Source organism: Strix aluco, chromosome 1 (genome assembly GCF_031877795.1).
Source record: "Strix aluco isolate bStrAlu1 chromosome 1, bStrAlu1.hap1, whole genome shotgun sequence".
Taxonomy (NCBI): domain Eukaryota; kingdom Metazoa; phylum Chordata; class Aves; order Strigiformes; family Strigidae; genus Strix; species Strix aluco.
In genome coordinates, this window is record NC_133931.1 from 92,056,017 (window position 1) to 92,344,374 (window position 288,358).

The following is a 288,358-nucleotide window of genomic DNA, read 5'->3' on the forward strand; positions in this document are numbered from 1 at the left end:
ATCTTGAGTTCTGCCTGGGTTGCTGTGATTGGATGAGAGATTTTGGTCTGTGAGCTGACCTGGACTTCATAACCTTTTGGATAAAAAGTGCCTTTTATACTCTCAGGTGTCCAAGGCTCAGGTACTCAAGAGTGTGTTGGTTTAGGGACAGCTCCACAATGAAATGCCTGGCAAAGGAAAGGGCAGCAGAGGCTTAGCTGACCTCTTTCTTGGGACAAGCATTGTCAAACAAGGATGTGTGACAGAACTGTTTGTACTGCTTTGCACAGCTGTGCTGGACAAGGCAATCCATTACCAGTTGTCCCAAGTAGCCTTCCAACTGCTGGAAGGTGTGCTTACTCTCTCTAGACCCTATGTCAAGCAGACTATACAAGACCTTTTGTGTGTCGATGCTATGCTGATGGCCTGTTCTGATCCAGTTCTTCATTGGTCATGGGTAGATTCTGTTGCTTAAAACTAGCCTTGCACTATCAGTTTGAGCACAGAAAACCAAAACAGGCCTCTTAAGAAAGAACACAGCATGTCTTTCTCATACACTATCAAAGCAGAGCTTCTTATCCTCCATGTCACATTGTGGGTATGTTCTGAACCCAAAACTCCAGTTCTTGGAGAGAAAACATGGCTTTTGAATAACTCATGAAAAAAAGCTCGGTATCAAACACGTTCAAAACTGTTGTGCTGGTCTGGAACTAGGACACTACACAGAAGTCAGATTCACCAGGTATAAAAAAAACACCTCTGGGAACATTTTTATTCTATACTTGCAGTGTGATGATGTGAAAAAATGATCACTGCAAAACTGCAGCAGCTTCCTGGATATGTTTGTAGGTCCTAAAATACACGCCATTTTTGATGACCTGGGCCTGTGACACAGGTCTGGACACTTATATAATTCGTATACAATAAATCAGATTAAGGGAAGTGTTGTTTAGGATAGAGGCTTGAGGGACAGCTGGAAGGCAGATTTGTCTGACTTAAATGTACTGGCCAAGTATTATATGCAGCAATGCAAGACCAGTGTGATAGAAATAGAAATAAACCCCTGTGAACACAAGATGGCCCTGAAAAAAAAAGGAATAAAGAGTGAAAATAGTGGCACAAATCTGAGCTTCACTATAAACTGTGTGAGAAAACAGCTTATTAGGTGTAAACACATAGGTTCATAGAATCATAGAATATCTCAAATTGGAAGGGACCCATAAAGATCATCAAGTCCAACTCCCTGTTCCTCGCAGGACTACCTAAAACTAAACCATATGACTAAGAGCATTGCCCAGATGCTCCTTGGACTCTGACAGGCTGGGTGCCGTGACCACTTCCCTGGGGAGCCTGTTCCAGTGACCAACCACCAGTGAAGAACCTCTTCCTAATGTCCAATCTGAACTTCCCCTGATGCAGCTTCATTCCATTTCCTCATGTCCTGTTGCTGCTCACCAGAGACAGGACATCAGCACCTCCCCCTCCACTACCCCCTTAAGGAAGTTGTAGACTGCAGTGAGGTCCCCCCTCAGCCTTCTCTTCTCCAAGCTGAACAAGCCAAGTGACCTCAGCTGCTTCTTGCAAGTCTTGCCCTCGAGGCCTTTCACCATCTTGGTTGCCCTCCTCTGGACACACTCTAACAGTGTGATGTCCTTCTTACATTGAGGCACCCAAAACTGCAGACAGTACCAGAGGTGGGGCCACACCGGTGCAGTGTAGAGTGGGACAATCACCTCCCTCGACTGGCTAGCTGTGCTGTGCTTGATGCACCCCGGGACACGGTCCTGGCCCTTTTGGTTGCCAGGGCACAGTGTTGTCTCATATTCAGCTTGCCATCAACCCAAACCCCCAGATGTCTTTCTGCAGGGCTGCTCTCCAGCCTCTTATCCCTCAATTTGTATGTATAACCAGGATTACCCCATCCCGGGTGGAAAATCCACCCTTGCTCTTGTTAAACTTCATATAGTTGGTGATTGTCCAGCTGTCTGCCTATCCAGATCTCTCTGTAAGGCTTCTCTATCCTTGAGGGAGTCCACAGCTCCTCCTAGTTTAGTATTGTCAGCATATGCCCGCTTTAGCATGTTCTGTTCAGCCTTTTCATCTTCAGCTTTGAAGAAATCCTGAGAACCATTATTTTGTGGACATGAAGCTTAAAAGCAAAGCAAGGTGTGATACACTCCCTGTGGCTCTCAGGGTCCAGGCACACCTCCCAGTATTTATTATGTGCCAGATATTCTTCTGGCCACCTAGCACTGGAAAGTACTTCTGCCTCTCCTGATGTGTGTGGTACCACGTCACCTCCTGAGCTACACAAATGAAATGGGGGCCCACTCTGCCAGTGGATGCAAAAGAGAGAATGTGGGTACTTGTGTTAGTGTTCAGTGCTTTGGCTCACTGGTACACCAGTGGTGTTGGGTGAGAAACACCCTGTTGTTAGTCACCACTCTTAAGACAGGTTATGGTAAAGTGTTAATAAAAGCATTTATTCAAAACATCCAAAGGAGGTAACACTGAACTATATTCATAAAAATGTAAGTAATAGAAAAAGAAAAAAGAAAAAGAAAAAGAAAAAGAAAAAGAAAAAGAAAAAGAAAAAGAAAAAGAAAAAGAAAAAGAAAAAGAAAAAGAAAAAGAAAAAGAAAAAGAAAAAGAAAAAGAAAAAGAAAAAGAAGAAGAAAAAGAAAAAGAAAAAGAAAAAGAAAAAGAAAAAGAAAAAGAAAAAGAAAAAGAAAAAGAAAAAGAAAAAGAAAAAGAAAAAGAAAAAGAAAAAGAAAAAGAAAAAGAAAAAGAAAAAGAAAAAGAAAAAGAAAAAGAAAAAAGAAAAGCTTAATTATATATGCCAGAGTTACTTTGAAAACACCTTGCCCTTACTGACCTGACCTGGTGTCTGCTCAGACAAAATGACTGACAGTTTTCTGTAGTGGAGAGACAGAAATTATTCAGGATACTCCCTGTGACAACTCAGCCAAGGATAAAGATTCTCCCTGAGAGTTTTCATTATAAAAGCACCATATTCTCCTAGTTTCACAATGCTTGTTCACCCTCACAGCTGCTCTCCCTCTGAACGCAGGGGAGGGTGAGCTAGGAGTTGAGGCACTAGCTGAGCTGCCCAGTCCCCTGGCTGTATCCATGTGACGTGCTCTCAGACCAGGCCTCTAGAAAGATTGAAATTTTCCTACTAAAACTGCCTCCTTACTGCCTCCCTCTCAAGGAGATCTTCAGCCATTCTTCTCAGCTATGGTAGTACTGTCTTAATGCTTTAAAATATCTGGAAGCACCCCTTTGAGGCTGGATGACTTCTCCAGCACCTGTCTGGCTGGTAAACTGTTCCTTGACTCAGTGAGAGGCAAAACTTCTTTTCCTTGTTATTTCACCAGGATGTTTCAGTATGGCAGGACCACCTGGTATACATTGATCTGTATATTAACGAATGGATATGAAGAGCTAAGTAGAATACATGTACACAACTCGTTACTGGTGTTTGATTGACCAGATGGTGGAGAATTTTTGATTAACAACACACATGAAAGACTCATTCTCCACTTCCTTTCTCCATCAACATACTAATTAATATTCTATAGGTAGGGATAATGCTTACTGAGAAGCACTTCTATCATCAGAAAAAGCAGACAAGATTTTCAGGCTTTCTTAAAGGCTGAAACAGAAGCAGCAGACCTGACTTAAAATAAGAATGAGAATTATTCTGTGCATAAGTATAGATATGTATATGTCAGACTATTTGTGGGAAAACAAAAACCCCAACCCAACCCAAAACACTTGGCTGATACCTGTGGAGTAGAAATCTAACAAAAAATAACAGTTCCACTACAGTCTTGTCTTGCTTAAGTCCTCGGACTGCCCTGGTGACAACAACTCAGCAAGGAGAATGTAGATTTGTACGGCACGTTTATTTTCACAAAAGGAAGAAGACTGAGGCAAAGAAAACTGCACTGTCTAAACTTTTGACAGCAGTATAGGAGCCTACCTCTTCTCCTTAACAGAGATCACATCTCCATATATGTTCTAAAGTATTATGTCATACTGACTTTGAGATTTCCCCCCTCCCTTTTTTTTAAAAATCACATAGTGCTTTACAGAGGTCAGAATGGTTTCTTTACTGTTTGTCTATTCTATTATTATACAGAACAATAGCTTTTATAACTGAAATATATATGCCATTGTATATTATGATTGTCCCACAGACCATGAACACTCCTTCAGCTGGATTTCACAGTTCCTCTGTCATCTGCCAGGCCACCCATGGAAGACCTGAGAGATACATTGCAAGTGCATATCACAAACACATTTGGATATTACTACTTTTTACTTTGTCTGGGGCTATGTTTTGCAATTACTCCCTGAGAATAAAATAGTTTGCTATAAAACCTGCACACTCATCAAAAGATCTTTTTTAAATATCCCAACTTTTTAAAGAAAATGTACCTGCTTTTGACTTTCATCTCAGCTGGTTTTCTCACATGTACCCTTCTTTATTTCCCCAGTTTTGTTAGTAGAATGATAGACCAGGTCCTGCTCTCACTTATCTTCTGTTTAGTATGGCTCAGCTGCATTTTGTACATTTGTACATTCAAAAAGGATCAATTGAAAGAAGAGTCTGTTACTACAATGATTGACTAATTATTGACAGATTGACTAATTACTGCTAATTATGTTTTCCATCACTAAGGTTTTCAGATTTTTTGTTTTTATTAACATCCCAGTATCTAGTTGCAAATGAGGCTTAAAGGAACGTGAGCATTATTTTCCAGGCTTTTCTCCAATCCAACACTTTGGTGTGGTGGAAAACACTTTGTTATACAGAATAAAAAACCAATATTTGCTCTTCCTTGAATCAAAACCGGATCCACTGAAAATAAAATCTGACCTAATCTCATTAAATTATTTTTATGGTGTCAAAGGTCAAACTTCTGAAGGGCAGCAGTGGGTAGTTCACAATTCAGACTGTATAAATTCCCAAGGGCTCAGCCAGTCTGTCTACATACAGCTGGAAAGCTGTATTGCCCTTGGTGCTGAAGCTCAAAAGGTAAGCATTTCTCTATAAAAATTTACCTTCTCACTATATTATTTCTTGTTTATGCCTAAACTTAGAGGAATTACTGTGTTGTGTTTGGTATCTTTAAGGACAAAATATTTACATGATATTCTCTACAAATCTTCTCATCTGTGTGTATGCGTTCTACATTATTATGTGTAAAACCTGAGTACTTGTTTTCAGGAGACTTTTAAAAAGTTTATTCTTTGTGCTTAAAATATTATTTTATTTCAGAGCAGCTTATCTTCTCATTTGGCATCTTATAAGTTTGATTTTGGCAGCCAAAGAATAAGTCTGCTTGATTGACCTCCGGTTCAACAGAGTGCACTGAGGGCAAAACTGTGGCATTCAGTGAATTTGCTAAGTTTATTTCAGTGGGAAATTTCTCTAACAGTTGCATCCCTGGAAAGTACAGCTGGTGAACACTACACAAGATAAAAATGTGTGTGGGTGTACAGACATATTTTTACAATAATTTATAAATGTGAACTCATATACATAAAGGAAAGTGGGAGAAATGTGTGTGCGAGTGTATGTGTATACTCATGAGCATGGTCATTAAAAACCTTGGTTGAATTTAATACTCCAAAGACAAACTTGAGATCCCAGTATTAAGCACCTATATAAGGGCATGGATTTTGAAAGACAATGAACTTTCACAGTTTTCTATATATCACAGGAAGGAAACTAGATTCATGGTGATCTCAAAAGTTGTGCTTTATATAAGCACAAAGACTACACAGGACTTATACTGTCCAGCACTTTATAGCAGCCTCAGACAGAAACAAATATAAAGCTTCTACTGGTCTCTGCCACAAACAAATATTCATTTAACAGTGCTGTATTATGGTAGATGTTGCTATTTTATCATGTCTGCATTTCTATTCTATCTGAATGTGACTAACAAAATTTAATTTGTCAGAAAGGTTATAGTGTAGTATATATAGATATATTTAAGCAAAGCAAGTTACATCTGAAAGCACAGTAGGGTGGAATATGAATTTTGTGTATCAGTCTCTTTCCTAGATTAGGTGACCTTAGATATATTATATTTCCTATCCATGCTTCCATTATTAAAACAAGGGTAAAGATATAAGCATTTGAAGATCTACTGACAGTAAGTACTGTGCAACAAATAGATATTTTACTGCATTTATTTATTTTTACAGAATAAAAATAGTCAGTCAGCCTCTGCTTTTACTTATATCTGTCCAAACCTAGAGCAAGACTGCTAAAATTTACACTTTAAATTTCCACCTTTTCAAGTGCATCAAAGACAGATCATATTTTATTGTTTTCATCAAAGGTACTATGAAGTACCAAGGAATTCTAGACTCCACTGAATGAAAATAAGTGCAGGCAATTGTTGTTTGACTGCTTTGAAAAGGTAAACAGAAATCACATACATATTTAAGACCTCTGAGGAACTGTACTGCCAAAAAGGCAAATGAATACAAATGCAGAAATAAAAAGATGTGTGAATATAGAATTTCTAACATGCACGATAGGTGAGCATAGCAATAGGCATGTTACTACAGAATGGCTTCAAAGCTAGTTGCTTATTTTTCATTGCCTAAAAACTACTATTAAAATGCATTGCACTGTGTTTGTATGGTATTCGATCATTACATTGTCATTGTACTTCTACTGTTTCCTCTAGACAATACTGGTTTCACAATGGTCTCCATCAGTACGGCAAGCACAGAGTTTTGTTTTGCTGTATTCAAGGAGCTGAAAGTCCAGCATGTCAACGAGAACATCTTCTACTCCCCCCTGAGCATCATTTCAGCTCTGTCCATGGTCTACCTAGGTGCAAGAGAAAACACCAGGGCTCAGATAGATAAGGTGAGGCTACAGTTAATGATTTACACCTTCCTGCTGCTCAATAGAATCATAGCACTTAATATGATAATGTCCCTTGTATAGCTCAGAGGCTAAAAAATCTGGATCCAAAGTTATCAAAAGCTGTGGCCACCTCAAACTCCCATAGCGCTAAACAAATGCATCAGCCAGAAATCTTGAAACTGGATTTAAATTTGAATTTTATCACTGTTAGCGGTAGGATTCTCAAAAAGAGAATCATTCCAGTGGTCCATACATTTCAGTGGTCCTTTGTTTACAGTAAGGGAAGTAGATAAAATCTCCAGGGAAAGAGCCAAAACATGTCTCCAGACTGTAAACTGTTTCACATGAGTTTCCTACAGCTCTCACTTCCTTCACAGAGAGTGGCTGGCTTCTTATCTGGAAGAAAGTTAGTATTATTAATAGCACACACTGGAGCTGATTTCTAGATGCTCAATAGAAAAAGAGATCATCTAAGCCAGCAACAGTAGGCACCGCTATTCACAGATGGTACAGATGAATTGTGCCTTTTGAGTCATCCAGCTTCTCAGCCAAATTAGCCAATAGGTTTACTTCAAACATCATGTGTTAACCTCAGTTGTATAACCCTTCTTTGTCATACCTGCTATTTCGACTACTGTTATTTCTATTTACAGGTTGTCCACTTTGATAAAATCACAGGATTTGGAGAGTCTATTGAATCTCAGGTATGGCAATAATTTCATCTCCTTCTCTATGTCACTTTCTCCTGGGAGCAAAATCTAGAAGATAAAGCAGTCTCTTAGCAGTTCCAACCCCTCCTCAATGAGCAGTTAGTGCTCTGCATCCAGCATTGGGGGAACGCTTCATTCATAAGAATAGAGAGAGAAAGGAGGTAACAGAGGATTCAAAATAAGCATAAGATGAAACTCAGCACCGTAATATTGGGAAAATAGGGAAAATTATAGATATTTGTATGCTTAGGCAAGGTAGCTGGATGTTGCTGGTTAAATGGGACTGGTTGGGAGTGGAGGAAAGCCTACCTGATCTGCTGGAGCTAGATTACTGTAGTGGGTAATCAAGTCTTCCGGAGAGAGGTAAATTACAGTAGGAAAAACAGCATAGAATTTTATATATTAGAAAATTACTACATCAGTGTAGTTATAGCAACAAGACATACAGGATGAACGACAGTTTTGTGAGCAGAAGTGTCTTCTCTACTCTTCTCATGTAGTATGAAAAACCTACCAAGTACTAAAACTAGAATAATATCATCTTTCTTTTTATTTGTATTCATGCCAAAAATTCAGTGCGGCACATCTGTAAGCGTCCACACGTCACTTAAAGACATGCTCATCCAAATCAGCAAACCAAGTGACAATTACTCATTCAGCTTTGCCAGCAGACTTTATGCTGAAGAGACATACCCAATCCTACCGGTGAGTTGCTCTAAGATCTGATTGGAGTGTATTCCCATGTCAAAGCTGTACCATTCTGTAATCCAAAAGCATTGTCAGAAGTCTAGGTTCTGCTGAAGAAATTTTCTTCCATATGGAAGACAGGATTCACAACTTCTCTCTATCACAGCCCTAACCCTTTACAGTCTTGAGAAAAATGTGCCTAGCCAAAAAGCTGTGCAAAGTACAATCATGATCCAATCATGTCAAGGTATAATTGATAAGGGTAACTTTTGTCAGAAAGAGTTAACTCCAACTGTTTTCTCAACTTGTAAAACAAACCTGAAAAACAACTTCAGGTTCTCAAAAATATTCCAAGTTTTCCTATTGAAAGGCATGTTCAGTTTGAAATTAAAGGAAAATACCATTGCAAAATACAAAAAGTTAAGAAGTGGGCAAAATGAAAAGTACTTCAACTGAAGTGAATGTCATTTTCAGATCAAACTCAGTTCTGGAAAATATTTTTAAAAATTTGAGCGCATACTCTTGCTTGAAGCAATGAATCTTAAGATGCTTATGAACTAGAATCATGCCTTACTGATTAGCCTTAATAAAGCAGACTATTCATATCTGTTAATTTCAGTTTTGCATTTCATATCTATAAAATGCTGATATTCTGATCTGAAAACTGCATATTCTTTCTTTGCAGGAATACTTACAATGTGTGCAGGAACTGTATAAAGGAGGATTGGAAAGTATCAGCTTTCAAACAGCTGCAGATCAAGCCAGAGAACTCATCAATTCCTGGGTTGAAAGTCAGACAAATGGTAAGAACAAGCCAAGTATCAGCATAGGTATTTTCCCTTCTGCCACCATGTTTGAACAGCATATGAAGAATGTCAGGAGACAAAAAACCCAGAACCTCTTCCTCTGTTCCTTCCTTAGTAAAACTGCCACCTTAGACTTCCGGAGGGCTAACTTTGACCTGTTCAAAAGACTGATTAACAAAATCCCTTGGGAGGCTGCCCTGAAGGATATGGGAGTCCAGGAAGGCTGGACATACTTCAAGAGTGAAGTCTTAAAGGCACAGGAGGAGGCTGTTCCCATGTGCCGAAAAATAAGCAGGCGGGGAAGGAGACTGGCCTGGCTAAACAGGGACCTTTGGCTGGATCTCAAGAACAAAAGGAGAATCTATTGCCTTTGAAAAAGGGGCCAGGTCTCTCATGAAGACTATAAAGATGTAGTGAAGTTATGCAGGGAGAACATTAGGAGAGCCAAAGCACAGCTAGAGCTCAACTTGACTACAGCTGTTAAGGATAACAAAAAATGTTTCTATAAATTCGTTAACAGTAAAAGGAGGATTAGGGAAAATCTCCCTCCTTTACTGGATGCAGAGGGAAACATGGTAACTAAGGATAAGGAAAAGGCTGAGGTGCTCAACGCCTACTTTGCTTCAGTCTTTAGCAGTGGAACTGGTTGTTCCCTGGACACCCAGCCTCATGAGCTGGGAGATGGGGAGGGGAAGCAGATTGAGGTCAGCACAGTTGAAGAGGAGATGGTCAGAGACCTGCTACACCACTTGGATGCACACAAGTCTATGGGACCGGATGGGTTACACCCAAGGGTGCTGAAAGAGTTGGCAGATGTGCTTGCCAAGCTGCTTTCGATGATTTACCTGAAATCATGGCTAACTGGGGAGGTCCCAATGGACTGGAGGGTGGCAAATGTGACACCCATCTACAAGAAAGGCAGAAAGGAGGATCCAGGAAACTATAGACCTGTCAGTCTGACCTCGGTGCCAGGGAAGGTCATGGAGCAGGTCATCTCGAGTGCCATTAAAAGTCATATAATGGACAACCAGGGGATCAGGCCTAGTCAGCATGGGTTTATGAAAGGCAGCTCCTGCTTGACAAACCTGATCTCCTTCTACGACAGGGCGACCTGCTTATTGGATGAGGGAAAGGCTGTGGATGTTGTTTACCTTGACTTCAGTAAGGCCTTTGACACCATTTCCCACAGCATTCTCCTGGCAAAACTGGCTGCTCGCAGCTTGGATGGGCACACGCTTCGCTGGGTAAAAAACTATTTGGATGGCCGGGCCCAAAGAGTTGTGGTGAATGGAGTTAAATCCGGTTGGCGGCTGGTCACGAGTGGTGTCCCCCAGGGCTCGGTTTTGGGGCCACCCCTGTTTAATATCTTTATTGATGATCTAGACAAGGGGATCGAGTGCACCCTCAGTAAGTTTGCAGATGACACCAAGTTGGGTGGGAGTGTTGATCTGCTCGAGGGTAGGGAGGCTCTGCAGAGAGACCTGGACAGGCTGGAGCGATGGGCTAAGGCCAACTGCATGAGCTTCAATAAGCCAAATGCCGGGTGCTGCCCTTGGGCCACAACAACCCCCAGCAGCGTTACAGGCTTGGGGAGGAGTGGCTGGAGAGCTGCCAGTCAGAGAGGGACCTGGGGGTGTTGATTGACAGCCGGCTGAACATGAGCCAGCAGTGTGCCCAGGTGGCCAAGAAGGCCAATGGCATCCTGGCCTGTATCAGAAATAGCGTGGCCAGCAGGGACAGGGAAGTGATCTTACCCCTGGACTCGGCACTGGTGAGGCCGCACCTCGATTACTGTGTTCAGTTTTGGGCCCCTCACTACAAAAAGGATATTGAATTACTCGAGTGTGTCCAGAGAAGGGCAACGAAGCTGGTGAAGGGTCTGGAGCACATGTCGTACGAGGAGCGGCTGAGGGAACTGGGGTTGTTTAGTCTGGAGAAGAGGAGGTTGAGGGGAGACCTCATCGCCCTCTACAACCACCTGAAAGGAGGTTGCAGACAACTGGGGATGAGTCTCTTTAACGCAGTAACAAGTGATAGGACAAGAGGTAATGGCCTCAAATTGCACCAGGGAAGGTTTAGACTGGATATTAGGAAGCGTCTCTTTACAGAATGGGTTGTTAGGCGTTGGAATGGGCTGCCCAGGGCAGCGGTGGAGTCCCCATCCCTGGAGGTGTTTAAGAATAGAGTCGACATAGCGCTGAGGGATATGGTGTAGTTGGGAACTGTCAGTGTTAGGTTAATGGTTGGACTGGATGATCTTCAAGGTCTTTTCCAACCTAGACGATTCTGTGATTCTCCTGGATAACAGATCAGTTCCCAGATATGGAACTACCATTTAATGATTGTTTTTTTCCTCAGACATATCCCTTTTAGAGGACTTTCTACCTGTAGATGCGTTGTGGGTATATAATACTTCCAGCCCTGATGGAAAGGACAGCACTAGAATATGCTTTGTACACACTGACAACTGGTTTGACACTAATGTTGAGAATCTTGTATCCTTTGATCAGTGCAGTTTGCCCTCAAGCTTCCCAGAGTTGTTGTGTGCCTGTTGAGTAGGGCATGAACTCATAAGGTACTTGAGAAATCTTAACAGGTAAAGGGCTATGGAAAACCCCAGAGTTAAGGAATGGTGTATGAAATGCATAGAAAGAAGTATACCACAATTGGGATTTTCACTCTACTGTGTCTCCATGTGGTTCCTCCACTCTTCCATTCTCTTCCAGGTCCCTTCAAAACATTCTTTTCCCTCGTGCTTGAAATACATGGCCTGAAGAGCAAACACAGAAAAAAGATGATTAATTTTAACTGAAATGAAAATATTCACACTCACACAACCTCGGGTGTAGTGTCATACTTTGAAGGAGAAAACCAGGCCATGATTACCCTTCTGGTGGGAAAGGACTAAGGGAGGAGTTTGATGTGTTCATGAGGGCTGCAGAACAAACAAGAACACAGTAGAAGAAGAAAGCAGAGTAAAATTCTGGTTTCATTTCCTGCTGTCTTCTTTATATAAACATCTCCTTTCAACTTTGGTTTGAAGCAAGAATTATTTATGTTTACCATTTGCATTGGAGACCATCCTGGGATAAAAGTTCCAATGGTTCTTCCCATTGTCACAAAATATACAGGTTTCCTCACTTAGTAACAAGTAAATCTCCAGGTTTTATATTACTCATTATAATTCTTTACAGTGAGAGAAACAACAGCTATTGCAAACAGCAGTGAACAAATCAACCTCGGAAGTGCAAGATTACAGCTGCAGAACTGAAACAGTGTCCCTGCCTTACACCCTCCTCCTCACAAATCTGATACCCTTCATTTAACGTTGTGATTGTCAAGATGTGTTATACACAGATGTGTTATATACATGTGTTCTCTTTTCTTACACATTCTTAAAGGAATGATCAAAGATATCCTTCAGCCGAGCTCTGTGGATCCCCAGACTGAAATGGTCCTTGTCAATGCCATTTACTTCAAAGGAATGTGGGAAAAAGCATTTAAGGATGAAGACACCCAGGAAGTGCCTTTCAGAATGACTGAGGTACACGGGCATACATCACCTTAAAGGTGTCATCTTCTACAGTTTATGAGGAGAGTAGACAAGTTGTTTTACAATCTTCCTCAACAAGAGCAGTCAGTAGTTTTAACCATAAGTAGACATTTCTACACTCTAAGAATAATCTTTATGAAAACTATATTATCTTATTTGGTTTTGCAGCAAGAAAGCAAACCTGTGCAGATGATGTATCAGATTGGTTCATTCAAAGTGGCAGTGATAGCTTCTGAGAAAATGAAGATCCTGGAGCTTCCATATGTCAGTGGGGAGCTGAGCATGTTGATCATGTTACCTGATGATGTCTCTGGCTTGGAGCAGGTATGGCCCTGGCAGTTAAGTTTCAGAAAAACCATAAACACAGTGAAATTTAGGTGCTGCAAAGCCCTTCACAATAAAGCTATCCTAAAACACTTCACCAGCACAGATCTGAACACTGACAGCATGGGATTGTTGCATAGAAGCATGCAGCTGTCTCAATAGTCCTGCAATAGTTTGTGCTGAGCGTTTAAGGAACTGCTTTAGTGGGTTAAATATTGGTCACTGCAGAACAGATTCTTCTCAGCTAAGCAGCTGTTACTCCAGCAGCTTGAACTTCAAAGGTTTTGTATCTCAATTTTTGCACACTGATGAGCTTCCTGGGAAGTTCATGTTAGCTTTTCTAGTTGTAATTATTGTTTGGTTTGGCAGTGCTTAACATGCTTTTTTCATACCTTCAAAACTTAAACTATCTAAAACTTGTTTGAATATAAGAGGTACTGGAATGGTTAAAGCAATTTCAGAAAATAAGATGTGCATGGCATACTATTGTTGATACAAACAGAATAACAGGCATGGGATAGTGTCATTAGCAGGACTGTAGTTAGTCTGAACAGGAAAAGTTATGTAATAAATGAGAGTTCATTGAAATGTTTGTACACTAACTCAAAGAATCTAAATTATAAAAATGAAGAGGTGTTTGAACACAGCTAAATTTCCTCAGTAGTAACTAATAACACCTGGTTACTTGCAGGTCTTAAATGTAGATAGAGTTTACAACTTAAAAGCACAGAATGATTTCTGGAATACATTTCCCAAGCAAAGAAGATAAATAGGGAAGCACTTTAGGCGAAATTTGCTGAGTAGCCATCTCATTAAGAAAATTAATTGGCAGTGCACCTATTGAAGAAATAGAAAGCAGGACAGATCAGAGAAGAAAAAGTCATAGTTTGCTTTCCTTTCCTAGATACATCAATCTGTATATACCTAGAAAAAATGCCATGTCAAGAGCAGTCAGTTTAAAAAAAACGTAGCACTAGTACTGCATTGCCACAAAGTAAGTTGTGCTCTCATCCTAGAGATCTCATTTGCTTGTCTCCTTGCAGCTTGAGAAGGCAATCACCTTTGAAAAACTCATGGAATGGACCAGTTCTAGTATAATGGAAGAGAGGAAAATGAAAGTGTACCTCCCCCGCATGAAGATAGAGGAAAAATATAATCTCACATCTGTGTTAATGGCCCTGGGTATTACTGACCTGTTCAGCTCATCAGCCAATCTGTCTGGCATCTCTTCAGCAGAGAGCCTGAAGATGTCTGAAGCCATCCATGAGGCATTTGTGGAAATCTATGAAGCAGGCAGTGAGGTGGTAGGCTCAACAGAAGCTGGGATGGAGGTTACAAGTGTCTCAGAGTTTAGGGTTGATCATCCTTTCCTCTTCCTGATCAAGCACAACCCAACCAACATCATCCTCTTCTTTGGTAGATGCGTCTCCCCCTAAAGAGAAGAAAGCTGAAAGAATTTCTGTCCCTCACAGCAAGACCCAGAGCACTGCAGTATCAAGGGTAAAAAGAAATGCATACTCTCTCTTTCATCCATATTTTCTAAAACCAGAAGGCTTTATTTAAAAAAAAAAAGGTTAAGTCAGAGAAATTATACCATGAAAACAGAGGCCCTTTGCCTTTCCTTTCTGCAGAGTAATATTATTTAGTCATGGATGAAGAGTTAAGGGAAGGAAAATTGGACCCAAAGAAAGCATGAGCGTGAACAGAAATGTTCCTGGTGCAAGTTAATAATAATAGTGTTGAATCATCACACTGAAAAACACAACCCCATTTATCACCAGAAGTTTTATGGAAAAAAATGCAGGCTTCTAATTAAGCCAGGTTTCTCTATGGCCAAACTTTAAGGTGACCCCTCTGGAATTAGTCACTCAAAAGCTCCACATTAAACTCATAACTGTCACCAACTATTCCTACTCTGACAAGGCAATTGCTTTTTCTTTGTGCTTCTGATACTGCAAGGCTCTTCCTCCCTTTCTGAAGATGCATTATAGAAATCTTATAATTCATATTTCTCCTTAAATCTTTTTGGCTCAATTGTCATGACCGAATATGGCATGTTACTATTCAAATTCTTTTCAACGTATCCATATGTAATAGGTCTTGTGGTTGTACTCTTTTGCTCCTTTAATCATAATAAAAACATGTTTAAGCAAATTAATTTCATTTGGAGTATTTCAAGTCCACCCATCCATGGGGTAATCCTGGTTATACATACAAATTGAGGGATAAGAGGCTGGAGAGCAGCCCTGCAGAAAGACATCTGGGGGTTTGGGTTGATGGCAAGCTGAATATGAGACAACACTGTGCCCTGGCAACCAAAAGGGCCAGGACCGTGTCCCGGGGTGCATCAAGCACAGCACAGCTAGCCAGTCGAGGGAGGTGATTGTCCCACTCTACACTGCACTTGTGCGGCCCCACCTCTGGTACTGTCTGCAGTTTTGGGTGCCTCAATGTAAGAAGGACATCACACTGTTAGAGTGTGTCCAGAGGAGGGCAACCAAGATGGTGAAAGGCCTCGAGGGCAAGACTTACAAGAAGCAGCTGAGGTCACTTGGCTTGTTCAGCTTGGAGAAGAGAAGGCTGAGGGGGGACCTCACTGCAGTCTACAACTTCCTTAAGGGGGTAGTGGAGGGGGAGGTGCTGATGTCCTGTCTCTGGTGAGCAGCAACAGGACATGAGGAAATGGAATGAAGCTGCATCAGGGGAAGTTCAGATTGGACATTAGGAAGAGGTTCTTCACTGGTGGTTGGTCACTGGAACAGGCTCCCCAGGGAAGTGGTCATGGCACCCAGCCTGTCAGAGTCCAAGGAGCATCTGGGCAATGCTCTTAGTCATATGGTTTAGTTTTAGGTAGTCCTGCAAAGAACAGGGAGTTGGACTTGATGATCTTTATGGGTCCCTTCCAATTTGAGATATTCTATGATTCTATGTTTCTTTTATCAGAGTTGGTTCATTGCTTACAGAGAGATAAGGAATGACCATCTGTCCTAACTCTGGGCTAAACACAATATTGAGACCAATTTTCTGCCAGGAAGGCACCAGCATGACCCATAATCCTTCATGCATTCAACTCAAACTAGTCAGATATAAGGCTTTCAGCACAAACCATGATTCATCCAGTCTCTCTGAAAGAGGAGTTGATAAGCAGTTTGGAAGGCAGCTGGATACGTGCAGAATCTACATCCCACTGAGACACAACATTGCCTCAGAGAGCACATGGGAATGGAAAATGGGAAAGAGTTTGCTAGTTATCTTTGTGGTGTGTTCATAAAGCCTTATAGGTTCTTATTTTGTAACTAAAGAGAATAATCCTGCTAAGAGAAGCAATGTCTATGACAAGTTATAGTTTCTATCTGGAATGAATTATTCTTCTCTTTGTCACTGAAGCAAGAAAGGAAACAGACCTGTGAGGAACTGTCACAGAGAAGTACCAGAAGAGTGAAAGAGAAAGGATTTGGGGAGTGAAGTTACTGCAAGAAAGCTATGCTCTTTCCTGACCCCAGTATGCACAGCATGCTACCAGTGCTGAGGGTTCTGTGGTGAAATGTTTTTTCAGTTTCAGCACACAGTATTTTGCTCGTTCTACCTGTTTTGGCTTCCCCCATCCCCCAAGATAACACATACTTTGGCAGGACCTAGAAGGCATAACTTGCTGGTAGCAAACATGATCTTGAAAAAGAAGAAAGATAACATGACACCACCTTCAGTGGTGTGTAAATAGTTCAAATATTTTCCTTCACTTTCCTGTATCTTAATCAATTGCTGGTCAGGAGATAACAAACAGGGGAATTTATTGCAAGAGGGTAAACAATATGTTTACTATTGTGCTGGAGTTTCTGTTGATTTGGTCATGGAAATAGGGCATCTAAAATCCTCAGGACAATTAATTTTCAGCAGATTTGTTCTAAAACTGCACTATTTATACACTGTTGTAGTTCTTACCAATTAAAACATACTTCTTCACAAATGGAAGATGGTTCCATATGCAGACAGATAGATTCAGTGCTGCCTCCTGATTTCTGCTGACTTCTCCTGCCAGCACATGAATGAGAAGTCATATTCTTGTCCTTAGTAGTCACTTTAAGCAGCTGTGCAGTCCATCCATCTCTAATAGACAAATGAAAAAAACCCCAAACAAACACATGCATTCTTAGTCCTACGTTTTCAGAGACTGAAAACTTTGTAATCATTTCAGGACTTAGCAAATCACACACCCACCAAGGAATGGATGCTGGAGTCCTCAAATCTCAGACAGAGAAATAGTTGTCTAATAGCTAAAAACTTCAACTGCCTTCCGCACCTAAGGCACTGTAGCTTCTGTAATAACAGGTACCTAAAGAACAGACCTCTAAAGGACAGTCCTGGATGTAGCCCCAGTTGGGTGACAGATATCAGACCTCCATCACCCAGCATGGAACAAGTGCTCTCCTTTGTGCCAACAGAGGAGGCCACAGTTTCTTGTCTCCATCCCCAAAGAAGCAAGATAGTCAGCACCATGTCCCAGAGACTTTGGCCCTCTGCTGTGTCATGAAGTACAAGTGGATTACCCTCTATTCTACCCCCAGTATTTCCTTCAGCACATGTATGGAAGAAAGCTCAGACTCACAGCTTTAGGACCCATCATAAGAGTCTTTTACTGTTCTGCCACCTGTTGTGGTTTGAGCTCAGAGGGCAACTGAGCACCACACAGCTGCTCACTCCCCCCTTCCCCCCCAGCGCTGAGGAGAAAATAAGCAAAGATGTCACTCACTCCTCCCTTTTCCCCCAGCACTGAGAAAGAGGGAAGCAAAAGGCCCAGGAACTTGAGATAAGGACAAGAAGGGATGATCTTATCCTTTAAGGCACAGGCAAAAGACAGACTCGTTAGGGGAAGAAAAAAAAAGAACATAAATTTAATACAGACACTTACAACAACAACACTTAACAGACAGAGTAGGACCGTGAGAAGCATTACCATATCTTGAAAACACCTTCCCCCATCCCTCCCTTCTTCCCAGGCTCAGCTTTTCTCCTGATATCTCTGCCTGCCCCCCAGCAGGGAATGGGGGGTGCAGTCAGTCCTGCTACTTCTTCCACCTTGGAGGGGGAACTTCTGGCATTCCTCCCCTGTTCCAGCACGGTCCCCCTCTCACAGCAGACAGTCCTCCACAAAACAGCTCTGACATGAGTCACTCCCACGGGCAAGTGGGTCACCCTGCGTGTTGCAATCCTCCCAGTGCCAAACTACAACAGCGGGGCCTTCTTCCCATGGGGTCTGGCCTTCTTCGGGCGCAGCCACCTGGTGTGGCATGGGCCCCCCCACAGGCTGCAAATCAGTATCTGCTCCACCATAGACCCCCATGGGTGGCAGCAGGGGGTGGCCCTGCTGTCTCACCACAGGACACAGGGGAGTCTCTTCTTGGTGCACCTCCACCCTTCTCCTCCTTTCTTCCACTGACCTCAGTGTTTGCACAGATGTTCTTGCAAATTCTCCTTGCAACTCCCACAACTCCTCCCAGGTTCCCCTTCTTAAATACGTTATCACAGAGGCACAGCCACCGTTGCTAAATGGCCCTGCCTTGGTGCAAAGGTGAATCTGACTTGAAGCCGGGGGAGCTTTGAGAAGCTTCTCACAGGGGGTCACCACTGTAGCCCCCTCCTCACTACCAAAAAACCTCCGACACTCACTCAGACCAGGACACACCACACCCCATAAATGTTTTCAATTTCACATGTTGAAAAGAGACACAATTAATTCAAAGGATTAATGAGTTGTACAAGACCACACTTGTTTGTTTGCCTGCAGTCTTACAATGGGAAGGTAATTCATGTAATGAATTTCCATAAAGATGACAGACTTTGACCCTGGGGCCCTAATGTTTATTCCACTCCTAATTCTTCAAATACATAAGAAAGCACATAATATTGCTCAGTTGAACAAAGTCAGTTATTTGCAAAAATTGGTGTCCTGAAGTTCACAGAGTTAAGAGAGTAACTTGGGTTGTAATGGGCAGCTGACAGTCATCTGGTCTGAACTTCAAAGATATACTAGGCTGCTCAGGGCCCTCCCCAGTTAAATGTTGCATACCTTTAAGATTGGAATACTCTGCTTAATTTGATTTTAAACATAAATCCAAATTTCACTAGCGTAGAAGTAGTGTAAGACAGCCAGCCAGCTTAGCTTTCTCTCACCAAATTAGAGTTTGCTGCATGTGAGAATAAACCCCACCAGTTCCTTCATTTTGATTCTCCTGTGGTCAGCCCACAAAGCTCTCATTGTCTTTCCTCACTTTTAACCCTCTTGGAACCAGAGTCTACTGAATACCTCTGTAAATCCCAAGCAGTGCTTAGTCACCCTGTGAACAGCAGATTCCTAGGATAGGAGCAAAGGTGAGATAATACATAGCTTCATGCTACACATTTTTAATTCCAAGTAGCATAATTTATACTTTTGTCTCCATTTTATTATATGTGGATATCAATGGGCTATCATTTGTACCTGGCCTTCCTTTCCTCACTCTTATACTGTTAAACATCACAAGATAAAGACTTTAACACCATATGGCCTAACTGTCTTGTGACATGAGCAAATGCTCACAATTGCATGCTACTCCTGGGAAAAAAAAGATTATAAACTAATATTGAGGTTTTATTTTTTCAAGTCACACAGCACTATCCTACTTTTTCTAAATGTTAGCAGTAGCAACCCACAGTCTAAAATCAATGCAGGTAAACAATTAACTTCTGTTAGTGGCACCTTACAGACAACAGGACAGGATCCTGGAGGTGAGCAAATCCTTACAGTGGAAGGCTGACTTCTTAGTCACACAGGTAAAATTCCAGTGTGGTGGCTCTGATAAGAGGTCAATATGAAGTGGGAGAATAGTGAGGTATCAGATGAGTTCCTGTAAGGAAGGCAGAGATATGGGAATTACAGATGAACAAAGGGGGTGGAGGAGGAATCCTTAACCTTCACAGGGCTGTGTATAAAGCAGTTCCTCTTTCCTCTCCCCTCTTTTCTCTTTCATTCTGCCTCATTTCCCTTGGGCATGGTTCATTGCTACCCAGTAACCCTCTTTCCCCAAGGTCTTGACTATTCCCACCCTCACCATGTCCTCCTTTATCAACACTGCCCTTCAGCAATCTCTACTTCTTGGGGCAGTGAGGGAAGAGGGCAGGGCTGGGGTCAAGCCTTGTTTCTAAGAGGAGAAGACTAGAGGAAGAAAGTGGGAGGAGAGTGTTGCCAATCCTACTGCCTAGAGGGATCACCTGCCATGCAATAAGGCTGTGTCAACTACAGAGTCCAAGCTGCATCTCTGCTGCATCTGCAGGAGGTGGGGTGAGGGGCCATTTCTCCAGCTCCAGTGCTCTGCCTCTCCTTACACATACTCTGCTAACTTTTCTTAGCCTGATGTTGCCTCTGCACCACTGAATTCAAATTAGACTTGGTCTATGGCTTGGTCTATGTTCCCAGACAAGGAATTAGCAACCACAGAAGCAAGGGATATGAAGAAAGCCTCAGAGGATAAATCCAAATGAAGGGAGATAGACCAAGAAGAAAGAAAAGTCTAAAGCAAATGAAAGGGGACAATCACCCTAATTTTAACATACACAAAGAGAGTTCTGCTTTTGGCTTTGAAAGAGCTAAAAGAACACAAATACCAGTCCAAAAGATAATGGACCCATGAAGATCTGCATACAACTAAATCACAACTGGAAAGGGCAGTTCCAAAGAGCTTGGAAATGCTTTGGTAAAAAAGACCAGATGATCATGAGGATATTTTAAAAGAAAGACCTCAGTTCAATACCCTGCAAGTTCACACTTTTGCATCTCTCACAAAAGCCTGAGGAGCAAAATCAAAACTTTCCATTTCATTTTGTCTGACAACAGAGAGGAACACAAGATCATCTTGTCTTACTTGTCGTGTATCACATCATTTATTTCTACTTGGTAACTTTTATGAAAAGCTTGCTAACTTGAACCACGTAAACAGATGTCAGGTCTCAAGAGACTGAGCTCCTTTGTGCAACAGGCAGGGAACATGAGAGATTAAAAGATGGAAGAATCTTGCAATGGCAAAGTCGTTGGTAAGACATGTTCAAATGATGCTAACAACATTCCAGCTCACCCAAGGTCCTTGTCAGTCTGAGGGGGAAATGCCACTCCAAGCGCCCTTTTTGGGGTTACTCTCTTCCAGGAAAAAGGCTTACTGCCTTTGTACGTGAACTTAACCAGGTAGTTCAGAGCAGTCCCAAGGGTAGCCTAAAAAGAGTGAAATTACAAAGGGCCAGCAGGTGCCAAGCAGATCAGTAAATAGCTAAGATTTCCAGTACATTTCCATGAGTCAGTATCAGGGAAATTATTCTGATGAAACTTCTGAAAATGCCAACTGCCTTGTGAAACCCCTGTATGAAAAAACAGTGAATGTTTAAATGGGTTTCTTTAAAAAGAGCCCTTCCTCTATACCCTGCTCTTGCACACCAGCAGGGCTCCTATTTAGGATGCATTCTTGTTTAGAAATGTGTTTTGAAGATACATTGACTTGATATTCACATTCTTAATCCCACGACATGGCACATTTTGCACTATATCACTGCAGCCTGGGAAACTCCCATTAACACAAAGCAGGGATCAGCTTTCTGATTCAGTAGTCGTGCAGTTGACATACAGTTACACCCTTTGATAGTTTTCTTCAGCAAAATGACAAGTTTCGGCTAAAGTGCATAGAAGCTGCACATATGTCATTACTCATAATGCAATACTGTGTATCATGATTGAGAAAGCCAGGCCACTCTTCATATTTTTGATGTTAACTGCTACCTGGGATACTTTTAAAATGCTCACTGCCTGAGTCACTCAAAGGAAAACTGCACCCTTGCATATGTGAAAATAGTGTGCATATTCATTAACAGATAAACAATCTCTTTTCAGATATAGAGATCAATCCTTTCTCAGAAGTGCTGTGCTTCTTAACAGAACTGAATTTCTCAGGACGAACACTGCCTTTATTAATTACAGTGTCTAAGCCAAAGCATGTAGAAGTAATAGTAAAGTATGATGAATTGTGCCAGTACTGTCCGATTTCACCACACCTTTGCTTTCTGCAGGTGTGGAGCAAAATGCCTCAGTAATATTTATACAGGAACTTCACCACACCCTCTGGCAACTCATAAGATTTTAAATACTGTTAGAGTATGTCAGCAAGGATTGCTTGGCAAGGGAAGGCTTGCAAACTTACTCGTAGGAGGTACACAACAGATAGCTATCTATCTACTCTGTTTCAAAATAAAGACACGTGTATTCTCAACCAAAGCTTTAAAGGGAAAAAAGATACTCAGAGAAGTAATCTCTCTTACACTTAAAAATTATTTGAGATTTCAGGTTGATACAACTTATCCCACATAAAAATCTGTTACAGCGCAAATCAAAATCTGTTATAGCCAGTCTAGGTGATGTATATAATTTTTTTTTTTTTTAAGTTGACAAGGTTAGGAAAAGATCATGCTGGTTCTCAAGTATACTATGAAGAGGCATCACCCAGAAGAGTCCTCCTTAGCACAGAAAAGTTCATATATTTAGTCACTCAGCACCTTTACTATTTTCTCGGTTTCTGTGTCCCTGTCCTACTTAGAGTTTTTAACTTTAAATCCCACAGAGATTTAAAAAAAAAAATTCATCAGACCTCTGAAGGGATTAAAATATTCTCAGATCTCAAACCCCCTTTTCCTCCCCATGCTTCTTGTACCTCCTGAAGTCCTTTTAAAGGTCTGGGGACATTTAAAATCCTTTCATGTTTAAAATCTACTGGCCTGCTCTGGCTGAGTCAAGAACCTGAACAGTCCTCTGCTGACCAAACCAGAAATTCTTCCTTCCTAGGAAAATAAACAGTGCTTATACTGGTAAAAAAATATCTGAAATGTCAGGGAAACCGAACAGCTTTCCTTCAAACATCACTTTTTCTTTTGATCTACCTGAAATATAGAACATGTTAATTAAATTGGATTTCCATGAGCTATACAGAGTTCATAGCTAAACTAAGCTACCAATGAATATGAAAACCAGCCATGGAAAGCTGTATCCTAAAATACTATGTGAAAACAGAAGCTATCATTTTTCTGTGACAGAAAGTTTTTCTCTCAAGACTCTCAAGAACCTTTATAGAGCATTTTATAATGTTCTGTTTAGACATCAAGTATTTCACCTACTCCTGAACCCAGGTGCTAATGAACAGAGCAACATACTGTGTAGAAAATTCACAATGACTTGTGCTAAGTACACTGAAACTGGAGGAAAATGAAATGCATTTATATAGCTGAGATCTGGCCAGGGCACTGATCTGCTACCAATATTTGTCCTGACCAAATGGAAACATGGATGACTACAGTGAAAGAGCCCACAGGTTTACTTCCCACAGGAAGGATACTATTAATACAAATATAAGTCTTTTAGTGTGCTGCTGTATTGACTTAGTATAGAGTGGGAGTGAGAGTACCACTGCTACTGAGTCAGCAGTGGCACCACCCATTGAGCCGTGTCCTCTGGTGGTGCTAATTTAAAAGGACATTGGAAAACGTTATCAATCCATCACATTGATTTAGCATATGTTGTCCTTTGAGACAAGTATAATTTTAGTTACTTGGTAGGCTTTTTTTTTTTTTTTTTTTTTTGCTAATGACCAGCCATGCCATTCAAGAGGTGTTTTATAAAGGTAGCTTTTAAACCTTGTACAAAGGCACAAGCCTCTCATTCAGTCTAACCCAGCATTTCTGCATAAACAGAACACCTCAGACACTTCTTGTAAAGCAGCAAGCAGTATTACAAGTTAGCAAATTAAATTCACCCCTGCTTTAAAACCAGAAAATCCACAGCAATTGCTTTAAGGGGTGAAGTCTATCCAGTGTATCTATCACTCATTCAACAAGATGGCTAAATTTGCAAAGATTACACAAATCATTTAGGCTTTGGAAATCACTTAAGACCGATGTAAACAGATTAAAACTTTCCCAGGCGCAATGGAAGCAATTAATTCTGCAGTGAACACCTCTCCTACACTATGCTGCTCTCTGGAAAATGTAACAGATGCATCTAATTACAAGTCACATTGAAACATGCTGGCTTTGTGTAGCTACAATTTCAAAAGACCGGAGGGCCAGGAAAACACCATCTGATGAAAGTCCTGCAGTTTGCATAGGTAGGAAAGCAACTTTCATAAAGCTTTCAGTACCCAAATTATATTGATGCAGAAGGTTCACCATTGGCAAGGGACCCTCTGAGTTGCATCCTCCTATGCCCTACACCAAATTTTGCAGGTACTTCCACAGCTCCTTCCTCATTACAGGATCCTCTGTGCCAGCCGCTGGCCTACAACAGAAGTCCATGTTAAATGTATGCTCATAGACAACAGGTCAGAAGAAAGCTCTCAGAAGGCAGTTTATGCCAAGGAGATAGAGCTTGTGAGTGAGTCTTGCTTAGTCAAGGAGGCAGCCCTGGAGAGGCAAACAGCTCCTATCCAGGTTTTCAAGATGGTATTAACAGTGCAGAGAGGTAAAGAATGAAATGAAGGGCAAGGGTAGGATTACACAGGGTGTTTCAGTTAGGGGTCAGGGCGGGGATGGACAGCTACAAAAAGGACATCAGAGGAAGGGACAGCATAACTGCAAGGAAAATCAGGGAAGGAGGTATTTTAGTAGCCAAGGCAAGAAGAAAAAGAGCATTTGACAGGATATCCATTTTTGGAATAGAAAATAAGCACTAGATCTCTGAGGTGCTACATTGGTCAAACCGTAGCTTTCAGATTAGGGTGGGGAAACAGAAGCAGAAGAAAAACTGTCTAATTTAAGACCCACACCAGGTTCTAGTGATGTCGCTACTGATAATAAAAGCAAGAGTCTGGTACCTGTCTCTCAACATTCTCTATCTCACAGTGACAACATTTCCCTGGTTATACAGTCTTAGAATCCTCCAAGATTAACAAAAAACATTTTTCTAAAACAGAAATCCACCATGAGTGACAAATACTTTCTCAGTAGGAAACGGACAATAGAAAATCTCACACATAAGAAGTCACTGTCTTTTCTTTGTCTGTTCTTCAAAAATAATTTCTACTAGTTGAATTGTAAAAGAAGTAGGTCAACAACTACTTTTTTTTTTTTAAACCGTCCAAACCACAAAAGAAGGGTTGTTTAAAGTAGTATGGGTTCAAGTTGTTACTAGCCTGTTGCCACAAAAATGTTTATAGAAATACTTCTGCAGTCAGTTTTGTAAGGTTCTTGTATGGTATCATTCTCACCATCACTTCACATCCTACTCTGAGATGATTCAGTTCTTCCACAGGGATGGGGCTTCCAGGACATACTAAATTGCACAGGCATGAGTCATAAGTACCTTTGCAGAACTGGCCAGACACACTATAAATTCACTGTACCCTTCATGTGAACTGCAGAAACCTTGGAGACACCCAGAGCAGCAGTGTTTCTCCCTACACAAAACAAGGTACTGTAATGATTTCTAGAGATTTTTATTTCATATACTCTTGGATGATGTTGCCTTGTTAACAAATGCATAGAAAAAAAGGATGCAGGGATCTGAATTAGAAACAACAAATGCTTGGGAAAGTAATTTACTAAGATGACACAGGCACAGTCTAGAAGGTGGAAGTTTTAAAAATGTACAGGAAGAGCAATTTATTGTACAGAGTTCTACAATTTCTAGAGCTCACTGGCTAGCACATATATCATAGCAAAGTAGGAAACAATGTGTTTACTTAAGTCAGCTAATTTGTTCTTCTGGTCTTTAGTTCTTACGAACATCAGGTCAGGTCCTGGTTTGCAAACTACTCAGGACACAAACTTCCTTTATTCTAAGGCCTTCCTGTACCAACCTGAATAGCCCTTAATCCCTGCCTAGAGCACTCAGCTAAACCTGTAATGCAATTGACAAATAGCAGCATTTGTGGTGTACTGAATATGGAAACCTTGTCCTGCAGAACTGTGAAGCTAGGACCTGGGCTAGTGCCGTAAGACAGAGTTTCAGGACATTTTGAAAGTCAAAAAAGAAATCCAGCATGCTTAGCATGTAATAGTTGGGGTGGTGCTTGCCCAAGCATTGGAAGGAGTATTTTGTCCTGTTCTAAGAGAATAGTCTGACTGTTACTGTTTCCAGAATATTTGTTCACTACAATTGTGAGCATCAAAAGGCTTTTGCACAAATTGAAGCATAGAAGTTGTCATAAGAGGTGGTCTCTCAGTATCCTTTAGCCCAGGCACTGGTGAGTAACATTATCAACTGTCACTCCAAGATGCTGTAAAGGACAGTGCAATAAATGTCCTGGTGAACAAATACAAGGTTGGAGGCTGCTTTTTCTCTAACCTAAATGATAGCTGGTGTCATCAGTGAAAGAGGACATGATAAACCTTATATGACTTTATAACAGTTAATCCTCCTTGTTCTTCACACAGATAAATATTTTTAGAAAGCCTTTAAATCACAAAAGAAACTTCAAAAACTGAAGAGAAACTTGCAGGCACATAGCAGTCATAATTAGTGGTTCGCTAATAGTATGTTTTCTCCCTTTCTGTGCAGGTTCAGAACAATGGAAGCTTTGAATAAAGCAAACACAAACTTTGCTCTTGACTTTTTCAAACATGAGTGTCAGGAAGATAGTGACAAGAATATTTTGTTCTCCCCTTTGAGTATTTCATCTGCCCTGGCTACTGTTTATTTGGGAGCCAAAGGTAACACTGCAGATCAGATGGCAAAGGTGAGTCTGGCCTTCAAATGGTAGCTGTCTGAAAGGGTTGATCTCTTGGAATAACATCCTCTATACAAGAAATTTACTGTGATGGAACAGAGGAAAGCCATAAGCAGAAAAATTACTCTCATCAGAACTCTACACACATATATGCCAGCTCCCATTTCATCCCTGATGTGCACTGCAATAACTAGACCAGTTCTCCATTTGTGCAGGTCAAAGAACTAGTCTACTCTAGCCTCTGGAAACAGGCCCCCTACAAATGAGAGAATTGGCACTAGCGACATTGTCTCCTTTTAAATCCTTTTAAACCTTTTAAATGCTTTAAATAAACTAAAGCAGAAATAAGGGATCTTTATCACAAAGTTCAGTAACTTGAGTACTCACTAGGGAGTGGGAGACCTGGATTCTCCTTCTATTCCACCACAGACAATTCCCATCTCACGTCTTACCTCTTTGGAAATGACCCCCCACAAAAAGACTCTCCCCTGTAGTTATTAATAAGTTTTGCACTTTACTAAACATAAATCCACATCCATGAGATCAGAGAAGAAACACGGTGAGACTGCAACCCTTTCTTTGGGGTATTTTACAGGCAAAATCACTTACTGAAATCCCTAAATTGTATTTGTGCAAAGTTCATAGCTTCATCAGGCGGCAGTGAGAGCAGCTCCAATGCAGTTACCTAGCTTCTATCAAACGAGGTGAGGCCTGTGAGTTTGCGTGTGCTAAGGCAGAAGCTGTCCCACCTGCTAAGGCAGTGATCTAACTCCTGATTTACGGGACAAAAGAAGGTCAGTAGGGGAACAAAGAAAGGAGTGAACTTCTGTTAGAAAGAAGGGAAAACAGTAAAAAAGGCATAGCTCTTCTGAAAAATGTTCCAAGGTTGGATGCACCCCTCTGTAGCCTGGGTAAGGTGCATGTGCCCAGAGCAAGGGATTTAAGGCATGAAAATACCTGCACCATTTTCATGCTTTCTGACACATAGCAGCGCTCCATTTAGACTTCTGCTTTGGTATTTCCCACCTGGAGATACTTGTGTCTTCCCAGGTATTAAAAGGTCAGCCCAGGGCATAACTCAAAGCAGGCAGATTCCTCTAGAAAGGCCAAGTACATGAGAGTTTTGCCCTGCAGCCCTCAGCTTAGTGTGTGCAAGCCATTTTGTATACACGGGCCTCAAGACCTAACCAAAGATTTCATATTCAGTCAGGACTGGACACAAGAATAAAATCTGAATTTGACTCTCTTCATCACCAGTCCCATGATGTCACTGAAAGATTTTACTGAAACAGAAAATTTTCTTTCATTGCATTTATTATTGCTTTTTCCACTATAGGTACTTCATTTTAACAAAGCTGAAGGAGCCAGAAATGTCACCACAACCATAAAAATGCAAGTCTATTCCAGAATGGAAGAGTATCTATCAAATCGATGTGCTTGTTTCCAAAAGGTATCTCAGCAAGTGTAGTGATCAAGCTGTGGGCATGGTCACATCTTCTCTTCCTTGTTTTTTCCTTCCATATTTACATTTGCTTATGTTTGCTTTCCTCAGTTGTAGTGTACACAGTTGGTTGGTACAGCATCCTGTGATACCGTCACCTAATGCAATACCTATTACATGCTTCCCCTTTTTAGGCAGAATTGCAAAAACTAACCTCAAATTTGCAAAATCTAAAATTTAATGTTACCATTTTCTGTCAATAGATCTCTTGATCTTTTTCCTTTCCTGGCTCTGAGGAGAGATTTCTTTCTCAAAATATTATTGTTGAATAGCTAGCTATTTACCAACAACATGTTCTTTGAACAGGCACAGTTCCTACTTCAGAGAGCTAACCAAAAGAACAGAGCTGCCCTTCCACATATTTGATTGCAGCATCAAGACAACAAAAACCAGAATATTCACTTTTCCAGGCTACCTATGCTTGATATTTTTCAGAAATTAGTCTTCATTTCAGTTGAATAGTTAAGAAAATTGACGTTGGAATTTCCCAGGGTAGACCAGTTGCTTGCAATAAATCTTAGAGAAATGGAAATCATTATATTCCTGAGATATTTATTTGACATCTTATACCAAAGTATACTTAATTTAACATAGCAGAAAAATACAGAAAAGCAAATGTAATCCCCCTGATTGCATCAACTGAACAGTCAGTAAAGGCTGTTTTTCCTCATTGACAATAAGGTCAAGCTCTTCTCCCTGCTCTTTCCCGTAATCCTTATTCTTTGTGGGAGTGAGCCATTTCCCTGCAGTCTGCCCACAACGACCCAGCAGCCACAAGTTCTGATGAATGGGAACTTGGATCCACATCCCACAGCCAAAACCCGTGGTGGGAAGATTTATTTTAGGGACTATGTCAACAACCCATTTGCACTGCATGAACAGGAGAGGGATTGTTCCTCATGAGTAATGCTTGTCCAAACTGTAAGAATTACCGAGCTCTGTGGGTAGGGCAAAGGGACTGTTCTAACAGTTTAGAAATGTAAGAGTCTGTCTGTATCTCTGATTCTGATGTAATGACAAGATGAATACAGCACAGGTCCAGATTTTTAGTTTACTAATTCACAACTTAACTTCCTTGAGGTCATTTGAGCCCACATTCTTTTAATCCTGTTACTTCAATTACTGCAACATAAAAAAAAATAAATCACAAAATATTAACATTAAGAGCAAGATTAAGAAATTTAGGGGCAAACTTTCCAAGTAACACACTTGACTTTCATGAATGAAAGGAGTCACCCAGCCAAATCTTCATGTATTGTTTAACAATTACAGTTTGTCTCTCATTCTCTGGATATACTTAGTTTCACAATCTCCACTTACGAACCCTTAAATGTTTTACATAGTTCAGGCTCTTAACGCTTGTATTCTGAGACACTTAAGGTGCCTTTACCACATCTGCAACTTTTAAAACTTTCAAATGATCGTTTTAATAGCTATCCAGTTTAGAACACCTCTTACGTTGCAATCCAGGTAACAGATCGCCTGAATGGAAATACTTTACTTGGAACTCCATGAAAGAAAAAAATTAGAAATTTTGAACTATTTTACACAACAGATGAATAAGGTCTTTTCTTCCTTTTCTCCAAGACAGAAATTGGCAAATCAGATAATATCCATAGCGGATTTAATGCACTCAACTTCGAAATCAACCAACCCACTAAAAATTACCTGCTTAAAAGTGTCAACCAGTTATATGGAGAAAAATCATTGCCTTTCAGTAAGGTAGGTAGGCCATTTATTCAGATTATGTAGTGCCATTTAACCTTTATGATCTATCTGTGACAACATACCGTAAACCATGTACTTTTAAATATTTTTCATTGCATCTGCAAATCATGTTATTATCCTTAACATAAATGTTTTCTATGAGACTTTTCCTGAGACTTTGGACACTAAAATTTTAGTTTTATGGGATGTCTATCTAATTTCAGAGTGATTTGGAGATGAAGTTAGGTGACAACATTTAAATTGAGTATTTCCACTAAAAAAATACTTTGTTCCTTTGACAAAATGCTGTGCTTGTAGTCGATGTAATTTTTATCATGTTTTCCCTCTGTTTGGCTGTAGTTATTTATTAGCATTCATATTGGCAAGCAACAACCATTTGTGTCTCTCTTGCATGCAGGAATACTTACAGTTAGCCAAGAAATATTACAATGCAGAACCACAATCAGTTGACTTTGTGGGAGCAGCAGATGAAATCAGAAGAGAGATCAATTCCAATGTCGAACACCAGACTGAAGGTAAGTTCCAGTCTCTCCTCTCCTGATTCAAAAAGAAGCTGTTTCAGCTTTGAACAAAGTCTCTGTACCCAAGGGGCCCAAGGCAGGTAAACAAATTTACCTCAGAAAGGTAAATCAGATCAGTTTTCCTAAAGTAGTCATCTACTGACAAGCCTTACTAAAATTAGTGTCCATCTGAATGTGGGATGGGAATCTTTGTAAATTGAGATTACCCCAGTAACCACATACTTGCAACTAATCTCAAGCTCGATGCATGCTATATCGGCACTTACAATTTCCCAGGCTTATATCCGCAGAAATTGCACCACTTATGTCAAAACAATAAAACTGCACAAATGTGTAAAAGTCCTTCTGTTTTCTCTAGGTAAAATACAAAATCTGCTGCCTCCTGGATCCATAGATTCACTCACCAGGCTAGTCCTGATAAATGCCCTCTACTTCAAAGGAAATTGGGCAACAAAGTTTCAAGCTGAAGCTACCAGGCAAAGGCCTTTCAGAATAAACACGGTATGGGAATATACTGCCCAATATCCTACACTGCAAGTGGAAAAAAACATGAAAAAGATAGGGGAGAGAAATTCCTGTCAATCTTTAAATCCATGAGGCATGAAAGTTATTTAATTTAAAGCATACAGTATATTTTCTTCATCACATCTTCAGCAGAAATACTGCATACACATACTACTACCTGAGCCACAAGTAAAATTGTCAGAAGCTGACTTGAAACAAACTTCCATTCTCTGAAGGCAGGGAAAAAAAGAGGTGAACAAAACTGTATGGGTTAGTTCTTTACATTTTAATTTTTAGCCATATGACAAATCAGAGTGGAATACAGCTTCCTATAATGGGTGTCATCTGAGACAGCTTAGATACCCTGCCTAGCCTCCAAGTGCCTTTCCAAAAGACCAGTGGTCCTGTACAGATCCTATGTCCTACTGCTTGGAGCTATAAGGATGTCTCAGACACACTGGGCAGCTTCTACAGCAAATACAATAAACATCCAGTGTGCTACTTTAACTCAGTCCTTTACTGTTCAGTCAGAGTACAGATGGCAAACATTTAATTTGATTTGTTGCAGCATACAACTAAACCAGTGCCCATGATGTACCTCAGTGATAAATTTAACTGGACCTACATAGAATCAGTACAGACTGATGTTCTTGAACTTCCATATGTCAATAATGACCTCAGCATGTTTATCCTGCTACCAAGTGACATCACCGGCCTCCAAAAGGTAAAGCAACTGAGAACATAAATAATCTGAAAAAAACAAGAATATCATTATTTACTTACTTTATGCATGTGTGAGGTAAAAGACCAGACTGCAGTCATGTTTCTAGGAAGAAGGGTACTAATCAGGTTCAAGAAAAGAACAAATCCCAAACTCGGTCTAGCACTGTGAACTTGAACCTCTTGGAGCTCAGACTAGATTTCTTACTCTTGGCAGCTGGTACTTCTGTGGTTCCTAATCTTGATCAGTCCTAGAAACGGGTAATCCAAACCTCACAAGACTGGCTCTTCTTCCAGCTGAACAAAAGGAAGAGGACAGAAAGACAGCCCTGCTGAGGTGCACTGTCTGTACCAATTGAGAAAGATATGATTTAATGAAAAAAAAAACCAACAAAACTCTAATTGGGCAGCCTCCATTACTTTCCAGGATGTCCAGAGCTGATACATATGGACACTGTCACCTTCTGTAAAGAAACCAATCCTGCCTTTGGATAATAAACTTACATTCTCACTTACGTTAGTGGGTGTTCTGTAGAAAAAAGCTCTTTTCAGTAAATTCTAAAATGTAGGGAAGACAGAAATGTGAACAGCAAATCAACAAGACTATTGTTACTTGACACTGATGTTTTTGTTCTACAACTATTTAATCCTGCTATATTCCCTGACAATTAATGAGAACAGTTCAAATACTGCATTGACCTACCATAGAGCAACATACTCCTCTAGTCAAAAAGATCTCCAAATTGGTCTTTCACTACTGTTTTTCTTATATTCTTAAAACAGCTTGAAAAGTTCTCCATTTAAGAAAAGAGAAGGAATACCCCTTAGGGCACAGGTTTCTGAACACTGTAATTTTCTGATTTTCTTTTTACTAACTACAGCTAGAAAGAGAATTGACTTTTGAAAACTTGTCTGCATGGACCAGTCCAGAAATAATGGAGAAAATGAAAATGGAGGTTTATCTGCCCAGGTTCACGTTAGAAGAGAAATATGACCTCAAATCTACTTTGAGCAGGATGGGGATACAAGATGCCTTCACTGAAGGTCAAGCTGATTTCACAGGAATGTCAGAGAACGGTGACCTGGTTTTGTCACAAGTTTTTCACAAGTGTTATCTGGAAGTCAATGAAGAAGGCACAGAGGCAGCAGCTGCCAGTTCAGCATCACTGGCATCACGAAGCCTTGGTGCTACTGTTATTTTTGTGGCAGATCACCCTTTCCTCTTCTTTATCAGGCACAACAAGACCAAGAGCATCCTCTTCTTGGGAAGGTTCTCTTCCCCTTAGAAACTCAAACATTACTGAACAGGTTCTTGCAACAACAATAATGAGCAAAATACGTACCACGAAAAGCATCTCAATAGTCTGTGCACTTCTTCATTTTCCTGTCTGTTAGAAGAGAGCACACATTAAAAATCACCTGGAATTCATACCTCTGATTCATTTTCCTGTCCAAAGAACCGGAAAATGGTAGCACTACACTATAAGCACCAAACTGTGCACAGAACAACATTGATGCATCTTTTCTTTCAAACAAGAACTGTCACAATGCAGAACAGACGAAGTTGATCTAAAGCAGTAATTCCCAACACACTTCCTTTGGTACATAAGAAAAGAAACAGGAAAAACTCCTTCCTGTAGAATGCTGCTGCATCTCCATTGATTTCAGCTCACTAAGCTGGTCATCCCAAGAGGGCTACCTTGCCCACATTCTTGTCAGTTTTATATCAAATTTGCAGCCTGGCATAGCTAGTAATGAAATAAACTTGCAAAATCCTCTGTGTGTCCTGATACTGGTGTTTCTTTCTTGCAAGCAAAGGGACTAACACATGTACTTTCTAATCTTTGTCACACAGCAATTGGAAAATATTGAACTACACTTGAATTGGAGGAAAACAAACCACATATGCTTTGAAACCTTCTCCTTTATCACCTTTCATGCATTCAACGCTGTTGCCAGCCCAGCACTGCACTGCTTTACTCTCATTTTGCTTTGCCATTTATTTCACTGGTTTGAGGCAAGATCAAATTGAAGAATCAACCCTGTAATACTAACTCCCTAAGTGCTTTCCGGAAGATTACACAAAAATCTCCCAGTACACATTTACTCCTGTCACAGCTCTCTCTCCTAAGGAGACCATCCTAATCAGTCATGCATGTTTGTAGGGCATGCTCCTAACTCTCTGAATTCACAACCGAGAGCAAAGGACTGGGTATCTTGTAGGACTTGCACACACCAACAGCATCTTACTAGAAACATCTCTTCTTGGGATGGCAGGACTCCCTCTTCCTGACAGAGACTGCTGGCTGACACTGAGTTATTTCTGTTTTCTTCCCCGTGGCTAGCTGCTTCCAGGGTCCCCTCTGGCTCTGCTTCCCAAATGGGAAGGAGCATAGGAAAAGTGTTGTGAAGCAAGTGCTTTATTCTATCCCCATACAACCTCAACAGCACCGCCTTCTGTCCGTCTCAGTTGTGAAACATGACACAGGATTCCTGTACGGTCAGGTGCAATCCTGTCATGCCCTGCTTCACCTAATGCAAGGGCTTCATGTCCCCATGGCTTAGCCTCTTAAGCACTTCCTGATGTGCCTCAGGAATAAAGACAAGAAATCCACATCTGGGAAGCCAAGGAGGAACAAAACCATGGCAACATGCACCCAAACTCACTCACAGACCTTTAAAGTCAATGGAAATGTGAGTCACCTTTTCTCTCTCCTTCAACTATTTTAAGCATGATTGCAAAGATGACAAAGTTAATGTCATCTTGGCAGTGCCAGATCATTACCAAGTGGCAATGGCCACAACACTTGAAGGGTGAATTGCACATTAGGGAGTAACCTTTTCCCAGGGTGAGGCAGAACAGCACTGCAGAATGTTACCCAGAAAGTTTGGGGAATCTCCATCCTCGGAAGGGCTGTGGCTGATCTTATCTACTGATGGCCCTGCTCCAAGCAGGAGGTTGACCTCTGGATGTCCCTTTCAATTAACAAGTGTGGTTTTCTCTCTCTTGTCAACAGCCTTTCTGCCTTGCCACCTCCCTTCCTCAATCTGCCTGTCATCCTTGCATCTTGACTAGCAAAGAGAGCTAGCTTGCTCACTCTCAGCATATTTCTTTGGGACTTGGAGTCTCCTGGCTTGGTCTTTCCCTCCACCTAATCTTTCAGCTGATCCTTCTCCTATTCTGATTTCTTGAGGACTTACTCATCATACTAAAACCAATACTTGTTTAATTTCTGGCATTTCTTCATTGCCTTGCACAACCTTGTTTTCTGTCACTTTTTAGAAGACTTGACCCACTCTGTTCCTGTAATCAGGCTTGCAGCAAAATGCTTAGCACACAGTACAGTTTCCTTCCCTTCCTCCATTCCCCTTTCCCTGTCCCCCAGGGTCTTACAGTTGTTGCCAACACCTCCTTCTTCCACCACCCAACAGCAATCCAGTTCTCTTCTGGGACCGCAGAGTGACAACTACTGTGCCATGTTTACCCCTGTTGTATTTTTTCACTCCACCTTTGCTCGAGCCCTCCCAGTGGGTTTGTTTCAGTCCTTGCCCTCCTTTACTACACGCAAGTATTGTGCACTAACTCAGTGTTTTGCAGTGTTTCTCTCAAATGATTCCCAGCCGTGATTGTAATGATTGCAACACGACCAGTGGGGTGTCCATCCCTTACCCTGAATGGTCTTCTTGGTTTTACCTCTGTCTATGCTCCTAATGATCTTCAATCTGAAGCTGGACTCCCAGTGTCTAATTCAACCACTAAGCTTGACGTTTTATGCTGATGCAGTGCCTTTGAAACCTAGGAGTCACAGATGAACATAGACGGAGAGGAGAATCAGACCGGCAATATCTGAGTATATCCAGAAATCAAAGCCAAGCATTCTAGTTGTGTAACCTTTCTACTAGTCATTTATTTTAAACAACAGACCAGTTGTGTCCACAACACCAGAAGACCATTGGAATGGGTGAGCTGTTCTGCTATCCTGTCAGTAGGCTATTGTGGTGTAACAATAGAGCTGAGATTTTAATTTCATTGTCCTTTTGAAACGTCTAAAGCTGAAAAGTGAGCAGGTCAACAAAGAGGACAAAATTACGTAAGATCTTTTGGGGATGTGGTAGAAGGACCTTTGGGTAGGCGGAAACAACCTGGATGTAGGGGAGAAGGAAAGGGAGGTGCAAGCAGTACTATATTTCTACATTTATTCATTGCTTAACACACAAACGCAGAACCTGGCCAAGGACAAGACATAAGACTTCTCTCTCACTGGATCAGAGGTAAATATTTAAACCAATTTAAGTAACTTTACTGATGCTTTTAAAAAGTTATCATCTGTGGCTTGCATAACTGTATAGGTAATTTATAATATACCAGTGTTGTAGTGCATTATTCTTGCCTCATGTTTTTCTAGATGTCAACCCTTATAGAAAATAAATCTGTGAGGCTAAGGAAAACTGCTAATTTGGGTCAGAACTGATCACAAGAAGGAAAGTTTTCTTAGGACAGTAACTGTCTTATTAATTAAAATTTTCAGTTTGGTAAAGGAGTCCCATACTTCAGGTGAAGAAAAGGTAATTTTCATCCTGCAAAGGCACAGCAATGCACATTATCAGGCCAGGGACTCAGAGAAGTATTAATTAGCGGAAAACAGAGAAATTCTGATCCTGATGCTCTCTTAGTTGTGTTCTCCAAGGAAAGAAAATCACTCTGTAGTACAGATTTGGTACTGACAGCACACTGACTGCCAGAAGAACTGTAGTGGTTTGGCAGCTAAACGTTCCATAAATACCTGTAGACTTCAGAGATTGCCCCACAATTTCTGTTCCTCCATTCCATAGATATAAATCTTAATAATAACAATAGCAATAACAATAACATTTCTGGTCTCTTGACTGGAAAAAAAACATTAGGCAGATATCTTAAAGTCTGAAATACTCATAACCTCAAGGAATCTTCCAGTTTCTGGGGCAAATAAAATTTCTGGAACATACAGAAGGGGTGGTAGATACACATCATGAATAAAACTCCACCAACCTAAAAGAAAATAACAGCTTTGCTATTCATGATACTACTCAGAATAGGTGGCTGGCCAGGAAAAGCACATGAGCCTAGGAATTATGCCTACATTCTTTCTCAGTATCAGCTCTCAATTCTATACAGATCCAAAGTGAAGTAGTGGGAGACTCAGGCATGTTGTGAACCTATGTACTAAAACTGCATTTAGATTTCCTTGGGAACATTACTTCGATAAATCATTAGTTAAGGACAAAAAGGAAGAAGAATATGCAGCTTACAAATCTGCACGTTTTTGAAAACCAAAGGCAGAAAGAAGCACAAAGAAAACTGCAGCTGTATAAAAGAGGACATATGTACAATTATAGGAAAATATTATCTGGATAACAAAAAAACAAAAAGAAATTGCTGCTTATAACAGGTGGCAAACAGTATCTGTGTGGAAGATAAAACATACAACTGGGCTATTAGTTTTAGTGGGTGCCAATGCATTGTGTTGTACGTGTAAGATTTCTCACTAATATGCACTGTGGGTGTAATTTTAAACATTCAAATAGTACAATTCTGCCTGTTGCCTCTTTCCAGGTTCTAGAAATGGAACTGGTCTCAACATCAGTTGGCAAGTTTACAGTTGATCTTTTCAACAAGCTGAATGAGACCAACAAGGGCAAAAACATTTTCTTTTCCCCTTGGAGCATATCATCTGCTCTGGCTCTGATGTACCTGGGTGCAAAAGGCAATACAGCAACAGAGATGGCAGAGGTAGGTTGCTCTATGAAGCATACACCCCATAGAATACCTGGCTCCTGTACTGGCTGCAAAATTTAGTGTTAGACAGAAAAACTTGCCATTACAATGACAAGAAACCAAGGCAGACCAGAGAATATAACAAGTGAATGGTAAATTTTCTTCATTTCATAGCAGATCCCTCACTTTTCCACTAAGAGAAAGTGTCCTGTGGGTATCACACGCTGAGCACAGAGGTTCTCTGAACCTGACTTCTCCTAAATTATTCTACACCTTCTAATTTATCCTGTGATTCTATGATTCTGTCACAGATGGGATATTCCCTTTGAGAAGCAAACGGATGATGCCAATATCTCCTAACTAATTGGCAGGAGGCTTGCAAGCCCCAGCACCCTCCCTCTCTCCCCTGGCCAGGATGCATCTTTCTATCTTGGTTTATGCTTTCCTAAACAACTGCCTGACAATCCAGACAGAAAATAGGAAGGGCTTTGGTATCTCCACATCTCCTGACTAAATCCTTCCTAATGCCACATGGGCACACTGTTGGCTCAAAGGGAGCTGTGGCGCTCAGCTCTGCCCAGCACTCGTTGTCACCACACTCCTGTTCAGATGCCTTTGTACCATTACCGTGGGGAGAACCACTTGGCTTTGCACAAACACATTGCTATTACTGAGAGAAACAGCTGTGGAAGGGAGTTCAGCCTTGCAGTGTGCAGACAGTAGCACTGTGTTGATGCTCTGGGAGGGGGACAGTGCTACTCATTGTTACTCTATGGGATTTATGTATACTACAGCTTCAGCATCTCTTTGATTATTCACCTAAGCAGCAAATAGCACAGTGAGTTATCATAAGGAGCAAAACAAGACAACCATTTGATCCTCATTTGACTTTAAGTCATGCCAGTTCCCTCATGCCTACTTCTTACCTTTGGAAACTCTGCTTGCAGGTTCTTCACTTCACTCAAGCAGCAAGAGCTGAAGGTTCTTCTGTGGCCAAATCTTCTCGGGGAAGACCAAAGAGAAGAAAAATGGTATCTATTAGAACTGAAATTCCAAGATAAAGAATCTTCAGAATCAAAATATCCAGATATACCTTTAGGACCCCACTATTTCTTGTGTGCACCCCTCTTTAAAGTACAAACAACAACATACTTCACAATAGGTTCACATTCAGTTCCTTTCACTCACTCAGACTCTGAGAAGCATGGAAGGACCGGTTACTGGGATAGTCTGGAAGGTTTTCTATGTGGAAAATGAGTTAAACCATTCATAAACAGAGCCCTGCAAATTGCAGTGATGGTAAACTTGGAAAAATAAAAAGTAAGAGAGGAACCCAAATTCCTCTCTCATACACATCACTTAGCATGTTCTAAAAACTTAATGCAAAAACACAATTGCTGAATTTATGGTTTCTCTTTCCAAGGATACTGAGCACAAGGAAGCTGATGATATTCATTCTGGCTTCAAAGAGCTCCTGACTGCCATCAACAAACCCAGAAGCACCTACTCTCTGAAAAGTGCCAACCGCATTTACATGGAAAAAACCTTCCCATTACTGCCTGTAAGTTAAATCTCAGAAAGGAGTAAGAAAAGGTGCAAAAAATATTTCTCATTTTAATTACTTGCCCTTAATAGAGCTGGTTTGAAGCTGACCCTAAATACTGCAAATAAGAGCCCTGGATTCCAGTGATAAACTTAACTCAAAAATACCAGTCAGTCTGCTTGCAGTATTCAAGGATGCATTGCCCTTTGACTGCAGTGTAGGGATTCCTTCTCATGCAATATGGCTTTATTACTGGAATGCCCAAAACATACAATTGTAAATGAGACATTAAAAGAAACACATCCATGGGATGTGCACAGCCTTCCTTGCTTGTCCAAATAAAAGTGGGAACAAAAGAAGAGAATTTCCTGTCCTTTGATTATTTCTTAACTGTTAACTCACAGTCCAACAGAGAGTAAAAAGCAAGATCCTGCAGTCCTCTAGACCCAAGAAGCTATCAAGTCCAAGAGCTAACAACTTCCCTTTGGGACTGAAAACTTGACTATAGCATAGAACTTATTTCTTTTTTTTTTTTGTTATTTTTCAGATATACATACAGCTCAGTAAGAACTACTACAAAGCAGAGCCACACAAGGCTAACTTTCAGACAGCACCAGAACAATCCAGAAAGGAAATCAACGCTTGGGTTGAAAAACAAACTGAGGGTAAGCTGATCTTAACCCCAACATCTTTCTTCTTCTATTCAGTCAGCCTGTCATTTCCTTTGGGCAGGTGCCCTTGCCTCCCCACATGTTACTGCAGCAGTCAGGTCGTGCCTTCCGATGTAGACAGTGAGCAGAGATGGAGTGGGAGGACAGAGAAAGAGCAGCACACTAAAGCATCTTCAAATACCTGATCCAGACCTCAGTGAGCTCCTTGGGGAGAGTCCTATTGTCTCTGCTGTGCTCTGCATCAGGTGGACCTCAAGCACAACTGCTGCCCTGACCCTGCACCCAGGCACCACAGGCAGAGCGGACATAAGGAAGAAACACCTCTGCCTACCAGTGTGCTCCAAGGCGGGTGGGGATGCCTACCTAGCTGTACCATCCTGCACTGGCCAGAGGTGCTGGCCTCCTTTTACCTGGCTTAACCAGATGGCAAGGCAGTATCTGGCTTTCTGCTGCTAGATGCTTGCCATGAAGCTGTGATGTTTTTGGGGAAAGGAGTCAATCCCTGTCAGCTAGCCAGGAGAACGAGGTGGCAAACAGCTTTGGAAACTGTAAACAAACTAACGGATTTACATCAGGGGAGTATTTTAGGGAGTAGGGCATTGAGGCTTGGACTTTTTCATGAAGAAGTTGAACTGAGAGAAAAAACAATCAAAGTATGTCCTCACTGCGCTGCACTGGAATGAAACCTGACTCTTCTGATTTCAAAAGGCAAAATCAAGAATTTGCTGGCTTCACAAGATGTGACAGCCGCCACCAAGCTGATCCTAGTAAATGCCATTTACTTCAAGGCAGAATGGAAAATGAAATTTCCTGCAGAAAATACGAATCTGCAACCATTCCGACTGAGCAAGGTAAGCTCCTCTGGCATCCTTCTTACCATAAACAGCCTGGTAACAACAGCCACTGTGGAACTCTTTCCATTTCATAAGTCTTTTATGTATCCTTGTGGTAAATAGACTCTATGAAAAGCTGGCTACAGCAAAATGTGTCAGTCCTCAGCTCACTTCAACATTAAGATACTGCTCAGGTAAATGTTAATGAGCTCCAGATAACAGCTACTGTTTCCAAAAGCGCTAGAGTTAGTTAAGACCTTTTTGTAAAACAGTGCTAAAAGGTCTAGATTGTAAAAAATGATTTTGAGAGTACAAGCTTCATGGGCAGGACCTACATGCCATGTCATGGGTGAGCACAGTACCTGGGCTTTTGTGCTGCGCAGCCTAGCTAGGTGCAAACATACCTGTTCAAATACAGCTGCAACAGGGTACTCTGAGTGGAGGCATGGTTGGGCGAGACCAGAAGAAATGTCAACAACATGTATCCAGAAGAGATGCCAATGAATTCACATCAAAAGACAAGAGCTCTGTGCAATTTCCACCAACTGTATCTTCTGCCTGTATCATCTTTCCACCAACTGTATCTGATCAGCACGTATAAACCAGCTGCTTCCATGAATGAAGGGATGTGGACGTTAAGAGAGGTTACATACTCCTGCAAAGGTGACTGCTTGACAGGAACTCCCCTCATCATGAGTCCCTTTGCTCAGACATTAGTATTATCTTCTGTTAAGGGCTGTGACATAGACAGCAATCAGCTAGTCACTTTTTGTTGCCAGAAAGAGAGGAGACCACAGAAAAGCTGCACAACACTCGTCTTCTTAAACCATAGGTGTTTCTCTGCTGTAGTGTTGTAAGGCCATACCCCATAGCTGCTCCATCCCCTTAATCATTGCAGACATTTCTAACTCTCTTCCTCCCTCCTCAGTGGGCTGCTGTGCATGTTTTGGGGAGAAGAGAAAAATCAGTTAGTTCAGTCCCCAGCAAAATGCTCTGGGACAAACACCAAGATAATCAATATTGTCCTGTCAAGAAAAGCTTTGGAAAATGAATGACAAATCACTGTTGTAAAAGCTGCATACAAAAGTTTCCTCTCCCTCCACTGCACTGAGTCATCATCAGCCTTCCTTTCAAGGAATGATTTCTTACTTATAAATAAATACTTTACAGAACAAGACCAAGCCTGTGAAGATGATGTACATGAGACGTACATTTCCAGTTCTCATCATGGAAACAATGAATTTCAAAATGATTGAGTTGCCGTATGTGAATCATGAACTCAGTATGTTCATCCTCCTTCCCAATGACATCAAAGACAGCACTACGGGTCTCGAACAGGTAAAAAAGTATGCTACATCCATTTTGTATCACCACACACTCATTAAAAGAAAAAGGATAGCCTGTCAACCATATCTTCCCCTCTGAGGACATGTTGTTTGATCTCTCCACTAGCTCAATTAATTTCCATTAATACTTATCTAATCCCAAGAAAGTTCCTCCACACTGAGTGCCCTTAGTTTGGTAAGAATTGAAGACAGTCAGCACTGTGCATAATCAGATGTTTAGCTCTCCAACAGCCCCGTGCCTAACACCCAATCCGACATGATCTGTAGGGGTTAAATCTCCCTTCACTGCACATTCAGGAGGGCCAGTACTGCACAAGCAGTCACAGCCTCTTCCTGAGATAACAGACACCTCTTCTCCATGGCCTGGAAGTTTATTCACCATCTTGATCTCATTCTATTTGCCCCCATACACATTCATTTCCTGTCTGAAAAACTAGGATTTTAGTGAGACTGTGTTTGCTACAATAATGTGATCTGTCACTGTAGTTACTACAATTGCAAGATTTGTTAAATTCTTGGCATCTATCATGTCAAGAATACGATTCATTGCTCTCCTCCATTTGATCTGAGCTGAACCCTGCTGACATAGTGCCCAGGACACAGCGTGGCAATGAAAGGTTTTGCTGGAAGCAGTTTGTTTTAAAATTGCCAAGGAAATACATGCAATATTAACACCTGTTTCTATGGAACTGGACCAAACCACCTGCTACACATCTGGGAATCTCTCAGCAATTTCCTTCACATCAAGACTGCATTAAAAGAGAGAAAAGAACTACCTCAGGGGATGGCAGCTGCAGGTGTTGAGTGCCCTGTCTTTCTTTTGCAATTAATTTCGCAGGGGTGGTGCTCAAAACTTTGCAGCATTAAATCTCAAATATTTGTTGTACACCCTGCCTCTGGTGATCAGTAAAGTCAATTTATATTTCATCCTTTCAGCTAAATGTTAAAATTGCCATTTAAAAACTGTTTAATTCATTAAATTGTCATCAAATCAATTGATAGTTAATTATTTGTTTTTTCCTTGTAAACATCAAATTCCTTTTCTCTCTTAAATGATAGCTGGAAAGAGAACTGACGTATGAGAAGCTGTCTGAATGGACTGATTCCAGGAATATGACTGAAACTCTTGTGGATCTGTACCTACCTAAGTTCACAATGAAGGAGACATATGACCTCAATAATAATCTGAACAGCCTGGGAATGAGCAGTGCCTTCAACAGCAATGCTGATTTCAGTGGCATGGCTGAGAAGGGTGATCTGTTAATCTCCAAAGTTTTTCACAAGTCTTTTGTTGCAGTTCATGAGAAAGGCACTGAGGCAGCTGCTGCTACTGTAATTATACCAGCAACAAGTGGACCTGTTGACCAAGCTCTGAAATTTAAGGTTGACCACCCTTTCCACTTCTTCATCAGACACAACAAATCCAAGACCATCCTCTTTTTTGGCAGATTCTGCTCTCCCTCAGAATGAGTTATTACTTGATCCCAGGCAGCACCTAAGGTTCACTGTTCAATGGAAACGTGAACTACAGTATTAAAAGCTCAACCTTAAGCCATGTAGCCATATGTACTGAAAATGTATGTACTTTTTCTTCCCCCCTGCTCCCGCCAAGTAAGACAGCACCCAGAGACCACCCTGTGCCTCAAAGACCACCCCTCTACTGCTCCTTTCCATTGTCCTAATGAGACAGCCCTCCACAGAAAACAGTGCAGAATTCTGCTCCCTTGTATCAAACCTGCTCTTCTGGCTTTGTTGCTTGAGAGTAAGGTGGAGCCATAAAAGCTCTCTGCACGTAGGCCATCATCCAGCCCCATGCCAAGTGCTGACTTCAAGGGAAATGCAGTTCATTCTTTTGAATCTTGCAGAGAGGAAAAAAATCCCTGAAAGAAAAAAGAAAAGAACATGTAGAAATCTATATGGTCTCTTTTTCTCGCTGGGAAACCTGCATTTGCATTACAATGCAGTTTCCTTATGTTCATTTCAAATTTAAAGACTGTTGAAAATTAACAAAATTTAATACAAACCCAGAATAATCTCAAAATGTCCCTCACCTTGCCCTGTCTTATCATGTGTATACAGACATATTACATTCATTCTCTCCTGCCCTTGCAGCTTCATGAAAAAATGAGGCAGTGAGGGAAAATGGTTCAGCCCTTAACATTTAATCGCTGATTTCTAATCACCTTGCATTTTTTCCTCATTATGCTAAACTCTGTAGGTTAAGGTTGATGAGAGTTCCGATCAGCAAGAATGCTAAGAAAACTATGAGCACCATGCTTCTTGCTACCTCTTATTGATAGGCAAACTAAAATCTCCAGAATTCAAATCTGCTTCCTCTTTTTAACATAACTATAGCTGTTTCATGGCTAATATCTGCACAGTTTCCTTGCTACCTGTATCATTGATCAATGTATGATTTATGTGATGATTTATGATGAATTATGTAACTTATGAGTGCATCTCAGCCAAGATAGTCATGGTATTGACAGAAACACCAATGAGATTTTGACTGATGCTTCATAAATTTACTGTGATCTGCATTTAATCCAATAAATGAATTTGAAGTTGTGTTTGTGTAATTCAAGACACTGACTTACCTGGTTCTCTTAGAGCATCATGTAAGGTGCACAGGTGGAGCACATTTCCATTCTTGCCATTCCAAATCAACCATCACATCATCACGATTGACAAAGCTGACACACTTAAGTGTCTTATTTCCACTAGGCTTCAAACAGCTCCAAAACCACTGTCATTCAGTCTTATATCCTAGGCATTTACTAAACATACCAAATCAAATTAAACTCTGTGATGAGCAAGTTTTTGCTCACAGAGTCAAGGCATTTGAACTTTTCTTTTTAAGCATTCAGTTTCCCATTTTTGATCACTGCTTATTGCACTGTCGCCACCCCGGGACTTATTTCAGAAGGCTTTTTTTTTTTTTTCTGTCACAACACACTATAAATAAAAAGTGTGACTAGAGCCTATAGCCCAGAAGAGCAGCTCTCAAACATCCCTTTTGCCCATGTACAATAGTGAACAAGCAATGCTGCACTGGCAACATCAGTTCCCTTCGCTGGCTTGGGAGGGCAGCACTTGTGCTTTCCTGTGGCCGTGAGGAATAGCATAAAGTTTTGTAGCGATTGTGGTTCTCAGTAACCGCATGTCAGAGATCATTATCTAAGGAATAAGATTTGAATGCAGGAGGGAGGTACTGTAATTACAACTCACTCCACCTCCATAAAAGGTATTCTATTTGGAAATACATCTCCACCCAAAAAAGTATACCTGCATCTTCTTCCCTGTACAAAGTGCTGCTTCTAAAATCAATGCCTTCCCTTGCCTGTAACCCTCAGCTCAGGGTTCAGCTGTCTGTCACCCAGAACCTATGCTGGTGCAGCCCAGTTGTGTGGTATTGACTCAACTTTACTGAGAAGTTTGTTGTTTAGGTGTGGAAAAGCACACAAGTGAAGGCCATGCAAAATAAGAAAAGTAAAAACACAAACAAGTTATTGTCAGGATGGAATAGTCAGCCTAGCAAGGCTTCAGGAGGAGAAACACTTGCATGAGGAGGTACAAAATCTCAATTTTTTTTTAAAAAAAATAAGAATTGGAAGACAACTAGCAACATTGAGGCTAAGCCTCTTCTAGGGAGCAATGAAGGCCAGCCCTCCTCCACTTGAGTGAAGCCTGGCCAGCAAAGACTCATCAGGGTGGTAAGCATGTTAATTCCTAGCCTTGTAGCATGTTAATCCTATCTCTCTGCTGTGTGTATTCAACAACAAGTAACTACTGGGAACTCCTAAATTGTGTATACCCAGTTTGAAGAGTCACTTCATGTAAGAGTAGATGTCGCCCAAAGAGGTGGGAAGAGTTCCATGCCAAACCAAATAAAAGGTCTTCCCATGCCAATTTTTGTGCATCCCCTCACTCATACCACACTGCAGGGCTCTGCAAAGCAGTACCTCTGAAGCTCTCTGAGGAACTACGGCACAGTGTCCGCCAGCTGGTGAGAGTGCAAAGGGTCAAACAGGCTGGTTTTGGTACCAAGATACTCCCAGCCTCAGCTTTGCTTGGGAGATGATGCCAAAGAGCACACCTTCCAGTATAAGACTTGGGATGCAGGTGAAAAGGGTGAAAGAGAAGGAAAGGAACCCATCCAGGGGGAAACACTCTTCAGAGCTCAGCTACTGCAAGCAACACTCTAAGCTGCTTCATTTGTGCCTCCCTGTACTATTTTCATGGTAACCAGTGTCTGGCTCTCAAGTCAGGCTAACCCTTACAGAACCACAGAATCATTCAGGCTAGGAGTAACCACTTGAGGTTGTCTGGTCCAACCCCCTGTGCAAGCAGGGTCAGCTAGTACAGGTTGCACAGGACTGTGTTCAGCTGGGTTTTGAATACCTGCTTCTGCCAATGGAGACTACACAACCTCTCCAGGCAACCGGTGACAGTGTTTGAACATTCTCACAGTAAAGAAGTGTTTTCTTGTGTTCGGATTGAATTTCATGTTTTTAACCTGTGCCCATTGCCTCTTGTCCTCTCACTGAGAACTACTGAGAAGAGTCTGGTTCTTTCTTCTTCGTTACATCCCATAAGGTATTTATGTACATAGATAATATTCCCCTGAGCTTTCTTTTCTCCAGCCTGTAAGTCCCAACTCTCTCAGCCTCTTCTCATATGAAAGATGCTCCGTTCCCTTAATCATCTTTGTGGCCCTGTTCAGGTGGAAGATACGGAAAACTGTGTCTTCCTTATATTGAAGAGCCCAGAACTGGACACAGCACTCCAGCTGTAGTCTCATCAGGGCTGAGCAGAGAGGGACCTCCCTTGACTACTGGCAACACTCACCGTCATATAGCCCACGATGCTGTTGGTCTTCTTTGCTGCAAGAGTCCACTGCTGGCTCATGCTCAGCTTGTTGTCCACCAGGACCCCAAGGTCCTTCTCTGTAGAGTTGGTTTCCAGACAGTCAGTCCCCAGTGTGTACTGATGCCTAGAGTTATTCCTCCCCAGATGTAGAACTTTGCATTTCCCCTTGTTGAGCTTTACAAGACTCCTCTCCTCCCAATTCTCCACTGTGTCCAGGTCCTTCTGAATGGCAGCACAACCCTCTGGTGTATCAGCCACTCCTGCCTGTCTTCTATTGTTTGCAAACTTGTTGAGGGAGCACTCCGATGCAGCATCCTGGTCATTAATGAAGATGTTAAACAGTACTGGCCCCAGTTTTGGCCTCTGGGGTACATCACTAGTGACTTGGCTCCAACTGGACTTTGTGCCACTGATCACAACCCTTGGGTCTGGCTGGGTTCACTTTTTAAACTCCTACTTTGTCAGCTTGTCCATAAGGATGTTATGGGAGACAGTACCAAAAGCTGTACTAAAGTCAAGGTAAACAACATTCACTGTTCTCCCCTCATCCATCAAGCTAGTTAACTCATTGTAGAAGGCTATCAGGCTGGTTAAGCATGATTTCCCCTTCATAAATCCATGCTGATTGCTCTTGATCAACTTCTTGTCTCTCATGTGTTTGGAAATGGTTTCCATGAGGATTTTCTCCATCACCTTCCCAGGGACTGAGGTCAGGCTGAAGGGCCTGTAGTTTCCCAAATCTTTTGAATCCAGTTCTGACATTTGCCCTCTTTCAGTCTTCAGGGACTTTTTCCAGTCACCAAGGCCTTTTGAAGACAATTGAGAAAAGACTCGCAATGATATCAGCCAGCTTCCTCAGCACTTATGGGTATAAGTCATCAGGCCCCATGGACTTCTGTATGTTCTATTTCTTTAAATGCTCCTGAACCAGGTCTTCCTCTGCGAAGAGTAAGCCTTCCTCTTTCCAGAATTTTTGCTCTGGTCTCAGGCATTCCTGAAGGTTGGTCTTACCAGTAAATACTGAGATACATAAGGCATTGAGTATCTTGACCTTTTCCGTGTTCTCTGTCACTATTTCCCCTGCACTATTCAGAAGCAGACCCATGTTTTCCCTAGTCTTTTTGCCTTGTACTTGTCATCTCTTCTACTGCTGCCCTTCACATCCTTTGCCAGATTCAATACCAGGTTGACCTTGACTTTCCTAACCCTATCTCTGCAAGAACAGACAGCAACTCCACACTCCTTCTGGGTCAGCTCCCCTGCTTCCACATCTTATACACCTCCTTTTTATGTCCGAGTTCAGTTAGGAACTCCTTGCCCATCCATGCAGGCCTCCTGCCACATTTGCTGGACTTACTCACTACTTGTCAGAATGGACTATTCATGAGCTTGAAGGCAGTGATAATTGAATATCAACCAGCTCTCCTGGACTCCTCTCCAGGACCATATCTCATGGGATTCTTCCAAGCAGAGCTCTGAAGATCTCCTGAAATCCAGGGCTGTAGTTCTGCCTTTTGCCCTGATCCTTCCTCTTAGGATCCTGAGCTCCATCATCTCATGGTCACTGCAGCCAAGGCTTCTTCTGACTTTCACATCCATGACCAGTTTTTCCTTGTTTCTCAGTATCAGGTCCAGCAGAGCATCATTCCTTGTTGGCTCCTCAATCACTTGTGCCAGGAAGTAGTCATCAATCTACTCTAGAAATCCCCTAGTTTGCTTGAGCCCTAATGTATTGTTCTTCCAGCAGATATCAAGGTGGTCCCCCATAAGGACCAGACTTCTTTCAGTGGCTTGAAGAAGGCCTCATCTACTTCCTAATCAGGAAGTCTATAGCAGATACCCACTACAACAGCATCTGTGTTGGCCTGCCCACTATCTTGACCCATAAGCTCTCGACTGACTCCCAATCTATGCCAAGGCAGAGCCCTGTGCATTCCAGCTGCTCTCTCACACAAAGGGCAACTCCCTCTCCTTGCCTTCCCAGCCTGTCCTTCCTGAAAAGCCTGTATCCCTCCACTGCAGCTCTCCAGTCCTGTGACCTATTCCACCATACCTCTACGATCCCAGTGAGGTAATAGCTCTGTAACCACACACAAACTTCTAACTGCTCCTTTTTGTTGCCCATGCTGCCCATGCTGATTCCCCTGTACATGTTGAGAGGTTTTCCCTTAAGGCTCTTCTGCAGGCACTTCATTCTTTACATGCCTATGTTGGAAGTGGCTCCACTGTAGCTGTTTTGTTGATTGCTATGTCCCTCCTGTTCCCATCACCCCAGACCTTTGGCGTGCCTACCATATTCGCAACCTCCTTTTTTGTTGAGGAGTCACTCCGTCCCCCATCCATTTCTAGTTTAAAGTTCTGCTTAGCAGGTAGGCCAGCCTGTTGACAATGATACTTCTCCCTGTTCAGTCAGGTAGATCCCTTCTCTGTCAAGCAGCTGGTGACCCTCAGAGAGATCCCATGGCCATAGAAACTGAATACCTTCTGCCAACAACAGCAGTGCAATGAATTGTTAACCCACAGGATCTGTCAAGTCCTCCTCAGGCCCCCAGCAGGATTGAGGAGATCACCACCTGGGCCCCCATGCCCTTGACCGCTTCCCCCAGAGCCCTGTAGTCACACTTTGTACTTCCTAGGTCACCCCTGGCAGTATCTTTTGTGCCTACATGGAAGACCAGCAGCGGAAGGGACAGATAAGCCTCAGTAGCCTCTCTACAGCATCCCGAATGTGTGCTCCTAGCAAGCAGCAAATCTACATGGATGAAAAATTAGGTCGACAGATGTGGGCCCCATCCCCTGCAGTTACTTCCACTCTTCACACTTGAGATCTGGCAGGTGCATCTGCCAGTGCTGGAAGTTAAGAAAAGTTTTAAGTCTTTTAGTTTCCATGGTTTCACAATTATTTCCCTCTGTTAGGTTGGGATGCCACACTTGGATATAGCAAGGGAGGCAGTCCTGAGAATTTGAATTTCCAGTGCAATGTGTTTGCTTGCTGTTGTTCCAGAAGGCCTTGGGGCTCCTGGAGGTGACAGGCTTGCTGGCAACAGCCTTGGATGGGGGAAGGGGAGACAGATCTGGGGCAGAGCAGCTCCTATGCCATGAACAGGTCATGGTGTTCCAATGCTCCTCTCAGCAAGGGCTCTCCCAAGCACTGTCCTTTCTCTCCTGTCTGCCACAAAGGGTGGCTTGAGGCTTTTGAAAGACAGCTACATTTTATTCTTCCATACTGGGAAAAATGCTATTCAATCCTTTTCTAAAATACTCCAAGGTAGCCAAGCAATAGGTGTTATATGACTGCATTTCCAAATAACTGCTTTCAAGAAGCCTTGAGTTTGTTCTGTATCATCAAAATTTGTAACTTCAGGCCCACAAACTCCTCTTTGAAAGGTCCCAGGACTTTGAAAACTATAGAAAGAAGTATCTACAGGAAACTGATGAGATAAGCCTTGATACATACACGTTGTGAGCATGGATTGCTTGTCACTTAGTGATTTCATGCCTGTCAAAACACAGTAGATTAACATCTTTTCAGTTTATCCTACAATGAAAGATGGGGCTTTTTCTCTACCAGTGCAGATCTCAGCTTCATAAAATAATCCCTGACACCTCTGTGGTAGACTGACCTCATGACAAGCAGAAATGGCAGACACAGCACACAATAATAAAGACAAAAAAGTTTACAGTGCTGGTGTAGTGTTAGTATTCAAGACAAGGACAAATAAAAAACCTGTGCTTTAGAATGAAAATGCAAATGCATTCATATTTTTAAAGGTTTTATTTTGCCATCAGCAACAGGCACAAGAAAAATACCTTTTAAAAAATGATCCCTTTTAAATGTTATTTATAGTCCAATCCTTTAGAGCTCTATTGCAACAGATGTGATACTTGGTCTCATTTTTTTCCTGGGGGACACAGCTGAATGGGATTTTCTGCAGAGTAAAAATCTGTAATTGGACTTAATCTACTGATTGTAGATTACAATCTTACTGATTGTAAATTGCGCTGCTTTTTACTCAATGTAACTGAAAGAGAACTGGTCTGCAAGAAATGCCCAAATGGTCCACTTAGAGTGGACCACTTACAGAGTACAGGTGTGGGAGTCCGACAATCAAACAGAAAGATACAACCTCACATCCATGCTGAGCAAGATGGGGATTTAAGATGGTTTTTTAAAAGGTCAAAATGACTTCATCATTATGCCAGAGGAAAATGACTGGTTTTATCAAAAGACTTTTTATGACCATTTGTCAGAGGTCAATCCACTTGAGGTCAACAGGTCAGGTACTGTGATGCTGTGAAACCTTGTTTTTACCATCCTGGTTGCAGCAATCCACTACTTCCTCTCACTATTTCCATCCAGCTCAGCAAAAACAAGAGCACCTCTTCTCTGGCCAATTTGCTCCCCTTTGAAACTCCACTCTCTCTTACTAAACAGGATCTTGCAGCAGCTGGAATATACCACAAAGAGTGTCCACACAGTTTGGGTACCCTTTCTTCATTTTCCTGTATTTTTGGCTAATCTTTGTAGCTTGTAGTACCCCTAACTGTTGTTCGGGTTTTTTTCTTCTCCTGTTCATTTAGCTGAAAAACAGACAACAGCAGTTTCAGATACATAGCAGAAACATTTCTTAAGCACATAACTAAACATAATAGTTCCTAATACACTTCTGAAGCAAGAAAATAAGATGGATATTCCAGGTACAAAACCTGCATGCACTTAAAAACAAAACACATGAAAAAAAGAGAGGCACGTATATCACTCTTGAACCCTGTATGACATATGTACCAGTCAGACTTGAAGTGAATGTAAGCACATAAAATGTAATTCTAGTTCAAAATATGGACTTGTACTCTTTATACTGATGCTTTTTCTGTATAGATTGACTGCATGCTGGTAATTGGTTTACTCTGCACATGTCATACTAGGGAGCAGAGGCCATTCCTAACTAACCATAAATGTAGCAGACAAGACATATAATGATTGCAAAGGAAATTTATCAATGCAGTTTAATCTAAGTCACATGGGTAAGAGCAGAGTAAACCAGCAGAATTGCTAATTACACTGGTTTAAAGTAAAACGTTTGTGTACATGTAACTGTTTTGTATTACACCTTTGCTGATGTCCATTTTTATACATTCTGCTGTTTTGGCTCTCTACTCAAATACAAAAAAACAGTTTCAGTAAAATAAATCATTACAAGAAGAGCTTCCAAGCTGTTTTGCAGCTTTTGGTGGATGATCCAAACTCCCTCAATCCATCACAGAGGAATAATAAGCTCAGTACAGTGTAGGGCCTGTAAGTATCTAAAGCACCTTCACCTCCTCAGCTAGGAGCAGCAGTCTTTTAGAACAACATCCATCAGTTCAAATGAGTCCAATGTTTGCTCTTATTTCATCACTTATTTTAGGTGAATGTGTGAATACCTTCTGAGCTTTGTGATCTGATTTCTGAAACAGAAGAGCAAAAATGTAAAATATCACAAGATAAGGGCTTTATGTGACCTGAGAGACCCAAGTATTCAAATCCTCCCCTCTCAAAATTTAACCACAGGATGAGTAAGACTAACAGCCTATTTCAGTATTCCCTTTTAGCCGTATCTTTGAGATTAATTTCTATTCATTTCCCCAGTTTGTAGAGTAAAAAGGAAAGGGAGCTGTAAAATTATTTCAACATGTCTCTTGCCAGCGCAGGGTGGCTGAATTATTTTCTGTAATTCCTACATTTTTGCAGGCCATATGCCAAGGTTGTGGAGGACACCTGTGGGAGAAAGGCATACTGGCCTTCACATTTCAGGACACACACCCACTAACAGTGGCCTTGAATTGAGGAGGTGTCTCTCTCTAAGTTCTGAAAGCAGGTGATAGAGAGGAGAAGTAGGAATAAATGAAGGAACATGCGCATTAATACAAGAAGAGGATGTAGAGAAGAAAAGGGAGGCGCAAACATTTCTACATTTCCAAAACTGTTCATTGCCTCACAGACCACCACAGATCCTGACTGAAGACAGATCTTAACTCTTCTCTCTCTCAGGATTTCAGGTAGTGTAAATATTCATATCAAAATCACTAGCTTTATTTCATAAGTCTTAAAAATGCACATTAAATTCTTTGGAACTGAGTGGTTTAATTATGGCATAAAAGTCACCCAGGGGAAAGGAGTGCTCTTTTTTTTGTACAAAGTGTAGCCCTTAGGAAAACCCTGGGTCAAGGCACGGTGGTCAGAATGCAAGCCCAGGTTGGCCAAAACCTACACAGCCTGGGAGGGCAGAAAGTTTCCTCCCCTGTAGGAAGGGTGGCTTAATCACCAGGCTACCAGTCAATTTAGGATCAGAGGGCTGAGAACAGGCTGCAGGAGATAATACACTCCTACTGATTCTGGAACTGAACGTACAAACCAGCACGACTCTGTGGCACAGTGTTTTGAATACTCAGCATGAGGTGTATTGGTTCAAGCCTCTGCTTTATAAATATCAAATAACTACTGGATCAGGCATCCAGACTTTCCTTCCCAGATGACTGACGTGGCTAGTAGACCAGTGAACCTCACAGAAACACACACATGTTCTCTCTCTCAAGCCTAAGAAATGCTTGATTGCTGCATGTAGATTCAGTTCAGGTACTCTCTGGGAACAGGAGATGGAGATGTGGGTTTGAAATTCTTCAGGCAAAAATGTTCAGCTCAGCCCTGTTCCCTAGATACGCTCTGGGAGTATCAGCATCTCCAGGCACAGCAGTAAAAGATATCTGATTTGTAGTTTCTAAAAATGCTTAGGTATGAGCTAGGCTGCAGGGCATTCACCTCTGAAGCACTCCTGAGAAGGCTTTGAAGCGGTTGTGGAGCCCTGGAAAGCTTTGAAATCAAAACTCAAGAATCCCCGTGGCTCCGGGCATCTCTAACACTGCATGGCATCTGGCTTTAAGGATTGTAGCTTTTGATTTAAGCATGTAAATTGTGGGTGACGATAGACTTAAATGTCCAGTTGCAGTTGTTGATCTAGTGCTTAACCTTTCACCTGATGCCATCTTACACTGACTTTAGTACATGTTTTAGTAATCCTTATACTGCTCAAGACAATGAAAATTTCTGAATTTATCCTAATATTTGTCAACAGTATTGGACTGATCTAAAACATGCTAATAGGAAGCACAGGTTTGTTCTGGATCCACATATGGAAAATCAGTTTAATCGTGGGGTTGGTTTTTTTTGTTTGCTTTAATTTTGTTTTGTAAAAACAGAAGAAGAAGCATGAATTCACCATGGTTTTTTCAGCAGCAAATAATAGCACAAGAAGTTTAAAGAAACAGGAAAAAGCTTAAAGCAGCACAGTGAGAAATGATTCTGTTTCATCCCTCAGAATTTAAGAATAATTCTATGAGACATAAGTAAATGAGTTTTTGAAATAAGTTTGGTCTGTGAAAACATTTCCAGCTAAAATTGTGCTCATCTAATGAAGAATTAAAAAAAAGCTGAGGCCATTGAGGAAATAAAGTGGGGAAGGGAGAAATAATGCAGGTCTTAAAAACAGACCTACTAGCTGACTGTCTTGGTCTCTGTGCAGTATTTTACCCATTACAGGGACACCCTCACACCGTATCTGAGAGGCTGCAGGCAATCTCCCACTAGCAGCTTTGTATTTTTTAAAAGAAGTGAAGAAGTAGTCATCACCTCTCTCTGACACTCATTTATCTCAGGCTGTATCAATGGAGTCTCTCTCAGTGTCAACCAACAGCTTTACTCTGGACCTTTACAAAAAGCTGAATGAAGCTTCCAAAGACCAAAACATTTTCTTTTCTCCTTGGAGTATTGCAACTGCTCTCGCCATGGTCTACCTGGGTGCAAAAGGTGACACTGCGACCCAGATGGCTGAGGTAAGCTCTGAAATTAGCAGTATATCACTTTACAGATGGTTCCCACATAAATTGCGTTATTCTTCTGTCTATGGGGAACAGAAAGGAACAACATGGGAGAACAGTGACCTGCTATAATGTTGGTACAGGAAACAACCCCACTCACGCTGGCGGCAGTCCTGCAGGTCACTGTTCTTCCACTTTATTTCCAAGATCTCCCTGCTCTGCATTGCCTCTAGATTTAGCTTACACTTACATTTCCCAGAGCATTGCAAGTGGTCTGCCAGGGGAAAGTTATTGACATTAGAGAGTACTGCTGGTCTTTCTCAGAACTCCACCTTCCATTTTAATTGCCCTTTGAACAGAATAAGTCACCTGATATAGTGCTCAAATAGCAATGAAGAGACAACTTTACTAATAAAATTCATAGGGAGCTAAGATACGCTAGAAAAAGGAAACCCCAGCTGGTTCTGGAATCAGTTTATCTGCCCTCTCATACTGCATACCGAAGTTAGTAAGCTCTCCTGAATGCTTGTTTGGCTGCACAGGAGCAGCACAAAAACCTTTGCTTGTGACACAGTTAGTCCATAAATAAGGTAATCCTCCTATGAACAACGGAGACATGCTAGTACTGAAAATGTGATTTCATTTATGCCCACTTTTGCAGAACTTTGCAATTTTTGTACTCTTTGAGGTTATACGCATTTACTTAAAACACATTAAATGTAGTTTTACATTTCTGTACCAGTAGTAAGACTTGGAAGTGCACTATGCTCTTTGTTGTGTTTGGTCATGATCTGAAAATAAATTCCATGCAGCTAAATATAAACTGACCATTTATCTAAATAAATTCATGTTTGAACCATAATACTGATCTATTATTAAGCAGTAAATGTGACTAAAATTTATATAGCAATGGTACAGTTATAGAGACTAAATCGAGAGTAAGGTCTTGTCCTCAATAACTTTAATAGACTCTCATTGAGCATGACTGGTGAATTACTGTAGAAAACTAACATCCTTTCATAACCCTTGGACATATTTATCTTCAAAAAACAAGCCACTTTTATGAACATTTATCATCATCACAGGTTCTTCATTTTAACCAGACTGCAGAAGAAGAAGGTTCATCTGAGACAACAAGGCCTTCTCTGGGGACACCAAAGAAAAGAAAGATGGTATTTATTACAAGAAAAGACTCAGAGAAAAAAATCTCCAAGAAATGGATAGTTCATCACAAATACTGCTTTAGCCTTCTAACATTTGCTTGTCTTCAATCTGTATCTACTGTCTCACTTCAGTAAAAACTACCTATAGAAAGAGAAAAAGTGAACAAGCAGATAACATTACCATAAAACTCATGAACTCAGGCCTTCAAAAGCAGAACTGAGACATTAGCAGCATTTTTATTAGCCCTAATACTGTGCTACTTGGTTTTAGCTGGTCTATGGCAATATCAACAAATCAATTGTGCTAATGTGCTTAGGACAATTCTATCTCTTATCAGCTTCAGGGTTTTTTTTTTTCTGTAGTGAAAAACAACTACTGCATTCCCACCTGACTCCCAGTCTTACCCAGTAAACTCCCTTCCACCTTTCTCATGCAAGGGCACATCAGTCAAACAAAATTCTCCTTTAAGCTAACGTGTGCTGATTCACCCTTGTTCATCAGCTCCCCAGAGACTTGCCACCAGGAGGAATTGCCCAGATGTTTTTCATCAAATAAACTCCCTGAGCAATGAAAGGCTTGTAAACTCAAACAAGCCATGTTTCTTTAGCACAGAAACTAAAAGAAAGCTCGAAGAAACTAGATTAGACAAACTGGAAATAAAAGCGGGGAGGAGGTTATAACATTCTCTCCCTAGATGGTGGGGGATGAATCTTCAAGATGCATCATTACATCCACATTCATTTTAGCAACTCACTGATTTTCCGAGTTGTAACAAAGTCTGCCTAATCTGGTCCTTCAGACATTTCCCTCCATTCAGTCTGTTTCCAACTCCTTGCAGAACCCAATGTCTCCTATCCTGAGTCCTCCAGCTACCAAATTGTTTCCCAGGTGTCCTTCCTAGCAGCCGAATGTCTCAGCATGAGTGAGAAAAGACTAGAGCAAGAAATGCCACCTGACCAACCTTAGGACAACTCACCATGAGTCAGTGGCCCAGACTCTCAGTGTCTCACATGCAGGGCATGGTATATGCCATGGAGGAGGAGACTGTACCCAAGCAGCTGGAGGGGAGCAGCTGACAGGTAGCAGCTGACAGGTAACAGCTTATTCCTCCATTAGTGAAGAAACAGCTGGCAAGGAACATCACACTCCCTAAAACCATCAACATCGACCAGGACAAACTCCCTCCAAAATCCAAACAGCAACAGCAAAATTCATATGAAAACAGAGAAAATCTGATCAGTTGGTAAGTCCATGCCCTGGTATTAGTGTCTGTCAGAACAGTGCACCTCCTCAAAAGCCACAAGGCTGCCCTGATGGGCCCTTGTGACACTGAAAATTAAGTCTGGCCATGACTGAAATAAGGAGATTCAACTTCCTGGGTGCACCATCAGCTGATGTCCTCAAAGGCCTACACAGCACTGCAGAAACAGATCATTGTCCTACAGACAGAAAACAATTTGTTCAGTTATACATAGTACTGCAAATATGCAACATACACAGAAAAGAGCTCCATCCCCTGAAATTCCTTTTTAATTAAAACAACCTGGGCATTTTAAATAACCACAGCAGGTGCAACACTTCAGAGAGAAAACAATTATTGTATATTAATTGGTGTCTCTTTCCAAGGATCCTGGGCACAAGCAAGCTGAAAACACCCACTCTGGCTTCAAAGAGCTCCTGTCTACCATCAACAAACCCAGCAGCACCTACTTGCTGAAGAGCGCCAACCGGCTGTATGAGGAAAAGACCTACCCATTACTGCCCGTGAGTTGAACGTTTTTACTTAAGAATATTTTGACATTAAGAGGGATTGACAACAAAGATGATAAAATTTTCCAGATGATAGCACTGTGGTTTCAGTGAGAGCATGAGGACAGCTGTATGGGGCCAGCCTTCCACAGACAAGATTTGTCCCCAACAGCAGTCAACAGTTCAGGAAGCGTACGGGAACAAGGCATGCTGTGTAGTAATGCTTTGCCAGAATTTGCTCTGGTCACCACGCAATCTGTAGCTCAGGGACTTCCTGAACCAGAGGGCATGTCTACTTAATAGACCTTGATGAGCCATTATTTCATGAATTTGCAGACTTGTCTTTGGAGTCTACCACAACCCTCAGCAGCAGGAGTTCCACAGCTGAACTAATCACTGTGGGAAGCGTCCATGTTTCTTGAGCCTGCTACTTGTTAGCATCATTATTGGGTTTTTTTTTTCCCCTCTAAAGAACACTTCTCCATATCTTTGGTCATCCTCGTTCCCTGTCTCTGTATCTTCTATACTCTAGCACTTCTGAGACTTCAGATGCCAGAGCTGCATAGAGAACTCAGTGGGCACACCATAGCTTTATACAGTGGCATTCTGATATTCTCTCTTTTGTTCCCTACTCCTTTCTTTGTAACTCTTAAAATTGTATTTGCCTTTTTGGATGCTATTGGGCAGATTTTTTTCATGCAGCTGTACATCACAGCTTCAACACTTCATTCCTGAACAGTAATAGTCACTCTCTGTAGCGTACTCTTCACTGGATTGTTTATAAATATTTTAAAATACATATTTTAGTGTAAATATTTAGACCTGTATTTTATAGAATAAATATTTTAGCACAGATCCCACATATCCCTGTGGTAGTCCACTAGTAATAACCCCTTACTGTGAACATTATTTCCTCCTACTCTTGGTTTCTAGTTGTTTAAACAAACAAGACCTATCTGTGTAGCTCCATGGATGCTCAGCCTTTGGTGAGAAGTCTTATGATATGCCTTTTGGTAATCCAAATAGACTGTAATGGCTCAACCTTCTTACTCATGTGCTTCCTAACACCTTCAAAAAATTCCAGCTGCTTTCTGATTTAGGATTTCCTATTACAAAATGCTGTTGACACTCCTCCAATTCGTCATGTTTACCTATACACCCTATATGGACTCATGAGTTTGTAATTACCTGTACCTTTGAAATCTTTTTTTTAAAACTGACGTTGTATTAATCATCTTACAATTTGTTGGAAGGTGGTTTTAAATGAGATTACTGTTCTTTGGAGTTTGTTCTGATCTCTTGAGTAATTAGTAATTTGTCCTTCTGAATGCTTATTGCTCATTTTCTTCATAATCCCATGTACCTATGCTTTACAGAGAATCTAGAGAATTTTCTGCCGGGAATCTCCATGAACTGTTTCACTGCAGACAAGATTGCAAATGTTAATTCTGCTTTTCTGCCATGACTTTATTCTACCAGAACATTCCCTTTATACCTGATCCTCTATTGTCCTCACAAACTCTTGACAGGTTCCTCACCTCTGAAGCAAACTAAAAGCCTTGTTTCAACTTCATATGAGACTATTCCCTTTTGTACTGAACTCTACATCCTACAGCAGGAAAAAAGTATTTAAAATTATATAAAATGTAATTTTAAGAAATTTTTAAAAATTGTGAAGAATGTTTGTTTCATGGGATATTTAAAAATTACAAATTTGTACTTTGGATTTCAAACAAAATTTGAAGTATCAGTTTCCTTGAGACTGAAGTTTGATCACTCCTTACTTAATATTTAGCATAGAATGTATCAGATCTTATTTTAAAGGCTATCCCATTTCAAACAAATTACATTTTCTTCAATTATGTATTACCAGACTGTATAATCTGTTGAAGCGATTATTTCTAACATTTTATAACTCACAGTTAACTAAATAAGCATACATTTTACAATTCTCTTTCAGAAATTCTTAAAGCTCATTACGAGCTATTACAATGCAAAGCCACAAGCTGTAAACTTTAAGTCAGCTGCAGAACAAGCCAGAGCACTGATCAATTTGTGGGTTGAAAATGAAACTGAGAGTAAGTAGCACTGTGATAGCTTTTTTCTTGTCCCACTTTCAAATCATTTGTATTTCCACATTTATTGCTCTTGCAGCCAAGGATCCATAAAAACTGGAAACTCAGGGGAGTTGATGAGCAAAGTGCAGTTAAACAGCTTGAAGAATGCCTCTCTCCAAACCTAACTGTTGCTCCTTACAAGGTCTTTCCCTTGATTCTTCATGCCATACCCTCTTCTGAATTACTGCTGTTCAGAGGGAGGCACAGGTAGATACTGAGTGGCTCCACTCTGATTAGTGAGGGTTTTACTTTGGCATTCTTCAGGTGCTTGCAAGCAACTCCACAGAACACCCAAGTTATTCCACTTTACCTGCTTTCCAATGCCATTTACTAGCAAAATGACAATATATTTTTTTAAAAAAGATTTATACTTCAAAAGCCATTTTTACCATATGTACACCTTGAAAAATATACAGTAAGAAAACCTCCCAAATGCAAACACTTTTGCTACACAGGTAGGCACAGAGAAGGCACAGTTAAAATTGAAGAGTTACACAGTCACACTGGAATAACAGTCCTATTTGTCTGATTTTGAAGGGAAAATACAAGATCTGCTGCCTGCAGGATCTCTCAATTCTCGCACTGTGTTGGTCTTAGTAAATGCCATTTATTTCAAAGGAAACTGGGAAAAGAAGTTTTTGGAGAAAAATACTTCTGAGATGCCCTTCAGACTGAGCAAGGTAAATTCCTTGTCTATATGCCTATTGTCATATGTTAGTATGTCTATTACTGAACAGCTAGAAACCTCTAAATATTTCACCTGCATTCCATATGCCACTGCAACACTACTCACAGCTGGGCACACAGTATAAAATCAGTGGTATAAACTCAGTGAGAACAGCAACTGTGAAAGTAAGTCAGTATTATCTTATTTATGCATATCCATGAGAATAGGATTTTCACTTTAATTAATAGCTCTTTGATATCAAAACACTTGAGAACACCACGTAGCTTAAGGACAAGAGGAAATTGCCCTAAGACCAAGGTCCCATTTTCAAAAGGAACTGAGTTGCTTTTGAGAGCAGTACTTACATACTACGTCTCTTTCCTGCTTTTGAGACACAGTCTATACCCTGAGTTCAAGGAAACTGAACCGGCTGTTCTTTCCTCACGCACCCTGCGTGTTGCATAAAACCTCAGAGGGAATTTTCATGGGGGTTTGTTATTTTAGCTGAGTGTGTGAGGATGATGTGTTCAGTATACACTGAGGGCATGTTACTGAGCTAACAGTGTTTAAACGATCACGCGCTGACGATTCACAATAGCTGACTGCATGCATATTTTTGGACTGTGTCAAAGGCAAGCAAAACTATTTGTCAATGGAAGCATGTATCTTGTTTGCACTTGTAATCTATACGTCAAACACCTTTTGTATGCCAGGCAATGTGAAGCAATTGTGTTGATGATGTGACTGTGTATCCCAAACCTACTATGCTACATGTGTGGTTTTAGGATCTGTCATGGTACATGGTTGTGGTGGGTTGACCCTGGCTGGGCTCCAGGTGCCCACCAAGCCTCTCTGTCACTTCCCATTCTCAACAGGACAGGGGGAGAAAATCAGGGCAAAAAGCTCATCAGTCAAGATAAGGACAGGGAGATCATTTACCAATTACCATCACGGGCAAAACAGACTCAAACTTAGGAAATTAATTTAATTTATTGCCAATTAATCAGAGTAGGTTAATGAAAAATAAGACCAAATATAAAACACCTTCCTCCCACCCCTCCCCAGGCTCAACTTCACTCCCAGCTCTTCCACCTATCCCCCAAAGCAGTGAAGGTAGATGGGGAATGGGAGTTGCAGTCAGTTCATCACACATTGTCTCTGCTGCTCCTTCCTTCTCACACTCTTCCCCTGCTCCAGTGTGGGGTCCCACCCATGGGATACAGTCCTTCACGTCCACTGAGGGTCCTTCCCATGGGCTGCAGTTCTTCAAGAACTGCTCCAGCATGGGTCCCTTCCACGGGATGCAGTCCTTCAGGAACAGACTGCTCCAGGGTGGGTCCCCCACGGGGTCACAGGTCCTGCCAGAAAACCTGCTCCAGCGTGGGCCCCTCTCCATGGGGTCACAGGTGCTGCCAGGAGCCTGCTCCAGTGTGGGCTCACCATGGGTTGCAGCTTCCTTCAGGGCACATCCACCTGTTCCAGCATGGGGTCCTCCACGGGCTGCAGGGTGGGTATCTGCCTCACCATGGTCTTCACCAGAGGCTACAGGGGAATCTCTGCTCCGGTGCCTGGAGCACCTCCTCCGTTTTCCTCCTCGCTGACCTTGGTGCCTGCAGAGTTGTTTCTCTCACGTTTTTTCACTCCTCTCTCCCAGCTGCTGTTGCACAGAGGTTTTTACCCCTCATTAAATATGTTATCACAGAGGTGCTACTAACAGCACTGACCAGCTCAGCATTGGCCAGCGGTGGGTCCATCTTGAAGCTGACTGGAACTGGCTCCGCCTGACATGGAGGCAGCTTCTGATGTCTCCTCATACAAATCATCCCTGCAGCCCCCCCACTATCAAAATCCTGCCATGTGAACCCAAAACACTGGTGCATAGAGAGGGTTTAATTCACAGGGTACCTGACAGCAAAGTCTGCAAAGAGAGAAACTTTTGCACTAAAATGTAAGAATGCGAAAGGAGAGAGTGGATATAGTAGTAAAAGCTCTGTGAGCATAATACAGCATAGGATTTCAGAAAGCTGTGGGGTAATCCAATTCCATTTGGTAATCCAGTCCTCCATGGTTTGGGGAAGAGGAAAAGCCAGCACAGGTCACAGAAAATATGGTTCAGAAGCAAAGTGAGACAATCAGTATAGCTTGGAAGGATAAAATAGGCAAAAGAGTTGATGGCATCCAGGGGAAGAAAGTCCACATATCTTCCTCTCAATCAAGGCCCTCACTCCAAAAATGTAACCTGTGGGAGAAAACATGAAATACTTACAGTAGTTACTTGATTATCAAAGCTAACTCCTTTAATTTAAAATGAGAAATGTATTACACGTGATTCAGTCAGCAGGTAGATAGCATATGTGTCTATGCTGATTTTTTTGTAAAGATCCCAATGACTTTGAAAAGGGGGTGTATGTGACACTGCCCAAAGAAAAGGGTCCTGAGTATCCAAATGCAGCTGAGTTTTGAACTTGTTTAGAAATTTTTTCTTTCAGCTCAATGAAGCAAGTAAACTTTATAATCCATTTTAAGGAATGAAATAACACTATTTTTTATACTGAATTTTTTCACAGACCAAGACTAAACCAGTACAGATGATGTTTCTGAGAGATGCATTTTTGATATTCCATGAAACAACCACAAAATTCAAAATCATTGAGCTGCCATATGTGGAAAATGAACTCAGCATGTTTGTTCTCCTACCAGATGACATCAGTGGTAACACTAATGGTCTGGAGCAGGTAAAAATGATCTACCATTACATCACGTACACTACAAGACAGTAACAGAAACAGATGAAACGAATGAGGACAAACGAGCTTCAAAATCACAGTAGAATAGGTTCTGACGTGTGCATACTCTGTTTCAAAAATTGTAACACCATGATTTCTCAGTTTATGATTCAGGGCATCTGATAACATTGCAAACATGGTATTTTACTTAGGGATACATCTTAAAAACAATGTCCACCCAACTGTCTTAGCCTATTTTTATCCTCTTTTCTATTGCCAGAATAGCACAAGGAAAGCAAGGACCAAGTCTGAATCACTATGCCCTAGAGTTATCTTCTCCTGAGGGCTGTATTAATTCATTTTTATATCATTTGCAGTCCAGATTTGCACCTGATACTTTGTGGTGAGGTTTCTCAAAGTAAGTGCTGACTATCCTGACCCAGAAGGTATCAACAGCCACTCAGGACCATGCCAGGATCAGTTTCAGATCCTAAATAGATCAGGGAAAACATATTTTTATTTGTACCGGAGGTTCCATGCATTCCACTTATTTACCACTACTAAGAGAAAAGTTATCCATACACACACATAGTAAATGCCTATTAATATCGTAATGAGTCACACATTGCAAAAAAGCAATATTCTTCACACCACAAAAAAAAAAATTAACTACTCTGAGGGTTCAGGTCTATATCTCACCACCTTGAAGAAAATAAATAGGAGTATAAGTCACTCGGCACTTTGCAGGATCATGCCCTATGAATATGGCACACATTCCATCTGTACCCACGGCTGGTAGCTGGGCTTTGTTTTACATGTTCTTGATGAGCCTTAAGACACTGCTGTGTGTGCATGTCTTGTCTCTGTGCCTCACATTCCAACTATTTTATTCCTCAACTCTTTGCAGGTGGAAAGAGAGCTGACCTATGAAAAATTGGCTGAATGGACCAAATCGGCCAATATGATGAAAGCTGAAGTGGATCTGTACCTGCCCAAGTTGAAGCTGGAAGAGAATTATGACCTTAAATCCACTTTGAGCAGCATGGGGATACGAAATGCTTTTGACCCAGTTCAGGCTGATTTCAGAGGGATGTCTGTGAAGAAGGATCTTTACATCTCAAAAGTTGTTCACAAAGCTTTTGTGGAGGTCAATGAAGAAGGCACTGAGGCAGCAGCTGCTACAGCTGTCCTGGCGCTGAGATCAAAAGCACCAAAAATGACTTTTAAAGCTGACCACCCCTTTCTCTTCTTCATCAGACACAACAAATCACAAACCATCCTGTTCTTTGGCAGACTCTGCTCACCCTAGTTAGTTATTCCTTGCCCTGCAGAACAGGAGGTTGCTTGCCAGCACGGAGGCAAACAGCAAAATCTGAAGCCTCTGCTGCAACTGGGGGGAGCCGAACCTGAACCCTTTCTCCATCAGACCAAACACCCCAGGGCCTGAGGCACAGTTCCTCCTATGCCTCCCTCCTACTCTGAAGAGACAACCATGGCAGTGTTAAGGGGAGTGCATGATGCCTTGCATCCACAGAGCAATCCTGGTTGTCATTCAGACCAGGCCATCAAGGGTAGCTCTGTCCTAACCACTATTAGCTATGGCATATCTAGCCCTTCCCTTCACAGCAGTGTGTCCAAAAGTATGCTAACACAGCCCCTCTCCTCACCCTCATCACTAGAGCCCCTGATCCAGGTGTGGTTTTAGCACTTACTCCCAGCCTGCAGTTAGACCCAGCTCCTATTTAGCCCTTGATTAGGTCCTTGCATTACAGATGGAAGCAAGACCCTCCTTACCCCAGGCCCCAGCCATCCCTTTGCCTTCCTTCCGCATCCCCGCTGTAAATTTTCATCAGCTCCCAATTTAACCTCAAATTAGCTTCACATGCCACTCCACAGATTCCCTTAAATAAATAAATAAATATATCTATAAGAGCTATTTGCCTCATGCAGACCCTCACGTATGTGAGGAAGGGTCAAGCCTACATGGTCTCTGGCTACAGCAACAGATCACTTCGGTTCAAAACAACTCCTGCTTCAAGAATAATTAATAATAATCTCTCATGGACTAGGGGTGTTTTCTGTCAGCTCTACCACGAGAGGGAGGCAGAGGTGGAAAATCACAGGCTGTGGCGAGGCGAGGCCTGCAGAGATATTAAGCGGGGGGGCGCTCCGGGCGGCAACCATTTTGTGCGCAGGGGCTACGTTGCCTCCCCGTTCGGGGCCGAGCTGCCGCCCTTCCTCACCCGGCAATGCTTCCGGGGAAAGGGAAGGGCCTCGGGACGAGGGCAGCGCGGCGCCCGGCTGGGTGAGTGCGACGGCTCCGCTGGCCTGGAGATGTTTTTTTTCTACGGGAAGCTTGTTCTTGTGGTTTTTGGTTTGGTTATTTTTTCTTTCTTTCTTTTTTTTTTTCCTTTCTCTAAAGAAGTAGAGGCTTCACGGCGTTGGTGGTGTTATTTTTTTTCGTGACGTGGTGTCTGCTGCTTCTCAGCTGCAGTCGCAGCGGTGTGTAGCGGAACGCTTTTTATGTGTAGGAGTGACGGGGGAACCACGGAAGTATTGAGTTTTAACGTCTCTTACGGTGCTAAATCCAGCGCCGGAGCAGTGGAGCGTCATTTCGCCCTGGGAAGTGCCAGACCCTCTGGCTTCTTGTGCCTGAGCGGGGAGGGGCAGAGTCGGCGGTGGGCAGTGGCGGGGCTGTGTCACCCCCCGTGTCCCACCGCCTGCCCCCGGAGAGGCGCCATGTAAAGAGTCGTTAACTGGAGCTGTCAGCGATCTTACCCTGCAGATGTTTTAACATCACTCCTAACTCTCCAAATCCTAAATGCCTTTTTGCCACAAGAAAACTTGCTTCGGTTCAGAGGGTGAGAACAGGGATGTCCGTGCCGCAGACGCGGCTTTCTCTGTGGAGGTGGACACCGCCTGATGCTCATCGCCCTGAGTTCCCCGCCCCCGGCTGTGTTTGAAACAGTCGGCCTGGGACTCCTCCAAGGCACCTGACACGAGTGGAGGCATCCGCATGTACCGGGCGCTAATCCATATTGTAGTCTCGGTGGGGTGTGTCTCTTGGGCTGCAGGCTGGAGGAGAGCTGCACCCTGCTCTGGCCAGGTTCCCCTGTGGCAGAAACGGTAGTTGGGAGAGACACTGCGGCGTGTATCTGCTGTTTAATCTAGATACAGCCTTTCTGTTCACAAAGACTGTCCTAAAGCATAGGTGTCTACTGCTGAGGATATAGGCTTCAAATTCATGGTGGTAGGAACACACGGGGTCAGGGCATCCAGAAAGCTCCACAGGAGTGCCTCACTTCTGGCCCGCAGAGCCCACGGGGAGACCAGAGTGAGGAATGAGCTGCTGTCAGCAAACCCTCTGATCACTGAGGATTTTGAAGCAAACAGTTTACAGCTGACTGACAAATACGTGCTTGTATCATGTGTTTTTTGTTCTTTAAAGTGCAGTTACTGTGCATCATCTCCAAAACTGCTCTGATGAGAAGGGTATCTATTGGTAGTTATGTTACTATTCCTGAGCTGCAGAGAAGGCATGGATAACTATAGATGTAACTCCTAGCCTTGTGTCCCCCCTGTTGAAATCTTACTTACAGTTTGGTTAAATGCACTGATTTTCATATAGACAAATAGTGTGAGTTGCGTCCTTTTGTCTGTAAATTATTGCCTATCATGGAAGCCCTACAAAAATTTTCTAGATAATAACTGCTTCTGCTGTTACTATTCTTGTGCATTTTGACATCCAGGTCAAAAAACCTTATTGCTAGCAAACTGCAGGTATTAGGACAGCAGGAAAAATCTGGTCTTCACTGTAAGCAACATGAACTGAAAATGCCAAGTGCCTTCTACTTATGTGGTAAAGTACATGTAGTTAAATTACTCATTTCAGATAGAATTGGAGGATTGTTTCCATCTAAGCTTGCTTTTTTATTTTTTTAGTTATGGGAGAGAAGAAACAGGAGAAAAGTTGCTACTGTTTACAGCAAAGCCACTAATAAGAAATTTTCTTAGGTGGAAGATTGTGCATGCAGAAACTTGTTCTTTCCACCTATCTGAGATAATGAATCAGTAGTATGAATTAGGTGTTGGTTTTGTATTTTGTAGCAACGTATCAACACTAGGCACTGCCTTAAGGGAGGAACAAAACACATAAACTTTTACCACCAGCAGATCTCTTATGATGTCTGATGATACTTATCTGTAGTTAACTCAGCATTCTAGTATTTATTGCTCCTTTTATAAGCGTGTGGTTTAATCTCAGGTTAGTTAAGTACCTACCCAGCTGATGTATGTAGACTATGACAAGGCACCAAGTTGCACATGTTGAAGTGTGCATGTACCATAAAGTTATCTATAAGCAGATTTTTTTATTGTGTGTGTTTCCGTGTTGCAGGCAGTAAAATGGAACTGAAATGGACTTTGATTTTTTCTTTGTACTACAGCAGGAAATTACAGTAATCTGTCATGCTGACCAGGTAACTTTTTTTTCTTTTTTAATCTTGTAGGTCAAGTCATTCTGCTGAGTTCTACCAGACTGACTGTTAGGTTTAAAACACAGCGTACACACGTATAAGTAAGCTGAAGGTAATACTGAAGATATACAAACTTAGAGAAGGTAAGAGTTTATAATTCTGCCATTCTGATGCCTAATGTTTTGCGCTGGTTTTCCTAGAAGGGCAAATAATTGTCTTTGTGAAGTCAAAAGAGAATTGTTTTAATAAGTCCTAAACAAAATACTGTTGTATTTGATCATGTCAAAAGTAGTAATACCCAATGAAGAGTCTAGTGACACTGGTGGGAATTGCTGTCTCTGTTACGGCTATGGGATTGAAATACAAAGGCAAAGAATAAATCCATAAAGTAACTCAAGTGTCTAGTATGGGATTTAAGGTGCTTGTTCCAGCAAATCAGTTTATCTGTGAATTGATAATCTTCCAACCTAATTATGACATTTGTTGCATAGTTTGTACTGGGAAATGTAAAAGACAGAAATAACTTTTCAGTTTGTATTCAAATAAATTTGAGCCATTCTTGTTCTGTGTTTTATTTCCCAGGCTCTGAACCATGGACAGCCTCTGCGCATCAAGTACCACTTTTGCACTTGATCTCTTAAGAAAGCTGTGTGAGAACAAAAGCAGGCAGAATCTGTTCTTTTCTCCTTTTAGTATTTCTTCTGCTTTGTCTATGATTTTACTGGGTTCAAAAGGTAACACTGAAGCCCAAATAGCAAAGGTATGTCTAAATAAACTTAGTGTATTGAATTTGATGGGACTATATGAACAACAAACCTATATATTGTAGTCTGTGACCTGCACTTATGCTAAACTATATTGTCATTCTGGTCTCAGAGAGCAGAGGTCTTCCTTTGATATGTATGTAAGCAGTACCTGGTTTTGTTTTTATAGGGGGAGCTTCCTTTTGTATGAAATTGAGAGGTTCCTGGTTTTTGTTGTGTGGGGTTTTTGTTTTTTTGAGACTGAGATCTTTCTTCAATATGTCATTAAGAGATACCTGCAATTTTTTTGTAGGTTTGGTGAATCTCTGACTACATAAAATATTTTCTTCTACTATCTTCTTTGGGCTTAATGTCAGACTATACATGTTTTGAAAATGTAGCCAGGCAGATTAAAAAAAAAAAAAAAAATTAAAAATCCAGCCTGCATGCACGTCAAAATGGTAGCTGCACCTTGGCTTAACTTTTTTAAACTTGCTTAGGTGGCAAATATCACTTGGCGTATTTTTTACATGTGCAGTATTAAATGCATGATCAGTCATTTTTGTTTGCCTCTTTTGTGAAGTGGAAGAGGAGTATAAACACACTTCATTGTTGTTTAAATCTATAAAAGTTTATCCAAAATTATATTATTGCCGTACTCTGAGATATTCAGAAACTGCCTGGATATAGTCCTGGGCTACTGGCTGCAGATTGCCCTGCCTGAGAACAGGGGTTGTACCAGATGACCTCCAGAAGTTCCTTCCAGCCTCAACTATTCTGTGATCCTTGGATGCTTGGCTTGAGTGAAGGAAACTAAATACTGCCGACTTTTCTACTCCCTGATTTATTACTTGTACAGCATCTGGCTGGGTGCGTCATATGTGACTTGCATGATAAACTCCAGATGGGAAGTGTGATGAAAAATCTTTTGGCTTCAAGTCACAGATTTTAAACCCAGAAGTAATTTTTAAAAAAATAAAGTTGTGCTGAAGCAACTGTGTTTAAAGGAGGCATGGACTCCGCTGAGGATGTTTGTCTTTCTACAGGTGCTTTTTCTGAACAAAGCTGAGGATGCTCACAATGGGTATCAGTCACTTCTCTCTGAAATTAATGATCCAAACACCAAATATATACTGAGAACTGCTAACCGACTTTATGGAGAAAAGACATTTGAATTTCTCTCGGTAAGTAACCATTAAATTTGTGGCATTTTTTTAGTGTAATGTACTTGCCACCTATTTCCTTTGGAGTTCAAAGGCAGGCTTTGGATTTTACTTTCCAGATTTTCTAGGCTGAGACCTACCAATACAATAGATTATGCCAGAGCCTGGTATCTGAACTTGGTGGAGAGGGAAGCTCCTTTAGCTGACCTGTGATCTGAATGCACAACTGGTGCAAAGCACTATAAAATCCATCAGACTCTAAATCTTCAGAGTTCCATGATCCATTTATATTTTTGGCTGTGGGACAAATAGTTGACATATCTCTTTTCTCTGCATCATGTGTAAAGATGATGAAAAAAGAACTGTTATTGCTCTTCAGCATGGGCAGTATTTTGTAGGTTTTCTGTTATGTAAGTCATCCAAAGGTTGTACTGAGAGGAGTACGTGACTTTTAAGATTTTCCTTATCAGAAGATCTAAATAAGGATAATAGGTATTGTTACACACGTTCCTGTAAGTGCTTCCCTAGAATAAAGAAGATGTAAGGCTTTATTATTTTTTCTTTCCCCCGGGAGTGATTTACAGTGATTCTTTCTATGAAGAATGCTAGCGTTTCATTTGTCTAGTAGATAAAAATTACATGGACTGTACTCTAAAACTTTGCATCTGTGTAATAAAGATCTAACTACATTAAATCAGAGAGAAGGTATGTTTTTTCCTCTCTAAAAAAAAAAAAGATTTACCCTCTAAACTAAAAGTTTTCTATTAGTCTGGGAAGTTTAACAATGAAATTTATGTAGAGAGAAGCTTACAAAATCATATGTTCTCTCAGGGAAGCAAAAAAAAAAAAAAACCACAAACCCAAACCCAAAACTAGCCACATAATTTCTTGATTAAGTTATGGAGAACTTTGTAGCATAGTAAACAAGCCATTTGACTTAACAACATCCAGTGGACAATTCTTAGTTCAAATAGGTGGTATAAGACCTAATAGGAATGTATCAGACAAAACTAATGGCTCTATATGAAGCTGAGGAAGGAAAGCAGGCAGTCTTTCTTGGTGTATATAAGAATCATCTGTGTCTGAGAGTAAAATATATTGCTGAAAAGCTGTTCTCAATGTCCATGTTAGTCTTTTATAGAGTCAAGTCAGAAATTCTACCAGGCTGGACTAGAACAGACTGACTTCATGCATGCTTGGGAGGATTCCAGAAAACAAATAAATGGCTGGGTAGAGGAAAGGACTGAAGGTGAGTGTTTTGCAAAATGCCCTGTTGTATTTAATGGCTGCCAGGGCTTGGGTAAACAGCTATTTCAAGATGTAATATTGTGAATTAAAAAACCCAAACATTGAGCTCTTGCTCTGGTACATAATTCTCCTATCTGTTGTGTATTAATTACAGAGTAAATACTATATTAGATAATAATTAGATAAATGTCAAACTGTTAAAAAATGGGTTTTTTTCTATGTATCATAAAGGTAAAATTCAGAACCTGTTGGCAGAGGGGATTGTCAGTTCACTGACCAGACTTGTGCTGGTGAATGCCATCTATTTCAAAGGCAACTGGGAAAAGCAGTTCAACAAAGAGAGGACAGCAGAAATGCCATTTCAGATTAACAAGGTACGATGTGCTAAAATGCTGACAATACACTGTTACTCAAGTACTCTGAAATGAATACATTTAACAAAATCGTTCAAGCAGGGTTATCTTGGGCAAGCTGTATGAAATTCCTTATACCCCCTTCCTTTAATATAAACACTCTCTTTGTTTAGTTTCTCTTGTTTCACATAATTACTAGAAACTTTAATATAACAATTAAGTATTTCTTTTGTTCTGTCTCTTCTTTTTTCCTTTTACCCTTCTTGTTTGTTTGACAGAGGTAGCCCTCTACATAGTTACAGAACTTAGAGCTGAAGAGACAAAAACAGTTGAGTGAAGCTGTCAGGCTATTTGAGAGTTGTGAACAATTGTTAGTGAACTTGATTATTTCAGCATAAAACTGATGTGAGTAAGAAAATAAATTTTCCTTTAGGTTGTAGGCAGAAAAGAGCACTTATGTGCAGAAACTTCTGAATGTAAATCTTCAGTCAGTGCTTTTTTTTTTTCCTGCATTTCTACCACTGAACTGATCCAAAATAAATGTGGGAAAAAAAAAAATCGCCTTTGAAGACCTCCATGCTATACTTTCTTGCTTTTAGAAGAGATCAGTGCTATTGAAGAAGACTCGGCTACTATCATTAGCAGGCCATGGCTGCCCCTCAGGATCACCTCAAACTCTGTGTATGCCTCCAGATGTTATTAACAAGAACTTGTAACGTGACTTCCTTAACCCACCTGCTTAAAACAAACATGCAAAATTGAAGCCATCATGCCTGACTTCAAACCGTGAGCTATATCCAAGAATGCTTGAAACTGCTAGTACCACTATTTACACAGGGACTGTTACTGCTTACACCATACTACCTACTACAGCACTTCAAAAACCGCTGGACTGACTTGGTTCCTGACACCTTGCTGTCTCACTGTTGAAACATGTTGAAAAAGCTCGCAGAGTATTCGGGTACACTGTTCCATTTTCTTTTCCTTCCACCAGTGCAAACCTAGGGCCAGGTTTTAAAATGCAACACTAACAGCATGTAGTGCTGCTGAATAATCTGCCTTTTAACTTGTGATGGAATGTTGTGTAGTGCTACCACACATGGAAGGTTTGGCATCAGTTCCCTAGAGAGATGTCACACAAAGCTCAAGTTTACAGATTTGCTCTTTCCTTTCTCTCCTGAGGAGAGGCAAATTCAGTGATGTTTCTGTACTGGATACTGTGCCATGGTGAGCTCATGACCCAAATCTTAATGTTTCTGGAATAAGGCCCACTCTAGCTCTGAGATTACGTTTTCCTTTGTAAATATAGAGTATATATTTTTAAAAAAAAAATATTAAGAGTCTTTGGGTTCCAGATAACTACTGGAGAAAGCTGTAAGATATAAGGTTAGGGCATGTTGCCTTGGCTCACCCAAGGAACTCACTTTTAGATATGCAAACAACTGCAAATCTCTTTTCTTGTAAAACTAAATGGCTTAAGTTTGTATTTGCATGATTGCAGCTCATGCTGCAGAAGCGTGTGAGTAGGCTCAAATGAGCAATTGGAAATTCCACGTGTAACCTGAAGATTTAAGCTAGTTATTGTACAATCTGTCCAGTAACAAAGAGTTACTTTAACATCCCAGGAGCTTTTCCAGCATCCTGTGGCTATTTCTGTGACTCTTGCACTTCGTATGACTCACTGGATGACTTTTTACATGCTGTGTGGCCTTTTCTTTGCTTATCCATCCTCTTCATGTGTCCCTGCTGCTGCAAAATAATTCCTGCTGTATCCTCTGTGGGCGTTGTTTTGATGGGCTTTAAAAACAAAAAAACCTACTTGCATGGTTATGTCATGAAGGTGAGGGAGAAAGCAATGGAACTCTTAACTGAAAAGGAGGAAAATAGTGATGTCAGGAATAGTAGCTGATGCTCCATGTGAAAAGGGAAGGAGATAGAGGAGAATAAAATTGAGAAGAAAAATCTTTCCCCTCCTTACTTTTCATGTGACTTTTAAGAATTCAAAATAATGCTCTTGCTTTCTTGGCATTTTTAGTATCATTTTAAAATATTTTCATTCCTCTTTGTTATGGCACTTGGAGCCACATGGACTAAAAATGAAAATACCTACATTGAAATTACTTTGTATTCATTTAAAGCAAGGAACACAAGCCCTGATTTTTTACCAGCTCTATTTAGTGCTTGTCACTAGTTCTTAAGTGAGCAAATATGTGTCCTTGCCTCTTTGCCTTAAAGACACTTCGCAGACATTTCCACATTAAAAATTAAATCTCGGGGGTCCTTACTTCTTACCTCTTGCTTTACAAAAGACAGTGGTGGAGCTGTACTCTATGGTGTATTTAGTTCTCTTTAGTCAAATTCTAAAAAGCCTTGAGTAACTGGATGCCTGCTTTGTATTTCGAGACCAGCATACTACCTCAGTACTATTGACATCTCTTTATTTTTAGAAAGAGACCAAACCTGTGCAGATGATGTTCAAGAAGGATAGATTTAACATGACCTATATTGGGGACTTCCAGACTAAAATCCTTGAGCTCCCTTATGTTGGTAATGAACTCAGCATGATCATCCTGCTCCCCGATGCAATCCAGGACGGATCCACTGGCTTGGAGAGCGTAAGTTGTTGAGCTAAATGCAAAGACAGTCTGTATCCTTCCAGGGAAGAAGGTTTGATATTGCCTATAGACCTGCAGTTCAGTTCCACGCCTATTATGTCACTGGTGCTCAGCACCAGCTGAAATGTCCTCCACCTCCCTGCCCCCACAGGGACTGGCAGGCCTTGTGTCACTACTGGTCAAGCTGTGTGCTGCCCCATTAGCCAGAGGCTCTGGAAGACGACCCAGCCCTCCTCAGGAGTGGAGGTTAGCTGTGGTTATGGTGAAGGCCTAGTGTGGTGAGCACCATATGTGGCGAGGGGGGATTTCGGGGGGAGCTCTTAGGAAGTCCTGTAGCTTGTCCCATAGATCTTCTGTTCTGAACAGCTGAGAGATTGTCTCTGACCCACCACCTGGAAGCAGGCTCATGGAAAAGTGTAGGATTTCTTCTTTTGTGGAGATGTGATACAAGTTTTGGCTATTTCATGCTCTGGACAAGGTATTTATTAATATGGTTTTCTGACACTGACTGCAAAGGGTGTTGTGAGCTGACTTTTTCATCAGCCTGTCAACCTGAAGGAGGACCCTTTGGTTAAGAGGCAGAAGAACTGGGTTCAGTTTCTTTATGACCTTGTCATCAATTCAGCAGTGTCCTTGCTTCCCATATGTAAAAATGTAAAAAACCCCTCAGTCTAACATGCTTTATAAAAATAAACTTTACGTAGAAGGGACTGATCCTTATTGTATCTACCAAAAAGCATATGGGATCGATCTTAGCTGGGGCCGTAGTGTCTAGTGAGAAGTATCCTGGGAAAAAGACGCATGTTATGCACTATGTAAACAAACACAGTAATCACTACTTTTGTCTGCGTAAAACTGACTCTCATTTTAATTATGTAACTTTTGGGTTTTTCTTTAGCTGGAAAGGGAGCTTACGTATGAGAAGCTGATCGATTGGATCAATCCTGAAATGATGGACTGTACAGAGGTGAGGGTGTCTTTACCCAGGTTTAAACTGGAAGAAGATTATGATCTGAAACCCCTTCTGAGAAGCATGGGGATGCCTGATGCGTTTGACTTAGGGAAGGCAGATTTCTCCGGAATCTCAGCCGGCACTGAGCTGGTGCTCTCTGAAGTGGTTCACAAGTCCTTTGTGGAAGTCAATGAAGAAGGCACTGAAGCGGCAGCTGCCACCGCAGCAGTGATGATGATGCGCTGTGCACTGATCGTTCCAGAATTCACTGCAGATCATCCCTTCCTCTTCTTCATCCGGCACAACAAAACTTCCAGCATTTTGTTCTGTGGCAGATTTTGCTCTCCCTAAAAAGGAGATGTCTTGGCAAAAGAGCCACCATTACACAGTAACTTTGTTTCCTTAGAATAGGGCTACTCTTTTTGCACTAACTGTCTCTTTCAGCTGTGCCTGAATCCACTTCTGTGGCCTGCATCTCAGGCTTGGATAGAGCAACAGCTGCTTAGACATACACAGCAACTGCCATTTAAAACAACTCTTGCCCTGTGCACCAGAGTGCAGAGGTCTCTGACTTCTTGCTGACAGAAGAACCATCCCACTTGCTCAGTGAATACTTCCTCTGTCCTTGCCGCTCCCCTTGCAGCTTCACTTTTTGTGGCCATCAGGCAGCGAGTCAGGCAGCGACATCTCATAGGAAAAGAAGAATTTTGTTTCTGAGGTTGCTGGAGTACATCTTTAGCTCCCCTCCCCCTCTTTCCACCCATCCTCAGTTCTCTTTTTTTTTTTTTTTTTTTTTTTTCCTTCCCCCCCAGACTTACCTGTTTAATGTTTTGATACATTCCCTAGAGGTTAAAGGAGTCTTTGTCGGCCTGTTCTGAGTCTTGCGAAGCATCCTGACTAGGCAGGATTTTTTGGATAATACCTGGACAAGCACTTAGGCAAGAATGGGAATAAAAGTATGTCTTTGCAGCAGATGTCTTTACAGGGTATTTGTGGGGTGAGAGTTGATTGCTGTTTTATCAGCACAGGACACCTGGGTTTATTACCCATCATCTAGTTCTAGTCCTTCAACAAAGAATGTAAGGGAAAAGCATATGGTGCCTATGCAGTATTTAAATGACAAAGCTTTAACTTTTTGCTATTGTTTATGTATTTTTCCTATTCATAGTTTCTTAAACAGTTTAACTGAATAATACCAAAGATGTAGCTGAAATAGCTTTCTAATACAGTGTTTTGCTGTTTGTTTCTGAAATAATAAAATAACTGTAAATGCTGTAGGACTCCGTTTCTCTTTTTCAAGCGTAAATTATGCATATTTTTTTTATCTGTAGTATGAGGAAAACAATTATTTCTTGATAGATTACAACGAACTTCTATGTAGATAGTTGGGAATTCGTTGTTAAAGATGGAATTTTTTTGGAATAGTGCATACCTGAGGTGCTGACTTGGGTGGCCGTGCAGTTTGGGGTTGGCCTTGCAAGGATTTGTGGCAAAGAGCCTTTACAGCAGCGGGGTCTGGGGCCATGCGCTGGTGTCTGGGCAGGACTGGGGTGCTACCTCTTGGCCTTGTGGGCGACTCCCCCTCGAGGTCGGTGGTCACCGTCCGGATGGAGCTCGATGGCCCTGCGCCTTCCTCGGTGCGCAGTACCAGCTGTCTCGGGTGAAGAGAATAAAGGCATTATTGGGGGGACACCCCCTCTCCGTTTAGCCACCAGCATGCAGGTCGCGCACTCCTGTTGGAGGGCCGGTGGTCCGCACCCCAAGGGGAAGTACGGGGCAGGGGGGCGGTCCTGGGGGCCCGGCCGAAGGAAGAAAAAACGTCGGGTTAAACCGAAGGGAACCCTCCGTGGTGTCACCTGCTTTACATTAAAAAATTAACGATAACCGCGACCTAAAACCTGAGCGTAAATCGAGCAGCACAATGGAAGGGAGACAGAGACCTGCGGCCTGGCCGCGGGCTCCCCCCCGCGCCCCTGCGGGCCTCCCCCACCCCAACGCGGCCTCGCCCCGCCCCGCCCCGCCCCGCCCCGGCGGGAGCGCAGCGGGAGCCTCCGCGCCGCTCCGCGCCGGCCCGGGCAGGTAGGCAGAGGAGCGGCCCTTGGCTGCGCTGGGGCTCCGCGGGGCGGGAGGGGATCGGGGCAGCCTCCGCCCTTGCCCCCCCCCCCCCCCCCCCCCCGCCATATTTTTTGTGGGAATGGGGAGATAACGGGACGAAGAGCAGCAGTTTTTCCTCCCCTCTGCCCGTGCTCCCCCCCAGCGCTCCGCGGCGGCGGGGTTTGCGCGGGGCGGCGGGCGCTTCTGGGGCAGCCTTGGGGCGGGGGCTGTACAACGGCTGCGTTCGGTGAGCCACTTGTCCAGTGCGGTGGTGTAAGCAAATGAAAGTAAAAGTTCGCTTTTGGGTTTCTGTTTGGATGTTTTGGTTGTTTGGCTTTTGCTTGTTTAGTTGGGCTTTTTTTGGTTTTGTTTTTTTTTTTACCATAGAGCTAGATAAAAGAACACTGCAAAGATGTGGGGTGTTTATCTGTCTGGCTGTGGAAGCAGATGGTATTATTTTGCAATTCCTGTAGAAAAACTGTGCTGGAAACGCCCGAGTTCTGGCGCAGGCTGCTCCGTGTAGCTGGGTCTGGCCGGTGCTTGCAGCAGTGACACTGGGCTGCGGCCCTGGTCGCTGGGGGCAGCTGCACCCCTGCCTGCGTCTCAAATTAAACTTGAGGAGCCAAGCTAGAAACAGCTAAACCCAAAAGGCCCGCCGCAAGCAAGCAAAGAGAAGCAGGAATCTGAGCTGGGTGAGCAGGAAGGTTTTGCAGGATCGAGCGGTACTGCCACTAGCCTTTGGGGAGGTTTTTGCCCCTGACCCAGCCCTCACACCTTTCACCGCACTCCAAGGGCCTCCTACGGAGCATCTCGCCAAAATGAGTCACGGCTCTGGCTGTGTAGTGTCAGCCCCGAAGCTCTGCCTGCTCTGTGCTTCACTGCTGCCCTCGCTAGCTGGGACGTCACCTTCAGTTAACAAAACCCCCGGTGTTCTGCCCGTCCGTTCAGGGCCGCTCAGCCCAGCTGGGACCCGGGCGCGTTTGTCCCTGGGCACAGCGTGCAGGTAGCTCGCTTGTTCTCGGCAGCGCAGGCTGGTGAAGGGAGCGGTGCTTCACACTCCTTGAAGGTAAGCGTGCGTCTAAGCCTTTCGCAGGATCGACACTTTCTTGTGGCACGGTTTGTGCCGTGAAGACGGGCAGCTTGCTGAAAGGTGTCTAAATCTCCCCAAGGAGTTACTGTGAATGTCCTCTGTGTGGGATCAGGGTAGAAGAGTGGGGGGAAAGCTGCATGACTGAGCAATAGCTGGGGTGTGCTGGGTCTGCGAGACTGAAGGACTTTAACTTGCAATCCTGCCAGCACTTTCAATTTCAAGTTAGAAGGCAAGGAATTTTTTCAAATAATGTCTTTAAAGTTAATGTGATAGGGAAAGTTGGGATATGCAATTTATGTGGAAAAAAGTTATGCTTTGTCAATGTGACTGATTTATTTTGAAGAAGATGATGCACTGAATTAAATTCTTGCTGTTTCTGTACCCAGATGCAACCACATCAATCCAGTCTTTACTCTCTGAGTCACATTAAGTTATCTTAGGTTTCTGAAGAGTGTTTCCTGGAGTCCTTACTGACTGTTTTATTTTTCAGCTATAACCATGGAGAACCTGCATAATGCCAACAGCAGATTTGCACTTGATCTGCTCAGAAGGTTTAATGAGACCAATCCAACAGGGAATGTTTTCTTCTCTCCTGTCAGTGTCTCTGCTGCTCTGGCCATGGTCCTTTTAGGGGCCAAAGGTAATACAGAGGCACAGGTGCTGAAGGTTAGTAAAAAAATAAAATTATCTTTTGCTTTGTATTTTATTTACATTAAAAATTGCTGTGGTTTAGAGGAGGGAAAATGAAAGGCGTGTATTATTTTTATGTGCTCAGAAGACTTCTGTCATGCACACTGGCTCTTCCTTGGGCTCCTTTCTGCAGTTACCTTCTGCCTGTTCTGCTCCAGAGTCCTCCTTCCATATTTGCTGTGGCCCTTATTTCTCATTTAATTTCACTTGTTAATTCTTGAAGTAGGAAACTGATTTCATTACTTAATAAGTCTCCATTTAAATTGACTGGAGTTTCCAGCAGCAAGGCCTTATTAGTTTTCATGAGACATTTCGACAAAGAAATATTGTTTTGTAATACAAGCTCACCAGTGGTATGCTTACTGCTAATAATACTGTGTATTTTGTAAGAAACACAATAGTCCTTTGTAGTTTTATATTTAAAGTGTAACAACTATGATGATGCTACCGAAGTATCGGTATCTTAGTAACAGCTAGGCACTCGGATATCTCGGAGGAGCTGAGCTCACATATTTATTCTTACCGTAGCCTTCGGTTAGGTAGGATAGTTTAAGAAACGTCATTATAAATTGCAGAAATGGTGTACGTAGGAGTGTGCCAGTTTCCCCTGAAGCCTCCTGCATGAAAGGGACTCAGTTACTATTTTTCCCCTTTGTTAGGCCAACGCCTGCTAGTGCAAAAGGGCGTATGAGACTCCTCATTGCAGTCATCATCATGTGTTTGCCTATGAATAATTTCACCTTTGTATTCTGGACTTTAGGAGGAACTGTTTTATACTGTTGAGTGGTGCTGTGCTTACTGAATCAGACAATAACATTATTTTCTCACTACTTGTACAAACAGACTTTGAACATATATTTCATGTAATCAAACTGACAGCCCCACCTAGGATAAACTTACTGACAGCAAGAATCATGCAAAAGGAACTTGGGGGAATAAAAAAGTGTGTTTCCACACAGTCACCTTCAGTAACGCATGTTCCCATACCATAATGCTTTATTTGTCAAAACATAGCTAATTAAGGATGCAGTGATTGGTAACTGTCAAGGGCTGTTTGTGAGCATATAGAAATCTCTTTCTGTGATCATAATCTTGTTGCAAGTTGCCTCCGTGATGTTTTTGCTCAGCTATTTGTATGTACAACACAACTTCCGTTAATGTGGGCAGCAAGGTCTGAACAAAACACCAGTGAGAAAAAATGAGGGCTTTCCTTTGAATCCAGTGGGTGTTTCACAGCAGTCTTCCCTACTGAGAAATAAATGGTTTAAGTTTGAATGTTTGAATCCCTGCTTTGGTTTAGCCTTCCTGTCAATGAGGTCTGGCAACTTCTGCTGTGTCATATCTGTAAGCTTTGGCCAGCCAGCTTGCCTCTAGGTAAGGAGGTACTGGTAAAGAGAAACTGCAGTAATGCATTTGATTTTTAAGATGATGCAGTTTTTTATATATATAAGCAATTATATATTCATAAAACCATAAAAGATAATTGTTCTACGTTTTCTCACCTCACCCATGCTAGTTTTGATTTTATGTTCTGAAAAGCAAAACCCCAGGTTCCCTTGGGCCAAAGGGGGAAGCAAGAAAGCTAAAATGTCTCTATGGCATCATCTCTTTTTTCAATTCCCCACCTGGGAATGAGTCCTCGTGCCCAGAGGTCCATGGAGGGGAGATGTGCAGACCTCACGTAGACAGGACTCGGGGTTATGATCAACAGCTTCAGTGGTGACTATGTATAAAGGAGGAGCTTAATACAAGTGGCTGACACAGGCAGCGTAGCACCAACAGACAGTTTCATTCATTCTTTGAGGTTTACAGAGGTCTCTAAGCAGCTTCTGGCCTCTTCTCTTTCTTCAACCTGCCTACCTGCTGGATCGGACCCACCCTATAGATATACTGTATGTTCTTTTAAGGCAGTATTAGCAGCAGCTAGTTCACTTCTTTCGTTTCAGACACTTCATTTTGACGAAGTTGAAGATACTCATTCAAGATTTCAGGCTCTGACTATGGATATAAACAGAAGCAATGCTCCCTATCTCTTACGGCTCGCCAATCGGCTTTTTGGAGAGAAGTCTTACAGCTTTTTGCCGGTATGCAGGTGCAGATCATGATGGTGTGCTGGAATCTGGTGGGAAAATGCAGCTATTTGAGTATTTATGACACAGAAATATTTCTAGGCATGTTTCTAAATGTGACTGGGCAGTTGACAAAAGTGTTGCGTACATGCACATGCATTTCTGTATCTGTAGGCATCTGTGCATCTCACCTAAAGGATGGTACTCAGCAAATCCTTTTCATTACTTGTTCAGTTCTGCTACTCTTGCGCTCAAGAGAAAAATCGTTTGTCTAGGTTCTTAGTTTACAGTAGCTATCATAACATCCCACTCTGTTGCAACCAGCTTTTTAGGATGCAACCAGCTCTGTGTCTGTTGCAATCAACTTTTTAGGATGCAACTAGCTCTGTGTCTGTTGCAATCAGCTTTTCAGGATTTTCATTGGTCTAGTACCACATTACTTAAATATTTTTGAAAACACTCTATTTATTTGGGAGGGGATGCTCAACATGTCTAAACAACATACCTCTTCACCAGTGAATTATACCTTTGTGGGTACCCAGGTTGCTATTTTTATCCCTCTTCAGCTCTTTTGGAGAGTTTTGTTTTATCCTAGCTGTGCTTGAGCCTGTTTCAGGAGAATGACATGTAAATATTGCAACACCTGCAGTAAGCACCCCATCACCTGTTTACGTGGCACATATAAAATGAAGCTTACTCTGAGAGCGGAAAAAAAAACCACAAACCAACCCCAGAAACCCCCTCAGGCACTGTTAGAGCCCCACCTCAAAGTGGGTGATAAGCTGTTTGACATGCACCTTATCAACATCATAAAGAGATGTTTTCTTTATCTGCATGCAATGAAAGTTATGCTTATCGTTCCAAAATCTAGGATTTCCTGACTAATACTCAGAAATTATATGGAGCTGATTTGGCTACAGTTGATTTTCTTCAGGCTTATGATGAAGCCAGGAGAGGAATTAACCAGTGGGTAGAGGAGAAAACTGAAGGTAAACTACTTTGGTTAATAAAGTAACTGGCAGTGTTTCATACTTTGGAAGCAGGAATAGGCTTTATTTTCTGCCACCTTTAGAACAGTTTAATTTTGCCCTGCAATATGCAATTGATGCATTGACAGAACCAGAAAATGCCTAAGCAAGACACTTAAACAGTTCCATAACTTCAGAGACACCTCCATTTTTTGTGTTCAGGCCAATGAGTGCAGGAGAGATGCCTAAATGTAGATTTATACTCATGAGTTGAGAGAATTTGTTTTAGACCATCCCGGTCCAGATTGTATATATATTTCCAGATCCAGTAATCCAAAATGTGGGTGTTTTCTAGTTCTTGTATGATGAGTCATACATGACAGTTTAAACTAAAAATACAACATTTTCATCAAGTTACTGTATATCAAAAGTTATAGTAGTGTGTACTATTAGAAAGTATGGTAAAGTACTGAAACACACTGTATTATAGGAATGGACCAGAGTTTTATATGTGTAGTATTTCTATGGCATCAGTTTCTTCATGTATGTTTTATGTGCCATCAACTTATGACAAGATTTTGTTGTGACTTTTTTTTCCTGCCCCCTCTGAAGGTAAAATCCCTAATCTGCTGCCTGAAGGATCAGTTGATAACATGACCAGGCTTGTACTGGTGAATGCTATTTATTTCAAAGGGAACTGGGCAGAGAAATTTAAAGAAGCCAACACCACCGACGTGCCGTTTCGGTTAAATAAGGTGATACAGATATGTCTTGGTAGTATATATCTAATGAAAAGGTCAAGTAATATAAGTGCTAAAGTGAAGCTTTGCTTACAGATAAAATAGTAAACAAATATAAAGTCTTGCATGAATGTTTTCAGTTCACCCGAAGGGCTTTCTATCAATTTTAGTATTTTAGTATTCAGCATCAGAGACAATTCTCACATATAGATTAGGACCCCCCCGCCACCTATGCCTAGCAGAGTTTCTGTCTGCTGGAAGTTTCAGCTGCTGTGAACTGTGCCTGTTTGCTAGGTAAACAGTATTAAAAAGATTTCATATTTTGGTTAAGCCCCATTTTCTCATTCTATATTCTGCTTATGTTAAGAGCTTTACAAGATATTGTATAATCTGCTTTATCCTAAACAGAATTGATCTTTGTTGACTTTTAACGTTGTCATTTTTGGGGCTAGAACAATATAAAGGTACAGCAACTCAAATAAATTGTTTCAGTTTCTGTGTGGACTGTGATATAGAAGCCAAAGGAGAACCAAATATAATACAAACCCATTATGTCTACAGAAGAAACTGTTATTAAACAGGCAGTCAGGAGTCTGACGAAAGCAGTCTCATAATCATCTGATATAATGGAGGAAGAGTTTTCAAGAATGCAATTTTTAACTTACTTGTTTCCTATCAGTTCTTTAAATTAGTATTTTCTGAACTGTTATTTTTGGTACCTTTTATCCTCCAGAATGAAAGAAGGACAGTGAAAATGATGTATCAGAAAAACAAATTTCCTTTTGGGTACATCCCTGAAGTAAAGATCCGTGTTTTAGAGCTGCCTTATGATGGAAGAGAACTTAGTATGATCATCCTGTTACCTGATGACATTGAAGATGACTCCACTGGACTGCAGAAGGTGACTCATCTAAGCTAATGCAGTTATTTAATGGATAAGTTCAGCCATTCAAAATTAAAGCCTTAATGAACCCATGTCCTCAGAGCCCCGTATCTATCAAGCGTATTTTTAGACAATGCTCTACTAGCACTGCAATAAAGAATACATGGACATGCTGCATCAGGAAGAGAAGTTGTATTCTGGTGTTGTAGCTTGTGTGCACGTGTCCTTTCGCTTGCTGAACTGAACAGTGAGGGAGACTGCAAAAACAAAGTTAACTGAGAATTAACTTGTCTTGCTTATTTTTTTAATGACAGAAGTTTTCTTTCATTACCTTTGAAAGTCTTTATTTACTTAGTCTTAAAGTAGTGAGACTGTTTTCCATTAAAGGGACAGGAACACATCAGTTTCTTCGAGCTCTCTGATGACTATTCTTCTTACTTGTTTTTAATTATGTAATTCTGCTTAGTTACATTAAACAGTAGGAATGACTGGGTTTCCTTGCTATCAGTGCATGCTTCTCCCTTCTGTACAGTGCAGCAAGAAGCAAATGCCTGCATTACTTTGTGAAGTAAGAAATGCACTGACTCCACTTAATAGCATTTGTTTGCTCTATATGAAGCTATCAAAGATATGGGTATGGTAATTTTTGTATAGTTGCTTTATAGTTGTTTAGCTCTATAAAGCCTTGTAAATGTTACTAGAAATGAAATATTTCTACACTGGTGATATGTAATGATTGCTGTCTTTTTAATTCTAGTTGGAAAAGCAGCTTACCTTAGAGAAGCTCCGGGAATGGACACGTCCAGAGCATCTATATTCTGCTGATGTTCGTGTGCGTTTGCCAAAGTTTAAGCTAGAAGAAAGCTATGACCTTAAATCAGATTTAGCTGCTATGGGCTTGTTGGATGTATTTGACAGTGGCAAGGCTGACTTATCGGGAATGTCAGGGGCACGTGACCTCTTTCTCTCTAAAATTGTCCATAAGGCTTTTGTAGAAGTGAATGAGGAAGGCACGGAAGCTGCAGCTGCCACTGCTGGCATTGCTATGCTCTGCATGGCTATAGAAGAGGATTTCAATGCTGACCATCCTTTCCTTTTCTTTATTCGCCACAACCCAACGCAAAGCATACTTTTCCTTGGCAGATATACTTCTCCATAAAAGAGAATTTAGCATTTGCAGACCACTTCCTGCTGCAGTCAGTGAAAGCTTTGCTCCTGAATGAGTTGGATTCTTGTGTAGAAAGTCAGTGCTTCTGTCTTGAGTTCCTAGTAACTTTGACTCAGATTCTGCCTTTCCCATTAAAATAATCCCAGAGAAACTGAGGAGTAATTTATTTTTCTTTCTCAAGATTGACATTATGTTTAATAACTAGGAAAATCTTAACTGTAGGCAGAAGAAATCTTTTGAAATTGGACTAGAAATAGAAATACTCTTGGAAGAAACTTGTGTCTTAAAGCACAGGATCACCCTGTATGCATCCTCACATGGGCTTCTCTATGTTGACAGCCCCCTGTTGTAATAACATAATAAACCAGTCATTCCTTATGCATGTATTCTAGGATGTTCTTGCAAAGCTATTCCTCCCTTAAAGTCTTGCTTTTCAATGATACCTTAATAAAATACTTCTAGGCACCAAAAGGCATGCTTCTGAACAGCTGAGTTTACCCAGTTCTGTCGTGAAATAGAAGGTCAGATAACATTTGTTTAGAGACCTCTATTAATAGAGAAAGGATTAAGCTATTTAAACAAAAGTAACTCCTTCCAGTCTTTAGTCAGAAAACTTGCAATACAGCTTTTGAACAAGGAGAAGAAGAAATAATGAGTAACAACTTTAGGTGACATGTCTACAGAAGATTTTTTAAATTTATAATCTGGTGCCATTTTAGTTACTGAAAATGTGTCAGGGTTTAGAGGTTTTAGGTGCTTGAAGCTAATGGGTGCCTTTCTGCAAATTCAGAAGCCTTCAATATGACATTAGATTCTGGACAGAACCTATGTTATCCCCCAGAAATACTTCAGTTTCCCCGAGGATGACTGTATAATCTGCAGTAAAAATCTGATGTGTCTCTTTATGTACAAGGATTCAGCATTTACTGAGCTGACTTTCACTACCTCTTCAAATATAAACCTTTTATACTGTACAGCAGCCTTATGCCTGGAAGCCACTGCAATTACATACTGTTAGTGTTCTGTGTTTATTTCTGGAGGTGATTTGCTTGTATCATGTGCATCTTGGGTACTGTAATGTTCACCTGTACAACCTTAGTTCTCAGTAGGGCACAACAAATTCTGTAATTGCAAACTGTATATTAATTTTGTCTTCAAGCAACAAATAAAAGTTTTTTCTTAAACTTGTGTTCAAAATGAAAATTTCTGCACACAATTTCACGTATCACAGTACAAAAATACCTGTCTACCTGAAGACTAGCTCCAAAGAAAACCACTGGTGCAGCAGATGTAATCAGCTGTATGAAGTCCTTGGCCTGTTCAGGTAGGTGAAAATACTGGAAAACAAATTACTCAGTAGAAGAGCTGATTGCATGAACCACCAGTTTCCCCTGTAAGTGTAATGAGCCTAGCTGCAAGCACCTACAGAGAACAGGGAGAGAGTAACAGTACAAGCACTTGGTCTGCATATTAGTAAACGTGTTTCCCTGTGCTAGCAATACTTCAGTTGCAAAGGCTCTGGTAAATTTGTAAAGGAGAGCATGTATTGCAGAGTGCAGATGTGAACGTAACCCTTTCCTTGATGAATGCTCTGAAAACCCCGTGCTTTGCAAATGAGAAAAATAGGAGCAGGAAACCCATATAAAAATTTGGAACGGTGTAACATTGCGTTAGTTCTGGGTTTCTGGGCCTTCAGCCCTTTAGCAAATAAAGCTGCTGCTGTCATGGACGGGTTTTGACTACGGCTCAAGAACTCCATTGTAATTACATCCTTATCTTTTATATACTTAACCTCAGTCAATGCATGCAAGATATATGATGTCTGAAGGCTTTTAGGGCTGTAATTACCAGGAGATCATAAGAAAGATAAAGCCTTGCATAATAGTACAAATCAGCATAGCTTTATGAGGACGCTCATGTATTTATTACTTTAGTCTCAGTATTCAGTAACCAAACTATTATAATGAGACAAATTTGACTTTCTACAGACAGGATGCGCAAAATAAAAACTCAGCAGTAGGAGTCTCAATAAAGTCAGCTTCACATTCAACCATTTAAAAAAAAGCAGCAAGCTTACTGGCAAATATTCCCCTCCAATAATGCATATCCGACAATAAGATGATAGTGAGTGTTGTTCCTTAATACTCCTTTTTTTCCTGTGCTCCTGTCAGAACAAGTGACTGACAAGGGTTGACTCCAACAGGGAAAACTGGGATGCCACCGGTATTCACATTTCTAAAAAATAAAATGCTGCTTCAACTAGGTCATGTGAAGGACTTCATTTTTATAACTACTGAGTGAACACAGGTCTTTCTGAGTTCAAAGCATGATAATTTTCAGTATGAGATGCTTTAACTGAGGAAAAAGAAAGAAAATGTAATTTTAATGAGTTAAAGATATAACATACAAGATGAGAGAATGCTACATCAGAAGTCTCAATATAAAATCAGGAGCCTAGCCTTAGTCTTAGCTAAGTAGCAGTCATAAATCCACACCTACAAGATACAAAAAATACTTTCCAAACATAAAATCAGTTGTTTGTATTAACCCAGGGGACTGCAACATTAAAAAGTCAGACTGACCCCAGTTAAATTTCCTAGGAGGAGACCATTAAGTTCTTGAGCATGAGCTTCCCTATTCAAAACCAATTTGCAACGAGCTGCTGGTTTGAGAAGACAACCTTCCAGTGGAAGAGAGGATTACAACAGATGGAGTTTACTCTCCATTTTGGCCCCTCCTAAGCAGACCAAGCTTTATAACAATCCAAAACTCAGAGCAGTATTTGCTCACTGTGATGTGATGAGTAAGCCAGACTTTGTACAACTGCTTACATAGTCTCTTTAAAATAGCCCTTTGATTTCAGTAACTTAAAAAGAAAAAACACCACCCAGCACCACCATTTGGTTGCTTTCTATCTACCTGACTCATACAGTTTAAGTTGCTCTTCCTAGAAAGTAAATACCATAGTGTGGATAAGGACAGTTATCTCTGGTTTTTAAGTCACCTTATCCTAGAGATAAATTTACATAGATGAGTTAAGTCACAGCATGTTTAGTAGTACTTTCACTGTTAAATGTTTTTATGTATTTATATATGACCAAAATCCTGGTAAATTACATAAACCTGATCACATTCCCAGATGTTTAGAGACAGATACTTGGCTTGATTTTTTAATATGGTTTCATTAGACAGGAATACGACCAGTGCAATTCACTTGAACCTATTGAGATAAAAGATGCAACTGAATTCAGAAACTGGCTTTTGGCTGTGGGTTTTTTCTTTTCTTTTTTTTTTTTTTTTTTTTTTACTGTAGTGAACATGTCTAGCTCTGTCATGTCAGCTTATGGTACCAACTAAATACATATTCTTATCCATGTTCATTAAGGGCCCTATGCAATCCCTGACTACTTAATAACAATGAAAGACAAAAACCACAGCCAAAATCCTGGAGAGCACAACCTGTTTGGAAACACGCTGAACATGTGCAGTGGTTGCTGGCAATTCAGATGATGAATTCATGACATCAGCCAGAAAATGTATCTTCAGGTTAAATAAAACTTCAAACAACCAGCTTGTATAATCACTTTTAAGTCAATTCATGGAAAATGATAGACAGTCATTTTGGCCAAGAACTTTTCTCTCAATACAAGAGCAAATACTCACAGAAAAGAGAAAAAAATGCAGCCCAGAGGTTAACTGAGGGTTTAAACTCTTTGTACGTGAAAAACAGTACAAGAAAAATAAAATAGAAATAATGATTTCACATAAATATTTAGTATAAAAGCCTGTACAACTCTTTACCAGCTATATCATCCAGTTTTTTATCTGCAAGAGTGAAGCTAGATAAATAATGGAAACAATATTCAGCAGATAATTTTCTAAAAAACTGCAATGGAATTCATTGGGGGCATTATTTAATTGATGTTTCTGGTCTTGCTATCTTTGACATTGGTATGTTTACTATTGGAAGAAACAACATATATCAGTATAAGCTGTTTTTCACATGTACTGAATTCCCCAGCATGGGCTACGGTGTGGCCTTTTGCATGGTTTGCGTTACTTCTTAGTGGGACAACTTACATAAGAGCAAAAGAGATTGTGGTATGGCAGATTTTGATAGTGCTCCTGACAGTGGAAGCAACTGTCACCTGACAGGATCATAAATCTCATCCCCAGTTTTTTGGTGACATTGCAATATTTGGTATTTCCTTAGAACTCTACACTCTGAAGATAAATAAATACACCAGTGTGTCAGCATGTGATTCTTAAGAAGAGACCATTCTTGCCCTTAAGGGAGCTTCAAAAGGTAAGCCCCATGTACTCAAAAGCCAGAAAACAAAGGAATATACTTCAATATGTTTTAATTTCATTCTTTCATCTTGTGCTTTTGAAGCAATTTCACTAGATTGGCTTCTGCTTGTTGAAAGCAGCATTGGCAATCCTAAGTAGACACTTTACACATTATCCTGAGAGGAAATGGACATTTTTGCCTTCGGTCTGTTTCAGAGGGACAGGAAATGGTGTGGAGTGAAATGTCCATTTGTGAGGGTGTCTGGTCCTGGTGGACTTTTTAATGGTACATAGAGTTATTCAATCAGTGGAAATGATGTAGAGATGACCTTTAGAGGGAACAGAACAGATGTGCATCAGCGGGAGGGAGAAGCAGGGAGCACCGACTCAATTTCCAGTATCTTGCTAAATACCATAAATAAATAAAAAGAAGGGAAAAGGTCAGTAATACTTTGCTCAGAAAGAGGCCACAAGGCATGATGGCTTTTGAACGGCACTTGTTGCCAAAATTTTAGTAGCCTGTACATCAGACTGCAACGTCTGATGGAGCTGTCCTGAGGGGCGCAACCTCTCTTCATGCAGGACTGACAGAAAAACCCACTGGGGACTGAGGAATGAAAAAGCACCTCTGAACATTTTGCCAAGCTGTGCTGCCCTCTGAAGGCGAGCACATGCTGCTTAGATTTACTCCAGCACTGGAAGAGATACCCTGACTAACCCTACTCTGAAAATGGGGCACTGGAGTAGAAAACTGATAGCTTCCAAGGAAAGGGAGAAGTAGGGGAAGGAGAAGGCATCCTATCCAGTGTACGCAGTAAACTCAGTCACAAGGAAAGATATTAGTCTGCATCCAGCTCATATAACAGGTGAGCTATTGGCTTAACTGTTGGCAATATCCCCTGGCCTAGGACACTTGCAAGCTCATTTGTCCTGTGTATTAGCCACCCTGCGAGCACTTAGTGAAATCCCTTTAGCACTTCCCTTTAGCACTTCGGCTGTCATCCTGTAATGTGGCAGAAAACCTGCAGAGCCCCTGCCATCCTCTGGGACCTTCTGGTGATGGGAGAGACCAGGGACCAGGGTCCACTGGGGAGATACAGAATCACAGAATCATCAAGGTTGGAAAAGACCTTGTAGATCATCCAGTCCAATCATTAAACTAACATTGTCAGTTCTCAACTACACCATATCCCTAAGCGCTACGTCAACCCGTTCATACGCACAATGAATAAAACTGACCTAGGTTCCTAGCCAGACTATTTTTGCCACTGGGAAATTATTAATGAAGTCTCCATAGTATTGTCATCAGGTTCTACTTACTATTTTTTAATTTTCTTTTGGTGGGGAAGTATAGGAAACAGTACAAAGAACCATGGGAAACTCACCATATACATGGAAAAAGCAATTGTGACCAATGAAAGAGCAGCTTGATCAAACCTCCTTCCCCTCTTCCACAACAAATTCAAAACATACAGTTTATGGAAACCCAGGACTCTGTCTCACCCCTGCTCATCTCCCTTCTTGCAGGCTGAGCTCGTCTCAGCAGCAGGCATGGGGATCAGGGAGGGAGGACTCACGACCACCGTTCTTCTCCAGTCCTGAAAGAGCTGCTTTGTGGAAACCCATCCCAAAGCTCCCATGCCAATTCTGTGGTTTCAGCCCCATGGCCGGTACTGATCACAGCAGTCCTGGATACTTGGATTATTCTGAACCAGTGTTTCAGGGGTGCCTCCTCACTCCATTATTCCTCCGTGTAGATTCAGCTACATTTATGCAATCAGGAGTCCTCTATCCCTAGTTTCACCTCAACCCTTCACACAGCACTGAAAAGCTCCCAAGTGAGCACCAGACAAGATCCCTGGCTCAAATCTACAGGGTATGAGAACTTTCCCTAACCTGGACTTGTACAGAATCAAAGTCCATTAACTTTTCAGGGGGACCCTATCATGACCACATCTTGCCTTATTTCTCCATATGCCTTTTAGAGGACTAGCAGGATAAAAGTACTAATCGAATTAATTACTGCATTAATTCAAGCAACAAGAAAATTCCAAACAAACAACAAACCCAAGTGAATTATGGGTTAAAAAGAAAAGCATGCAAATTTACATAAATGAAGCTTGTTGAAAGACTTGGCTGTCTTTAGAAAGACACTTTGCTCAAAGCTTTCAAAAACTATCGGTATTATCAGTTTCTGGGCCTCATCAGATGCCATGGAGAGATACCATGCCTGCTGCCAGTTTTATAACTCACTGTTCAGACAAGAGAAGGCAGATGTTGACCAAAACCTCTGGCAATGTGCATCCAACCCCAGAAGAAAATAGCTATGGCATATTTTACAGCTGAATTATCTTGGTAGTTTCAATTTCTTGCAATATATAAAATCTAACATTACCAAGAGTAAGAGTCTGAAATGTCTCACTAGTAATTCTAAACCTATTTTCACACTTTGCTGGTATTCTTCATCACTAAATCCCCTGCCTAGCATACTGCATAAGCATGAACCAGGAATGTCCTCTAATATCTGACCCAAATAGCAACACTTTATATCCTCCAAATACTAGCCCAGCAAAGCAAAATACATCCATGGTTTTGTTACTGTCTTCAGTGTTTGCTAGTAAGTAAATCTTGAGTTAAGCTGGTCTTGGAAAAGTAATTATAGCCCACTAATGGGTTATAACTAACCAATATATCCTCTGTTCTAGGCAAAGACTTCTCATACGCATGCCACAGAATGTAAACGGTAGTATTTAAGCCCTCACAGATACAGAAAGCTTTACTTCTTGCATTAGTACATGTATGACCCTGGGCAATCACTTCACATTTAATCTTAGAGCTCCATGACTAATTATCTTCTGGCTATCATACACTGTATCATGAAAGGTTGTGGAAAAGTTTTAAAAAGTGTGAGAAATTCCTCAAGTACAATTTTTGGTGTCATATATTTTATGATTCTAGTACTACCCTGAAGGTTTTCATCTGCTTTTATTTTCAAAAGTCAGTTCATATTTATTATGGGACACACACCGTAATAATTATTTTTTAAAGAATTTTGTCATATTATAATTTCAGTCATCAGTTGTTTTTTACCAGATAAAACACAATGCCTCTGCTAGATAGCTGAGAGACTTAACAGTTTACATTTTATGGTTTACAGTTAGAGTATTTTCTCTGCAATATGAGGAATAAGGAATGATCCTTCATGCGTACTTAATAAAACAATCTTCTGCAATTTCTATCGTTGCATAACTTGTCTGCAAAATTACAGGAAAGACAATGCCTACATCTCCATTCCCACACACCCATTTAAGTCATACATTATCTATTAGTACAGAATACTTAATTTATTACCTTCATTATATATCTGACCTAAACATTGTTCTCCTGCAGTTTTTATAGAATTTGCGATTTGGTCCATGAGCAGGCATAGCCTTGTCATCAGTAGGGGAGTGTGGAGAATAAATCTCTTACCCTTCTTCCTTAACATCACAGCACATTGAAAAATAATATTTACGTATCTCATATATATATGTATGTATTATGTATCATGATACATACTTATATACACATTGTATATATACACACACATATATATACATATATATGCATATATATACACATATTACACATATATACACATCTATATGTAAACATATAGATACAATGTATATCTATACATTGTAGATGGAGGTGTGAGTCACTAAATGAGGAAAAGACCCAAGCTCTGCACAGGGCTATGGGTCTTTGTCTCCCTTCAAATAACAGAAGGAGGACTGCCAAGTCAGAGAAAACTTGCAGTGTATCACTGTATGGGTAATGCACAAGTGCTTAGAGGCTGATGGTGGGAGAACGGAACACAGACAAAGTATTTACAAAGGGAGATCTCACAGCCTGTTCAGACAAGGGCAAAAAATATCTGTATTTACTTGAACTACAATTCATCTTGATTACAGAGAATGAGTATCACCCCTAGACCATCTTCCACTGAAAACCCAAGGTATTTGTGGCACAGACTATACAGCATTGTTGCAGATTCCTGTCACCTCCAGCTCTTGCTTTTTTTGATGCAGAAATTTTTAGGCCACATTTAAGAGGACAAACAGCTACAGTCAGTAACTACTTTTAAAGTATTTTGTCTTACCTTCAGGCTTTTCTCCATACAGCAGCATGTTAATTTTCCTCATTTCAGTCACAAGCTCAGCGATGCCAATTTTCTTCCTCTGCGCTGTCCTTGCAGTACAGGCAGGACCATCACGGGAGCACTAAGAACACAGGAGAGGCTGTCTCTCTTTGCAATTTTGCAGTGGCCTGCAAGCAACTCAGAGGAGATACTGCAGAGAAAATAATAACCTCTGCACAGCTGGACTGGCTGTACCCTCTACAGCCACAGACCTTTTTGGTTGCTAGAGACTCTATCAGCTAAACTCCACCGAGTCTTTGCTGAGTGCAGCCCACCACAGAGGATTTTCATCAGGTCCACTTTGAATACACCAAGCTGCTTCAGAAAAGGGGTAAAACACACCATTATTGTTCTACAAAACTTCTGTGCAAGTTTTGCTGTAACATCTGGGACACAATTTGTTGTAACAAGGGAAGTTTGATCAAGTCTTAAATAACTAAAAGAAGAGCTGTAAACAGAAAAAATAGACTTTGAGTAAAGATTTCTGTCAACTGCAGGCAAGAAACTACAGTCTGGCATTTCCCTTGGGTAAAACTTTATACTGAATTAGATTTGAGCATTTGCAGGTACTAGCAAAGTTAAAATCTGGTGAGGTTGTCCTATACTTTTTGCTAACAGAACAAAACAAGAATGGAAAGATACCTCAGGCTGCATTAACCCAACACCTCTAACTGCCAGTTGCAGCAAAGGGAAGCTCACCAACCACCTCTCATACACCTGTAAGACAGAAAAACATCTTTAAGTTTACCAATCCATTAATTTGATTTGTTTTGCAGGCTGGGGTCAGCTTGCAAATTGTGGGCCATTTAAAGAAATATTTACAACTCTCTGTGTTTTAAGAATTAAAATGAACAAGTAATTTTGCCAAGACTATTTTGGATTAATATAATCCGTGTTTCCACCTCTGTTCCCATTTTTCAACATATCTTGAAAGGGCAGATGCAAACTCAGAGAACTAGCTCCTAACTTTCTAAACCATCCTGCTGTGAAGAATAGAAGCACTCATGTGAGGAAGAACACATAGAAATGTTTAAAGAATCCGACTCAGACCCTCTTAACAGTATGCAGTCATGCAATCAGTTTAGTTTCCGAAACATTTCAGTTACACCACAACCCTTGGCTTAAGTCCCATGCTTTTATCATGCAGAAGAACTTAATATGAAGACTACCCAAGCTGGGAGCCTCACAACAAAATTAATCTCCAATACAAATACCCTTTTGTCAAGAGAAGACAGTAATCAAAAAGTTTTGCAGGTTGTATATTGAAAGTCTTCGATCAAGGCCAAGGTCCAGCAGTCTATCCTGAAACAGAAGAGTAATCAGCTGAATTTCCTGCCGCAGGGAAATTAAACTTGGCTTCCTGACTTGGAACTGCATCCTCAGACCGCAGACCTCCTGGTCTGCAAAAGTTGCTTTGTATGAACTCCAGATGCGCGGTTGTGGCAACCCCTCTGATCTGAGCTCCACTCAGCACCAAATACTGCCGCTGTCAAGAAAAACCTGCTTGCAATTTGTGTATACCAGGCAGCTGACCAGCAGGTGGCTGGGTCGTATCACAGGTATAGCTAGAGAGAGGTGAGAAGAGCTCGGTATGGCTCCAAACGCAAAAGTTTCCCTTTGCCAAAGAAGGAAGTATTTATTTACAAACTGAATCAGGTAGCTGAATAGAAGTTTTTAAAAACTGTTAAGTGCGATACTGTAAATGTGGAATGAAACACCAGTCATTGTTCAGCAAGTGTAACACATCAGAAAAAACCAAATGATTAAATAGTATTACAAAAAAAATAAATCTGTGGTATGTAGTCCTTTCTGAGGAGAGTTAGTAACCATCTGACATCACTCAGGGAAGTCAGCAGAGCCACCTCTTTCTTTTAACAGGGACGTGGCATTTAGTTGAACAGCAAAAGAAGATCTGAAGCTATAGATAAAGCTTTTTAAGTTTTGACCTCATCACATTTCATAAACTAGGCAGGATCAGGACCGGAATCCTTGAAGTCCACCAGGCAACCAGTACAGACCCACTAACAAAGGTATATGGGACATGTAGCAAGCAAATCCTGAGTAGATCTTGAGCAAATCCAGCTGTAACTGCACTGCGCTACTGTGTAGGTGGTAATTTTCAGCCAAGACACACATCCTTATTGCGGGTGGCCAGTTTACTCCACAGCACTTTGAGAAGTGCAGACAGTTGCCCCAGTGGCTGCTCAGCATTTCAGTAATGAAAATGTTCTTCTCTAATTATCTGCTGTAATTCTAGCCAAACACGGCCCTCTTCTGCTACCCAACTGCTAGTTAGCACAGTCACACGCGGTTTTAGCAGTTGCTGGCTTTTCAGCACACTGGACCACTGCATACTTAAGGAGGACTGAGGAGAAGAAAAATAATCATCACTTAAGTGAAGGAATGTTGTCAACATCAGGGACACTGCCATGACCGTACGTTGCACTTACTGAAATGTTCAGTCAACAGCAATCTTGGATGTGGATATGTTTTCAGTAGGTAGAGGAAGCCAAAATCTATTATAACAGCACTAAGTCAATTTGTGTCTTTCAGTTCTCCAATTCAAATCTAATGGAATTCCTGGAGCACAACTGGAAATACATGAGTGTGTTTTGCTACCAGGAATCTCCTTTCTGAAAGCACCTACCAAAAGCTCATCACACAATAAAAATTTTAAGTGATACAGCTTCAAAAACTAACATAATTCAGCTGTTTTCATGCCTATTCTGCTTCCCAAATGATTTAAACATATTCTGGAAAGTAGGGATGATGAAGTTAAAGGAACCTCAAGCTTTCAAAACCACTCTGCTGACATAAGAATATTTAAACAAATGCATAGACATTATTTTTAACAACTTTATTGGTTTAATAAATGCTGTCGTACAAAATTAGTCTCTGGAACATTGTAAGAGCAAGGATTACACTGTAATTACGTTTTATTTACTGTATTTTAGCAGGGGGGTACAATTTACGATTTTTGCAGAAAAGAAACATTCTCAAAATCTGAAATAGATATTGATTTTAAAGAGCAGCACAATAACATTCCTTGCCTCACTGCAAGAGACAGAAATACAAGTCTCTCATTTCCTCTCCATTTCATTTGGACCAGAGGGGACAACACTATACTGATAAAGCTTAATTTTTCATTTCTATACTGCCTAACTGCAATTCTTTACAAAACACCTTCAGAATAACAGTAGCAAAACCAGAAGGAGAAGAATGTATCTGAAAGGCTCAGTGGTTTAATACTTTCAACAACAGTAAAAGGTGGCTAAACCTATAAGGGAAATTTACATCCCAGTACAAATGTATGAGTCGTAAAATCAAAACCCATTCAGAGCAAGGCTGTCACGTTTTTCGTTCCTTGAAGAAGTCTGTTCCTTTCAACTCTTCCGGTAGATAGTCCTGCTCTACAGGTTCCTGGTACATGGGGTTATATTTATAGCCTTTACCATAGCCCAAGTTCTTCATGAGCCTTGTTGGGGCGTTTCTCAGGTGCAGCGGAACAGGCGGCAGAGGTCCTGTGTGCGTTCTCAGACATTCTTTGACATTGCTATATGCCCTGTATACCGCTATAGACTTTGGTGCTCTGGCAAAATATACCACACATTGTGCTAGAATGACCTGGAAAGAAGAAAAGGGAGAATGTTAAATGACTTCTTTTAAGCTATTTTAAGCTGTTATTCAGGTTGTTTGTGTAATATGACAGACATTATGTTTTTTAACTGACCTCTGCCTGCTGCTGCAATATTATTATTTAATAACAACACAGTTCTTTGTGATTTTTGCTACTAAAAAAGAATAGCTAATTTAGAACATCAGAATATATCTTATTTATAACAGAGAAAAATAAATGGACAGAGCAAAGTTACATTAGTTCACATACCACATTTTAATAACAAATATGCGGGGAATTTAAGTTCAAACTATGGCATCTATTTTAAGAGCTACAATGGTCTCTTAATTGTCAGAGAAGGGGAGTGCCAAATAAATAAGTAACTAAATTATAATTACCACTAGATTTTACAATTAGCAGTATTTTCAAATCAGTGAGTTAATGAAGCCTTTACCTCACATTCTGGCATTCCAATGAAGTGACAGCCTTGATAAGCAGCAACTGCTTGTGTTAAAGCCAGAGGATCTGCCAGCCCTACAAAAAGGGATCGGAGAAAAGCAGGTGAAAGTCAGTTTACTTTAGCTATTGTGGGGGGTTTTTTTCCCCCTTTCCTTTTTTTCCCCTCCTGTGAGAGGGAAGTTTATCCATGCACATTTCAAAGTTGCTTTCTCAGATGTTGGAATGTCTGGTACTTTGCTATACCTAAGATGTACTCCATCCATCCGCAGCCTTCCTCTTTCTGCCCCATCTCCCCCTCCCCCCAAAGAAATCTCTAAATCATGGGTATGATTTACAGTCTGAATCTTTTGCCACAGCTGGCAGCTGCCAGTGTATGATTCATTTACATTTTTGGAAGTGAGAAAGAAATGGGGAAATATTGCTATATAGACATAGCTTCCCCAGATCTTGTAACTCTTCACCCACCAGATGTTGCTGCATCTGTTACTTGGGGTACATCAATCAAGATGTCTCACAATTAGGGAGCCAGCTATCAAATCTGAAATTAGCAAGTCAAGGTAGGCATTCACCTTCCACAGTCATTAAAAAACCAGACATCCCTGAAATACACATTTTCAGTCACACAAGTTTACCAGTGACCTACAATCACCAGATTTTAAAAGAATACACATTAATACCCTGCCAAAACCTGACCTCAGAAAGCTTTCTTTCTCCTGCAATTGGTAATCATCACACCACCATCACATGTAGGTCTCTGTGTATAAAAAGTTTTTGTTGGATGTGGAGCATTTCAGTATTTTGTACCTATTTTGCATACAGCAGTTTTGGGGTTGTTTTTTCCTCAAAAGTCAATTTTTTGGAAACCAGAAGCCTGTCAGATTTTCATTCAACATAACATTCCAACATGAAATACTGCAAATACTGACCTATATCTTCACTTGCAAACCTCACCAGCCTCCTTGCCACATAGAGCGGATCCTCACCACCTTCAAGCATTCGAGCAAGCCAATAAAGAGAAGCGTTTTCATCTGAGCCTCGCATAGACTTATGCAGGGCAGAGATGCAATTGTAATGTTCTTCTCCTGTTTAGAATGGGGAGAGAAGAGATACACAGAGCTGTTAGGAAGAAATTAAGGGAAATGTATTTAAGGGAACAGAATATATTTCACTAGATCACAGCACATAAACATAACCTGCTTTTTCAAGTTCTTTTTCTGTATACGTGATTACAGAGTTCAATAATGCTTTCAGCACCTTCATGCTTTGCCACATGGATCATTCCACTAACTACATAAGCATCACAGAGCAACTGCAGATGAAAAGGAGGTGTTTTTTTTTTTTTTAAACACTGAAAGTAAGCGATTTGGTTTTGGTACCCTAATGACCTCTCCTTCAAAAGAAAAACAAACAAACAAACAATAATGGATATTTTAAGCAGTTAGGAATAAGACTCTATATAAATATCTCCTAACTGACAAAAAGTATGAGCATATACAAACCACTGACCATTGCTTTTGGACATGCACACAACTCTGAGAAGACAACAGAAGAATCAGAGAAATCCAGTACTATACACTAGTGATATTTTAGAAGAAATTTCACATCAACTAAAACTTGAAAATAAAGTGTGCAGTAAAACAAACACAAGTTTGCTGTATTATATAGGGAAAAAAAGGAAACATTGTTGTGGATACACAGTGATGGCACATTACACAATCTGGAGGAAACAGGATTGCAGCACACAACCCTGACAAACCCCTAAGAAATGTCGAGTTCAGCTGTGGACACCTGCACTACTGGAAAGGTCCTGAAAACTGTAAGCAGCTGAAACAAAAAAACCACAACCAAAACCTGAAAGCCAGTCTGCTAAATAAGAAGTGGGAAGACTGAAAGAATTCTCAGGAAATTTTTTTTATCATTAAAGTTTAATATAAGATTACATATGGACTCCAAGGAGAAAGAAAGCCACTCCACAGATCTTTTAGACCTACAGTTAGAAGGGTCAACATTACAAACACTGAACGAGACCCCTTCTTGCTTGCAATTTTTCTCTGTGCAGCTGGTTTTGATTCCTATGCATTTCTTTTAATTAAACTTGTGAGAGTATTTTGCAGCAATATTGTTGTTAAACTTTCCACACAATCTGCTTTTCTTATTTTTTAAAGTGCCTGGTATTCCTTGGCTCACAGCTAACTGTGTATTATAAAGGCAACTGGCTGCATGCACAGCAATCTGTTAATATTTCTCTTCTTCTATGGCTAAAAGGATTTACAGCCCGAGGGCTATATCAGAACACATCATCATTGCTTGCAGGCCCTGCAAAATAAAAGGCCAAATGCATGAGTTTGAAAACCGAAGCCCTCATACCACTGCAATTGTTCCTTTCAAAGCCTGCAAGACCTCCACCTCCCAGGTCAGAAACTGAATCCACCTTCCTGCGCTGCTGCTCACGCTGCAGTGTGGTTCTGTGGGGAATTCAGCACATGCGTTGCCGGCGTATGCAGGCCAGCAGACAGCTATTTTTGCTAGGACTCCACACAATGAGCCCTGTGGTATGCAGTCATCACTCGTGCCAACACAAACAGCATGTTCGTGCTCTGTCACAACACTTGAGTTAGTAGCAATAAACCCAAGCAGCTGAACTCGCATCGTACTCTTGGTAGAGGCGTCTCTTGGTCTCTTAAAAGTAAGGAAGACAGCCTTTAAATATCTCCAGAGGTTGCACTCACAGAGATTTTTTTGCTGGAGTACTTTTCTACACCGTTTGGGCTACTGTAAAGTGTCATACTTGGGGATACCAGCTGGAGAGGCAGAAGGAATCCAGCAGATAAGTTGGGACTAGAGACACATACCTGCAGGGGACTTAAGAGTACGCAGGCTGAGAAAGGGGACAGTTTTCTCCCTTCATCCCCTTCCACACAAAGTTAAGATTGGTGACCAAGTTATCAACATAATGACAATACTTATACACCAGACTTGGACTTCTTGAGAAAAACTGTGCAGCTGTACTTTAAATGTAGTTTCAATTAAAGGCAAAATACAGTTATGTGCTTTGGACAAAGAGGTTTTATGTTTCTTTTTAAAAATACAGTTTACATATATTCTACGTGAGATACCAGAAGCAGTTTAAAAAAAATTAGAACTTTTTACAGAGCTTCATCTGTTAGCTCTGTCTCTCAGGCTCCTTAGCCAACATATAGATTTTAGCCTTATCAATTCAGTTGAGAGACAAACACGTGCCAGTTTTCTATCACTGCCTCTTGAAATCAAAACTCTAAAGAGTTTTTGGAATCAAAATACATTTGTTCTTTGTTCCCACAATGGCAAATACCCTTCCAAAGAGAAAGAAGGTACTACACAAGAGGCTTTGTGGAGGACAGGACTTTTTAGTGTCTAATGTATACAAATGCATAAATCTTGTTGATTTATGCCCCTAAATTGCTTTGCATGCTCATAAAGGGTTTTCCAGCTAATTTAAGATGTTGATTTATCTAAGATCTTATTGGTAGAAGAGAGAGAAAAGACCTCATTCACTGACCATAATTAATATCTGGACTTCTGAAGCAATCCCTATGTGTAAGGTAGTAGTCAGAAGTAAAATCACAGCCCCCACCTCACATTGTTTGCTGTCTTAGCCAAAGGTAAACATCAACTGCTCAGCAATAAAGGACAGAAGAAAGCCTTGGAAGAAAGACTAGAGCAACAGCATGGATAAAAAGACTTCTCATTCTGGTCCAGCAGAAAACAATAAAGCTGGCAAAAAACATTATGGCGTGAGACACCTTCTCTTTCCTCCTCCATAGAAGAGGAAGGAACAACAGTGTTCCAGATTACAGAATAAATTAACTTCATCTTAACACATTCCCAGTCTTTACCATAACTGAAGTTATGTTACCACATAGACAGCGAGACAAAATCCTGCTATTATTCTGGTATTTATTTTTTGTATTTGCTATTAAATCAGTGTTAGCAGAGACACACAATACGTAAGAGGAAGAAGAGACAATATAACTCTATCTTAAAAATCTATTTGCTGTCCATATGCAGTTAAACTTTAATTAACTTGGTTGCTGCATCATCTTCTCCAAAAATCAAAATTTAAAAAAAACACAATTACAAGCTGAAGTATAACTAAATAGTTTGTTTCCTTTCACACTGCAAGGGCTGCAGGCAGCTGCTGGCATTGAAATTTCACTAGAGCTGTTTCTTTGTCCTTCCAGCTAAAATGCATAGATTATCTGCACAAAGGCCTTGTCTTTACATGTCTGCAGAGACCAGAACAATAGCCTAATGACTGGATTATGAATAATTTCCTTCCTAGACTACTTGGCAAAAATACATAAATGAATGCCCAACCACACATATTTGGCAAATTTTGTGGAAGGTGACCAAAAAGAAATCATTATGTAAAAATCAAAATTCCATGTTTATGCAACTCTGATTGTACACTAATCAATTACTTTGTGCTTTCTACATGAACACATTACACTCAAATGTATGCTGCTGCTATCATGATTAGACAGCATCATGTTCCTCCACTTTATAAGGCTGAACACTTTCTATTAGAGGATTGTAAATTCTACCACCACAACTGTAATTCAAAAAGTATTAGCTAAAACATTCTACAAAAATATCTTTAGTAGTCTCTATCCAGAAGCCCTTTGTACATAAAAGGACAAACAGCCCTCTCTTCTATGGATAAAAGTGGTCAATCGAGACACAGACTACTCCACAGAAGAGAAAGATTTTGTAAAGGCATGTACTTGGGCAACCTGCTACTGTGACAGTACCTGTAGCAGGCTCTTTGGCATTTGTACAACCAAGAAAAACAGAATTTTCACCACTCTCACCCCTCTCTGAAAATCTCTGACAAAAAAAAACCCACTCTACACAGAACTCAAAGGATTTCTGCCACCGAGAAGGGGCTTACACATGCTTCCTAGACTTGACACAAGCCTCGGGAAGAGGCACTCTGTGCCATCTCTAACAGAGCAAATAGGCGTAGGAGGGCTGGGAGCAATGGGCACAGCCAAGAGTTCTGCATGATAGTGGCCACAAGGCGACAGCAAACACACAAGGGACCTACACTGCGTGAGAGACTCACACCAGTAAACCAGTCAGATTTTCCACTTCCTCCTAATCACGACTTCATCCTGTCACAGGCTCCGTAAAATTGTTCTTCTTCCTCCTGCTGCCTACCCTCGACTTCTCAGCTGCCATCATATCTCTATCTGCCCAGCTGACTTTTTCCTGACAATGAGCCATCATTTCCTCTTTGTAGCATTCTGGCTGCAAGCAGGCATATGTTACAACCTCAAGAAACCTCTCATCACAGGTTTTGAGCAGTGACAGTTAATTGAGCCTATCAGACACAGTGGCAAAACAAAAATCAATCAGTTCTCCAAATACTGCTTCACATAATCATTTGATACTATACTGCACAGTGATTCAAGTATTGCTGAAGAACTAGCATACGCATTCAAGGGGATTCACCTAATCTCTAACACTTACTCTCTGATTTTTTAACCCTCTCATATAAAATGGTATAGTGGCCAACTATTGTGATGTCTAACATTGCCAAGTCACAAATTTAGCAAGAGTGGTTATCACATTAGGAAGCCTTAAATGCAATTAGATTTATGTGACCTGCCCTAAACAAGCTACAAAATTCATTACCTTAAAAAGCAACTCTAAAAGTAAAGCAAACTGCTCAGGTTTTCACATAACATATTGTTTTGAATGTGAGCACTTCCAAGACTTTCAAAGAAGTAGTGCAGTGGAAGATTTCCAACCCTCCAAGAATAAGCCTTCTCATCAAATTACTTCTCCCTCTTTACATTTGCAAATCTTAGAAGACAATATTCTAATAACCTTAAAGAACAAATAATTTTGCCATGCAGCTGTTCACAGGACAGCAATATGTCTTTCAGCTAACCTACGCTTCCCAAGTGGTAAGAGGAAACCCTATTTCGAAGGAATTTCTGTGTGAGCCTGCTACACTGTAAAGGTAAAGTAATTTTTAGGCCAAACTTCAGTACAACCACTGTTTCACTAGAACAGCTGGTTACGAAAGGGGGAGAAGAAACAGAAGTCATAGAGGCTATCAGCTCTTGAGAACGCTGCATCTCAGAAACTCTTATCAGGTACTCACCTGCTCGGTCATACAGGATGTGAGATCGCTGTAGCCCTTCCTTTACATGCTCTTCTGTTATCAGAATGCCATCTACAGAACCACCTTTGGTAATATTCAAAGGAGTGGTCTTCCCTGTGGCTACTCTGGCCTGAACTGCTAACTGGAGTCCATTCAGTCCAGTCCTTGCATCACCGTCACAAAGGTAGGCTAGGGTACTTAGAGCTTTCTCCTCTATGTACACCGGGAATCTGCAACAGAATAACCACACACTGTTAGTTCCACCATGCTCCTCTCCCTGCATATTATGCTAGAGATGCTCTTTAAACAGTTTGTTGAGAGGGAGCTGGGTTTAAGTTTTGTTCTTAATTCATTCGGTCATGATTAAGCATCACAGAGCATGGGAGAACACTGTTGGACCTGACCCCTCTTCCTCCTGTCCCAATGCATGTTAAATATAATTGCACATGAAAAAGGTAGGGCAGGAGCTCTCATCTATTTAACCCCCTTATTTTTCCTCATCTCATTAAATTCAATGGAAACTAGAGTTAGGGTTTTGCCAGAACACAATTCTGGAACAGCCAGTTGAACTTTACAAGGTTTCACTCCACCAGCATTTCATAGCTAGCACTTCAAATTCCTTGTTGGAAGGACAATGACAAGGTAGGAAACTATCTAAATGCACGTGGGAGAATACAGCAAGGTGTAAAGTAATTAGCATAAGGTTTTGAACTACCTAAGAACAGCAAGAGCTGCTATCAGAGGTTATTCAAAAAGCAACAATTGGAAGGATTGTTTACATTGTAAAGTGTACGTGCATCCTACATTCTTTTTTTAAAATGGTAACAGGTATTACAACTTAGTCACTGCAATACAAAAAATATGTTACTAGAAACAAAAGGCATCTGAGTGCATGCAAGTCACTGTTCTCACCACCTATTCAAGCTCTTTCTCCAGATTTTCATCTGCTGGGCTGCAGTCCCCACTGTGGAAAGACATGCAAACCATGCATACGCATTTCACATGCACACTGTGGAGGATTTGACCCTCAGACTCTAGTTATGTAGACAAGGTAACGGCTGAGGTGTTCGTCAGGCAGAGGGTACAACTGATTTGATTTGGAAACAGCAGCTAGCGGTGTTAAAGTGTGGCATTAAGTAATGGCCCTAACTTAGCCAGTTCTAGTAACTGGACTGAAAATCAAGAGTGACATGTATAAGTGGGGATTAACACACAAAGCTTGGCGTGACAGGCAATTTCTTATGAAGCCCTTGTGTGCCAAATAATTAAGGATTCACAACAGCCCTGCACTTCATTCACCAGAAAGATTTATTACTGTTATTACCAGTGGTATACAAAAAGCCAATACCAGGGTTCCCAGACACACGTAACGCTAATCTTCATTACTTGCCTCCTCTTCCTCCTTGCAAACCTACTTTGCACTTGTCACAGAAAAGAAAAAGACAATAGGTGCTGAAAAAACTTCAACACTCAGTATTTGAGCCCTTTCATGCCCATACATAAGAGGGAAGAACTTGTAGAGCTCCAATCTTAATCCACACCACTGCAAGTGAAGGCTGACAAATGTCTTCTAGGGCCATAACCCACGCTGCAGACAGTGGGCAGCAGGAATCACATCCTGTGGGAAAAATAAATCTATCGATATACATATATGTATCTTATTTTTATCTGCATCTCCTTTTTTCTCATGTATTTGATAAAGCTAGAAAAAAACCCTACACACGCACACACAGTGGCAGTCCAAAATACCGCACTTTCTCCAAGGTGTTTTAAACACCATCTTCATGTTTGGGCAGGGAAGCAGAAGAATATAACAGCACAGGGACTTATTCAGTCAAGTATCTCATGCATCAAATTCCTTGAAAATCAGGGAGCAACATTCACCCTTCAGCACTACAGATGGGCACCAGATTTTTCTATATGCAATGAAAGAAGCCAGCAAAGAAAGCAAATGCCCTTTTTAAAAACCCAGCAGGCACTACACATAGACATCCTGTGCTCATACCTCCATCAACAGGGAACAAAACCAAATATGCTGCACACTGAGCAAGCACTTTGGATACACCAGCAGGGCAGACTTGAAGAGGTGGTTTCACCTGCAAGGACTAAACTCCCTGCCTGACTTTTGCAGAGAAGAACACCATGTGCTTGAGACCTCCTCACACCGATACCCACAACTGCAAGTGGAGGGGAAGTGTTGAGAGCACTAAAAGACAGGTACTACCCTTGCAAGAAGCTAAGAACATTCTGTCCCAAACGAAGTTGAGGCCTCAGAGTACTTTTGCCATTTATTGCTAATTAGAAGCTGGGCAACAAAGCTGAGTTGTATTCCTGTCTCTTCAGTTTCACTATAGGACTCTAAGTGCCCTGTTGACTCAACACAAGCAATTGGTGCTACAGGAATTGAAACAAATATGCACAACGAAGCACGAAAAATCTGGTTACAAGCAAAGGTGTTGTCCACTTCCATGGTGAAAACCAAGATACAACATATTGGAAATGGAAATTCTGCTCCAAATAACATAGTACATATTAGGCTGATCCCGTTCACGTCTACAACAATAGCACGACATATAGGACATGATAAAGAACAAGAAAAAATGGAGATGATTTCCACATACAAGCTGTTTGCACAGCATATTGATGAGAATCACTAATTGGAAATAACATAATGCTTCCCTGTTCCATAATCTCAGCTCCATTCACACTCAGTATTTCAAAATAGTAACATTTTATACTCAGAATAACTGAATTCAGTTATTTTTTCTGAGAAATCAAAATCTTAAATTCAATTTTTTTGACGTTTTAATTTCACTAGGTAGGAGTCCAATTTCAAAATCTGGATGACAATTATTTCAATACCTTGGCTTCCAAAAGACACTCGCTGTATTTTACAATTCTATGCTGTCTTCAGAAGCTCAAGTGCCCTATACCCTTTCACTTTATCCGACTTCTGCACACCCTAGAACTGCAAGGCAGAATAACTCCCATGGTTTCTGACCTCCTTCCAAGCTCCCGATCCTCTTGCAGATGGGCAATCTCATATATTTTTCACTCTCCAAAATTAACACTGAACACCCACTGGATGCCAATGCTCAATGTTGGTACCTTGTAACTGATGATACTTGGAGACAAAAACATAAACAAGCCAGAAGGGACGCCCCGGGATCCATCACTCACTGACCTGAAGGTGATATACTAGCTTAAGGAATGGAAAACTACCACTACAGGATAACTCCTCCTTCCAATTCCTCCTTATTTCCACACCCTCAAGACAGTTTGTGCCAAGAACCAACATGAAACCTACGATGAACTACCCATAAAACCTGTACAACAGCACAGCGTTTGATCCAATGACGAGAGGGTGTAAGCAGTATCAGAAAGTAAATATAAGGAAGTCCAAGCAAGGAGAACTTGTGTGATGAAAGATTTAAAAATAACTGAGCAGAACATGAGATAAAGTACATATTGCTTCTTTCACATATAAATCAGTACTTTCTTACTTCCTCAGTGCAATTATTCTCACTACATTTACTCCTTGACAAGACTGCAACACTTCTACAGGCAAATACAGTTCTTCATCTGAAACACTGCAGTATAATATGCATCGCTCATTGCCTTACAGCATTGTCTTCAAATGTCGTCTCTCACCCAGCAACTCTTATTTCCTGCAAGGAAACTGGATGGACGTTCCAAAAAAGGGAGTAATTTTAAAATAGGTATTGAACACCGATGACCCAAAGGAAGCCCATCTTCAACACTGATTTAAAAACCAGTGAATTCAAAACCTGTCAGTACTTGTAATACAGCCCCTAACAAGCTGAACTGCATGATGTCCGGGCTTGCCAACAGGGAACTGGGGAACCTTTCATCTCCCTCAGCTGTATGCCTTCTGTGCTATCTAACTTCAAATACATTAATCCATCATCCAGTTTACTGTCTGACTTCTATTAGAGATACCACTCTGAGGGCAGCACTTGATTGATAAAAATAAAAGGGCAAGAAAAATTTCGGGTTGACATAGTGCTTAGGGATATGGTGTAGTTGAGAACAGTCAGTGTTAGGTTAATGGTTGGACTACATGATCTTCAAGGTCTTTTCCAACCTAGATGATTCTGCGAAGAAAAGAATTTTATTTTCTCCATCACTGACACAGTACAAATGTAGGATATCACTGTACACCTGGAACAGTTTGTGCTGTTACTGTGACAGCATAAACTGCGGAAAGCACAAAGTTTCAGCAATATAAAGCATCTTTAACATTGACTTCTCCTTACTTTTCTTCTTCATGAGTATGTTTCTTCCTCTCATATTCTCCCATCTTTCAGCTTAATTTACTGCAGGCTTTAAGAGGCACAATTTAATGGCAGTAAAGTTGATGAAAATATAACACAAAGCACATCTTATCCTAAAGAAATACAGTACCTCACATAAAAACTGTCAAAGGAGCTTCATGAGTGTGATGATATAACAAAGAAAAAGATACCAAAGTAGGTAACACCCTCCTGCTAGCTCTATTTCAGCTTTACAGCAAGAAAAGGCCACAGTGGGATGAAAGAGAAGCGAGGTGACCTAAACTTATCAGAAACCTACAGTAATGGTAGAAGATAAGAAAAAGCCACCAACAAAATTTAAGGAAACAGATATGGGTAGAGCACACTTTCCTTTTGATAACTGCTGCACATGCACAGAGTGCGGAAACAATGAAACCTGTTGAATCACTCAGCGATGGCTGCATTCTTGTTGAGCACTGAAGATGCCCATAGAGACTAAGAAAGATTCACCCTCACCTTATTCCTCAAGGTAATAGGAGAGACCACAGAAAATCATCCTGTTCTTCAAAATCTCACCTAGGTCAGCCATCATGTCAGACAAGTGATGTGATACCAAGACCATCTGATTAACTGAGGCCAAGCAGCACATGCAGGACTTCATAGTACAATTCTGTGGTTTGGGAGGGGAGACTCGGATGGGAAGTGAAATCCAAAATTCAATGCACGCCTTTCTTGTGCCTTTTGCCTAGATTTCTGCAGCATTTTCAAAGTGGGCATGCCCCACATTTGGGGACATGCTGCCTTACAGCTCCTTTTCTAACTCTGGAACAAAGGTGAGCACAGTGAACAACCAATTCAACTGTAATTGGTGACTTTCATTTATTCCTCAGGACAGCACGAACACTGTTACCTGCCTGCATCTAATGACAGTCCTGCTTCAGAGGCAGGGAGGTGAAGAGGTAAAGATGAGACACAGCTGCTCCTTCAGAGTAGTAGGTGGAGAGGAAATGAAGGAGCAGAAATGGTATTGACAGCGAAGCAAGAAGAAAGAATTAACAAGACAACCAAAACTGGAACGGCAGTATGGGACAATGACTTATAAAAAGGAAAACTCATCAGCAACAGTACTTATCAACTACACACCAGACCCAGATAGCAGCATTAAAGACAAGAAAAACTTAACACACAACTGCAACAAATGCTCCTAAATTCTGAACCCCACTTTTATTTTTAAATGCTTGGCTCACACGTTAGCCATTGGAGTGGGGCCCTCTCTCTTCACGGACAGATTTCTGAAACAGTGCTACTCTGACAATCTGCCTGCCAGACTTCTTTCAGCTTGACGAAGCACCACACCATGCTGTTTAAATCATCCATAGCTAACGGAAGGCTACAGATACGGAGAGTCTAGCGAAACCCAAACCCAAACAACTGCAGCTGAAACTATGCCTTGTACTTTAATCCTGCACTGAAAGGAAAGTCTCCGAACCCCAGTCAGGGTGTAGCCACAACCACAGCTGTGCCATTACATTACGGCTGACATGCAGTACTGCCGTCTCTTCTAAAATTCACATTTGTAGAATACGTAAAAGCTACAGATGAGTAAACCATGAGGCAGGGCACCCTTCCACGCCCTGACCTCAGTGTTCAAGTCAGCGATTCTTAGTGTTTACATTCTGTAATAAAGCTAAAGGACAAAGTGGATTCCCTCTCATTTATTTCAGAGTGATTGCCCAATTACCACCTTATCAATACACTGCAAATTACTAGAAGTATAGACAAACATCAACATGAAAGAAGTGTAGTAACTTGCACGCAAGTAGCGCAGTGCCAAGCATTATGCTACTTTGCCAGCTGGCCATTTCAGAAGGCAGATAATATCCCCTACGGTCAAATCGATACCTTGTTTTTCCCAAAACTCTCCCAAATGTTTAACGTGACTATCTGGTTTGGAAGCAAGGAGCAGAGGAAAAACAAAGTTTTTCTTAAAACAATCTATTAACACCTCACAGTAACAGCCCCCTTTCCCCACAGCATGTCATAAAACACACCACAGCACTTATCCTGCATCTAAAGAACAGTAGTATCCTCCCTGATCTTATTTTAAAAAAATTTCTCAGAAAACAACAGACTTTTGTCAGGCACTTCCAAATTAAAGAGGGGATGCCCCATCCACCACTTAACGGCAACATGATGCTTTTACAACCAGTAGCAAGAAGTACCACACATTAGGACATGACAAAGACCCAGTTACAGGCTTCCACAGCAAATCCTCAGCAGCAGAATGGATTTAAATATCCTGGGAGGGTGAGTCAGGAGCTACAGATCCAAGTATAAAACTCTCTCCTAATCCAGACGGTGAGATTATGTTTTGGATGGAGAGAGCCAGTGCTTTGAATTCTCTCTCTCCTGTCACCACCCACCCCTGCCATATGCTGCCACTTCTTTTCTTTACTATCAGAAGTGGCTAGGGTTTCTCTTCCCACCCCCAACTGCTTCATTCTCTCCCTGGCAGGCAGTCAATTCCTCGGGCTGTGTGCGTTAACACCCTGCAGCCCATAAAGTACTCACTCCGAGCTCTCACTGCTGCTGCCAGTCGCAGAGCTGCTGTGCTGGTTGCTCTGGCCCAAAACCTGGACCCCTAAGGACCTGATAGCCCGCATCAGAATCGCCTCCATCGCTTCAACTGAAAGCTTCTCCAGGACAATCACCCGGCATCGGCTCAGAAGAGCAGCATTGACTTGGAAGGAGGGGTTTTCTGTGGTCGCTCCTATAAGGGTCACTGTCCCGCACTCGACGTGAGGAAGGAAAGTGTCCTGAGGATGGGAGGGAAGCAGAAAAAGCTGATCTCGATCAATGACAACCTGAAACATCCCATGTGAGTAGGCTACATTTTTTGCATCTTGTGAATCTTTGGGTTCCCTGTTGATATGACAAATAACCTCACTGACAAGGCAGCTCATCTACTCAGCTATCTAAATGATTTAATTTCATGCACACAGCACATTACAGACTATTCACCTTAACTCATGCTTGCACTGAGAATGACCCTACCAGCTGAAAAGAAACAGTGTCAAAAATCTGAAAATTTTCAGTTTATTTATGTGACTTTGTTTTATTTGATAAGGCAATTTCATGGTATCTTATGTTTGCCAAGCAATAAGCCATATAGTAAGGCTACTTTTAAATACTCTATCAACTTTTAGGGCTACAATTCCCCACATAATTCTATAAGATAGCTCAGAAAACTATAGGAAGATTGCAGTATGGTTCAATATAAAAACTGTAACATGTAGTACAGAATTCAAAGCTTTCTATAGTATGACTAAAGAAAACTTTTATCCAGGAAAGGAAAAAGGAAAAAGAAACCAAGTGATGGCTGCAACAGCGTGTTATCTCAAAGTACCATGCCATGCTTTATTTTTCTCTTTTCTCACAGAGAAAAGGGGACAACATTAAAACACACACACACCCTCGGCACATTCCTATTCCAGACCTTTATAAAGGTAATGCAGAATGCTGAACTGAAGATGCATGCAGCAAACATTCCTAACATGACTCTGCAGAAACAGTCAGGTATAAGTATAGCTCAGTCTTTTACTTAAATCTTTGAATCACAATAACTAAAAATTGATTGGAAGTTAGTTATGGGATTTAATTTTTATGCCTCTGCCTAATTCATCTACTAAAAACATTAACATTAAAATCAAAAGCCCGAAGTAAGCTATCATCTTAAGGAGGGAAATTTTACAGAAGTGCTGGCAAAGGCTTTTTTCAAGAAGCGGTATAGTACAATACCTGCTGAGATTTATTGAAACGATGGATCTCATCAATAAAGAGGATGGTTTTTCTCTTGAAGAGTCTTTTTTCATTCTGGGCTTGGCTGATGACATCTCGAACATCATTTGTCTTGGCACTTGTGGCTGACAGTGTCACAAACCTCGTGCCATTCTTTTTGCTGTTGTTGGCTATGATGTGTGCCAGCGTAGTCTGAAACAGCAATAGGAGAAAGCTTTGTAAAAATTGTTCGGGACACAGAAAGTACTCATTTGAATGAAATATGTAAAGAACAAAGCTATATATTCTGGACATAGGGACAGTGTTGACAGTTTATACAGTAAGGTATTTTAGTTCATGCTATTCTAGCACACAGAAGACTTAGAACTTCCTGCTAGAGGTAGCTGCCAAATCCACTTCTGCATTTCTAATGCCTGCACTTTTACGTACCAGACCTACTCAGTCTCAATACTGAAAAGGCCAGCAATGACAGCTGTCTCCTTTACCACGGAAGAACTCTTTGCCAAATACATTTCTGTCACAGAAGGAGGGCTGACTGCAATTCACTGTGCAGCTATTTTGTAGAGTATGTTAATGAATAAAGAGCTGCACTATCCCAAGACACCTGCAGAAGAGTTACAGTGCAAGCACATTTAAGAAATAAAAAGCTACAATGCTGTTAATGCCTTTGCTATTTCCACCGCACATAAAAATGAAATTAATGACAGCCACTCTCTACCAAAAGGATGAGAATGTTAGTACTGAAAAAATATATGTATGGTTAAGAAAATGTAACTCTTTATATCTAAATAGTCAACAGTAAACAAACTGTGGCCCCAAGGAGTAAAAGGGAGCTGACTGAACAAATTGTTGGCTGGTTTTAGTGTGCAGCTATGTTGTTTTTCTTTCCTTATAGACAACTCCATAAAATCAGAATATAGGGAATCTCACTGAGCATACCAATGCACAGAAGCAACCTCCGGCGCTACCTCCCAGGCAGATACTACACCTGAACACATCACAGGCATAATTTTCAGACTTTCCTTCACAACCCTTGGTAAAGGCAGGTGTATCTGCATGTCCCAGGCAGAGTTACCTCTACTTGAAAGTACTGCTAGAGAAAAACAGGTGATTCTTCCATCGAGCTCACTCTTCTATTAAAGAGGAGCCTAAGGAGACTGAAGGCAGGACAGCCTCAGCAGATGAGGAGTGGGACAGGTGCAGACAAAACCACTTCAGAAGATATTCCAAGTACTGAGGTTAAAGCAGCTGGTGCTGCCAACTTGATCCTCTTGCAGGGAGGCTGATCCTGTGGCAGGCAGAAGCAACCACCTACCACACAGCTACCAGTGGTGTTGCAGCACTGCTCTGTCTCTTTAATGGATGTCCTCATTCCTGAAATGGCAACCAGCCCAAGATGGGAAAGGGGAGGCTAAGGGGGAGGATGTATCACTATTTATTCTTGCTTTAGTTTTAGTAAGGGCTTCCTGATTGTCCTCAGAAGAGGTGTCATTTCACATCCTGATACAAGACTTGCATCCCATGTCAGATCCTCTCTCACCCCTTGGAGCTCAAAGCACCAGCCCCTCCCCTCCTTGTACCGCTGCAGGAGACAAGACAGGAAAGACACACTGGAAAGTGCTTGCAGTAAAGCCTACAGAAATCAGGAAGATCTGGGAAAATACAAAACAAAAGTGAAACTATTTTTGAAACTAAGCTAACAAAATAAAACCAAAGGTGGTGTTTCCTTACAAAAGTGCCTTGATCTGAGGATGAAAAAGGAAAGATTTATCTCTTTCTTCTCTAAAAGTGGCAGTGGTGAGAGGGGAAAAAAAGATTTTTTTAAAAAAATCAAGTGGCTATTCTTGCAGCTTCACTTGAACTTGTAGTTCATACTGCATCCTGGCCCTCATTCACCAGGTCACAGATAGTTTTGTAGTTTAAAAAAAAGCAGTAAGGAATTGTTTTCAAACACATTCACAGGAGTCCATACTTCTACCCCTAATTTAAGAAAAAAATTACAAAAATATTTGTTTGAAAGCTACTATTGGACCAAGAATCTACTTGAAAACTGCTGCACAGCTCTCAGCCAGCATACACCACTCCAGCTCTGCCAATTTCTGGGTCAGCTAAGGTTGTAATAAGAGTAACATACACTGCCTTTCAAAAGCAGTGCTTGACATGGACAGGCACGCTCATGGCTTCTTCCTTCTGTTCTGCACAATCAATCATTCAACAAGTCAAACTGCCCATCACATACAGGTCAAGCTTTCCCTATTTCTCTGAAAGCCTATTATTTCCCATTAGCTCAATTTTTTTTTATGCTGCTTTCTTTCCTACCACCTCGAACAAAAGTCAGGAACATGCTACACTGTTTTCTCCCTCTTTGTTATCATCAGGTTACAACCTAGGGAACATGTAATCAGTTGAGACTTAAGCAGGGTAGCCTAAATATGAAGGCACTACACAGAAGAACTGCAACTAGTATGCTAAACCCCTAGTTTCTCTCACTAAATTCAGGGGCAATGTATTTGAAGGCTAAGGAGAAAATTAAAAATCCAATATGGAATAAGGCAAAGAAAACATACTGAATATCCTTCATCATCTGAAATAAAATTTGAAGTAGGTTTAATTGCTATAGTAGAAATAAATTCTTTTAAAATAGTGATACTGATGTTGCAATTTAAAATGAATACATCTGTATCAGAATGAGCACAAGAAGCAGGAAGAGGAAATCTGAACAGGGTAATACTCTGCTCCTTTTATTACACAGGTGCTGTTTCTTTAGATCATGGTTTTTTTCTTATGGGGAGGAGCAGAAGTTTTGTTTCCTGTAAATTAAGTGGCATTTATATCAATGAGAATAGGAGTGATCCTGCAAACTAATCTTCTGCTAACTTCACTAAAAATTCCACCTTACACAGCTCACAGTGTAATATCCTTGCCCCTTTCAGAAATCGTTCTCAGTTCTCTCTCATTATCCCACCAAACTGTCCAAACTCACACCTATCATCTCAAGTTTTGTGCTGAAAACGGCAAGACCTTACTGACTTATCTGTTCAGACTAAAGAAGTGCCATCATAAGGAGCGATTCCAAAACGTGGAAACACACCCACCAAGAAACTCATGAACCATTACTTACCAATGAATAACACTTTCAACTTGAGCCTGTGGTCACTTATTTCCAGATCCATTACACACAGAACAAACACTTAACTACTGAAACTCTCCTCCAGCATCCGGCAAATTTCTTCATGTCAGCCCAAATGAGAATATCCTTTCCCAAAAGGCTGCAACCATCCCAGATTTACAAAAACCCAACAAACAAAGAGCCAAACAAGCTCGCTCCCAGCAACTATACTACCAGTTCTTCCAGGCTTTGATACGAGTTATGGATGAAATAAAAGTAACCCACAAAGTGTGCTTGGCTCCACACACCTCTGACTGTCAGAGCAGATAAGGCAATCAGACTTGCTGATCTGGTTAGTTGGATGTTTGCACTAAAGACACAAATTTTCTGTATATCCCCAAGTTTCCTTGACTGGGCAACTCTCTTTGCAAGAGATAACCCATTTCCCTATTCTCTGTGCTGCCACTATTCAATGCAACCTCACACCCATGGCTGGAAGAAAACAGTAAAAAGCAAGTACAAATTAAGCCCATCCTATTGATGCTGATGTTCAGTGACTAACATTACCCACTTAGAAGTAAGGTGGTCTTTTCATTTTTGCATGTCTTTACCAGGCTATTAAACTATGCCCACGGCATTAGCTCACCAAGGCCCCTTCCAGGAGTAAAGACAGGTACTGCCTAGCTCTTTTCAGAAAGTGGAATTGAAAAAATTGGGAAGAGATTAGCATATACAGTCAGATCATAGTCAAAAAGACTCCAGTCAAGAAGTTGACTGTGAAACCTAAGGTCATTCTTACCTCACTCTTGTGGAAGATCAGATAGAACTTGTTTAGGGATCTGCCTGTTCACAGCCACTTTCTTTATTCATTCTTAAATTGCATAAATTTAGCAAAACAGCTGATGTAGATGTCGGTCACAGAAAACACGTGGCCTCTCAGGTTACATCTACACTGCATTCAGCAGTCATGTCAGAAAGCTCCTGCAAGGTGTGCAGAACAGCTCACAGTCATTCTGTTGCAGACTCACAGCCCTTGTCACCTCTCGCAGCCTTTTCATGAGAAGTTGATACTCATACTACACTTTATGGGATCACACTGGGGCAAGAGCTCTCCTTGCACCTGGATGGGCCCTTCCAACATACATGCTTCTCCCAACAAGTCTGGAAGGTTGTATGGTCTGCTCGGCCACGTTTAGGTGACCAAAGCCAATGTGGCACAGATCTGCACTAGTGTATAGGCTGCAGTGCAGCATGGATTATTGCTGAGCAGGGATAATCTAGCTGGCATCTAGGCTTCCCCACCAAGTGCCTTTGCTGGTTTGTTCCAGAACAAACCACAGTGTGAATTATGTTTGTGTCAGGGATGACAAAAGACTGACAGCTTAGTGCAAAACACAAGCCCAACAGGCTAGCTACACCTATAGACTTGTAGGGTCTAAGCTACGTTATCAGAGTTCTGAACTGGCATCCTGCTTTTTTCTGCTGCCCTCTAGCCTTGACTTTCCCTGTATTTTTGCCTCTTCCTTTATTCTGGCCAGGATTTCCCTGTCTTTGCTTACATGGCCATCAATGGCCTCTCCTCACCCTCAACCCTTTGAGGCCATACTGTGGTTGACAAGCAGTCAGGAAAGGCCACACTCTGTTTCACTGCCTTTAGTGAGACACCACCAGTGCCAGCATCCTTGGATGCCAGCCAGGGGAGCAGTTCCCCAGGATGCAGCTTAAGCTGGGGTCTGTCCTACACAACAGTGCTGAGCTGACCCCAAGCTACCGCACTGCATCACAGGAGATAAACCAGGTTGTGTCTAAAGGAAACTGGCAGGATAGCAGATGAATGTGGCCCAGGGACACTGTCTATAAACACAATCAAAAGTGGCAGCAGTTGGCATTTATATAAGGGCAGATGCTATTCTTACCCATCTTGTTTGGTTCCTCACACCCCAAATAGCCCACTGTGAGACTACTGGAGGAGTAAGGTGTCACTGAACAACAACCACAGCATGTGGTTTACAGCACTTCCAGAATCCAAGTCCAGCCAAGCATAAACAGATGCAAGGTCATTGCATAATGTTTACTGAAATGGAGCTGTCCTCCATTTGCTGCATCCAGACTTGTCTCCTTATATTCCAACTGCTTTACAAATACAATTGTATTTTCTCTTCCAGTTTTCTCCTCCTAGAGAGCTACCCTAAGTTATTCCTGATTTAAGTTGGGATAAGCAAAATCAAGCACACTGTATTCAAAGACTTCTCCCAGGCAACTGCAAAGACAAACCCATTTTTCAGAGCTGTTCTGCACTTTCACTCTACGTTACTGTAAAAAAATCACACATTTTCAGTTAAAAATCTTATGGTAATCGATCAAAAGACCTCATTACTTCAAACAGTTCAAATCAGGTCCCAAGCATTATGAGTAGGAAAAGGTGAAATACACTCAAGTAATCAAATAGCCATTTAGGCAATCACTTGAATTAGCAAAACAGAAAACACTAGAGGAAAGAGATGATAAACACGGGGGGGAGCAAACTATGTAAATTGGACATGCTTCTGTGTTTCAATGTGTCATACAGCAAAGTCTCGAATAGAAACAAAGAAAAGAAATACAAGGAAGTCCTAGAAATAAAATACAAATTCAGTGGAGATTTGATAGAAACTCCAAAGTCCACTTATGGGGTTTTTAATGTCTTGCACTCATATCAACACAGCACATTTTACCTTAGTACTAGATTGCAGATATGGACCCCAGAAAATCATGCATGAATGTTCTTTGTCTTATCTTTTGTAGGGAGCGGGTTCCAGACACTTGTTGCCTGCTTTTTTTCTTGTTAAACAGCAAACATAAGAGGGAATGTTTACCATATTTAAATACAGAATGTTCAAGTTTATAAGGCTTAAACCGTATCCGTGGCAGCAAAATTATTCAGTGCTCAAGTTACGCTGTGTCCCCTCCACTAACTCTACTAAAATTGGTGCCCCATGGCAGGCAAGCAAAAATCTAAATCCCAGCATTAAGGTGTCATAAATCACAGTATGGCTTACTCAGATTACCCTAGGATTCATACAGGCTTAAAAAAATTTGCATAGTCAGGATGAACAAGGTAACTAAGTTAATAACCACGGCATCTCTTTGAGGCAGCGTTCCTTCTTCTGGCCTGTGTCTGCTCAGCTTCTTAAAAGCAGAAAATACATTCTTGTGTTCAACACTCAATAGTGATGAAAGTAAAAACAAAACCAAAGAGTCAAAAACCTTTTTACCTAGAGCACTTTGGCTTCCTAAGAAATTAGGATGACAAACTGAAAGTACAAGATAACACTCCCTTAAAATAAGAAGACTCAACACAGATGGAAACTCAAAATAAACTCACAACAGAAGCACCCTTATTTCTGTGTCTTCAGTTTTGATTGCATTTCCTTGAATATTCAAGTGCAGCTGAGGCTGAAATCAACTTGGGCAGAGCAGTACAAAGCACATGCATTTTTACTCTGGTACCTAGCTTTACTTTCATGGTAAAACTTCTCCAAAAGTACTTGACCTACAATACTGTATTTATAGGAGGTTAATAGCAAAGATTACTCTCTTCTTGCTTAGAAAAAGTCTGTTGAACTAATTCTCATAAAGTCCAGATTGATAATATTATATTAATTTGAAATTTGGCCACAAGGATTAATTCCATCTCCAGTTATTTTATTTGTTTTACTTAGTCCAGCTCTACTCTTTTCAAAAGAAGTTATCAGTCAGCATGGCATTTGGCTGTAGAAACGGAAGAAAGCATAGATGGGCCGCAATAACCAGATTCCATGGGTAGCAGGAGTGTGAAGGTGTCTATAACCATTTTACACAGCACTTCTGAATTTTGACCAATCTATCTAATTACACTCCTATTTTAGCACCTACCTTCTAATATAAGGCCATTTTCTTCGATGGGCAAAGCTTAGCATGTGGGCTTGTTACATTTGAACCTACATAACGCGCAATTACTTCGTAATGTTTTCCCCACTGAAAAAGACTGTACTTAGAAGAAGTTTTTGATGATCAGTCCATACAGGTCCTCAGGCAGTGAGAATACTTCTCTTCGACAAGATCTTTAAAGTTTCAAGCACTAAGTTATGCGATTCTTCACATAAAAAGAGAAATAGCCTTCCTTTTCATCTGCCCATCCTCCACCTGTTTCAGGCTACTTCTTCATGAAATGTTCTCTTAGACATATTATATACATACAACCCAAAGAGAAAGTGAATGAGGCAGGCAGGCAACCATAGATTTCTTTTTCCATCTTTAGGGGGGCTATTTTGCCTTGCATGTTAAATCTGTAAGGACTGAAATTTAATAAAAAATATTTAAGTAAAGGATAGAACTTTCAGCCATTTGACTGAGACAGACAATACAATTAATGGGGAAGAGGGCTCAAGATGAAACTATACTCCAGCACAGTCTTAGAAATACTGATAAGCACAGGTGAAGAGAAACATTCAACTTTTTGCAGTAGGAATTTCTGGTTCAGTCAGTACTGGATGGTCCATGAAAAGCTAGCTGAAAGCACAGAGCCTCAAAACTGTTTGCTGAGAAGAAGTAACCTAGAAAGGAGATGAACTACCCAATAGCTTAAGCTCTTGGAGAGAGAAAATGTAACAGATAAATTGTGGAACTGTTCCTTGATGGGGCAAAGGGCACAGTCTTGATGCAAGTCAGATAACTGATGAGCAGTTGAATTTAAAATCTGTGAGAAGTAAGCTTACTAAATACAACTCCACATAAGGTATATGGGTGAGGAAGATGGGTCATGAGAAGGGAGCGTGAAAGCTGCGTTATTACAGGCATGAAACAGATCACCCGTTATTCAAAGACAGTCTTAGTACCACAGAAGGTTCCCAAAGAAGACCTGAAACACAAGTGTAAGCTGTCACAAGCTCATGAAAAAGCATTTCCACAGCCAAAAATAGGTGGGTTCATGAGATCACAACCCAAAGGCCACTGAATTCAGTTCTAGTTTTCAGACTATACATGGCCTTTTCTTTGTTACCACTGTTAACAGCACTTTTTTCTAATCAAAATGGGCTTCAAGAAAGAGCAAGCAGACACCGTTGACACTGATTACAAGAAACCAAAGGCAGAAGAGTATGAATAAATACAGAAGCAGGCCCCTGAACAAATTATTCAATAAGGTGGATTCCTATTTACTAAAGAATTCAATTCCACTTCTCTCTCTAGCCATCTTGCAGTCAATCTACCTCCCCTTTAATGAATTTTTAAAAATAGCTCTTCTTTACCTCATCTCCTCTGATCTCTCTGATATTACCTTGTTATTTTAAAGGAAGTGGCAATTATTTAAGTTCGCCAGCTGTTTCTTTTCAGGTGTATGTTATCTAGCCTAAACCACCTGTTGCATCATCCTAACAGTAACCATCTATCCATTATTCTCTTACCTGCTCCTTATTAACTGTGATTAATTGGCATTATTATTCAAATACCATACATACCAAGTCCCTTTTTATCTTCAAGTAAGTATGCTAAGAGCAGGCTGCTGCTCTGTAACTTCTCTGCTAGTGTTTATTCATTAGTCATTGTTTCCCTATCCGATTTCCCACACATGCTCTCACACATAGCCAAGCTATCTGTATATATAACATGCAAAACTTAGTGCTGTGCACACGTTAGAGTGACAGAGATAACCATGTGTTTTGCTTGCTTAGCTTCCCTCCTCCCCCCCCCCACCAAATCCAAAAGAAGAGTAAGACAAAATAAAGGCAAGATCTTTGAGTGCTCTGCCCTGATCACACCTGAGGCATTCATTTGGTCCTTCTCTCACTACAGCTGTGGATCCCTTCACTGCTATGCTCTAATTACAGCACCTTTTGGGATTCACCGCAGTCTGTCCCTGGTATCGTAAAACACCGTGCAGCAGTCAGATCCTGCATAAGCATCTGTTTCACAGTGTTTGTTTGAAGGTGGATGAGTACCTGGCCGCCGCTAGCTCCCTTCCACACCAGAGTCGCCTTCTGTCAGGGGCTGGGTTTGTGGGCTAAAGTAAACCCCACACTGGCAAACTGCACTGTAGTAATCTGGTGGTATTTCATCCCATTTCCTTGACGTTTTTATAGATTGTCTTGTTGCTGTTTTTAAGCTTTCTTTTAAGCTTTAGAGTTTACAAAATCTGAATGACCTGAAACCAAGAGGTGCCTGCGTAACCAAAGTGCAAGGTGCAGGGAGTGGGGCTGGTGGGGGTGAACCACTTCTATTTTATTCAGGAGGCAGGTTGTGTTTTTGTAATTCAAGTGAAAACTACTGGGCACCATCTAACATGAAGTCATTACAGAAGAAACCAAGAAGACAAAAAAAAAAAAAAAAAAGAGCGAGTTCGAAAATAAACAGACCCCACCTTTTAAGTTCATCAGCCTCGAAAGCCCGTGAAGCAGAGACGGGCCTGAACACCCGGCCCCGGCCGCACGGTGCGAGCCGGTGGCTGGTCGCTACTCGCCGCCTGCCCGGGCCCGGCGGGAGCGGCGGCGGCGGGGCCCGGCCCGGCGGCGCCACTCACCTTGCCGCAGCCCGGTGGCCCCCAGAGGATGAGGGAGGGGATTTCGTGGGACTCCAGCAGGGACCGCAGCAGGGTCTGCGCTCCCAGCACCCGCTCCTGCCCCACGTAATCGTCCAGCGTGTCCGGCCGCAGCCGCTCGGCCAGGGGCTTCCCCTCCAGCTTCTGCGCCAGGCTCGCCCCACTCGGCGCCGCCGCCGCCGCGCCTCCCTCCGCCGGCTTCACGGCGGCCTCCTCCCGCCCCGCCCCGCTCCTCCTGCCGGGGGCTCCCGGGCTCTGCCCGCCGCCGCGGCCCTTGTGGAAGAGGGAGAAGACGGGGAGGCCGGCGGCCGGGCGGGCATCCTCCGCCTCCCCCTCCGCCTGGCTCCCCGGCGGGGCGGCGGCGAGGCGCGGCCACTTGCAAGGGGGCGACGAGCCCGGCTCCGCCTCGCCCTCCCCGGCCTGCAAGCACCGGTCCAGGTGCGAGTTGATGTGCGCGGCCGACAGCTCCCGCAGGCACACGGGGCACTGCACCAGCCGCTCCTCCTCGGTACCTTCCATCGGCTCCCGCCGCGGGCGGCCCATGAGGCGAGGCCAGGGCAGGAAGCGAGGCCGCCGGCTCCGGCGCCCGCAGCCCTTCGGGAGCTGTAGTCCGCCCGGCCCCGCTCTCCGCCCCTAACAGCGGGGAGCGGACGCCGCTTTCCTGCCCCGCGGGCTTCGAGGAGAGGAAGGGGGCGCGGAGGCTGCCGGCTGGGCGAAAAGGCCCCGCGGGCTGGTGCCAACATGGCGCTCTGAGGGGAACCTGCCCTCAGCCCCTGCATTTATAGGGCATCGCGGGGCAGAGCCCCATCCACCCTTAGTTGTGTCTGTAACCTCTGCTGCTGTGACCTCTGCTGCTGTTTTCCTACTTTGACATAAAATGCTGGAAAAATCTATTTGGGATGTGCGGTATCTGTGTGGTCTTGCAGGCCCCAATTGCAGGGCAGCGCAGGGTTGTCACTGCTGGCTCTGTGGTGTGTGGGTTTTCAGCCAGCGCACTGCCTCGGCAAGGTTGTGCAGCCAAGCCTGGGGAAGGGGTGAGAGAAGAGCAAGGCCACGCCGGCCCTGTTCAAATGGCCTGAAGCGCTGTGGAGCTACTTTGGGGTTGCATTGATAAATATTGTCAAGGTCTCTTGTATTTGGGGGTCCACCTGGTAGGTCATTGAAATATGTGGAAACTTAGCATTCTCAGTTGAAGAGCTACCAATAAATCATTATTATTATATATTTTTTAAATAAAATACACTCTTGTATTGCGCAGAATGCAGGGCAGGTTGTACTTGAAAGAAAAGCATGGTAAGCGCTACCATTCGCATCCTAATTTGCCACCTGAACTTGACCCATTGGTAATTCTTTCCACGTTACATCTTGTTTTCTTTCTTAAATTATATATTTAGGTTTAATTATATACCATTACATAATCATTCCCAGCTTGTAAATTTCAGGTCAGGCTAATGTCAAGATGTATTAGGAGGTAAACAAGTCAGGCTACTGGCTAATGGTACCTGTCCCCAGGCTTAAATTTTGAAAATGGCTGGTTTGCAAATGACCAATGGGTCAGAAATAAAGTTTTTATTTGAGCTGAAGATGGAGGCCAAAGGACTGAGTTTTGAGCAAAGTGCTTTACGGCCCATCATGTAAACCTAGTTCTGGCTGAAGGGGTTACGATCTAAAAACAGATGGTGAAAGAAAAAGGGGTTGTTTGTGGGTTCTTCTTTTTGGCTGATACTTATTTGCCTGCCCATTTCTATTTCTGACGAATTTCATAAACATTTACTGTATTGTTTATATGTTTATTGTGCAAAGTTTCTTACTTTATTGTTCTTATTTTTATTGTGCAAATAAATTATTTTCTGCTATTAGGCAGAAAAAGCAGTAGGACTATAGGTATATATCCCCTGTGCATACAGGTAGGCAACTTTTTGTGGTTTTAAGACATATGTGTGGTTTCTGAGTGTGTAAGTGAAGATGTTGTTTATGAAGCAAGCTATTTTGCTTAAAGTGAGAGATTAGCCTGCTGAAGACAACCCAGAAGAAAGCATCTCCCAGGCCAAAGTTGGGGAATGTAAATGATGGGGGAAAGGTTTTCACCCTCCTTCGGGGGAAACAGAGCTCAACACCCATTTGAACTTTTCTTTTTTTCTTTTTCCTTTTAATAAGATGGAAGGCCATAGCTTGCCATTGCTCAGTGGCACGTGACCAGGGTAGGATTGCTTCTCTGGGGCTGTGGAGGAGGCACTTGCAAACAAATTTCTCTGTGTGCACCTCAGAAACTTTCCGTTGTTTAGCTTATTGTTTCAGGGGTGTATTAAGGTAATAATGGGGGAGAGGGCAATCAGGTTTGGACTCAATCCTAGTCTCTGCTTGGTAACAGAAACCAGTAATACCTCCAGGCTTGCCATCCCATTAATATTTTCCCAGATAGCTGACCCATTGGTCAGCCTGAAGGAACAACGTGTCCTTTCAGTAGGACATGTCATTCTCATTAGATGGATGGCCACATTTGGTGATCATAACCTAGAGGATGACGTGCTCTTTGAAGAGCTAGGGAGAGTCTGAATCAACTTTCCTTGGTTGCAGTCATGTTAGGCCAGAAGTAGTCTTCACAGCCAGGTCACTCTAAAACACTGTGGGATTTGAGTAGCTGGAGACATGGAGGCAACAGGAGGGCATCTGGAAACATGGCCTGTTTTTTCTGACAGCTTTGGAGTATGTTGCATTACCCCTTGGTGTGGAGTAGATCAAAGGATCTGTAGAATAATGGCTTGAAGGTTAGACTGAGCCCTTGTGGTATGTCAGTGCGTTTGGGAAAACTCAAGAACCTGCTCTTGAGAAACGGGAGAAGAAAATCTCACGAAGTGTCCTTTCTCCTCAAGGGGATGGAAAGGGATGTCAGAGCCATGAAAGCTGGTGATGGAGGCTAGAAACAGCAGACATGGCATTTTTACATACCAGGTGCACAACTTTGGATGCTGAATGTCTTACAGTCCCATGCTGGTGTCCCTGCATCTCAGGGCTGCAATAATGTGGTACCAGGAATCTCTCTGGGAGGCTCATTTGCAAGCTGCAAGCTTGCACTGTCCTTCTCTGTCCATCACCTATAAATGTCACCACTAGCAAGCCACCTCCTGTGTCACGTGTGATAGCACATGGCATCTTTCACATCTGGGAAGAGTTTGGAGGGCTAACTGTGAGCAGTGCAGTTACTTGATGTAGGCTGCACGTGCACAGATGTCGGGTCAAAACACAGTGAGGAACATTTTCTGTTGGAAGGTGTTTGGGTAAAAATAACTGATTTAATTGGGTCTCTGGCTGTACACTGAAAGCTGTTTCTCTGTGCAGCTAATGACTGTAAGGTTGTATATACATTCTTAATTACACCGTATAATTTATGGTATTTATGCAAGTTAAAATAAAAACCACGAGCTGTGTAATGAGATTGACCAGATTCAGCTTTCTAGAGCTAAAGCATCAGCGTTGTGCTTTTGTAGCTGGGTTTCCAGTACAGTGAAGGAAGGGTTGCAATAATAACAATGAAAGTGGTTTTGTCCTCTATTTCCTGGGTCTACACAGAGTTGCTAAGTGAAATTTTAGAGTAGTTTCTCTTACTCTTTTAAAATTAGTTGTGCAAAAGGACATACTTTCCAAGCATAACCAAGTCATTACTTGGCAGGGGAGGAACCCACCACATTACTGTGGAATAAAAGCCCTTCTGCAGAGAATGAATCATAACTAACAGCTTGACTTGCAACAACTTTCCAGCCAACCTTACCAGTAGAGAAGTCTTGATGGTCCTACCTCATAGAAGTGCTAGGCACATAGTGAGGGCCTACAGTGGGAAGGAACCCAGCTGATGACTGTGCTCTTTTGCAGCCTTCAGCAGAGGGCCTGAAATCACCACCATTTTGGCAATTACCTATTTCTGTGGTGTAGGATAGTGGGAAGAGAGGGAAGGCCTGTGTTCAGGCCTAAACCACTTTGTTTAATATCTAAAATCTTAATGGTCTTAATAACAGGGTCCTCACATGTCAACTTGATGGAACTACAACAAAGGGAAGGAGAGCACACTGAGCAACAGGGAACCACTGAAGTGGTTAAAAAAGTGAGGAGCGATCCATAAGCAAGGTCTGCAAGCAACAGCAATATGTATTGATTTGATAGAGCTAAATAGTTTCTATGAACAAATTAAATTACATTGGTCTTGTAGCCTACTTGAATTACCTGGTGTTGAATGTAGACAAGTAGGTAGAACGGTGTCTGTGAACAGCTAGGGCTGTTAACTCTACATGTGTGTTGGTTCAGAAAGTGTAAGGAGAGTTGAACTATAAAGTATTGCAACAACAGCAGTTTTCTAAGCTATGCATGAATAACACTGATGCCTCTTAATTGTCTTTCTTTTGTACAGCCAAGAAGGAGGAGAAATCAGAAGTTACGAGTGTTCACTGGTTTATGAATCTAAGGTGGAGAGGAAAACAGACAGTAAATTAACTGGGCATAGTATGAAGCTACTTAAGATTAACAGGCTGGAAGAGATCAATGCACGATATAACAGCAACAGACTGGAAAAAACAGCCTTTTTTCAGAGTGTGGAAAAAGTGGAGAGGACTAGAAGCTTTCAGGAAGAAAAATTCAGTGAATCAGATCCTGGAACAGAAGATGAAAAGGTAACTAACTGCATAACGATTTTTGTTTTCACAAAGCACTGTCCCTTTCTTCTTTCAGCTAGTTAAAGAGTTTACTATGTGTGTTTCCCAGTAGAGTTGAATTTTTCATTATTGTCTGTGGAAATGTATTGCAGCTGTGAGAGACTGGCCATCATCTTTTAATCTTTTGAATTCATAGAAGCAAGCACACGTGTTTTTATTCTGGGGTTTATTTACAGCTGGATTTATATTCAGAAGTTGTAAAGAAGTTGTATGGTTCTGCAGTTCTTCAAAATCAGAAGGTAAACAGGAATTTTGTTGGATTGATATTTTGAGAGCATTTGTCCTATCTAACAGCTCTGGGGTTAGTGAATGCATCCAAGGGAAAGAGCAGATTTCCCAGAGGAACTAAGGCAGCTTTGTCCTTTGCTCTCCATTAACTGGGGAGCAGGGCATGGTTACCTGCTGTGTGCCATGCTTGCAGGGCCGAGTGTAGCTCTGTACTGCACCTGTCTCTGGTAAGAACAGTGCTGGGCATCATAGTATGGGGTCTCTGGCAGGAAAATGACTCTGTGATCAGCCAAAAGGGGTTTAGAAATAGCAACATATTTCCTTGTATTATGCTTATTCTATGCGGGAGTCTAGAGGAACCAGTATTTTTATTGACACGTCATTTAGACAATAACTGACAAAATCTGCTTGCAATAGGGCAATGAGAAATTAATTTTACACACCAGTTTCTGAAAAGACTTGAAAAATTTGTGCTGTGGCTGTTTGTGCTAATATGGTAGAGTAGTTTTTCAAGTATTCTGAATATTTTTGTGTTCAGATGATACCCTGAATCATCAGTGTAAAATAAATTTCATTGTGTTTTCATTTGTATTCACAACTCAAGAAGCTGAATTTTTGATATTTCTTAATCTGCTGGGTCAATTTTGTACAAAATTATTCCAGTCTTCAGTAAGCTACTACAATTTTTAGTTTGTAGAGAAAGAACATGATCTCTATATTAAAACAGACAAAGCATGTCTCATATAAGTAGAATAAGTGGAGAGCAGTGATGAATGGCATTCCTCAGGGGGGTCGGTATTGGGACCGGCGCTGTTTAACATCTTTGTTGGTGACATGGACAGTGGGATCGAGTGCACCCTCAGCAAGTTTGCCAACAGCAAGCTGTGTGGTGTGGTCAACACCGGAAGGAGGGAAAGGGATGTCATCCAGAGGGACCTGGACAGGCTTGAGAGGTGGGTCCATGCAAACCTCATGAAGCTCAACAAGGCCAGGTGCAAGGTCCTGTGTGTGGGTTGGGGCAATCCCAAGTATACATACAGGGAGGTGATGGGTAGATTTAGAGCAGCCCTGCGGAGAAGGACTTGGGGGTGTTGGTTGAAGAGAAGCTTAACATGACCCATCAATGTGAGTTTGCAGCTGAGAAAGCCAAGTGTGTCCTGGGCTGCATCAAGAGAAGTGTGACCAGCAGGTCGAGGGAGGGGATTCTCTCCCTCTACTCCACTCTTGTGAGACCCCACCTGGAGTGCTGTGTTCAGTTCTGGGGCTCCCAATGTAAGAAGGGCACAGACCTGTTGGAGTGAGTCCAGAGGCGGGCCACGAAGATGATTGGGGGGCTGGAGCAACCTCCCCAGGGGTTGTTCAGCCTGGAGAAGAGAAGGATCCGGGGAGACCTTCTGGTGGCCTTCCAGTACTTAAAGGGGGCTACAGGAAAGATGGGGAGGGACTCTTTATCAGGGAGTGTAGTGATAGGACAAGGGATAATGGTTTTAAAGTGAAAGAGGGGAGATTTAGATTAGATGTAAAGAAGAAATTCTTTTCTGTGAGGGTGGTGAGACACTGGAACAGGTTGCCCAGAGAAGTTGTGGCTGCCCCTTCCCTGGAAGTGTTCAAGGCCAGGTTGGACAGGGCTTTGAGCAACCTGATCTAGTGGAAGGTGTCCCTGCACATGGCAGGGGGGTTGGAACTGGATGATCTGTAAGGTCCCTTCCAACCCAAACCATTCTATGATTCTATGTGTTTATTTTAGATAGGTTTTTTTTAGTGTTGCAGTGAAAATGAGAATTAAAAAATAAATAAATCTGGGTGGTTGGTGTTTGGAGGATGTTGTTGGCTCTTTTAAGGTAGTTTTCTTCCAGTGTGAAAATCACAACTGGCACAGGTGAGAAAGTAAAATCTACTGTGACTGCCATGTAGCTTTTCTCTGAGTTTTGTCTCTTTAGCGTCAGGAAAAAGGCTATGAGAGCTGCTTTGCCTGTGTTAATCTCTGTAGTTTGATGATGAATTGCAGATAGTAGCTGAGGTGGTGGGATTTTCCCCCACTCTTTGCTGCAAAATCTCTGACCCATTGCCTTGTTATTTGCTTCTTCAGTCTAATGGCTGGAACAGGCTCTTTGTTAAGAGCCCTGTAAGACAAGGCAGGGAGAGTTTGGAGGTGCAGTACGGGAGAAAGGAATACATTTAGAAGATGAACAGCTGGTGGCTAGCTGCAAGCTGGAGAAAGAGCTCTGTGTTCCCATTTTAGCTCATCAGTCTCCTGGGGATAAGACTTCAAAGGTGAAAGGCAGTCCAACTGAACTCTGGTAATATGCCTCACTGGAGTGAGGTTTCCAGATACATAAACATTATTTATGTTTACCTAAGCTTTTAAAACTTAACTTTCACACAATTTTTTTAGGAATTTCTCAGTGGGATACAGAATTGAGCTGTAGCTGCGCTGTTAATGTTGATGAAAAGAAAACCAAGACCTTCCTTTGAAAGGTCTTAGCTTGGTCTGCTTGCCTGATGAGCAGTTTTATTGTACTGATCAGGAAGGGAAGGGAAGAAGATAGTGCTGGCAGGAAATACAGTTAACTTTGCTCAGTTGTATGCATTTACATGTGTGTGCTTGTGGGCATACGTACGTAATTTCTGTGGAAGAAGTCCTGCTCACTTTGAAAGCAGTGACAAAACGTCTATTCGCTTCAATGGGAGTGGGTTACAACTCAAGAGACCGTCAAGAAGAGAGTGATCAAAGTGTGTACTCGCTGGAAGAAATAAAGCTGTCTGATACTAACTGATTATAATTAAGGAAGAAAATTATCCCCTTGGTCAAAAGCTATTTTTCTAGATATATATTTTCTAGAATAAGCAAACACAGTTTTCATCTTTCAGTACAGTATATTCTTGTAAAAACAAAAACCTAATCTAAAAGAAAAAGAAAGATTTTCAGAGCCATTAAAATACAACTATGGAAAGTGAACGCAGCAATTGTTGACCATCCGTTAGGAGTAACGACCTGTCAGGGTAGGGTACCTGTCGGTGCTGTCGGGAGGCCGGGGTGTTGCTCTCCTCTAGATGGCACTCTTTGCCACAGCAGCTCTCCACCACGACCATTTTGCTCTTGGAGAGAATGACAGAAAGTACTCATGACAAAACGGCTCTTTACCTGTTTTACATGTGTTTTCTTCAGAATGGCTTATTGCCCCCTATTTGTACAGTTGGCAGCACGTCTCTTTGTATCTCGGCTAAGTTCTGTCTTCAGGAATGAACACGAAGTTTTGCTTCAGTTGTATATTAACAAGTGAAAGACATTTTGTTTTCTAGGAACAGTTTTCATGTGTGAGAACCAGATTAAAAAAAGAATAAAAATCCAGATCTGTCCTTGACCCATTGCACTGTGCTGGTCCAAGGAGGGGGTGGTACAGGGTAGGAACAAGCAGGTGTGGGAAGGTGAAACCACCTCTTTTGACAACAGCACCAAGTTATGCAAAGGTAAATTTATTGTGAAACTACCACACAATTTACCCAACTGCGTTAGCTCTCAATGAGCTCCACGTTCCTCACCTAAACTGCTTCTGATGGCCCAGCCAAAGCTGCATGCTGCTGGTCAGCAAACCTGCAGTCTCTTCCTCCTGGCTCTTACCTGGTTAATGATGGGTGTGAGAATGCAATTTAAATTGTTCGGTTTTGAATTGCTATCTGAAATTAGGACACAAACTCCCTCTCCCTAATAACTGTTCAGTTTTAAGTGCCGTATAATTATCTTCTTCAGGGTCAGTGGCTTGTTTTTAAACCCTGGCTCTGTGATTCAGATGTGTGCAGCTTCTTTTCTATCAGTAACGTTCAGAACTATAGAAGCTCCTAGGCTCCTATTTACCAAGTTAATAACAAAAGTAACCCACCCACGTTGGATAATAATTACATGACCACTTTTTCAGGAGAGCAATATTAAAGAAACATTCAGTAAAAGCTAAATCTAATCCTAAGTGAAGCTTCAAAGCTTTCTGAACTCTGGCAGACCACCCAGGGAAAAAGGTTTGAAATTCAGGGTCTCTCCACAAGCATAATGCTGCTGCTTTTAAAGTTCCTGCAACCTAAAGAACTACAGCTACAACCACAGTTCCTGTAGTTGAAGCTATTACTAGTGGCTAGTGTAACTGTGGGGTTTCTGGATCTCATCATTTTGCATCTACAAGGCTTGGCCATCACCTTGGCTTACCATCCATCTGTTTTACTTATTTGCTCTGTGGTGCCAGTACGTTCATTTGGGCAATATGCTGTGACAGTAGAGATGCTCCCTGTGCATGTGCATGAGCAAGCTTTCCCTTGGAGAGTCCTTCAGCTAGAGCTCAGATGCAGCTGAACTGGTGTGGGTAATGCATTACTTGCTGTCCACTGAGTGGTGGTGACTGATTGTTTGCACACTTACAGTATGCTGCAAAATGGAAAGGAAAGGTATTGGTAAAACATTGATTTAAATGTTTCTTTTACTATGATTTTATCTTACATTTGCAGAGTTGTTCCCTAGTCATTTACTGCAGTTCAGTTCATAAGCTGAGATGTATTAAATTAGTTACACCACAGTCTTACGTACCAGCATAGAATTTCTCCCATTATTAGTAAACATAAATGTGAATCCTAACATTTGCTGAAAAAATGTGACTTTGTCATTTGCAACTTTCTATTGTATAAGCAATAACCTCTAGTAGCTCTACTGCCGTTGCTGTCCTCCTTGAAAGAACAGAAGTGGCAAGAAGTAGAACCACTCTTTCCTTACTGCCATATTTCAGGGCTTCTTAGTCCTGCTCTTTTAAGGAAACAATAATTTAATAAAGATTAAACCTCCTATTAGCTAGTTTTATTTGAATAGATAGTTGCTATGCCAGTTCATTGTGAAGTTCTGGAGCCATTTGTTGTACTTTCACTTCACGACAGGTGTTTGTTTTCTTGAATTTTTTTTTTTTTTCAAAAGATGAAAAAAGTACTTCTCATTGGTATTTTGTTTCTTGAGTTGGCAATACAATTTTCCATGCAAAAGTATCCCTTTGATGATATTCTGAAAACAGTTTAAGGACTAACTTTTAAATATTTAGCCCACCTGTAACTACTGGATGTACTCAATATTTGGTGTTCAGTTAAGCTAGGCCTGGGTATGGCTAATTGTCCTCTAATTCCTTGTCTCCAGTCAGAATGTGATCAGCCTTGTCTCCTTTGAGCCTTCTTTCTCCCTCTAATCCACCACCACAATTTCTCTAGCAGTTACTTTCTCTGCAGCCTCTGCTCTGGAAATGGCTGTGATGGTAACGATACCTTTGCAAGTTCCTTTTTCCAGGGGAGGCCAAAGTCATGACAGTATTTCAAACAGGGAAAAAAATGATCACTGTTGCATAATTAACCCAAAATAACTTTCCTCTGCCCCCAAACACTGTTCAAGATACTGATCTAAATATTTTGACAGAAACATATTTCTTGTTTTACAATTTTAATCAAGAATGACTCTTTCACAAAATCCTGCAAGGGATTCTGTGCATTTGCAGTGAGACTTCTTAACTAATGAAGAAGAGATCAAAACCCTCAAGGCTTTCTTCAGCCTTGAAATCAAAGCACCATGTCTAAAGCTTGGCTTGGTATGATCAGAAAAGTGTAAGTGGACTTCAGCCAGATTTGGGCCCATTTTTTTTTACCAACCTGCTTTTCAGCTTGCTTGCAATGCTGTCATCAGGCACTGTGTTGCCAGCCTCAGCCTGGTGCAGCTTTACAGAATATCCTTTCTGTGGTGCACTCTTCAGGTCCCACGTTCTTGACACTCTGTTGTCGTGTGACAATGTGTGTGATTCTGTGATTTCAGGCAGCTTTGTTTTACTTAATGCTCCGAGTTCCCATGCTTGTGAGGATATATGTCTGTCTTCCTCAGACAGAGAGGAGTATGAAGGTTTCTTGTCTGAAAAAAAACCCCAACTAAACCCACTTTCCCCAACATAAAAACTACATCATGACTTAAAATGTGGCTTGAGAGTGCTCTGAAATCTCAGGAGCCAGAAGCTGACTAAGGAAAGGACAACAGTCATTATAATTTTTTAATCTCTTGCCTTTTTTCAAATGATGTAATGATTTTTGTAGTTTGATTTGTGAATTTTTAGTACTTGACATTTCCAGTACTCATATTTCTTCACAGCCAGAGGGAGTGTTTTAAATTCTTTGCTTATTCACCTCTGATCAGATGAAAACACAAGCAGAGAAGAAATGGCACTGTTTCTTCTTGCTGCTTCATCTTCCACAATGACTGTTAGCACTCTGATTATGGGCACCTGTTGCACAGAAGATGTATAATCCTTATATATAAGGATTCCTTCCTTATATTACCTTATGTAATGGTCCTTCACAATCCTTTTATATATCCTTATATCCTTGTATATAAGACAATAAACCATGACACGCTTTGTTCCTCAGGTTTTTAGTTTTCTATCTCTAGAAGTAAAACAGCTTCCCTGGGCTTATAATGGAGCTGGTAGCAGGCTTTTTTATTAAAGTTGCTTACCATTTCCAATTTTAATATCCTATTTTTGGTTGTTTAAAAATTTCCCAGGTTTTGGCTGCTCAAGCCAAAATTTTCCATGCAGAATTTGCATCACATTGAATTGCTTGGGAAAATCCAGCAGAAGCAGTCTATCTGTTTCTGGTAGTTTGAGAGGAAAGAAGATACTTTGATGACATTTCAAGTTTCACACCCATGTGGTTGAAATGATCAGGCACCTCCATCCTTTGGATCAAGGATTTGATGGTTGGCAGGTGAGCAGATGCTGGATATGAGATGGGGGGACAGCTAGACCCGCTCTCTGCATGGTGGTGATTTGGATATGGGAGCAATGTAGATAGACTGCAAGCACCGGAAGGGAAGGGACTGCAGACAGTAAAGCCATGGCATTTCAAACTGACCTTGTGCATGTGCACCATGATGCATTTTAAGTGATTGTCTTGAATTTTGCTCTTTGGCTTTTTTTTTTTTTAAATTTCTTGCCTATTAAAAGGGAAAAAAGATGGCCTGAACTGCTAACTGCAGAGGGATTGTGCTAACAGTTTGCTTTCGTTTGAGAAGCTCTGGTATGTCAGAGTAATTGCCTTTCAAGTCCATGCAATACACATCTCATGTAGATCCCTGCACCTGTTTCACCCTTGTCAGTAGGCCATCACTTCTTTTCCTTATAGGTTCAGGGAATGTGTTGATGTGTGAGATGGGATCCTGCTGTGTGTCTGAGCCTTGTCTAGCTAGGTGGTACTTACAGGGCTGGGGAGGGTTTTGAGGGTGCCTGCCAAATTGCATCTGCTAGAGCAGGAGAACCAAGTTAATCAGTTGATTAAAAATAAAGGGATGGATCTGCCCCTGCAAAGAAATGCTGCCTGGATTGCAGGTAGCTTCTGCCTCTTGGCTTCATATCTCTGGCACACTTTGTGGACTGTGTTAAGCTGTGGAAGAAAGAAAGAGGTCCCTGCATCTGGAAATGCACAGGTAGTCGATATACTTTTAATAAGTTAGATATATTTCACTGGTCAGTATTGATATTGTTTAACTGGATGAATGCTGCTTGTGTTCGGATGTAGCCAGTTAAACCTATCTGTTCCTTCATGGAGCGGCACTTACTCCTCTCTTTTATGAGAGTCTATCCAGTAGTAAATCCTAGGCAGTTGATGTGCTTTTCAGGAAGGTGCCTGTCCCCCCTTGCTGTCGGAGTGCTTTGTCTTGCCATTAAAACATGACGCCTCCTCCAGTGACCTCTGCTGAGTGCGGTACAAGGGACAGCCTCGCGGTGACCCGGTGACCCATGGTGGGAGCATGGTTGCCAGCTCTTCTTGCTGTGGGACCCGGAGATCCCCAGTAAGGCTCATGCCCTTTGTTTTCCTGTTGTTAAGTGAACTTAGCATTATCTCCCCAAAGAAGCAGCATCACTAGTTGTTGCAAAGACAGTGTGTACGTTTGCTGTGATTTCCCAGAAAGGACTACAGTGCAGTGATGACCCATCATGTTTTAACTCAAGAGCTTTTGGAAGAATTCTTAACAGGAAACACTGCTTAAACAAAAGAAATATATGAATTTAGAAAGGCAAAAAGGAAGACACTTGTTCTTGTGGTTGGTGGTTTGCACTCACAGATGAGCTTGAAAAAAGATCCACTTTTTTGTTTATGCCTAGCTCACGAAGATTTTGCATTTTTTCTTGAGTGAATTGTAGTTTGTAAGGAAAAGGAAGTTCATTTCATTCCACTGTCCTATTTTTATTGCATTTCTACTGGTCTGCTACTGTCAATTTCCAGTTTTTAAGACCTAAGGCCAGTGTACTAAATGGTGTTTGTTATCAAGAGAACTATATCCATTGCATTATGAATAAAACATTTTAAAATACCTAAAATACCCTGTATTAAGACTACCAAAGATTACTTTCTAGTCCTTATCTGCACTAAAGTCTTTTTTTCCTGAATTTTGCAGAAGTCAGTGACTGTCAGAATTATTTGCCAGTTTTGTTGCACACGTCTCGAACCCGCTTTTGAAATTCGGAGTGGTAACATCTGTCAGACATTTGGGTTTTGACTGATCTGCATATAAGTTGTATTTGTTCTTTTGAGTTAAAAGGTCTCTCATGAAGTGCAAGTTTCCCAGGGTGTCTCATAAGTCCTCATACATAGGAAGGTGGCATGGACTCAGAAGTATTTCAAGAGCAGGGCAAGTGTCCTTGCCAGGGACTGGCAGTAGGGCTGTGCTCGTGCAGGGACTCCTGGACATCTGAATCCTTAGCTTTGGGAGGAAATGAGCCAACCGCAGCCTGAGACCAAGATTGCTGTCATCTCAGGACCCCATGGCATGTCCATTCCAGACTTGACCTTCCCCCTCTCTTTCTAGAGAAGTATTGTTGTCAACTGCAAGTAAACTGTTCCTAGAGCTCCCTTGTTCCTCTTCATGCTGACACGTGTCCTGTGGCTCTCAGACCTGTGAAGGTTTGGACACATGGCTGGTGTGATCAGAAAGGCTGGTGGTCTCTACCAGAGTTCATGTTTTGAGAATGGTACTTCCTTGAACTCCCAAAATGAGAAAAGAAGGGGGATGGTATTTAAAGAGCTCTATGGGTCTTGCTCAGTTTTCTGTGGTTCTGGAGAAAATGTGTGTTTGGCTTCCTAAGGGAGTGTGAGGGAACAGTGCTACCCTTTGGTCATGATGCTCTTTCCTCAAAGGAGCATTAATTGAGAAAGAAAATGTAGAGCTATAACAAGTAACTTCCAGTAAATCCATTTTCTTTCTGGATGTGATACTACAGCAGAATACTACTGCCAGTGACAGGTAACTATACTTTTGGTAAGCCTGTATCTGTTCAGTGGCTTGTAAAGGGCCTTTGGTAATAATTGTATGTGTTACTATGACCAAGCTGAGACCCTAACTGTGTGAGGCACAGCACAGGTCAGATCCATTCCACAGAATTCGTTGTCTGAACAGCTAGATAAGAGAGAAGTAAAATAAGAAACAGGTACAGATATGGATGAAGAGTCTCCTCAGGTCATGCTCTCAGTGACATCTGTACAGAGACATTTGTAATATGGAAATGAAATTGCTGACTCCCTGTCTAGTATCCTCTTTACATTGCTATATGCCAAGATCTGAGGGGAGGCATGCCTCTGAACTTTCAGCCTACTGAATCCCAGCCATTTCATGAATGCTGGTAACTTTGCAAAGGTCCTGAACACCATTTGGTCCAAAACCTAAAATTTCAAAAATCTGTAGCAGTTTCTAGATGTTTTCTTTATTTTCTGGTGTTCATTTACATGCAATTCAGTCCTTCCTCCCCCGTTTCATTCTCCTTGTTTTTTATTTGGATCCTATGAATACCATGGTGAGACGTTTATTATAACCTTTGGAATATGTGACTGTTAAAACATATGAAAATCAGATCAGTTTTTTTACAGCAAAGCCAGTGTAAAAAATGTTGAATTTTGTCTGTCTCCCCTTAAAAACTCCTCTTTGACCTTAGATGCATGGCTTAGCAAAGAATTCTTTTGGCCATGATCATTCAAAGGTGTCTTGTTACAAGTTACCTACCCAGCCAACTTGTAATATACACGGAGGTGCAGGGAGATAGATCCAGATAGTCCCTGTGACCTTTCTCTTCTGGCACCCTTGTGCGATGTCTAGTGGACACATTTAACAGAAGTCATGGTGCAGCAAAAGTGACTTTCCAGTGCTGAGCGCAGCGTGAGGATTCTAAACAAGGGCCCTTGCATTTCTGCATTTCTCGAGGTCACATTTCTGTCATCTCGAACTGAAACCTCACATGTAATGAGCATTTTGAGGAGTTAAGGATCTTCATTTTTCCCCTTATATGGACAATCTGACATAATTCCTGGTGTCCTTCTGTGTTTGCTGAAAATGGTGTATTTTTCACTCCTGATTTCAACAAATCCCTTAATTGCTTATATTGAAAACATAACTGTTTGTTAGGCATGCATTGTATAATATGTAAGGGAGAATTTTTTTAAAGTACTATGTAGTCAAATACTTTTAAGTGCTTGATTGACATTTACAAATGAAATTCCTGAGAGGAATGGAAATGGGGCTCTATAATATGACCTTATGCTAAAGAAAGCACACAGGATGTTCTATTATACAAGTAAAGGAATTTGTTAATGATACTAAAAAGAGAAGAGAGAGTATTTTTCCATAGTTCCCTATCTTCAAGGCTAACTAAGCAGACATACTGGTACATAAAACCTTCCTAACTCCACGCCTGGACTACACAGTGATGAAGCAGATACGTGGGCAGATAGGTTTAATTTCAGCGATGACCCTATCTAGTTATAAGCCTGTCTAGTTGACCTCGTATCTTAAATAGTGACTGTAGTTGAAGACTATAGGAGAAAATTACAGCCTTTTATTTTAACTATTGGCAGTGAGCCAACAAGGCTCAGGATGATTTTCTGTTGACCTTTGATGATACCACAGCCCTTAATATCATCGTTACATTTTAAAGGACATGTTCACCAAGAGAATTGTTGCTCTTGTCAAACCAAACACTTTCCGATGTCTTTCTGAAACTTGTGAAAGACCCATGTTGGATAGCTCTAAATCTGGAGAAATTGCCTAAAGCCTCTTGGTCCTGCACATTTTAGACCATCTCAGAGGCATCCTAGGTCTCTATTTATAGCTACTCTATGTATTTCTTCCAACTCATACATTAACAGGGCTTTATCATGGTTTCATAAGAAACCTATTCTATATGAATAGGAATGTACAGTAAGGAAATGTAGCTTGCTGGTGAGGGTATCTAAAGGGTTGGAGGGTCTAATCATAAGTCCACGTAGCACCACTAAAATGGAAGAATGAACAAAATTCAGAAGATTAGGACAAATTAATCAGACATTGACTAAAACTATTAACATGTTTCTGTGAAGAGGTATTTTTACTTTAGTCACTTCTAATCCCCTAAGCCGTCCTTCTTTCAAGACAATATGCTACCTGCTAAAAGGCAGATCTGTCTCCCTGTTGCAGCTTTCCAGCACTACATCCAAGATCTGTATCTTTAAACTCCATTGTGTACATGCTTCATTTTTAGTTGTAGAATATCTCACTGTCTGTTAAAATAGAGACACATGCAAAGGTATGGATTTATCCAATTACTTAAATTGCTCAGGTTTTTGAAGGCATTTTCTTTTCTTTGTCCTGATTCCACATACAACTACTGCCTCTCCTGTCATGTTAGTTTCTGGGTTTGTTAAACATGGTATTTACAGCACTTTCCTTGCTGTATGAAGAAGACTTTATACACATAATGCTGCATAATAAAATCTGTATTACAAATTTTTATAGTGAAGTTGTGCAACAAATATAAGTTGTAAATTCAGCTGTGAGTCACTTACTAGAAATTGTTTACATTTATCAAGCAGCTACTCTAGAGAACAAGCATGAAAATCTTTAGCTAGGAATTCATGGTTGGAATTCCTAACAAGTCAAAGAGATTTTATTTAATGATCTTCTTAAAGAATTCCAATGAAATATTTTCTGGCTGCCACCAATTGCTGACAGATTGATTCAAAATATATATGAGGGCTAGTGCAGAACTTGTAAAGAAATCTTGTGTGATGCCTCTTTGCACTGTTTGCTCATATCTGTGTTGTACATGGTCACACTGCTTCATTAGCAGTAATTTCATGCATGGTTAGATATTTTAGGAGGCCAGCTCAGGATGAGGATTTGCTCCTTATGTCCTCAGGCAATACAGAGTTTCACTGGATTAGAGATTATTTATGGACACTGTGAGTGACAGTTGTCACATCAGAGACCTGACAGTCTAAGTAGGCAGGCTGTTACAGAACTGTATGGAGATGCAGGAGCTCAGAGGGATGGAAAGAAGCACCCAAGGTCACCCAGCAGAGCTGTGAGAGAATCAGGGCTATAAGCCAGACTTTCTGACTTCCAGGCCGGGGCCTGAGTCATACTGCTACTGCATACTACCCCCTTGCAATAAAAGAAGTGTCTTCCTTATCACACCTATTTCTTATATTTGGAATTGTATTCTCTGACACACGTTGTACGAAAGCCTTCATGTTATTCGCTAGCATTTGCCAAGTATGTGGGAGATCTTTTTTTTTTCCCCCACAAATTTTTCAGCCATCTCCATTTCAGCATCATGTGACTGTGGTAGAGAAAATTGGATTCTTAGCTATCTCAGGGTTCCAAAATCAGTGGAATGCTTAATTGAAAGAGTATGGGTTGGCAATAATGATTTAAACTCTATTTCCAGATCTGCCAAGTCTCCCATAGTTCCCAGGATCTCCTGCATCTGGAATCATACTCTTAACGTATGCCGTGTCTGGAACTATGAATGGTTTTCCAAAATCTTCAGCAGACACCAAAGAAAAAGTTAGACTCATAAAAATAAAAAAACCCCACGTTATCTTTCACTTACATTTGACTTTAGAAACTGCATTTTGTGTTTTACCTTGAAAGTCATAATTTATAGGGGTCCATCAATACAAGGAAGTTCAAGAAGAAGAGAAGTGCATGTCTGTAGTTTTATATACAAGTTTTGTCAGCATGTTGGAATGGGAATTAATTTGAGTGTCAAATGAAACACTGAGGTTTATGCTAAATAAACATTTTATAGAAAAAAAACCCACAAAACATTGCTTTGGAGCATCTGTTTATTGTTCAATATCTGTCCTGGTTTTTTTTTCTTCTCAGTTTATAAAAGCATTTTTCCTTTGCTCTTTGTGGTACTCCACTGTAGTCTAAAAGGAGTCATTAAGTATTAGAAAGAACTAGATGAAACTAAAGCATAGCTTTCTGAACTATGTAAGACATTTAAAGTGCTGCTATCTGTTGTCCAATTATAATTGCAAGCAAGCAAGTACTGTTTGTTCCAGTGGAAAGCTGAGATTTCCTACCTTCCAGTGAGCTAAAATGACATGCTAAAGGATATGGCCGGAGATGCTTCACTGTGCGGTGGTCTTGGATTACACATTATTTACAGTGAGTCTATTCACATGCTTGCATTTAAGCATGTGCTGAAATGCTTTGTTAAATCAGGGTTGTTAGGTATTATGTATTTATTGACATTGAGATTGTCTGAGCATGCATCCAGTAAAAAGACAATTACTCTTTCAAGGAGCTCATATTCTATGTGTAAATAAAAACAACAGGAGAATGATACGACAAAGCAATGAAGTTATTGTTCGGTGAACCTGTCTTTGTAGCTAGCCCTTGCTTAACCAATACAATGCTTTAATCACATCAGAGGATATTTTCAAACTTCATTCTGGAGGGTTTAGTTTTCATTAGGATTTTTCTATACCATGGATTGTGTGATAAAGCCTTCTGTTGCTGGTTCCTTGAAATAGGTTAAAGTGCAAAAGAATAAAGGGGAAGGTAAAAGATAAATTGGAGGAATGAAGAAAAGCTGGCCTCTTTTAAATTTCTTTTTAAATTGCCAGAGACCCACGTTGATTCTCTTTTACAGAAGTTCTTCATTTAGATCAAACCAGGCCAAACTTTTTTGGAGTTATTCTGGTTGACACAAGCCAAGAATTGGTCTGCTGGTTTCACTGAGCAGAAAATAGAGAAACCTGCATTAGGATGATTACCTCTCCCCACCAAAAAGTAGAATTTCGGTAAATAAAATGTGCCTTTCAGATGAAACTTGCCCAGCTGCCACTGATTCATTGTCAGAATTATGATCAAATGGGAGTTTCAGTTGTATGAGGCTGGATTTTTTTTTTTTTTAAGCCATTGGGAACTAGCTGGGCTCATTTCTCTTTATTCTTTTCCAGTGCTTTCATACTTACTTTCCTTGAAAGTGACCCAGCATCTCTGTCTTGTGAACATCAGCTGTTCCTTCTGATATTTATATCACTAGGACTCCTACGATATGGGAGACAGGAACTTGGACTAACATCCCTTTGCTGTCTGAGCATCAGTTTAAAATCTGTAATGTAGATAGTATATATTCACTGGTATCTGTTTGAGTGGAGTGGACTAGGAATTGTTTGAAAGGTTGTTCACAATAATGGTCATCTGAATGCAATGAAAAGAGAGAAGAAAATTGTATTCAGATGAACTGTGATCTATGGATTACATAGGATCTAGCAGACTTATGTTTTGATTAGGAACTGTTGCAAAACATTTGTCCTTTTTTAGAGATCCTAATGCAAATAATCCTACATTTGTTTTCTAAAAAAAAGCCCTGTGATTTTTATGAGCTGCAATAGTAGGTCTCCCATTGTGTCCCCATTGCCTTACCTGTTGTTACCTTGCTGGTGCTCAGGAAGAGTGTCTGCCAGACTGGTAAGAGAGCCAGGCTGACAGATGCAAAACTGGTCCCTATACGCAGGCACATGTCTAAACTCTCTGCAGTCTGCCAATTGCTCTGCTTGGAATAAGTTAGAACAAGAATAAGGCTGTCTCCAGCAAAGAGAAGTCCTCACTGATTAGCTACAAGTATTTTTCAAATACTTTGCAAGTGATATTTCAGTTCTGTCTCATCTCAAAACATGGATCCCAGATAATTTGCGTACAGTGTAATTTTTTATTTTGAGGGACGGATAAAGAGCAACTACAGTTTACAGTGACCTCCAGTGGTGGAAAACCTTTTTGGGAGAATGACATAGCTAATATCTCAATTTTGTCTGAAAGTCATTCCTCAGAGGGTTTAGGTGAAGCAAGTTTCAGTCCTATAAAGCATGTTACATTCAGATTTATTCATCATGTTTTGTGCCTTGTTTCTTTTGTTGCTTTTTAAAAGAATCTTTTTCTTCTTTCTGCTCTTTCTCCACTCAGGTTCTTCTTGCTTTTTGGATTGACAGTAATTGTCAATAGTCATACTGGAGCCACATTGTATATGAGCTGAATAAGGCTTTGCTGATTTCGTGTTTCCTGGTATAATAGCATGAGATCAGTTCTGGGCTTCCTCCCCTCAGAAATCTTATTTTCTGTAGTCTCCTCAATGCTTACAATTTCTTTCAGCTTCTTCCACATCTGCCTTTCTGGCTATCCCATATATTTACAAAGTCTCTCATACGTTGTTCATTGAGGACTTTTTCTATTTCATTTAAGCTGTCTTCTTCAGCGTTCTATGTTAAGGGTTGATTCTGTAATGGTTTAGCCATCTGGCTAGCCCAGGCCCCACAAATAATACGAAGGAGTAGATTTTTGGAATTGGTGGTGCTGGAATATGGCATTGGGGGTGGAGGGAAGATATTGCCATGTTCTACAAGGCAGAATATACCTTTATGCTTTAGAGTCCTTCATAGCAATTTTAACAGAAAAATACTTGTCTTTGCCTACACTGACTTCTGTACTGTGGGCCTCACAGGTTAGCCTGATTGCTGTCAAGTGATTGTCATTCTTCCATTTCTTAGCATTACTGACTTTTCCCTGTAGAAAATAGAGAACTATCTTCAGGAATTAAAATGGAGCTGGATTCTACAAAGAGCAGTCAAGATGGCAGGTCATTTGTGGTTTTATAGGGGTGGGGAGGAAATTTTTTGGGGTTAATATGATACAGGAATCCTTTGCCTTTCCCAGATGATTTTCATTCTTTTACACTTCATATACCAAGTAAATGTGCTCTGTGGTAGACATGCAAGGGATCAGAAATCATCAGACTTCAGCCAGCTGCTGTGAATGTAAATTACATGTGCGTGACTTGAGTAGACATACTCTGAGTTGCCAACGAGCTTATAATGGGAGTTGTCTTTTCCTGAGAATATCTAGATAGAGAAACAGAAAAAACAGGTATGAAAATCAGGTTTCAGAATTTGCAAAAGAAGTCTTGTTTGCTGACTTTCTGAACCAGGTTTTTCTGATTATAATGGGTCTTTAATTCTCATGGACTTTCTTTGGGTTGCTATTTAAGAGATTGTTGGAATGGAGTACCTTGTCTTGCCTGAGACAGGCTAAAATTTGGAAAACAAAGCAGTTAAACAGCATGTCAGAGCAGCCCACTGCAAGATAAAGCATGAAACATTCTTCTGCAAAGTATGCTCGGGCTGGCTCTGTCATAAATCCTTCCCAAAGAGATCAGTTGGGTGCTGTTGCATTTACTTTGGAGAGGCTTTCCATAGACCACAGTGAAAGATCCTGTTATCCTTGTAAAAGGAAAGGGGGTGTTGCCCATCTTGACTGCATTCCTGCTTTCCTTACTCTGGGCTGCAAGGGAGCAACTATGTTTGCAAATGGGAATATTAAAATCCTAAGAGATAGGGAGCTTGGGTGCCATGCTGGCAAGGAGACAGTTAACTTCTTGGGAATCTCTCGGTAGCCTGCTCCTTATGAACCTGCAGGTGCCTGGAAATTGAGTGCATTTCTAATAGCTGTGGAATAAACATGTATAAGAATAGCCCATTTGTTTATTTCCCAGGCCAACAAAAAAACAGGGTTCATATTGGAGTTGAGGTGAAGAACTAATGATAGACGTAGCCACAGCTGGTTCTGCAGTGACAGGCATGTGCTGCTCACCCTGTAAGTTTTTGCCAGCAATCTCCGGTCAGTGGAACACAGACATCAGGTTTCATGCCTCCCTGAGAGGCTGTGGACCTCTGAAGAGATGCTGATGGTGTCAGAGCAGCTTGAAAAGTTAGAAGAGTGTATTTGTCAGCAGCACAGCAGGTGTTGGAGTGACAAAGGTTCAGACCTGTGACATGAAATGTAATGGTGCAACAGCTGTAGCTGGCTCCTCTGTTCTGGCTTATAAACCATTTGTGTCAAAGCTGGCTGAGAACTGAAGTACCTGCAGATGATGATGAGTCCTGTGGGCTTAGGAGACTTTCTAAACATGGTGTTCAGTGATATAAATGTTAACTATAACAAGTCCACCTCTCTCCAATTGTTTCTGCTCCTTAAATGGCTCCAGGCATATTCCTTTATCCCTGCTAATAATAGATTGGATTTACAGATGGCTCATATACCAAGGACTTAATACCAAGATCTATTAAAATGTGTCATAGCCTCAAACCATAGTTTTGGATGTTCTCTGTGAACTTACTTGTGTCAGTACTTCCCAGGAGTGCTTCCTGAGGACAATGATGTTTCCTTTTTTGGTTCAGCAGTGGTAGGCGTCTTGACAAAGAGCTGTTTTCTGAGGGATTCTTGAGAAGCACAAGATAATCTTTAGGAACTAATGCAAGCTAATTAGAATGCATGATTATAAACTTATCCTAAATTCTACAGACCTGTGACTCTGTATTAACATAAAAAAAGTTAAAGCTGCTTGCATCCACCAACCTTATTTCCCAGCTCAAGATGAAGGAGGGCAAAACCAAGATTTGTGCCTCCAGATGATCACTGTCTAGATAAGGAGTGAACGATTATCACTGTACAAGACACTTCTGATGCCTTCCTTAGAGACTTTCATCTATCCCACCTTGGATGACAGAAAGCTGCTTTGCAAGCCACTGAAACACTTCCCAGTTTAAAGACACTTGCAGAGTTTCATGTTTTGAATGATTATTATATCTACCTATAGATTGGGGAGGTAAGGTGGGAAGAGAGGGGAGAGTGGTAGAGCTGAATTAATTTTTTATTTATTTTTCTTTCAATCTACCTGTCCCTTTCTCCTTTGTATTTTGTTGGCTCAGTTTCTTCTGTTGAATATTTAAAAAACAAAGTTTTAAAACAATTGTACTCAAATAGTCTGTGCTGAGCTTGAGCAAACTAACTTGTAGTGCTCTGAGGGGGACTGCAGCACTAATGAAACAGACTGAAACCTTTTACTTTACAATCAGGTTTAACTCTCTCTTCAATTTCTAATGAGCCCTGAAAGCCCGCGAAACCTCAAAAAAGCCAGTTGTATCATTTATTCATATTAAAGCACACCCCTAACTCTCTCTTTGGGTCATGTAGATTTTTTTACCCCATAATGGAATAAGGTATTCAGGGTTCGTGTAAATTGTTTGTTGTGTGTAATTCTTCCTCGCTGTCTTCCGTCCAGTGAAATTTTTCCTTGATTTGGATTAGTCTGTCCAAGCAGGTGAATGCATGTTAGTGCACTGAAATGGTGTAAATTTAGAGCCTAACAGCAGCTACTTACTTAATTTTCACGTATATGGTATTAGCACATGGATTAAGTCAATGATTCTTCTTTGAAAGTTTCTTCATATTCAAGGACCTAAGAGATGATATGCATGGAGTTTGCGTGAGACAGGGAGTGTGCTGCTGATGGGTTTTCTGTCACGTCTAAACACCCAGGTTACAAGAATCAGCAGCTTTGCACAAAATGCTTCTGAACAGTGACCTGATCATAGTGATAATATGTTCAAGAGGAGCAGATGGCCGACAGGTCCCTGATATCAAGTTGGACCATTTAAAAAAATCTTGTCCCTTCAGCTGTTACTCATGGCTTTGTGTCTATGGGTTATTTTGCATATAGCAGTAAGCTATCATGTGAGCACTCCTTCAGAAAGTGGAAAGGTTAAAATACATTGCTTACTTTAACTATCATTACTCAAAAGAGACATAATTGTTCCTTCTGTTAGTGTGATGCGTATCCACTTATCCATTTTACTCCAGCTCTAATTATGTCCATGACAGTTAAAGATGGTCCTGTGGATAGCTTTCAGCATAATAGTTCTTTGCATTTTCATGGCCTGATGCCTCCTTCCAATCTCACAGCTCTCAACATCTTGTGACTCCTCTGAATGATACAGCTGTATTGTTATCCCTGTTTGAAAAAAGGAGAAACTGAGTCAGAAAGTTATTATACGACTTGCTTAAGGGGATGCACGGCAAATAGGTACTGAGCAGAAACTTGACCTTAGTTCCCTGATATTTTCCCTTGATCTCAAAAAATTGTGACATGAACCAAATTAGAAGAAATGTTTTGATTTTTTTTTTTTATATTAAAAACAAATCTTAGATTTTTTTCTTTCAATTCTTTTTCTTTTCCTCATGTTCCACTACAGTTCCCAGTTTTAGCTAAGTCTGAAAGCACTGGGCATAGTGGTAGTGTGTTCAAGAAGAGTAGAGGGCACTGACAGGTCCTTGAGATTCAAATTGGACTATTTCAAGAAATCATGCCCCTTCAGCTCCCTTTAGGAGCACTGCTATGCAAGTTTGGGATGTTCCCTTGTCACTACATGTATTCAGGGTGTGTTTCTTACAAAACGTGTAAGTATTTATGTATTGAGCATCAAGTCAAATGCATGACCAGCAGTGTCTAAAAAGATTAACTGCACATACAGTATTGCAGGTACTGCTTGCCCAGGGACACGCCTGTATGACCAAATCAGTGTTTGGCAAAGAGGCATAGGGCTCCCTAAGAGAACAATCATTTAACTACCTTTGCCTTTGCTGTGTTAATCCTTGACACTCAGCGGTGAAACTATGGAGACATGGTCCTACCCACTGAGGTCCCAGGCAGTACCTGCTCCCCACTCTGCTGCACGTGACACTTCATTCCTTGCAGTTACAGTCCTGATCCGTGACACTTGATTCTGGATGGTGGCAATGCAGACATCTGATCCTTCATGCTTGATCTCTGACACTGGATCTTCATTAGGAATATTACTGTTACCTGATCTGCCTGATCACAGCTACTTGATATATGGTGATGTTCCCCATTGTGGCATGTTTACCGCTGAAAGTAAATTTGAGACAGCTAGTACAGCAAAACTGAAGAATTGAAGGATTTGGCTGTACTCTGTGGATACTGTGGCCAAAATATGACATTAAGAAAACATATCTTTTAAGGAAAATGGCAAGAAGTAGTAGTGTAGGGGTAAAAGGAGAAAAGAAAGAAGAAATAGTAAAAAAACTTGATGCAGATTCCAACAGTTATATCTGTTGTCAGAGCTTCATGCTCTGCCTTAACTCTGTATGCTGTGTTCAACACAGACTAACATTTAAAACAAAACCAAAAATAGCTACCCCCAGCTTCATGTAAAATAATCTTTTTATGTCAAATTTAGTTGATTCTGTTTCACAATAGGTATACTTCATTTTGGTCAGTAGGTTTCCAGAAGCTAACAAACCCTTTGACTAAGCAAGCTGGTTGAAATTAGTTTGCAAAGAAATTTATAATCTGGCTCATTTCATAAGGTTTTCAGTTTCATTGTAATCCTTTTGTGCCCCTGAAGAGAGGGCTGCAATACGCAAAACTGCACTGAAAGAGAAATAGGCATGCTTCATTCCAGTAAGGTTGCAAGCATTGCTTTGCCTTCTTCCCCAGTTAATTTTATTTGGAAGTAGCACATCCTCCTGTGTCCATCAAACTCTTCTGTTCTCATGAGCCATCATTTTCCAACACATTCCAGTGTTTTGTTTCAGAACTCTTTGGTTAGCTCCAGTGACAACTATTTTTAATTCTCACGCTGGATCATATGAATTGGTTAGGGAATAGAGACTTGTGCTCCTGGTAATCACAATTCATTTTCCATAGTGTCAGATGAAAAATTTAGGTAAAAAAAAAAAGCAGCAGTCGCGAAATTGAATCCCACAGGCAGAAAGGTGAGTGAGGTCACAGCAAGGCTTCCAGATGTTTCCAGGTGCAAGCAGGATGGGAGAGAAGCCAAAGAGCCCAAAATGTTCCATGCTGTTAGGTAGGACAGACCTAGCAGGAATGAATACTATGTTCTAGTGGCAGAATGAAAGTATTACAAGCGATTAAGCAGGGGTTTTCATATGAATATTCTGGATTTAGAGATTGGCCAGAATCCCAGCTGCAGGTGGCTTGTAGCACTATCTAAAATTGGGGAACATGAGGTAAGATTCTTTCCCAGTGAGACCCTCTTAGCTTCAGACAGTCAGACAGCAGCCCATGGCCAGAAGTTACATCTTCACTATTGCCACTAATGAAGCTATCCTTTGTAATTTTGTCCAGTGCCTTTTTATCTGTTCATTTACCCCATCACCCTCAAAATATCCTGTGGCAGTAAGCTCCACAACAAGAAATCACTCTGAAAATCTGTTGTTTCTCATTTGAAACTGATGTGCAATACATGGGTTGAGTGTCTCCGTCCTCTTGCACTGGGAGAAATGGCAGTCAGTCATTCCCCATTCATCTTGGTGCAGCAATCATGATTTTCTAGAGCCATGATACTACTTACAGGCATATGTATGACTTTTCAGAGAGTACTGAGATTAAGGCAAAGGCATTAGTTAGAAACAGCATGTTTCTTTTAAAAATACAAAAAGAAAAAAGAAAGCAAGTGAGAGAGAGGAGAATGAACTGTTTTATGAGACCATAAAACCAGCTGAGCAGACTAACAAGAAACTGAACAGCATGGCCTAATTGCAAAGTGAGATTGCTGTGTGAAATTGCCCTACCTTTCCAAAGAGCATGGATTTTTTTCCAGCTCATGAAAGTTGCCTTTCCAAAGAGTGAAAGTCAGATATTTTGGGAGGAATAATCCCTTTTGCAATGCTCATTTGTGTTGTGTAGACAGTGAGGAAATAATTTGTGATTTCTGATCAGTCGTGATATATTTCATACCCTTAGGACAAGGTCTAATCCATGATTCCTGCTGATGCCATTTCTTCAAGCAACATTCATGAGAGATACATTGATAGGAGTCATGATGAAAATACCATCCAACACGTCTACTCACAAGATCAAAGACCCACAACTTAATATTTTGAGACAAGAATAGGCTGTTTTATTGTTCCCTCTTGTTAGACCCTACCCCGACAGTGCAGAAGGAACAGGGTTACAGGACTGGCTCTTGCCCAGTACAAGAGCAGACATAGTTTAAATGATGCTGAAAGCCATAATTCAAATTTCTGTGATGATGATGGACTGTTTTCTAAGCATAGTTTAACCATTTTTGAAGTGGGGGTGAAAGGTGAGATTAGTCTTCTCTGCCCATAACCCTTAAAAAGGTAGGTGTCTAATCGAAGCTGATTTCCTCCTTCAGGCAGTACCACTGGGGACACTTCTTCCACTTGTCCTTCACTGTAACATGGGGTTGGACTGTCCTCTAGACATCACTCACTTTTTCTCTCCCTTGAATATAGAAGACATCTACCTTAGAGTAAACATCTTTTAGATGACTAGAGTTAGATTTATAGGTTTCAGAGGTTCTGTAACTTCATTTTCCTTGTGTTTATGTTCATCTTTAACCAATGTAATAGTACTAATTGCTGGCTATCCTACTGAGGAGGAGAGGAAAGCCAGACAGGAGTATCAGTAGGGCTTTATCTGCCTATGCTTTCCCTTCAAAGAGAAAAAGGGTGTGACTTGTAGCTGTGATCTCAAAGATATTACAGAGTTTAAAAGAAAAAAAGGCCTATAACATAAGCTGCCACCAGCTGCATGAAGTGAGAAGGGACCATTTTGATCCTCCACTCTGCCCCTCCACAGGGCAGAGGCCATGGAAATCAGCCAGGCAGTTTCTGTATGGAGCCCAAAAACTTGTGATCAAATTAGAGCAAGTAACGTTAATGGAGTTCTGTAAATAGAAGAAGTGAGCACATAAGGATAGGTCAGAGCAAGAGAGGAGAGGGCCTTTGAGGTAAGAGGAGAGTTTGTTTCATAACAAGACTGCTCTTCTCGTGTTTCCCTGTCCCAGAAGCAGAGTCACTAGACACTCAGGAATCCAGATCTGATCTTTCATTAACATAAACACAACAAACTTATTCTAAGCAATGTTATGTTTACTTTTTTAAATACAAAAAAGGATAACAATTTAGCCTGAAAATACATCAAGAAATGCAAAAGATGTGGCTCCTAGGGAATGTTAGTTTTCTTACATTGCATAGCTGTAATATTTCTTAATCCTGCCATTTTTTCAAGTCAGATTTTCCTATTTATGAAGTTTTATTAAATGTTATACTCCTGCATAACACAGGATGTTCACTGTGGTCAGCTGTGCAGCGCAGCAAGAGTCTTAACATTTTTGTTCCCCGTTTCTTTGCATTTTAACACTGCAAAGTTAGAGATAGCCTATAGTCCCCCTTAGGCAGAAACACAGGGGAGTTACAGGTGCAAGCAGACCATGCTGGTTAAACATCGTCACGCCCTTTTCTGTTCTCAGATAGGATAAGAAATCCAGTTGGTGACTGGGCCAGCTACATGGGGCAAGTGGGAGAGGTAAGGGTACAAACTCTTCACCTGTCTTCCTTTTTGCTGGACAAGTTTCTAGGAGAGCAGTGAGGCTCTCCTGAGGGCAGTGCTTGCTCTGACCACCTGCTTCACTAAGAAACTAGGCCTGGTTACCAGTGCACGCAGCAGTGTCTTGCACGAGTTGTTCAGAGGATGAGCGCTCTTCTCTTCTTCTGAAGGGTTCCCACTATATGCTATAACATAGCAGTGCAGGTTTTTTCACCTGAATGTTCAAGCAGACACTTCAGAAGTTCACAAGTAAGTACGAACAGCAGGCAAAACTTTTCCCCAAAGGCTACTCAAAGAGTGGTCAGAAACACTTCTGGTTGCACATAATTATATCAGATAGTGAAGCATACTGAAACATGACTACTCTCAGCAAAGGTTGCCTTGCACCTGTTCTGTCTGCCTGTGTGGAAGTTCCTTCCTAAATGGATCATACTTCAGTTCTGGTGTCTTTAGCTTAAAATCCTCCTCATAAAACTAACACTGAATCCTTCAGCACAGATTTAGCAAAGGCTTAAAGCCTCTGCTTCAGTAGCCTGCAGGTGTGCACTGTAACTGAATTTTAATTTGGAGCAGGTGACAACAGGAAGGCACAATGTGTGCATTTTGGCAAAAAAGTGATACTACTGCTGAGCTGGAGTAGGCAGATCAAGTCCATTGGTTTGGTTCTTCTGTACTTGCTGGAAAAAATAACTGGCTTTAGATGCTTGTGGGCTAGTTTAAGCTATTCTTAAGCCATTCTGTTAATGCAAGGCTTTCATTCTGGACTCTAGTTTAATAATGCTGACTACTGGAGTTCTTCAAAGTCTAATGAAAGACTGCCTCACACTTTCTGGAAGAAAAAAAAAAAAGAGAAAACTCTGGTAGTTGCATGAAATCAGGGGAATAAGAGTTAGGACTTCAGTTGTGTGATACAATGTGGTAGGGAGGTGAGGCTTCTCAGCAGGCAGCATAGTACTAATGAAATATTTTTTCCTAAAAAAAAAAAAGTAATTCCTCAGCATTTACAGGCTGAAACACACTGTTTCAACAGTGGAATATTAATGAATCAGTAATGCCAGACTCTGTTTTATTTAGCCAACTTCTGTAACCCTGATGTACTTAATTGTTTATTCAAACTGCAGACTTATCCAGTGTTACATGTCAAATGTTGATAAAATTTCTATGAAAAGAAACTTCTGTCTGGGAAAAGTTATGGCTGGCCAAAGGAAGCGTTCTTTTTGCTTAGCCTGTTGGCCCAAAGGCCAAGCACTTTAAATGTTACACAATTTTACTTAGCCTGCACATCAAGGTAGGGAAATAGTGTTTCAGTTATAGATGCTGTAATCCAGCTGTGTGTCTTTTGGGTCATTGTGCTCATCAAATGACCAAACTGACCTCTGAAAGCTGTTTCCCTACAGCATTTCTATGAAATAAGAACTTAGCTAATCTTCTTTACTGAACGATGCAGTTGTTATTTTACTCCTGGCCTGCTTCCTGAGAAAAGCACTGAGAAGTTGAAAAATGGCAAATGTGCAGCCTCAAGAATTTCTCCCTCAGTTCTTATGGACGGTCCTAACATCTGGTCACATACTACATTTTTTGGGACCTTCCTGGATGGTAAACAGGAGCCTGGTCACAACAACTCGATGCTCAGGACTTCCGTTTCTTCCCATTGAGTGGATCCTTCCTTGCGTTACTCACTCCACTCCATTTAAACAGGTTCTTTACTGATTCTAGAATGCCTGAAGGGTGTCACAGAGAGAGGTGAAAGCATGGGAGAAAAGATGTCAGTGTACAGGGGTGCATCTGCCACTGCAGGCTCTTGAAGGCGAGAGAAGCACCTGCAAGGTAAATCCTGCCTAGACACCCTACATCTGCAAGGAAAGTCCTCCCTTAACTCTATGGCTGCCAGGAAAGCAAGCCCCATGCAGCTTACATGTAGCTACAAAAAGATTCTGTGAAATCTCTGGCATAAGAGCCTTAGAAGTTGGTGAGGTCTGAGCATTTTTTTATTCAGTTAGTAAAGGCAAGTAATTGTCAGCAAGAGTCCTCCTCCCAGCTTTTGTGTAAACGGTGATAATATATTTAGCACACACAAAACATCTTTTTAAGTTTCTTTTTTTTCTTGGAAATAATTTAATTTTAAATTTCTCACAACATTAAGGCCAAGACTTATGTTCATTTTTGGAAGTTTCAAGTTGAACTACTAAAGCTTGACAAATTAAACCAAAAAGTCCTTATTATAGAAAATATTTGGTGAATCTCAGCTGGTTTTATATATTAACGTCCTTTCAGCTACCATAGCACCTTTTAGATCTCATCAGGTGATTTCAAATTGAAGAAGTACCACAGAGGATCTTTGTAATGGCTGTTGATACTGTTTTTTTCCCAAATATCTTTGATTGGGCGCTGAATGGGGCTAGTCTTTACAGCCAGGTGGCTGGGCACCTGGAATGATAATTTAGTTGAAATATATGGAGGTTAAAGGAGACAAAAGTAAGTGGTGATTATGATGGCTTTCAAAGTTCAGCTATAAGGCTGAGAACTTGCCATGTTTCATTTTGGAATGAATCCTCTAGGGGGAAGAAAATAGCTACAAAAGAAGACATGTAGCTAAAAGGCATTTCTGTTGCTGAGAATATCCATCAGCGCAAAATGGTGTTAGCACATGCGCCCTGGGCAGGACAAGAAGACAGGGAGGAAGATTTCTGTGACCTTTATTTACCTCATGGCCATTCATTCTGTCATACAAAATTGAGCAGAATGGGCTATTTGTATTGGTATAAACCAAACAGATCAAAGGGGAGAAAAACTGTAATACTTAAAACTTCCTGGATTTTAGGGCTTTTTAATATAGCTCAGAAGTTAAATTTTATATAAAACCCTTCCTTTGAATTCTTCATCCCTAAAGCATAAAGGTATGCCATGGAAACTTGCCAGGTGCAAGTTACAATCTATTAAAATATCAACAAATATTCACCAGAATTAGCCAACCCTACAAATAAAATCAGTTCAAATTACCCCTTCCCTAAAAACAGCGCTCTCCAGTATATGCATCTCATGATGATTTCCTTTCATCTTCTACACAGTCCTGGATTCTGACATTCATGCTGAATATGAATGTGCCATTTATTTCACTTTTTTTTGACACTAGACTTTCAAGAAGAAGAAGAGATGGGTCAAGATATTTTCTGCATACAGGTTTTCATTCTGATTTACTTAGTTAAAGTCTGTTTAATTCCAACTCTGGTTGCAGTCATACTGGTAGAAAAATGTTTGCTTCAGCAGAGCCTGCCTGGATAAATAACCAGTGCCTTGGCTTACCTACAGAATGAGTGGATTCCTGCTTTTGGTGCAGTGCTTTAGCAGTGGAGCAGGATGAAATAATTTCTTAGTGAGTATATGATGCAGAAATAGGCTAATAGTAGCCATGGAGAGTGTTTACTGGTATTTAAAAAAAACCAAACAAGCAAAAATCCACAAGCCCTCCTTCCCACTTCTGCACTCCCATAGCCAGTCTCACAGTAGAAGGCAGCGGGGAACAAACCACCACAAGTGAAAATGAATCAGTAGTAACTCAGCAGAAAGGCACTACTTTCCCCTTGTTGCCATGCTGGGACCTTCACTAGCCTGGGTGGTGTTGTCTTTGCAGTGTTCTTCGAGCAGAGAAAATAGATTAACTCATAATGAATCAGAAGATAATTGCCTTTGCTTTTTAAAGTTTAGTTTCATAGAGCTAGCTGATCAGAGTGACAGCTCAAGACACACATGGATGTCCACTGCTCTTTCTATTGACACTGCCCATTGACTGGGCAGCCACCACAGAGGATGTCCACTGTTTCTGACCAGGGCTCTGATATCATGGACTGGACAGTAGGTAAGTTTTTCAGCTTGAAGGGAGCTGAGCTATCAATATGTTTCTTCTGGAGAAGATAATACATCATTTGTAAAACTTCTACCTCCCAACAGGCCAGGCAGCTTTGGGGCTCTTCTTCATGGCTCTTTTAAAGATCTTTTAATCAATACAGTTTCCTTTTCTCACTGAAATTACATTTACTGTATTTTTAGTATGTTCTGATGGAGCGAAAGGTGTTACTTACATCCAATTTTCCATATAACCACTTCTGATGACTGTCCCTTTCAAGTCTTTTCAGCCTATCCATCCTGAATTAACTTTTTTGTAAGAAAAGGCCTTTCGTGGTTTATAAATTTTAATACAGGATGCTAGCTGCCAGAAAGTTTTGGATTGCAACCAAAGATTTTAACCAGTCTACCCAGCAGATGAAATGAGGTACAGCTCCTGCTGCACCTGGAGACAGTACTTCTTTCATTGCTCTGTTTCAGAGTTATGACACCTCTGCTTTAGCCTCAGAAAGTCAGGAATTTTCCTTTAAACAGGCTTCCTGGAAATAGAATTTTAGGCTATTAATGGGTAATTTATCACACAGTATTTTTCAGCCTTAAGAAACTCTGGGTTTTGAGGTTTGTTTTGTTTTTAGTATAGTAAATTGGGGACAGCTAAGCAGAGGTGAGACTCTTGATGTGCTATCTTGACAGCATGAGATGATGATAGTGGAGACCAACCCTTAGAGAAAGAACATCGTGCGCTTTGACGATGAAGTGCTTTGAACTTCAGCTTCAGCTGTTAAGCAGACAGATGCTGATTATCTTGGCTTTTTTATGTGCTGTGCAGTTCTTATTCACCCAGAGAAACTCATTAACAGTGAGATGCCATGTGTGAGTGAGTTGTGCTTGACCTGGATAAATGCTGCACCATGCAATTTGCAGTGGATTAGCTCTTCTGTGCACATGCTTTTCCACATGAAAGAGATTTGCAGAGCTACAGAGTATGAGGAGTATCACCCCCAGAACATGGATAGTGCCTTCCATTATTATTTTCATCTTCTAAGATCTAGATATTTTCTACAGAGAGATATACAGCTCAATTAACATTTTTTTTTTTTTCCTGCAAAAAGTATTCATATGAACGCTTATGGAGAGGCTTAAAATTTGAAGGTGGTAGTATATCTAAAAGTCTGGTACATGGCATCTGCAGATTGATCACTGAACTGTAGCTGGGGTCTCTCTGTAGTGTGTTTCAGGGACTTGCTCTCATCATTTATCGCTAGAGTATCTCCAGGATACTTAGTTACTGGGGTCATTGTAGTAAAGGAAGTCAGAATTCATAATTAATTAACAGGTCGTAGAGTAGTTGTATGCAGAGAGCCCCGTGGAGCAGTAAATTCCCTAGTCCTACCTCATGAACTTCAGTGCCAGACTTTTCTTGTTGTATGCTCCTGCCCTGTATAAAGCTGTTTCCTTTTCTGACCTTAAGCAGAGTTCCAGACTAATGTTTTGGGCAGACCCTAGGGGACCCATAAAGGTGTATCACTTATGGCCACAGTATGTCACTTAATCTTAGTCGTACAGTTATTTCAGCCCCCACAGTGAAAGAGTCCAACATGACTGCTGATTGTAGAAATGTATTGTTTTGGATAAATTCCCTGATCCATGTTGATGTATCTTTTTTGGTTGAGAAGAGTGGGAGGGAGGAGGAGAGAGGGAAGAGAATGGTTTTTCTGTTCTACCATCGTGGACATCTGTGAGTTTTCTGTAAACAGCATCACTTTCTGAATCTGGTTCATAGCTTTCATGCTTGCTTTCTAATCTGTTCCAGAGCTGAGCAGCTGTAAGTTTATATTGTTTCTCAGTGAGCTGTTGTTGTGGCCAGAGAAAGAGCAGACACACTTTAGCTCTCACTTGTGCACTACAGTGTATAGTACTTTCTCTGCTTCGTGACTAGTCTATAGTAATCCTTTCATATTTTAGATAGTGGCTCTCCTGTTCCCCAAAGTCTAAAATTGTTTCTTCTTTGAGGCTTATTGAGATTGAATCTTACAGAGATTTCTACTGAAATATTCTGTAAATTATATAAAGATCTTCAAAACACCTTACTTGCAAATGATTAAAGGAGGCAGCCTTCTTTGCTAGGGATGTCTACAGTTTATGGCCACTGTCACAATCGGGAAAAGTTCAAAGATGTGATTTATCTGTAAAACACAATTGATGATTCAGATATAAAAGATATTATTAGAACTTCTCTGCTAGGTCCTATGGCCAGTCCAGCCACAAAATGTGCATCTCTCTTGCCAATCAGAGAACAAAATCCGCATCTCTTGAGATCAGAACTTCAGAAAAAGATTTGTTTGTTTATTTGTAAAAGATACAGCATTAGAATTAACAATTTGAACTAGAATTCCATAAAAGTAAGCTAACATATACTCCCTGCCCTTTCTTAGTTTATGACTGATTTTTCATTAAGTGGATGAATACAGATCAACTGTAGGATAAAAGCTGAAGACAATAGATGGTCAAGATTGCTGGAGAGAACTAATATTTAAGGAAGGAAGAGGAACATAGAAGTTCCAGATATATAGGGCAGCGATGTATAAGGCACAAAATAGACACTGAAAGGAATAAAAATAAATGAAAATTCAGCAGAAAAGAGAGTGGTAGATAAGGATAATCTTACAAAGGTCTTAATTTAAGTAATTAAAATATAAAACAGTAGATAACTTCTGAAAAGTTGACTCCTGTTGTGCGTTTATGAATTGTTGTTTTTCTTTTCTCTTTCCTGAGATTTTATTTCAGGGATTGGAGCAATTTTTTTAATAGAAGAGGAAATAAATATGTTCAAAGGAAAGCCAAATTTTGCATTCTGGGAGATAGAGCATAACATATTGACTTGTACCATTTTCACAATTTTTTTATATGTCCACAGACACACACAGAGTATCTTCAATTTCTTTTCATATAGGAAGGCAACTTCTTCAGAAAAATATTCAAGAAAAATTTTCCCCTTTTTGCTCAATATTGATCACTTCTGGGAAATTGTAATATATTTTTGTGTGCAGTATAACTGTATACTTGAAAGAATACTGAGAGGGAGATGCAATAACTTCAAATACATAAAGTGTATCTGCAAAGGAGAAGACAACAAACTGTTCTTGTCATCCATGGATAGGACAAGAAGAAATCAACTTCAATTGCACTGAGGGAAATTTAGATTATGCTTTAGAAAAACCGTCTAACAGAGAAAATTGACAGCACTGCACCAGGTTGCTTAGATAAGTTATGGAAGCTCCAGCACTGGGAGTTTTTAAGAATAAGCTCAATGTGCAAGACAAACTGTCATACAAGTTCAAGAACTGTATTTGCTCCACATTGTCTTTTAGCTGCATAAAGACAGCTGACTTTCCTCCAGATCTTCCCACTATTTTAGTAATAAATGTGCAGGAAGATTCAGTATGGATAGAACTTGAAATACATCATGCCCTATCCACTCTTACCTATATTGCATAAAATTTCATATAATGCATCTCTGAGTGATCAAGGGAGGTTGTTTTATAATGTCTTTTTTTTTTTTTTTTTTTTCCCCCCAAAGGTGGAGGTCACAGTGGTCCAGTCTAAACTACCATTTGTAAGCCAGAGCTAATCGTTCACACTTCCCCCCCTGCCCTTAATATATACCCTATGCAGACCTGATCCTTGCCAGAACGTAGGTACAGAAATGTCAGGAGAACGTATGCTGCTTACACATATGAGTGAGCTATGACTGGAATGTGGAGTGTGCGTCACACACATGCTGCAAACTCATGCATGGCGGGTGGCCCCATGTTATTTCTGGGGGAAAACCACCCCAAGCCTCCACAGCAATAAAATATCAAACTGGACGTGGGAGTTTTGGAGATATCTTGTCTAGAATGGCCTGAGATTGGTGAACATGGTACTGTGTTCTCCGGATAAATTTCTAGCGATAGCAGTCTTCCACGAAATGCAGCATATTCCAGTACAAAGCTTACAGCTCAAGAAAGTTGGAATAAGACTCTACAACTCAAACATTTCCACTTGTGCTCTTGTTTATAATGTTTGATGCCAGCAGCTGAAAATTTACGAGGTGCTCTGTCTGGGCCTTTAATGGTTAGGAAATATGAAGAACTGAACTGAACTGAACTAAATTGAAAAGACTCAGGCTAAAAAAGTGGGGAGGGGGAGGAAAGCTCCTTTTAACGTGGGTCCAGTAGAAAAAGATAAGGTAAGGCAGGGTAGTTAACATCTCAGCAGTATGATGAGAGGACCAAGGGTTGGTGAAAACTAAGCCATTAACTTTTTAAAACAGAAAGCAGGCTTTCTTTGCACTGATAAGTTACCATGTGAAATTTTAAAAAGCAAGTATTACCTCTTTTTACTGATTAGAGACTGGATGTTTTGGGCTATGATAATTTTTTAAAAGATGTTTTTCTCTGATACCTATGAGACTGACAGCCAAATACTGTGGAACTTGAGGTCTTCCTGTCCTTCATAGGCTTTGGGTCAGAACGTGCTAAAAGCTTGGTCTGGGCATCTTTGAATTGGAGGCTTGCTGTTCAGAAGCAGACAGCTGCCAGAGCTGGGGTAGCAAACAGACTTGTCTGTGATGATTTCGTAATGCTAGCCAGCTTTCCATATTTGTGTGTGCAGAGAAAATAACACTGACCGCAGTTTGAGTTGAAGAGAGAAAGCAAAAGGAAGACTTCTCTAGACTGTCCAGTCTTCACCTGTAGCCCCTTTATCTATGTCTGTATGAAGTACTGAGTTTTATCACATCTCTTACAGACTCATTGTATCATGTCTGCAGGCACGTTAAAAATGTGAAAGTCACAGTAGCAGCAATTTATCCATTGCTACCTCATTGCTATTTCTTCCAAATTTTAGATGCCTCTACACTTTGAAAATTACACATGCTGCTTTAAGGCCTTTTCAACTGAACTTGAAATAAAAAAGAAATACGGATTAATTTTTTATATAAAAGCCACTTAAAAGAATTCAACAGAGTAGCAATTGTATGGAAGAAATAAAACTCTTTTGGCAGATTATTAAACCATCCATTTTCACAGTTGATTACCACTATATTGTATAGTGCAGGTATTTATTACACCTGTGTGCAAAAATTCCCAGGGTTCAGTGTCAGCCTTTGGGCTGATATTGTCACTGCCATGGTGCAGTGGCCTAGTGTTAATATTCTGAAATGCAGTATTAGGCAATGTTAGGCATATGGGGAATTGTGTCATTTTCAAAACTAGTGGAATTATTTTCTTTCTACAGAAAATAAAGTTTTCTGTCAGTTGAGTTTCTTTGCTTTCAAATAATGAAGGGTAACCATTGCTGCGGCTCATACCTTTAATCTCCAACAGACTTTTTAGCAGTTTTGGTACTGGCCAAATCCAATGACCAGTCATCGCTAAAATTTCTGAGATGAAGATAAAACTGTTATATGAGCTTATTTTGTGCATTAATGATAGGTACAATTGCTCAAAGATTCTTTCAGTGACTAGGAAAGGTGCATTCAGGTATTCAGTTATTAAAAATATCTCAAATTATTTATGTATGATATTACTGAATTTAATAAAGTACCTGCGGTAATAATCAACTGCACAAAGAAATGTTCAAATACTTAAAATAATATTATTTTTTACAGAAGACTTTCCCTTAGCTAATTCATTCTCACTGAACTCTTGAAAGGTATCTGAATATGTAAGAATATTTCCAGTTCACAGAAAAAGAGGCGGGGATCACAGATTCCCAGTTGTGAAGATGTTACTGGCAAGAGCTTTCTAAGCCTAGAAAGCAAGTGATGTTAGCTTTCTTTCATTTATTTCTCTTTTCTAGCCACTACACAACAGTTCTCTCTTTCAGTTCACTTCAACTTCAGACAGAAATACTAACACATACTGATGAGTTTTTAATGAAGCATTTTTTTAGTTTGCTTTCTACATTTTAAAAGTGTCTCACATTTTTGTATGTCATGGCATAATATTAAATCAATAGGACTTTACAGATGATACTTGATAATAGGATCTTACCTCACAGAGCTTAAAATTTTTATTAGTGTTTATAGTATTGGTTTGAGGTATTTCACATAACGTTTCCCTGGGCAACTCTTAGGAGAGATTTAAATGTTTAACATATGTGGCTGCGTGCACTAATATAACACATGATTTTACCATTACTATCTGTATGTCTTTTTTTTTTTAAAAAAAAACATTTCCTTGCTTTTACAAAATTATACTCCTTTTGGAGAGGATCCTTGTGGCTGACGGGCTTTGGCTATGAATTCCCCAGAGCAGGAGTCCTAGCTGGATGAGTGGCAAAGTCTAATAAACCTTTAACCTTTTTTTGGGGGCAAGAGGTGTGGGGGACAGGGGGGAAGCTCACTGTGAACTCGTGCAGGGATGTTTCATCCAAGATAAATGGCTCTTCAAACCTGTCCATTTTACACACATGCAAACACCTCTCCTGGAAGTTTGTATCTAACAGGAGCTTCTACACATGCAAAACTGCCAGAAGGGTTTAGTTTATGTTTCTAACAGAGATGAATGGAAGAAGGCAAAGGGGTTCAAACATAACTGCTCTGTGCTTGAACCAATGTGATGTTCTTTACTTTAGTATTCTTTTCTTTTTTTAAGTGCTGTCCTGTATATTATTCTTTCCATGAAATAGGGATCCCTGAACTCCCCATCTTTTTTTTTTTTTTTTTTTCTATCCTGTTTCCTATTTTAAAATCATTTAACCTTTTCAATTCGCTCAGTGAATATACTATGCACAATAACACATGGTGGTCAGCTCTTGGTAATGTCTGTTATGTAAAGAAGAGATTTCAGTCCATGTCCTGGGGTCATGCATGGATACAGTTCACCTTTCACTCACAGTAACATGCTGCTCTCAGAAGGTGACAAATGTACCTAGGAACTTTATTCGTTTATTAACCTGTGGTAACCGGAGAACAAGCTCCTGAATTAGCTTATCAACACTGACTACATGTTGATTCATAAATAACTGTGGGAGAATGCCTTTGGAAACTTTTGAAAACTTCAGCTGTGATTGACTCTAAAAGACATCTTTGGCACCTAAAAATAAAAAGAAGACCTTTCATATTCTTCATTTAGTGAATGGATGCAATTTTGAAAGGCTATTTAGTGTATTACATATTCAGAACTCTGTGCTTTACCTAATTATCCCTCATGCTCCCCATTTAAAGGATGGAGAAACCGAGGTTGGCAAAACAAATAATTCACTGGGATCACAAACGAAGCCCTTGATCCTTTGAGTAGAGCAGCAGTCTGGCTGTTTTCCAACCAGCTGGCAGAATTTACATGTTGATTTCTATAAGAGGTATGGCACAAGTGCAGACTGACCTATGTGTTGTCAATCTATGACAGTCATTTGTTCAAGGTAGCCTTTTCCTTGTATTTCAGAGGCAGCCTTTCTCCATCAAGGTGATCCATACTGATTTGCTTCTTGCTCTTGTGGAATATAGTTGACTTAAGATGGAAAGTTCTGGTTTTATTCTTTCTTTTTAATTCTGTTTTTATTTTTCTAACCAACATGAAAAATGTTCAACAATTCAGACCTACGCCTAGGGAAATCCTGTTCCCAGGGATGATGTTTCTTCTGTGCCCAATGTTGTCTTTCTGAAAGAAAGTAAGGCCTTTTGCAAAAGCAAAACTTAAACTGTTTGAGTTATGAATACTAATCACTGGTTTTGAGACATTTACTGGCAGGCAAAGAAAGCAAAGAACCAAGTCTCTCTATCAAACTTCTTATTTTGGAATTTGTATGACCAGATCATAGTAAACATAAGAGCCTCTTCATTTGTGGCAAATTAGTACAAGCTAAATAAATATGAAAGTAAATGAAGATACTGGCTATGAAGACAATTGTTTGTATATAAAGAGCTAGCTATGTGGTAGCTGAAATATAGGGTAGAGAAAGGGCCTCTGATTTTTTCAAGTATCTACATTCTCGTTGCTCCTTCTTCTTTTACTTTCTTTAATGCATTTGTTTTTTAACAACTCTATTGACTTCCTGCCTGACATAACAGGCTTTTCAAGCAATAGAGGTTTTCATCTGAAAAGCTCAACTTAAGATATAGTAGTAATTTCAAACAGCCACACTAAGGTCCCTGTAAGGACCCTTATTTTCTTCAGAGCAGGGATCACATTACATACTAGACTTTTGAAAAGCAACAACACCCCTGCCAAAGCGTCTCTATCCTTAGAGACTTCTCACGTATCGTGTAGCCTTTTTGCTGTCAAATTCCATTGGAGTGTGAATAGTTCAGTCCCTGCTTGGGCTGATGTCACTGAACCGAGTGCATTTAGGATGCGCATCTCTATATTCACTTCATTTGGAAACAGATAGATATCTATATGTAAAAAAAGAATGGATCAAAGGTGGTTTTCTTCCTGAATAATTTGGGTATCTCTTTCCTTTGTTTTAGTCAAATATATGAGAGTAGTTTATAAATTAGTTAAGCTGGAGTTGCCAAACCTGGCTGTATATCTGAGCAGTCTGGATGGGAAGCCTTTGCAACTGATATTGTCCTCAAGCAGCTGATCATCAGAGCATTTCCTTCCCCTACCCAAACCAGCAAAATGACCACATCCAGCAGGCAGAGCTCTTCTACGTCTATGGTCAACAACCTGGCCAAAATATTTGATCCAAACGCTTTACAAAACCAAGGGCCTGATAATGGAATGGAACCCCCCCAAATTCTTCATGTTGCAAGCAGTGATGTCAGCACATCTGAAAGTTTTAACATCATGGATATGAAGTTTGCCTCCCTTGAACAGAAAATAGATAAGCTGTTGACTCTGCAAGACAATGTCCTTAAGAAGCTTAACAGTGTTTCCCAAGAAATCTGTTGCATTGAAAAAGACATTGAGATTGTAAAGGCAGAAGCATCTGAACCGGGATCAAGGATGGAAAGAAAGAAAAATCTGAGAAGTAATGAAATGAAGAGGCTTTGCCTTAAGATGGAAAAATCTCTTTCTGATATAAACAGGAATGCGGAGCGGCAGGTTAAAAGACTAGATGGACTGGAGCAAAGTGTTTCTGGACTACAGAAGCTTGTAGGGCCTCTGGTTGAGAAGGTTAAAACATTAGTAATTCTTAATTCAGGTGTAAAACACCATGTTCAAAAACGTAAACTTTGCAAGGCAGGTGATTATACAAAAGGAGCTGGACATCTTTTTAGGATGCACATTTTCTCGGAGACAACAGCTGATGCCCTGCTCAAGAAGAAAAGTGAAAAGGTGAGCCCAGGTTTGTGTTTCATCTTGTCAGGAATCATTGCAAGCTACAAATATGTTCTGCTATATGTTTAGCTTTTTTGTTTCATTAACATTTAAAAAAGAACTAATATGCTCTGAAAATGAAAAGTATTAGAACAAACTGAGCAAGTTTCAGTGAAAAAGATATAGAAAATCTACTGAGTGATAAATACCTTCATTTTTTCCCAATTATTTCTTTACAGTTGTAAAACATAACTAGGGGTCACTGCCAGAGGTGACAAAGATTGACACAGACTTCAGGAGGCTTGGGTCCTGGCCATACATTTTACTGTGATCTTCTCTGGATTTATAATTATCTGGGGGAATCAAGTTGCAGCAGCCATGTTATATGCAGTGGGATCTAGAGCTTAACGAAACTGGTAAAAATCCTTCTTGAGTCAGGGCACGTACATATGTATGTCCTTTATTTCAAAGAACATCTTAAGTGTGCTGTTCCAATCTGGTATTTCTGCTGACATCGGTGGGGAGGGGGGACTTCTAAACTGGGATCTGAGGTAGGGTTACCGTAACTGGAGCTGTGGCTTGTGTAAACTTCCTCGGGGGAAAACATGCCTGTGTCACTGTAACGGGAGTTTCATCGTGTTCTTTACGGGTCAGATTAAAAGACCACAAAAATCTCTTGAAAGGTTCCATTGCTTATAATAGGCTCTTGTAAGGTAGTGTGACTATTCTTTGTTTGGTAAAGAAGCCCAATAGCATTAGAAAATTAACGATTTTTTTCTGACAAAGGATGTTGATATTTAATTAATCTACAGTCAACCAAAAAGGTTGCCTTTCATATTCTTTTCTGCTTTGCTTTACTTTCCCCCCACCCCCCCTCCAAAAAAAAGTCACATACAGGCTTTACTCTGATTCGTTTAAAGAATAATTCTTGAGTTTGTTTTTCTGAAGTTTTTGAGCAGGAAAAACATCATGTGATGGTATTATTGGAAATGGAATTCCTTGAAAAAAAAAGCACCCAATATTACTGAGACTGGTCTGATCAGCAAACCAGGTGCTTTTCAGCTTGGTTACTCTTAGGCAGCCCCACTTCTCAGGTAAACAAGAAGCATTTGAGACATCATAGGAAACTATAAAAATTGCTGTCAGTGCTGAGTAGCAGCAGAGCAGCATCTTGTAAAGTTCTGTCAGCTGAACTGGCTGATCTGCCACTATGTAAGGATATAAAATGTGCAGCCTTGTTTCCGGAGCATCATTAACTGAAGGAAAAAGTTGCTGCCCTGCCAAAGGAGACCAACAACAAAAATGTTTTTTACAGGCGCTTCTTGGACATCAGGTTGGACTGGTTTCAATAAAGGAGTTTCAACAAAAGAGAAGTTTTCTTGTATTGCATGATTACTTTGATGAGAAAAGATTACTTATTTTGAGCATCTGAGTTTAGGGCTTCTTTTACTTTTCAAAACATCAATGAAAACATCTGTTGTAAAAGCCCCATTGTAATGAGACCCACAGGTCATCTCTGTAATGCTGTGATCACTGCAGTTTTGTGGTAGAGCACTATCTGTCAGTGAATTTACATATTCATCTAAACTATTTATAAATATAAGCTGAATCAGGTCTGGGTTGTTAATGAACTGGCAGCGCCTGGAGGCCCGAGTAGGTGTGAGGCTCTCTGTGCTAGAAATGCAGGGTAAGAGAAAGAAGGGGACCATGCAGGCTTTGCTGGTGTATTTGTGAGAGTTGGTGGGTGTAGTGGAAGAGGCAGGTCAGAGGAGGAGGTCATGGTCCCAGCAGGCTGGAGGAGAGCCAGGATGGCAGAGGTGCAGGTGTCCAGTGGAAAGTTCAGAACTACGACGGGCCTGGAAGTGGAGGGTGGGGGGCTTGAACATGGTAGAAACAGAGGTGGCCTACTGCAGGGACTCAAAGAGGAGAGGGGCGAGTGGAGTCTCTGTCTTTTTCCAACAGCAGCTCCATTTGCAGTTCCCTCCCTGATTCATTTTTGTTTAGGCAGACTCTCAGCGATGTTGAGTGGACTTGGTAGGAGCTTGTCTAGTATGAGGCTTAGGAAAGGCGGCACGAGCACGTCTGGAATCACGCTGGTGATATTATTACATTGTTAATATTTTGTTTGTTTTATGAGATAGCATACATATGTTAGCTTGTCATTACCTTCCCCTCTGTGTGTTTGATTTATTAGTAAAGGGCCATCATAAAATTAACAAGCTATCCTGTGAACAACAGCTGGCTTTAGTAAACACACAGTCATCTCGGATTTAAGTAAAAACAGACTTGAATTCAGCCTGCATTAAGAATAATGGAACATGGTATGATATCCTTCAGCAGAGACTGCTGAGCTTGGCTGTCAGCTTAGTAGGAGCCAGTATTTACTGGTGTTCAGGGCAAACAGACTCTCCTCTGTGTGAGGGGGTAGGAACAGCATCTCTGAGCAAGTTAGTGAAAAGACTGGTCCATGAGACACTGTGAAGTTGGTTGCTTGAGCCTCTGCCTGCCACATATTCAAACTGGATTTACAAATGAGGTTTTAAATTGTTGTGACAAAAGCAAGAAGAAAAGCAAAGGAATAGAGAAATAGGGGATCTCACCCTTGCAGAGTTTTACACCTGAAATGTTTCACTGATACCTGGTAGCATAGCAATGAACAAACCTACCTGATTATGGAGAAGTCAATCCTTGCTTCTGTTAACACAATCATTATCACTGTTTCTAGTCCCCACCTGATAACTATTTTGAACACCGCTGACCCTGCAGAAGTGCAGGCTGCCAGGCAGTAAGACCAGCATCTCTTTTATCCTAGGTGGACTCTGTATGGCAACACTGAGCAACCCTTCAATTACTTTAGACATACACAGTGCTATTCTGTTTCCTTGCAGCTGTGAGCAAGGTGATCCATTCACTATAGTTAATTCGGAAGGACTGTACCCACTTCTGTGCGCTGCTGGAGATGGTCAGATGTTTTGGATGATGTCCCTATTTGTTATCCACCCTGCCCCAGCTACTAGCAAATGCCACCTCTTAGTCTAACACCTGAGCTCTCTGACAAATACTTGGCTGTCCCCAGCCTGGTTCTGCAAAGTAATCCAGTGATTCTTAATTGCTAGTAGGTGGTGCAATAGGTGGCCGTGGATACATCTGGATAAGGCAGCGGGTTGTGTTTACATACTGCTAAATCGCCTGCCTTCCCACACTTCCCTCTCTAGAGAGGTGCTGCTCTTTGCTTTATTAATTGTAGGATTGTTTTTTAATTTTTCCTAACAACTGGCTTGTTTTGCAGAACTGGATTAAGTAGAGAACAGTGAAAAAGGCAGAACAACGGGGAGGGAATAGCCAGAATGGGAGAGAGGTAAAGAAGGGGTGATAAGCAACTAGGGTGTGTAATCTCTCTTCTGGCTTCAGCAGCAGCTGGAACAGTTTCCAGGTCACAGGCTCCACAGGGACTTTTTGTGCTCTTCAAAATAAGGGATCGCTCTCCTCTGAAGCAAAATTTCTGCTTTCCTGCCTTTTACTGCCATCCTGAAATACCTCCACTGCCTCATACAGGAGGTTAGTTTATTTCTGTTTTGGGTTGGAGTTATAATATTGTGTAACCTGCAGACACTTCATGCTTTGTCGGTGCTGCCAAATGTCTCCCAACCATTTTCCACCAAGTGCAGCGTGACCTTATCACCACATGGCTGAGAGGAGTAGTATGTATTACTTGTCGTTTAAAGTTATTTTCTCACTACTACCACCCAGGGAAATCAGCAGTTCTACAGTAACGGTCTTTAAAAGTCTTGAGGTTTTCCTCAAATTCACCTTTTTAAGTAGTCCGTGATAATCCTGTTGCAAAATGACTCTGTAACTACATTTTCAGTCCTATTTCTTCCACTTATAGAGAAAGGGGGTAAAATAATACTTCACTTATTTCCTCCAAATTAAACAGTTTAGAGATTCTATACTATTAACCTGCAAATACTCACCTGGAGAGTCAGAAAGTCCCTTTTGTTGCCATTGTAAAGCAGTGTTGAACTTTCTGCAATTGCCTGCAGGTTGCTGTAACTTCGGTTTCCTGCCATTTCTACAGGCTTTGCCATAGGACTAATAACTATTAGCACTTTGAGGCTGTTTCCCACACTAAAAACACCCCAGCAGTGGGACCTGTGTTTTCTGCTTGAACCCTCTGTCCCTCCCATGCAGGTATCACACTGCAGTTGCAACTCACTGGCTGCTTTAGCAGGAATCTGCAATGAAACTGCTCTTTGCCACATGTGTTTTAAGATCCATTCAGCCTCAGTCTATAACCGTTCTTTTGATTCCTTCATTTTGCCTACAAATACTAATGGGTCCCTTATGCATTATTTAAATTCTCTCCAGATTGGCTGTGTTCTGTGTATTTTTCATATTACAATTAAATAGGCAGGAATTGTTTCATTTTCTTTTTTTTCATCTGTCTGCAAGAGTTTCTGCAGTCCTCAGTGGTTTTGAGGGTAGAGGCTTTCTGCAGGATCTCAGCAGATGGGTTATCCGCTGCCTGAGCAATGCAGCCAGTCAGCGCCTTCAGCTGCTGTTATACTCAGGAATGCTCTTCTTCCCCTCAGGACTGATGCCTTTGCCTAAATATGTTATTGGTAGAGGTATTCCAGTTTTTGAGTGAGCTATAATATACTAGAGTTATAATTCTCTTTGTCCTTAAAACTGGTATGTTTTCTCCAGATGACATTTTCATCTTGTTTTGCCCCGTTGTCTCCCTTACTGACAGCCATAGGAAGTTTTTCATGCCCTTCCAGTTCAGAATGCTGTTTAATTTTGCTTTCATTTAGCCTTGGAACTTGCTGTCTGCTCTACAATGTTCCCTGGGTAGGATCCTGCCCTGGGCACTGTTGTTGTAGTTTTGCTCTCTCTACAACTCGGAGGAATGTGTGGAATCAAAGCAGGCACAACTGATTTCTAAATACCTGCATACCACCTTGGATGGCTTATGGGCATGACATTAACCCCTGTGTGTTACAGTGACAGTTTTAGGAATCCATTACAATTCCTTTACAGAACTAGGGACACCTCATGATGAAGGTGAAGAGATAACTGGTAAGTGCAGGAGAGCAAGACGGAGAAGGTCATCAGAGAGCAGTCCTGTAAAAGTAGAAGATTCCTCGAAGAGGTGAGACAGTGGTAGGAGGGATTTGCTCAGGCAAGAGGTCTTTGCCCACTGCAGTCATCTAAAAATCCACCTTTTGTCCGCAGAGATCCTAGCCATTTAGTTTTCAGGTGAGGACTCCTCTCAGCTCCTGTTAGAAGTAAGGGCACCGTGCTTGAATGCCTCCTCTGACAGGACAATGCCATTGCAACTAAATGCGGGGTCTGCAGCACCCTGGATTTTGCGCACAGATGCGCCAGTGAGGAGGAGCGGTGATGGCCGGCTGGGCAGCAGCTCCAGCAGAGCCTGGGAGGCATCCCACCACATTCCATTCACTGGGTGCTGCCTGCATGGTGGGGTGCCACGGGAGATGATCTGTCTATAAAGGGGAAACAAAGAGATCCCAGGTTTTTCCCCTCCACCCAAACCCCCTTCTTGTTAAATGAAGTGTGTTATTAGGAAACCCACATTTCTGGACTCCAAAGTGAGTCATCAAAGCTGTAGAGGATGATTTCTGAAGTTTGTAACCCTTTGGAAATCTCCCAACAGTGTGATTTCCCAAAAGCAGCTTGGGAAGGGTGGTTCAAGAAGTCTGAAGATATTTGCCATTCATATCATTGCATGCTTAGCTCAGATAAGTTAGTAAAGCTGAGAAATACTCTCTCTTAACAGTGAGGCTACTTAACTGATATTGTAGCAAAAAATTGCCTGAGTAGTTTGACAGATGGGTGGTTTATGCCCGTAGTTAAAAAGATCTGCCACTGATTTGGCTTTCAAGCTGGATTTTTTTCTTCCTTTCTCACATTGTGACAATAGTGGAGCCTACTTTAGAGGACAAGCCATTTAATGGTAATGGAGAAAATGTGTAGAATAGCACCCAGAAAATTTTGGGGTTACGGCACAGGTGCATATGAGGCACACGTGCACTTGTGAAGCACATGGGACCCTGTCAGTCATCACACATGTGAGAATATTGAGCAGTACAGAGAAGGGGCAGATGTGAGACTGTCCGATATGTTGGTAAGAAAAGCAGCCAGAGTCTCCAGTGGTTGTGCTTGCCTGATGTTGCCCCTGATTTGTTCAGGTGAGAAACCCAAAAGTGATAGTAACAGATTGATTTAATTTCCCAGATGCAGTGAAAGGACGTGTCAAAGAGAGGTAATGCTGAATGCTCTGGTCTTAAGAGGTGGATTGGTAGCCTCAGATTTGTTGGTCATTATTACAGGCCTCCATGTATTCCAGAGACATTAAAATTAATCAATTGGAGTTAAAAAATCCACCTCCAAAGATCTTCTTATGCCTGATCCTGACAGTTAAATGACAGTGATTAGACTTCAAGGCAAAAGCAATCTGTTACTGTTAGTGGAATATGCCATGTCTTCACCATAGCAGATGACACGCTTGAGGCCATGGGCTCTGTCAGGAGCCTGGTTGCATGAAAGCCTTTTCTACACTTCAGTGTAAGATTCTGTTTTGAGAAGAACGGTCTGGCAGGAGGAAACATCCATTTGAAACAGGAGAGCCACTGCTTCTCTAGTGCAGCCAGTGGGAAGTCAGCAAACTGAAGTGGGGAATGGACAAGGCTTTGACGTCACTGATCTTCAGCTTCTCACCTAGGATGCTGTTATTTCAAGTGATTTTTCAGTATTTAGTATGAGTCTTCATGCAGAGGTTGTTACCTCATTATCAACGTATTTTTAAGGCAGGTCACATAGAAATTCTCTTGTATTTCCTATTGGGGGAATCATGGTTCTCATGGCTCAAAGATTATTTTTGTGTGCAATTAAAATATACTTGTGACTTGAATTTGGTTTATACAGAAGAATAATTTCTTTATCTAGTTCGAGGTGCTCTATAAAGATCACGGAAGAGACCAAATCTTTGCCTGAAGGTGCCAGCAGTTTGTGTAGTGTAGCAATAATGACTCGGAAGCAGAATTCCCATGTGTACATTTTGTATCATTTATAAGTTTGTATCAGAAATACATTCACTGAATATTTTACATTGCTGGGGGGAAAAAGGGCGTGTATTGAAGAGGGACACAAAAGGGAAGGAGAAGTTGGTTTCCAGCTTTGGGGGATAGCACAGGAGGCATCACCACGCATGTTGTTGCCTAGGTCTCTGTCGTATGTGATGCATTCTCCTGCGTACCCATGTGGAGATACTGGGAGCATACACGGCACCATGCTCAGGTGGCAAAGCCCATGACTGATTTATGACTGGTAGTGAAAGGAATTCATTGCAAAGCTCAAGTAACATAATCATGTTAATAAATGGATGGTGATCAGGTCTCACACAAAACCAGGGTATCTTGCCATAATAAAGCTCTGTAAAGAATCTTAAGAGCATGAGAAAGAGACACTGAGTAAGAAATGTGATTTAGGCATATGCAAAGTTTTGTGCCTTGGTATTGGCTGATTGAAGTGGAGAATAATGTCTTGACATAAAATGAAATGTGATGGAGTGATAAAGGACCTCTAACTAAAAGGTTGGGGCTGCTTCGTGAGGCCATTCATTACAAAAATGTTTGCAGTAGGAAAAAAAAAATCAAAGAGTTTTATTAGGTGAATAAAAAAAATTTGAAAGTTAGCTAGGAAAACATTCCAAGGGTAGGACTGCTACAGTATAAAGAAGGAATTTAACTAAGTACAGCTCATTAAAAAGGAGTCAGATGTCTATAAAAAACATTAATTTCTTGCTGCATTTGAAAATTCTGTTAAAATATATTATATATATAATTGCTTATTGCTTAATTTCTGCAGTTTTGTAAAGTCAGTTTCAATAATTTCCAAAAGTGGAGGTTTTTTTTCCATTGGTCTACACTGAAGTTTCAGTCTCTGGAGTATCTCACATTATTCTGTTATCATCATGTGGACTTTTATTCTGTCTCTATTACTTAGGGTCTAGCAATACTCTGTATGAAAGAATATGTTTAAGTCTGGAAAATGTATTTTTGAAGACACAATACCAACTTGTGTAGGTACAGACACCTTTTGGCTTTCGTGCAGAGTCACAATGCAACCTTTCATATTTAACCTTTTGTGGAATTAAAATGAAAACTTCATTGAAAGTTTTTGGCTTTTATGAATAGGGAAAATGACTGTAGTGCCATTAACCTCATTGTGCATATTCAAGTCATTAAGGAAAGGGGAAAAAATAAGGTAGAGGCATAATTTCCACTAAGAAATATTGATTTCTATAATTTTAGAAAATACAGACTGAAAAAGTCACGTGTCACTAACGTTCAGGAAGAATAATACATAAGTAAATAAAATCCCATCAGGGATTAAGTTAAAAAGACCCTTAAGAAAGCTTTGCTAACAGACTGAAGAAAGAGGAGTGTTATGAAGAGTAATTGGGTGAGATGGATGTCATTAACAAACCACCACACCTTCCGGATGAGAATTTCAGAAGAGCATGAAGGCCTTGGGTGCTCACGGCCTGTGGGCTCTCAGGGCGGCTGGCCCAACTGCCTGGGGTTGGACGCCACGGGGGCACGTGCCCCTGACAAAGTGCAAGGAGGTCTTTGTAGCTCCTGCTGCCAGGCTGGGAGGGATGCATTGACTTCTGTCAGCTCCAGAGGACCTGGCGCAACCCTACCCTTTACAGGGAAGAAATAATGAGCAAAAATTCATGGTTTTATTGCTGGGTCAAGATTTGACAAGTTGAAGACCCGTGTTGCTACAAATAGCAAAACATGGAGAAAACTGGGGTGCTCATGTATAGACTACTCATGTGTCTACAGTTAGTCCAGTATCTGGTCCTTATATTTGTATTTCTTGTTCTAGTGCACTATTGACCCTATATTTATTGCAAATAAATAGCTACATTTATTGATTCTGAAGGATACCAGTAAATGTTTCATTTTGTATTTTTTTTCCTCATTTAAACTGGTATGAGCTTCTCGTCTGCTATTAAAATGTAAGAGATCAGAAATTATGCTTGAATAAACACTGTAGTAATTTATGTAACACCCTGGCAGTTTCAGATATCCAGCATCGTCCAGTGTTCCTTCCACTGGACAGATTTTCAAAAGCTGGCTTCTGTATTTCCCACCTGCAAACTACAGCAATGTTTAGTAGGAAGCGCTCTGTGCCTGCAATTAATTCTGAATGCAGAAGTGAAATCTGGCCCCATGCATCAAAGAACTTGGAGGCTGTTTCTCTGGTTATTTGCTCAGCTGACTGTATTTGATCAGAGCTGATGTCCTCAGTGGTATGGTGAGGTTGACATACTTACAGGAATCCAAGTACATTACTAATTGCGGTCACATTGCAGAATGAATAAGTCTGAGGCTTTTCCCTACTTATTTTAGTACTTTTCACCATTAAAAAACCAGAATGAGCATTGGTTGATTCCCTGTGATCCATCTGGAAGCATAACATTTATATTTAAGTTCCGTGTGAACAACGGTCCAATTTATATTTCAAGGGTACTTACCTAGTTGTATTTAGGCCTTTTTCATTTTGTGGCTTGCAACTTCCTAGGACCAACTGCATCCCAGATAGTTGTCAGTCTCAGTTCTTATGCTCATATTACAGTTTCTTTGTCCCTTGCAGATCAAGATTTTCTGTACAAGTCCTGCTGAAATCCTTTCATGCAGTTTCATCAAGTTTTTCTCAACTTTTTTTGCTTCTCATGGAGCTTCCTTTCCCTTGAACTCTGTTTATAGCGGATACACATTGCTTTAATTTCATGCCTATTTTCTATATAGCCTGATGAAATTAGAACAAAAAAAAAAAAGGCATAAAAAATGCAGAGGGCTTACCAGAACAAATGTTTAGTAATAAGACTGATTCATGCCCAGAGTACAATATGAAAAAGCAGTGGGACTGCTTACATGGTTAAGACACTCAAAATTAAGTGCCTGGCTCTGTATATTTTGTTGAAATATGCATTACACTGCTTCAGCTGGTAGCTCAGAGACCAAAAGTAGTCTTTCTGGAAAATATTTGGAGGTATTTGCACTTTTCACACCCTGTGGATCTGTTACTAATAACGATAGTGCCAGTTTCATAGTACTGTGAGAAGGCGGCGGCAGGTGAAAAAGGAGCACCGAGCAACAGCAGACACCATGGCTAACTGTGGTCACCATTCTACTACAAGTCTAGGAGTGGCCGATGAAAAAACACATCGAGCAAATGGCATAGGAATATGAGTAAATAGCTATAAAGGTAACAGTAATAACAGTTTTTATGAGAAGCTGGCCTGGTATAAAGTACCTCTAGATGTCACTGTAGCATTGTAAAATGTAGATAAGAGAAAGCTACAAAGCTGACATTACGGTTTATACACTCCAATTCCTGGTAACTGTTTCAGTCACCCTGTAATAAATTATTGGATCATTAAAAATGCTGTTACCAGATGTTGATTAAGAGCAAAAAACTTTTTGAAATCTATCAGTAAGACTGTTACTGAACATTTTACTAGAATATTAAATATTCCTAACTTTGGTTTAACTAACCTAGTTTTTAACAGTAAAAGCTAGTGTAGGGCAACAGCTCATTTCTGGATGTTTTTTTTCTTTTAGTCCCTGAGCCTCAATCCTGATCTTTTCTGCGCTATGTTTATGCCAGCACTTGATATTGATTACAGTGAGATCATTTCTCTTGCTTTACACTAGTGCCAATCTGATCAGCTTGGTAGCAATTAAAATAAGGACCATCATTTATAGGAAGAGCATAAGTTAGAACACAGAGTACTTGGATTTGACCAAAAAAATCAGGCTGAAATTCCATGAGGAACAATGCAACATGAACACTGTATATACTAATACATCAATTGCCTTCTCCTCAGGTCATCAAAGAAAAGTCACATTTGAAGGTGACGGGAACAAAAGAGAAGAAGCCACCAGATTCAGCAGGTTAGAATATTTTTTTTTTTTCTGATCGGTTTCTAGTTCCTAAGGGTATAACTTATGCACAGAAATAGCCATTACTCTCCTGAGTAGCTCCAGTGAAGTTAGTTGGGTTACATGTGTGCTTATCAGCATGAGTGAGAATTGTCCAAGCAGCATCAACCCACTTTTCCCATGCCTGTGCATATGGTGAAAAACTGCTCAGAAAAGTTCTTTGCATGAGGAGTTTATTAATCTTGACTTGGCTGACAATAAATTTGAGTGAGAAAAATGTTTTCCAGTGCTGTCTGAAGAGTATGTGACCCATGATATCCCTGTTTAAAGAAATAGTCTGTTCTTCCTTAGAAGACATTGAAAATGTGAAAGCAAGTGCCTGGTTCAAAATGCAACAGAAGTTATGCTAAGTGTGCAATCCTAGTTTGAAGTTGTTACTGACTATTGGAGAATTACTGACAGATTCCTTGGTAATCTGTTTCTTTACAGAGGGGGCCATCCAGAAGAGCCAGTCCTGCTCTCAGGAAGAAGTTGATAAGCTCAACAAGGAAAATGCCGAGAGGGAAAGTTCTGTTCTGCTTCAAATGGATCCTCCCAAATTTCATGCAGAACGGCCAGAGGAGAAAGGAGGAAGTTTGGGTTTTGAAAGCTCTTACAAATACAGGAGAAGCTCTGTTCAGAAATCCTTCACTACAGAAAAGCAGCAAGAAGGTGCTGTTGATGATGCTTGTCAATCCCCTTCACAAAATGAAGATGAGGCAGGACAAAGCCAAGATCAAGAGGTAGCAGAGGGAAGGTGAGGTCTGAAGCTCAGACTACACGTTCTTAAGAGAACCATGCTTTAGAAAAATGTGTAGTTCAAGTTTCAAAGTGGCTGGTTAATATAAATAGTGAAAATCCAGCCCAATACAAAAGTGTAAAATGAGTTTATCTCTCTGATCTGAGCTCTAAACTGAAATTATACCTTAAAAAATACAGGCAAACAATCTACCATACACAATACTAGCAGTGTGCTTTGGTTATTTGCTTGGGAAGTGGTTTAGGAACATGGGAATTATGTTAGGCTGTTCTTCATCTCTGAGAAGAATTCTTCCATTGTTATGTTTATGTATTTTCAGCATCATATAACCTGTGAGCAAAGTAAGGTTAGATTAGGCTATGTACCAATTGGGAATTAAGTTACTGCAAAATGTAGTAACTCAAGTGATAACATAAAACTGTGAAATTGCCCAGGCAATTAAACTGATAAACTTGTTTACTGTAATTCTTTCTCTGCTGCACTGATCTATAGCCCTTCAGGGATAAACCAGTTTAAGCTTTCAGGAACCTATATGAACAGAGTGAAATCCCAATGCTGTCCCATTGCTTTAAAGGTGAGATTGATAGCCAAATGTTAAATTTAGAAGAACTCAGATGAGGATTTCAGTAACGGAGAAACATTTTGCTGTCATGATTAACTTAGGGGTCATTTGTTATTTCTCAAAGTGAATATTAAACCGGTTTATTTTACACCATGAAGCAAAATAACATAATGTTATTTGAATGCAATATATATGTAGGCATTTTTCACCTTTGTTTCTAAATTTGCTCTGCTTTAAGTGTACCATGCTCTAATGCCATATTTTGTCCTTGCAGGTGTAAAGGCTGCGAAAAAGGTACAGTAAATTATACTTGAGTCACTGAGCAGACCTACCAGTTTGAGCATAGTGGTAGCAGTAAGCATCGAGTGAATGATGAAGGCCTGATCAAAGATGACAACAAAAAGAGCAGGCTACATGCAGAGAGTGCTGATGGCATATATAAAACTAAAAAAAAGCTCTTATAGGAAGTATTCCTAAAGGCAAAGCATTTGATTCCACTGGTATTACAGTACAATCAGAGAAAGACATCCACAGAAGAGAAGAATTTCATGATTGTAATTAGTAGGGGGAAAAGGTGTGCGTGGTAGCTCTGATGGGAAGCAGTTGTTCGTGGGCCACATCCCAAGCTGATGGGAAATAGCATGGTTCCATCTTAGAGGTTTCTGTTCCGCCAGAAATTAGTCGCAACTAATTTGCTTCTGCCACAATTACTCCACCAGTACTACCCTCTTTCCCTCTTGGTTTAACAACAGAGCTAAAACTCCTAAATATGGAGTGTTGGGAGAAATTATATCATGTGTGGCAAAATTGATTGACCTGTGAAAGTGCTGAGAACATGTGTTAATACAGAATCTGCAATGCTCTAGATGTAGCCTGCAAAACCAGTTTACTCATATTTGTATCATTGCAATCTGAAGTGAGAACAACTGCAGCCTATAAAATAAAGAAATACCGATTTTTGTGTGGGGAAACCTGACTGATGCTGTTGAACAGTCAGATAAATGGTGCTCAGGCACTGAATTCTGAAGCAATGCTTACTGGGGTGAGACAGAGTTTTCTAATATTAGACCTCCAACTTGAGAATTTGAGTGCCTATCCCTTTATATGAAATGACGGCACATGAGAGGATGGCCTGAAAGATTTGAAGATATATGTGTGTGCATGTGTATGCATAGAACTCAGAATTAATTTATTTGCTTTGGGAATAGGGGGAGAGTGGGAAAGGGAAACATTTATTAAATGTTTGTGCTAGGCTCTTATAGCAGGAAACAGGAGATAGTGTACTAAAACTTTAAACTCCATAACCTGTCCTGAGCTCTGGCAGATTTTTAGGGATGACATTAAGGTTAGACTGTATCTCTTGGAGCATCTTTGATCTGTAATGGGAGGTTGTTCTTGAATAGGGAGAAATCCTCCCTGGTGTGCAGGAAAATTAAGGGGTCTGTCACTGGGAAAGTCTTGAAGGCTAAAACTTGGATGTAGTTTTAAAGAGGTGCTCTGGCCTCTTTAAAAGAACTCTTCCTTGCCCAAAGTTTGGTAACATTTGGGAGCTGAGCTTTCAGAAAGACATTTTCTTCTGTCACTTACATGCTGGGACCCTTGGAGTTTGTGTTGTTAGAGTCAAATCTTGCCTTTAGGGTAGAGGTTTTCTTGGCATTTTGTGCGTCTTGGTAACACTCAAAGGCCCATACTTAAGGGCTTGCAATTCAAACTCTGCAGAATCCCAAGTAGGTGGCAAACTTCCAGAAGCCCCAGCTTTTCACAATTCCATGACCATGAACTAACTTCCTGACCATGTAAGTTATTAACACTGTCAAAAAAAAATCTAGGTACACAGCTGGTGTCCTGGAAAAATGGACATTCACTGTGAATAAGGACAATCTACTGCTACATTAATGACCAGAATGTTCCTGCCAGCTACATGCTGTCATGGGTTTTTTTTGTTTATGTTTTTAATCATTTTCACTAGAGTAATGAACGGTTTTAAAATTGCTCAACAAGCCTCACACAAAAGGGAGCCGGCATTCCAAACCAGAGAGCTCATGTTGAAACGCTGGGGCTCTAGCCCTCCCAACCAGTTGAAGAAGTATTTGTCACCTTGGTCAGCCAAAGGTCACTCTCGGGAATATCAATCAAATGAAAAACAACGTGGGTATGAAATTGAAGTTGCAACACTCTGCAAAAAATCCAAACAGAAATTAGGCATGCAGGGCTGGTCTCCAGCAGCGATTTTGAGGATGGCAGAATGGTCCAGCATGTGGAGGTCCAGACAATAAAACCAGAGACCTGCATTTGTGCCGAAACTCCATACCTGCTGCAGTGTGATGTTGGGAACCCATCCCTTCTCTGTGCCCCTCTTTACCTTTTATCTGCCATCTTTTTTTAAGGACAGAAATTCTTCAGAGCAGCATGTGACAGTTACCATGAGTCCTACCACACCAGTCCTGAGCCATATTGGAAATCCCAGGTGCTGCCTCCCAGGGTGAAACTCCTTCATGTGCACAAGCTCTGAATGTGATCTTTAATGGAGATGACCACACTGTGGAGAATGACAAGTTATGTTCATCAGTAGAGAAGGGGATTCTTCACTATGATCAGCAAAAGCTGGGAAATAGCCTCTTTTAGCTGGGCCTAGAGGAGAGCTCAGTCTCTCTTCCTACCCCACTGGAGAGTTACAGTACTTACTCACCTATTAACAGTCTCTGAGGAAAAAAAAATCGGAGGAAAAGCTGAATTCCTTCCAAACAAATTACTGAGGCCCTTTGTGGGCATGAAGCTACATTGGTTTAGTCTAGTGGTCTTCACTTTGCCTCTTGCTGCAGTTGTGCAGAGATGCTAACCTAATAAAGGAGTCTTCGTCTTAGAAGTGTAGCTCCCCAACAGCACCCTGTTTTCTGAGCCAGAGCTCCTGGAATAAACCCTTCTTAAATAACAGAGAAAGACCTATCTATAAAACTTACAGTAAGTGTATTTAGTTCTTAAATGAGCTTATATGGGGGAAAGAGGGACTAAAATAGGAGATAGACAAGCACTGCATGTGACCACTCATATGTTATGTGTCTGTTTTGTCTTTTGTAGATAATAGTCCTACTCCACCAGCACCATTTGATCACCGGATTGTCTCAGCCAAAAGGGTGGGGATCAGCAGTTATTATAATGTCAGCGAGAATGAAATCCTGGGAGGGTAAGTCAGGTGAACCCAATCAACATGGAAAGCAAGGCAGAAATTTACAGCCAAGCACCCCAGGAGGTGAATGGAAGCAACATGCCTCACTAGAGCCGAAGTCATGAAAGTCTAAGCTCTAACAGTGCTTTAGAGAGGGATGAAAACAGGAGGCTGATTTTACTGTGTGAGTGAATTTTGGCTTAAGATTTGGCACCATCAGACTTGGCTTGTTATTTGGTATCGTTCTAGGTCAGCCAGCTGCCCTCAGTATTTATGACAGGGCTCCTAGGATGCTGTAATACTTTACCTCACATAGCAGCCAGCAGGACGTAGAGGCATGTTGTAACCCTCTTTCTCTCAGTGGGTCCCATCCCTGAAAACACATGCATGTTTTCAGATAGGTCAGCGGTGTAATCTGACAGACCATGTAGTTACTTGATCTCTCATGCTGACATTGTTTAGGAGAGAGTGATATTGTCATTTTTGATGGCAGCATGGTCTTGGGTAAGGCTTTGTTTCATTACGAAATTGCAACCCTCCCTTGGAGGAAAATGATGAGATGGAGAGGGGCAGATTGTGCACATAAGTGAGTTGTTATCCTTACAGTATGTTGACTTCTGTGGGATTAGTCATTGCATGTTATGAGGTGAGTATAGTGAATCATACAAGTGGAATAATATCAGCTAGAACAGTGTGTGATTTTGGTGTGCCTAAATGGGTAGTAGCAAGTCTAATCTACACAACAAAATAGCAGCAATAGAGCAATTGAAATGGAACCCAGTAGGGAGAGGATAATTTCTGTTGTTTATAACCTGGTTTACATTCAAGGCTGACACCTGTACCACCGGATGATTTTTTTTGTCTCTGTTTTCTCCCTAGAGGACGATTTGGTCAAGTGCACAAATGTGAAGAGAAAGCAACAGGTCTCAAGCTAGCAGCCAAAATTATAAAAGCGAAAGGTCCTAAACAAAAGGTTGGTATATGATATTAGTCTTTCGTTCCCCAGTGGATCCCACACTGTTCTTCAGCTACACAACAAACCATGGCAAAGTGGCTCACAAGCCATCACACTTATAGGATCTGCTGGATTGCCATTGGCTTTAGTTCTATTTCCTTTCTCCTCCCAAACTTCTACTAACTCACTGAAGTCCTCTTTTTGGGTTTTCTCTTTTTTTAAAAAAAAATTTCTCAATTTTTGCAACTTTCTTTTCAGGTCTTTTTGTTTCTTTGGCTTTTCTTTTTTGCTTTCTGCTGTTAATTCTATTAGTGTTTTCTTTAATGGTAAAAAGATTTGTCAGGCCTGTGACATAGTGTATTCTCTCCCAAGCACACTGTAGCCTTTGCTGCAATGACGATGTCACTGTGAGGGATGCTGATAACAGGCATGATCTGGGCTTCTGACATCAACACAAATACAGATGAGAAGAATTAGTCTGGCCTTTTTTGCAAACCTCATGGCCATCTAGGGCTTGCTTTTACAGGAAAGACATTCATAGCATCCTTTGTGTGACAGCGGTGTCATTAATGGCATTCAATGGTGGGATTTGTCTCAGCTAACTGGGGTTGCTAAGGTATAGCAGTAGCCAAGCAGATCACCAAAATCCCCTTATAGTCAATGGAGAGAGACTGGCACCACCAGAGAATGATTCAGCCCATCCTAAACTGCATGTCTAAAATAGTTGGGCTGAATGGTGGTACCAGTCTCTCTCCCCTGTCTGCAAAGGGAGGTTTTGAGGACTGTCCCGGACTTTTCTTACACAGCTTGATTTTGTACATCTACAGCTGGTTGAACCAAGTCCTGTTCTGCTTCTCTCTTTTCTTTACATCCCTGTGAACCCACTACTTGTCCATGTCCCCTTCCTTTTCCCCCCAAATAGCTTATTGCTGAAGCAGTGCCCCACTCAATCTCTGAATTCAGTCTAGTAGCTTCTATAAGACTTGAAATCTACCACTGCAGGAGTGCTCAAAGGAAAACCCTGTGTTTGGTTGCCACGAGTGAAAATATGAAGATAATGTAAATGTCTGGTTCAAACCATGTCCTGTTTCATATAACTTTCTTGGTGAAAAGTCCTCTGTAACAATACTCCTGACTGTTTACAGGATGAAGTAAAGAATGAAATCAATGTCATGAACCAGCTGAATCATGTGAACCTCATCCAGCTATACGATGCCTTTGAATCAAAAAATGACATTGTACTAGTCATGGAATAGTAAGTATGTTCTTTTCTTTCCCTTTCTGTCACTTTTGCTAGACTTGTCCATTTCCTTACTTTCTCCTGAAATTAGAAATGGACCTTCTTATAGGTGGACAGAACATATGAAATATGTTCTCAGGAACAGAAAAAAAAAAGGGAATTTAAGAGAAAAATTTTCTCATGCAGCCATTTATGCATTTTTTCCGGTGATGTGCCACATTCCTGGTGCTGTAAAGCCACTGCTCCATTTGAAGATAGAGAGATAGAGCTGTGTTATATATCCTCTCTTTCATTTCAGTTTTAATTTGTGTCAGCTAAGAAACAGAACTCTCAGAGTATCTCCAGTTTTTGGGGCAAACGAGAAGACATCTTACACCGAAGAGGAGCCAGCTGTACGTGTGTGCCTAATCCTCATACTGGGTGCCTGAATGGATAAACCTGATTTTTATGCTGGGTTATCAGGCTAATTAGGCACAAAATAGCTGCCTTAAAGTCAAGTTAAGCAGATGTTGTCTTAAGGAAGCCGAAAAGGGCATAACTAAAACATTGAAAGACATGGCAGAAGGTTCAAAGTTACATGTGTCTGGCTATTCTGGATATTCTCAGATAGTCCTCTGAATTTGGTCTACATGATTAGCATATCACAAAAGGTAAATGTCTGTGTAGCTATGAATGGGTAAGCTGGAGGCATTCTGAAATGTGATGAGAAATTAAGAAGTCATTTTTGTTGACTTTAGTTTCAAATTGAAATTTTGGATCATGTCCCTCTTGAACTCTGAGGGAGGAGACCGCAGATTTAAATGCAAATTCTCCCACATGTTTTCTTGGTTTTCTATGTGACTTCATTAATTTCACTGGTACAAAATGATGACTCAAGACAGCACAAGGTTCATATTTCAAGACTGTCATACTTATCAATGGATGGGAGACTGGATTCTCAGACCTTGAAGAAGTTCAGGCCAGTATCCATCAGAACCCAATTCTTTGAAAATTCAGATCAGAGTACAAGCTCATATTGTAGACCCACCTTACTGAACTTGACTGTGAATGATTAAAATAGTCAATAGCATAAATTCTGTATTACTCTAAATGCATGGTATTGGATTTGGACTTGGTCACCACTTTACTGTCTTTCTCTTACCAGTGTGGAAGGAGGAGAGTTATTTGATCGAATTATTGATGAAAACTGCAATTTGACAGAGATGGATACTATCTTGTTCATAAAACAGATCTGCGAGGGAATTCAGTACATGCACCAAATGTACATTCTTCATTTGGATCTCAAGGTATAGAATTGAGTTGTATGTTTTGTGCAATGACAGCTGTGGAAATTCTTATTCTTAATGGCAGGCTGTACATCTTAGCAGATTCCCATGGCAGAAGCAACAAAGGGCCTTATTCTGCTCTCCTTAGACCAATGTGTATTTACTTTAGCCACATTGAGATCAGTTAAATTACTACAGGAGTAAGCAAATTAGATGAGAATTGTGGTCATATGTCCTCAAGCCTTACAGTGCTTGAATTTTCCACAGATTTTACAGAAAGCCAGCAGCTGACTACAAATATCTTGCTATTTTCAATTTTGATATTTGGATCTCAAGATATTGTGCAAATATTATTTAATTTAACTGCACAAGATCTCTGTTTTACACATTAACCATGGGGTAGCAATTATCCCCATTTTTTACCATGCAGAAAGCAAACATGAGTGAGTGGAACTAAATTCAAGGGTCATTCAGGATCAGTGAAAACCCTGCATATCTTTCTGAGGACTACACTACACTGTCGTGGTCATGGAAGGCATCAATAGATAGCCAGCTTAAGAGAAAATACATTAAAATGTACCTGCTAAAATGAAAGAAATAAAAATAGTCAGTGGCTGATGTGACGAGTACACCTGTATTGGGTTAGGCTATGGCTGCAAGTGCAGCTGAAAGCCCAGAGAAGGGTAGCAGATGCTCTGCCACATACTTGCTTAATTATCTGAACTATTTGACTATATACACAAAAAGTCCCCTCACTTCTTTTTAAAAATAAATCCACCAATTGTACATCCTTACTTTGTCTGACTGCTAATGACTAACTGTCACCCCTTTGAAAACAGTTGTTGTAAAGGTATTTTTCATTAGACTGTACATTTGAGCTGGCTCTTTCTCCCTTAACCTAAGTTTTTATCAAATAATAGACTTGTTTCTTACTGCTGTTTAGTGCAGGAATAAAATGGGATGATGTCTTTAGTTTTATGACTGGCTATAAAGCTTCCTAGTGATCCCTGAGCTTTGCAACAAAGCAAAAAGAAACAAAAAGTGCACAAGGTGGTTTTCTCTTTGGTGAGATTTTTATTACAGCTGCTGTTTTTGGCTTGTAATAACTGAGTTAATGTAGTATGTCTTTAATGTTGTTAGCGTATATATTTTTGCAGTGGTTAAGCAAATGAGCAGATGCTTGTTAGGACCTGCCTCAGTTGCTAATCAATGGCCAGACTCATTTTTCTCTTTCTTTACAAACATTCAGTCACCTAGAAACCTGTCAAGCAGAAGTTTGATGATTCTTTAGGACACATTAATTATGTTCTCGGAGAAGGCACAGTTATAATATGAGGTCAAACTGCTGATAAAATGATACATATACCATCCAAGAAATTTTTCCCAGAGACCTCTTTTCATGTGCTTGCCAACTATGGCTTCTCCCTTCTGTTTTGCTTGTTCATAGATTGCTGGCAGTAACAAATGAGTTTGGGGAAGAAAGCTTGAAATTGAAAGAAAATCATCCTGACCATAATCATCCAGGACCTCAGAAACTATATACATATGGTGTTTAAAAGACCTATGGTGTTTAAAAGTCCTACATGTAAAATGAATTAGTAATGGTGACAAAGGTTAACTAATGTTTTAAGTGTTGAGGGCTGTTTTGTTTCAAAGAGAACTCAATGAGCAACAAGACAGAGTAGCTATAAAACTGCTGGCAGTGAATATGAGACTGTATTTTAGGTATTTACATTTCAAAGACAATTGGCCAAATTCTGTTCTCTGTCCTTTCTGTATGAATTTGGACTAATTCTGGGAAGTTAATGGATTCCTGCCAGGGAAGTGAAGAACAGCATCTGGCCCTATGAAAATCCAGAGGGATTTAACCTGTGAATCCTACCTTTTGTTAAAATATCTGAGAAAAGCATAAAGTTGATGTGACTAGCTTAATATATCAGTGTTTAATCAGACAGTTACTTCCAGAACATTTTTGACCTCAGAATCTTAAGGCTGTAAGACAAACTTCAAAGACCAACAAAAAATTAGTTTTTTTGTTTTTGTTTTTGTTTTTTTTTAAAAAAAATCAGTTTCATCTGTAAGGTCTGTAAAATCACAGTGCCAGCACCCTGAAACCCCTCTTCGGAAGTCTGCATTGTCTGTCCCCCTCCCCCTGATGAGTTCTTTATCTGAACTGCTGCCTTATGTCAAATTGAAAAGTCAAGGAGAAGCAAAAGCAGTTGCAAGGCACAGAGCACACAACTCCAACTGCTGTGCGATAGCAGGGGAGGGTACCCCTGCAGAGAAATCTGAACAAGGAGGAAAGCAAAAGGTGCTTATGAGATGTTTGCTGTGTTGTTAGTGTTTTTCTCCCCACAGTTTGCTAAAAGCCCAGTTTTTCATACTTTTTTTTTTCTCATTAAGGTGTTTTTTGGTTTCTCTTGGCAGCCTGAGAATATCCTGTGTGTGAACCGAGCAGCAAATCAAATAAAAATTATTGATTTTGGATTGGCAAGAAGGTACGTACATGTGTTCTTGCTAATTGTAAATGAATTAGGAAACACTGAAAAAAAGTATTACATCTCTACAATGACATATTTGATACATAATGGTCTCCTACTGTTCTTAGGACAAATTTAATGTGTCTCTTTTAACCAGGTATATCTTTTAATAAGGATTTGGAGATGAGTAAAAAGGATTTGTTCTGAAGCCTTTTTTCAGGTAGAAGGTTGAAAGAGGGCTGATTCTGACGAAGCATGGACATAAGTTTCTTCGAACAGCTAAAATGGACAAAACCAGTGGTACATCTTGTCTGATCTCTTGTCTCTGATGTTATGAGATTCTTCAAAAGAGAGTATAAGAGACCATCAAGGGCTGTTACAATATATCCCATGCTATTTCACTTTCTAGTTTAATTAGGTACCATAACCTCAGTGAAGGATTTACTGGTTAAAAATTCCATGCCTGTGATGTGGAGAAGTCCCAAAAGAATAACAGCTGCTCTGAGGAGTCCTTGAAATCTGAATTTCTTCCTTTGTGTAGCAGTTGGGTTTTGCCCTAAAGTATGATATAAAGCTTCCAAACATTTTTCATTCTACATATGGGTATATTTATTTTTACTTTGTACCTCTGTCTTTGTTTTCCTCCTGAATTTCCTGTATGTTTCTGAAATTCCTCTAAGTGCTAGACAATTTATGATGCAACTTTAATTAGAGCTTTAATTGATGTGCTCTGTTAACGTTTTCATTTCCTAGATATAAACCCAGGGAAAAACTTCGAGTTAACTTTGGGACTCCAGAATTTCTTGCTCCCGAAGTTGTGAATTATGAGTTTGTCTCCTTTCCTACAGACATGTGGAGTGTAGGAGTCATCGCTTATATGCTGTAAGTAGGATTCAGTATCTACTTTGTAAGCTGTTTCTAGGTTGAACTGTGTCAGTCATCCAAATTTGTTGTTATACTGAAAGATTGACAAAATCTGTACCCAAAGTAGAAAATGCAGGCTTCTTTCCAAATTCTGTATTTAGTAACCTCTTTTCCAATCATCATGAACTTTTCTTCTTTGTTTCATTGCACATCTCTCATGAGTAAGCATCACAATTCCAGAATAATGTAGACTTCTTGGTAAGTTCCCAGTAGATATGTGCAGGAGTGGTCAGAGGCCAAGAAAATATGACCTAGCATGAAAGACAGTAATGCATGGTTTGTTTAGGGAAGAAGGGTGATTATTTAAATGTGTAAATAGAAGAGAGAATGGGAACGGTATGGAGGTTTTCTTAGACAATAACATGTTTGCAAGATAGGCCAGGAGTGACAGAAAAAACATAGGTGGCACACTGGAGATCATGTACAGGAAAGGAAAAAGACAGGAGGATTGAACATATTTCTTTTTACTTTAGCCTCAGTGGATTGTCTCCTTTTTTGGGTGATGATGACAATGAGACCCTCAACAATATCCTGTCCTGTAGCTGGGATTTTGAAGATGAGGAATTTCGAGGTGTTTCTGATCAGGCCAAAGATTTCATCTCAAAGCTTCTCATCAAGGAAAAATGGTATATAATCCCTGTATCTTTGAAATATGTGTTCTATGCCATCATGTCACAGTTGTGTTACTTGTGCTGCTCCATTGCAGAACTATCATGACTTACCTAAGTTTTTTATGTTCACATAGAATATTACAATGCCACATCATTGATGGTGTTCATTGTGTCCACAAAATGCTCTGAAGTTACCTGAATGCATTTCTGCTGTGAAGCTTCATGGATTAGCTGCCGTCAGGCGTAGTGTCCTGAAATGACAGCATTGCATGATGGCAGAACACATGACCTGTAGGAGATAATTGTTGAATTGTAAGATTCTGGGAAAAACACTTAATAGCATTCTGGTTTTCCTTTAGCTGGAGAATAAGTGCAACTGCTGCCTTAAAACACCCATGGTTATCAGACCACAAGCTCCACTGCAGACTCCAGGTCCCTAAATTTAAATATCCTTGTGCATTGTAGATCTGCTGTTGCCTTCTTGTGTTGCTGCATCTTTATTTGCTTTGACATATTTCTTAACTGTTTTTGAGTCTTCCTTGCTGCTGCATTTCTTGCCACTGTGAGCTACGTGTGTCCCTTTGCTTTTTTTTAGCTGTTATAATTTGCATGCTCACACTTGCTCATCAGCTCTTGCACATCTGGAAAGAAATATAACGCACAATTGCTGTGTGTTGCTGAGTGGATCCATTTCTTAGCAAAATGAGGCTATTTACAAGATGAGCACTGAATTACCATATGTTATGTTATGAGTTTTCCAGCTGTGAATGATTCTGCTTCCTGCTTTGAAAACCCTTTCAGGCTCTCCTGAAGTCCTCCATGAGTGCTGTTAGATCTCATCCTACCTCTTCCCAAGGGATACCTTTCCCAACAGAGCTTGGAACCTCACCCAGTGCGCACCTTTGTACTTAAGTACCTTCTTGCCCTTAGAGGGTAGCCAGCTTAGTGGCTAACACAAAAGAAGCAGTTGTTTGATCACACAAACAATTCAGTTGGGCTGAGCTGGAGGATCAACATGATTTTAAATAATTTTGATTATTCCTCTGTTAAGGAGCCACTGAGTCTGAGAGATTCATACTGTTGATGAGCTTGCTGTTGATTGATTCTAAGTGAGACCACTCTGTGGTTCAGTGGTTCATGAAGGGATAAGTTTAAGCAAGTTTCAGAATTTTTTTTCAGCATTTGAAGTGCAACATTCACTTCCTCCCTTGCAGGCAAAGCATATCTACATTAAATAAAATGACTGCTGTATTGCCTAGGATGTATATGTCAAGGTGCCTCTTGAACTACAGCCATCATTAAAAATTAAGAGACCATATTATTAATTAAGAAAATAATCTTATTAAAATAAGAACAAAGATTATTATGATAATAAAGCAGTGGTAGCTCTGCTGATGAGGTGGTATGGGTTCTGGGCAGGATGGACTGAGTAGTGTCCTGACAGCTCTGTCCTTGAAAGATATTCCTGTCACGCAAAGTAAGGATAACAAGAAGTAGTATAAAATGGGAAATAATAACAATCAGATACATTATTATAATTTTCATTGAAATTTAGTTTTCATTATAATCTCCCTGAACAGCAATGCCTGTGAGATTATTAGAAGATTTATAAGTGTGCATACACAGTAAAAGTAAGAGATTTTGTCACGGTTAAGTATCTCTTCAGAGGGTTTCATAGGATACAATTTGACTCCTTTAGTTGGCCTCCAGTAAAGCTCTGATTCCTGCAACCTGGGGAACAGGCTGTTTTTTCCAAATGCTACAAGAACACAGGCTGCTTACCTGCTGTGCTGCTTCCCATCACCAATTTTCTGCTGGGGAAACCCTACCCTAATAGAAACCTTACAACTCATGTTGTCCTTTGTAACTCCTCCCCTGGTATTTTTTGTTCATGCTTTTTGTGCTTTGCAAAATAGCTTCACTAAACGTGTTGATGTTGCAGTGTTCTGCCATTACCTTCACTAGAGGTAAGATGTGGTTGATCTTCAATTAATGCTTCAGTAATGGCATCTTTCCTTTTTTTTGTTTTTCTTTTTCCCTAGAAGAAGGCTAAAGGTGACTGTGTGTCCCAAGCACCCTCGGCTCAATAACCTCTGTGAAAGAGCTGCCAAACAGAAGGTTTGTTTCAGGTCCCAAGTGTTTCTTCAGACGTAAATACTGTAGCCCCTGCGGAAGGGATCAGTGGGAGGCCAAAAACCTTGCACAGTCCAAAGTGCACGGTCCAAACTGTATTCACCAACACCATCCCTACTGTTGTCTGGAAAGCATTCAAAGTGTAAACTGGCCGTATCACTTATACCAAGTCACAGCAATGTGCAAAAAAAATCATATATATGAAGCCATATGTGCTGCAAACCCTGGCCATTTTAGAGGGAATGGTTATGCTCCCTCTGGCTCTCATGGGGCAGGATTTCACCCAATAATTTTTCAGTGTTGAAAGCTTTCAGGTTTTCATGCTGTGGTTAGGAGTATGGTTTAAAAAGGGTAGAAATATGAAAAGTAATTACTTTTTAGCAGAGGCACGGGCCAGACCCTCAGGGCAGCTCCACTAACTGTAGCGAAATGAAAGCAAGGTGTCCCCTAAAAGAAGCTGCTCCACACTTTTGAGGACCAAGTTCTGACAGGGTACTTCTCTGCCCTTTGAGCCTGTAACAACCCAAACAGTTTTGACAGAGCATCTTTCTCAGTCCTTTTTTTCTGGCTCCCTGTCTTTGCCCTTTCATTAACAAACACTTCATTAGTGGTTCTCAGGCTGGCTTGGTTGCCTCCCCTGAGGATCAGGGAGTCTCAAGTCTGCTCTCATGTTCTGTCTCTGGTCTTTGACCAAAGCATACTCACTCAGCCACTTTGAAATCAGGCTACCTCAGGCGGTTCAGTATCTGCATAAACCAGTATACCAATTCCCACAGCCACTTTTACCAACTACCACAGAAGTTGGTGCCTCTGTTGAAGGACCATGGGAACCACTCAAAGGTTCCGGGGGCATCTCTGGGCAAAACTCAGTGGAGGGTCAAGATGTGAATGAGACCGAGAACACACACACTGCAAAACCACTTCCTTTTAGTCGTGCGTCATGAGTAACAACCAGGATGCCAAAATAAAAGTAGTCCACTTTTCACCACAAGCAAGTTTTTAATGCTGCCATCATCCATCATCTGCTTGGTAGGGCAAGTAATGTACTGGGTTGTGTTTGCAACAGGTTTTGTCCAGAACATGTGAAAAAGAGTATTGTGAGAGGTTGAAATTTTTGTTCTGTTTTGACTAAGTAAGATTAGAATAGATTTTATATGGTGTAGTGTAGTAACACAGAAGCTAATGATATTTAAATGAGCCATCTCGGGGACTTGAAGCTGCCTTGCTATGGTACACTGGAGGTCAGTGAGGGCTAAGGTACCATTATTATATCCTACTTGCTCTCTGAAGCCACAACTTCCTGATATGGTAATATCTGAGCATCAACTGTTGTAGTGGGAATCCCATGGGAATGAATATCTCTTTGTGATCCTCAGCATTCATCCCCACTTCAGTGGTGCCAGAACAGGTTACACAGAGCTTTGGTCCACTCACCTGTGTGCTTCTACGTGGTAGTTTTCTAAACAGGTTTTCCTGACCTGTTACAGGACTAGTGTTTTTATCTGTATTTCCCATTTCAAGCCACTAACTGTACAGCAACCAAATGGTGAAAATTCTCCCTCTCTAATGCAGGAAGCACTGTATTACACAATTTTCTATTACAACCAAAATCAACTTTGAGATAAATGGACTGTCCAACAGCAGTCAAAATTATTTTTAAATAAACTTTTTATAGCTTTGTAACATAGTAACCTACCCATGATCTAACTTGCAGAAAAACCTGGTTTTGGCTTTTGCAGTTATTTCCTCTGCGTGTGTTTTTCTTTTTGGAGTTTATTTGAGTTTACTTAATGAGTGGATCTAAAGTCATAGCAGTGCTTTGTTTTTAAAGAATCCCTTTAGCTATTTTTATCAGGCAAGTAGTATGGTTACCACATTGAACCCAAAATAATATACTCAAGTGCCAGTTGATTTAGACCTGGCATTATAAATGCTTGCAGTGGTAACACAAATAAATAGAGAGGTTTGCAGCATTCCTTTTCATGCTGTGATCTGTATGACAAGAGAGGCAAAAAGGCAGAGTAGCTGCATTTCAAGAGAGACCTCCAGGACCATTTCTCCACTTAACAAAGAGGCCTTGTCTTTTTAATATTGTATAAAACATCTCACAAATAAGGTGGCTGCAGGAACCCTTTGTAAGCAAGAAGCTTCAGTGCTGCTTTCTTTTCCTTATGCCCAAAGAAACCACTATGTGGTTGTCCTAGAACGCTTAACCAAATAGAAAAGTATACTGCTGAATTAACTGGATTCTTGTTTTGTTTATTTTGCAGAAAAGCTGCTGTGTGGTTACTGCTGCTAAGAGATTTGAAAATATCAGCAGTCTTGGTGCTTTACCCCGCTGACGTGACCGAGACTTTTACTAAATGGACCAACAGCACTTTAGCTGCAGGACAAGTCCCAGCATTGCTGAGCTGCTGCTTCTCTATTCAGCAGTTGAAAGAAGGAAAGTATTTCTCCAGGTTGCAGGAAGGTGTTTCTTCTGGAGCACCATGTTGTCCATGTCTGGGAGTGCTACATTAGCTTGGATTCATAGCAAGCTTTTCTCTATCTGGTCTTACATCCTCATTTACTTATCAAAGGCTCCTTAAGGTTCAAATTATCAGGTTAAATTGACTGTTTCTCATCTCAGCTCAGAAGGCAGTCTGCCACTGTGTTACATCTGTAACCAAGGTTGATTTGACACTGGAGTCAAATAATTTTTTTAAAAAATTGCAGCTAATTTAAAGCTGCCTCATGTAGAAGATTTGAAGTTTGTTTTTCCTGTCACACTAAAATGAGCCAAGGATTAGCTCAACCAAAGTTGAAGCCATGCTAATGCAACACCAGTGGAAGTGAGAAATGAGGTTTTCCTTGCACGTAGGTGAATTTGCTGCAACCGTGATATGACACATTTTAGGATTTTTTAGACTGATTAATTACTGTTCTCTTTAAATACACTTGGATTAATTAAACAAGAAAGAGAACAAGGCACTATTCACTTGTACCCATGCAGACTCTGTTCTCCAGTATGCAAGTATAATTCAGAATTATTTTAACAGAGGGCGATTTATACCAGCTAATTTGTTTAATTCTGATAGGACTGATTAAGACCATTGGCAAACAGGAGTCAGTCCTCTGCTCATTATAACCTCTGGGTACAGGCCCAAATGCAAAACCTGTTTTTCTAAAGTTTTCTTTTCTTATCTTGCTCCCAAGCCTTTCTGATTCTTAACTAGATAAAAAACTGGGAATCAGATCAGCTGAATTCTTTACCTGAGATTGTTTGAGTGTGGCTCATCACTAAGTGAATCTGAGTCTTAGTTGCCTAGGCTGCGAGGTTAAAATAATGAGACTTATTCCCTGCTGTATATGGCTTTCTGACTGCTTGGTTTCAGAACTACATAAATGCAAAGTATAGTGAGTATTTTATTCAATGATGCTGACATATTGTGGTGCCTTTAGATTTTCTTTGATTAATCAAGTACTGATCAAGCTACATATTAACATAGCTATCTCTATATATTTTATCTATACATTTCATACATATTTATATTTAAATTATGTCTTTTTTTAAAGGGGATCAACATAAAGACAAAACAGTATTATTCATCACCACCCAATGAATTGTTTTTCATACCTTTGTCCTTTCTGGATAGCATTCATATTGAAATAAAAGGGTCCCATTAAGGGGACGCCATGGCCATGACATTCTCTACAGCCAGTTTGATCCAGTGTTTTAAAACCATTGTAGCAGTTCTCTTAGGTCTGCTCCTGTAAATGACTAGAGCTTCCTACAGCTGTGAAATCTAAGAAATACTGATGTGTTGTACTAGTTGTTGCAAATACACGAGACCCATTACTACTATCACACAATGACTCACCATGTAACTATGATACCATGTAGAGCGCTGCCACCTTCAAATCCTTATCTGTAGTCTTAACTAAAGTCAACTCTGACTAGCAGAAATAGAAGTTTCTTTGGAAAAAGACTAAGCAGTCTCAAAGCAAGAAAATGAGCATATGACTTTTAAATAGAAACTGGGCTGCTTATTTTTAGTCACCATTTATGTTTTCCCGTGCAAAATAAATAGAAAGGCTACCTTCCTGTTAGGGCTGGAGTTCCCACTCCTGTTCTGACTGCCTTCAAGATATTGTAGCCCTTTGTACAGCAAACAACTTAATAGTCAGACTAAAATGCAGCAGACCACTTTGGAATGACAAGATCTCATTATTTACTTTAGGGCCAGTATTGTAAAATTGAGTTGGGGGTTTTGTTTTTCTTGTGGTAGATTTTACATGGGTATGAATAAATTGCATGTCATTTTGAATCTTATTAACTATACTAAAATAACAGTGTGACTGCAGTCTTATCTGCTTTGTTGCTCAGTTGAATCAAGAATATTTATCATTTGTGGATACATACATCTGAGTAGTAATTAAGAGCTTAATGCCATAAAGATCAGCCCTGTGTTAAGAGTGTGTTGCGCTGAGTCAGCCACAAGTCCTCCAGGAGCCGTAGGAGAACGTGGCCTCTGTTATGTACATCCACAGAATTCATCCTTACAGCACTCTGTCAGAAATAAGCACACGTGAATTCCTAGGGAGGGTGGAAAATCTTGACATATTTCACATGCTTTGGGAGGCTAGGCCCTTTCAGAGGGCATGAGTTGAGGAGGGGGCACCTCACTAGCCCCTTGCTTGTGCAACAGGGCAGTGTGCTAATATACTCAAGAGATTTAATCTTCATTGTTACTAACATGGATAATGATGGTCACACTCTTGAGTCTTATCTATAAGCTGCTCCATTGTTTCATCCTTGCAACAGCTCTTGTAGCGGGGGATGAGGTTGAGGTAGGGACAGTTGGAGAAGGTTGGACTGAGTGAGTCTCTACAGTGACTGAAGGTGCCATGTGGCATCCAGGGTTAAGCACAAGCACGGGCCTGCAGGTGTCCAGTGGAGGAGGAAAAAATCCCAAGCATACTTCTTGTTATTGCCCCATAGACTCCAGCTCTGCAGCACTGAGTCAAAAGGGAGATGCGTTACCAAGATCAGGGTAAAAAAATTATACTGTTGTGTAATTATCACATGTATAGCGACGTGCCTGAGAAAAATGTCTCCAGATATGTTTGTTTGTATCTTTTCTGGCTGTTGTAACTGTAGTTAAATAATAACTTGATACAGCTTCTTTTTAGTGGCTTTTTAATTCTGTCTCATTGCACTTTGCGCAGCATGCTGTTTTGCATGTGTGTCTGAGTGCAAGTTTGATTTTAGTTGTTTTCCTTAAATACATTCTGTAATGACTAAGAGCTAGAGACTGCTATATTAAATTATTGTTTCGACACATCATTATTTATTTTCTACTATGTAATAATAATAGGTCATCTAGGTTCTAATAAGTCAACAGCATCTATGTGAGTTTGCTTATTATCATTTTTGTTGCCTATTGGTTTAAGTGATTGCATTTGGAAACTGTGAATTACTGTGCTTGAGAGCAGGTTGGGGTGTGAAAGGAACCGTACTAGCTGTTGTTAGACCATTTAGCTATATACCCATGGGCAGTCAGAGATGGCGGCAGGTACTGCAAGAGTGATATAGAAACATCAGTTGTGGTGCAAGGGATGAAGCATCAAGATGCAGTATTTGGTCTGTGTGCACCATCGTATTCTTGCTGACATGTAAAAATTAAAGGCCGTATCATGGAAACATAGTGATTTATACTAGGTGATGATCTGACCCCCAGGTTTGCGTGCAGACTCCCTGCTGGCCTGCAAAAAGGCAGAGGGCTTTCTGTTCGGAAAGGCAGCTTTAGCAGTGATGTTACATAGGGGCTGTTCTGCAGGGACGACCTGCGGAAAGTCACTGGAGGTTGAAGGCACTCTGTAGCTGACAGATTTTCCCAGGGTCTCAGATGTAACTGTACTCAGAAAAGCACGACTCTACTTGTCAGGCACTGAAAGACAGCTATCACCTAGCGCTTTTAAGAAATAGGATGCTGCTATTCCCATTTCTATAGATGCAGTGGAGAGATTCAGCTAGAGAAAATCTCAGAGAGTTTTGCCCAAGATATACTAGAGTAGTGTAACAGCATCAGTATTCAGAGCAAATTTATTTGGCTTAAGGTGGGGCACTAGTGGCTTTCCAACTCTTTTTGCATGTTGAACATCCAGAAGGTTATGAAATGGATAAAAACCTTTACCACAGAAAGATGTCCATGCTATCATATCCATGTTTGTGAGCACCTGCAGCCAGCCGCTCCCTTGAGTACCCTCACAGCCTAAGCAGTCAGCAATCTGTGATAATCCACTCTGGAGATTAGAACAGAAACTACTTCTTAATTTCTTTTTCATATTCCTTCTAATGTCAGAAGCTGAATAAAGTTAAAGCCTAAGCTAAATTCTGCTATAACTTGATTCCAACCAGGAATAACAGTGCAGCTCCACAGAATTAAATAAGGGAAGTGCTTGGTCCACCTTTTGTGATGTGAGTAGCACAAGAGCCCCGTTTAACCCCCGCCTGCCTTCCAAAAAAATCTATTTTGCACAAGTCCTGATCAGTAAAAATTAAGGAACCTTAATTTTTTAACAGTTAAGGAATCTCAGTCAAGATACAGTTTTTCTGCAGTGGTTAAATTGCTGCGGTAAGAGTCAAGGTATTTTAGCATCTTCAGTTTAATGCTGACATTACAAATCACTGACAGCCTCTTTCATCCCAATGGCCCCCACCAGCAGGAGTTGTGAGAAAAGCAGGTGTTTGTCAGCTCTTCTCTGCTGATGGGAACCTGAAAACATCCTATCCCCTTCCCCTGGCCCCACCAGTGAGCAGGGCAATTCTTAGCTTGTGGACTCTTAATGTGTGATAATGATTGAAGTTTTGCTTAGTATCAAACCCACAGCAGTGATGAATGAATGAGCACCAATGCTCCAAACTCCTTCCAGGAGGATGATGCATACATACTACTTTTATCGTCAGGGATAGATACTTGTCCTTGTGTCTTGTGTGAATAAAACTAAACACTGCATGAATCCGTTTAGGGACATTAGACTTTCACCTTCCATGAAGGCTTGGTAGCTGAACAACTACCTACCTGTTTCAAATCTTAGATGAAGACTGGTAGAGGTAATGTTTTGTAAATATGTTGTTTACTATGTCTGTAGAGTTAGTGACCATATTTTGGTGCAGCAGAACTAATGTTTTTGCACCCTGCAGCAACTTCTCTTAAAATTAGATGACAGGCATGCGAGAACTAAATTGTGAAGCACATGGATTTCATGTACCATATCACTTTGGTTTGCATATCTGGTTTTGTAGATTAACTCATGTATCGCTGGTATGTGTTCTTTTGTGAAAAACATGAGCAATCTTGTAAAAAGATGACTGAGGAATAAATGCTGATTTTGTTTACTCCAGGGGTTTTGTTTGCTGTATTTAATGTGCCTGTCATTCATACTAGTAATAGAAAGAAACATGGCCTTTTTCCCAATTGTTGTCTCTAGATACATGAAGATAAAAGAAAAGTAATTTCCATTGAAACAAATATACCTGAATGGAAGGTTCGCTCAGGCTCACACTTTGTACTCACCCCTTGTAAGAAATCTGCAGCTCTCCCTGCAGATAACTAGGATTTGAGGTGCTCTCGGCTGCAATCTTGCTGCAAGTTCTTACACCAGGTCACTAGGGGGGAAAGAAGAGATTACTGAAATTTCTGGTGCTTGGTCACTCAAGAGACCTGGTGTCACTCTTTTCTCCTTAAATTGTCACACTCGGACTGTTGGATTGTTATTCAGCATTGCTGTCTGGGGAACGTGCTTTAACCTTACCTCATCTAGGAGTTCACAGACTAATAAAACAGCCTGAAATCAGAAGGAATGTTTCCTGCAGAGTTAAATCAACCTTAAATTGGGCTGGCTAATGAAAAAAAATGAAGAGCAAGAGCAAAAGCTGAGAAAAAAGTTACAGGGTGAGAAAGCAGGAAGGAACCTCTGACTGGCACTGGCCTATATTCACTAGCACTAGAAAAAGTAGCACTTTTTCTGTGTGGTTTATCCACAGCTCTGGTGGCAGCACTTGAGACTTTCACCATGCTTGAGGAACAACTTTGTCTTCTTACACTGAAAGGTTCCTATTTGATATCAGCCTGTATTTGATGAGCCTGAGCTTTGTAGGTGTAAGATTGAAGCGTACAACAAGACACCCTCCTGATGAAGTGTAAGTTAAATCAACCAAAGAGTTGCACTCATGCTCCGGGGAGCTCAGTGCTTCTGGCCAACACAGGGTGAAGCCATCGCAATCCGGCTGGCAGAGTTTGGATGCTGGGGGAAGTGAAGAGGCCAGAGAACAATTTTACAACAGATGGGCACAGGACATGCAGCTGCTGCCCCTTTACACCCGCTGAAGACAGCCCCGAGACCACCATTCTGACAATGCCATGCCGGTTATCCCGGGCAAAGACTCTTCCTATGCAAGTAGGTGAGGGATTTCCCTTCCAAATTAGCTGGCCATACAGCCTTCACACAGGACTTTGTTTCCTCTTTCTCCTGAAAAAATGTCTTCTAGCGGGGTCCCTAATGTGGTCAGTGCTGGCGGCAGCACGGCACTGCTGGGAATGTCATGGTACCATTGCCACCTCTTGAGCCTGAGCTCCAGATCCAGCATATGTCTGCGTGGGGCCCTGGTGAGTTCAATAGGTAGCCAAAAATCTTTTGGGGTGAAACCTCAGGGTGAGTTCCTATTCACGACCAGCCCTTACACATTCACTCTTCATTTGCCTTTCTTGAAGCCAGTCACTGTGTCTTAGTTTTCAGCACCTTTGACCCTGGTGTAGGAGGTTTTGTTCTGAAAATATCAACATCTGTGCTTTATAGCTGATGAGGAAGACTTTGCCATAGTACCTCGGTCCTCTCAACAGCTCCTGCTAAGTGCGTGCCACTGCTGAAAATAAAATAAATGGGGATAAAATAACACGCAGCTCCCTGTATATGTCTGTAAAGCAACTCCACACTTTTAAAATGTGTTTGCTAAGTTCATGTGGTTAAAAATATGTTGACTACAGGAAAAAAATCCAACAAGGGACACTCATAATTCTTCATTAATTAATGGTCAACCCTTTTTTTCCCCCAATTATTTCAAACACCTGCTCACAGTAAATTTCCTTTGCAATTTTTTAATGCTACTTTAATATTACCCAGGACTTGGAAACATACACTAAGCTTCTCTTATTTTTAATTATTTTCAAATTAATTTTAATTTTCTGAATATTTTTGGTGCTGCCCATTTGTTCAATAAAACTGAATTTTAATTTTAATTTTTTTTTCTTAAAGGTCTCCTAAAGTTTCCAGAGACTGCTTTTATGGGCTGTTTTAATGAAAGCTTTTGGAAAGGGACTGGGGATTTCCAAATTCCTCTCTTGAAGCCTCATCATCCAAAAAAAGGGGGGAAAAAACCCAAATCACTTCATCAGGGGCAACTCACATCTCTTGCATACAGCAGGTATTCATCCAGGAGCTAAGACATCTTGTACTCGGAGTGCAGGCTGGCGATGTATATGAGGCTAAGGGGCCAGATGCCCTTCGTTCTGGGTGACTCCAGCTCCAGGCTATATCATTTGAGGGCCTGTTCTAAAGTGTGCAGAAAGTGAGGAGCACCTTTACCCTCTTCGGACCAGGTCCTAAATCAAAGAAACCTGGGCATGGGGTGCAGTGCATGGCAGTCTGCCCCCACCACCGGTGATGGGCCTCGCTGGAGAAGGAGGCAGTGCTGGAGGGTTTGCTCCACAAGCCTCAGTTTTCAGGCTCTTCTGGGTGTAGCAGCAGGGCCACCACCCCCAGCAGCGCTGCTCCTGTGCTGAGCTGGCTGTGATCACCCTCAGGCTCCAGGCTGGCACCATAATCAGTGGGTGCACAACAAACATCTTCACTGCCACCAACAAATCAGGTGTGAAGCTGTCTCCATACTGTTGTCTGTTGTGGACACAGAGCTGTGGCTGTGGCAGAGGTGAGGAAGAGAAGGTGAAAGTTGTCCTTTTCCAGAACTGTCCAATCCTTACTGGCTAATTTAAATGCACGGCTCCTCTTTGCTTTGGGTGTCGAGTCACTGTTTCATAAACTTTTATCTTTGGCTATCCCCATAACATACGTAGGTGTGACGTCTGACCAGTGAAAACAGGTCATGTCAAGCAACCTTGGAGGTGACATCAGTCCTCTGAAAACATGAGTACTTTCACACAGAGGATACCAAGACCCTCTGCTCTGGACCTTGAATGTATTGACCCCATTTCAGACTGCATGGTCTCAGGAGTCAGAGATGATTTTTAGAGACAGGTGGTGGGGTCTTGCCTCGTTAAAATATGATGACCTCGATGTGACAACTGAGCATTCCTGCTGCAGCACTGTGTCACCCACCACTTGGTATCTCTCTGCTTCGTCAGGTGGTTCATAATGTGTTTCTGATCCCTCACCTTCATGGATAATGCTTGAATAAGCCAAACTACCAGACTGCTGAAAGGAGCTATTTAACTGGTACCGACATTTGCTAAGTTTCTTCATTTTGCTTTTAGCCTTAGTTTTTGTTACGGTTCACTTGTGCAGACTTAAGAAATATCCATCATGAGGAGTTCTCATCTACTCTGTTCTTAATTTCTGCAGATGCCCATGTTTCAGGGACTGGAAGAAGCTTTCTAATTGTAGGAGGTCTTTTTCTTTTCAGGTGAAAGTTCTGTCTAAGAGCTATTCAGAGGGCCTGAAATGTTAGACATACTCCCACAGGCATTAGTAGGCAGAGAAAAAAGCAAAATTCAGAAGCAAATTAAAAATGTGGTATGTCACAAAAAGCTGCAGTTTGTTGTTTGGGTGGCACTGCCACTTATAAATAACCAAGAACATTTTCCGTAATCCATTTTACATTAACTCATGGTAGAATTTTATATTGTTATAACCTGTTCTCCCAATGCTTCTTTGTTACTGCTGTTGTATTGCAATTGTACATTCAGCTTCAGCAGCAGTTGGCCACACTCAGTGCTCCCTAATTGCTCTCCTCCAGATAGGTCACTGTTCAGCAGGCAAGCAAATGTGGACAGACTGTTCGATTTCCATGCAATAGTAGCAAGTTGGGTCCTGACCATGGACGCCTCACTGAGCTGAGGCCAAAATTAGGTCAGTCAGTACCCCTGGGGTGGAGCTGGCAGCAATGGGAAGGTGATGCCCCCATTATGAGGAGCATCTCAAGACATGGTGTGTGGGTCAGACGCCAGTTCCCTTTGCACCTCCTCCCCAGGGCCAAGGAACCTCAGTCCTACTGGTACCCAGCAGACCCTGGTAGCCGTCTACAACTGAAGAGCGAAGATGCCACTTGTGATACCTTGCTGCACACGGCTAGTATGGCCACGAGAGGTCAGCATTGTTGTTTCTTATTTAATAAAATGGTCACTTCCATCTCTTCGTTAAGGGGCTGCTGCCAGAGTCGGCTGTGATATGTAGTGCTGTGGCACTCCCAAAGCCCAGTGTGTGTGAAGACACGTGACCTTTAAAATATCTCTGGCTTGTATAACATGATTTATTTTCAGGCACAAACTGCACTAAATACATCTTTTAACCTCTCCCCACACCAAAACTGTTAGCACACCAAGTAGAAGGACCCAGAGAAGTGCCGGAGGTATGATATCAGAAAAGGATCAGAGAGTTTGTGCAGTGTGAGACTGGCCAGTGAATATGGGGAAATGAATGGTGAAGGAGGGAGTGCTTCTTACTTACTACCATTTTACACCATTCTCCCTTTAGCAATAGCACTACTTTAGGTCCTCTGCAGAACAGGAGCAGAAAATAGTTGTGATTTAGGATTTGCATGTAAATCAGCTGACATGAGTAGAAAAGCATGAAGAAACTTGCACATTCCTGTTATAGATGAAATTTCCATATTTAAACACGTCGAGTGTTTAATGAGTGTTTAAGATGATGAGTACTCCTCTACTGGCTTGAACGGGTTGTGAGAGCATTAGGCAACTACTAGGGTTGGTCCTTTGTGTACTAAAACACCTATTCTGTTTTTGCTCTGTGCACAGAAGTCCTGCTGCTGTCCTTAGAGAAAGAACAAGAGTGGAAGACTCAAGTTCCATGTATTATCTGTTTCTCTACTTGTATGGAAGCTGAATGGTTATTCATTAAATAGAACCAGACATTATACACTCAGAGATGACCTCTGTGATGTCCTTGTCTGATCTTCAGTGCATTAGATGACATAAGACGTCCCCCAATTACTTTCTTTTTGAACTATAGCACATTTAAAAAAAATAATCTTGTTTGATTTTGTTTACCTTCTAGCCATTGACTCTTGCTTTATGTTTGCCAGGCTGAACAAATCCCTACTAGCAAATGTCTCCTCATTTAAGTACTTCTAGACTGACTGCCCAAGCGCCCTCTCTAACTTTTCTTCACGATAAGCAGAGTTGCTCTTTCCCATCTTTCACCACAGAATGATTGAATCACTCTCATGAGTCTCTTTTGTGTGTATATGTGGGTTTCTGAGGCCATTCTTGTACTGTAGGCACTGTAATACAACACAGCATACCAGTAACTGTCACCTCAATGTCAGGTATAACAGGAGCATGGGGTCCTTCCGATTCATTCCCCAGTTGCCTCTTTCCACGCTCTTGATCACTGATAGCATCACTGGTCATTGGGTTGCTAAATTTCAGCTATGACGTGCAAGTACCCAGTGCCTGGCTTTCACTGCTGGCCAGGACAGAAGTTCCCAGTCCATGGACAGGCCCTGCGTTCCTTTGACATCTGGTTAACAACACTGATACACAGGTAGCAATCACCAGACTCCAGAAATAATGTCAGTTTGCACTGAGTGGCTTCACCTTCTCACTGTGTACCAGCTGAAGACCCCATGTGACAACGTCTCGGGTCAGTCCAAAGGTTTTCACCCCAGCCACCAATGGCTAGAGCTACATATTCTTTCAATCAAAGCTTAAATTCCAAAGAAACCAATAGGGTCAAGAGAGGAGACTTCTTATGGAAATATGGTATAAATCATGGAAGGCCCTGTTTCTTGAGGGTCAAAGGAAGGAAGGTATCTACAGGTAGTGTGGGAGCAAGGTAGAAATAATCCTGCCTTAAGAAAAGTCAGAAATCTGTAAGCACATGATTGTGATGGGGGTAAGAGTGAGGAACTCCAGCAGTATCATATTTGTCAGTGAGGAAAAAAATACTCTTGAGGGTTTAGCAGAATGTTTAAAGTAAGGCCTAAAAGAACTGAGACCAAATTTGTCTGCTATCATTCATTTTGGTCTTCCAACCCATAGCTAAGAGAGAGTCCCTTGCTTGCACAGTTTACAATCCAAGCAGGCAAGCAAGCCAAAGACAGCAAGGAGAGCAGAGGTGCAAAGTGGCTTGAACAGAGTCCACCTCTGTTCCAGGCTTGGTCACACATGTCCTCTCAAGTCCTGTCTAAACAAGCTACATCCTCAGCTGCTGGCCACTACTCATCCATACTGCCACAAACCCCTGCCACCCAGGTGTGCTGCTTCACTGCTAGAGTGAGCATTCCCCAGCCTTTCCCAAGAAAAAACTTACTACTCAGGCAGTAGATCATTGCTAACCCAGCTCATGCTGACAGAGAGCAGCTAATAAACACTTGAAAAGCAGCTCTGGCAGCAGCTCTGGCAGAGGGAAGATAACAAACAGCCAGGGGTGGGGTGAAGGTCCTCATGTCCGCGGCCAGCTCGGCTGCAACCTGGTGGACGAGTCAGCACATTCTGTGGAAGAGCTTCAACTTGAGTCTCTGGTGCTTATCCCAGCTGCAGCTCATGCTGCCTGCATAAATCCCTGGCATAGACAGGGAACAGAGCTAGCTCCCGTGAAAAAAGTGAATGTGAGCCCCAGCAATTCAGTCAGTCAGCAATGTATCTATTTGGGGATAAAATGGGTAAAGGAGATCAAAAGGCTGCAGAAAGGAGTTTGTTACAAATATGAAAAAACACATAGCAGAAGGTGGAGGACACAGATCACCCCACTCACATTCTGCTTCCTACCATGGTGATCACCACTGAAGTTATGGCAACATTACTGGTGATTTGGCTAGACAAGGTCAGGGCCTTTAGTTACTCCAGTTTGTAGGGAAGGACCTCACCCCAGGACATGAGAGATAGGCCATTGGCCTCATTCTCCTGTGAACCACAACCCTGTGTTCATGTGGTGTCATTTAAATAATGAAAAAGCTTCACACTGTACGGGGTGCGCTGACACCATGTTTCTTGTAAGCGGTGAGATGTCACGAGTGCCTAACTAGCAAAGGCGTGAGGGATGGGCAATCTCAAAAGGCAGTGAAGGTGAGATGGGCAGAGTCTCCGCTCTTTGCTGTCACTTAAACAAAGAGAGTAAGAAACAAGCTGAAAGGTCTGAGAAAGCAGATGGAGGGAGTCCTGACTCTTAGTTTCTTGAGCAAACTCATGCGTGGTGACACACTCAACATAAAGCCAGCATTGTCAATTTTGAGCATCAAAGCATCACGCCTTCCAAAATCCTGAGATTGGCTTAAAGATCCTGAGACTTCTTAAAAGTAACACATGTCAATTACCTTTTATTTTCCTTTGGGTTTTGGAGACTTTTGGGGAGAATTTGCTTCCTCTTTGTTGCAAAAGTAAAGGTTTACCTTTTGCTCTGAATGAATGCAAAGGGCCTTATGGACTCCCTTGATTCCAGCTTCTGGGTCTTTAAGGGAAACACCAAAAGTCATTAAGATGTGCAATTAAATCACAACCGTGGCTAACACAGCAAATATAAATGCAAACCCTGCCCTAGAGAACAAAGACCCTTTCATTCTGCTTAAATTGGTCTTGAGACTTGATTGCTGCTGCTTTTTTTTTTTTCTCCCCCCCCCCCCCCCCCCTTATTTCTTCAGAAGGAGGGGGAACTTTCTTGGCTTATGCCACATCCTGGATAGTCAGAAAAACCCATGCTCAGCTGCCTGAGTCTGTCTTGCCTCCTGTCTGCCAACCTTCTAGAAAAGTGAGCTTACAGGCAAACATCAGCAATGAGTGAGCAGAAATAAAGAGCCTTGATAACTGAGGTAAAGTGGCCATTATGCAACTACGAATGATAGGGGTAGAAAAATAGAAGCTGGAAATGTCGAAAGGCAGCTGAGGTTACATTCCTCATTGGAAGTAAGAGGTGAAGGAAGATCAGTCGGCGGCAAGTGCTCTTGCTCCGCACATTGAGAGGGATTTGCCAGCAAAGGATATTAATGATCTGAGAGTGAATTGCAAGTCCGTGAGGGAAATCTGAACTGAAAATGGAAAAGACAGAAAGCTAGGCAGGGGGATTTGTATCGGGTTAAAGTGTCAACATTTAGAGATGGATGGATCACTGGAGCTCAGACTAGGAGGAACAGGAAAAAAACACCCTCTCAACAAAGAAACCAAAGAAAACAGCAAAACATAACACCAGTGTCTCCCTTTATCCCAAAGTTAAGGCTCTGCCAGTCTGACTTTTTTTGGTTGATCATATTTGTGCAACAGGATTGGCTCAGAGGTGAAAAGTGGTAGTCTACAGAAGGGGGCAGACTGCCTCTGCCAAATTTCAAAAACGGGTTTTGTCCCTTTTCCCCCACACCCCCCTTTTATTAACTATCAAAAGGCACCTCTGTCTTTGTGGTATTCAGTGAAATTTTCCTGACCAAATCTCTGTTACCAGATGAAGGGCGTTCAGAAGCTAATCCATCTAAAGGAATTGTTGGCCAGGAAAGCAGAAAGGCACATGGTACAATATTTGGGGATTTGTTTTTTTGGAGACCAGAGTTTGTATTGGACTGCTCTGTTTTATAATCCTATCTCTGTTCCTGTCAAGAATATATTACAAGATGTAATCTGTGAAAAACATATCCTATATTTTTTGCTCAGCAAAAGACCTCTTTTTAAACATGAGGACCACACATTTGAAATGTTAGGTTCTGTGTTAGTACTGCAATTTACAGGATGGGTTGGGGCTTTGATTTTTTTTTTTTTACCTTCTTAGGAGTCAATTGAGTTTCAGGCATTTCCAGGACTATTTATGCCCCTTAATCCCTAGAAACTGGCCAAGAGCCTTAGATTTGTCTCCCTCTTTCTGAAATGAGACATGGTCCACTCAGGCCCTGTAGCTTGCTAATGAAACAAGTGGTGGGGTGTGAGCGTGGTGAGGGGCTGGGGGGGAGAACAGGGAGGTCTGTGCTCCCCGCTCTGCTCTGCCCCAGCATGGGACAGGTCACAGAAGAGACTCTTCTGAAGAGACAATTAAGCGCCGATCCAAAGAACAACATAAAACTGGCACAACATTCCTTTCTCTTTCAAACCACAGGATTTTTCAATCAAATACAAATTTTAGCAGCAAGATGTGATTTTTGGCTGCTCCTTAGGCTTAATTTATTAACAGTTTAATCCAAACTTTCAGGCAATTAGCCAAACTGGTTACTTTGCACGGCCAAACTAGAAATTGGTCCTTGTTTCATTGGAGAAAGAGATTCCTTATAAGTTCCCCAGGATGTCTTGGTTTCTGATATCTGAGAAGCGCAGATCCACGAAAACCTATTCATCCCCCCCCCGGTTTCACTCTCTCTTCTTCCACGTCTAAATGTAAGATATGCTGAAGTGTGTGAAAAACATTTACATTCATTTCCCACACTTTCCCAAAGCCCAGCCTGTATTCCAGGGGAACATGTGAGCTAACTTTTTCCCAAAGCCATCCAACCTCCTCTAAATAACATAGAAGCAGGAGTCAGGCCACTTCAGGATCTCACAATGTGGCATTATGATTACTGATTTTCATATTAACTGAAAACTGGTCAAAACTTCCTTCATGTTGCCTTTCTGGAGACACTTTTCCTTAAATCCTTGGTTGTCTCACAGAAGCATCGCCCCATGATCTTTTCCTGACAGCTTTTCTAAGGTTGTTAATTGCCTTATGGAGCTGGTCAAAAATCTTCAGGATTTGCAGACTGTTCAAAATAAAACTAAAAAGTTTACGCAAGTAGTAAAAGTGTTCTGAAATCCTTCTATATATTTCTGTTGCATTTAAGCAAATAGGTTGGTTAGATAAAGCACTTAAACCAGACAGTATTGAACATGCCCATTCCCTGGTTCTTACAAGAAAGGCTTAAGACATTAAGAAGTCAAATCTGTGATGAAGGCTCCCAACTTTCATCACTTAACTCAGTGAATTGTCGATTAAATCTCCGTGGACTGAAGAGACTGCCCTGCTTTCTTCTGGTTTATGGCATAAAGTTAGCAGCCATACGCTTTCCAGGACACCCAGCAAGACTGGTTCATTTCTGGAGCATTTCTTCCATCAGGACATGAGAAAGAACAGAATATTTGTGAAGGGTGAGATTCAAGAAAAGGGGAATATATTTATTAGCTGTCAACCATAGCAGAAAGCCAGGGGAGTGAGCAGGGAAAGGAGATGGGTGTATGCTCTGGGGAAATTCTCCTCTCCAATATTGTGGTGAATGCTGCTCTTCTTTCTCGTACAGATTTACAAGACTTTACAAATTTACAAGAACTGGATTTTTGCTAGTCTAGAAACTGCCAGCCCCTAGTTAAAATACACCCTGGGTCAACAGAGAGCAAAGCCCAGATGCACACAGGCTTTTAGGCACTTTATTTGAAATGAAGTACCTGTGTACGCCTGCAGACCTGGCTTCCAGGCAGTGCAAACCAGGCACGGAAGCTGGGGAGGGGCTGCTGCTTCTCACCCCAGGGGCCAGAAATCCCTGCCAAAACGAAGAGCTGCACAGCTGAACTTCACAGCAAATGAGGAGCCACAGGGTACAGCCGAGGGAAGGCCAGGTGGGCAAACCCTGGAAAACCATGCTCCTGCACCTGGAGAGAGAGGTATAAAGGCAGGGCATCTCCCAAGGCACCTGGTGTGGAAGGGCCAGGGGGGCTGTGACATCCAGCTGGGGCTGGTTCTTGACTTTTGGTGATACTGGCTGAGTCACCGCTGGCAAATGGTGTCCCAAGGAAGTCACCGAGACTGCCTCATGTGAATAATTGCTCGCTGGCGCAGACCTCCCAGCCCGCCTCTCCTGTGCTCTTGGCAATGGTGCTTAGAGTGAAAGCAAACAAATAAACCCAAAAAACCTCTTTCAAACCACCAGCTAGTGTTTTTGAATGTGTTCGAATCCTTTAACAAAATATTTGGAATCTATTTTCAGAAAAAGTTCCAAAGGTTTCCCAAAGCCCAGATTTGTCTAGACTCTCCCATCCTCAGTGCAGGGAAACAGGGTGAATGGATAGGGTGTGATATGGATTTTTTTGAAAGTTTGTTTGGATTTCAGGAAGTGAACAAGATAAGCCAAATGGCCCTTTCCTGCTTTTGCTCTTTTAATATTTTTTTTTTCCTCAGTAAGTCCTGACAAGAAATGCTTGAACTAAAGAAAACTCAGATGAGTTTGTTGAGTTCCCCCCACCTCACCTCTGCTAAAATACCACCCACACCTGTGACTGAGAGCACCAAATCAATCTTTACAATCTGAGCCTCTAGGCACATATGAAAGCTGTTTCCTTTGTCATTTCTGCAACATAGAAAACTGTTCTCCTTCTTTTTCCATCTCGTTCAAAACTTGCAGGGAGGCAGAGGGAAATAATCCACTGGGGACTTCAGGATGCACCAGAGGCATTGTGGGTCTGAATCAGAGGGAAAGAAAAGAAATAATCCTCATGGCACTAAGAGTTGCGGGTGCTGACGTATGAAGGAGCCCTTTGACATCACATCAGTCTTGCTGCCAGAAAAGCCTGAACAAAGACAAGTGCCAAAGGCAGGTCTTCAGTCCAGCCACCCCATGCCCAGGTCTGCATAACAGCCAGAAATCACTTCTCTGTATGAGTTTGTTCCTAAGCACACTCATTTACTTGGCATAAGGTCTGGTGGAGGAAGCTTCATGATCCGACCATTTTTACACAGTTTAATGTGTCCATGGGTGTTCAGCTTGCCCATAGGTGCCTGACCTGAACCACAGCCCTTCATATCCTAAGTCAGACAGACCTCTGAATTTTAGATGTAAGAAATGTGGATTTCATACTCATGCACCTATATCCACAAACTGGTTTCTGTGAGCATCCTCTTCTAGAATAGCACATTTGCAAGAAAGAAAATCAGGTGTCCCAATATAAATTAATTTTCTTTTCCTGCTACCCAACTCCAGCACTTCCCATGCCACTCTCCTTTCTCCCAGCTCTCTGGCCTTGTTCCTGTACAAAATATAAACATCTGCTAACTCTGCTTTGTAGAAAGCAGAGTTTTAATATTTGATCAGAAAAATCTCTGGAACCCTGAATATTATTGTAACTTTGAGGCTGGGGAAATAAATTCTGCTCCTCTGCTGGAACATATTGACCTTCCTCCCCTCTTGTTTATTTGTATGATCTGAACTAATTTCTTATTTGAAATCTACACCACCTAAAAGCATTTCCTAGAACTAATTTTTAAAGCAGTTTGCTAAACTGACTCTAGAAGTTACTTAGTGGTTGTTGGGTATTTGAGGGTCGTTTACTGTAGTAGAGACTTTTCCACCAGCAGATGTTACCATAGCATAACAGAAAGATGGAGAAGGACCACAATAGGCACTATACTAATGCAACTAAAGGAATGTAAAGGGTCAATATACCAGATGATAGCCTTTGAGAAGATACATGATAAATGCTCAGAACATTTTGAAATCTGTAGCAGCCAAGTGAGCAACATGTCATATACGATCTGTAATGACAAGTCATTGTTCCAAAGCAGTGTTTCTCTTTGCAATATCAGAAAATCTGTACCATTCCTCCAAGAGTTTCTGAAATACAATTTTTGTACAGGCCACTAAGTCATTTGCAGATAGTTGGTGGTCCTCTCTTTGAAGATACATCCCTGTCGTGAAAAATATAAGTACTGAAAAAAATCTTAATAAAGCACACATAAGAGTATAAACATCTGCCCTTCCAAGGGGCTTCATCTCAGCTTTGGAGATCTCTAAAATGGAGTAAGAACAGTTTGATTTCCACATATGTTAAATCCTTAGCCTTTTTGATGAGGCTGTCAACAGTGAATTATGACAGATGTTATCTAGCCCCCAAAAAGACTCAGCTTCTCTGTAGTAGCCAGAGTAACTTTCCATATTTGTCCCTATCAACCTAGCCCTTTTCTTCTAATCTGTCCCTAATTCACAAGGTTTACTGGCTCTGAACCTCTTAATCTGCAAAATAGAACCAATTCTGTGCCATAAGAGTGCCATAAATTCAAGAAATGGTGATATGAAATCATTCCAAGGCTTGCAGGTAAAACACATGCTAGCCTTGGTGTTCCCATAGTGCCAAGTAATGCCAGCCGTGTTGCAGGATGTGTGCATACATGTCAGTGCCTGCCTGTGTGTCTGTATGGTCCTGGTACCTCTTCTCTAGGAGGTCTCCCACAAGAGAACTGCTGTCAGATTATAAAGCTGTGACCTCCCCAGTAGTCCAGTCCCTTGCAGACTCAAACTGCATTGCTATAGAGCTCTTTCCAACAGTGTTTTTTTTAAAACCGGTATGTATGTTTCATCACTCATTCTGCTGCAGCTGCTATTTTTGCCTTTTACCTAATTTTGTTTCTTTCGACTATTCATTTTTCTCCCTGGTGGGAAGAGAGATGAGACACTTATGTACAGAAACTGTAAATGGCCTCACTTTTAGGGTATCTGAAACAAAGACAGAGATGTTGTCATTTGGACAAATTGGGGTGGCGTAAAAAAAGAGTCCCAAAGAAATTTTCACCTAAGAGCCAGATGAGGGAGACGTTATTACTTCAATTAGCTTATTATCATGTACTTTGGGCTGCTAAATTGCTAGTAACATAGTGTCCTGGTTTAACCAGGATAGGGTTAAGTTTCCCCAGCAGTGGGGGGGAGCTCTAGCCGGGTTATTCAGATACCATGTGGACGTCACATCCTGGCAGGTCACATTTTTCCTGGCGCGGGAACGCGGTGCACTCGTAGTTTTGTACATCGTGCTTCTCACTGCTGTATTTGGTAGCTATTTTGCTCTGTTCATTGCTATCACTATTACTGTTATTGTTATCGTTGTTGTTTGTTGTGTTGCTATTGCATTGTTGTATTAAACCTTCCCTTATTTCAGTCTTGGGGCTTTGTATTTCACTCCCTTTGTGGGGGAGGGGTAGTGGCCGCGTGGTCTCAGACCCCGGCAGGGGCTAAACCACAACACATAGGCTTGGATCAAAATTTCATCGAAGTGGTGCATAAAGTACATAGGACATCGCAAAAACATCTTCCTTATACATTTACACATCTCATTAGAAGTGCCCAGATTTGACCAGTACCTCTTGACAATTACACTTCTTCTTTAAAGATTTGACTGCTCCAACTGTACCTAAAACATCTGAGAGGCCAAGGACGCTCTTTTAAGTGTGGGTGGCTACACAAAACTCAAACCTGTCTGGCAGGCAGTTAGACTGCAAGTCTCAATCTGTCATGCCTAATTTCACCATTTATAGCTGCAATACATTATGTTTGGAGAGGGAGTATCAGCAGCATGTCATGCATTAATCCAAAGGCTGAATTCCTTAATAGATTAAATAGCCTTCATCTCTGATAAGTGATTGCATTTCTGGTGCATGAATGGCGCTGTGAAGCACATTACACTGTTAATAGCTGGGAAAGAATACAGCATGAGAAAGTCCCTTTCCAGACTCACTTCCTCAGGATGTAGCTTGGATTTAGAAATATCTGTGGGCTGCAAAGCTTCCACCCACGTTTCTAACTTCAATCTTTCCTGGATGCCTGAGTTCCCTTAGGAACAACATATCATGGTATACCAAAAAATATTATATATAGCTTTGCCCTCTAGATCTGCAGTGCCCTCTGGAAGAACCCTTTGCTTTACTGGCAGTGGCAAATACACGCATTATCCAAAGTTGCAAGATCAGCAGAAATGAGGAGCTTTTCTTTTTGACAGCAGCTATAGTTGTCTGGTCTATAATACCTCAGATTAGAATGACAGTTTACCACAAAATATCCCCATCCTGCCAAAGGAGCTTGCCCAAAACATGCCCTTTCTCTCCTTACCTTCCACTCTTGGCAGCGTGTGAATGCTTATTTTCCCAGTCTATCACATAAGAAGCTCTTAAGAAATGTTTCTTCCTCAGTCATTTCTGTAAGAAAAGGTTAAAATGCAAGGGAGCAAAACTACAGAAAACCATTTGTCAAGGGAACAGGGGAAATTATGTTTCTACAACACAGAAGCAATAGAGAGCAGTCTATAACCAAAGGTCAAAGTCAATGCCGCTTTTAAATCTGAGATAATCACCAAAGTATTTAGCAGAACAGAATGCTATATTTTATGGCATGCTCTCTGCCTGAAAACTGTTACTTAATGGACTGGGGTGACAGTAAAAGAAAAGACACGTTTCTAAGAAGTTGGACAGCACAATTATGCTCTGAAAAGACACGCCTTTGTACTCTGAAAACTGAACTAAACGTGGAATTAAATGTATTGATTAACAAATAGAAAGCTATTTGCTTTAGCTTCACCATTGGATCTAAAAATAGTCAAATTAATTTCTTGCTGGCTTCTGAGACATTATTAACAATAAAGACTCTGAAAATCAAATTTTGTACTCTGTTTTCTGTCACATCCTCCAGTTCCAGATATAACTAAAGGAGAAGTTTGGTCTTTTTGCTTGAACTTAGAAATTCTGTTGGTGATATAAGAACCGGAAGAGACCATAGGTCATTCTAGAGGCGCATGATGCCTCAGAAATACTATCAGGAATAGAAAGTAGTCACAAATTATTAATGACACATTAAATTAACTCTCCATGTCCAAGCAATTTAACATGCTGTTACTGCTCATCCCCAATCTAACCTCTCAGGGCTCTGACTGTATTGCCTTAACAACACTGTATATTAGGGTGTGGGTTTACATACATATTTGACATAGACACCCTCCTCAAGAAACGTGCATGTATGAAGGCAGGGACAAAGACCTGGTTCCCTCCTACATCTTGCTGCAAAGGAGCATACTTCCGTCTGGAGAGCGTGAAAGTGGTCACTGATACAACTATGTCTTGTGACTTGATTAACTGATCCTGAAGGTCGATCTCAATGTTTGATTGATCCCTTTTTTCACTGACTGCAGTCTCTGGGGTCATGTTCAAGGGAGTCTTGCCCAAAAGTCGGTTGTTTAGAAGGTTGGGTAAGTAGATGAGGGGTAAAAAATGAAGTCTCAATTCTTCTCTTGCTGACAAAGTCTTCTTCCTCTGAAGATATTGTGGTTACATTAGAAGAAAATAAAGAATTCTGAGGTTAAAACTCACAGCTTGTGATTAGTCCAGGGAAGCCGTGAACCTTTCCTATTTGCTGTGAGCTACCTAGCTCACCAAAGGCAGTGAACACAGTAAACACAAAAGTTCTTTAGGAGCAACATTACATGTAAAACCCAGGCCTTTGGATTTCAGTTTCATGAAGTTCACCACTGATTAGCTTTTCTCCCATGGGGTTTTGGTTGTCATTTTCCATTAATCTGTGAAATGATATTATACAAAAAACCAACACTCCAAATTTTAAGCATTAAGGAGGTAAAAATCTATCACTCACCATGGTCCAAAAATGAAAATGATATTGTCCTCTTTAGTCTCAGTTGAACATTAACTGTCTTCACAACACAGTAGGAAAACATCTATCTGCAAAAGGATTATACTTTTAAAAGAGTTTGTGTGTATACACATAAATACACAAAAATTAGTTAATGCACAAAACCCCTTGAACTACAGGGTTTTCCTCATAATCAAGAAAGATGATAGCTGTATTTATGTCTGACCCTCAACAGGAGGTTGTATGAAGAAAAAGTTTTGTGGATGCTCACACAAAATGGATATAGCTAGAGGTATCTACATGGGACACAAAGACCCTGTGTGAGGACCTGTGCATAGACATGCCCAGTACACTCAGACTGTGGTAACAGTGACTCTGGCATCACACGTACAAAAGAGGAAAATTTGAAGAGGATCAGAAATGTGCATGCCTCCACCCTTCTGCTTCATCATTCCTCTGGGGAATGGAGGACATTGCACAAATTTTTTTGTCTCTTTTCCCAGCACACCCAAAGAATCCTCAAAAAGATTTCCTTGCCATAGTGTTCAGGACAATGACATTTATGTTTCATGCACTTTAGAAAAGCATGTGCATCAGTTTGAGATTTGCAGCTCTGACCATAACCATCTACAGCTGGTAAGAGTGGCAGTACCTATTTGCTTGTTGGGTAGTCAATGGCCAGTAAGTGCACTTGTCTGCAAGGTGCTAGGGCATTTGTTACAGGGCTTTTATGGGCATCCTTAACACCAGAAGTTGTGATGAGTCTCCCAGCCATGGCCTTGAGGCACAGATGGGTCATTGAAAAGCACTCTGGAGTGTGCCAGATCTTAGCTTAATTGTTGCTTCTGTTTGAGGGGATCTGAATGCATATCTTCTACTTCCAGTGGAGGTGTATGTGAGCTGTGACCAGGCTGTGTACAGTATTCCAGGCCTGGCCTTTCCCACCACTGAAGCTGTTTCACTTTGTCAGTAATAACTCTTCACCAGGCTGGAGAAGGTGAGGTCTAGAGGTCAGGACATTTATGTGGGAATATAGAGATCTGCGTCATTCATCCCAAGGGGAGGCTTTGTGTGTGGCCTGTGACATTATCACTCACTTTCTCTCTGGCACACTGGCTATTTATGCAGGTTCAAATTACTGCAGACAGAGGAAAGATCTGAACCAGGGTCTCCCAGATCCTCAGTGAGTGCCTTAAATTTTCAGCCCTTGGGGGAAGACGGTGAGAGGGGACCACCTTCCCTGGCTGTGTTTTCTGTAGTCACCCATCCAGTCGGAGTGTCCAAGATCAACTTCACCACTTTCACAAGTGAAATGGTCAAGCGACAAGTTTTTTGTGAATCATGGCAAACTCCAGGTGTGGAGGACTTGCCTTGCAACCCAGAATGGTAAATGAGAGAGGTAAACAATGCTGAGACTATCTAAAAGCCTAAGCTTTAGGTAGCTAGAAGATGACAGTGCTGTAAACACATCTGACAAGGGACTTCACACACTTCTAGCATTAGCTGAGCAAGGGCTTTAGGCACTCGTGGGTTATTTAAGCTTCTGGACCTTTTGAAATTGAGACCAGTGTGTTTTCCTCAGGCAGAGCATTCAGAGATTGAGACCCAGGACTTCACCAGGAACCTTATCATGCAAAGCTAAATCCTCAGTGCTAGCTACAGTTCCAGTAGTATTGAAAATGAGCCCATCGGCACCTCCAGTCCCACACATTCTCCCTTGGTGCTTCATGTGCATTTAGAGAAAGGGTGTTATGGGCTACACTGTCCACCTTTACTGGAGGGGGGTAGTTTTCTGGCCACCTCTACTGCAAGTGAAAGTAGAGGCTCCAGGCAATCCCATACCATAATGAACCTAAATCCCTGGATTAGCTTCCTCTGGCCCTGGCTTCAGTAGAGTCATTACATAAATACTATATTTATATAATATATAGGCCAGACAAACAACTCATAAGATGGCATAGCAGGGAGCAGAGCTAGAAATGGTAAAGAATGTTTCTTTTGCTGGAAAAAGAGAAGCATATTGGCTGAGGTCTGCCAGAAACAAATGTAGGTATTGAGACTCATGCTCTCCTGCAGAGTCCGATGCTGGCTAAGTTATCTCTACTGGAGTCTGGCAAGGAGCGGTGCAAGTGAAGAGACTGAAAGGGAGTGATTATTTAGCAGCAGTAGGCTTGTGAGTCTCTGCAGCAGAGGGTTAACGCGATATGCTAGAAAATTATGGCATAACGCTGACTCTGCCACTTTGGATTCAGTGAATCTCAGTTGCAGGAGTTATGCAAGCACAGCTATAATCAGAGCTCTGCTGTTACTATCTATAGAAGACTGAATCTGACAGGGAAGCCCTGGGTGTCCCAAGCATGGACATGTTGTTCCTTCTGAGTCAAAGGTCTTCATGGGTTTTATTCAGAAGTGGACTGTGTGACCTACAGCAAGATAGGTGAGCAGTTACTCACCAAATTCATCCCAGTGTGACTAAGCATCTGCATAAGTGCTCACAAGCATGTACAAAGGTTATGAAAACTAGCATATAGCATTTGCTCTGTTCTCAAGTACGGAAATTCTCATTGAAGGCAATGGGAGATTTTTGCCAAAGTAAAAACTGAATTAATACCCAAACATTTGGTCATTACAGCCTGTTTCTTATTTACACTAATGTTCTTTTGCACAGTTGTGATATCTCAAAAGAGCCTGGGACCAAGTTTACTCAGCATATGGTCTGTCTAAACTGGCAGCATAAGGTAAAATAGTCACAGCATAAATGGGGACCTGTCCCTTTGCAGCTTCCACTGATAGATTTAGTTAAGAAGACTGCAAAAAGCATATTCCTTCAGGAAAAAAAAAAAAAAATTAAGGACACTGAAGCTTTCTCAAAACATCCAAATTTCACTCAGCTCAGAAACTCAAAATGAAGATTCTGCTTGGAAGAGGGAGCAAAATTCAAAGCAGGAGTGCACAAGGCATTATGCATAAGGGCTAAATCCTGCAGGGACATAAGTATGTCCTGCCTGGAAATCTGCGGTGGTGGAGAAGCAGACAAATCCCACTCAGCCATCAGCCAGCACAGTGTTTTCGTTAAAGGCTCTCTGAGGAAACTGGGAGAGGAGGTAGGTGCAAGATTTAGACAGTTATTGAATCCCCAACCTCACTGCTGTCAGGAGACAAAACAAGCAACTGGAAACTCCTGCAGGACCAGCCCACCTGTTTGTCTTCCTCTGCCTCTCTGCCGTCCCTGAAGCAATCCCTGGGACAGCAGGCACCTGTTCTGACAGGGGCTGAGGAGAGGGTTTGTTCTGTCTTTCATAACATAGCATGGCTGCAGGAGCAAAGCCCTGGAGGGTACAGCCTCTTGACTAGTTGGGAATGGCGAAGGAGAAGCCCAGGCACTGAAGGCAGGAGGTCGAAGGGACACAAGGCAGTAAGCCTAGCAAGGGCTAAACACCGAGCAGGCTACGCAAGGCAAAGGCTGAAACTCAGGGGCAAGGAGGTAGTGACATGGATAGGAAATGGCAGACGAAAAGGGTCGGTTCTGCAGAGCCGACCTCCAGCCTGTGCTCCAGGGCCCATCTGGATATTGTTAGGCCCCCTGCCCACCCACCCACCATGCCTGGAACGTGCAAGTACCTTATCTTGCATTTCTCATAATGCAGAACACCAACTTCTTTTTATGCTTCTTGGCACAGTTTATGACCTTTTTACAACTCCTTCCCTGTCAGGATATAGGCCATAAAGATATTTTAAATGGCTTCTCTTGGTGGTGATCTATTAGTTGGAATAATGGCTCCATATGCAAAATATGAACCCATAACCACTGTAAGCTAGCCCCGTACCTTCACATCGTTCAAATCCTGCTTTGAGAGCCACTTGTGCTTTGAAGCTACAAGAAAATAGCCAGCAAATAATTAAGTAGAAAGACTGTTGAACATAATTTATGTAACCTTTCCCATTTTCAAACTGCAATTACCTGTGTAAGGACTGGATGAATAGTGGGTTTTCAGTTCAGTGGCTGAGCAGAAGTATCAGAGGAAAAAAACATTTGGTTTAAACTAAAGCAGAATTTTTCAGATTTTCTTGAAATGCAAGAGACAAGAATTATTTATTTTCTGTTTCAAATTACTTAATCCTTTTAAAAAGCTTTAGAAGCTGTAGATTACCTGTGAAGTGAAAAATGTATTTCAGAGTGAAAAGTCATGGTGTCACTTCAGCCTTCAAACAGAGAGGTTTGGCTTTTCAAAACTTACTGCTTTATAAGACTATCAGGACAAACTCCCTCAATAATTAAAAATCTTTCCATAAGCACATTATTTTTTGTTCCAAATTTGCAAAACAGCCTTTTCTCAAAAATGCATTGTTCAAAAGAAGAAAGAAAAGATCAAAAATAGAGCACGGTGTTTGCTGCTGACTATTACTCTGACACCTCTGCCTCCTCACTACCTTTCTAACCTGCACTGTCCACCCATTTGCACCTTTTGGATCGCAAGTCTTGGGGGCTGTGCTGGTTATGTTAACCCAGTGCGCAGCCATGACTCTGTGGGTATTCCCACCACCAATGCCTGAGCAGAGAACTGCTTTCCCCCCAGGTGCAGGCATACCGCACCATGAGTCAAGAGGTTTCACCCATGCTGTGGAGAGGAAAAATTTGTCCCATGGTATGTAGAAGGTGTGGGGAAGTATTAAACAGCAGCGAAACTTTGTCCATTCACCTAGATAACTTAATCAAGGTGCAGTGAACATAAACTTGGTTCTTTCCTGAATCTCTACAGGTCTTTGAACTGCCAGAAGAAGAAAAATGCCCAAATTTGGAGCCCTTCACACAGCCCAGAATATCAGTGCTATCCCTGATCTCTTTAGTTCATCACACTTCACTGCCGTTCACATGCTTGATGAGTTGCACACTACATTGGCTAGTCAGAAAAAGAAAATATGAATCCAACAACATGAAAGACAAAAGCTATCAAAGGTCTGTGGAACAGCTAGGGCAGAAAATGGCTGTTTCTTCAACATTTAGTGGGCCTTCTCTAGCAATTCATAGCACCGTCACATTTTGAGGTGGAGGGATTTCTTCTCCTAACTGCTTTGCTATTCATTCAACCACTACACAAAACATGCTGCTACATGTTCAGTAACAGATGATTGCAAACTGCTATATATATTTATATATACATGTATGTATAGACATATATGTGTGTGCGTTTAAAAATCAATACAAGAGTACTTCTCTGGGTTATCTGCCTTAAAGTTCAATAAGAAATGCCAGTTATTAAGTGTCAGACACTGACATTACAGGAGAAACCGTTGTCAAAAACCCTTATGCACTTCAGTGGCACTACTGAGAAAACGAACAACTATCTCATGGGGTGTCAGACTCTGATTGCAAACAGTTGTTGGTGTGAGAAGGTGTTTCAGGTGTATCAGACTGTGGGCTGGGTTCACAACAGATATGAACTCATAGCCAGTACATACATTTCAGGTAAATTTGCACCACCTTTCACCCAGCTGTCTCTAAAATGTATGTGTCTATAAGCATAGCTCCAAAGCTGTCATTAGAGTGATTTCTTCATGTGTTCACAAACGGAGAAATGATAAGACATCTTGTTAAGGATGACTGTCCATAAGGTCTGCTACAGGCAGCACCTCAGCAGCAGAGGAGCCCCAGGCACTGCAGCAGGGATGTGTGTGTCTGCCTGAGGGAGCAGGCGGGCGTGTGTGTGGGAGCACCAACAACACACAACGGGCACAGCAACACGCCACAACACGCAGCAGCTACAGAGCACTGATGTCCTGTTGTGCACCAAGGCGACGTGGTCCTGCAGCAGATTTGAGCAGGGCAGAGTGATGGATGCCAAGGCCACATGTGGCACAGCTGTTATAGCTGAAAACTTGGACAGTAACTATGAATGTTTCCTGTAAGCTGGTGAAATGCCTTTTATGACTTCATTTTCAAACCCATGAAGGCAATTCCCATCACAGGAGTTCAGCAATGTTAATGGCAGTCACACGCCTTGAATATCCCTGCACGGTGCCTTGAAAGTTTAGTTGGCAATTTGTTGGACTTCCCCCGGCTTTCTTTACCTGCTTACCTGGGAGATACGTAGGAGCTGACCAGAAGGGCAGGAGTTTCAATACAAAGACAGTCTACCAGGTCTATCAGCACCTCAGGTCTCCATCACCTGCTCAACCTTCCCATACACCATGTAAGAGCCCGTGGCGGTCTCGTGTCGTTACAGCCAGTTTCTCCTGTGAGCCACCCCCCTCCCCTCAGGGAAGTGGCTGTGAGGTTAAAATTTAGAAAGTGGTTCTCTGCAGCTAAAAAACGTGCGGTTTTACCCTAACCGTAAAATATCTCAAATCGTTGGGATTAGCCCTTTTCTGCTTTCCCGTGTGCCTTCAATTAGCCGCATGAAAGTGAACCCGCGGCTTTAGGACCGAAAATAACTGGAGCAAAGTGACGCAGGCTTCGCCCGAGATGAAAGAGCGGCTTCCAGAAGCCTAATTAAAAGCAACTGAGAAACCAGTATTTGATACAGCCTTTACTCACCTGAAAAAATAAACGGAGAGCTGCAGCCAGGCTTCGGCGCAGCGTTGTGGGAAAGCGGCTGGAGGGTTTCGCCCGGGTCACGGGAAGGCCCAGCTCCACCAGAGCACAAAATCTTTCTGTTTCTGCCTGCCCCGAGTCAGGGGGAGGTCAGCCAGCCAGCCAAGGCCACCGTTGCACTGGCAGTCCTTTGCCCTACCTTGGGTGAAAGGATGGGGACATCCGCCACTGTGGCAGCTCCTGTTGCCCTTCTTCCTCCTCCATATCCCAGCCATGGGTTAAGGGAGAAAAAGAGCTTCAGACAGGTTTTCCAAATTTTCCTGTAGGCTCGTGTTCTTAAGCAACCCTATCACCCCCGTAAAACAGCGTACAGATATAACCGTCATTTAGAAAACAGCTGGGCAAGCTGAAAAGTTACTGAAAAGTCCCATTTCTCTTTTAAACTTCACTGTCATCAGGGTTATCCTGTGAAGCCCTGCTCTGTCCCTATGAGATGCCACTGGCTTCATCAATTTTGTTCTTCAATTCGACACATTTTTTTCCATCAAATATCCCTCTTTTAGCTCACTGCACTAAAAATTATAGGGGTGGGGATAGTGTGAAAAATCCTGCAGGAAGGTTTAACCACAGCTTAAAAGTACTTTCTGTGGCCATGGTCCACATCCTTGGTGTTTGGTCTGTTTCCCAATTTTAGTGAAGGATCTTGACTGGAGAAAAAAAAAAGCCCCTCCACAGAGTGTGAGAGAGCTTCATAATACTGATTCAACACTCTCAAATTAAAACAGCTCAGTTTTTCTTCTGAAAATAAAAATATTTCAAGATATAATTTACTGAAATGAAATTCTAATTGATAAGGAAATGAAATAAAATGCCCTGAATGAAATAGTTGGTTCACAATTAAATTTTTATTTCAATAGGGTGGAAAAATATTATTTGCAGGATAAGGTGAAAATGATGAAAGAAATATTGTGGTTTTACCAATGACCTGAAAAATCAAATAGCTTTATGGTTATATGTTAATTAGGATTGCTATATCTGCACTAACATAGGTATGGATCAACAGTTTATGCCTTCATATAAAGAAGTGAGCAGCTGCTTGTATTGTGCAGTTATCATCCTACAACACAGTCACAGGAATGGGACAACACAGTTTGAATACATTTTAAATTCTGGCAGACAAAACTGGAAACAGCAGAAGGGAAGGGAGCAAGACAAAGCAACATATTGTCACATTTATTTGTCACGGACTTTTCTCATTCTTAGATGAAACATTTGGTTTAGATCAGAAATATTCATGTTTTATGCTAATTTTCACCTTAGGGGAAAAGAGCAACCAGTTGATCCCTATAGCACACTTCTGTGCATTTCACAGGTAGCCTGAATTAGGAGCTAAGAAGCTGTCAAGAACCCCACTAGAAGCAGCAGCATGCAGCAAAGAAAAACACAGTGCTCATAACTTTAACCCGATTTAGAATCTGATAAAGTGGATAGAATCCCTTAGAAGTTGTATCTCAGACCCCTGAGCAGAGACCCACAGTACACTGAAAGGGATCATCACGTGCAGCACAGAGGTGTTTTAAACTGTATAGCAAGGTGAGACATAAAACTTTTTTTCTATTGTAAAAGATTAGATCAAATAGCTTGGACAAAATTAAAACCTAAGTAGGGAATTGGCAGCTTTTGCAGTGGGGTTTTTCTGTAGTGTTCTCCGTAACTGTAAGTTAAGGAGAAGGGACCTTTTTGATCAGTATTTTCATGTTCATGCCCAGTGGGAACAGATGTATGTGTGATCTGTGAGTATGGTGCATATTCTGCTAGTCTGATGGAGCTGCTAATTCAAAATCAAGATAAACAGAACATGTTTAAAAAACACAAACCCAAAAAACCCAACAAAACCCCAAACCAAGTGAAAACCAGAAAAGAAGTGTTGAGGATTCTGAGAAACACATCGGGAGGGGGTGGAACCAGCAAACTCTGAAAACTCAGTAATAAAATCATAGGTACATATGTGACTAGGGCAACTTAAGAGACTGAAGAATATAGGTAATTAATTCACATCACAGGAAACACAGTCATATGGAGGTAAAGCTTGACAGAAAGCATTTCTGTATTTTACGAGGCTCTGTGAGGAACTCTTTTCCTTAGAAATCGTTGGAGTAACATATTCTCCTTTCTTGAGTTAGCTGAAGTGTGAAACATTATCCTGAAAGCTGTTTATTTATGAGCGCTCCGCAAGGCACATGGAATTCTCAAGGACAAAATCTCTCCATTTCTTGTAAAAATATTTGAAAAGCATTTCAGAGGTCTCACTGAGTGTTTGAATCCACCACTACTGACTCAACGGACGTACTTAGAGGACAGAAACATCTCGGGGGCTCCTTTGAAGAGTCACATCAGAGATTAATTTTTTGCCTGTTTTTTTCTGTGCAACAATCAACATGAAATGGGCTCAGCCTACGCAGTGAACTCCGAAATTAGCAGAGAGCATTGGACTTTCAATTTTAAAGTCTAACTTTAATGTTTATGGGTATCCTTTCTAGAAGGACGTCTAGAAATAAAGTGCAATTAGCCCTAAGTAGGATCAGGTAAGGTTGACAAATAGAATTATGAAGGAATAGTCTTACAGATTTTTCTTGAGGCAATTACTTTTTTTTTCTTTGTAAAAAAAAAATAAATCGATTCACTACTGAAAGGTTTCATTGTGAATTTTCCAACTTTTCAGGAAAAGTTCTCTAGCAAACATTAAGAATTTTGGTTAGTACTACAATGTTTGTGTTTAAATGTGAGTAATTTAAATGCCCTTATTTCTAAAATATTAGGATATTTAAATGATCACATTTACTACATTCCTTAGTAAGAATTTTTTTAAAAGAAGGCTTTTTCTTTTTACTCCTGACATCAAGAAAAAGCCTGCTTTGTCATTTCTCTGTTGTTCTTTACATCAACATGTGAGGTACAATTGAGGGGTTGTGTGTGGGAGAAATAAGGTGTGAAAATTAACTTCTGTGTGCGATGGGAAGAGAGAAAGAAATAGATATGTGATGAGGCACATGTTTGAAAGGTAAAGTTTCTTAGGAAGACAAAATTGCAAATAATTCTGTAAGGCAGGTGTTAGCAGTAGTCTTAATGTTTTAAAACTATGTATTAAAATTCAGGTAAGAAAGAAAGTATATCATCTGCACTTCCTGAATTGCATTACAAAAAAAAACCAAAATAAAATTATCATTGCCCAACAAACATAAATCTTCTCATTTACAAATTTGGAGATCAATATACGTGCTTTATAATATAGCTGCTGCTTGACTGTTTGCCAGTCCTTTGATAGCAGTACTGGTAGAACCACATCACTTTGTTTCAACTCTCAGATGCTAGTTTTCTTAATGTAATTGCCATTCTTCAACAGATTTTTTTGGCACAATAATCCTTCATGAGCCTTTTCTAAAGCTGTGTTGTCATTTGCTTATGAAATGTCACTGTATGTTTTGAAAAATAAAAATTAATATAGGAACAAAAGGCCCTATTCAATCATTGTGAGACAAAGTTCACATTGACCTCAGCTGCAGTCAACAGATTTTTCTGTGCAAAAGCACAAGAAAGGGGATCTGAATAGGATCCAGAAAAGTAAATTATAATAGTATAAAACCCCTTAAAACTTCAGTCTTGTGGAGAAGCAGTAGATGGACAGCCTGCTGCTCTCTTTGCTTGCTCCTCCAGATCTGTGCACCCCCCTACCCCCACCCCGATTTTCAGAAACATTAAAAACTATCCATCACAACAGAGATTAGCAGAAGATTTGGGCATTTAGCAGCATCTCCAGCCTGGAAACTTCCAGGACATTGTGCAAATCCCAGTGAAATTATTACCTTTGAATGACTACCCATCATGTCTGTCTGGAGGAGCAATATTTATGCAAGGATGACCAGTTATCAATGCTGGTGGGGATGGTGGGGTCAGGACCTGTCTGTTGGCTGCTGCATGGAGGCTTGCTGGGGAGCTGGCAGTGTTGAGGATGGTGGAAAGGGATGGAGGAAAGGTTCAGTGTGGAGGGAACAGGAGACAGGACCTAAGGAGAGAGGAGGTAAATCTAAATAGCCTGAGTCAGCTAACCAATGTTATTCTTCTGCATTTGGAGGCCATTGGTGCAGCAGGGAACAAGCAGCTCTGCCTCTCCACCTGGCCCTTCACAGTCCCATCACCTTCACAGGTGAAGCCAGGAGAGAAGGGAATGTGCTACCTGTGCCTCAGTCTACCCAATTTAATGATAAAAGGAGGCACAGGGCGCTGTGTTTCCAAAACCAATGAAAGATACCTTCACCATTTGTTTTAGTCCTCACAACTTGATCTGGGTAGAAGGGTGGTGGCAGCAGGAAGATCTTGCTTTTGTTTACATGTTGGGGTGTCAAGATTAACATGTATTTTTCTTAGCCTAGTCTTAATTCTCTGAATTAGGATCCAAACATGAAAAGATTAATTGTTTTTCAACTCACCTATTACTTCCTTCCTCCTCAGTGTCTTGTCCACTAAGGAAAAACAGGAGAGAAATTTACCCCTCCCAGGAGGCAACTTATTCATTACACGCCTCAGCATGAGGGGAAAAACTGAAGTTAAAATTTAATTTTAATGTCACTAAATTAAGCCACTAAATTATCTTCTTAAAATGAGCCTAGTAATCCAAGAGGGAAAAATATGTCTCTCTAGGCTTAATTGAGAAAACAGTTAGATCTAGATAAAGCCGGCTTTTGCCAGATGATACAGTCCAGAGCACACTGAAAGAAACCAAATCCTCAAAAGCAGAAATGAGAAAAGATTGTTATAAAAGGTGTCTTTTCCAGGTTTCCCTGGCATTTCTTTGGGAACTCTTGCAACTACTATGTGGAGCTTCATGAAAGATGGAGCAAACTGAGGGTGCCTATATTGCAGTCTGGCAGCTCCTGAGCAAACCCCTGATTTGCTCAAGACAGAGCCCTGGGACAGAGGTGTGTGTCCCCTGTGGGCACTGCTCATGCCCTGTCATGGTGCTCAGAAATAAATCAGCTTCACTGGATGAGGAACCAGACAGAGCAGGGAGATGTTCCTACATTGTGGGGACTCCTAAAAATCAATTTGATGTCCCTGCTCATCTACTGGGTTCAGGATTGGTTTTTGGTCCCAGGTGGTGGATGTCTTTCGGGGCTACCTGAGAGCTGAAAGCATCAAGCGAGTGCCGGAGTAGAAAATTAGTTGTGAAGCTTTTTTTTTTTTTTTTCTAAAAACCTTCAATTATTCACGCTTCCTGGAGGTTTGCCTGGTGTTACCCGGCAGAGAAGCTCCCCAGGCCAGTCTGGAAGCAGGGAGTGTTGTTCCAGCTGGGTCTGGCAGCCCCGGGCAGCCGGTCCCTGCAACAAACCAGCGATTGTTTGGTGGCCCTGGGGAGCCTCTGTGCCCCCCAGGCAGGGGGTCAGTGGAGCAGGGCAGGGAGCTCCTGCAGCCCAGTCTAACACCGGTGCCATGTAACCACCCTGCCTGCCTCACTTCTAGTCATCCTCACTTTTTTTTTTTTTTTTTTTTTCTATCTGACAAGCTTTTTTTGACTTTGCTTTTGAAAAGTGACTTTTGTTTTTAATTCAATGAAATAAAATAGCTCCTTGTCCATTCACTTTGAACAGCTCTAGAGACATCAGTAGTGATTACCTGGTGGGAATTTATTTCCCCTCTCTCTTCAGTGACAGAACAAGCACCACTTGCACCTTTTTATGCAGTTTTTGTACAATAAGCTGGCAGCATGAAATATTTTGGTCATTGTCCTTACTTTCCATACATCTCAAACATAGTTTTGTATGTCAGCATGATGATATTTTCCAGGAAACTGTGACTCCCCTGCAACCCCCTAAGAAAGAACTATAAGTGAGCAATTATGTGGCAATCATCAGTTTGTTAATGGATATGTATATGCACAAGTGTATTGGTGAGAAAAACAGACTTTGGAGGGTACAGGGAGATAATTAAATACCATACATGCCTCAGCAACAAGAGACTTCTGTCAATGCCTAGTCAAGATCTTTGGAGAATATAAGTCACTTAAATGCCAACAATTAGCAAAAGTTTGTTTAGTCGTAAGGCGGATAGCAAGTAGTACATGCAAGACTTCTTATGTTTATCCTGTATGTTAACTGGCTAGGAAATTCTTCTTTCTTAGCTTTCTTGAGCTGAATGAATTGGTCTGAAGGGAATAAATGGCATCTTTTTCAAGCTATGCAAAGTCTAGTGCATTTTGAAAAGAAAGGTGGTTCTTCCAAAAACCACTTCATACTTTCTCATTGCTGCCTGGTGGAATGACTATTGCATAGGCCAACTGGCAACTATTCATGTGCATTCTTAATTCAGTGGGGAGTGAAACAAGGAAAACATTTTTATAAGTGCTTAAAAATTATATGCGAGGGAAACAATTAAAAAAATGTGCAGCCATTTTCTTGATGGTGCAGAAATGCCATATCCAATGTCCAATTCAAATGGGCCAATTTCTCTGACTAGATTTATGTAGCAAAACCTGCCAGGCAGACAGAAAGCTAAATAGTGAAGTGTTTCATTTTAATATAACTTTAATTTAACAATAATGCCAGAAATACCCAGACAGGTTTATAGTGCACAAGTAATACTATTCCACTACTTCTCTTCCGGCTGCCTCAAAATGATAGTCAGGTTCTTGTACATGTCTTGAAAAAACTGGTTAGTGGGCATCTGTTTGGAACTGGTTTGGATTTTAAATCTTCCAAACTTTCTTAGGACCCAAGTTTTCAACCTTAACCCCTCAAATGTCCTGTCTTTGGGCATACTCAGGCCACAATGGTCACTAACTTTAAGGGGCTCTTTATTTCTTCAAAGTATGTATCTCACATACTATTTTCAATATAGGTCTGTCTATGCTTAATTTTTGTAGCATTTTGACAGTGCAAAAATGGCGGTAGAAAGAGCTCAGTGCCATAAAAAAAGCGTCAGCAATTTTTTTTTTTTTTAACATAGGAATGGTAAGAAACTCCTCCATTTCTAACCTGCTCCAGCCTGTACTACACTTCACTCTGTGAACTCAGTGTAAGGGCTTGTGGGAACAGCAGCTTTTCCAATATACTTAACTTTATTCTGTGGGGAACGTGTTCAAGATGTAATGAAAAAAATTCATTGTTTAATTGTAATAAGACTGCTAAGTCAGGTTGTCTTATAATGCACACAGGAGGTCAGGCTAAAATGGCAGCCGTGCTCCCTTTTGGCTTTAAAATCTGTGATTTATAAATGTGCCCATGCCCTGATTCACAAAGCGGAGATGGGATTTGTTGGACTAGGATAGGCTGCAGCCCCCATTCACGCTTTACCATACAGGTGGCTAAACTGCTCATGGAGACGCTGCTGAACAGCTGCGCTTTACTACACAGTATTTTAAGGTAAACCCTCACCAATCTCACTTTGCCTTCTAATGACTTTCTAGAAATTGCAGAGAGTCAAGGGTTTGCTCACGTGAAGATGAACCATCCCCACACATAGGATGGGGAATACATGCAAGGACTATTTACTTCTCAGCTGCAACAGCCATGCTGGCCCTTCATGAATCAGAGCCCCAAGGCTAAGTAATGAAACTTTCAGGTGTAGCTTACAGGGTAAATATATAGGTGTTCCTTGACAGTTTCTCTGGATGATATGTGTTCCTGAGTGTGGAAAAAAAATCTCTTACCCAATACCTAGTAGTAGTTAACTCCAGGTAACATGGAAGTACTCAAAGAGAAAGCCTATGTTTTCTGTTGGTGCTTTCATGTAAAACTTCAGCACAAGTAGAAGAGAAGGGATGCAAAGGAAAGGGCAAGGAAAAAAATTACATACATATATATTTTTTAACTCAAAGCAACAAGAATGGACTAAAGCATGGGTAAGGGTTAGGAACTGCATAAAATTTGTGCATCCATTGCACATCTTTTCCATGCCTTTCACAAAGAGAATAGGTGAGGTTAGGATGCCCTGGTTCCACTCCCACTCACGCATCTCAGGTGGTTGTAGATGAGGCTGTTTCCCTTCCTACAAAATGGATATAAACAGCTAAGTATCTCACCCAAACATAGTCTGATTTAGTTTATTCATACAGTAAAGCAGTTAAATTCTTGGATAGTCTGCATAATAGTTTCACAGAGCTCTACAGCTAAATAGCTGTTTCTGAGCATGTTCCCACATAACTGGGAGACCAAGGTTGATGTTTGGTTGAGCAGCTTACTCAAGTCAATGTAAAAAATCAAACATTTGTGAAGATCAACCGTTTTTGGGGAAAGAGGTATCTACACTATAATAAATGTCTCTAGAAGTGATAGGATGATATTTTCTACTGCAATCAGTAAACAAAATACATATTGAATCACAGCCTGTGTATGGATTATTTGTTGGCTAAGAAAATGAAATAGAAAATTAAATAAACTGAAAGATAGATCCTGAAATTCCCAAGACCACAAGATTGCACCAAGGATACCTGTCTGTAAAGAAACAAAGTACATTTTGAAATGCATTTCTTTCTACCTTTTCTTCTCCTTCATAAGTTAAAATGTGTTGACTTTGCAATAGAGTATTTTCTGTTGTAATATTGTTCTCTAACTTAGAAATATTAAATTATCCATTGCCCTTTTGCTACAGAAAGAGATGTATGACAAATAAAAGTTAAATATATTCTGACTTTCTGGATATCCAGTATTGTGCAAATGTGTAATTTCTCCCAAAACTCACTTCTGATTTATTTCACACCTTTTAAATATTATAAATCACTTGAACACTAATCCTATTTCAAAAAGCAATTATGATTGTGGTTAATTTTAAAGATCTATGTTAAAAATGGAAAAAAGTAAAACCTCTGTGGATTTCTGGGGGAAAAAATTGAAGTAAATTTTCTAAACACTTCCTGGAATCAAAACTATTAAAAACCCATCGGTACTATTGACTGCATGTATCCCTCCATAGAATAAGTAAATATGTTTGTCTGTCTTTCTGCTCTTATCCTGTATCTTGCCATTTCCAGCATCTTTCTGACATATTGAATGAAAACAATTTTTTTCTTTACTTTTCATTTTATTAAACAAAAAATTATATAAAATATAAAATATATATTTATAGTTCTGAATTTACAGAGTTTCACATAAGAATTGTGTGATATATAAAGAACAAAAGACAAACAGCACGAGATTTTGTAGAGAGAAAACCTAGAAACCAGGACCTCTAAAAAAAGGCTTTACTTATTCCAACCTGTTTTGTTCAACTCCTTCCTTTTCAAAGTATATTTCTTCTGAAGTTTTGACATTCTTGCTGCTTCTATGTGCTTTCTGTGGCTGTGAGCTGTTTTAACCAGTTTAAATCAGATTTTTTTTCTTGGTACATTAAATATTTTGCTTTTATTGTTAGACTGTGGCTGTTGGAAAATATTTGGTGGAAAGAAAGATGAGAAAGGTAAAGAGGAAAAGCATACATCATTGTAGAATAGCTTACTGAAAAAACAACAAATTACTGAGATTTTGGTTTTTAAATGAATTCTGCCTTCTTATATGTTAAGAATAGAATAGAAAGGAGTTAGGAAAAATTGTTCTGAACCGAGGTGAGCATTATGGTGAGTTTTAAGAGAGGGCAGGTGACAAATTGTGGTTGGTGGAGTTGTGTCAGCTGCAGCACAAAGACCAAATGATCCATCCTATGTTACTCTGCTACTGTGATCCCCAGCTCCTGCAGGGATAGGGGCATCGACATGCTTCCAGCAATTTACCTTTTCCTTGTCTCCTCAGCCTGCCCATAGTGAATGATGCTCTGATGCTCCAACTGTTGTTCTTCAGCTGGTGACATTTTGTCCCCATGACTTAGAAGGCAAAAATCCCCAAACTCAGTGGCTTTCCCTTTGATCTGTCTCTTCCCTAAAGATCATACAGAGAGGCCAAGAAACACCACAGATGTTAATTTGATGGTGACCTTTCAATGAGCTGGCTTTGCTGCCCCTGCGTGAACTTTGTCAGCTTAGAAAAGGCCATGCTATGTGTGCAGCCACCTAAACAAGGCCAATGTGGGTGGAGGGAAGCATCCCACCAGTAGAAATTAAGCGTGTTTTCTTTTTTGATTGTTCCCATTCTTTTCTGTGATTCGCAGCCTAGAGAAACACTGCAAGAATGAGGAGAATTTCGGTAGGTCGGGTGCAAAGTCAAGGCAGGATGTCAGAAGTGGATGAAAGATAAGAAGTTGCATTCATTTAGAATTTGGGGAAGTCAGACTGGCAGTTTAAGGAACAACTAAGCAGAGGTATTCAGGGGAGCAAGTGTGGAAATCAATCAATTTTGTACCACTGAGTCACAAAGGCTGCTGTTATGACTCTTGCCATTATGGTGACCAGTGCCTTACTCCCATCTGTAGGAAATGTGAGTGATGAGATACTAGAAGAGCAGACTGGTGTGAACAAGGATGTCAGAACCATGTCCTAAGTGGGTATGCTGTGGGCATACGTTCATCCACGTCTTGCCTCTGTGTCCCAGACCTGGGTGACTCCCTGCCAAGTAAATGAAGGTGAGTGGAGGAGAAATCACAACCTTCATAATGCCGTGGACTCAGACAGCCTGATGACAAGCTCAGAGTGACAGCCCCAACAACATAAATAGATATATGGCTGAAAGCATGTCTGGAATTTTTTTATAGGAAAGCTACAGCCTGAATAGATGGGGCAGACATTGTCTGAAAGCTCTGTCTTTGTGTTTGTCTGACAGAGTGGGTCAGTGACCTTTCTGGTGGTATCAGAACAGCCATAGAAAAGAACTTCCACAGTGGTCAAATACCAACAGAGATGTCTCATAGTATTTCATTTCTCAGACTGGGGATCCCACAAAGATGGAAGTCTTAATCTGGTAGAAAACTGCTGTAGAAAACCCCATTCAGCCATGAAGACAATGAGAAGAGGTCCCTTGGATATTCTCAAGCACCTCAGGGGCCTAGAATTGGTTGAAGGAGACACCAAAACACTCTGTGGTCTTCTGTCTCTATCAGCCTGCCTAAGAATGTGACACTAACAAAAATCATCCCCAAAGAAGATTAGTATTGATGGACAGAAATACTTTGGCTGTAGCATTCACTTCCTCCTTTGGCTTATGGCCAGTGGTCCTCTCAACATCCTTCACATCTCTTCCTCTGTTCAGAGCTCAGTCATGCAACTGGGAATGACACCATTTATATGCTATGCGGAAATGCTCGCTCCACGACAACACCCATAATAGCAAGGCATGATACCTTCATTACCTAGCTCTTTAAATAAAATGACTGTGATAAATTATGAGGACACTTTCAAAAGCAAATTCCTCTCAGAACTCAGGTGTGCAGGTGGAGCATGGAAATGGAGTACCTTTTTTGAGAACCTCAAATAGTACATGAATTAGTGTGTTAAATATTGGCTATTAAATATTGGAGGAAATGGGTATCACATGGCTTTTTGCACTTTCTTGATCTTTCATAACAGGAAGCAGCCACTTTTCTTCCATTGTAGGTTTAGGAGAAGGAGCTGCTACAGCCAGTTTTGGGTTTTTTTTAAAAAGATGTTAACATATAAAACATTCTAAGGGAACTTCAGTAATTTTTTCCTCACAAATGACACCCTTCTCTGCAAAAAGCTATACAGATGTTTTATATTTTTATAGCATTTTAGTTTTGGAATATACAGAGAAATACTTATGAAAAATGCCAACAGTATCATTCTTATTATTCCTTTAGTTGGATCTAGGTTAGGGAGTTGCTTTGATGCAATTATAAAATATCTCTGCGAGGATTATTATTTTATAGAAAGGTGCTTGTTTTATTCATTTTGTTAAGGTAATACTATCTACATTTAGATGGCATGACAAGTATGTATCACAAATGTATTTTCTTTAATCTCCATGGCAGGTGAAGCTTCTTATAAAACGAGGCATAAGAGAAGCAACTGCAAGGAAAAATGTGCAACAAAGCAATGTATAATGAAATGGAAAAAAGGAACGTGGGAAATAGAGAACAGCTCAAACAAAAAATGCCCCATGTTTTGTCCTGGAGGTTCCTCAAGTGAACCATAGATGAATGACAGGGTGAGGAGTTACAGAGTACACTTTTATGGTATCTTCTGTCCAGCAGGTTCCCAGAGCGTTTTACAGAGCACCTTGCACGAGCAGGAGACACCCCTGGAATGCCACAAATTTATAGGTAATAAAATGTGTTGCCAGAGTGGAGTTAATTAGAGATGTCACTGGTCTTTGTTTGGGGCCAGAAGCCCCTTAAATTCTTTCATTTCTAAGTTTGCCTGAGAGTCTTTCCCATAAACCATGAAAGACTCTGGCTGTGAGAACATGCCGATACACTGCAGCAGGAAATGGTGTCAGATGCATCTGTTTTTTCAAACTTTATAGCATCTCAGGAGCTAATCATACAGGTCCTGTCCTGCCGCTGGAAGTGACTGTATCTGGGGGCAGGAGGACTCGGGTTGCTTAAATGCTGAAGCATTCCTCTCTGGAGAGCCAGGTGGGGCTTCACTGTCTAAAAGTGGGGGCACGTCTGGTATTGGTACAAAGAGAACTGGAAAGTATGAGGTGATGAATGACAAAAATAGTTCTCTCCCCTCTTCACCTCAGACAGCAACTTAAATTGCTTTTCTAGGGAGCACGACAGAGTTGAACAGCTCTTTGCAGCCAGGTCTCCTTGCCAGCCTGCAATGCCCAGGCAGAAAGGCATGGAGAACCAGCAGCAGCTTCTCTGCAACTAATTTGCAGGAACACAGGAAGATACGTGACAGGCAGGGTTGAGAAGAGTTCACCTCCCCGCTTTCTTTCTTTTTTTCTTTTTTTTTTCTTCTTTTTACATCAGAACACATGCGGAGAAATATCTGATTGCACTAATAGCTTTATTACTTTTAGCATGTACTCACTTAGCCAAACAGGTGAAACTGATTTGTGCCAGGTTTTTACGAGCCCAAGGGCCGAGCAAGCAAAACGGGAGTTTTGTGTGACAGGGCCCAGCTTCTTCTGGTTCTCATCCCAGTTTGAAATTTGTGAGAAAATTCAATTTGAGCAAAGCACCCTTTTCAACTCTGAGACAAGCTCGCGGCCACCTGAATCAAAACCAGATGTACTTATCAGGCCTAAAGATAACAAATAGCGGCTTGAGATCCTGTCAGCAGAGGACCACCAGAGCAAGGGCTACAAAACTCGCTTGCCTCATGAAATTCTAGCACGATGCATATTAATGCTCACCAGATCTGGAGTCAAGTCTCCTCGGCTCATTTTTTTTCCTTTAATAAATTCTGAAGAACATCGCTGCATTGTAAACTGGTTATTTGAGACTGTTTAAGTAAAACCAAAAGCCCCCACATCCCTCTAATTCCTCCCCGTCACCCCCTCCCTTTCCCTCTTCCCCTGGGCTGACAAAAGCAGGTCTTTTCAAGTATGCCCATAGCAGGAGATGGTTTGTTTTGGCAAGGGAGCAGGTGCCTTCCCCAGCTCAGAGATCTGGAGTGTCAGCAGTGACCCTGAGGTCTTGGGTGGCCAGCTTCACGCTTACACTTCCCTGTGTCAGCCGATACACCTACCACCCACACGCTGAAAGCTTCCAGCAAGCTCAGAAATGCTTAAAAAGGGATCTGACCTTTCTCTCCTCTCTTCCCTCCTCCTCCTCCTCCCTTCCCATCCCTCTCCTCCTGTCCCCTCGGAGCAGCCCGGGAACGTTATGAATGTCAGGCCCCACTTCTTATAAACAGCAAGGTAGGGGATCGTTTGAATGCTGGGATTGTGTAACCTTAGCTTCTTGCAGATGATTAAAATATGACCATGTAAACAAATGATGCTTTAAATCCCTGAAATATTCTGCCCTGCTATTATCTAAAGAGAAAGAGAAGATGGGAGGATTATGTGGATATTTTTCAGAGTAATTTTATTTGGTGCTCCTAAGCCCAGGGTGTCTGTTTCAGTACTAAGTGGACCGGTCTTCTGTTACCTTTTAATTATTCTTTTCTATTTGCATCTTCCAAACAAAATCATTTTCCCACATGGTGTTCTAATAAGCTTCAGTAGTCTCGACTGTGGGAAACAGGACTTGCAAATTACATCACAAGATTTCTTCTTTTTTTCAGCCTGTTCTGTTCATTGATAATTACCACATCGCTACCTTTTTTTCTTCTTGTTTTGCCTTTGAGGGTAACAGGGAAAAAAGAAACTTATTCTGCAGTCCTGCAGGATAATAGCGATGCTCTGTTATGAAGAGGAAATCCAGTCTTCTGGATTTTGTTTTTGGTGTTCAGATCCAGTGGGCCTGACTTTCAGCTACACTAATAACCTGAAATTCAGTGAGATCTCAGAAAGTGTGGAAATGCCCACACCAGACATCTTCCATAGCCCACAGAGACCCAGCCTCAGGGGTCTCACAGAACCTGTGCAAGCCTGGGGGACATGCAACATGGTAAGGCAGGGAGATGGCACAGTTAAAATGCACCACCAAAAAGAAATGTAAAAGAAATGTAAAGTATGACCTAAAACAGTCCTTGGGCTGCTCTACACTGACATGTAAGCAAACCCTGGAAAAGCTCTAGCTCCCCTTGTTGAAGGATTTCCAGCCCGTGCTGAGATGAATGCCTATTAATTGATAACTACATTGACTTAAGTTGTTAATTTAACAGAACTAAGGAAAATCTCATGTTGGCTTTACAGCATTTAATAATAAACCCATAAAAGATGTCAATTATGAAAATATCTTTTCATTATTGCTCTGGCCTGCATGACCCCGAACTGAAATTAATGTCTATGGCACTGTAAATTTTTGTTTTAAACACACACACAAAACCCCTTGCCTAGAAAAGGCTCTCAGGAAATAATTCTCAAGTTCAGCATATTTAATGATGATAGACTGATAGCTACAGTACATCCCAGGCCCATATTTTGCTCTCAGGCACCCCTGTTGAAACCTTATTACTGTCCAAGCAGCCACCCAGGGGAAAGAGAGGCAGATTTTGACCCAACAAGGAGCTGTGAAATGGCTGTTTCGGGAGTAAGACACCAAGGGCCCAAATGTATGAAGAAAGTTAAGGTTCTTTGTATGTCCGTTCAAGGAAAATTACACAAGCAGTATGAGACTAAGCTTGATTCAGCAGTTTCTTTACTAGTTACTTGGCTTTCCAGTTAACGCTACCAATGTGGTCACTGGAGCAGAGGGAACAAAGTTCCCATGATTATAATCAGGCCAAATAAGCCACTTCCTCTGCTAAGTGCTAATCAACATTTTCCTTTTGCCTTCCTAAGCAGTTGCAAGGGGAATATTGCCTCCTTCAAGGAGGCCAAAAGAATTAGGCAACCAAAACACAGCCTTACTAGAATTGCGTGTCCCCCTCACCCTTGGCTGTAGAGGGCTGGATACAACACCCAGGGCAACTTTCTGAAACAGGCCAGCAATCCTCAGACTCCCACCCAGCTTCTGCTTTCTTTCTCCCATCACTCACCCTAATCAAGTCATGCCCTCCTTCTGACTGCCTCTTGGTAGGGGAGGTCAAGTTTCCAGAGGCTTTTGGGTCATCTGTCTGTCAAGGCTTTTTTTTCCTTTGTGTTTACACTTCCCGGTCGTTTTTCTGTTGCTCCACATAAGGCTCAAGTCAATGGTGGCCACTTCTGGTTTTGCTGAAGATTTCAAAGCCTGATGTTCTCTTCCCCTGTCCCTCAAGCTCCTTTTCTCCTTACTTGCATCTCAGTATTATTCAGGTATTTTTCAACAGTGCGCTGAATCATAAATCCAACTGCACCTTGAACAGTAAATGTTCAAAAATGTGGTTGGATTTGCATTTTCTAGCTCAAGCCTATGACTACCACAAAGCCCTATTTTGCTTGTGCCATGTGTTACCTTATTTCTGTAGAAATAGCAGCACTGGGTTCACAGGAGTTATTTTTGCCTCCTTTAGACAGCCACTTGTGCTGGCAGAACCTGGCCACAGGATGGCAATGTATGTATGGAGCCAGATAGACGTGCTGCTGTCCTGCCTGGAGGTGCAGGATGAGGGCTGAAGTTGAAAGCTAGACACAGGAAGAAGAGGGGAGAGGCCACAATTTTTCTGGGCTCTACTGTATTTCATAGTTGTTGTTTAGGTCAAATACACTGTTTGCTGGAAAGTACCCCTCTCCAAGAAGAGACTGGTATTTAGCTAATTATCCCAAACCAAGCTATATGTAATTACAGCTTCTGTTTTCAAAGGCATTTGCCATTTTGGGCCAGTTGCCATTTTGTGAATAATTCTTTGTCACGAGATTGCTGGCAGACTGATGTAAGTGACTGCTATACATTAAATTTGAGCTATATGATTGGTCATGTATTTTATAATGGGATATAACTTTCCTCTCTTTCAGTGATTGTAGCTCTTAAAGAGAACCTGTTGGGGAGGAAGAATGACACAGTGATTAACGCCTCTATATGGACTACAGCAGACCAGAGGTTCAAGACCTTGGACTGCTGCAGCCTTCCTATGCAATCTTTGGCAAACCTTGTAAAGATAAATCCAAAAAACTACCTAAGTGTCTGAAAGTCAGGTGCTGAAAAGCTTAGCATTTGGCAGAAGTGAAATTCAGAACGGTATATTAACCAGTGTTCCCAATCTGTTGTGTGGGAACAGTATAGCCCTTCCAAAAAGAGAGTTCATTCCCCCCTCCTCTGCCCCCAGATAAGCAGGGAAATGCCTGCACCTGACTGGTAGGATCTGGGATAGAGTGGGGTCGGCCTTCGTCCTTGTTCCTTTCTTCTGGGCACTGGATGTGCCTCAACCTGCTTATGGAGCTGCAGCCTGGAGCCTTCTCCTGAGGTAGGCACCATCAGCATTTCTTTCCAAGCAAGGTGGTTTTTTTATGTTCTTACATGGTGACATTTCCCTCATTGTCCTGCCTCTGGATTTTGTCCTTAATGTCTCTGTGTTTCTCCTTGGCACTCAGCAATAGCATGTTGGGGCATTATACAAACGTTTCTCTTTTTAAGGATAACAAGGTGCTGAGGCACTTTAGTAAGGAGGGATTGCATGAGAGCTTTGGGTGTTGACTGCTTTTGGAAATGCAGTTCATAAAAGTACATATGACAGTGCAGAACTGTGGGAGACATTGGCCTGTCAGCCTTGCACAGCCTCTGAGAAGCAGCTAGGCTTTGATGAAAAACAGGCCTTGGAAGAAAGATAAGAAACTGCTGAGTTGTACCAAGGTGGCAGGGAAAAACAACGGACAGCTGCAACACTGAATTATGGAAAAGTACTGAACTGTAAGAAGTTACCGCTGCGTGAACAGCGCGTGAATAAGAAGGTGATTGGTCTGCACAGCGTGTGTTAGAGTGGTCTTATGCTGACAGGAGAAAAGGTTGATAGCTGTCTAATTGCTGATTTGCTAACTATGAAGTAAGAGCTTTACTGACAGCATCTGAGAACACAAGTATGTACCATTGTATCAATAAACTCTCTCTTTCCTTCTGGACTTTATGGAGAGTCTGTGCCTCAGTTGCCACACAGAACTCTTAAAATATCTGTTATGTTTATATAACTTACCGTAAGTTTTACACTAGTAACAGATTCAAAGCTTTGGATGCTTCAATTGTGGGGGCAATAGTTACAACTTTCAAAGACAGCCCAGCTCCAGGTACTGAGTAAAAGCACACCCAAGTGTAATTTCTCACCAACCTCCCTGTTAGAAGCACTCACTTTACAGGGAATGATTTCCATTCCTCCTGCAGTAAGACCTTGTGCTCAGCTGACAATCAGAGTCTGCTTTATTTTGCCTCTTTTCCTCACCTAGCATAAGGGGTCTTTGGGCCTCCTGGGGAACTGGAGCCTTTCACAGAGTAGCTGGGGGACAGGGGCAGCCAAGCAGTGTTTGACACAAGTGGGTTTGAGGGGCCTGTGGTTCCCCTGCACCACTCTGTGTCCAGCACTTCAGCTGCTGGGAGCTTAGGATAAGGCATTAGAAGTTTTCTTGTGGTCATTGCAACAGGGCATTGGGCAGAAGCAGCTGCTGTTGAGCTCCTTGTGCCTCTGCTCTAGTCAAGCAAAGGTTAATTTAGCTTTAAATATTTGACACTCTGACTTTAGGTGGCTAGTGTGGGCATGTACTTGTTGCTTGTAAATATGACTGGTTCAGAAGAAAGGCTCAGTGTTCGGGGGTTTTCCCACCTTGGCTGCTTTTTAAGACTTTCTACTTTCATCAGTCATCTTCCACTGTTGAAATAACTACCTTTTTTCTGAAGACACCCTTCTGTCATCACATGTCACTACACTGGCCACAAGCTTTCACCTCTGTCACTTGTTATGTGGTAAGAGTTGTGAGCCTCTGGCAAAGACCAGGATCCCTGAAGGTCCTACTGAGGACAGTATTTAATCCCCTGTTGGACTGGGAAACCTCAGGGAAGAGAAGAGCAGAGCCTGTTATGAAGTCAAAGACTCTGCTGGCTTCAGTTGGCTTTGGAAATGAAGGATTAATTTAGTTTATATTACTGCTTATATGTCCTGCAGGGTAAATAAAACTTACATTTGAAATAATTCAGAACCTGGAGTCCTTCCCAAAAGGGAAGGATTGTGTGTATCTAGGTGGACTGAAAACCACTTCTCAGCTAAAGAGAAAACATAGAACTCCACTAAAACATCAGAACAATAAGTGTGACTACTTTTCTGTTACTGTATTTTCAGCCATAAAATCTAAATGGGACCTCTTCTCTCTGTTTCCTGCAGAATGAGGTTCTACACATTTTTTGCGGTCTTTCTAGGCATCAAGATCAATTGCTTGTAAACTGCATTTATATAAATTGCATGCCATTTGATATGCTCTATATGATGATACTGGTGTGATAAATTCTGGAGACACTGTGGGGTTAAAATATCTCTTTCTTGCTCTAAAAAACTTGTCAGGTGTATAATCTTCAGGAGTGGTAGAAATCCTTTACTGGAAATTAACAGTCAAGTATTTGGTGCATTTCGGCCACCTTGTATTACCAAATCACTGAAAATCACTGGTGTAGAATATATCAGTCCTACAAGATGCATATTTGGCAGCTGTTATGCATAATGTTAGGGTATTATGTGCATCTCCATCATATTTGTGTGTCTTGACCTGAATACAGTTTACAAGTTCTCCTTTAGACAACTTCTCTGCTCTCAGACTGTAGAGTCGAGTCCTGAAGTCCTCTTGGACAAAACTGCATTAGAATCAAATGCTTTTAAGGCTGTACATGCTGAAAGATTGAGTCCTCTAGGAAGAAAGCTCATTTCAGGAAAGAAGGCCCCTTTATATTTGTCCCTCTTTTTCTTCCTTCAGCTTTCCTTGGTGTCCTTTCCTTGCAGGAAGGGCTGAGTTTGCAGTGGCTCTGGTCATCCTGTCCTGAGGGTAGGTACTTAGTGTGTGTGTCTGAGTGCTTCTATGTGGTTTTCCCTTATTCTGTGATAGTTCTTAATTTGTGACTTTATCAGCTACCACCCTGGTGATCCTGCCCCAGGGGAAATGCCAGAGGAGCCTCAGTTTTGAAGAAGAGAGTTTATAAACCCTGTTGTGTAGTTTCTACAGCAACAGGTATGCAATGTTAGTAGGAGTTATGTGACATGTTATGTGTGGGCTGAGATAAAACTGCTGAGGTTGATGAATTCAAGTTGGGATAGGGCTGAGACTTTGAAATAAGTGTCTCTGCCTGCACCCACCCTATGGAGATGCCTGGGCTTTACCACCAGCACAAAACAGTAGGTAAGGCTGTCAGACTGACTCATCATAAGGAAAGAACTGAAGGTGATATTGTCTAAATAAAACTTATTCCCATAAGCCCAAAAATCAGGTAAAGAAAGGATTATAGAGAAAATTCCCCTTGCTTAAGATGAGGAAGGGAATGAAATAAGAAAGCCATAACCATTATAAAAGAACAGACTTGATCTTATTTTGATTTTTTTTGTTTTCATTGTTCTCTTGTATGTTTTTCTTGTTTTCTTTTATCTTTGTCCCACACTCACTATGTCTGTTATGATGAGACTATACCAATAGGTTTAGCAAAATCTTTCCGGCTTTTTGTTGAGCACTGCAGTGCCAGATTCTGGGATCTGGTTTTATACTTTGAAGAAAGAGAGAGTTGGGTGGGAAAAAAGATCAAACCATCTTGAAATTGAACTGCGATTGCATATTATGAGTCTAAAATGTTATAAGGCCTCTTCCTAATAGCCAACTTGTCTGACTCGGGATTGAATAATGTTGATGTTAAAAGGTCTGATAGGTCTGTTCTTCCAAATGAGACCTGGGTAGTCAAGCAGATAACAGTTCGTTCTGACTGTATAACACAGTGACACAAAGACAAATAACTTGGTGAAAGAGCCATGAGAGTGATTCTGGAATTACCTAATTGTGGATAAATAAGAGTAGAGGTCATCAGCATCCCAGCTTTTACTAAATTTAGGTTGACTGCTTAAGAAAGGAAATAGCTTTCAAGAAAATGTGGAATTCTTGCCAAGATTTTAGGTGGTGGAAAAATCAAGGATCATAAAGGGACTTTACATTTGACAGTGTAAAACTGAAGGATAGCTAGAAACTCTTCTGATTGTGCAAAAACAAACTATAAGAGATAGTCCTTACTGTGCCATCAGAATATATCAAATTTAGAGATTGAACAAAGACATTTCTTGAAAATACAAGTGTGAAAAATGCAAACGTGCCCTTATATGTACATGCCCTAACCAGAACACCACATAAAGTGAACAAAATCTGACTGGTTACAATTAGTTTAAACTCAGTTTGTTTGATTATGTTATGGGGATCTGTAAAAAAAAATAATCATAGATTAGTATTATGGACAATAACTCTAACTCTTTAGAATCACATTTAGAAATTCCCCTCTCTTTTTCTTCCTGCTGCAAGCATCCCTTCTGCCTTGTATTCACCTTCCCTAGACACTCTAAAATACATTAGCAACTGATTGGAGGTATTCTCTACCAGTACATCTGCTTTAGGAGACTCTACTCACTTCTGGGAAATCCCAGTTTCCTTAGGATCTTCTTGTGTGAAATATGTTGAAAGAGGTAAGAGTAATGAATATATGAAGATCATTCCCTTTGTAGTGTAAACCAAATAAAAATTGATTTCTCTCTTCTGATCCTGTCATACAATGTGAGCAAAAATCACTACCTCAACAGTAAGGCCAGGTAAATTTAAAACTAAGTAAATAATATAGAGTGCCATTCAGAGTTAATTTCTCAGTCATGTTGCTTCGGTGTTATACCCAGATTATTTTTTTTTAAATTGCTAAATGCTTTTATGACCAATGCTGACTTCTGCGATGAGTAAATTGATAAGCACCGGCCTGCCTCCTGCATCATAATTAAAGGATAGTAATTTGTGCCAGACAGGAGGGCTTCTTATACCAATAAGCATCTCTGGGTATCACTTCTTACTTATTGCAGGGACTTTGGGGTGGGTGCAGTGTGTAACTTGGCTGGTATAAAGAGGTCTCATTAATCCTCTGTCCCTCCTGAACAAGTTGCATAGGGAGCAATGTGGGGGCCTATGGCAAATTCTACAGCCTGTTCTGGACGAGGTGTAAACACACCAAGGGTCACTCGCCAGGAGACCAGCTCACGCCCCACCCCTCGGTAACCAGCTGGGTGGGCTACCGAGTTAGCGTGAGCGGAACTAGCACCACCCACGGTTGACTAGGTGATAAGAACCCTGTGGGAGGGCAGCGGCTGCCCACCGAGCTCAGGGTGATCAGACAGTACTTGACTGTGAGTGCACTGAGACAGCTTGTAGGGCAGGGCTGAGCCTCTGCCACTGGACAAGGTACATTCGGTACAAGGTACGTCCCTGCAAGCAATTGACCAGTGCCAGAGAGAGGGGAGGGAAGGAACAGCACTGCAGGGACGTGAGAGTATAGTGTGTGGGAAACAGCACCCAGGGGTTGGTTCCCCCCTGGCCAGAGAGAAGATCATGGTCACAACACGGCCAAGAGGCAGAGTGATGAGGAATGTGGGAACCCAGACAGAGGTCCTGCACAGACAGGTAGCTGTGCAGGTCTCTGCCTGCCGAGAGTGCCTGAGCCTGGCACTTGAATAGGAGGGAGTCAGACACACCGTTTGTGCGTGGTGTGATCAAGTAAATGATCTGCTCAGGCAGGTGGTTGAACTGAGGGAGGAGGTAGAAAGGTTGAGAACAATCAAAGAGTGTGAAAATGAGATTGACTGGTGGAGCCATACTCTGAGACAAAGGCAGTAGGTAGAGGCTCTACAAGAAATACATGACTCCCTCCCCTCCTCTAACCACGCAGAAGGAGGGGATGTGGGGTACATGGGGGAATGGAGTCAGGTTGTTCCTCGGAAAGGCAAGTGAAAACCTTCTCGACCCACCTCACTTTCCCAGTTGTCATTATACAATAGATATGAGGCTTTGGAACTAGACGGCCAGCCAAATGAAGATGGAAACGAGGACCCATCTAGTGAGTCATCCACAGCTTGTCCCTCAGCCCCAAGACTTGCGACTTCTTCAAGTAAGAAGAAAAGGAGGGTAATTGTAGTGGGTGACTCTGTTCTGAGGGGCACGGAGGGGCCCATATGTCGACCAGACCCATACCTTAGAGAGGTCTGCTGCCTCCCTGGGGCTCGGGTTAGAGATATTAAAAGGAAGGTCACTGCTCTGGTGCAGCCCTCTGATTACTACCCCTTGTTGGTTATCCAGGCAGGTAATGATGAGGTGGTAGAGAGAAGTCTTAAGTCACTCAAAAAGGACTTCAAGGCACTGGGGTGGTTAATTAAAGGCTCGGGAGCTCAGGTCGTGTTTTCATCAATCCCTCAAGTGGAAGAGAAAACCACTGAAAGAGGGTGGAAAACACATCTGATTAACACGTGGCTCAGAGACTGGTGCCACTATCAGAATTTTGAGTTCTTTGACCATGGCAAGGTTTATAAGGCACCTGGTCTGCTGGTGACAAATGAGACAGGTGGGATGCAGCTGTCTCACAGGGGGAAAAGAATTCTGGGGCAGGAGTTGGAAGGGCTTATTGACAGGGCTTTAAACTAGATATGAGGGGGGGCGGGGAGATAACAGGGCCTGTTAGGAACAAGCTCAAGGGAAGCGTGCCAAAGCTTGAAGGATGGTGGACTGGTGAGGGGTGTCCCTCTGCCACTTCATTTGGGAGAAGGGAAAGATGTTTAGGGACTGTGGAAGCACCTGAGAAGGGTCTGGTAGAGAATGGGGCCCACACTAACAAAAAGGTGTTGGATTCACTAGCTCATCTCAAGTGCATCTATACCAATGCATGCAGTATGAGTAACAAATGGGGGGAGCTTGAGGCCGTGATGCAGCATGAGAACTATGACATAGTAGCCATAACAGAAACATGGTGGGATGCCTCACATGACTAGAGTGCTGCAATCGATGGCTACAAGCTCTTCAGGAGGGATAGACAGGGAAGGAGAGGTGGTGGAGTGGCCCTATATGTAAGAGAATGCTATGACAGCTCAGAAATCAAGTATAGTGATAATGGGGTTGAGAATGTTTGGATTAGGTTAAGGGCCAATAAAGCAGAACTTGCTGTGGGAGTCTGCTATAGACCCCCCAACCAAAGCAGTGAGGTGGATGAAGCTTTCTATAAACAGTTGGGAGAAATCTCGTGGTCACTTGCCATTGTTCTTGTGGGGGACTTTAACCTCCCAGGTATCTGCTGGGATCACAGCACAGCAGAGAGGGAACAATCCAGGAGTTTCCTGGAATGTATGGAGGATAACTTCCTCACACAGCTGGTGAGTGAGCCGACCAGGGAAGGTGCTCTCCTGGACCTGCTTCTTGTGAACAGGGAAAAGCTGGTGGGGGAAGTAAAGGCTGGAGGCTGTCTAGGGTGCAGTGATCATGAGATGATTGAATTTTCGACCCTTCGAGAAACGAAGAGAGGGGTTAGTAAAACTGCCACCTTAGACTTCCGGAGAGCAAACTTTGACCTGTTCAAAAGACTGATTAACAAAATCCCTTGGGAGTCTGCCTTGAAGGATATGGGAGTCCAGGAAGGCTGGACATACTTCAAGAGCGAAGTCTTAAAGGCACAGGAGGAGGCTGTTCCCGTGTGCCGAAAAATAAGCAGGCGGGGAAGGAGACCGGCCTGGCTAAACAGGGACCTTTGGCTGGATCTCAAGAACAAAAGGAGAATCTATTGCCTTTGGAAGAGGGGCCAGGTCTCATGAAGACTATAAAGATGTAGTGAAGTTATGCAGGGAGAGCATTAGGACAGCCAAAGCACAGCTAGAGCTCAACTTGACTACAGCTGTTAAGGATAACAAAAAATGTTTCTATAAATTCGTTAACAGTAAAAGGAGGATTAGGGAAAATCTCCCTCCTTTACTGGATGCAGAGGGAAACATGGTAACTAAGGATAAGGAAAAGGCTGAGGTGCTCAACGCCTACTTTGCTTCAGTCTTTAGCAGTGGAACTGGTTGTTCCCTGGACACCCAGCCTCATGAGCTGGGAGATGGGGAGGGGAAGCAGATTGAGGTCAGCACAATTGAAGAGGAGATGGTCAGAGACCTGCTACACCACTTGGATGCACACAAGTCTATGGGACCGGATGGGTTACACCCAAGGGTGCTGAAAGAGTTGGCAGATGTGCTTGCCAAGCTGCTTTCGATGATTTACCTGAAATCATGGCTAACTGGGCAGGTCCCAATGGACTGGAGGGTGGCAAATGTGACACCCATCTACAAGAAAGGCAGAAAGGAGGATCCAGGAAACTATAGACCTGTCAGTCTGACCTCGGTGCCAGGGAAGGTCATGGAGCAGGTCATCTCGAGTGCCATTAAAAGTCATATAATGGACAACCAGGGGATCAGGCCTAGTCAGCATGGGTTTATGAAAGGCAGCTCCTGCTTGACAAACCTGATCTCCTTCTACGACAGGGCGACCTGCTTATTGGATGAGGGAAAGGCTGTGGATGTTGTTTACCTTGACTTTAGTAAGGCCTTTGACACCATTTCCCACAGCATTCTCCTGGCAAAACTGGCTGCTTGCTGCTTGGATGGGCACACGCTTTGCTGGGTAAAAAACTGGCTGGATGGCCGGGCCCAAAGAGTTGTGGTGAATGGAGTTAAATCCAGTTCGTGGCTGGTCACGAGTGGTGTCCCCCAGGGCTCGGTTTTAGGGCCACTCCTGTTTAACATCTTTATTGATGATCTAGACGAGGGGATCGAGTGCACCCTCAGTAAGTTTGCAGATGACACCAAGTTGGGTGGGAGTGTTGATCTGCTCGAGGGTAGGGAGGCTCTGCAGAGAGACCTGGACAGGCTGGAGCGATGGGCTAAGGCCAACTGCATGAGCTTCAATAAGGCCAAATGCCGGGTGCTGCACTTGGGCCACAACAACCCCCAGCAGCGCTACAGGCCTGGGGAAGAGTGGCTGGAGAGCTGCCAGTCAGAGAGGGACCTGGGGGTGTTGATTGACAGCTGGCTGAACATGAGCCAGCAGTGTGCCCAGGTGGCCAAGAAGGCCAATGGCATCCTGGCCTGTATCAGAAATAGCGTGGCCAGCAGGGACAGGGAAGTGATCTTACCCCTGTACTCGGCACTGGTGAGGCCGCACCTCGATTACTGTGTTCAGTTTTGGGCCCGTCACTACAAAAAGGACATTGAATTACTCGAGCGTGTCCAGAGAAGGGCAACGAAGCTGGTGAAGGGTCTGGAGCACATGTCGTACGAGGAGCGGCTGAGGGAACTGGGGTTGTTTAGTCTGGAGAAGAGGAGGCTGAGGGGAGACCTCATCGCCCTCTACAACTACCTGAAAGGAGGTTGCAGAGAGCTGGGGATGAGTCTCTTTAACCAAGTGACAAGAGATAGGACAAAAGGTAATGGCCTCAAATTGCGCCAGGGAAGGTTTAGACTGAATATTAGGAAGCATTTTTTTTTACAGAATGGGTTGTTAGGCGCTGGAATGGGCTGCCCAGGGAGGTGGTGGAGTCCCCATCCCTGGAGGTGTTTAAGAGTAGGGTCGACATAGCGCTGAGGGATATGGTGTAGTTGGGAACTGTCAGTGTTAGGTTAATGGTTCGACTGGATGATCTTCAAGGTCTTTTCCAACCTAGACAATTCTGTGATTCTGTGAAATTACCAGTTTAGAGATGTGTCAGTCACAACAAATTATGAGCTCAGATTAGGATTTCAAGATGTTAAATGGATTTGGTTTGGAGAATCAAGCTCCTCCAGTGACATCCACAGAGCTGAAGAGGGTGGACTAATCTGTACAGATTTGGGTCCAGACAGAGCTGGCAAGACTTGTACAAGATTGGCTTGAGAAGCACAGCAAAGCTTTGCTTCAAATCTTGGTGATAGTGGCAGTGGGAGTGAACCCATGGATATTAAAAAGCTTTGGATCAGGCTTCAGGTATGTACTGTAAATAGTTAGTCTCATTTAGTTCCAACTAGAGTATAACGTGCCCAGACGACAGGCGTGCCTCTTTTGTGCTTAGGAATTGAAGGGTTTGGATTTTGAGATCTGGGTTTTCTTGGGTTTCTTAGGGGTGTAGAATTTGTTTTTTCTTTTTCGCTGTTGTTGTAGTTTTTTTTACTTCCCAAACCTTACATTGCTGCATAAGGAAAAGCCAGGTGGGTAGACTCTCTAAACAGACGTGGGAGAAAAAGAAAGATTTTGTCTCTTGCTGCAGTCAAGGTACAGAGCCAAAGCAAGAGTGTTTGTGTATGTGTCTTTGGGGGAACCTGAGTCAGAAGAGAGAAGGTAAAGAGAGCAGCAAGAAAGAAAAGGAGAATTAAACTGACAGTCAGACTTAAGTTGCTTTTAGTCACTAACTCGTTGTTGATCTATTAAATAGCAATTTAAATAGTAACATAGAAGTATTTCAAGTCTGCTTTTCAACAAACTTTTTTTAAAGAGTGAGACAGTGCTGATGTGATTATGGTAATAAATTATTATGGGCTAAAGAAAAAGGGAAGAATTACATTGCATTTTGAATGCTGTAAAACTTACAGTAAGTCTGTGGTTTCAATACCAGTAAATAGCTCTTATTATATTACAGAATAATCATTCTTTGTTTGGAAACTGAAAGTAGAAATTAAAAAATATGGTTCATATATGAAAACATTTTTTAAAAATGTCTCATAAGGTCATATTATTGCAGTGAAACAGCTGAAACCAAAAACAGCTCAACAAGGACCCTATTTCAGAGTATGATGAGTGGTGTGATGGAGCAAGCTAGATGACTGTATATTGCACCAAAAGCAATGAAATATGAACCAGGAGATTTGAGATCCATTGCTCCATGTGGGCTACATCACTGCCATGACAGCAGGCCCTTGCTCATTGTAAGGCTTGGGGCATACAGAATGATCAGTCCCTTAAACTGTTACACATTGGTACTTAGGTCTACTAAGACTTAGCATAGTCATCTTTTTTCCTTGGCATCATGATGCTATTTATCATGCAGTCCAAGGTCTTGTCTCCAGGCTGTGCTGACCTGTCTCTCACTTAAATAGTGCTGTTATATCAAATGGTAGTACAAGTGCCCAAAGGGATTGTCATCTCGAAAGTTCTCCTGAAATATCTTGTGCTTGAATACAGCAGTGTTGGGCAACTCTGGGAGGATCTAGCTCGAGTGTTACAAAGAGAACTGTCTTTTCACAGTGGTCAGGTGTTGAGATCGTTGTGAAAAAGGTGGCAGCATGTTTACTGAGCACTAGATCATTTTGAGGCCCTACTGAAATGGTGCTCAGTGCCTTAGAGATTGCTCAAGTGTTTGCAGGAGGGAGGTATGCCTGTCTTGCAACCAGACTGACTGCTGTAATTATCCTTACCCTTGTATAATGCTGCTGCAACTGTAAATAACTGCCGTGGTACTCCTGGAGCCCCTGAGGCTTGGATGTGACACTTGCCCAACAAGAGCTTTGGTTTGATAAACCCTCAGGCCAGGTACCAGCCCTTTCCTGGAAAGGTATAAGGAGAGATGTGTTGAGGACCTGGCCTGTGTGAGGAGGCAAAAGAGGGATTCAATCACTGCAGGGCACAGCTGAAGTGATGCTCAGCTCTCTCAGGATGGAAACCGTGCATGGGATTCAGCTCCATGTTAAAACACAAATTAAGGTTTCTGCATGTAGTTGTGTAAACGTGAGCTAATATCTAGACTCCTGTCATAGGTAGTGGAGAGGTGGTCAGTACAGTCAGTGGAGTATAGCAAAAGAACGGGTTTACCTGAGATGGACACCTGCTTTCTATCTGAATAACTCCTGTGGCTCTGTTGACTGTATTCTTCATGTTAAAAACCCTTAATAAAGGTGTTAACCCACTCTGTGCGTCTGTACTACCTTAGTTCATTTGAAGTGCCTTGAATTTAAAAGGGATATATCACATCCTTAAAAAATAAATAAATAGACTGTCTGTTCCTCAGCTGTAGTAACTCATGCAGTAAGACTGAAAATGTGTATAGCTATGTTGATGAGGTACTGAGATCATTGCCATTGGAAAGAGACCTGTGTAAATCTATAGGTCTGTGGTGGAGTCTGCTGGAAGAAATAGTAGCGTGCTGGTTGTGGTAGAGGAAACTTCTTACTTGTGATGAACTGCATGACTTGTGCTTGACTGGAGTACTGGAAGGAGCTGGATTTATGTCCTTAGAAAAGAAGATAATTTGGTCTTGATAAAATTATGTGGCACATATGATTGCAGATCTCTGATAATATTTCCATTGTCATGGAAAGTAAGTGGAGACTTGATGCATTTCCTTCTAAAATGCCCATTGTTCTGACTACTATTTTTCTTTAGTGGATTTGTGTATCCTCTAGAGTTATATTACAGAAAGGAAGCCTTTTATAAACAGTCATCTCTCTTTACCTTGATGAGTTCCCTGAAAATGTTGCAAATAGCTAAATAATGTTTTGTGTGTGCAAAGGATCAATCACTGTACAACAAGAGACTGATTGGTCCTTTTAATTGCTACTAAGTACAGCAGAATCTGAAAATCAACTAGATTTTTTTAAGCACTAGCAAAGGGTACATCCTTCCAAGAGCTCTCTTTGCTAACTTGAATGAGAAGCATTATTTTTAGTCAGTGAGGGTTTGGCAGAGTTGGATCTATAGCACATTACTAATTCTGCCAGTGAAATGCCAAGACTGTTCATTATGCTTATTTCTAAATCCTTTTAGAAACACTCTGAGAATTTGCTTTGAGATTTTCCATAGATAGGGAGATAACTACATTTGTAAGTAGCAAAGATGGTTTCCCATACACTCCAGAGAACTTCAGAGAGGAAAAAAGAATGTTACCTTTCCAATTACTTTCATCTTCAAATATGCAGGGATGAAAAAAGCAAAAGCATAGTATACATTGGGAGCAAACGAACAGGAGAAATGAATGTGGTGTGAAAAAATAAGGCAGTTAATATTCAGGAAGATCACTATGATTTGTTTATGTCTTATGTTTATGTCTTATGTATGAGTTGCAATTGTAACGATGAGCCCTGTGTTAAGAAAAACTGAGAGGCCAAGGAATAGCCCAGACTGAAATAAACAATATATTGAGGCCTTTTCTCAATGGATAAAGGAGAATAACTCAATTGAATTTAATGTGGGGTTTTTTTCCCTTTAAGTTAAATTTGCACTTATTTTCCTATGGTGGTCCATCTTTTGATTAGTAACACAAAGTACTATGCATGCAATTGTCTCTCTCTTTGCTTAATATGTTATCTGGGTATATTGCAAGCTGAGACTCCATTAGTCTATTTTCTTGGCTGTCTTTCAGACTGAAAATGCTTCTTCAGTTTCCTTTCCTGACCCTTTAGGGGTGAGATTCTGGCTCCACCAAGGTCAATGAAAAAGTTCATGTTGACTAAACTGGAACTTGAATCCCCCTAAGAAAAGGGGGTGGGATAAGGAGCAGGGGAAGAGAGATATTTTCAACTAAACACTGCCAGGAAAATTTTTTCCTATGTGTACAAGTAATTTTAGGGAAGTTTGGATGTATAAAACACTAATTTTTACTTAAACAGCTCTGAATACTTTTGAAGGAGAGGAGTTGCAAGATGCTAATTATCTAATAATGGCTAAGCTACTGGCTAATCATCTTAAATGTAAGAAAATAGTTAAATTCTTTGCTGAATCAAGGCAATTATGTCTTTTTCATTGTACTACACATTTGGTTTTACCCAGATCAGTCTTTGGCAAATGCTTAAAATATTGCATTGACAGGTTTTCATTTGTATTTTAAAAATAATTGTTATTATTTGGTCTTCATTTCTAGTACACACCCTTGAGAGGTGGACACTGGAAGATGGGAGAAGGAAAGTGTTTTCCATGGAAAAAGTAGCAGAGTTGGGATAACAACAATAGAAAAGACATGCATAAGAGCAGTACTTTGATGGCTTTCATGTGTCACATTATTCTGTCATGATACTGCAACAAGGAGATGAATATAAAATGCTTCACTTGAACAGGGTGGCTGGGAGCAAGTTCTGTTAAAAATTATTTTTACCTGTTCTTCTGTAATACCAAAGTATCTGGATCACTTTGTCACTTCTATTTTTTTAATCACTTTTCCCCAAACTAAGGAACATAAATCATGTATTTGGCAACTCCCAGTAACAATCAACTGATTATTTTGACAGGTCTAGAAAAAGAAAAAATCTCTTGACAGCTATTGTTCCTCTAGTATTATTAGACTGAACAAGCCTGAACAAGAAGGTGCATGATTGGCCAAATTGTTTTGAGAAGTGTAATGTAAAATAAATAGAAGTAACGGCAACCATCACTTAATGGTTGGCATTACAGCACTGTTAAGCATAATTATCATTCACCAAGGTTTGCACTGAGCTAGAAGGTGCATTGTTGTCATTAAAATAATTAAAGTATGTAGAAGAGTGAGGGAAAAAACAAAGTCTCTTATTGAGAGTGTATGGTGATAGTTTGACCAGATGAATCTAAAAAAAGGATTTGTATAGCACATCTGAATTGAAATTACTGGATGTTGCCAATGTTTGGGGGTTTTCCTCCTTCTAACTTATTTTAAAGTATTACTATTTCATATCAATTATTTATTTAAAACCACCTTAGTTCTTAAGGTGCTGCAGATTCTTACATGCAGTCTTTGTGATGACTTTTTTCCCATTTAAAAACAAAAATCAGCAACCTCTGTCTTTTCCTTTGCAGTAATCACAGTAATAACACAGAGAAGATGAAACTGCCTACTGGCTTGAAAACAGCTCAGTTGCTGAATAAGAATTTCCAAAAAAGTGAAAGTATTGTAAATGTTCTGTTGTTGTGGTTTGGTATTTATTTATCTCCCTTGGAGAAACTTGAAAGTTACCATCCATCTCTTCATGGTTTTTAAAGAATAGATTCTTTCAACCCTCGGAAAAATATTTTTCCTTGGTTTCTTCAGTGCTTTGAAATCTAGGGCCCAAAACTTTTCTGTTCCCAGAGTACGGCACATCTAGCTTTTTAGGCTATAAGTCCAGTCCAATTGACTTAAAGAGAGACAGGGCTTTGTCTTTTTTTTTTCTTTTTAACTTTCCATAACAGCTGAGATTCTTCTTAATGGAGCGTGAAGGACCTTTTCATGTTTATATAGAGCTTTCATCAACCTATGCAATTATTTCCCACACTAATCAATGTTATCTCTCCAAAATCTGCTTCTGAGGAAAAGGAGCTCTTGGTTGTGGGGCTTTGAGAGGGGGTGGGGGGGGGGGGGTGTTTGTTTGTTTTTGAAGATACACAGATAAGTCTTTATTAATATTCTTGGGCTTAGTGGCTGTCTTGCTGTCCTGCACTGATTGGGTCTTATTTCTGATCTTTATAATTTTACTGTCCATACCATCAGGAGGGAAAAGTTTGTCAATCTTCTCTGTTAATGTTTCATCGAAGTAGAATGCTTAACAAATGCAGACATAATGGAGTCCAAATGTACTAATTACACTATTTTTCATTCTGTTCCTTAATTTTTAATACTTCTGTGGCAAATCTGCTGCTGTGTCTATTCAAACAGTGATTTTCTTTAATCTAGGGGCATAGTGAACACAAATACATCATTAAAGACAATGGTGCCTCTCAGAGTGATAAGGGACAGTATAGCTACTTCAGGGGGTTTTTTGCATTGTTCTTGTATAAATGCAAAATAATAGTACCTGCATCTCATTGTAGTATATACATATATTATATACAATGAGACATCCCAAAGATGTGATTTGAACATTCACAAGAAAGGAATAAATTTAATAAAATCCATAGGTGTTAACTCTGATTTCACTGGGACAAGATAAGCATCAAATTATTTCAGTAAAATAGATGAGGAGCAGATGTTTTCACTTCCAAACTGTTTGATGTACTACCATCACATCGTATAGCTTTCTCTCTTTAGGAAAGTCTCATACTTGAGTTGTATATAGTTAATAAGAATTAAAATGATGGGTAAAATTAATCTTGCATTTGAGCCAAATAGTTGACTTCAGTGTACACGCAGGTAAATATGCAGTGACATTACTGCTCAGTAGTTGAGTGAAGGAGATGTGGAATTTAGATTCTTGTCTTAAGCTGTGAGTTTATAAAATGTCAAAATATACCTGACTGGCTCTTATTTATGCTAAGGCAGTTCTATTACAGTGGTTCAGGTTGGAATTTATTCTTCCCCAGCTCCTGACAGCTCTGACCCAGATTCTGAAACAGTGCTTTTCTTAACTGATCAGCTTCTAACAGTAGTGAAGGGTTCAAATGTCTTTTCCAAAGCTTGCATGTGGGATCTTCTTGGCCCCAAATGTTTGTGTGGAAGGGCTGGGGAGCTAAGAGCTGCTCTGAGTGTGTGTGTGCACACGTGTGCATGCATGTGCAGCTCAATGAGTATAAATGCTGCAACAGACAGGTGTACCTCTAACCTGAATTTAGCTAACTCTAGCTAATCTAGTCATCAGAGAGAGGAAGAGAGTTTAATACTCTGTTGAGGTGTAAACTTCTTTCACATGCTCAGAATCTCAATTGCTCTGCTGGTCAGAAATGCCTGTCTTTAAAGATGCAGAAAACAAATCCCCTACTTACCCTCCATACCACCTCCTTTTATAAATCATATTTATGAAGTCTTCATACAGTGCATTCCACTTTTAAATGCTACAAGCTAATATCATACAATACTTAGCTAATTACTTTGAGTTGTCACTGCAGATCCATCCAGTGGTTAGAGACATGAGCTAACGCGTGGCAGGGCACTGCTGTAGTCCTTTTGCATTGTTCCCCTGTCACAGAGAAAGCCCTTTTACATCGTAAAGAAGCCTTGGTAAATGTATGAATAAAGGTCAGTGTTCCAGACTAGGAAGGATTCAAATGTTGCTGTATTTCCAAGAGTACCCACTTGTAATTAATTTTATTAACTGTTCAGTGTCACTAGGAGAAAAGAAAATGTACTTTAATACTTCTGTTTTTCAGTATTCCAGTCCAACATTTTCCATGTATTCAAGAAATCCCAGGGGATAAAATGATGGGCATTTGATATTAAAATCTATGATGTCCTATGAAAAAAAGTTTGCCATGAATCAACTGTGTAAAATCCACAACATTTTTGTTCTATTATAAACTGCTATTCAGACAGCCAGTCTGCGCACTTTTAATCCTGCTGTCATTAGTGATTGGATTTCACTCTGGCAGCTTTTTGGATAGAAACTGAAAACTTCTGACAAGCTCCATAAAGACATAATTTTTGGCAAAAGGGACTTTTTTGGCAATTAAAACATTTCACTCTGCAATTGCCATCAGGGGCCAACTAGGGCAGACCTAGTTCATTTTTCTGTCTGACTTTTTTTTTTTTTTTCTGTAGCATTCAGAGAAAAAGATCAATTATTCTGGTAAATGTTCCTTATGTGTTTAAAAAGGTATATATTTCATTAGAAGAAGAGTGCTTTGTTGGAAATAACAATGGCTCTAGGGTAGATAAATTCATAACTGGTATAAACTCTAGTAGCTCCAGTGGGTGCCCTGTGGTGACTTAGCTACCTGTACCATAACAGTGATTCCCAAATTAGGAGGTATATTCCTGGTGGTTAAGAGTGAGGTCATGAGTTTGACTGAGAAAACCAACTTAATCCAGTGTTTACATATTTGGTTAAAACAGACAACGTGCCAGCCTATAATACAGTTGCAATGGCCAAACTTACTGGTTCCCAGAATGTAGATAGTCTTCTTAGATGGACAAATTTTTTAACTTGACACCTCCTGCCCCCACCCTCTTTCTCTTGTATTCTGAGAGCCTGAGGAGCTTCTTATATTGTGTTTTGCACAGCGCCTGCTGCTGTGAGATCTCTGACAGGCTTGTTTGGGTGATTCAGGGACTAGGTCATTCTAATAAGAAATGCAAAATGTGGGGCAGTGTTGCCTCAGCTGCGCTGCAGGCTCAGTTTGCTCTGTTCTGTGAAAGTCCCTCTTGGCCAACATTTAACACTGTGGCTGGCACAGCAGAAATTGCTCTGAAGCCTGGTTCACACACATTTGCTCCATAGGAACAGCTGGACTCCTCTTTTGTGCTACTAATAAAAATTCTGCATGCTTAAATTGATCTTGCTCTCAGAAATGATTTAAATGCTCCATAATAAAGTGCCATTTGAAACTCATGGGGTTTTTAAATCTGCATTTATAGAGAGAGCGTGTGTAATAATGCACAGAATACCCAAAGGGAAATTTAGAGTGACATAGTTACAAGTACTTGTAGGGTCTTTCATGATTTATGATGTCAGTAAGACTCAGCTGTAATTATCCACATCTTCATAGCTTTCTATTTTTTTTTATTTACTTTGTCATATATGAATTTTGTTACAAATAAAAATTAACAAGATTTGGCCACAGTCTAGAGGTTTGAACTTTAAAATAATAATAAAAAATAATAAATGCTTCACATAAAGATTAACATTCTGTCTCAATATTTAAGGTTGTTTCTCACCCCTTGAAATGGAGGGAGGGAGAGGAAAGAAGTGAGGCTTTGAAGCGGGACCATCCCCTTCAGCAGCAGTATTGCTTCCTTCTGGCTCCATCTCTAGCCATTCTTCATGTCATGTTTTTATATGCGGTACATACTCTGTAGTGAACTCTTTAATGTGCCATTCAGTAACCATATTTGAGGGCAACCATCTGGTTGAAAAATTGCTGCAAAGATAGTCCATGAACCCTGTGAGCAGTGTAGCACAAGTGCAATTATGGGGAGACACCCCAAAGTGTGAAAAATCTTCTGAGTTAGGATTGTTGGTCCTCTCTTGTGTAAGACAGCGGCGGAAAGCAGTTTTCAAGGTGGGGACTGTGGGACACTTTGGAAAGGAATATCCTCTGAAGGTGGAATATGCATCTACTGATGGAGAGTTCAGGCACATAGCATCAGTGCACAAATCTGTCTCCTGCCATGCCATTGTAAGTGTAGCCTTTTGCCCTGAAGTACACTTATTTAGAATAAGCAGAGCTTCTCTTTTTTTTTTTTTTCTTTTCTTACAATGATTTTTAATTTCAATCTTTCTTGTTTCTTCTTCAACTATGCACATGGCATAGTTCTGTTAATGGTATACGCTTATGGCCTCAATCAATAAAGCCCTTAAGTGGCTAAATGACTTGAAATAGCTTTCTTTGATCTCAGCTGTACTGAAGGATGTGCTTCTGTGCTTCATTAAAATTGCACCCAAACCAGGCAGCAAGCTGAAGGTTTTGGAGCAAGAGAGAAACCAAAACCGTACCAGGTCCAATCAAGTTTCTAAACCACATTCTGTGTTCAAAGCAAGATAGAGAAAACATTAGTCAAGGGGTAGTAGAGTAGAGTAGAGCACCTCCAAGGATACAAAACTACATATTCAGCCATAACTATGTTATGCCTTGTGCAAGAGCATATTACCTCTTGGAGCTCTAGAGCCATCTTAAATCACCTGAGAGGTCTGTGGCCAAGAATGAGAAAGAAAACATGGCAAAAACATTTTTCTATCTACCACTGCCTGTTCTTGTCATCCGCTCCTCTCCTCTTCCCCCAAGTGTCTTTCTTCTACTTAAAAGCCTTCTTTGTAGGCAGTTCAAACACAGATATTATCACTAGTGAAAAGGTTCCTTACCATCCCTGGTGCTGACTTCACTGTTTATTCCTTTTGTTCCACTTTCATGATCCAGCTTAATAAAAAACACAATAGATGAAATAACCATATTTAAAGTAGTTCTAGTTATTTTGGAGCTTCTTGAATATGATGGGTACTTGAATTTTCATTCAAGTTTTCTTTTAAAATAATTTTTTGGGACCTGAATTTTTTTTCTCCTAGAAGTTCTACTGAGCTCTGTTAGAAGATTGGGTCAATGCAACAGTGTAATCCCAAGAGATGTATTGCTCACTTTGGTGGGATACAGTGTTGGAGACAAGGAAAATATAAATAATTTGAGGTTTGGAGGGTTTGGTGTGCTGGCCAACCAGAGAAAAATAAATAAATGGTCTCAGGCTGACCTAAAAATGAATGTGCATTTTTGGAATTGTTGGCAAAACAGAAAGTAGAAACTTGAGTTGTAATCTCTGTCCTACACAGTGGGCCGTGGTTACTCATCAGGGAATTGAAAGGAACGAAGTTCATATCACGTCTTTACCTGATTCAGAGCAGACATTGTTCCTTGAGAAATGTTATATGGAATTCCAGTCTGTCTTTCCTTGTCCTGTCTTCTTGAAGACACTCCACATTATATGAGGATTTAAATGACTGAATCATAAAAAGACAGAATGAAAAGACATATATTCTGGCTATGACTCTCACAATGGAGTGAGGGGGAGATACTGTTTTCATCCAAATTCTAGTGTGCACTATAGTAGGATCTATTTATCTGTCTCTACCTAGAAATTGTGTGTAGCCTATTCTGGTTTTGTGGCCTGTGCTGGAGTGCTCTTGGAATCCAGCTATGTTAGTTAAAGTATTTGAAAACTAGTAAAATAACATGTTAGCACTTCCAAAACCAGTTATTTTCTTCCTTATTTTTATCCATCTTCCAAGTACAACTAAGATTAAGTGGTTTTGATTAGAGAGATTTTGAACATAACCTTTTTCTTTTTATTTGTTTTTTTACTTCTCATCCGTCTGTCTGTCCCAAAGAAGAAACCTGCTTAACCATCCTGGAAACACTAAAAATCTGCTGTCTTATCATGAGTTTTCTAAGCAATGCAAAGTGAAGAAAGCTCCTCAGTGCTTCCTACCAGCTGTTGGTTTGTGAAGCATCCACTGAAGATGTAATACTATAAAGAAGATTGGTTTTCTTTCAAAATACCCCCAGGACTTCTACAGGAGTATCCACTCTATTGCTTTGCAGCTTCTACATCTCTTAGGTAGTAACTTAGCTAGAATTAGTATGAACTGTAACTGAGAGGGCAATGGTAGTGCAGTGCTGTGTGAGTTGTTCCTATCTATGTTGGAGGAATTGGTTTAAACTAGAACAAGAAGGTAAGTAATAGATGCTTTAAACTTGGTGGTAAAAGACAGACTCTCTCAGGTGCTTTGAATGCTGTACGTCATCCAGACTTCTCCTGAGACTGTTTAAAGTTATTATTTGCTGCCCTAAAATCCTCTAGAAACTATTACCTTATATGAAATGCAAAGCCACTAAATTCTTTCCTAATGACAGTCATTCAAAATGGATAGTTTAGAAGAGTTATAGCTAGACTTATGCCAGGGACTTTTTATAGTGAAACAAGACCTAAGCAGTACCTTTCTTAAGTATACCTTTCAATCAGCGTAACAAAAACTGCCTCAGTCTAATGGGAGAGAGAATTACACAGGAGAAAGGTAATGATTTTCTTCTCTCTCTTTGCCTAAAGATATCTTATACTGACCACCCTGTGCTGAAGTAGAATAGGTTTGACACCAGCATGTGTTGGTTTTAGTAAGAAAGAGTGGCATCTGTAACCAAACTTGTGATTAACTGATCGTACAGATACTTGTGATTAACTGATCATACCCATGTCAATGATTGCACAAAGACACTATTGGTATTAAATATTTGGGCCACAACTGTTTTAATTTAGGATGTTAGTGTGTTTGGAAAGTGCTTTTTGTCTGTTCACTATTTTTTCACTAGTTTAATCCTTATGTTCAAATGTGTCCACAGGACTAAAAGTGTTTAGTTACTCAGCCAGGAATCAGAAACATGATTATGGGGCCGAAGTGAGGAATTGCACAGCAGAAATGGTGCATGGAAAAAGTAGTTCCCCTGTGAACAACTTACAAGCAAAAAAATTGTTGACTTGCACTACCTGAACACTTACAAGTAATTAATCCAGTCACAAACATCTGGATTAAGTTTTTTTATGTTGATGTAAATTTTATAACTATTTAAGGCACCGTCCCTTTATAGATTGATTCAGATTTATAAGGCTTTCCTCAATATCATACAGTTAATGGGAAATATGGATGTAGTAGGCGGGCAGTGAGGTGGCTTCTCTTCACCATGAAATGTTCTTAACCTGGGACCAGAGCAGGTGTCAGTGTCTCTCCTTTCTGTGACCCTAGATGGAGGAGCGTTCCCGTTCCATGAAGCTTGTGTCAGCAGAGAAACCAATCTCTGATGAATTTAATTTGGGTATATATGCCTGTTCCCTCTCCACAAAGTGCAAAAGAGTCCAGAAAGCCATACTGCCAGGCCATCCAAGATTTTGTCAGATGTCTTTGACTGGTTCATTTGCATAAAATGAAAGCTGAGGTACTTCTACAGCCAAACATAACACACACTGGCTAACAAGAATACCTATAACACAAGTTCAAAGTTTATTAGTGAACTTTTACTGAACAGCCTCTGGCACTTAGATTTGTTTTCCATTGGCAAGGGAGTGTGGAAGCAGCTGCCAGGCACAACTTTCACAAACCTGCATATTTTCAGGATGTTTAGCAAATAATCTCTGCATCTGGCCAGGTCCTTCCTGAGAAGCTTTGAAGCCTGAGCCTAAAACAGGCACAAGACTGGAGAGGTGAAGGCTACAAAAGTAGAGTACACCCCCTGCACACCTCAGAAGATGTGAAGGTCAGCTATTTCACTCTAAAATGAGTATAAGGTGCTTCCTGTGTGTAGAGTTTGACACCATGTCTCTCATTGCATTTCATGCGGTTTCCCTTAGTACTTCAAACATACAAAAATGGTTTATAACAGAGTTAAATTGTTTAGTCTCTCTCACTTGTACGCCGATGCAGTTGTAAGCTATCAACTAGCCCAATATCACACATGGCCTCCAATAGTCACACGTATTTGCATGAAATCTAGTCACAGCAGCTCTACAGTTTTCAGAAGGTCCTGAAATACCTATGAATTACTGTAGGACAAGGACATGAACTAATAGGAGAGGGTATCTGGACAGCACCTCATCAATATATGTCTCTGTCTAGAATTGAGGGACAGTGCTTCACAAGACCTCTAACTCCACAGTTGGGTGTTGAAGAGACTTCATTCTCATGAGCGGTGCTGACATAATTAGTCTTCAGTGTTGGCTGATGAAATTCCACCTCCTGATCTATGTGTTGAAATGCATGTATTGGGCTTCACTCTGTCTTTTCTGAGAATATCCATCTAGCCACAGCACTGCTTTCCAAAATGCTGTAGTATCACCATGGGAGACACAGGGAAAGGACTGATTCAGTGCAGCGAGGTGATTAACCTTTTCCAGTATCTTAAATTTCTCTCAAGGCTGACTTCCTTCCTTTATTAGTTGTACTATGGCCTGTCGGGTTGCACAGAGCAGCTTGGCAGGATGACTATACCCAGGCTTAGTTGACAATGTCTTGGTGGAACTAGCACCTGTGGAAAGGAATAGGCTTAGACCCTCTGCTGTTTGGGAGCGGCTCTTGTAACACCATCAGCGTGAGGAGCCCAGTTGCAGCTGCCTCGCCTGCTTCATCCTGCACTTCTGGAAAAACTGGAAGGGGCATGCCCCAAGTGAGGGGACGTCACTGTTATCCCATCACAACCCCTTCAGAAGAGTGCAGATAACCTGGTCACTTGTCCTCTTGAAAGGAAAGGAAGGTCACCCACCCATACTAAAATCCACTGTGGCTCCCGCTCATAATAATGAATTACTGTGTTCTGTGCCTCCCATCTCCTCTTATATCTACTACATTTGAATGATGGAGCAATTTTTAAATGGCCATTCCAGATCTTTGCCATGAAGAGCAATTCCCAAATCTTTACCATTTAAAAGCCCAGAGTAAGACATGTGACTTCTTTGTTTTGTATCCTCCATTAATAGCACATTGATTCACTTTAGCATTTCAGACATCTTACAGAGGAAGGCTCAATATTTTCTGTTAAGAGTTGAAGGAAACAGTAAGCTATTTATTTCCATCTCTGAGCTCTGCAAAAGCCAGTGTTGTGAAGAACGGGTGTGTGCATGACTGCAACACCAGCTAGAGAAGGCTGTATACCACACCAGAGCAGCACTCTGTTACTGACCTCCAGCCAGACTACAGGGCAGAGCTAGTATCTTTTATTAGGCCAGATGTTTTTATTTTATGTGCTTAAAATAAGGCATTACCTCTCTCTATTGGCCCTGTCTCACCTCACCTTTGATCCTTAGACTGCTATGTTTAAAAAAAAATTACTAAAACCTCTTTCTTTTCTTCCCTCCATCACAATCTTTAAAAGTACAGGAGGTGATAAGAAACATAAGGAAGTATTGCCAGATAGACATACTGGCAGTATGTCTGAGCTTCCTCTACCCAGATGTGTCATCCAGCCTCATCTGCAGCAGCCTTTGCTTTTCCAGTCAGAATTCGGTCCAAAATATGTTGCAGATGATGATAAATTGTGGAGGGATTTTGCAATATGGGCCATTACTCACTGGACAATAGATTTAGAGACTACTGAGCTCATTTATAGGTCTAACAAAACAGTAAGACATATTATCTCCACCAAATTATGTACTGTCTTCCAATAAATGCAGCCCAGTGATCCCTGGTAAGGTAATTGCAAGCAACAAAGAATACGCCAGCACAAAGCACTGATTCTGCATGTCATGGTAATATAATTTATTGGCCCACGGGATTCAGAATTACTCTATTTCTCTTCCCCGAGACAGACAGCTATGAAAAGGAGGATGGTCTTGTGGTTAAGGATTTGGATGCTGAAGATACAGTCTCAGTTGCCAGCCCTCTCTCAGGCTTCCTGTGTGGCCTCAAACAAACCATTAATGCCTTTGTGTTTTTCTTCTCTGTCAGTAAGATGATGATTATACTAGCAGGAGAGATCTGACATGGACTGAACCCAGTTTTTTTTTTCCCTCTCAAATCTGTAGTTTCCTTATAGCTTGATATTCTTTAGTTTTACACCAATTGCTGGCTGACAAAGATGCCTAATCCATTCAGTATTTACAGAATAAAGATGGCATTTTGTCTGGGGAGTCTTTTTTGAGTTTCTAAGGAACGCAGATAACCCAAATACCCTCTGAATTCAACGGTTAGTACTGTGTGCCGAATCACCCTCCAACAGAGCCAAATATCCATCTTGCCTTCTCGAAGCATGCACCTCTCCTTCCAGTGACTGCAGAGGGAGATCAGGATGACAGGTCTCCAAAACTTGATGGGACAAAGGCAGACAACTGGCTTATGGCCGTGGTGGACCTGCCAGGGCTGGAGGCAGGCTCCCCTCTCTGAGCGCTGCTGTCAAGTTCGAGATGTTTCGAGGAAACGCTTTGTGCTCAGCAGATTTTTCTGTGACACTTTGCAACCATCTGTCTATATAGAAGCACTCCAAGTGAAAAGAAAAACAGCATAAGAAGCCTGTTAAACAATCTGCTGAAAAACTCCTGTCTTGCTCTGTTTTTCTAATCACCACAGTCTGTGGGATTTTCAGAGGTTTTGAATAGAACATACACCCAGCTTCCTAATAATAATTATCCTTTTCATTGTGACATAAACTATAGTTTATTCTCTGTGCAGTATGTGATCTAGTCCCAAACCCCAATTTTTCATACTCTACATGAGGAAAATTGCAAACCAGATCGGCATCTGAACTTTTTTTAGCCCCTAATTTGAGGAGTTGAACCAAGCTCTCCATCTGAAGACCCATGAACTCTGACAAACTCTGGGTCTGAGTCCAAGCTTTGTATTATCTCTCTGGTATCAATCAAATCAACCACAGGAACAGCTTCAAACATAATCCCTCTCTTCCCATGCCCCTTCTTCATTCCTGCAATGTCAAGCCAGTGTTGAGGATATTTTGACATGCTGCCAGCTGTAAGACCATAAAGAATGGTTAACCCAGCCTGGCTTGTGACCTCTTAACAGCAGACAACACTAGTGACAGAAGAGATGTGCAAGCAGTAGAGGTGGTGGGGTACACATTATGGTTTCCCTACCTCCTCCAAGCCTTTCCAGTAATCCCTCAGAGAGTAATTGCTTTAAAAAGCTTTTCTATAACATGAAGATCATGAAGAGGGGCAGAATTTCTCAGACACAGCTGCTGTCTCCTTGCTCCTGTACATGCACAGATATCTGCTTAAATACCTGTTAACTGCACTAAGATGCTGAAATTCTAAGTTATTCCATGGAATGAGTTGAAAGCCTTTCCTGGAGATCAAAGATGGATTTTTTTTTTTTTTTTTAGGTCTTTTTCTATTTCTTTTTCTTTCCCTTCTTTTTTTTCCACATAGCAGGGTGCCATCAGCTGGGTCTCCCTGTTGGCAACAATATGATAGATGGCAATGCATCTTGTGTTTGCAGTGAAGGCTGCTTTGGCTTACGTCTGTCCGGCTAGCAAAACAGAGGGAACTGCCAAAAAAAACAGTCCGAGGTATGAAAGTTAACAGTTAGCAATAACTGCGGTGTGAAACATTCCCATGAAATCCAGACATCAAGGATGCTGCTTGGAATAGCTTGAATGTCCTGCATTCTTTTCCAGTGAAAACAGAGTAATACACCAGCAGCGTGGGAGACAGCAGTCAAGGAAGAACACACAAGCCCCAGAGAACAGGCCATCAATTTTCTTGCTGTGGCTGGCTGAAGGAAACTGAAATGTATATTGCAGTGGCTTCTGACGCCAGCCACTGCTATGCGCGCTGCACTTCAAACTCAAAGTACGTTACTCTAAAAACTAAACAAAAAAATCCCTAAGCTATTAATAGATTTGTATAAAGAAATCCCATGTAGTTTTTAATCATATACATATGGGACAGAGAAACCAAGCATAAAATGTCAGTGTGGCTATTACATGGGTCACTGGAACAGGTTTATGTTAGCTAATATGCTGAAATAGTAGATTAGGAAGAGGATAGTTTATAGCCTTTAGTTCATTTGTTGACAGGAAGAATCAGGAGCAGATTTGTTTTATGCCTGATCCCATCACAGAACAACTAGGAACAGAGCAGTGCTTAAAATCTAGGCAACTGGAATCGGATAATGACTAGACTGCATATATATTTTTTGTGCACAAACATTTTTTGTGAAGGGCAAGAGCTAATGAAATCACAGAAATTAGCAGAGCAGAGCAAAACACTCCTGTGTGAACCTCTGAAGTGACTCAGCGAAGAACTATTACTTGGCATCCTGTTGCAGAGCTGGTAAATACCCCAACCCCTCATGTGATGCAGCACTCAGGAGGAAAAGATCTTCCTGAGACTTGTAGGAAACAAGTTTATTCTTAGAAGAAAGAAGTGTGCTAGCCTATGTGGTGATATTGATGTTCCAGCAGGCCACTAAAAATAGCGAGGACTTTCCAAAGTGCAGCCACACTAGCACATCTGAAAACCTCCTTAAATCATCCCATTGATCTGTATTGTAATTCCTGGCTCAAAGATAACTCTTTTCTCTTGCCTGCTCTTCCTTCTGTGTTTATTCTAGCTTTACGGGCAATTCTTTTGTGAGAAACAGAGCATCTTTGAAAACTCAAACCGTATATATTCACCAGGCCTTCTTAATGTTTAATCAGAACATCATGAAAATCAGATCAGTTGAGAAGACCTAGGTGACTTGTGACATAAATGTATACTTGAATCCTAAAAATATTGCAAAAACCTGTCAATAATTAGTCTCGTTTATCTTGTCTGGAACCAGGCCAAAACTCAAGTTGAAATTCTCTGTGCAGTCATAAAGGAGCAGCCTGCAGTTCTCAAAGTCTGGCTCAATCCAAGGCAGAATAGATGGGCAGCGCTTTGACTTCTACCTGGATTACAGCACTGTAACAACTTCCCTCCACCCTCACATATATTTCTGTTTTCTGATAAATTCTGTGTGCTTTTTTGGCCATGGTGGCATCTCTGTGAGCTGTGTGGACCATTGCTTCAGGGAAAGCACCTGCAACATGGCTTCTTGGTCCAGGCCAAGGAGGCATCAGTGAGCAACCTCCTTCATCTAGCTCAAGAAGAACAGCAGATTTTTCCTCTTGTTGGGGGAGATCTGACCAACACTAAGACAGATCTGAGCTGTCAGTTTTTGCCTGGCATGTAGTCAAATTGTCAACAAATACAAAGGAAGGGCAATCCTGGAGAATATGGATGCTGCTGGGGAACAAACCCTGGAGTGGGACAGGTATGATACCTGCCTTGGATCTGTATCTAGCCATAAGCAAATCTTTTTTTCTTCACTCCACCACAAGTTTTACATTTACTATTTTGATTTATTTTCAAGCAGCAGAAAGCTTTTCAGATCCATCTGTCAGGCTGGGGCAGCACATCTCATATCACATAATCTGCCAGCACCAATGAAAGTAGAACGGGATATAAACAATGAACCTACGTTTGAATGCAAATAATGTTACAAATGGGTGTTAAGATGTGGCATCCTAGTCCCTATCTTTCATGAAGAATGATGTCTACTGTGTTATTTTCCTCTTTTTTTTCTTTTTCTTGGAAACCATATTTTCTCAGTACTGGCAGGAGAAGAAAGTTTACATCTAGTTTTCATAGATTCATTTGAAATAGGATATAAATTAATTAGTTACAAATGTTTTATTTCTTTTATGATGTGATTACTTTTCACCTCCATCCTCAAAAAAACTTTAATCTATTTCACCACACCTCTATTTTGCATATTGTCTTCAGGCCAGACTCTTTCTTCCCATATTGCATCCTAATGGACCATTTAGCTTGGTACATGACTTCCCCATATCGTCACAGGCACTAGTGTAATACAGTCTCAGATCAGTGTATCCAACTTTTCAACTTCACTAGGGAGATAATGTCCACTCTTTCATCCCTCATTTCTTTAATTAAGAGATTGTGGCAATTCTGCCTCCCTCTTTCTTTTGCGTGTTCTTATCCCTCATACTGTTCATGTCTTGGTACTTTTTCTCTGCAGAACAGCAAACATTTTTTAATGACAGGCTGAGGATGGTGGCATATTCCTGAGAAATTCTGAGATCAGGCATTTTGTTAGACAAATGGGGAGGAAGGGGGAAAGGGTGTTTTAATTTTATTTATATAGCATTCTTCTCCTTGTTCCTATTTTGTGTGTCTCAAACCATACTTGAAATGGCCCAAATGAGGGAAAAATTATTTTTGATGTCCCCACATTTCAGAAATAAAGTCTTCTTCTCTGGAAGGAGTTGAGCTGGTTCTCCAAATGATTACTTTAATGTTTCTGCCACTTCTGCAGCAAATTTTCAGTATCCACCTTGAAAACCGACCTCTTGTCTTGTTCCATAATGACATTTAAATTGAACAAAGACCCAAAAGGTAACCCAGTAGGAGCCCTTCCATCATTATTAAAGGCAGAGATTACATAAACAAATAATTAGGCCATTTTGTCTGCAAAGCCTGAGAGATGTGCAACCACATAAAGACTGTCCTTCCTTGAACAGTGTTGTGTGATTCTGGAGTCATTGGTAGCCACAGGGACAGGATCTATTTTCAGTAGTTCAGAACTGGTGATCTCTCCCAAGTGGTTTTGAACCCGCTGAGTGGATTAGAGAGTTTATGCAACTACACAGCTCCAAAGTGTGGCTGAGATCTCCAGCAACAGGAGGCTGAGCAGGATGCTCAATGGCATCTCAAACGGCAGACATTTGGGCAGCTGAGGTGAGCCCAGGGTATTTCACTTAATCAGAACCAGTGAAAATAGGAAACTACATAGCAGTTTTGAGGGAAGAAAGATAACTACCTTTCTCTGCTCTTTCTAGGCAGACAAGACTTACTCAGATCAACTGAAAGAATAATTCTACAGAGGAAATGAGAATTAGGAGGTGTCATTTCAGCATTTGTGACTGCTTTTTCTAAGGAAGGGTAATGGAAGGACAACAGTCAAGGTCATGTATGCTTACTGATTCTAAATTGAGGTGATACTACCTCCTAATACCTTGTTGCAAGCATTTTCAGTGATTACAGAAACTTCTTACAAGACAGATTGTTTTATATTATTCCTTTTTTGCAGGATTCTCTTATCTTAACCAACATAATTAAAGTGATAGTTTTAACTCAGGACCTTTGTTACTTAGAGGCAATACTTCTGTCCTCCTGGAAAGAATTAGGAAGGATTTTTTTTTAAGTTTCATGTGGAAGAAAAGAAAGCTACAGTAGTAGTAAAGGTGTGGTTAATGATTGGGGCTCATTCCTCTGCTTTGAACTTTTAATAGAGTACAGTTTGTCAACAGAGATGTTTCTCATAGATGAGTGAGCTGAGTGGTTAAGTCTCCTCACTCTGGGTGTTGGAAAGGGTAAAACTTCTTCCATGGAGCAAGGAAAAGCTCTCCTTTACAGTATAGTTGTCTCATAAAAATGTAAGTTTAAATACTTTCTGTGATGCTATAATTCAAGCCTGAAGCAGGACCACCATGCCTCAGTCCAAGAGAAAACAGAGACATTTCTGAGAGAGGTGCATTTTCACCACAGGAAGAAGAAAAGAAGAGAACTATGAGGGGAAAAAATTTAGATTTTATGTCTCCAACAGTTATTTCTCAAGGTATGCTTATGCATCTGCTATATATTTGGACTGTTTTACTGGCAACTTTCTATTTAACCAGGTGAGCAACTTTACCTATGAAAGAGGAAAAGATAACAAAAGCCTATGAGGGGCATTTCTTATGATGACAAACTTGAGAGTAAAAATATAATTAGATTAAGAAACACTGTGGGTATTGTTAGAGCCATCTCTCTTTGTTCCCCTTTTTATTGCAGAGCCCTGCGGTTTGGAGGTACTTGGCATTCTTTTAACTGGTTCTGCTTCCCTCCTACGAATTTCCCTCTAGGTTTAGACAGCAATACAAATATTATTGCACTCTGCAGGCTTTGCCTTCTGACCTACTCTATGGAGACATATGTGATGGAGTCAGAACTGCTGAATAGAAGATGTCTTTCTTAACTCTGTAGTGCTGGAGGGATGCCAAGGTCCAGCAGTTCATAAAGGAGATGGGGCTGGTAGCGCTCCTGAGGGAAGTCAGACCAAAGAAGGAGCCCTGGGTATTTGAGGAAAAGCATCAATAAAAAAATAAAATAAGGGGGAGAGGGAAGAGAAAGGGATGGGAAAGAAGGGGGCGAGGGGAAGTTAAGGATGTTAGCTGGGGTGTCTGATTCCCTCAGCAGTGGGACATGTGCTTCTGCAGGAGCTACGTGATTGCAGCTCTCAGTCCACCCCTGTTGGCCTTGCAGACCAGCCATGTTTATTTTGGTGGTAGCAGACAGGGATCCATGAAGCACCAGTGTGTGTATGTACGAGCGTTGTGTTTCCCTGAGAAAGACTCCTTGGGAATGAGCTGAATCAGTCAGAAGTGCTAATAGATGGGAGGGCTTTCGCTGCCCAGTGCTCCCTGTTAGCAGCCATCCCCCTGCACTGTGCAGCTCAGGTCCCGGCACTTGGGTGAGAACCTCCTCCGCACAATTTCCCTGTCGTCACTAAAAGACTGGGGACTGTTCTGGGGGGCTTTGCCAAAATACTTCGTTATGGTGAAATCTTCTGTGGCAGAATAATGCTAGTGAAAAGGAGGGGCTCGCAGGCTTGCTTGAAACCAGGCAGAGCATCAGCAGGGACTGTGTCAGCCTCCCACACAGCTCTGCTAACATGACGCCGTCCTGACCAGCAGCAGACCTGCTGCTCCAGTGCTGCGGGGAGCAGGCAGGGACTCTCCAAAGCCCTGACTTCCAAATGCGTGTGGTGGGGGCTGCATTTGCGTGTGTACGAATGACGTGGACAAAGTTCCTCTGGGGGATAGCTCTAGATCACCACCATCACTCTTCCTTTTGACTTTGGCCAGGGTTTGAGCTCCAGCCGCCAGTGGTGGAAATCTCTGCCAAGGCACTGTGCTGTCCTGGTATGTACGCCATGCCGTGTTGCAAACTGGAGACGCTATGGAGGGGGTTCAGCTAAGATAAAAATCAACAAGAATCTTTCCCCACGAATGCAGCCCAGTCCAAACTCAGACGCTCATGAGCTCTGAAAAAGGCTTGTTGATCCTTCTTGGGTTTTGTTTAGCTTTTCTCAGTAACTGCTGTTATTATCTACTCCCTGACTCCATCAAGGGTCTGATGTAAAAATGCTAACGTACCGTGAAAACAGCTCATCTTTTGTTTATTGAAAGTCAAAACCATAGTAAAAGTAAGTCTATCCAGGGGCTGGGCTGGTCCTTAGCATTTTGTTAAAATTACAAATTACGCCTTTGTAAATGGCCAGAAAAATTTTATTTCACGTCATTGAAATCAGGAAGCACAAGAAATTGTCTCAGGGGCTTGTTTGATCAAAAGTTTGTTCACTGGACAAACTTTAAAATACATGTTTTAGTCTTTCCATGATTGATTTTTCTCCAGCACTGCATTAATGAATTTTTGCAGTTCCTCTTCAGTGGGTATTGTATTTTTAGAGAGAAGTACTGTGTTTTATAGATGTTTCTTTCTGTTTTGCTTGAAGGAAAGCAGTTGTAGTTGTCATAAGAGTAAAATCAGGCACTGGGTCATGGAAAGGAGGAAAGATTTTCTTCAATTTAAACTGAAATGTTAATTGCCATCTTCCCCATGTGAAATACTGGATGATAAACACTCATTATGTGTGGCTCTTTCACACTGTAAATGCAATGTATGCAAAAACCACAAGAAAAGAATATGCTTTGGATAAACAGAAGTGGATGATCACATATAGCTAATTTGTATTCATATTATTTGTGAGTTACACAGTCGGTTTCAATTTGAAGGACATCTTGCAGACCTTAGTACCTCTTGCCATAGGGACTAACCTTTGTTTTTAATTATTGGACTTAAGAACCTGTGCTATAATTTTGGTGTTAACGTTTATCTGTTGAAAGAAAAAAAAAAGGCACAGCCTATAAATCCTTCTTTTTCTAACACATCCAACAATAGTCTTTTGTGGTCTGAACTACCGTAGTTCACTGCATTTAAAGAAAACAAGAATGCAAAGTGTATGGCAAGCTTGATACCACACAGGAGCAGCATGAGTGGATATTGCTCAGTGAGGTACCTGCAATGCATAAACTCTACATAAAGGATATAATACAGTCTAGTGGGCACTGAGTGAAAAACTGCATCTCTATAAAGCAGGGCTTCTGCTTCCTGCATCAACAGGATTCACAGAGCCGATGATGGGACAGATATCCAGAAGTTTTACTTTAATTGTTTTATTTCTCGCTTAACTTGCCTGCTCGGTGAAAAGCTGCATTTTATTTACCATTAATATTATGTGAGAGGCAAGGTTCCAATTTTATCAGTTTATAATTCTGACAAATGGGGTTCCTCATTTTCCTTCTGAGATTTCACATAACCGGCTAACTTTCCTGGCAAGCTACGTTTCGTATTGAAGGCTCTCCTCTGTGGAGTCGGCTGGACGAGTTTTCACTGAAACTAAACAGGGACAACTCCGGTCTGCCGGGGAAGCATACCAAACCCCTGAGCTGAGCACGTCTGTATCTAGTGCTGCGTCTGTGCTTTCAGCAGCAGCCGATGCCGGCAGGATGCCATGGCGGCGGCTTTCCTCTTGCAGGGCACCTCGGCTCACAGCATGGTTTTCTTTGTGCCCAGATTTACCTCTCACCATGACAATTCAATACCCTTGTTAAGACCTAGGTTGAGAAATCTTTTGTGGGTTGACCCTTGATAATCTCAGCAATGACTCTGCACTCTCTAACATTTCTGCTTTTCTTCTGCAGCCACGAGGAAAGAGGAAAGAGGGTGGAGAAGGTGGCAGTGGAGCCGCTCTGGCAGATTCCTGGGGTCACGCCTTTCCCTAACATGGAAAACACAGGGGGATTGTCAGCAACAGTTCTCTCGTCCTGAATAAGGATGAAAAGGCAGTGCCTGAGCTGATATTTTTAGGATTCTGTAGCTGCTTTTTTATTTTCTGAAGAGTCTAGCAGACCTGTAATTTGCAACTGCAATGTGCATACACATATAATGGCAGAAGAGATAAAAACTAAAGGCACTAGAGGATGAGCAAATAGTGACACTAAAACAGAGGTCATGAAAAAGATTATATTTACTGTTCTCTACCTGTCTTACTACAGAAACTGAGAAATCTTGATGTCTTAAGCTAAACTCTACATTTTAACCACTATAGCAATATTTAGATTGCCTCACACCTCAGCAACTCATAGTTTGCTTGTTCTTGAAGTGTTATCCTTTGGAGCTATGGAAGAAAAGGATGAGCGTTTTACAGGATCTATGGGCATTTAGAGCAAAGAAAGATCTGGCTGAATTTGATGCCAGAACTGTCACTCATAATTCCCTTTTCCAGCACTTGTCTGAAAGGTGGTAGACAACCTCCGCTTTTCACTTCAGTCTTCAAAGTGGATCTATCTGTTCTGGGACTTTTAAATTTACATGATTCCACTTTTTAGGGGACGTCATCTTGAGACCCCTGTAGGCAGGGAAGTGGCCGCTGTTGTTTCAGCCTGCTTGGTATAAATGAATGATATTTTTTAGGCAGGGAGCAAAATGCTGTAACTCATATTGTCGAAGGACTAATCAGATTAACTCTATCTGCACACCTGCTACTTGCTTTTCATACCCTTCCGGTTTTCACTTTTTAAATGCTTGAGTCCCCCCTCGACTGTGTTGGCTGTCTTTCAGCAAGGCAAAAGTGGGGAGGTTTTTGTCCCTGTAGTGTATGTTCCTAGCAGCATGCAATGTCCATCATTACTGAAACAGTGATAGGGAAGGGACAGGAAATCAGGTACCAGTTTCTTTCACTTGAGATACCTGAGGGCTTTTTCTCCTCTGGTGGAGTCCTCATGGTTCCATAACTTGTTATGTAGCCAAAAAAACCCGAGGCAGAGGCATGCCTAAATACAGACCCCCAAGCTTCCCTAAAGCATGAGTTCCTTGGGAGATGACTTGTCCTTCCTGTCCTAGACTAGAAAACACCATCCTTGGAGCAGCAGTTCAGAGGTGAGTCACTTGGATCTCTCTCTGGATACCAGGCTTTAAGAGCCTCACATATATGTTTGCTTCTCCATTCACATTTGTTTCTGGCTCCCCTTGAATTCCTGTGAGGAAATGAGCCCTATCTAGCCAGGATTTGGTTGTTATTTTGGGGTTTTTTTCTCCTTTGGTCACATTTGAGACACAAACCCTGGCAGCATGTAGGGCAGGAGAAGTGGCATGGATTTTTGTCTGTGCAGGACACAGGACAAGAGGAAGCCTTGTCCCTCCCTAGGAGCGTTGGGACACATCTGTCCACAGGCACAGGCAAAGCATGGAAGAAGAATGGCACTTTCTTAGGACATACACATGAGAATATTGTTTCCAGGCTTGCCCGTAATTTCTGTTAGGCTGATCAAATTTGCAGTCTCTCCAACTGGGACTCAATATCCAATGGTAAGGAGGGGGTCCTTCTTTGAAGAATTGACATCAGATGCAGAGAACTTTTCACTTTATGGCCCTGGGCAGCAAACACCAACTTAAATTGACAGGACCCCAGGACTGCTAATTAGAAACTGGCAAAACCAGGACATCTGGACACCTTATCAGAGGTTTATCAAGATTACTGGTATGATCCATACAAACTCTTAATGAGAATCAGCTGTCAAACAAGTGAAGTAATTTAGGCAAAGATTGCAATTTTTTTTTTTGGTACAACTATAATATGTTACAAGCTGAGTTCTCAGAGGCTGTAATAAATGCGCAGTTTCATAACCACTGTTTTTTTGCTCATTTCTTGCTCGTTTTTCACTCCCTAGCCAAAGACACTCTGGGCCAAATTCAGAAAGCGAGCATGGCTCTAAAGCAGTCAGTGCAAACCCCTGCGCCAATACTGGCTCTGAACTTGGCCTTCAGCTGTGAGGCTCTGCCCCTCTACATCACCAAGGCAGCTTTGAATCTGTTCCACAGCACTTTCAATTATGTGAACTCTGCCATATCACCTTGTCTTTATGTAGTCAGCTAAAAGGGTTCTAAAAGACCATGGGGGAAAGAAATTACTTAGTAAAAAAAGGTAAAACTGAGTGTGTGGTCCCACATTTTCCACAAGAGAGATTGGTAAGAGCATACACTTCCTCAGATTGCACAAGCTGAGGACTTGTTCATTGTTTAGTCGGTATCTTTTATTAAAGTGAAGGAGCAAAAGTCATCATCATAAAGAAAAGGTGGCCTTGGGTCTTGTGCTCTGGGAAGCTCCACGTGCTTTGATTCCACATATCCACATCTGGGAGAGAGCTGAAATCAAAATGCCCCTTTTTTTAATATACTTTTAAACCTATTTTTTTCTAAATCTTACTGAAGCCATAACCAAGGAAGGAAAGAAATGAAATGTGAAGAAATGGAGCTGATGTCTGATGTTAGGTCCACAGACCACAGGGAACATGATCCTACTCCCTGTTCATGTTAACTCTGAGATGTGCTAAGAGCCTAAATGAGGAACAAGTCCACAGTTGGGCAAAATAGCCAAGAGAAATTGTACATGGAGCATGGCCTGGGCTGCTCACTACCTTGTTCTGTGCTTTGATCTAGTTTGAGCCACCATTCTGAGGAAACAAGTGTAATATATGTAAAATGAGGTCAACTTTTAGCAGAGGCTTGCCAAATATTTTTTTTACGTGGAAGTGGAGTTTCACTGTCTTAAAAGAGGCCTGGCATGAGCTTGAGCAAATCCAATCTCTCTGTTCATAAAACTTCAGACATAGTTTCGGTTTTACAGTGATCTGATTTTTGTTTCTGGATGCAAACTTTTCTTTGGTTACATTTTTCCAAGTGAATGATGCAGTGTTGGACTTACAGAATATTTCTCAAGACTGAAAAATGAGAGTTTATTCTGCTGCTGAATGCTTTGCTTGCATGTTTTGGCAGGTGAGGAGGGACCTGGTAAATGGGGGTTGGAAAGGACAGAGTTAATACAAACATGAGCGATTCGGATCCATTGGCTGTGCATGGGGCTTCAGCTAAGACCATTTCATCAGTCCTCCCATGGGCATAAATGATGACTTGACAGCAAATCAAATCCTATAGAAAGATGGGACATTTAATCTTGCCTTCAACATGTAATGAACAGACATTGCATTTTAGCAACCCACCTGATTCAACAATCTTCACCAGAGTAGGACCGATACTTTAAAGATGGAGGAAGGCTTTGAAATGACCAATTGAATCTATGGCTCATTTATACATGCTGCCTGCATTTTGGGGGTTGTTTTTTCTTTTTTGTATTCTGCACATAATTTATTTTGGTACTGTCTTTCCCACAGATGGGAAAAAACCGACCCCACTCTTCTGTTTGGTTTCACTTTTAGTATTTAAAGAGACAGCATGAATCACAGAATCACAGAATTGTCTAGGTTGGAAAAGACCTTGAAGATCATCCAGTCCAACCATCAACCCAACATTAACAGTTCCCAACTACACCATATCCCTAAGAGCTATGTCGACCCTACTCTTAAACACCTCCAGGGATGGGGACTCCACCACCTCCCTGGGCAGCCCATTCCAGCGCCTAACAACCCGTTCTGTAAAGAAATGCTTCCTAATATCCAGTCTAAACCTTCCCTGGCACAACTTGAGGCCATTACCTCTTGTCTTATTACTTGGTTAAAGAGACTCATCCCCAGCTCTCTGCAACCTCCTTTCAGGTAGCTGTAGAGGGCGATGAGGTCTCCCCTCAGCCTCCTCTTCTCCAGACTAAACAACCCCAGTTCCCTCAGCCACTCCTCCTACGACATGTGCTCCAGACCCTTCACCATCTTTGTTGCCCTTCTCTGGACACGCTCGAGTAATTCAATGTCCTTTTTGTAGTGAGGGGCCCAAAACTGAACACAGTCATCGAGGTGCAGCCTCACCAGTGCTGAGTACAGGGGTAAGATCACTTCCCTGTCCCTGCTGGCCACGCTATTTCTGATACAGGCCAGGATGCCATTGGCCTTCTTGGCCACCTGGGCACACTGCTGGCTCATGTTCAGCCAGCTGTCAATCAACACCGCCAGGTCCTTTTCTGACTGGCAGCTCTCCAGCCACTCCTCCCCAAGCCTGTAGCGCTGCTGGGGGTTGTTGTGGCCCAAGTGCAGCACCCAGCATTTGGCCTTATAGAAACTCCTACAGCTGGCCTTAGCCCATCGCTCCAGCCTGTCCAGGTCTCTCTGCAGAGCCTCCCTACCCTCGAGCAGATCAACACTCCCACCCAACTTGGTGTCATCTGCAAACTTACTGAGGGTGCACTTGATCCCCTCCTCTAGATCATCAATAAAGATGTTAAACAGGAGTGGCCCCAAAACCGAGCCCTGGGGGACACCACTCGTGACCAGCCGCCAACTGGATTTAACTCCGTTCACCACAACTCTTTGGGCCCGGCCATCCAGCCAGTTTTTTACCCAGCAAATTGTGTGCCCATCCAAGCCGTGAGCAGCCAGTTTTGCCAGGAGAATGCTGTGGGAAACGGTGTCAAAGGCCTTATTGAAGTCGAGGTAAACAACATCCACAGCCTTTCCCTCATCCAATAAGCAGGTCGCTCTGTCGTAAAAGGAGATCAGGTTTGTAAAGCAGGACTTGCCTTTCATAAACCCATCCTGACTAGGCCTGATCATCTGGTTGTCCCGCATGTGTTGTTTTATGGTACTCAGGATGAGCTGCTCCATCAGCTTCCAGGGCACTGAAGTCAAGCTGACAGGCCTGTAATTTCCCGGATCATCCTTCTGACCCTTCTTATATATGGGTGTCACATCAGCCAACTTCCAATCTGTCGGGACCTCCCCAGTCAGCCAGGACTGCTGGTAAATGATGGAAAGCGGCTTGGCGAGCACCCCAGCCAGCTCCTTCACCACCCTCGGGTGTATCCCATCCTGTCCCATAGACTTGTGTATGTCTATGTGATGCAGTAGGTCACTGACTATCTCCTCCTGGATTGCAGGGGGGTCGTTCTCCCAGTCTCTGTCTTCTGGCTGAGGAGGCTGGATTCCCTCAGTACAACTAGTCTTGTTATTAAAGACTGAGGCAAAGAAGGCATTAAGCACCTCAGCCTCTTTCTCATCACTCATTTGTAGGAGTCTGGGCCACGCTGGGAGAAAGTTAGTGCAGACAGAAGAATGCAAGGACGAAGACAACGCCAGCAAAATAAGGCTGGCAAAAACACACAAGATAGCAGATAAGTGAGAAACACCTGTGGTCAGCAAAAGCACACAAGTCTGAGCAAAACAGGGTATGAGATAAGGGAGTTTTGGCAAGTTTTGGGCTTTATGTGCTAATTGCAATTAACCAATGCAAATGCTTGTAGAGGAGCATGAACAGCGCGTATAGATGACCTGTAGCCTATTAGAAGATAGATGAGTGCGTGTACGGAACTTAGTAGAATATAAATGTAACCAGAAAAGGAATAATAAAAAAAGATGGACCACCTGATCATCACATTGGTGTTGCGTCGTTTCTGTTCCCGCACGGAGAAATAAGGACCCCGGCTAATGGTGACCCCGACACTCATTACCATGTTTCCTCCTGCGTGGATACTCTCCCCTGGTCTTTCTTTTGCTGCTCACATACTTATAGAAACATTTCTTGTTGTCCTTGATTGCTGAAGCCAGATTAATTTCCAGCTGGGCTTTGGACCTCCTGATTTCTGCCCTGCATAGCCTCACAGCATCTTTGTAATCACTGTGAGTGGCTAGTCCCTTCTTCCAAAGGCTGTAAACTTTCCTTTTCTCCCTGAGTTGCAACCAAAGCTCCCTGTTCAGCCAGGGGGGTCTTCTCTGTCGCCGGCTTCTCTTATAGCACCTGGAGACTGCCTGTTTCTGAGCCATTAACAATTCCTTCTTAAAGAGCGCCCAGCATTCCTGGACCCCTATACCCTTCAGGACCCTCTCCCAAGGGATCCTGCCAAGCAGGTGCCCAAACAAGACAAAGTCAACCCTTTGGAAGTCCAGGATGTCAGTTCTGCTTCCCCCTCTCCTGGCCTCTCTAAGAATAGAGAACTCTATTATTTCATGATCACTGTGCCCTAGTCGGCCTCCGACCGCCACATCTTCCACCAGTCCTTCTTTGTTCACAAAGAGGAGATCCAGCAGGGCACCTTCTCTGGTCGGTTCACTCACCAGCTGCGTCAGGAAGTTATCTCCCACACATTCCAGGAATCTCCGGGACTGGTCCCGCTCTGCTGTGTTGTATTTCCAGCAGATATCTGGGAAGTTAAAGTCTCCCACAAGAACAAGGGCAAGCGATTGTGAGATTTCTCCTAAATGCCTATAGAATATTTCATCCACCTCTCTGTCCTGGTTGGGTGGCCTATAGTAGACTCCTACTACAACATCTGCCCTGTTGACCTTCCCCCTGATTCTAACGCAAAGACACTCCACCCTGTCTTCACTACACTTGTACTCAAAGCAATCATAACAGTCCCTAACATACAGCACCACCCCACCACCTCTCGTTCCTTGTCTATCCTTCCTAAAGAGCTTGTAGCCATCAATTGGCGCACTCAAGTCATGGGAGACATCCTACCATGTTTCTGTAATAGCCACTACATCATAATTTTCCTGTTTCATCATGGCTTTAAGCTCCTCCTGTTTGTTACCCATGCTGTGTGCATTGGTATACATGCACTTCAGATGGGCTGATGTTTTCCCCCCTTCCCCCTTCAAATCTAGTTTAAAGCTCTGTCAATGAGCCCAGCTAACTCCTGCCCCAAGATCCTCTTCCCCCTCCTGGACAGATGCATTCCATCTAATGCCAAAAGGTCTGGTGTCCTGTATACCAACCCATGATTGAAAAATCCAAAGCCCTGATGGTAACACCAGTCTTGGAGCCACAAGTTCATCTGTTGAGTTCTCCTGTATTCTTCTTCATCCACCCCCCCAACTGAAGGGATGGAGGAGAACACAATTTGTGCCCCCGACCCCTTAATCAGTTTCCCCAAGGACCTGAAATCTCTCTTCATTGCTTTAGGACTTCTCCTGTCGTCGCTACCTACCTGAAAAACCAAGAGAAGGTAGCAGTCCTTGGGTCTCACTAGAGCGGGGAGTTTTGCCATGAGGTCCTTGACGCGGGCCCCAGGGAGGCAGCAGACTTCCCTATGAAGCGGGTCTGGTCTGTATATTGGGCCTTCAACATCCCTCAGAATGGAGTCACCCACTACAATGACTCTTCTGGGGTTCTTTTTAGAACTAGTTTTAATATCTGGTCTGGAACAACCCGGCCTTGGTGGACCTTGGTCTTCCTCCTTGTTTGTCTCATTTTCTTCCTCCTTCTCTTCTTCACTCAAAAGTTCCAGGGCCCCGAATCTATTGTGAAGGGACACCATGGAGGGTGAGGGAGGTTGGGAGAGGATTTTCCTGCCTCCCTGAGCAGGGACCTGTTTCCAGCCTCCCCCATCTCTTAGGTCCCCTCCTTCTGCCTGGTAGCAAGAGGATGAGGGATTGCCTGCCTTGTTTGGAGCCTCCATTTGCTCCTGTTGCTTCATGGGTGCCAAGGTGCTACTCCACCAGTCAATTTCCCTTTCACACTCCCTAATACTTCTTAATCTTGTGACCTCTTCTTTGAGTTCTGCCACCAGGCTGAGCAGGTCACCCAGCTGATCGCAGCGCACATGGGTGCTGTCACTGGTGCCCTCCGACAGGATTGACAGGCTCAGGCATTCCCTGCAGCCTGTGACCTGGACCGCTGTATGTTTGCCTGGCAGCTCCATCTGGGTCGCCACGTTCTTTCTGGTGGTGGTTTTGACGCAAGTGGAGACCATGGTTCAGTCTACTCGTGGAGGACGATAAGATGAAACTAGCTCAGATAAGTTCTTGACCCAGGAGATGGACTGACCCGCCACACCCTTCTGATGTGCTCCTGGTTGCTCGCGCTCCCTGGGGGCTGGTCTTGTCCGTGAGGGGTGTGGGGTGTCGTCACTCCAGTCTCCGCCCATGCTGAGTCCCCGCTGCCCTCGTTCGCAGCTCACTCTTCCCGCTCAGGGGGGAGGTGAATTGAGGCTCTCCCTCTTCCCTGGGCTTCTGCCTTCTCATCTTGTGGTTTTGCCGTGGGTTTTTGGTGCTTTCAGAAGGGTCCCCTGCTGTTATCCTCCTCTTTGGAGCCCCTCTCTTCAGCATGGAAACAACAGAGAAGATAACACCGTGTTTCCACAAGGCAGGGCCACAGTGACCACCAGGTTACTGTGCCTTAAGTCATTAGGGAAGAAACTTGGTGAAACAATGCAGCTATCACTTGAGAGATAGCCGTTTGCTTTTCTGGAAGTTATAAAAACCATCAAAACAACTCCCCTAGGAATATCACCTGCCCAGAGTGTTTTCAGGCTGGTATAAATATTTTTATTTCATTGACCTATCCTTGTTGATCTTAGGTTGGATCTTAATTAAAGTTCAAAAACAATATCATAAAAAGAACTTAAAGTTCCCAAGTATTTACATGTTCCAGGGGGAAATGCTTTTATACTTCGCTTTGTTTCAGTCTTCTTGTCTTTAGCAAGAAAATAAAGTATCTTCCTATCAATGGATGGCCCCAGTTGCCATGTTCTCTGTGAAATTTCATTAACTCAGTGTGTAGAAATGCCAGATTTGGAGCTTTCATCTAGTTCAGGCATTCTGGTAAACAGTGCTCGATGTTAGTCCATGCTGGCTTGACCTCAGCATAGACATAAAACAAGCAGGAGCTGCAATGCCTGAAAAGCTGTCTAAAAGAAATAAGCTTCCCTTGTGTACTTTTCCCTTTGGTTTGATTAGACTGCAGAGCTATTACTGTTGTTAAGCTCTGACTTGAGCATAAACTAGGACTGTCATGTTGCAGCATGTCTAACAGTGTGCATTTGCTGATAGAAGAATGAGAACCACAGTCAGCTGACGTTTCATTGGCATTTCTTCGGCAACTATGAATGGCCTCAGTTTTACAGTATCACTGAATCAATAAATAGTGATTTTTCTGCAATGCCAATCTCAGCTTCTAGAAATGTGTTGCTTTTCTCTGGCTTCCACACTGATTTCTACATAGACTATCAAGGACATGAGTGGCAGTCATGTTTTCTCATGTTGACCTATCTGTTCAGATACTGTATATGTGTGTGTTTTTGCATAAGTACAGTCTTCATCACCATAATGTCTAAATGCCAGGAATAGTTAACGCATTATTCTGTCTTTCTTACATTGCTACAAATAGTAGTCTCATGACACAGGCACTACATTTCCAAGCTGGGACTCACAGCTGCACCTTTCTTCAGCCTTGCCCAGATACTGATCCTATCATTTTGTAACACAAATTATTGATGGAAGCACGTAATGAATCACAGAAAAGACAGAAGAATGAGGTGGCTTGGAGGCAGTTCTGTATGTATGCAGTTTTATAATGAAACTCTTTCAAAGCCGTTCTAAAAATGGAAAATAATTCAATATTATAGGGCAGCAGATGCTAGTGGAACACAAACTGAATTTCTGCTGCCAAGATTGCCTGTCTTGCTTTTTGTAATAATCTGTGTAGTAATCACGTGTTATGTGTGCACATGGTCAAGTGTCTGTAAATATTTAGGCAATTTGCTGTCTATCTCGTAGTTTTTGGGCATTGTAGACCAGAGGAAACATGGATTTGATACAGACTGTTGTGATCTACCTATATACTTCTGGAATATGTCCTCTTGCCTCATCTAGTTGAATGACTCTTCTCAGATTCCTCAAGGCAATGTGGTGTTTCATTACTACCCTTTCCATCAGACAGTATCTGGAAGACATAGGTGTTAACGAACAGCGATGGACAATTAAATCAGCCTTAGGGCATGAGCACCAGAACACATTGCTGTTTACAAGTTAACATCTACCTAATAGCGTATCAGGTACTCCCTTTTCAAGCCAAGGGGTATCTGAGAATGCTGATCCTGAGTCTGTGATCAAAGAACAGCTCTCAAGAAAAGATTTTTTTTTGAGGGGGGGGGGGTGGTATTAGAAATCAGGTATTTTTAAGTCACAGTGTTGACTTTTTTTTGGTGTATCATTAAGGTTAACCAAGACAAAATACTCAGAATGGCTCCACACTCTCTGGAAACCATGTTCTTCCAGCAGATCTGAGTGTGGGAACCCCATGAGGAATGCATCCAAATCACCGGCCAACTGAGGAGTCTGGGTTGGGAAGGACCTCCTGACTAGTCATCTTTGACTCAGTCCTCTGCTAATGCAGGTAATTATGTCACATAATCCCTCTTGTAAACTGATCAAGCTTCACATTTCAACTACTACTAATATTTTACCAGAAATTTTCTGCCCTTTCTGCTAGAAAACGTGTAATGATTTCCAGTGGGAATGTATTCAGGGCCAGCCTATTGCTATTTGTTCTTCTGACAACGTCATTCTTTAGCTTAAATAGCTCATCAGCCCTCCTGGTGTCTATTGCTTTGATGTATTTATAAAAAGTGAACACACTTCAAACTTCTTTTTGCTAGACTAAACAAGACAGGCTCTTTTGTTCTCATCCAGAAAGACAGGCTTTTCTTAGCCTGAGCCTGAAGTCTTCCACAACTGTCCCAGTCTGAACAAATTCATTTTTGAATGTGGGTGACTTGAGCTGGATAAAGTCTTGCCAAAGACTTGCACAATGGCATTTCGAAAATTCAGGCTGAGCCTGGGGTTTTCTTGGTTCTGTGTTTCCCTTTTTGTGCAGCAGGAAGTAGGTTTTGGATGCACTATGTATGTTTTTGTTAAAAGCTTCTGGAATATTAAATGGGACACTTCATTTTTTTTGCTGAAGGAGCTTAGGGGAACTGTATTTCCAGCTCTCTCCTGCTTTCCTTGGGAGTTGGACTCCCTTTGGTAATTCCAATTCTAATTACAAATAGGGTATATGATAAACATTAAAGCAACAGTCCTGAAATCTAAATAAAGAGACAACAATGTTTGGATTTGGTCCAGATTTGGCAAACAGGTTTGGTCTAGAGATGCCCTATTTCTCTTTGGTAGTAACCTAGCTCTGTCACCACACAGGCATGAACTAAGAATCCCTTTCTCTTCTGACCACACTGGTACAAAGCAACCATACCAAGACATATGTTGCTGCAGCTAAAGTGCTATCAGTCCCTAAAGCAGGCTCAGTGTGTCTGCAGCAGGTTCCAGTGTACCAATGGTATGACTTCATGAAGGCAATTGGGGGGGACTACTGTGCCTTCAGTTGCCTGGCTCTCCCCCAGCAGCCACACATTCCAGCTCTCAGGTGTCCCTTTGCATCCTTAGAGACTGTCACAGTTATGTTGCTCCTGCCCCAGGTCTAGGCCTCATTCACCAGCCCTGTGGACTGAGATGAGTGATCATCGAGCTGTGACAGCAGACTTTCCTTCGTGCACTTGCTACACCTACAGCAGGTCTTTTCCTGGAAGGCTGTCAAAAAGAGCTGTTATCCTCCCATACACCCTAACCATACCTTGACTTTTGCTCTGCTTTGCAAAGAGATGAAATTGTTCCCAGAGTCCTTCCCAAGGTCTCCAAGCAAAGCAATGGCTCAGCTGTAAGGAACTGCTGGTATGACCCTTCTGGAGCTAAGAGCCCCCAAGCAAAGCATCCAGTCTCCAAAGAGGCTCACTGCTCTCTGCTCTTGCGAAGGCTTGGTCCAGATCCCCCAAAACTCTTGGAGTAAGCCTCACTACTGCTGCCTCATCTTCCTCCTCCTTTTCTTGGACCTTCTCACTGGACCCTTTCTTTTGCCTCATCTGCCACTTCCACCTTAATCCCTGCTTTTACCTCTTCATGCTCCTGTCACCAGCTCCAGCACTGCTAGTATGGAAAAACAAAAAAAGCGCTAGAGAGTCAGGAAGACCTTCTTTAATTTGGGTTCTGCACCAACTGTCCAGATGTGGCAGTACAGACTTTTCCCTATATTTCCCTGCTGCTTGTACTGGGAGGCTTTCCCAGTGAGATACTTCTGCCTTTCTGGGAACTGATTCTCTGTGCTGAAAGTCAGGCAACTTCTGAGGGTATTCAGGCCAATCTGTAATATCTGTGTTATGCTCCCACTCCCTGGCCACATGGACTGAGAAGCTGCTGAGGTGCTGTGGGTTTGTAGCATGCATGGCACAAGAATTGGAGTGTACGGTTGCAGTGCAGCAGAAATCACAACCAAAAGGAGAGCTTCCAGGTCTGACAGGAGGAAATAAGAGACTGTCCACAGAGCTGGAGGAGGAACCTGCTTTTTCCTCACTGTATCCTTCACTGTATCCAACCTATGTTGGTTGCCTGTCATTCTTCTTCCCTCTCCTCCCCTCTGCAAACATTTTTGGTACATGCACCTCATTCCCTGCCTACGACTCCCCCAGTGACAATTCTGTTCCATTCGTTTACACCAGTGAATGCTAAATGGCAAACTTATCTCAGTCATAAGTGTTTTAAGGAGAAGAAATGTGTGTGTCACAATAAGAAGTAAGGGGAAAAAAAGTATGAGAGGGAAAGAAAAAAAATGAGTAAACCAGTCTATTTTTACAGTGCCTTTTCATCAAATATTCCTGCCACTGTTGTTCCAGAAAGGCCTCCCAACCTAGAAATAGTAGCTGGTGGTCATGTTTGGTGTCCTGCATTTGTGACTGAAAGGAGCTGTGACTCATAAATGTGTATAGCTCCCTGGCTATAAGCCACTCTAACTTAAAACGGCTGAGGTTTACTGTGAGAAAGCACATCTGACTTGTATTTCCTTGAAACTGAAAAAGTATTGTCAAATAACGGCATAAGGGAAAAATACTAACCATAAAGAATTTTACATTCTTTGGAATGATATCATAGTAGAATATACACAGTAGAGTAATTACGATTTCATCTTTAATTCTACTCCGAAGTGTGTTGCATTTTTTGAAGTGTCATTCCCTTTTATAATTTTTTCAAACGTATGGCTGCATTCCAATCACTTACTTACCGTCATCTGTATTAATTTGTGTTCTTCAAACAGCTGGATAATCTGTCGTAATTAGAATGATCTCCGCTGGCTGGGTTTTATCATCTTGTCAGAGGGAATTACCCGGGCAGACTTCTCTCTACCCCGAGCAGACAGTGGAGGGTGCTGTTGTATTTGAGGTGGTCACAGGAAGGGACCCGGGATCAGCTCACGTTGCTGCGTTCATAGCTCCTTAGATAGAGCTCGCAGATACAGACTTCCAGTTTTGTCTTTACTGGGGTGACAGCACGTCCCAGTGAGGGACCAGGGCTCCCACACAGCTCAGGACAACAAGGTGTCAGCTCAGTTAGTTGTCCGGGTGGTGAACGAAGAACAATATGTAATAATGTAGGTATGGTTTTGGACTCTACGGCTGTGTGTTCCCTAACAGTTTCACTGCCTCTTGTCCACAGATGATATTTTGTATTAAATTCCTCGAGGAGAGAAGGGGAAGGAGGGAGAGGAGGAATGGGGGGAATCTGGGTTTTGGCCGAGGAGTTCAGAGTCTGTCCATTAAGTGCTCGCTGCTTTTCCAAAGTATGTTCTGAATTAGGCAGAGCGCAGTACACATGCTGGCCAGAAGTTATGAAGCCATGATAAATCCATGGATGGCAAGCCTTGCTTTCAAATTTGGGAGATTATATTAGGACACCGAAAGTCAGCACTAGCGCTCTTCAACAGAGCTCGTGTTAGCCAAACGTGATCTAAGAGCAGGAGCTCGGCAAGCCAGTCAGCCTGTCTGCTCATGGTCCTTGAACAGAATGCAGGATACAGTGATTGAATTTCCAATGTGGTATTTCATTGTCATCAGGACACTGTGACTTTATTAGTGAATATATCATTAATAATATGGCAGGTACTCAAAGGATGTGTCATTCCCAAACCCAGGTAGATAGCATAGCATTTGTTAATCCAAATGCACATCAAAGCAGCGCTCTGTGATTTGCAAGTATGACTTGCTGCTACTGCTGTTCAGGCAATCGTTTTCTTTTTATACTACTTTTCATGTAAAAATTTCAAGTAGAAATTCTACTTGAGCTTCCCAGCTCAAATAAAACTATCTGGTTTATGGATGAGTAACCGGAGAAGTCAAAGAAGTTAAATGATTTTCCTTAGGATCACAGATTGAGAATGGAACCAACTTGTGAATTAAATTCAGAAACCGAACTTCCCAGATCAGCTGGAAGGGCCAGAGGGTGCAGCCATGACCCCTTTCTTTCCACCCTCAGCTCTTCCCCACACACATGGAGAAATTTTAGCTTTGCATACTGAAGTGAATGTACTATGCAGGAGCTCTGAAGGATGCAAGCTGCTCTGTGTGTTGCACAGGTCTGCCAGCTGCTCTAACTGGCAGATATATCCTGATCACAATGTTTCCACGTTTCTTTAAAGATGAGAAGCACTATGTATATCAATGATAGAAATTATTGTACAATGTAATTCTCATCCCACAGGATATAAACCAGGTCACTCAGGTACTTCACATGTGTTCTGTTATTTCTTCTGCTCCAGCCCTGCAAAGAAGAATGTTCTCCCTAAAAAGTAATAAAAGTATAAATGCAATAACCCCCCTCCCAATATAATTCTGAATGAATTGAGAACTTCTCAAAAATATATTTTTTGCCCCTTTCTGAATAACCAGGGTCAGAACATGGACGAGTGGCAATTAGATATTAAAACACCTTTGGGCCACTCATACAGTCCTGTGGCCAATGTTCCTTTCTGGGCTAGTTTGCTGAGGACTGATTCAGTAGCAGAAAATGTTCCTACCTATCTTGTGTTCCAGTTTACCTGGATTTAATCTTCTTAGTTTGAATTAGTAGAGGAGAGTGTGTTTATGTCTGTATCCATAGATGGAAATAGAGATAGACTCCTTACTTGAATACACAGTGTTTATTTTATACTAAAAGTTTGTTTTCCTTTTTTTCCCCCAGTTGCAGTGTCACTGCTGCTGTATTTTATTAGACCTCTGGTTTTCATTATGCAAAAAGTCAAAACTGGAACATTGTAAATCTCCCCTCTCCTCTCCGCTTGCTGCTCTGAAGCCCGTCCGCCATTCGATGCTGAACAGCTTCTCCTACCAAAGCACACTATTTCCAGGGGCTTTGGGGAATAGGAGGTGAGAACAGGGAAAGTAGGGGGGACTCGCTTGCCCAAGGCTTGTTAACCTGAGTGCACACTCTCTTTCTCAAATTTGTTTTCTCAGCTGGTGGCACGGTTCCTGCCCCAGCGCCATCAGTCCAGCAGAGAGCATTTTCATTTGAGATCTGAAGGCAGATTTTAAAGAAGTGGTTGGGGCAGGAGGGGAGGGGAGCTTAATAACAGCTTAGAGCCTGACTCTCCGTGTTTTCTTAGTATATTGAAATATGAACTGTGTAAACACTCTGCATTCCACCTGCTCCAGCATCTGCCAAATAGCTCACAAAAGTCCTTTGCTCTTTTTTACATCCTCCTGTTTTCCTTGCCCTCCTTCCCACAAGGTGTCCCACACCACCTCACTGTCCTGCCCCCCACCCAGTCTTTGCAAACAAACAGATGGCTTTTTTTCCTGCTTTTTTTTGTTTGTTTTTTTTTCCTGCTGGAGACATGTATTTCCAAAGTTGCTTTGCACCTAACGTGTGGTGTCTTTTCAGCTGCCTCTTTCACAGAGCTGTCAACTCACTTTGGTTTTGGAACACCACTCAGTGGTGGTGCTTCTCAGATTTTTGTTCTCTTAATATTATTTACTGTTATTACACATAAATATGGCAGTAATCACCCGAGAGACTGAATGTTTTCCACATCAAAACTTAGAGAAAAAAAGACTGCACCCACATGCTCTGCATTTTACCTGTCTTCCCCTGAATGGGGAGCAGTTTCCACCCAGATGGCAAACCATCAAGGGTTTTACACTTTTACACTTAGTAAAAATGCTGAACAAAGAAGTGCATTTTCCATCATGTTCTGACCAGGAGCAGGCTGTGCTGGCTTTGCAGTGAGAGCAGATTTCCCCTTGGCACCACCCTCTGCCAGCCTCTGGGAGTGGGACAGAGACAAGGAACCAAGTTTCTGATGCATGGTAGCGTTCCCGAAAGGCATCCAAGGGGACAGTGGTGCCGTGTGGGCAATTCAGAATTAGCTAAATAGCCTCTGGTAGTCACTCCTTGTTTCTCATGTCAGATGTGATCATATCATCCCCCATGGTGTGTAGGACTTGGTGGGTTTCCTGGAAATGGACAAGTAGTGCATGTTCAAAAGCATGGTATTTTTGATTCAGGAGGTTCAAAACAGGCTGCTTATGACTGAAGCAGTCAGTAAGTTTTGCCACGATTGCATCAGACTGCTAGAGATTGACCTGAAAATAAGTAGAGAACTGTGATTTAGGTCTAAGACAAAACTATTTTTATTTGACTGTGTAGGGAAGTCACCACCTCAGCTACCCAGGAATGGTGAAGGAGAGATTCAGACGGCTTCTTTACTGCTGTACAGCATTCAAACTGCCAGCAAAAGCAGCTGGCTGGATCCCCTCAGCTTCATTTACATTTGCTGAAAAAAATGAGGTTGCTCTTCTTCCTTCTCCTAATAAGAGTGTTCTTATCACCCCTCATTCTCAAAATACATCACACTACCCAGTGTGGACCACAGTACTTGCATCTCAGCTCCAATCCCTTTTGGACTGTGGGTTATGAGAGAAAGGGTTCTGAGTGGTTTGGAACGTGGTGAGGACAGCCCAGCAGCGAGGCTGGAAAGGAATTGGCAGCTCTCTAACTGGGAAACAGGCCCTAGATTTCATCTCGGGGCAGCTGATGGGAGGAATAAGCCCCGCTGCTGCTTTGGCTTTTCACGGATACCTGGATGTCTCTGCCATTTGCTGGACTTGTTTGTGGCTTCAGCATCTCACTGGGGCTTAGGGATTTTTCATTTTGTTCTTCCCTGCATTGTGCTTTTCTTCTGTATATATTCCTGCCTGAAACAGGAATCATGCAAAATATCCTCACAGTCCTTTTCAAGCTCTTGGTATTAGAAACACCCTTCCCCTCTGCCACTCCCAGCCAAGTGTTCTGTGCAGCAGAGCTGGGAGCAGGGAAGGGACGGGACGGGAAGGGACGGGAAGGGAGGAGGAAGAGGAAATCATTCACCCCGCCCTTCCAACCAGAAGCGGGAGCCTGAAGCGGTCACTCCGATGGAAGAAGGTCAGGTTTAAAAGGGGGGGGAGGGAAAGAAAGAAGACAAAAGGTGTTCCCTCCCCACACCCTGTTAGGATCATCGTGGCTGGGTGTAACCCATACACAGACACCAGTGACCCTTGCCAGAAACACGTACGGTGGAGATGATAAACTTATACCACCGTGAGAGAAGCTGCAGTCCCTGATGGGCTTGTGGCTTGCTCTGGGAAGGTGGCCTGACATCTTCCCCACCTACTTCAGTTTACTTGAAGCTGTCCCTCAGCTGTCAAATTTCCTCTTATCAGAAAGTAAAGCTAGAACCAAGTATTTCTAAGTCGGTTAAGACAAAAACTGTCCTGTCTCCAGCTGTTTTCGGGAAGGTTGGTGTGAAGGACTGAGCAACAGGGACATGTATATTTGTTCCCTGAAAAGAGGAAGGGTCATTAAACTGGAACATCTAGTATGCTTTTGAAAGAATTACATTACATCAGAAGGAGCCAGAAATAAGATACCATTTGTTAACTTTGCTAATCCATTAAAAATACATTGGGCAACTGAACTATTATTTGTAACTCTCTGCAATCTCTCTTACGGCGAGGAAACAATGTCCTACTGCGTTTAGGTGTGGTGTGTTCTCAGAGCACATAAAGCTTTCAGCGGCTTTGTATGAGACTGATTTTGATTTTAGGTAACAGTACATATTGAATCATCTGGGGAAAGAAAGTCCCCAACCAGAGGTCTACCAGTAGTAAATTATCTGGAATTTCAAATGATCAGTGGATATATTTATCATATTATCCCTATATGAATTTGTGCATGGAAGGAAGTGTTCAAAACTGCAAATTGCCAATTCACGTTCAGTACTTCAAACTGAGCCAAGTCATTCTCGCCTTTTCTTTTAATGTGGACATAACTAGAAAATAATTGAATGGTTGAAATGAAAGATTTTACCTTGGGTAATACTTTATTGTACTGAGTACTCCTACGTTGGTAAGAACAAGTTAACTGCCTTATTCTCTAAGGTTACAGAAAACTGAAGAGAGGATGTAAATGAACTGAGAAAATTATTCTTCTATTTTAATCTTATTAATCTTTTTTTCTCTGTTCCATTTAAAACAAAAGCAAAAGCTTTGGAGACAGATTGACTTTGTAATAGGAAAAGCATAGTTTGGAGAATCTTTGAGTCTAAGACTGTACTTTGCCTGTCCTAAAATTTGCCTGCTCTAAAATTAAGATGATATTCCTGGTTTTCAGCAGAATGAGGATGTACTCTGAAGATGAAAATGCTCTTCTGAAATGAAAAACATAGTTTTATTTAGGAAACCTGATTATCAGGTTATCTGACAGCAGAGATGGTAGCTAACAGCAGAAATGGTATTATAGGCCTCTGATGATATTAATCAAGGGCAACAAACATCCTGAAAGGATTAAATTTGCTTGAAAGGACAAAAAAGAATAAACCACCTGAAAGGCATGTAGCGGCAGGGCTGTACACTTCTTCTGTGCTCATAGCTGTAACAAGGCATGGCTAATACTGCCCATCTTTCTGGGAGTTCAGGTTCTGAATTTAGGGCTCTAAATAAGTGATCTGACATGTGAAGGGCCCTACACTACCAACTGCAGTCAATGGGAAGAGCTAATGCCTCGTGCCTTTTCAAATGAGGGCATTTAAGTTTAAAGTACCTTCTGAACATCCAGCCTTTACTTACTGGCTTCAGTTTCCCCATCAGGGAGATGGGGTTGATGAGGGGCATTTGCTCATAAAGGGGCGGGTGAGGGGTGAGCTCTGTCAAATCTGTGTCCTAGTCCTTCACTGGGATCTACTCATGAGGGTCCCCAGTCTGCCAAGACTGACAGGGATCCACGTGGAATAGCCAAGCCCTCTGCTAGAACCAGGCATGGGCACCTGGCCCAGGAAAACACGATTTTAGGCGCTTACATGAAAAACGATCATTTCTTTGCTTTTAGGGAAAAGCCTGCTTGACTTCAGTTGAAATATTACTTCTGCCTAGTGAGACGCCACTTTCGTGCCTGACACATCTCTAGGCAAGAAGAACTTGCTCAGAGGCCAGCGACAGGTTTTGCAGCAGGATTTTGGAGCAGGCTGCGCTTGTGACTGAGTTAAGAAATCAATAAAAGCAGCCCAACATGGTACATAGGTAAAGGCTTGCAGATACTGCAGCAAACCTGGGGCTGTTATCACCTCTCTGCCTCTGGCCAAGGCTGATAAGCACTTGAGGGCAGGACAGAAAGGAGGAGAACATGAGACAGGACAAACCTCCACATTCACAGCTGCCCCATGATGGACCCTACCCACTAGCATGCCATGGCAGCTGTACAGTAATAAGCTGCAAAGGGAAATGAAGCCTGCTCTTTAAAATGGGATGGCAACCTCTGCCTTTGCACACTGGGAATAAGACAAGCAAGATGCAGGAGGCAGCCAGTGCATCAGGCTGTGCAGGAGGCAGGGGTCTTCAAGGAAGGACTGTGTCCAGTCCTGTGGCCCTCATGCAACATATCATCTCTGCTCATGTAATTAGAGAGGTACCAGCAAGGGGAGACAGCACCTGCTATGCTACCCAGAAAGACAGGCATCTTCACCAGTAAGAGCTTCTTCCTTGAATAGCTTCCTCACAGCATCCAGAGGAAGACAGCAACCTCCAAACACCCTTCATATTTAAAATGCAGAGTAGTGATACAACATCTTTCCTCCAGATCTGATCTGGGAAGTTTTCATCCATCAGAACGTCCTTCTGTGGCAAAGGCTTCCCAGCCACCTGGCTCTAGAAGGTCTGTTTTCCAACAAAATGTTTAGCTCAGGCCCTTGTTCCTCCTTTACAAGAGCTTCTGCAAGTGCCCGGCCTGCCACAATTCACCCTGTCCCCCAAAGTAGCCCTTCAAAATCCTTCTCTGAGAGAAGAGATTTGGAGCTTTCTTCATGAGAAAAAGCATCTAGGGATTTTTTCTTTTATGGCACATACGAATAAGGAACAGGGAAACAGATCCATGTTTTTTCATTGCCTTGCTTTTCCTGGTGCTTTGTTCTGCGTTCCAAGTCAGATGCTGTGTGGGATGACTGCCATGCTACCACTTTGTGTTTGAAACAGCAGCATGTCGCCACTTCTCTCAAACAAGCTCATAACCAGAGGAAGCCCCAGCCCCCGTGGGGTAGGCAGTTTTGAAAAGGGTCAGCAGCATCATCTCCTCTCCACCTCATAGCTGAGACTTCAGCAGGAACCAGAAGTCTCTGCGTCTCATGGGAAAAAGTTTGCCCTGACCAACTGCCCATGAGAGACAGAGCCACCTGATATACTTAGAACTGTATCCCTATTTTTTTCATGGCTTTGTACAAAGATGAGGATTTGACAATCACAGCATTTTCCAGTTTTTCCCAGTCTAAACAGCTTTGAATCCATTGTACATTTCCTAGACAGAGTAGAAGAGGGGTAGGAATCTCACAAAAATCAAGAAAACTGGCAGCTGGATGGAGAAGAGTCCCTTCTCTGCCCCCACCCCTGACACCACAAGGGAAAAGCATTTGGTTTTTAGCTGTTACACATTTTCTTTGGTTGCAGCCAGCTGGTCAGTCAGCCCATGCATTAATATGAACTAGCCAT

General features: G+C 41.4%; 7 protein-coding genes across 9 annotated transcripts; 6 read left to right on the forward strand and 1 right to left on the reverse strand.

Annotated features, from left to right (window-relative positions):
- Positions 1–6,176: 6,176 nt before the first annotated feature.
- Positions 6,177–14,393, forward strand: LOC141924468 (ovalbumin-like). The gene is made up of 7 exons (XM_074826976.1): positions 6,177–6,877; positions 7,531–7,581; positions 8,164–8,292; positions 8,960–9,077; positions 12,482–12,624; positions 12,802–12,957; positions 14,001–14,393. Exons 1-7 carry the CDS (start codon positions 6,644–6,646, stop codon positions 14,391–14,393), a joined length of 1,224 nt encoding a protein of 407 aa, XP_074683077.1. The 5' UTR covers positions 6,177–6,643.
- A 12,135-nt stretch (positions 14,394–26,528) lies between these two features.
- On the forward strand, positions 26,529–33,453 carry LOC141933486 (serpin B10-like). Its single transcript, XM_074848203.1, has 7 exons — positions 26,529–26,696; positions 28,024–28,137; positions 29,776–29,910; positions 30,314–30,431; positions 30,796–30,938; positions 31,510–31,665; positions 32,543–33,453. The coding sequence occupies exons 1-7, from the start codon at positions 26,529–26,531 to the stop codon at positions 32,945–32,947; spliced, it is 1,239 nt and encodes a 412-aa protein (XP_074704304.1). The 3' UTR covers positions 32,948–33,453.
- A 2,374-nt stretch (positions 33,454–35,827) lies between these two features.
- On the forward strand, positions 35,828–44,377 carry LOC141924485 (heterochromatin-associated protein MENT-like). The gene is made up of 8 exons (XM_074827026.1): positions 35,828–35,933; positions 37,255–37,431; positions 38,364–38,447; positions 38,840–38,977; positions 39,507–39,624; positions 40,339–40,481; positions 41,634–41,801; positions 42,869–44,377. Exons 2-8 carry the CDS (start codon positions 37,264–37,266, stop codon positions 43,277–43,279), a joined length of 1,230 nt encoding a protein of 409 aa, XP_074683127.1. The 5' UTR covers positions 35,828–35,933; positions 37,255–37,263; the 3' UTR covers positions 43,280–44,377.
- An 8,239-nt stretch (positions 44,378–52,616) lies between these two features.
- LOC141928773 (uncharacterized) lies at positions 52,617–75,778 on the forward strand. The gene is made up of 16 exons (XM_074837873.1): positions 52,617–52,717; positions 54,371–54,547; positions 55,618–55,704; positions 57,323–57,460; positions 59,406–59,523; positions 60,100–60,242; positions 62,797–62,964; positions 63,863–64,263; positions 65,041–65,260; positions 65,547–65,696; positions 68,020–68,190; positions 69,220–69,357; positions 70,468–70,585; positions 70,816–70,958; positions 73,385–73,552; positions 74,451–75,778. The coding sequence occupies exons 2-16, from the start codon at positions 54,380–54,382 to the stop codon at positions 74,853–74,855; spliced, it is 2,736 nt and encodes a 911-aa protein (XP_074693974.1). The 5' UTR covers positions 52,617–52,717; positions 54,371–54,379; the 3' UTR covers positions 74,856–75,778.
- Positions 75,779–76,531: 753 nt separating this feature from the next.
- LOC141924489 (leukocyte elastase inhibitor-like) lies at positions 76,532–85,390 on the forward strand. Of its 3 annotated transcripts, none has more exons than XM_074827049.1 (7): positions 76,532–76,583; positions 78,179–78,354; positions 80,325–80,462; positions 81,319–81,436; positions 82,028–82,170; positions 82,889–83,056; positions 83,796–85,390. In XM_074827049.1, the coding sequence occupies exons 2-7, from the start codon at positions 78,187–78,189 to the stop codon at positions 84,195–84,197; spliced, it is 1,137 nt and encodes a 378-aa protein (XP_074683150.1). In that variant the 5' UTR covers positions 76,532–76,583; positions 78,179–78,186; the 3' UTR covers positions 84,198–85,390. The 3 variants fall into 3 exon arrangements, with proteins under 3 accessions (XP_074683150.1, XP_074683140.1, XP_074683160.1); XM_074827039.1 differs by lacking the exon at positions 76,532–76,583 and adding an exon at positions 76,708–77,664; XM_074827059.1 differs by lacking the exon at positions 76,532–76,583 and adding an exon at positions 76,708–77,290.
- A 10,128-nt stretch (positions 85,391–95,518) lies between these two features.
- WRNIP1 (WRN helicase interacting protein 1) lies at positions 95,519–121,199 on the reverse strand. Its single transcript, XM_074827067.1, has 7 exons — positions 120,619–121,199; positions 110,975–111,166; positions 109,748–109,992; positions 102,903–103,132; positions 97,678–97,833; positions 96,747–96,826; positions 95,519–96,300 (listed from the first exon to the last, which is right to left on the reverse strand). The coding sequence occupies exons 1-7, from the start codon at positions 121,177–121,179 to the stop codon at positions 96,025–96,027; spliced, it is 1,740 nt and encodes a 579-aa protein (XP_074683168.1). The 5' UTR covers positions 121,180–121,199; the 3' UTR covers positions 95,519–96,024.
- MYLK4 (myosin light chain kinase family member 4) lies at positions 109,936–189,950 on the forward strand. Its single transcript, XM_074827080.1, has 15 exons — positions 109,936–110,054; positions 125,039–125,297; positions 173,138–173,204; positions 173,682–173,988; positions 174,828–174,847; positions 177,632–177,737; positions 178,599–178,692; positions 179,820–179,929; positions 181,059–181,200; positions 183,607–183,677; positions 184,413–184,541; positions 185,057–185,209; positions 185,554–185,626; positions 187,237–187,312; positions 189,598–189,950. The coding sequence occupies exons 1-14, from the start codon at positions 109,999–110,001 to the stop codon at positions 187,282–187,284; spliced, it is 1,635 nt and encodes a 544-aa protein (XP_074683181.1). The 5' UTR covers positions 109,936–109,998; the 3' UTR covers positions 187,285–187,312; positions 189,598–189,950.
- Positions 189,951–288,358: the final 98,408 nt, after the last annotated feature.

Bases quoted from the DNA above. Each gene is read 5' to 3' on its own strand.
- LOC141924468 (XM_074826976.1), top strand. From the start codon at position 6,644: ATGGTATTCGATCATTACATTGTCATTGTACTTCTACTGTTTCCTCTA. The intron at 8,293-8,959 runs GTGAGTTGCTCT...CTTTCTTTGCAG, and splicing joins AGACATACCCAATCCTACCG to GAATACTTACAATGTGTGCA. The intron at 12,958-14,000 runs GTATGGCCCTGG...GTCTCCTTGCAG, and splicing joins ATGTCTCTGGCTTGGAGCAG to CTTGAGAAGGCAATCACCTT.
- LOC141933486 (XM_074848203.1), top strand. From the start codon at position 26,529: ATGGAAGCTTTGAATAAAGCAAACACAAACTTTGCTCTTGACTTTTTC. The intron at 26,697-28,023 runs GTGAGTCTGGCC...TTTCCACTATAG, and splicing joins CTGCAGATCAGATGGCAAAG to GTACTTCATTTTAACAAAGC. The intron at 29,911-30,313 runs GTAGGTAGGCCA...TCTTGCATGCAG, and splicing joins AATCATTGCCTTTCAGTAAG to GAATACTTACAGTTAGCCAA.
- LOC141924485 (XM_074827026.1), top strand. From the start codon at position 37,264: ATGGAACTGGTCTCAACATCAGTTGGCAAGTTTACAGTTGATCTTTTC. The intron at 39,625-40,338 runs GTAAGCTGATCT...TGATTTCAAAAG, and splicing joins GGTTGAAAAACAAACTGAGG to GCAAAATCAAGAATTTGCTG. The intron at 40,482-41,633 runs GTAAGCTCCTCT...AATACTTTACAG, and splicing joins AACCATTCCGACTGAGCAAG to AACAAGACCAAGCCTGTGAA.
- LOC141928773 (XM_074837873.1), top strand. From the start codon at position 54,380: ATGGAGTCTCTCTCAGTGTCAACCAACAGCTTTACTCTGGACCTTTAC. The intron at 60,243-62,796 runs GTAAATTCCTTG...ATTTTTTCACAG, and splicing joins TGCCCTTCAGACTGAGCAAG to ACCAAGACTAAACCAGTACA. The intron at 62,965-63,862 runs GTAAAAATGATC...AACTCTTTGCAG, and splicing joins ACACTAATGGTCTGGAGCAG to GTGGAAAGAGAGCTGACCTA.
- LOC141924489 (XM_074827049.1), top strand. From the start codon at position 78,187: ATGGAGAACCTGCATAATGCCAACAGCAGATTTGCACTTGATCTGCTC. The intron at 80,463-81,318 runs GTATGCAGGTGC...TCCAAAATCTAG, and splicing joins AGTCTTACAGCTTTTTGCCG to GATTTCCTGACTAATACTCA. The intron at 82,171-82,888 runs GTGATACAGATA...TTTATCCTCCAG, and splicing joins TGCCGTTTCGGTTAAATAAG to AATGAAAGAAGGACAGTGAA.
- MYLK4 (XM_074827080.1), top strand. From the start codon at position 109,999: ATGGGAGGGAAGCAGAAAAAGCTGATCTCGATCAATGACAACCTGAAA. The intron at 184,542-185,056 runs GTAAGTAGGATT...TTTTTACTTTAG, and splicing joins GGAGTCATCGCTTATATGCT to CCTCAGTGGATTGTCTCCTT. The intron at 185,210-185,553 runs GTATATAATCCC...GTTTTCCTTTAG, and splicing joins CTTCTCATCAAGGAAAAATG to CTGGAGAATAAGTGCAACTG.
- WRNIP1 (XM_074827067.1), bottom strand. From the start codon at position 121,179: ATGGGCCGCCCGCGGCGGGAGCCGATGGAAGGTACCGAGGAGGAGCGG. The intron at 97,834-102,902 runs GTGAGTACCTGA...CATTCTAAACAG, and splicing joins CATCCTGTATGACCGAGCAG to GAGAAGAACATTACAATTGC. The intron at 96,301-96,746 runs GTAAAGGCTTCA...TCTTCTTTCCAG, and splicing joins TTGGAATGCCAGAATGTGAG to GTCATTCTAGCACAATGTGT.